Raw genomic sequence first — 288,358 nt, forward strand, 5'->3', positions numbered from 1 at the left:
CCCTATTTTCAGATCTGTGTACCCCATTCTGGCTCCTGCTATTTGTACTGCTACCCACCAACTGTCATCCTGTGGTATAAGTATTAGAATTTAGACGTTGCAATGCTTTGAGAATGTTGTAAGAATACATATTTCCAATCATTACACTGACTCCAGTATGGTTTATATTTCAAGGGTGTTTATTTTTTGTGCTAAATAGTATGGGGTTAAGTGCAAGGGGCTGGGGTGATGGTGGAGGAAAGTCCAGGGTGGAGTCCAGTCTCTTGGTATCACAGGTGCATTGTCCAATTGGGCATAGGAAGGGAAATAATGGCATTTCAAGGTGGACAGGGTGACATAGTGGGACAGAAGGGTGACAATCAGGAGAGTCTTATTTCCTGGCGGGGGTCTTGTCAACGTCTCTGTCTTCTGCCTGGATCGCTGGGACCGTTTGTGGGGTGATTCTCCTTCTCCAGGGGGTGGGGGGCTGGTGGTCAGTTGTTCCTGTGGCGGTTCCTCCTGTCCACTAGCGCCAGCAGAGGTGGAAGGCTGTTCCTAAGTTTGGCTAGTGTCAGGGGCCCTTTGTTGTGCCACTGCCTCCCTCATGGTCTTGCCCATGTCAGCCAGCACCCCTGCTATGGTGACCAGGATGGTGTAGATTTTGGTGAGGTCCTCCCTGATCCCCAGCTATTGTCCCTCCTGCAGCCGCTTGGTCTCCTGTAACTTGGCCAGTACCGTGCCCATGGTCTCCTGGGAATTGTGGTACACTCCCTTGATGTTTGAGAGTGCCTTGTGGAGGGTCGGTTCCCTGGGCCTGTCCTCCCCCTGTCACACAGCAGTCCTCCCAGCTTTCCTGTTGTCCTGTGCATCTGTCTCCTGAACCGTGTGCCCACTGCCACTGACCCCAGGTCCCTGATTGTCCTGTGTTTGTGGGGTTGCCTGGGGCCCCTGTAGTGGTGGACACACTGCTTATTGATGTGTCCTGTGAACGGAGGTATGGGCCCGCTGGGTGGGTGCTGTGCTGGTGTTTCCTGAGGGGGAAGGCTCTGTGGTGGTTTAGGACTGTGGCAGGGGAACCGACTGTCCCGAGGTCCCTGTTGGGCCAGGTTGGTCATTGTGATCCAGGCATGCAGAGCTGCTGTCATCACTGTGGGCCTCTTCTGGGGGGGGGGGGGGCAGGATGTTGGTGGCACCTCCTCTCCGGTGACGTTGTGTAGGGGTCTTGTTGGGATACAAATGCATTGTTATTGTATCTGTGTGTGCCATCTTGTGCAATAGGTGTGTTTCCCTGTATAATTGTGCTTTCCCTGTCGCCTTGGCCTTGTGTCAGTTGTGATTATGTGGCCTGGGTGAGTCTCTCTACGGGGCATGCTGTGGTGATGTGTGTCCATGCAGGTCTGTGATGGGTATCCATGCATAGTTGTTGCATGCGGGGCTTGGTATTGGGATGTGTGGGTTGGGATAGTGGAATATATTTGAGGTGGTGGAGTGATGGGGGTGAGGGTAGGAGTTTGTGATGGCATGAAGCTGGGGGGGTCAAAGTAGTAACGATTTGCCTTACCAGAGTCCAATCCTCCTGCTACTCCTTCGAGGCCCTCAGGATTCATGATCACTAAGACTTGCTCCTCCCATGTTGTAAGTTGTGGGGGAGGAGTTGGGGGTCCACCGCCAGTCCTCTGTACAGCAATCTGGTGTCCTGAGACCACGGAACGCACCTTCCCCCATAGGTCGTTCCACCTCTTCCTAATGTCGTCTCTTGTTCTTGGATGCTGTCCCACGGCGTTGACCCTGTCGACGATTCTCCGCCAAGGCTCCATCTTCCTTGCAATGGATGTTTGCTGCACCTGTGATCCGAATAGCTGTTGCTCTATCTGGATGATTTCCTCCACCATGACCCTTAGCTCCTCCTCAGTCTTTGGGGTGCCATGGATTTGGTGTTAGTGATATGTGTGTGGATGTGCAAGGTGATGTGTGGGGTGATGTGTTGGGGTGTATACTGTGATGTGCATGGATGGTGTATGGGTGATGGTGTTGTGTGCCTCTGAGTGAGTGGGTGCTCTTTGCTTGTCTCTTTTTTTCGTTGTAAGGGGTTGTGGGTAATGTGGGTGGGTGTTTTATAGTGGTGTGAGGGTGAGGGCGTGGTGTGTGTATATGTGTCAGGTGTGTGTATTTTGAATAGCCCAATATGGTGTGGTTTTGTAAGTGTGTGTGTATTTTGAGCGCAGCGGTGTGTACCGCCAATGGTTTACCGTGGTTGAAAGACTGCTTCGTTGATTCGTGGGTCGTAAAACTGTGGGCGTATTCCTGTTGGCGTGATGGTGTGGGTTTTGCTATCGCCAGTTAACACTGACCTTTGGTGTGGCGGACTTGTGTGGGTGTCTGTTTAGTGGCAGTATTCTCAGTGTGGGTCATAATACCCGCGCGGATTACCGCCGCGGTCATGGTATGCTGGCAGCCGTCAGCATGGCGGTAAATGGCATTTTCCGCCAGGGTTGTAATGAGGGCCATAGTCCTTTCTGAATCTCTCAAGTGCCTTGAAATAATTTTATCATCCATTTTGGAACTTTTGGAGAAATCTATAAAAAAACTCACACATACTCAAGACATCCTTGTTTCCATTCTAAAAGTCTTACTAGCAAATCAAAGCATGAGCCACTCCCCTGCAGAGTTGACTACGACAACTAAAAAAGAAGTGTGTAAGAGTTTAGGTCTAAACACAAAGGGCACTAGCCTGCAACTCCCAATTGTTGAGGACTTGACGATCACAGGTGATAAGCTCTGTCACTTCGATAGAGGAACTAAAGCAGGAAAACCACAGATGGATGAAGTAGCCATTACAGCAGCAATTCGGGCATTTGAAGAGAATGATATATACTCTCTGGACAACCTGTTCTCTAATACGAACTCACTGCTCAATACTACCCCACTGGCTCATGTTGTCCAGCCAAAGGAAGTTGCCCTAAACCCTGGAGCACTACCATTTCCAATCTTCCTTCCCAAAGATCATACATCCAGAAAGCAGGTGGAACAAAATGTAAATGACACGGGCCAGGTTAGCAAAATATCTAAAATATCTAAAATAAGTGGGAAAAAGACTGGAAAGAAAAGAAACCGTAGATTTACAAAAATAAGGAAGGTTAAGTTTGAGGAGAGAGAGAGCAGGTGGAATTTATGGACATCTCGGAACAGGTCTCCCCATTTAAGAAATCTCCAAACAGGATGGAGGGGGCGTCTGTAGTTGTACCATCACAAGTCCATGATCAGACGGACCAACTAGCGATTCCATGTGCTAGATCAGACTCCACCATTGTGTTTCCGCCTGATCCCGTCCATCCTGTGGCCAAGGAGACTCACTCCAGATTAAGCACTCAGAAAGTGGGAGAAAAACTCAGAGGGGATAATGCCCTTGATGGGTAGATGGAGTTACTGGACTATCTGGAGTTCTTGACTATATTTGACTTAAATGTATGCTTAAACCGTTCGTTCCTCCTCTCATGCTTTCGGGAAATAGACAAGCTCAATGTAATTGAAATTACGGATAGTGTGAGGGTCTTACTTGACCACAGTATGGGTAGGAGCAAGGCAAATGTTTGGTTCTCTTCCAAAACTATTATGAAATTAATCTTGGTTAATTGTACCCAATTCCAATGCAGAGGTATACATGTTATCCCAGTCTGGGCGGAGTCAAAGTTCTCTGGTGGGAAGTCTACTACTCATGGTTAAGATTTTTCAAACTCACTCGTATATTGGGGGGGGGGGGGAATTTTCTCCCACCTCAGGAGAAAGTGTGCAAGTTTCTTTATATCAAGGTATATGGGTAGTGAATGTCTTGGAAGCACCTAAATCTCAGGGCTATGGTGCCAATCAAGAAAACTGGAATTGGTTAGCAGGGGCTCTGAACAGACCTAAGACTAGGGATAAGCTAACTCAGCCATGTTACTAGCACTGGCCTTTCCTTGGTCTCCTGGAATGCCGCAAGTACAGGGAAAGATTAATGTAAATTACATGTTTTTAGTTCATTGATGATCAATTCGATTTGCATTCAAGAGACCTGGTGTTAAATTGAGTTCTCACGTCCGGGTTACACGGTTTTAAGCAAAAAAGCACTCCCTTCAAAAAAAGGGCGTGCTAAAGGGGGCATTGCCATGCTTTTAAGTGACAGATATAATTGGGAATATGACTGCCTCCCCAACTCTTCAAATTTTTGCCAAATTGTACGAGTGCAGGTTTGGGGGGAGAAGGGTGGGAAATTGCCCCTAATGATTGTAAAGGCATATATCCCCCCGAAAAGGAATTGAACATTACTTTACAACAATGTTTTTCACCAATTTGTGCCATAAAAAATCCTGTTAATTTAATTTTAGTGGGGGACCTAAATTGTAAAGTTTCTAACACTATGCTTTATTCCTTCAGTGACCTAGACAGGGAAAAAGCATTGAACATCCCTTCTATCATGTTCCCTCCTAGAATTAGGACAGATAAAAGAGGATTAATCTTTTTAAATGGTTTGAGATCCTGCAGTTGTATTATTTTGAATGGGTGCTTCAGTATGGATTCACCCGCAGCCCCCACCCATAAGTCGGTTCAGAATAACTCCATTATAGACTACATCTGTGCTTCGTACAATATAGCACAAAAAGTTGAGGACATGGCTGTATTAGACACCTTATACAGTGATCATAAAATCTTAAGGCTTACTTTGAATTTGAAGTTAGAGGCCACAGACTCATGGTCTATAAAGGCGCAAATCTTAAAATCAATGGAAAGAATAGGAGAATGTCTTGGACGACAGTTAAAATGATATAAATTAAGCCGTTACTGGAAAACATTGTGGGAAATATGGAGGTGTGGGGGAAAGATGTTCTAATAAATTTTTCCAACTTAATAAAACACATTACATCACGTAAGCAGCCTAAGCGCAATATAACTAGAGTGAAAACAATTCAGCTTCCTATTCTGAACCTGAACAGACTAATAAATAAGCTAGTAAGGCGACAATTGGAACTCAAGTCTGTGGAAATGAATACAGAAATAACAAACCTTAAAAGAAAAAGATCATTGCTGAAACTGGCAATCCGAAAAAAAGAAGAGGACCATAAATGGATTGCACTGAGGGAAGCGGCTGTAAAGAGAAACCCCAGAAAATGTTGGGCTATTGTCTCAGAAGGGTGCGGAAACTGTAAAATCTTAGCTGCCCCCTGATAGCAGAGGAAGATTGGAAACTTTATATTCAAGATCTTTACGCTGAAATCCAGGGCGTTGGCCCAGGGAGAAAGGTGTTAGCATAAATCAGAGGGGGAGAAATGGATAATATGGGTGCTCCAACAGTGGCAGAATTAGAGTGAATCATAACATCAATGCGCTCTTCAGGTGCTATGGGCCCCGACGAGGTTCCAATTACCCTAATTAAAAGGGAGCCTTTGCTTTGGGCAAAACTACTCCAACCAGTATTTGGCTCCTGTTATGCCCAAGGCAACATCCCGGAATCATGGACGGGTAGTATAATTCTTCCTCTGCAGAAAAAGGGAGACAGAGAAATACTTTCAAATTACAGACAAATCGCCTTATTAGATGCAACTGGAAAGATATTTGCAAAAAGCATTTTATTGCAATTGACTGATTTGGTAGAGGAAAATGGTATTCTACCAGTGGAACAGGCAGGCTTCAGAAAGGCCCATAACACCTTAGATAATATCCTGATTATGCAAACTATAATTGATAAGTATGTTCAGACTAGGGGAGGTGTACTGTATGCGGAATTTAACGATTACTCTACAGCATTTGACAGAGTGGATAGGGGAATACTGTGGAAGAAACTCCAAGATTTAGGGTTCCCACCTGGTCTCCTGCGATTGGGGATTGCACTACACTCATCGACCTGGTGCAAAATCTTAATGGGTGCAGAACAGGGATTGTCTTCAAAGGTTTTAACAAAGAACGGCATGAAACAAGGTTGCTTACTGGCCCCATTGCTTTTTTTCCCTGCTATCCATGACCTTCCCATAAGTCTCCGGAACTCTTTTGGCGATGCCCCTGTGGTGGGGGGCCGGCCAATCATGTACTTAATGTACGTGGATGACATAGTAGTGTATGATCTTACCCCAAAAGGCCTAAATTGACGCTTGGTCACCTTTGAAACCTATTCGGAGAAGCAATACTTGAGAATCAACACAGCAAAGTCTCAGGTGGTTTGCTTCTCCGGGAAGAAAAACAGAAGGAAACCCTTTTCCCTTTGGGTTCTGGGTCAATACAAGCTGGAACCAGTTTTTGGGTAAGATCTTTTCGGCTTCAACAAAAGAACAATACCACATTTGTCATAATACTAATGAGGCTCTTTCACTTGCCCAAGGTCTGTCAGCTTTTTATAAAGCAAATGGTAAACATCACTTCCTACACTTATTATCTGCCTATCAGGTCAAGATTCCAGCGACTCTCTTATACACGATAGAATGTGTTGATATAACCAAATGGGATTTTCTTGACAAGACAGAAGGCAGCATTCTGAGACGCATGGTATCTTGCAATCATGCAGTCTTAGGGGCAGCATTACGACTTGAATTTGGCATTAAGAACATCTTTGCACAACACCTTGTGGCAGTGATAAAAAGGGTGCATAACCTCATGCATAGCGAGGAATCTACACTGAGAAACCTGGCCTATAGTGAGATCTTCAACAATTTGAGAGAAAAATCTGGGTTCTTTAGAAACTACATCAAAGCTACTCGGCTTTTAGAGCTAGACTTGGACCTCTGTCCTTCAATTCCCAACGTATTCTTTAAAAAAACTTTGAAGGAAGCAACATGGTCCAAAGGCTTTATGCTGTACCTGGATGCGTGTCACCAAAGAAGAGGCCTTGAGAAGTTAACTAACTCTGTAACTATGAAAGTGGTGCAACCCTATTTGACCTGGAATCTACACCATGGGGGAAGGCGATTGTGTATCCTGCTTAGACTTAATAGAATACACCTGAGAGATCTTACTTCTAGGTGGGATGACTCTACTAACACTTGTGATTTGTGTCAATGTGGGGTACAGACTCTTACACACGTTTTGTTTGTCTGTCCTGCTTTAGCCGCACCAAGAAAATTATGCTTAAACCCCTTTTTTTGCGGCTTAATATTAGATCTCATAGAGAGGCGCTAGACTTATGTTATACCCCCCCTTAAAAGATTTTGTTACAGGAATTTTTAATTTTTTCAATCATTTTTGCAGATATTTTGAATCCTCGTGTTTTTTAAAGTGTAATATTTTATTATGTATATATATGTTTTGCCCCTTCTTAGAAATGTGTATTATTTTATGTTGAGCTAACATGATTTTGTATTTCTACTCATGTGAATCTCTTAGGAGTTCCAAAACATAATAATAAAATATATTTGATTTGATACTCCCTGCCAACAACCATCCACCTGAATACCCAATTCTGGTGCCTAGTTTTGGAGTGAACATGCAAGAGGTTCCAGGGCTAGTGCGAATATTATTTGGGAAAGTGAACATCCCTGACGTGTGCCTTTCACCACCAGGAACAGGTTGGCTATTATGCGACCCGTTTTCACTTTAGCCTGCTTTTGGTTATAAAGAAGGGCTACCTTCACCCTGAACAGTCTTCACAAATTAAGAAATGTGTTTCTCCCTGGAATGAACCCATTTTTATCTGGGTGTACAATAGTTTGGGCTATTGGAATCATCCTGTTTGCTCACACCTTACCCAATATCTTGTAGTCTGAATTCAGCAACGAAAAAGGGCAATAAGATTCTTTCAACAGGGAGTCTGTTCCTGGTTCCAGTAGCAAAGTCAGAACGGTTGTCCAAAGAGATTGTGGTAGTATACCCCTTGCGTAGGCCGGATTACATATCTTTAGTAAGTGCAGAACAAGTGTAGAACTATAGGTTGAGTAGAATTCACTCAGCCAACCATCTGCCCCTGAAGTCTTACCCTGGGCCATCTGTTTAATTGCATCTGTTATCTCCAACAAAGACAGAGGTGCCTCAAGGTCTGCTCTCTGAGAGGCGTGCAGATGTGGTAAACGTATAGGGTCAAGAAACTGAAAAATGTGACAATTTATGTCTCCTGGCGGTGCTGCATATAAAGTGGCATAATAAGTGTGGGACAAGTCATTTATGTCCTTTTGAGTGTTCAATATTAGGCATGCCAGCCCCTGAATACCAGTGATGGGATTTCATTGTGCATCGGATTTAAGGAGCCATGCCAACAATTTACCTGCTTTGTCCACTTCTGTATATTTGCAGGTCAGATACTCCCTGTGGTCCAACCTACAGAGCTGAGAAGTGGCATCTGCATGTGCCAGTCGGGTTTCAGCTAGTAAAGCTGCAACTGTAAGCCCCTGTGCGAGCTGAAGTTGGTATTTACGTATATCCCCTTTCAGTTTGTGTAAGTCTTTATGGATGGCCATCTTGTCACTGTACATCATTTTAATTGCATGTCCTTTTAAGACCACTTTTAAAGCCTCCTACTCTATACCAGGTTCTGTCGCAGTGCCCTCATTTTCCTTGAAGTACTCTGCAATGTGTTTCTTCAATGTTGTGTGAAAACTATCTGCACTTAAAGCTTCTGTGGATAGGCGCCACGTCGGTATAAATGAGCGTGTATGACTCATTGCAGGTGATGTTGCAATGGGCAATGATCTGACAGGGCATGACCTAAATACTCCAATCCCCGTACCATTGTAAGTGCAGCTGGGTTATAATAAACAAGATCGATTCGGGTATAGAGGTCGTGTAGCCCCGAATAGGAGAAATACTCTCTCTCTAGGGGGTGTAAACTGTGCCAGGCATCGGTTAATTGTCTTTGCAATGTCCAACGGTCTAAATGGTACATCAGTGCAATGGAATGCACCCTGGAGACGGCTGGGCAGGAGCGATCCTGACTAAGATCTGGGACACAGTTATAGTCTCCCTGCCAGTAGCAAGGTGCTAAAACATTATTGAGGAGTGCAGGTGTGAGAGAATGCAAGTATGCAGCCTGGTTAGTGTTTGGAGCGTGTGTAGATATGAACGCTACTGAAGAACCATCTAAATCCCCTCCAACACCACATACCTCCCTTCCGTATCTACTTTGGTGTGTGTGAGTTCCATTGGTGTCCCAGGAGCTATCCATATAAGTGCATGTCTGTTGTGTTCCGCAAGTTAAAGTTGATTAAATAATAGAATAACCAGGTAAGATTTAGGTATATATGCTATTTAATCGCTAAGCTCCTCAGACATCGTTCCTCCAACTCCAGCTCTTCGACAGTCCTTCAAAAACATTCTAAAGCAAGCTCCAGGGCATTCCAATGCCCAACATTCTTAGGAGCTGCTGGAGTATACCACTAATCGAAATTAATACTATTAAGTGAGTTTTCAACCTAGACACATATATTGTCGTTTATCCATTTTGACAATAACTAATAACTATAATACACGTTAACATGAACCACAAGATATACATAACTTGTATGGTTACAACATATCTCCCTTCCTTACTGATCAAAAACAAAGTCCTTGTGCCATATCGGGCGCTTAGTGGTCCTGGCATGTCTGTTCTGAGAATAACGCTCCGGCGCGTCTTCCACTTCCTCGTCAGAATCCAGTATGGGCATACCCGTTGGTTCCTTGCAGCATGAAATTCTGTCCATACTCCACACTCTGCCATCTTCTAGCGTTACAACATTCTTTTTCACCTTAATGATTCTTTTTGGTTGAGAAAACCTGCTACCATTTTTTTTTCTGTGTTCAGGAAGCTTAATTTTAACCCATTGTCCCACCCTCCATGGTCTCCTCTGGACACCATAACAATCATCGTACCACTTCCTGTATTTCTCCTGGTGTTGCCTGATTTTAGTTGCAGCTTCCTCTCGCTGTTCATGGAATGGTTCCTCTCCCTTCAGCCAATTAGGCTTAAGTTTGGTACCTGGGTGCCTACCTTTGAGTGAAAGGAATGGTGAAATCCCCGTAACCAAATTTGGCGTGGTGTGATATGACCACAGCATTTGCTTAATAGCTACTTCACCCGGTACCTGTCTTATTGACGCCAATTGCAAACACTCCTTTATCATCCTATTGGCTCTCTCAACTAGACCATTCGCCCGGGGGTTGTATAACGCTGTTCTAAAATGGTGTACACCACATTTCACCAAAAACTCTCTCATTGCTTCGGAGGTGAACTGCACACCGTTGTCGGTAACTAGGGTGCTGGGTATCCCTTCCCTCAAGAAAGCCTCCAACAGGAAATCAATGGCCTCTTGGGTAGTCACCTGATTCACAATCTTGAACATCATCCAGTGCGAGTGGTAATCCACTAGCACAAAAATGAACTTGCCTTTCACACCCATTTGAGATATGGGTCCTAAGATGTCCAATCCCAACTTGTCCCATGGTTTAATTGGAACAGGAATAGGAGACAATGGGGCCTTCCTTGTGACATTAGTCTTATCACTCTGAGCACAACTGATACAATCCCTTACTGCGTCTTCCACTAACCTATCCATGGTGGGGAACCAATATGATGCTCGAAGTCTACTCTTGGTAAGATTCCTCCCTAGATGCCCTTCGTGAGCTAGACTCACCAATTTGTTCCACAACTCACACGGAGGTATAACTCTCTCACCTCTCATCACCATGTCCTCAAATATGTGGAGTTCCGCCCTCACTTCCCAATATCCTTTGAGCTCTTCTTCGAGATATCTAGCTCTCTCTGGCCAACCTTTGACAATTTTCTCCCGAAGCAATTTTAATACAGAATCAGACGAGTTTTTCTCTATCCACTCATCCCTCGTAAGGCCAGCCAATTCTATGTGTAGGACAGGTTCAAGGGTGTTCCTTCCTTCCTCTATTCCAACCCCCCTCAGTGATCTGGATAGGAAGTCAGCCACAACATTATTTTTTCCAGGAACATACTCTACCCCAAAATTATATCCCTCCAATCCTAAAACCACTTTGCAATGCGTGGGGTGGCATGTTCTCTTCCCTTAATGGTGAATACACTGGTGAGGGGTTGTGGTCGGTTCTAATAGTGAAGGGTAAACCCCATAAGAAGAAACTAAAATGATTGATAGCCCCATAACATGCAAGCGTTTCTCTCTCTATGGTGGAATAATTCATCTCTGCAGCTGACAGTGACCTGGACGCAAATGCTATAATTCTTTCCTGTCCCTCCACAACTTGAGAAAGGGTGGCTCCAAGTCCCTTCCCACTGGCATCAGTAGTGACCCATGTTTTCCTTTTGAAATCAAATTTTCCTAGGTTTGGAGAATTCACAATGGCTTCCTTCACCTTGCTAAAAGCCTCCTGACATTCCGTATTCCATTCAAATGGAAAAAAAAAATTCAACAAAGTTCTCATAGCAGCTGTGAGCTCGGTAAAGTTATGCACAATCTTGGCCATGTACTCAGCTAAACCTAGGAAAGATTTGAGTTCCTGCTTGTTGGAAGGTGCAGGTGCCTCTTTCACAGCTACCACTAAGTCGAGTTTAGGTTCCACCCCATCCTTTGTAATTTTATGGCCTAAATACTCAACTGACTCCACTCCTATTTGGCATTTATCTCTACAAATAGTCATACCAGCACGTTCCAGTGACGTAAACACCTTCCGTAAGGTAGCATCATGCTCGCTCACCGTTACACCATAAATGAGAATGTCATCCTGGAAGCACATTACCCGGTCTATGCCCTGCAATATGCTTTGCATGATGCGCTGGAAAACAGCTGACGCTGAGGCTAAGCCGAAAGGCATTCTGCAAAATCTGAATGCTCCATATGGAGTGATAAAGGAAGTGAGGGAACGAGAGGAAGGATGAAGTTCTACCTGGTGGTATGCCGAGGACAGGTCTATCACGCTAAAGTATTTGGCTGGGCCCATGGTGCTCAACATCTCACTGATTCTAGGTAGGGGAAACCTATCCACCCATATGTTGGCGTTCAGGTCTCTAAGGTCAACACATAACCGGATTCCTCTTCCTCCCGATTTACTAGTGAGTACAATGGGGCCAACCATATTGAACTTTCGATGGGTTCTATGACCCCTGACTCTACCAACTTGTTCAATTCTTGTTTTAAAGACTCCTGCATTAGGTAGGGGATCGGTCTGGCCTTATGGACTTTAGGAATAGCATTCTCCTTTATCTTTATCTGGTGTTGGTAGTCCCTCAGCAATCCCAATCTATCCCCAAACAACTCTGGAAACTCCTCACAGACACTCATGCCACACTTAGACTCACACACTTGTAGAACCGGTTCATCTTCGTTAGGGTCAAGCTTGATTCCCAATTCCCTTTGGTGTCTCCACCCTAAAAGATTGGAGCCCCTGTTTGTGAAGTACACCTTCCCTTTAGTATGGCGATATTTAAAGGTTATCCGGAGACATAACATACCCCTCAGGGGTATAGGGTCATTGTTGTAACCCCCAGGAGAAATGTCTGCAGGTTGTAGTTTATACCCCTTATTCTTAAAATTCTTTTCATATACTGTATACTGTAATCCATAAACGTAAATGGGGAACACAAGTCTGCAAAAACCCTTACACTTATACCATCCAGATCGACAACACAAGTAGGGTATAAAGTGCCACCTTTTTCACACACATTTAAATTTTTCAGTTGTAGCACAAACTTGTTCTTTAAATCTTGGGTCTCTTCAATAATATGTACATTCTTTTTCTCATTACGCTCACCTCTCTCATTCTTGCATACCCTTGCATAGTGTCCCCTCGCACCACACTTCCGACATGTGCAGTTGCGGGCCTGACACATAGGATTGTTGGCCAGATGTCTGCTGTTACCACACCTAAAGCACTTACTTTTACTCCCCTCTATGTTACTCGAAGAGATTTTCTTAAGGTAGATTTCATGAATTTTGCAATCTTCTCCTAGACTAAGTTCACTAATCTCTTGTTTAGGATGAGCTTTAACCTCTTTAACTTGTTTGACATCTTCTTCCCCCGGAGAATTTTTAATTAGTTTCATGCACTCCACCGTATGTTCTATCCCCTTGGGTATATCCACAGCCTCCTTCAAGGTTGGGTTGTGAACTAACAATTTTTCTTGAATTTTTAAATTATTGGTACACCTTACTAGCTGATCCCGTATTAAGGAATCCTCAAGGTTGCCAAACTCACAGGTGTTGGCCAGTCCCCTCAAACTTGCAATATAACTTGATATTTTCTCATCCTTAGTTTGTGTCCTGCTAAAGAATTTATGTCTCTCAAGTACAACATTGACTATATGGCCAAAATGACTCTCTAACTTCCTGACTGTTCTCTCATAATCATTCAAGCCATCCCCCTCACCATTCTCTCCATCATTGGGGTCCATTAAATTTTCATATACCTTCCGCCCATGTACTCCCAGGTTGTGTAACAAAATATGCTGTTTCCTCAATGCCGAGAATTTTTCCCCTCCAATTACGATCAAGTAAGATTCAAAGAATTTTTCCCACTCTTTCCAGGGTAAAACAGGTTCACCAATTTCGTTCAAAAATGGTGGTGGCTGTGACATGCCAGCCGCCGCCATTGTAAAAATTGTCACAGGTTCAAGATTTCACAAGTTCAAGTTTTCCTTAAGATTATTATATATTTTTTTTTTCCAGCTTTAACGCGCCGAAATCAAACTTAGCCTCACTACAGTCAAAGTCTCAATAAAGAATACTGTCACAAAGAAAAGTTCTCCCTTCAGATGCAGATTCTAACTCGCTTGCAGAAACAGTAAATACCTGTGGTTTCTCAAAATCCGTTTTTTTTTTTTTGCGGTTAACGCGAGCTGCAATTTCAGAGAAATGTGTGTCAGCTTCCATACAGCGTTTACTCATCCGCATGAGAGCTGTTCTCGCAAAGCGCCGTGCCCTGCTATTCCCAGATACGCAGCTACTCGTTACCTCTGGTACTATTAAACGCCGACACTTCTACTTCCTACTTGGTACCACCTCGCCGAATCGTGTGGTGCCAGGAATGCAGGGCTCCACCTCTACTGATTTGATCACGGAGCGACGCCGGGCTCCGCTTCCACAACGTCAGTGCTACTTCAATTGAGGAGCGACGCCCCTCTGCCGGGGTCGCACCTCCTCCTCACAACGCCGTGCCGATAGCGTGACGTTGTAATTGCGAGCCAGGTCCGCTTGTCTGGCAATAGTTCCTTCCCGACGGTGTCCCCGGGTACAATTCGTCACCTTGCCACAGGCAATCAACACCGGCAGCCAAACACTCAAATTCTGAAATTGACGAAAATGACACTCAGGAGAAGTGCTTCACATCTGGGCGCTCCAACTTGTGGGATCGTGTTCCAGGGAAGAGTATTGCAACAACTACTTAGGGCAATCTTCATAGGAAATGAGGCACTCAGAATCATACCTGACAGACACGAAGCACCTCAACTTCACAATACTCAGAAAAAGTGCTTCACCTCTGGGCGCTCCAGCCTCGTTACAATGGTCCCTTCCTGTAAATACCACCGAGGGTTGAGCACTGCACAGGAACTGCACCACCAGTCTCCAAGGATCACCGTTAGGCTCGGAAGAACGAAGCGCCACACTGGAGTTCCTAGACATCCAACTGAACGATGAAGGTAATCAGGGGTGAGGAGCTTCACTGCCCCCTGCGCAGACATCCCATCCTCGTCGCCATCAAAGATGTTGTGTTCCGCAAGTTAATGTTGATTAAATAATAGAATAACCAGGTAAGATTTAGGTATATATGCTATTTAATCGCTAAGCTCCTCAGACATCGTTCCTCCAACTCCAGCTCTTCGACAGTCCTTCACCAACATTCTAAAGCAAGCTCCAGGGCATTCCAATGCCCAACATTCTTAGGAGCTGCTGGACTATACCACTAATCGAAATTAATACTATTAAGTGAGTTTTCAACGTAGACACCGATATTGTCGTTTATCCATTTTGACAATAACTAATAACTATAATACACGTTAACATGAACCACAAGATATACATAACTTGTATGGTTACAACAATGTCGCAGGATGGGACGCTAGCAATCACACAGGACTCGTCGCTTCTACAGGTAAGTAGATTTTATTGTTGGTATATAATACTTTCTGGTGATTTAAGTCTTTTGTATTATGTTTCTGTTCTCCAGATGTCTCCTCCAGACAAGGTTTACTGATCTCTTCTTCTTCTTTCTGTATTCTTCGTAGGCCTGACAAGAAGCCTGTGTGGAAAGAAGAAGAAGAATAGTATCGGTAAGTGACTGTGGAAGTCCCTTCCCTTATTCTCTTCTGTCTATGTCTCTGTCCTTCCCTTTTCCTCTTCTGGCCCTATTCCTGGTCTTTAGGTACTTGTCTCTTCTCTCTCCCTCATCTCCTGTTTCTGCTTTTCTCACTTCTGTCCTGCAGAGGTTGTTTCTGGGCTTTCCTTTATTTATTTTCCTGTGTTCTCTCTCTGCTTTTCCTGAGTCTATTTTCCGTATAGTTGCAGTTCCTCCTTCCTCACTTTTCTTTCTTTTACCGGATCCTGGTTCTTCTATTTTTCAATGTTTTCCTGCATCTTCTATACTTCCAAATCCCCTTTTCCCCCTCTTGATCCTCCCCAAACGTGCGCCCCAACCCTTTTGTGCTTTCCTTTGTCTCTCGTGTCACATATATATTTCAATTGTGAAACCCAAAGTGTTGTCTCCCTCCCGTCCTCTCTAACCCTGCCCCAGCCCCGTTCTCCTGAAGCGTGGCGGGTCTTAGAGTTCTGCTTCCCGGAGCCGACTTTCTTCGTCCCTGGTCGGGACCGTGGCAGTCCTGTTCTTCACTTCTGTACCGCACTCGAGGGGTGCCGATGGTACTAGGAGTCCCCTCGGTTCTGGGATCCTGGCGGACCTTCCGGACTCGTCCTTGGCGTCTTCAGTACTTGCCGTACTCACACTTCCGATTCTCCTCTGCACACCCGCCGTCTCCCTTCTCTGCTCCGCGACCTGGCTCTTTGACCTCCCAGGTTCCCGCAGAGATGGACTTGAGCGCACTTGATTGGTTGACCCCGGAGACATATCCGGGTCAGCCCAAGAGGCGTCAGCGCCGGTCGAGATATTGTGCGGGTCGGCCCGGTCCGGCCCGTCACAGACACTCCCCCTAGAGAGCAGCAGTTGATGACGCTCAGGAGGTGGAAAGCGAGACAACAAATCTGCATTCATCATGTGGCGGCCAGGAGAGTGCATAATCTTGAAGGAGAAGGGTTGCAAAGAGATAAACCACCTTAGAACACGAACATTAGAGTCTTTGTTGCGAGCAAGCCAGGTGAGGGGTGCATGATCCGTGAGAAGGGTAAATGTTCGCCCAGTGAGATAATATCTCAATGCCTCTACAGCCCACTTAATAGCCAAACATTCTTTCTCAATAGTGGGATAGTGAGTCCCTCTCGGGAGGAGCTTTCTACTAATATACAGTACTGGGTGGATGGACTCATCCGTCTGTGTTTGAGATAAAACCGCCCCAAGTCCTACATCAGAAGCGTCCATCTGTAAAAGAAATGGCCTTTGGAAATCTGGACAGCATAACACAGGATTGGTTGGATAGGGCATTTTTCAAGCGGTCAAAGCTGTGGCGTGCAGCTTCGGGAAGAGAGGGTAGAGTGTTGGGATTAGACTTCTTGAGCAGGTTGGTGAGAGGTTCTGCTACCGTGGAGAATTGTGGAATAAACCGCCGGTAGTACCCAACAAGACAGAGAAAAGCACGTACATCTTTCTTTGTCCTTGGTAGGGGTATCTGTTTGATGGCATCGACTTTCTCAATCTGGGGGCGAACCAGTCCTTCTCCTAACACGTAGCCAAGATATCTGATATTAGTAAACCCTAACTTGCACTTCTCAGGGTTTGCAGGTAAATGGGCTTCCCATAATGCCTGTAAGACCGCCCCCAAGTGTTCTAGATGTTCTGTCCAAGTGTTGCTGTATATTACTACATCGTCCAGATACGCAGCCGCGTATTGTTGATGAGGACATAACACCTTATCCATGAGCCTTTGGAAGGTGGCCGGAGCCACATGGAGCCCAAAAGGGAGGACTGTGAACTAATAAAGACCTGATGGGGCTGCAAATGCGTTTTTTTCCCTATCTGCTATTCTCAACAGGATTTGCCAATATCCTTTTGTAAGATTGAGAGTGGACATAAATCTGGCTTGACCCAATCTCTCCAGGAGCTCGTCAGTGCGTGGCATGGGATAAGCATCAAAATATGTTACCTCATTAACTCATCTATAATCCACGCAAAAACGAGTACTCCCGTCCGGTTTTGGAACCAACACTACCGGAGAACACCAGGGGCTGTTGGAGGGTTCTATGATACCAGCCTCCAACATTGTTTGGACCTCTTGTTCTATAAATGTTCTTTTGGCTTCTTTCTGGGATACGATAGGGCCGTTGTCAGAGATGGACTCATTCTTGGTTCGTATCGGGTGTTCTGCAAACTGTGTTCGTCCGGGTTGTTTGGAAAAAACATCCCTATACATCTCAATAACGCGTAAGAGGGGTACAAGATGTGTGTCTGGGAGGGTGGAATTGGTTTGGGGAATAGACTCCTCAGGACGGTGTTTCAGGCCAAGGGATAGGAATGGGATGTCATCTTTGATCGTATTTGTGATATACCGAATGGGTTGGGCACTTGTTGGCTCCTGCCATTTTTTTAGGATGTTTATATGATATATTTGTTCTCTACCGTGGCCATGGGGAAGAGCCAGTTTATAGGTAGTGGGGTTAACTTGCTCAAGAACCTCGTAGGGTCCTTGCCACAGGGCCAATAGTTTGTTTTCACAACTGGGAAGGAGTACTAAGGCCTTGTCCCCTACATTTAAACTACAGAGTACGCTTTTAGCGTCATACCGTTATTTTTGCTTCTCTTGGGATTCGTGTAAGGTATTATGGTCTTTTTCCCATACGGAATGGAGGGTATCCCTCAACTCCCGGGTGTAAGTCAGGAGATCTTTAACCTCATCGTCAGACTCTTCCCATTGTTCAGCCAGCATCTCAAGAAGGGTTCGAGGTGGCCGCCCAAACAACAATTCGAAAGGACTATTCCTTAGAGAGTACTGAACGTGTGTGCGAATAGCGTACAATACAAGGGGTAATTTATTTTCCCAATCGCTACCATCTTCGGTAATACTCTTTCTGAGCAAGAACTTAATAGTCCGGTTATATCTTTCCACAAGACTGTCTATGGGGATGATATACTGATGTTCTGATCTGCTTTACTCCTAAGGTTTTACTTACTTCAGCCATGAGTCTGGACATAAAGGGGGTGCCCTGGTCGGTTAATATTTTCTTAGGGAACCCTACTCGGGAAAAAAAATCAATCATTGCTTGGGCAATTACTTTAGTGTGCATGCTAGGGAGGGGAATAGCTTCTGGATACCGGGTGGCATAATCTACCAACACTAAGACATATTGCCGTCCCTTGCTGGATGGGTTGAGGGGACCAATAATGTCCATGCCTATGCGCGAAAAGGGGGTCTCTATGATTGGTAAGGGTTGGAGTGGAGCGGGTGGGTGTGGAGCGGGATTATATAATTGACATTTCGGACAATCAGAACAGTGCATACGGATATCCCGAAGACTCCGGGCCAATAAAACCGCCTGAGTACGGCCTCCTCTGTTTTTTCCCCACCAAGATGCCCCTCTCCATTGTCCCCATGAGCTAGATGCAGGACCTGCTGCCTGTGACTATTAGGAGCTATCAATTGTTTCTGCCTTCCGTCTTCTGCATTTAGGATTCTATATAAGAGTTGGTTGTATATGAGGAATTTTGGACCTACTCCATGTTCCTCGGGATTCAGTGCTTGCTGCCATGCGTTTTTTAAGGAGGGGTCGTCCCGTTGACTCTGACAAAAGTCTCCCGCCACAGTACACACTTTGCCGGTGACTCCCGGGTTCATCCTGGTTGTGCTATTGGGGTTTTGTGCATATTGTTGTCGTTGTACCCTTTTCTGACTTCTGCTTAGATGTACCCTAGGGCTTCGACTCACTCCCTCACCTGCTTCGTAAGGGACTTCCTCCCACCACATTTTCAGAGTGTGCTCCTGTCCTGCTTTTGTCAACAACAAGGGAAAAGCCACATAGTTAGTTCCGATAATAATGTCCTCATCCAGGTGAGGTAGCACTCCCACTTTGAGATTTTCTTTTTCTTCTCGCCACTGTAAGTTGATTATAGCCACCGGATAATATCTTTGGTCCCCGTGTACACAGGCGATCAACACTTGTGCCTGTGGTAGCCCTTGTCCTGGTTCAACCAATTCCTGGCGTGTGACGCTCTGGCTGCATCCGGAATCAATTAGTGCTACCCTCTGCACTCCATTGAGAATGATAGGGAGAGTGTAGGTGGGTTTGTCTCCACCAGCCCAGAAGACTCTTCCCTTTGCAACTCCAATCTCCATTTGTTCTTCCATATCCTTTTTCTGGGGGCAATATCGTGCTATATGACCCCACTCTGAACAGTTGTAACACTGAGGACCCGTGTTGGGAAAGGGGTTTTGAGGGGGATGGTGTACCCGTATACGCTCTGGGTCTTGGGACACCATTTGTCTTGGGGTCGCTCCTCTACCTACAGTCGGATGAACAGGGGAAGGGGCTGGGGTTCTGCTAGAGGTGGCTCTGAAATCTGGGCTCCTGTGAAAGGCACAAGCAAGGTCGATGGCTGTTTCATTGGTCAACCCTGGGTGCTGTCGAACCCAATTACGAGTAGTGTTAGGTAGGGCATCTAAAAATTGTTCCAAGACTATGACTTCGAACATTTCTTCTCTGGTCTTTTCAGTTGGATACAACCATCGTCCTGCGGCATGTTGAACCCTGTAGTACAGGGTGCGAGGATTCTCCTGTGATTGCCACTTAGTTTGGCGTAATCTGGACCGGTAGCCTTCACTGTCGAGGCCTACCCTTTCCAATATGGTTTTCTTGATCTCTTTATAGGGGAGAGTACCACTAGGATTGATTGCTTGATATGTAGCTTGTAGGTGCCCAGTCAGTAGGGGTGTGATATACTGTCCCAATTTTTCCTCCAGCCAACTAGCAGTGTTTGCAACTCTTTCAAAATTGAGGAAAAAGGAATCCAGGTCTTCATGGTCCTGATATCTTTGCAAGGTGCTGCTGGGTACATTAGGATGCACCTTCGTGTGGGCTATGGTGTCGGTAAGTTTTCCTAGGGTGGTTTCATGTACCAGTTGGTTGTTCACCATGATTGTGGCTTGGCTCTTAAGAGCAGTCTGTAGGGCCTCTCGTTCTTCTCTTGCTTCCTTCATTTGCTGCTCCCACATTATTTATAGGTGACGTTGCCCCTCCGCTAACTGAGCAATAACGTTCGACATGGTGGGCTTCTCTTCCATTATGGCGTTTTCTCAAATCCCACTTCAGACACCACTTTGTCGCAGGATGGGCGCTAGCAATCAGATAGGACTCGTTGCTTCTACAGGTAAGTAGATTTTATTGTTTGTATATAACACTTTCTGGTGATGTAAGTCTTTTGTATTATGTTTCTGTTCTCCAGACGTCTCCTCCAGACAAGGTTTACTGATCTCTTCTTCTTCTTTCTGTATTCTTCGTAGGCCTCTCGGGAAGCATGTGTGGAAAGAAGAAGAAGAATAGTCTCGGTAAGTGACTGTGGAAGTCCCTTCCCTTATCCTCTTTTCTGTCTATGTCTCTGTCTTTCCCTTTTCCTCTTCTGGTCCTATTCCTGGTCTTTAGGGGAGGGGTTCCTTTGTACTTGTCTCTTCTCTCTCCCTCTTCTCCTGTTTCTGATTTTCTCACTTCTGTCCTGCAGAGGTTGTTTCTGGGCTTTCCTTTATTTCTTTTCCTGTGTTCTCTCTCTGCTTTTCCCGAGTCTATTTTCCCTATAGTTGCAGTTCCTCTTTCCTCACTTTTCTTTCTTTTACCGGATCCTGGTTCTTCTATTTTTCAATGTTTTCCTGCGTCTTCTATACCTCCAAATCCCCTTTTCCCCCTCTTGATCCTCCCCAAACGTGCGCCCCAACCCTTTTGTGCTTTCCTTTATCTCTCGTGTCACATATATATTTCAATCGTGAAACCCAAAGTGTTGTCTCCCTCCCTTCCTCCCTAACCCTGCCCCGGCCACAGCCCCGTACCTGACTTGGCCACGCTTCTCCTGAAGCGTGGCGGGTCGTAGAGTTCTGCTTCCCAGAGCCGACTTTCTTCATCCCTGGTTGGGACCGCGGCAGTCCTGTTCTTCACTCCTGTACCGCACTCGCGGGATGCCGATGGTACTAGGAGTCCCCTCGGTTTTGTGATCCTGGCGGACCTTCCGGACTCATCCTTGGCGTCTTCAGTACTTGCCGTACCCACACTTCCGATTCTCCTCCGCACACCCGCCGTCTCCCTTCTCTGCTCCGCGACCTGGCTCTTTGACCTCCCAGGTTCCCGCGGAGACGGACTTGAGCGCACTGGATTGGTTGACCCCGGATACATATCGGGTCAGCCCAAGAGGCGTCAGCGCCGGTCGAGATAGTGTGCGGGTCGGCCTGGTCCGGCCCGTCACAGTGCACCTCTGACATATCTAGAGTATGCGGTTCCTATCACTGTCCCCGCCAGCACCTTCGCACCTGCTCAAGGGCAGGCTGAGTTAAGTGAGTTTCTTGATTGAGGGCTATTTGTGTATTACGTCTGCGCAGATATTGATATATGCAATATCGTTTAGGATGGGCAGCCATTCCCTTCACATTCTACGTCAGTATGTTATAGTAGCTTTCCATGACAAGGTTCATACTGAGAGGATTACGTGTGTATGCTAGCAAGGTTCCAGGTCAATATTTATACCTTTTTTGCACCGCATTTGTGTAAGTTTTTTACACAAAAGCGGCGCAAACTTAGAAAATACAATTATATTTTGTAAGTTTGATCCACTTTTACGTAAAAAAGTGACGCAAATGCGAAGCAAAAAAAGTATAAATATGGGCCCAAATATCTATAATCCCCTGACACTGACCACCCTTTCCCCTATCTAACCCTGCATCCCCACCCCTCTTCTGTACATTGGAGAGCATCTCAATAGCATTACACAAACATACGAAAAACCCTAAACATAAAAAACAACTCCCAATTTCCCATCCCAGGCCAACACACCGCTGCGGGTGTAGCCAATAGCACTATATTGCCACTTTACAGTCAACTTAAGTTATCCTTTGTGATCACATTTGACTTTGGGGTGAGGGTCCTCGTAATGTACAGGTATTGTCAGCCAAGCCGGTGTCCGTGGCCCCTGGAAATTTAATTGCCCTGGATCTTTCACCCGAATCTGATCATTTAGTTGAAGTGCCCTCCATACTAGGATACGAGATACCCTTCACCCCTTCCCCCCCATCATATCATCTCATCTGAATTCAGAGGGGTGACTTAAGGCCACCTCCTAGAAGTTTATCTGTGAGAGCCAGAGGGGACAACAGAGGCTCCACCGTTGAGTCAGTCACATCTGAGTGTGGAGGAGATGGTTGCATTGTCCTATTTTCCACTGCTGCAACCACCTGCGCTTTTTCAATCACTGATTGTTCCTTCATGGGGCCATACCTTCGGCGTGATTTTCGGCGCTGCTGCACTGTCCATTTGGATGATGAGTTTCAAGAACCTCGAGGAGGGACAGTAACACCTCTCCGCTCAATCCAACCCCAGGCCTCTTCTGGTGTTGCAGACAGAGTAACAGCTTCTCCATGCATTATTGTTAAAGTCGCTGGATATTGCGAAGTGTATTAGAAGTTATAATCACAAAGACATCAGTTAACTGATAAAAATAAAGAGAGTTGCCGCTGAACATTAATAATATAGTCTGAATAAATATTGATCGTTGCACTCTCCCCTATCCATGGACCATGCGCCCTGGTAACCTGTAGTATATGGTCTTTATCCCTATAGTTCAATAAACATGCGATTACTGGGTGAGGTGGGGCCTCCGGAGGTGGAGGATACCCCAGAACTCTGTGGGCCTGTTCTATGGAAAAGAAAGTAGATTGTTTGCCTTGCACGATGGTTGTTGTGAACCACTCCTCCAAATATAATTCCATGCTTGGGCCCTCTACTTTTCCTGGCAATCCTACGATCTGCACATTGTTGCATCGGGACCTGCCTTCCTGGTCTTCTGCGTGCTTTCGCAGGTCGTCCACCGCAGCCTGGAGGGCCTTGCTATGGGAGTCTGTCTCTGCGACAATGGGCCTCAGGGACAAAATGGTGGATTCCACGTTTTCTACCCGGTCTTTGAGTTTTTTTATGGTCTTCCCCACAAAGGCTAATATCAATTTGCAGCGCATCAATCTTGGGTTCAAGTGCATGTTAAATGTCAAGTACTGCTGCAAGTATTTCATCGAACCTGCTTGAGTGTAGGGCCAACGTATATTCTATCTGATTTTCCGACGTGGATAAAGGTATCCCTCTTAGGGAATTATCCGGAGGGCCTTTTATCTAGGGCCTTTCCTGTTTATTGTGGACTATTTTATAGGGTGTGTGTGCATACCAATGACTGTGGTGTCACTGTTAGTGTCAGGGTGTGCACTAAGTGAGGGTAATTTTAAGGCCTCCGGATTGTCCCCCTCAGAACATGAGAGAAGAGGCGATATCAGCACTCCAGTGTGTAATTGGGGCAGCTGTTTATACAGCGGTGTAAATATGTGCAGTTTATACAGCCAGTGTATCACTCTGTTCCTGATCACATTTAGGATGCAACCCTATCGCTTTGCAGACACTCATGAGCAAGTCGCCACACCAATAGGGAGGCCACTGCCCCCCTCTCAGCGTGACTCCCCAGACTCTCCATGGTATGCCTGAAAGTCCCTCAAGCGAATTTTGCGTGGTGCGTGCAATGTTACCAGGCCACTACAGGGAGCAGCAGTGGGATCTCAGGTCGGTCAAGCTCCAGATGTGGGACAGGCACACAGCACTCCCTCTCACCATTCCGCCCTCCCATACTCACAGGTGCTGCCAGTATCTGGGTGGCCGTCGGACAGGGCATCTCTGTTCCCACTCCAGGGTGCCCGCTCCTGCATGAAAGGTTCAGTGCTGCCCCCGCGCCCAATAAAGTGCCAGCAGTTTCAGGTCCTGCTCAGGAGTCAGCAATCCATCAGGCAAAACTCCGCAGGCCTACAAGGCGTGTCCACCACTCAAATGCTGAATCGCACGCTCAAGCAACTGTCGAAGGATATATGGGGGTACCCCATTACCCCGTCAGTGGTTAGAAGCTGCTCAGCGCGGTACTCCTTGCCACACTCTCAGGGAGAACATTGAGCAGTACAGGATGATTTAGCTGGCTAAAGTCTGTGGAGCTCCAATCTGTGCTTCCCATGTGGGCATCACCCGGGGCCTTTTTTATTTCAAGGGGGTCAATGTGGTCCCCTCCCTGAACCTTGCTAGGCCCTGGAGACCCTATCCCCAGGGGCCTTTTTAATTTAATGGGGAGGAGGGCCGAATGGTTCTCTTCCTCAAGCCTTGTTAGGACCTGAGGACCCCATCCTCGAGGGCCTTTTTTTTATTTTTAGGAGGGAGTCACGCCACATGGTCACTTCCCTGAGCTTCATTAGGCACTGGGGACCCCATCCCTTAACTCCTTATTTATTTTAAAGGAGAGGAGGGCCATGTGGGCCCTCTCCCAAGCCTTGCTTGACCCATGGGACCCCATACCCCAGGGTCCTTTTATTTTAATTAAGAGGTGGGGCTATGTGGCTCCCCTCTCTGAGTCTTGTTAGGCCCTGGGGACACCATTCCCTAGGGCCTAGTTTTTAATTCATGGGGAGGGGGCCCATATGGTCCGCCTCCCTAAGCCTCGTTAGGCTCTGGTAGCTCCATCCCCCAAGGCCATTACTAAATATAAAAGGGAGAAGGACTGCACAGCACCCCTCCCCGAGCCTCTTTAGGTCTTAGGGTTCCAATCCCCCAGGATCTATGTTAAAAGGGGCCTTCCTCCCCGGCATGATATTGGCCTCAGAGACCTCATCCCTCAAGGACCACTTTTATTTTTAGGAGGGTGGGGGCATACGGCCCCCTCCACAGATCAATTTCAGCTGTGGGGACCCCATCTCCCGGGTTCCAGCATTGTTGTGTTATAATGCATCATTTTTTTATATCACTGATGACATCTCAGGTGACAATGTGTTTTACATCACTGATTACATAATCCACCAAGTGTGCATTTTTTAAAAAGTTTACATAGTGGCAGGTAACTACTGTTTACTTTTCTACCTGATTTTGTACAGCCTGCATCCAGCTTATGAGTGTAAGTGTTTACAAAGCCCATGTGCTCCTAATGCATTTTAGGTGTGTAAAGGTATTAAACACGTTACAAATCTCCGTACTGAAGACTGACTGTGTGCATGTGACAGTTGATAAGTGGTGTTCAGCATGCTTCACTCAAGTTTTTTGGCTCTGCAGAAAAAGTTTCCAACAGGGCAAAGATTGTACATAAAACACATTAAGGCCCTCATTACAACCCTGGCAGACGGTGGTATTTTGGATAAAGGTACTGTCAACAGGCTGGCGGGACCTCTTCCCAGAATATGACATTGGTGGTTTGGCCCCATCCAAACCGCCAATGTACCACTCCATCCGCCAGGGCGGTAACAGGCGCCGGGCTGGAGACTTTAGACTCCAGCCAGGCCGCCATCACTGTCCCACCTGCGTGAATATGATCCCGCCTACCACCATGGTTTTTGTGGCTTTCTTACTGCCATGAAAACCATGGCGGTAGGCACTATCAGTGCCAGGGAATTCCTTCCCTGACACTGATAAGGGTCTCCCCGTCCCTTCCCACTCCCCAGAGTCCTCCCCCACCTCTACCCTTCCCCTCCTGACCCCCATGACATACACGCACATTCATGCACCGACATACACACGCACGCACACACTCATACCTACATTCACCCATGCATGCATTCATACATTCACACACACATCCACACTCACTGACAAACATACAAGCACCCAAGCATTCACACAACACAACATACATGCACACTCATACCCATTCATGCCACCTTACTGCCATCCACCGCAATGACCATAGCCGGAATTCCACCAGCCTTCTGGCGGAATTCTGGCTACGGTCATAATATGGCAGACGGTAAGTAGCCGCAGCAGCGGTGTTTTGGCAGCAGTCGGCAGCGGCAGTAGGCGGTCATTACCGCCATTGACATAATGAGGGCCTAAGTATTGTAAACAGCTTTGAGTTATTAGGCAGAATCATCCCAGCATGACAATTTCTCCATAATATAGACCACTGAGTGCACCAGGTACTTATCAATGTACATGTGCTTGTTTTACTTTAGAAGATGGATTACCTGCAAGTTTTCAAGTAGTATGAAGACTGCAGGTAGTGTGATCTTTCGGACCTTGGCTATTTTAAGTGAACAGTCTCTCTTTGGACACGTTTTGTATTGTGTGTACACTGTTCTTAGTAGGTATTTTTTAATACTATGAAATATGTTTCTCATGAGATTTTCACTGTCTAATAGTGTGGTACAGAGTTAACTCCCTCCATAGAGTAAACAATGTACACAGTTCCTATTTTCTTAATGAAATCCACTTCATTTCTCAATGTAGGTTCAATGACTTAAAAAATGTGCATTTGTCAAAAAGTTATGAATACACTGTACAATGCTATATTTTAGTAATAAAATGTACCACAGTGTATTTTTTATTTTTTATATACTTTGTTTTATTTTTTCTGTAACTAACACAGTTCTTTATAAGTACTACTACGGTTCTCCGTATTTTTTTTAATATAGAAAAATATAAATAAATTACACCTATTACCACTTTAATATAGTGGTAATAGGTAGGGAACAACAATAAAAACATACTACTTACCTGTATCTAAGGCCCTAACTGAAAACGCAGTTAACTGCCTTTTACGTTTTGTAAAGACGGCTATTAGACGATCATATACTGCTATTTTATGTACAACAGTATACCACAAAGTTACTGCAGCATAATATATAACTAAGTATTTACACACTTATAACTTAAACACTGCTTAAACTATTTACACCTACTGCCAACACATTAGCATTTACACCAAATAATCATTATTCCTGCTACATATATATTCCCCCACTTTTACACAATGGCCCTGATTACGACCTTGGCAGTTGGCATACTCTGTCACAAACATGACAGATATCCTGCCCACCATATTACAAGTTCCACTATATCCTATGGAACGTGTAAAACAGCGGGCACGACAACCGTCATGTTTGTGAAGGAGTATTCCATTTACCGAGGTCGCAATCAGGCTCTATGTCTGTTTAAAGTCTAACACCACACTGTATGCCGCTCCACTCTGCACCATCCCAAACTATGCTGTTCGACTCTACTTCACTTCACTCTACATCACTCCACAGTATGACACTCTACTCTATGTTAATCCACTGTACACCACTTAAGTCTTTGTCACACCAGTCTATTCTACTCCACTCTACACTCTACTGTATGCTATTACTGTCTACACAACTCCTTTCTACAGCACTCTAGTCTACCCCACTCACCTATATGCCCTTCCACTCTACGACACTCCACTCTACGTTATTCCATGGTACACAACTCCACTCTATGCCACTTCACTCTATGCTGTTCCATTCTATGCCACTCCAAACTGTGCCACTCCATTGTATGCTATTCCACTCTCTGTGACTGCACTGTACCTCACTCCTCTCTACCCCACTCCATTCTATGCCACTCCACTCTACGTCACTCTACTGTATGCTACTACTCTCTACGCCACTCCACTCTGTACTAGTACACTATAAGTCCTCTTCTGTATGTATTCCACTCTGTGGCATTTCAGTCTACGCCATTCCATTCTAAGTCACTGTACTCTACAAACCTCCACTGTACTGTTCCCCTCTATGCCCCTGTACTGTACACCACTCCAGTCTTTGCCATTCTTCTGTGTCACACTCCTTTCTACACCACTCAACTTTACACTATCACACTGTATGTAAATATACTCTATGCCACTCCATTCTAGGATATAGGCACTGTATGCCACTCCACTCTTCCCCACTCCACTGGATGCCCCTCCACTCTGCACCACTCCATTGTACGCTATTCACGGCACTCTATGCCCCTCCTCTATATGCTATTCCACTGTGTACTACTCTATGTGCGACTCCACTCTACGCCACTCTGTTGTGCACTATTCCACTCTATGCCACTCCAATCTCCACTACTCCAGTCAATGACACTCCACTGTATGCTACTCTACTCTACTCTATGCTACTCCACACTACACTATTCCATTCTATATGCCATTACCCTATACCTCACTCCATTCTACATTACTCTATGCCACTCCACTCTATACCATTCCACTGTACACTATTCCACTCTACTCCAGTCCACTCTACCTTTCTCCAGTCTACTTGACTCCACTGTATGCCACTCCACTCCACTCCACTCCACACCACTCCACTGTATGCTTTCCATTGTACACAACTCACTCTACGTCCATTCCATGCTATTTCACTGTATGTCATTCCACTCTACACCACTCCACTTAATGCCATTCCACTGTACACTGCTCCACTGTACATCACTCCACTCTATGCCATTCCACTCTATGCCACTCCACTCTACCCCACTCTACTCTATGCTATTTCACTCTACACCTCTCTAATGTATGTACTGTATCTACGCCACTCCAGTGCGTGATACTCCACTTTCTACCTCTCCACTCTGTGATATTCCACTCTATGATACTCCACTCCACTCTATGTTATTCCACTCAATGCCACCCCACTCTATATCACTCTACTGAATGCCACTCCACTGTATGCTATTCTTCCACAGGAGACCACTCCACTCCACTCAATGCCACTCCACTCTTCGCTATTCCACTGTATGCCACTATACTGTACTTTACTACACTGTATGCCACTCCAGTCTACCCCCACTCCACGTCACTCTACTCACAGCTATTACACTCGACTCCACTCCACTCTACATCACTCCACTCCACTCTATGCTACTCCACTGCACCCTAGTCCACTGTATGCTTTTCCAGTCTATATCACTCCACCCTATGTCATGCTACTGTATCCCACTCCATTCTACGCCACTCCACTCTATGCTATTTTACTCTTCGCCACTCCACTTTACCCCACTTCACTCTACAGCACTGTGCAAGATGCTAGTCCATGGTACGCTACTCTGCTGTATGCCACTACACTCAATGCCACTCCACTGAATCCCATTCCACTCTACACTACTCCACTCTATGCCAATCCACACTACACCACCTGAGTCTATGCCACTCCACTGTACACCACTCCACTCTATGCAACTCCACTCTATTCTATTTCACTGTAGGCCACTCTATGCTATTGCACTCTATGCCACTTCCACTCTATACAGCTCCTTTGTATGCCACTCCAATGTATGATATTCCACTGTAGACCACTCCACTCTACCGTACTCCTCTCTAAGCCATTCCACTCTGCACCACTCCACTGTATGGTATTCCACTCTACGCCCCTCCACTGAATGTCACTCCAGTCAACCCCACTCCACTGTATGCCACTCCACTCTATGTCACTCTACTCTACTCTATTCCACTTCAAGTAAATCTACTCTACATTATTCCACTCTATGCCACTACACCTCACAAGACTTTACTCTACCCGACTTCACTCTACACTGCTCTACTCTATGACACTCCACTGTACGCTATTCCACTGTATGCCACTTGACCCTACCCAGTTCCAGTTCATGCCACCCTACTGTACTCTGGTCAATGACACTGCTCCACTCAACAACAGTCTATGCCCCTAAACTCTACCACACTATACTCCACTCTATAGCACTCCATGGTGCAACAATCTACTACTGTCAATGCTTGTCTACAGCACTCTACTTTACTCTCTACCACTCCACCCTATGGCACTCCACTCTACACCACTTCACTGTATGCTATTCCACTCAGTACCTCTAAAGGTCACCACTCTATGCTAGTCCACTGTACACTACTCAACTGTACGCCAAGGTACACCAATTGACTCTACAGCTCTCCACTGTATGCCATTCCAATGTACACTCTTCCTCTGTATCCCACTGCACTCTATACCACTCTATTCTATGCCACTTCACTCTATGCCATTCCACTCTATGCCACTCCATTCTATGCCACACAACTCTATGCTATACCACTGCATGCTTCTCAAAAGTATGCCACTCTCCTGTACTCTATTCCAGTGTATGCCACTACACTCTATGGCACTCCACTGCACATCATTCCACTATATGTTATTCCATTCTATGACTCTAAACTCTACTCTGTGCCTCTCCACTGTACGCCACTGTACTGTCCGCCACTCCACTGCATGCCACTCTACGCTATTCCACTCCACACCACTTGACTGTAAGCAGTGCCAGTTTACAGAACTCCAGTCTATGCTATTCATCTCTACGCAACTGCCCTCTACCCCACTCCAGTCTACTCTACTGCACTCTACACCTCTCCACTCCATGCCACTCCACTTTACGCAAATTCATCATATGCCACACCACTCTATGCTATTCCACAGTACACCACTCTAGTGCATGGCACTGTACTGTATGCTATCTCACTCTATGCCACTCCCATGTATGCCACTCAACTCTACACTATTCCACTTTATGCCACTCCACTCTATTCTACTCTACACCACTACAATGTATGCCACTGTACTGTATACCACTCCACTGCATGCCACTCTACTCTACACTATTCCATTCTATGCCACTCCACTCTATGACACTCTTCTGTATACCACTTCGCTCTGCACAACTCCATTCTATGCCACACCACTGTACACTACTGCACTGTTTCTCACTTGACTGTATGCTATTCTACTGTATGCTATTCTTCTCAATGAAATTTCATTCTAGTCCACTCTACGCATCTCCACTGTATGCTACTGTATGGTAGGCCACTCCACTGTATTAGATTCCATTGTATGCTAATCTACTCTACGTTATTCCACTCTACCCCACTCCACTCTGTGCCACTTAACTATGCTATTCCTCTCTATGCCACTGCACTCCACACTATTTCACTCTACATCACTTGACTCCAGGGCACTCCACTGTACACAACTCTAGTCTACGCTATTCCACTCTATGCCTCTGCCCTTCATGATACTCCACTCTACACCACTCTACTATATTCCTCTCCATTCTACGCCACACCACTCTAAGCTATTCCACTGGATGCCACTTAGACTGTACACCACTCTACTGAATTCTATTCCACTCCAAACCACTCCAGTGTATGCTACTCCACTCTACACTATTTCACTCCATGCCACTCACTCTGTTCTACTCTGCTCCAGTCCACTCTATGCCACTGTATACTGTCTGCCACTCCATTGCATGCCGCTCCACTCCCCTCTATGCCATACTGTCTAGGCTATTCCACTTTATGCCTCTTGGCTCTACAATACTCTCTGTACGCTACTTTACTGTATGTCACTCTACTCTAGACAACTCCCCTCTTCACTATTCCATTGTATACCACATTAATGTATGCCACAGTACATGACTCCACTCCAAGCAATTCCACTCTACACAATTCTACTTTATGCCACTCCACTCTATAGCATTCAACTCTATACCGCTCCTTTCTACCCCACTCCACTGTATGGCACTCAACTCTCTGACACTCCACTCTATGCCACTCCACTGTATGGCACTACAACTTATGCTACTCCATTGTATGGTATTAAACCTCATACCACTCCACTCTATGCCACTTCTCTGCATGCTACTCCACTCTAAGGCACTCCACTCTACACCACTCCACTCTACTCTATTTTACTTGATGCTTCTCCAATCTACACCACTCAACTGTATGCTACTCCACTGTAGTCTACTCATCTCCATGCTACTCCACTGTGCACCACTCAACTGTACACCATTCTATGCCATTCTACTCTACGCATCTTCACTCTATGCCATACCACTCTATGCCACTCCACGCTAAGCTTTTCCAATGTATGCCAATCCACTCTACGCCACTCCACACAACACATATCAACTCTACTCCACTCCACGCTATGCCACTCCACTTGACATTTTTCTATTCTATGCCACTTGACTCTACACCACACAACTATATGGCACTCCATTCTAGCTTTTCCACTGTATGACACAGAACTCTACACTGCTCCACTCTATGCCATTCCACTCTATACCACTCCACTCTACTCCACTCCACTCTGGGCTATTCCACGCTACACAACTCCACTGTGTGCCATTCTGCACTGCTCCACTGCATGTTATTCCAATTTATGTACCTCCAATGTAAGCCACTCTACCTTAAAGTATTCCACTCTACACCACTCCAGTTTATGCTATTCCACTATTTGCCATTCCAATGTATGCCACTATACTAGTTGCCAATACACTGTACGACACTCCACTCTATACTACTCCACGCTACTCCACTCTATGATACTCTGCTATACACCACTCCACCCTATGCCAATATACTCCTCTTAACTCTATGCTATTCTACTGTACACTACTCAACCGTACGCCAGTGTTCGCCACTCCATTCTATGCAGTTCCACTCTAAGCCACTCCACTCCATGTCAATCCTTTCTATGCTATTCCACTCTAGGTGTCTTCACTCTGCGACATTCAACTCAATTCCACTCCACTGTACCCCACTCCATTATACTTTCTTCCATTCTACACAAATTGACTTTATGCCAATCCACTGTACACTGCTCCAGTCTAGGCTATTCTGCTCTATGCCACTGAACTCTATGCCTCTCAGCTCTACGTTACTCCAATCTATGGCACTCCACTCTATGCCACTCCAATCTACAGTACTCCACTCTATGCCACTCTGCTCTATGCTATTCCAGTCTATGCCACTCCACTCTATACCACTATGCTGAAGCCACTCCATTCTATGACACTCCACTCTATGCCACTGCAGTCTATGCTATTCCACTCTACTCCACTTCACTATATGCCACTACACTCTATACCACTCAGCTCTATGCCACTCCACTTTAAGCCACTCTACTCAATGTCACTCTACTGTACACCACTCTACTGCACACCAACTCACTCTTCACTACTGTAATCTATGCTATTCCACTGTACGTGACTTGCTTCTATCCCACTCTACAACCCTTCACTCTATGCTATTCTATTATGAGCAACTCCACTCCACACGACTTCAGTCCACGCTATTCCACTATATACTACTTGACTGTGTGCCACTCTAAGCCTCTCCACTCTGTGCTCATCCGTTCTATACTACTCCACTCTATGCTAATCCACTGTAGACTAGTCTACTGTAGGTCACTCCACTCTACACCACTAAAATTTACTCCACAGCATTCTACTGTAATCCATTCTATGCTATTTAACTCTACGCCACTCCACAATACCACACTCAACTCTACGCCATCCCAGTCTATGCTTTTCCACTCTACGCCCCATCAATGTACACCACTCTACTCTACTCCACTCTACCCCACGTCACTCCACTCTACGCTATTACACTATATGTTGTTCCACCCTATGCCACTTGACTCTATGCCACTCCACTGTATGCCTCTCCAGTCTACGCTGTTTCACGCTATGTCACTGCACTCTATGCCACTTCACTCTAGTTCACTCCACTCTACTTCACACCTTTCTATACTTCTCCACCACGTCACTCAACTGTACACCACACTACGTCACTTCATTGTAAGCTACTCAACACTATGCCACACTACTCTACGCTGTTCCACCTTACGCCAGTTAAGAGTACACTGCTCTACACTACTCCACTCTATGCTATTCCACTCTTCACCACTCCAACATATATTACTCCACTCAAAACTATTCCACTCTACACCACTCCACTCTACGCTATTCCACTGTACACTGCTGCACTGTATACCACTCCACTGTACACCACTCCACTCAATGCCACTTTATTCTGCGCTATTCCAAACTATGCCACTCCACTCTACAACATTTCACTGTATGCCACTCAACTCTACTCCACTCTATGCAATTCCACTGTACACCACTCAACTGTACACCACTGTACATCACTCCACTCTACATAATTCCACTCTCTACCACTCCACTCTATGTTATTCCACACTAGGGGACTTCACTGTATGGCACTCCACTCTATACCACTCCACTCCACACCACTCTACTCTACGTGACTACCCTCTACGCTATTCCACTGTGTGACACTCAACTCTATACCACTGTACTCCACTCCACTGCATGCCACTGTAGTGTACAGCACTTCGTTCTATGCCACCCTACCCTACGCCCTCTGCTCTATGCCACTCTGCTCCATGCTACTCCACTCTGTGCTATTCCATTGTACGCCACTCCACTCTATGCCATTCTACTGAGTGTCACTCCACTGTATTTCATTGCACTCTCCCTCATTCCACTCTACACTGCTCCAGCCTACACCACTCTGTGCCTCTTCACTCTACACTATTTGAGTGTACGCCACTGAACTGTACACCACTCTGCTCTTCATTATTCCATGTATGCCACTCGACTGTAAGCCACGTTATGCCCCTCTACTCTATGCTATTCCACTCTGCACCACTACAGTCTATACCACTCCATGCTATGCTAGTCCACTGTATGCCGTTTCACTATACCTCACTCCACTCTATGCCACCCCACTCTACGCTATTCCACTTTGTACCACACAACTCAACAGCACTCATCTCTACACCATTCCAGTCTTCGCTATTTCACTGTGCTTCACTCCACTGTACACACTGTACTGTACACCCCTTCACTGTATGCCACTCAACTCTACGCCACTTCACTTTAAGCCACTCCACCCTGCTACTCCACTCTACGCTATTCCAGCCTACACCACTTGACTCTATGCCACTCTACACCCTTTCACCCTACAATATTCCAATATATGGTACTTCAATGCATGTCACTCTACTCTTCACTATTCCACTGTATGCCACTCAACAGTTTGCCACTCTACACTACTCCACTCTATGTTATTCCACTCCACACCACTCCACTCTATGCCACTCCACTCTACGCTATTCTACTGAACAGCACTCCACTATATGCCACTTCACTCCACACTACTTCACTCTATGGCAATTCTCTCTGTGCTACTCCACTCTATGCTACTTCACTTTACGTCATTTCAGTCTGTGCTGTTCCATGCTACACACTTCACTGTACACCACTCCACTCTACGCCAATCTACTCTGTGCCTCTCCACTGTACCCTATTCCACTCTTTGCCATGCTGCTCTATACAACTTAACTCTAAGCCACTTCACTCTATGCCACTCCACTCTACGCCACCCCACTCTGCACCACCCTACTCTACATCACTCCATTCCACACCACTCTATGATATTCCCATGCACACCACTCAGCTGTACAGCACTGTATGCTATTTCACTGTACTTTATCCCACTTTGCGTTAATTGTGTCTACCACATCACTCTATGCCAATCCACTCCACACAATTCCCCATTTGCCAGTCTACACCACTCTTTTCTACACTATTCCACTTTATTCCACTCTATGCCACTCCATACTATGGGACTCCACACTACAGCAATCAACTCTACACCACTCAACTTTATACCACTCCACTCTACCACACTTCACTTCACGCTTTTCCACTCTAAGCCACTCCATTGTATACCACTTCACTCTACACTATTACACTCTATGTCATTCACTCTTTGCTATTCCATTCTACATCATTCTACTGTACACCACCGTACTGTACACTACTCTGCAATACACCACTCTACTTTATGATGCTCTACTGTATGCCACTCCACTCTACGCACGTCACTCTATGCTATTCCACTGTATGCCCATCCACTCTACAGCAATCCACTGTACACTATTCGTCTATACTATTCCACTCTACACCACTCCACATTATGCCATTCTAGTCTATGCCACTTCACTGCACAGCACTCCACTCTACACCACTCCACTCTGTGCCACTCCACTATACTCTGTTCCACTCTACGATATGACAAGCCACACCATTTTACTCTATGTCAATCCACTTTACTCCATTCTACACCACTCCAGTGTACCCCACGTCACTTTATGCCCTTCCACTCTTCGCTACTCCACTGTACGCCACTCAACTGTGTGCCACTCTACACCATTCTACTCTACCATTTTCTACTTTATGCCACTCCACTTTATGCTACTCCACTCTATGCCACTACATTTTATGACACTTTACACTATGCCAGACAACTCTATGGCCACTCCACAATACCCCACTTCACTCTATGTCACACTACTCTATGCTATTCCACTGTATGCCACTCGACTGTACACCATTCTATGCCACTCCTCTGTAAGTTATTTCATTCTATGCCACTCCAATGTACGCCACTCCACTGTACACTATTTCACTTGTCATGAGGTTAGTCACTAGACACATACTTACACTTATTTTTGTCTATTTTAGCTTAGGTTTGAGGCCTATGACCCTTCACCAAGTCACTTAGCATTTTATTTCTTTTATTATTTTAGCAAGGCATCTTTGTAGTGGTGATGTTTCATTATTTTTATATATTGTCTTTCTCTGAAAAATTTAGTTATTCATTGCTTTGCACAACATTTCATTCTGTGCTCTCATCACGGCTACATATGATATGTTCCCAGGTATTGCCAGCTCAGAGAGTACAGTGTCTTCTTTACACAGAAAAGGATGTGTTGTCACATCAGGGAAGTTCCTAGAATTACACAATGTTTATTATAAAACATCAGGCTTCCTTAGTATCCCTAGAGGGGACATTCCAGTCAGATTGTCATCCTATGATGCCTGTCGCCTTTGCAGTTTCAGCAGAAACTTGGAGCTTCCTCTACTGTCACAGAGAAGGATTTCCAGCAGACTAACAGACCTCTACTTTACCTTCAGCACAGGTGTGGGGCTCGCTCTACACTTCTGAAACTAGATGGGCGGAGAAGGCCTATCACTGCTACATGCTCTCATGTAGGAATCTTAGTAGTGTGTGTTAGGATATTGGTAATGTTACTGTGACAAATATGGTGGGACTGTTACTATGTTTCACTTTCTTGGTCATCGTTGTTATAGTGTCCGGGTTCATCACCCTTATAATTTCATGTATGCCTTTTTACATAGGATGCATTTGCTTCAATAAATCCTATTGAATCAAGATGTGCTTCTGCTTGTCATTACATGTGTGAGACTTGTGTAACTGAGAGAATAGGGCATGATCTGTTTCCATAACGACTTCCCCGAGAGGTCTAAGATTGTCATGTGATGGGCTGCCACAAACCACTTTTACCTACGGTACCTGTGATATGCTGCTAGCTAGCCAAAAGGGTTAGGCTGACAGCTGCAATATGGTTTGGGAATGGTGGTGCTGCCACCCAAAATTCAGCAGTCTCGTTATTTTAGTGAGTCTTATGACACACTCTATGCCACTCTACTCTATAATCTTCCACTCTACTTCATTCCACTGTATGCCACTGCACTGTATACAACTCTGCTGCATGCTACTCCACTCTATGCTAATTCACTGTTCGCTATTCTACTCTACTCTACTGTATGCTAGTCTACTATACGCCACTCCACTCTATGTCAGTCCACTCTATGCAATTCCACTGTACACCAATCAACTGTATGCAATTCAACTCTACACAATTCCACTCTATGCCATCCCACTCTACGCTATTCTACTGTACACCACTCCATTATACGCTATTTCACTATGTCCACTCAGTTCAATGCCATTCCACTCCACCCTATTGAAATCCACTCTGTGCTATTCTGCTCTATGCTACTTCCCTCTACACCATTCCAGTGTACGCTATTCTACTCCATGCCACTTTACCGTACACCACTCCACTCTGCACCACTCCACTATATGTTATGCCACTCTACGATATGACACGCTACACTACTTGACTCTATGCCATTCAACTCTACCCAACTCCGGTCTATGCAACCACACTCTACACCACACCACTCTACTCTATTCTACAATACGCCACTCACTGTAAACCAATCTACGCCACTCCACTGTACTCTATCCCATTCTATGCCACTTCATTGTCCACCACTTCACTCTATGCCACTCCACTCTATTTATGCAACCCACTCAACTTTATGCCACTCTACACCATTCTACTCTACTGTATTCCACATTACCCCACTCCACTCTACACCACTATGACACTTCAAACAACACCAGTCAACTCTATTCAGCTTCACCCTATACCACTCCATCCTATTCCAAAATACTCTACACTGTTCTGCTGTACGCCACTCGAATGTACATCATTCTATGCCACTCCACTGTAAGCTATTCCACTCTACCCCATTCCAGTGTATGCCACACCACTCTACAGTATTCCACTCTACATCAATCCCCTCTATGGTATTCCACCCTTCCTCATTCCGCAGTATGCCACTGACCTGTGCATCACTCCACTGAATGCCACCCCACTCTATGCCACTTCATTCTACACTACTCCACTCTACTCTATGACACTTTACTGTATGCCAGTTGTTAGAAATGGGGTCTCTGGTTGGCAGTCAATTGGCACTCTGTCCAAGCAGGGACCATCAATCTAGTCAGGATAGGGAGATACACACCTAGGATAACCCCCGCTCACCCAGTTGGTAACTTGGCACACAGAGTAACACAGTGAAAACACCACCAAAGTACTCAACACAAGTTTATAAACATAGCCAATATTTACCTGAGTAAAACAAGACCAAAATGACAAATATACAACATACACAAGCAAACATACACATTTTCAAAGATTATACTTCAATACAGCGCTCAGAAGCACAATAGCTCCAACTTGGGCTATCATGATGTCATTGACGGAGTTGTTCCCAACAATCCGACACCACTTGCAAAGAGGGTGGTGCCAGTCATCGAGCTGCACGGACCCCCAGGTACAGTGCTTTGGTAAACGAGGAAACAAGCCGGTACACGGAGTCCAGGAGGTGAGGCATCGCTGGATCCGGTGCGGTGTTGTTTCTTTACTACAGAGCAGGGGAGGTGATGCAGCATTGGGGGCGAGGCATTGTTTTTTGATGATCCGGCAGGGTTGATGAATCCGGCAGGTCAAGACGCAATGGGCAACCTCACAGGGTTCCGGTCACGTCACGGGGATGCAGGTGCCACGGCAGAGTCAGGTGTCACGGATGTCGGTGACACAGCACTTCGGGTCTCACGTATTCTCGGAACATCATTGAGACTGTGGCGGCATCGGGCCAGTGGTGTCAGCTGGAGTTCTCACACTCCAGCAGTGACTACGGAATCGGGTTGCAGGCAGGGGCGCGGTGTCATGCAGCAGTGCCTGTTCTGGAGTCGTCCAGAGTCAGGTGCATGGATCTTCTTGTTGTCTAACCAGAACTCACTTACAAGGGCCAAGGATTTGGATTGGCACCACTTGGCAAGTCAGGACCCTCAGCAGGAGTACCCAGGTGCTGGTAGGTGAAGTCTTTGATTTTCCTGAGTCTTCTTAAGGAGGCAAACTCAGTCCAAGCCCTTGGAGAAACAACCACACGCAGGATTTCAGAAAGCACAAGTCCAGTCCTTTCCCTCTTAACGCAGAAGCAGCAGGCCAGCACAGCAAAGCAACAAGCAGAGTGGCAGGTCCCCCTCAACCATCAAGCTCTTCTTTTGAGCAGAGATTCCTCTTGATCCAGAAGTAATCAAAAAGTTGGTGGTTTTTGGTCCACTACTTATACTTATTTCTGCCTTTGAAGTAGGCAAACTTCAAAGAAAAGTCTCTGTTGTTCACAAACTCCTGCCTTGCCCAGTCCTGCCCCCAGACACACTCCAGAGAGTTGAAAACGTCATTGTGTGAGGACAGGTACAGCCCTTTCAGGTACAGGTGTCATCTTCCCTCTCCCCATTGTAGCTCAGGGAGACTCATCAGGCTATGCAGGACACACCTTAGCTCCCTTTGTGTCGCTGACTAGAGGGAATTCACAAACAGCCCAACTGGCAGTCTGACCCATACATGGATTCCACATGCAGGCAGAGGCACAGAATGGTTAAGCAAGAAAATGCCCACTTTCTAAAAGTTAGAAAAGCATTTTCAAACAGACAATCTAAAAACAAACTCTACCAAAAGATGTATTTTTAAATTGGGAGTTCAGAGACCCCAAACTCCAAATCTCTACCTGCTCCCAGTGAGAAACTGCACTTAAAAGATATTTAATGGCAGTCTGCATGCATTTTGCAGTATTTCACTATCAGGACATGTAAAGCACACCAGTACATGGCCTACCTTTTAATTACACTACACTTTGCCTATGGGGCTACCTAGGGCCTACCTTATGGGTGACTTACATGTGGTAAAAGAGAAAACGAGACGTTTTGGGCCTGGTTTGTGGGTACACTTGCCAGGTTGAATTGGCAGTGCAAGACTGCACACACAGACACTGCAGTGACAGGTGTGAGACATGTTTATAGGGCTACTCATGGGGTTGGCATAATCAGAGCTGTGCTCACTAGTAGCGTTTGATTTACACGTCCTGGGCACATATAGTGCACTTTACTGGGGACTTACCAGTAAATCAAATGTGCCAATCATGGAAAACCAATTACCAATACAATTGAGACAGAGAGCATTTGCACTTTAGCACTGGTTAGCACTGGTAAAGTGCCTAGATTTCTAAAACCAACAAAAACTGGTCAGAAGAAATAAGAGGAGGAGGCAAAAGGTTTGGGGGGTGACCCTGCAAAAAGGGCCAGGGCCAACACCAGTCCACTCAATGCCACTCCACACTATGCAAATCCATTGTACAGCACACGACTATACACTACTGCATACCATTCCACTCTATGCCATTCCACTCTACTGACTCCACTGTATGCCTTTCCACTGTACGCCACTCAACTCTATGCCACTCCACTATACGCAACTCCATTCTACACTATTTCACCCTATGCCACTTGAATGTATGCCACCCGACTGTACACCACTCTAGTGTATGCTAATCCACTCTATGCCACTGCACTCTACACCCCTCAAATCTACACACTCCACTATAGGCCACTCCACTCTTTGCCACTACATTCTACAGGTCTACTTTCTGTCCTATACCACTATGCAACACTTGACTATACACCACTCTATGCCACTCTACTATATGCTATTCCACTCTACACCACTTCACTGTACACCACTCCACTCTATACTATTTCACTCTATGTTATACCTCTCTACACCATTCCACTGTGTGCCACTGTACTGTATGCCACTCCATTATATGCCACTCCATTCTACACGGCTCTGGTCTCCACCACTGTACTCTTTGCCATGCCACTCACCACCACTCCACTCTAAGCCACTCAAACATTTGCTATTCCACTGTTGCCCATTCCACTCCATGCCACTCCACTGTATGCCACTCCACTCTATGTCACTTCTCTCTTTGCTATTGCAGTCTATGCCCCTTGGTTCTACGCTTCATGCTACTCCCTTTCACTCTTTACTATTTTATTTAACACCAATCCACTCTGCACCACTCTGCTCTTCACTATTCCACTCTAGGCCACTCGACTTGATGCCACTATATGCTATTCCACTCTACACCAGTCCATGCCACTCCACTCTACACTATTCTACTGCACACCACTCCACTATACTCCACTCCACTCTACACCACTCAACTCTATGCCACTCCACTCTATTCCACTTAACTCTACAGCAATCTACTCTATGTCACTCTGCTCTAGGCCACTCCACTTTATGCTGTTCCAGCCTAGGCAGCTTCACTCTACACTACTCTACACCGTTTCACTCTACTATGCTATTCCAGTGTATGCCACTTCACTGTGTGCCACTCTACTCTTCGCTGTTCCACTTGGTGCCACTCGACTGTACACCACTCTACACCACTCCACTCTATGCCACTCCACTCTCTGTTATTCTACTGTACACCACTCCACTCTATGTTATTCTACTGTACACCACTCCAACATACGCCACTCTGCTCTACTTCACTCATCTCTATGTTCTTCACTCTATGTCACCGTACTGTAAGGAAGACCACTCTATGTCATTCCACTCTACAACACTCCACTTTATGGCACTCAACTCTACGCCATTCCAATGTAAGCTATTCCATTGTGTTCCACTTCACTGTACGCCACTTCACTGTATGCCACTTTACTCTACACCTCTCAACTGTATGCCACTCCACTATACGCCACTCCATTCTACGGTATTGTACTCTACGCCACTCCGCCTTAGGCCACTGCACTGTACTCCTCTCTGCGCCACTACATTCTACACTATTTCAGTTTATACCCCTCAATTCTATGCCACTCCATTGTACTGCATTCCACTCATAACCATTCTACTGTACACTACTTATCCTTTGAGTTTTTTTCACTGAATATACAAATCTTCATGAAGCGACTCAAAAAAATATTCTTTTTTGCCTAGCCTATGCATAGAATTTTTTGGGGTGATCAGTCAAGTGGGAGCCCGAGAAAAATGCATGGTTCCAAAACATAAAGGCCCTCATTATGAGTCTGACGGTCTTGAGACCGCCAGACTCACGGGTGCGGGGTGACCGCCTCGGTCGTGGTGGTCCGCCCGCCATATTATGACCATGGTGGAGCCGCCACGGTCGAAACGTCACCACTGCCAGGCTGCCGCCAGACAGCAGCATGGCAGTCTCGACGTTTGTAATCCTCCAAGGTGGCGCTGCATGCAACGCCACCCTGGTGATTATGAGCCCCTTCTGCCAGCCTTGTCATGGCAGTTTACACTGACAGGGAAACGCTGGCGGAATGGGTGACTGGGGGGCCCCCATGCACAGCCCTGTTGCGCAATCCAGTGCCCGAATTACCAGCAATGGAATGCACGACGGGTGCTGCTGCACTGCCACATTGCCGCTGGCTTCATTAGGAGCCTGCGTCAAGGTAAAGGCCCTGTTCACCATGCTGTTTCCGCCCACCGGCCCTGCGGTGAATGCATAATAGGGCCAGCGGGATCAGAACAACACTTGCGGTCTTCCGGTGGGATGACTTCGGCAGCCGCCTTGCGCCACCCGCCAAACTCATAATGAGGGCCATAATCTACATGCATTTTCCATAGACTTTTTTATGCAGTGCTACCGCAAAAACTGCTGAACAGAATTACACCACTTGAATGGCAACCAAACTGACACTAAGATAAATATATTATCGGTATTGGACATAGTAAAACAAGTGATGCTGAAATAATTACATTTTCACATTCAAACAAAGAGATAATATACTGATTTGTTCTTTGTTTCCATGCATTCTAAATGTTTAGAAGACATTGTAATTATAACTTTTTATTTAAACATTTAAAACAATCATGTTAGCAAAGAGTAAAACAGCATGAAATTCAATACATGATTCATAAGTATAAAATACAAACATAAATCAATTAAAACATTAAAAATTCAATTAGCTGAATTGTTAAATACAGGTAAAACATCTAAAGAACCATACTTCAGTATAGTAATATATTTTAAAAACATCAGCAAATGATCTAATACCAACAAACTGATGAAATCATTAACAGTATACCCACAAAAGTAAAGTTTTCCTACATCTAAAAGAATACTTTAAAAAAGAGCTTACTCTCAAACCTAGAGCCACAGCTATTCGGATCACAGGTGCAGCAGACATCCATTGCAAGGAAGATAGACCTATGGCGGAGAATCGTGGACAGGGTCAATGCCGTGGGACAGCACCCAAGAACCAGGGATGACATCAGGAAGAGGTGGAACGACCTAAGAGGGAAGGGACGTTCTGTGGTTTCAAGAAACCAGATTGCTGTACAGAGGACTGGCGTCGGACCCCCATCTCCTCCTCCACAACAAACAACATGGGAGGAGCAAGTCTTGGCGATCATGCATCCTGAGGGCCTCGCAGGAGTAGCAGGACGACTGGACTCTGGTAAGTCAAATCTTAACTATTATATCCCCCACCCTACCTGCATGCCATCACAAACTCCTACTCCTACCCTCACACCCATCACTCCAACACCTCACATATACCCCACCATCACAACCCACCCATCCCAATACCAAGCCCTGCATGCAACAACAATGCATGAACCCCCATCGCAGACCTGCATGGACACCCATCATCCCAGCATGCCCCATAGAGAGACTCACCCAGCCCACAAAATCACCAGTCACACAAGGCCAAGCCGACAGGGAAAGCACAATCATACAGGGAAACACACCCATTGCACAAGATGACACACAAATACATTAACAATGCATTTGCATCCCAACAGGCCCCCTACCCAACGTCACCGGAGAGGTGGTGCCAGCTACATCCAGCCCACCCCCAGAATAGTCCCACAGAGATGACAGCAGCTCTGCACGCCTGGATCACGATGACCATCTGGCCCATCAGGGACCTCTGGACAGTCGGGTACCCTGCCACAGTCCCAACCCACCACAGAGCCTCCCCCTCAGGAAACACTAGCACAGCACCCACCCAGCGGGCCCATGCCACTGTCCCCTGGACACATCAATCAGCGGTGTGTCCACCACTACAGGGACCCCAGGCAACCCCACAAACACAGGACAATCAGGGACCTGGGGTCAGTGGGCACACGGTTAAGGGGACAGAGGCACAGGATAACAGGGAAGCTGGGAGGACTGCTGTGTGACAGGGGGAGGACAGGCCCAGGGAACCAACCCTCCACGAGGCACTCTCAAACATCCTGGTAGCATACCACCATTCCCAGGAGACCATGGGCCAGGTACTGGCCAAGTTACAGGAGACCCAGCAGATGCAGGAGGGACAGTACCTGGGGATCAGGGAGGACCTAACTAAAATATACACCATCCTGGTCACCATGGCAGGGGTGCTGGCTGACATGGGCAAGACCATGAGGGAGGCAGTGGCACAACAAAGGGCCCCTGACACTAGCCAAACTGAGGAACAGCCTTCGAGCTCCAACCGCACTAGTGGACAGGAGGCCCCGCCAAAGGACCAACAGGCCACCAGCACCCCACCCCCTGCAGAAGGAGAACCACCCCGTAAACACTCCCTGCAATCCAGGCAGAAGACAGAGAACATTGTCAAGACCCCCGCCAGGAAATAAGACTCTCCTCATTGTCACCCTTCTGTCCCACTATGTCACCCAGTTCACCTTGAACTGCCGTTGCTCCCCTTCCAATGCCCCATTGGACAATGCACCTGTGATACCAATAGACTGGACTCTAACTGGACATTCCTCCACCCCCCCATACTATTTACACAAACCCCCATACTATTTTGCACAGAAAATAAACACCCTTGACACAGAAACCATACTGGAGTCAGTGTAATGATTATGAAGATGTATTATTGCAACATTATCAAAGCATTGCAACGTCTATGCTCAGTGAAATATACCACAGGATGACCTTTGGTGGGCAGTAGTACATATAGCAGTAGCCAGAATGGGGTACACAGATCTGAAAATAGTGATTCCAAAGGGAACAGTCAGTGTCCATAGACAGAGGGTAAGAGGATGCCATGTACAATGTCCAAATGTTTACTGTAATGTGCATTTGAGTTACAGTCTCTTACCTGTGTGTCACTGGAAGTACTGCTGTATAATGTTTGTTCTGTTGTCCACATCTTCTTCATCTGCCTCCTCTTCCTCACTGTCCACAGGCTCCACCACTGCCACAAGACCATCTCCAGGCTCAACCTCCTGCAGAAAAGGCACCTGGCATCTCAAGGCCAGGTTGTGCAACATACAGCATGCCACGATGATCTGGCACACCTTCTTGGGTGAGTAGTACAGGGATCCACCAGTCAGATGGAGGCACCAGAACCTGGCCTTCAGGAGGATGAAGGTTCTCTCATTAATCCTCCTTGTACGCCCATGTGCCTCATTGTAACATTTCTCTGCCCTTGTTCTGGGATTCTTCACTGGGGTCAGTAGCCATGAGAGGTTGGGGTAACCAGAGTCACCTGTAAATATCGAGGGACAACTGTTAGACACACACTAACACTTAGGGACAGCCCCATACCCAGACACCTTCCTATAGTGGGTGGGGACCTGGGGCTCACCTATTAGGCACACCCGGTGCCTCTGGAGTTGGCCCATCACATAAGGGATGCTGCTATTCCTCAAGATATAGGCATCATGCACAGAGCCAGGATATTTGGCATTTACATGGGAGATGTACTGGTCCGCCAAACACACCTGCACATTCATCGAGTGATAGCTTTTTCTATTCCTGTAAACCTGTTCATTTCTCTGGGGGGGAACAAGTGCCACATGTGTACCATCAATGGCACCAATGATGTTGGAGATATGTGCCAGGGCATAGAAGTCAGCTTTCACTGTGGCCAAATCCTCAACCTGGGGGAAAACGATGTAGCTGTGCATGTGTTCCAGGAGGGCAGACAACACGCTGGTCAACACATTGGAGAACATTGGCTGAGACATTCCTGATGCCATGGACACTGTTGTTTGAAATGAACCACTTGCCAGGAAATGAAGCACTGACAGAACCTGCACTAGAGGGGGGATTCCTGTGGGCTGGCCGATAGCTGACATCAGGCCTGGCTCCAATTGGGCACACAGCTCTTGAATTGTGGCACGATCAAATCTGTATGTGATAATAATGTGTCTGTCCTCCATTGTCAACAGGTCCACCAGGGGTCTGTACACCGGAGGATGCCGGCATCTTATCATCTGCCTCAGCGGTTGTAGCCTATGGAGGAGAACGATGATCAGAAAGTCATAGTTCCACATTGAATGCACAACTGTTGCTGATTTTAGGTCACAGAAGCACTATGTGAAGTCGAGAGTCAGTTGATGGGCCAATGTCTGCAGTGATGCAGTTAGGTGCCATGCCATGTGCCCCCCTGAAATGGCACCTGCCTGACCTTTGAGGAAGGACAATTGGAAATGAAGTAAGTTAGCTGGCGTTGTGCGCCGTCGCGGTAGGCGGTCGATGACCACTGCGCAACTTTGCATTGGTTATCATTGAGCCCTATGGGTTCCAGGAGCCAATGGCGATGTATGCCGGCTGTGACAGTACACACCGCCGCGGGCGTGACCGCCATTTTCTAACAACTCACTCACTTTCTACCCGACCGTCAACAGCAGAGGACATACACTGCAAGTGCTGCTGTGATCTGAGTCTGGCAGCGACAATGGCTACGGTGTCTGGGGAAAGGGCCCCTGTCTTCACTGCGGAGGAGTTGGAGAAACTGGTGGATGGGGTCCTACCTCAGTACACGTCACTCTACGGTCCACCAGACAAACAGGTGAGTACACTGAGAGCATGAGGTGTGGGCAATGCATGTTTTGAGTGGTGTGGATGTAAGCCACATGTTGGGGGTGTTGAGGCGTCCTGGCCTGAGTGCTGCATGAGAGGTGGTCAGTGTATGTGCGTCAGGGCATAAGTGGGAACTGGGGGGCAATGAATATGCTGGTCCGGACTGGTGAGTAATTTCCTTTCCTCCTGTCTTTTCCCTCCAGGTCCGCGCCCACCAGAAAAAGGGTATTTGGCGTGCCATCGCCAAGGAGGTGCGGACCCACTGGCGCAAGAGATGGGAGGACCTGCGCCGCTGGACCAAGAAAACGGCGGAGGCCCAGCTGGGGCTGGTCTCCCAATGTGGAAGGGGTGCCCGTCGCTCCCCCTGATGTTCCGCATCCTGGCGGTGGACTATCCGGAGTTGGATGGGCGCTTAAGGGCATCACAGCAGCCACAAAGGGGTGAGTACAGATTCTGATTCCTGACTTTGCACGCTTTAGGAGGTAGCTGGGTTGGGTATGTGGGCTGTGGGTGAGCCTAGGACAAGGCGATAATGGCAGGGTAGGTCCCTTGTGTGCAGGCTCTGAAGCACCCCAAACCCAATGGTGTAAGTGGGCATATACTACTGGGCTGGGTCCTGTGGGTGTCAGGTGTGCAGATGCTGGTGTTAGCCATTGTACCCCATGGGCTTGTGACTACCTTAGTGACTGGTTGGGCATGGCCTAGTGCATGGGGCTGATCCCTGTGTGTTGGGTACGCCAACGGTAGTGGTGTTGCTGTCACTGACCAAGCGTATCCTCTGTCTCCACCACCCTTTTTGTATTGTCACCCTTGCCTTGTGTGCATTAGCATCATCTGGCGGAGGAGCAGAGGCACCGGCGACGGAGAGAGCTGCATCCCACATGGCCCATGAGGGCAAATCCACTGAGGGTGAAGGCACCAGTGGGACAGAGGGCGAGGGGAGCACCACAACGGTACAGGAGGGGCGACCATTGACAATGACTCCTCCTCTGAAGGAAGCTCCACCCACCCAGCAGCCCCTCAGTGTGTTTCCTGTGCCCGCTCACCCAGGAGGGTGGGCATCTCCTTTGCCCCAGGCACCTCAGACCCTGCCCCAGTCAGCCCTGCTGCCCTCAGTGAGGAGGCTATTGACCTCCTGAGATCCCTCACTGTTGGGCAGTCAACCATTCTGAATGCCATCCAGGGTGTCGAGAGTCATTTGCAACAAACAAATGCATACCTGGATGGCATTCACTCTGGCGTGGCAGCCCAACAGAGCATTTCAGGCTCTGGCCTCAGCACTGATAGCAGCCATTGTCCCTGTGTTTAGCCTCCCCATCCAACTTCCTCCACCCAGTCCCAATCCCCTCAACCCCAGCCTATCCCAAGCACACCTTCAGACCAGCATTCACCCAAATCAACACACAAAAGTGGCTCAGGCAAACATAAGCACCACACCTTATCTCACAGGCACTCACACAAGCACCATGCCCATGCAGACACTGCAACATCCACTGCCTCCACCGTGTCCCCCTCCTCGACCGCCCTCCCAGTCTCGTCTCCACTCACACCTGCATGCACTACATCCTCATCCACTACCTCCAACACCAGCACGCCCATCACTACACACCCCTGATGAGCAGTCACCACCCCCACAAGCCTGTGTCCTCTCCCAGTGTGTCTGTGACCCCTCCTCCCAAAGTACACAAATACAAGCACCCACCCACCCAACAGTCATCTACCTCACAACAGCATCCAGCCCATGCACCTTCACCCAAACTCAGCAGAAAGACACCTTCTACAACCACTCCCACTTCCTCCACTCCCAAACCCTCTCCATCGTCCCAGTGTGTCTAAAAAACTTTTCCTTGCTAACTCTGAGCTCTTCCCTACACTCCCAACCCCCCCGTCCTTCTCCTCGGGCCAGGGTGTCAAGATCCCAGGCCAGCACCTCAGCCACCAAGTCGGCGTCCGGGGTGGTACCTTCAAGTCCCAGGGGATCAAAGGGGACACCCATCAGGGCGGCCAGTGTGCCAGCGACATCTGCAAAGGACCAACCCATTCTACCAAGGTGAAGAGGGTGCCAGCAAGCAGCATGTCCAAAAAGCAGGACCCAACCAGCAAGACCTCCTCCAAAACTGCATCTGCCAGTGCCAAGGTCCTAGCAGCATCTGGAAAGGTGGGGAAGGGCAAGAAAGCACAGGGCAAGGCACTTCAGGCCTCGGACCCTCCAGGTGAGGGACTGGTGACCACCATAAGTACTGACAGCCCAGCAACCTGTACCACGGATGGCACCGCCACCTGCACCACCATCTGCACCGCCCCCTGCACCGCCACCTGCACCGCCACCTGCACCGCCACTGCCACAACAACAGTCAGCAGCATCATCCCCAGTGGGCAGCCATCCGGGGCTGCAGGAGACAGCCTGGTGTCTCCCTCCACTATTACCAGCACCTGTACCACGGCCTGCACCGGCAGCATCTCCGCCGCAGACACCGCCGCAAGCACCCCCACCTGCGCCGCCATCTGCACCGCCACATGCCCAGCCAGTGCCATTATATCTGTCATCAGCAGCATCCCCAGTGGGCAGGCGTCCAGGGATGCAGGAGGTGGCCTGGACCCTCCACCCACCACTTGAAGCACCACCACCGGCACTACCAGTAGTTTGCAGCCTAAGTCACCTCAGGATGGAGTGTGGCTCTGCCTCCATGGAGTATCATGCTACCTGTTCCCTGCACATCTTGTAGCTCAGACACCCAGGTGAGGGAATGGGAACTGCGACACCCCAGGAACCGCATCACTGGGCACAAGGCCCCCTCCAGAACCAGTGGAGATGTGCATCCACTATCACTTTCCTTGGCAGGATGTAGGAGACTGGGCACATAGCCCCCTCTAGAACCAGTGCAGATATGCATCCACTATCACCTTCCTTGGCAGGCTGAAGCACACTGGGCACAAAGCCCCCTCCAGAATCAGTGGAGAAATGCATCCACTATCACTTTCCTTGGCAGGATGAAGCACACTGGGCACAAAACCCCCTGCAGCACCAGTGGAGATATGCATCCACTATCACTTTCCTTGGCAGGATGAAGCACACTGGGCACTAAGCCCCCTCTAGAACCAGTGGAGATATGCATCCACTATCACTTTTCTTGGCAGGATGAAGCACACTGGGCACTAAGCCCCCTCCAGAACCAGTGGAACATGTCACCTACTTGAGAGACTATGGCCTTGCACTCCCCAGGACCAAGCAGTGGGCAAACCACCCACTAGAGAGACTGTGGCCTTATACTCCCCAGGACCAAGCAGTGGGCAAACCACCCACTAGAGAGACTGCAGCCTTGCACTCCCCAGGAGCAAGCAGTAGGAAAAACCACCCACTAGAGAGACTGCGGCCTTGCGCTCCCCAGGACCAAGTAGTGGGCAAACCACCCACTAGAGAGACTGTGGCCTTGCACTCCCCAGGACCAAGCAGTGGGCAAACCACCCACTTGAGAGACTGTGGCCTTGCACTCCCCAGGACCAAGCAGTGGGCATGATGCCCCCTCCAGGAGCAGTGGCGTAGTACCATCTTTCGGCTGAGGTGCCACTCCCACCCCCCAGAGGTGCCTGTGTGTTTTCGAAATGATGTCCCTGAAGTGTTCTCTCCGTTTTGAGGCAGGAGTGAAGTGTGGGCTTTGCCCCTGTTTTTTTGGCCCACTGGTCCACGGACATTTGCAAAGGACAGTGTACGGCCCTCTGTGCATATTGTAAATATTTGTATATACTGTTGTTTACAATCGTTAACTTTATCTGCATTTTCTAAATATCACTGATTTAACTCAATTCCTTTTGTCCTTGTGTTTTTTCTGGGGGTTCCGGGGTGTAAATGTAATGTCGCTGCATGTGTTTGTGTGTATGGTGTTGTGTGTGAGGGTGGGGGTTTGGCGTGTTGCGTGTGTGTGTCACTCTCTTTTTCCTCCCCCTCTCCCCAGTGTGCTAGGTGCAGTACTCACAGTGGTCGTCGCCGCTGCCTTCTTTGGTGTTCCTGGTGTATTAGCAGATACACCAGCATCGGCAGGACCTGTAGTTCGGGCTCCATGGCGTCCTGGTTCTTCGTTGAGTATTGAAAGGTGAGTGGTTTCCCTTCCACCGACTGTTTCCGCTGTGCTTTTGATGGAGTTGGTACTGTCCCGGAAAAACTGGCGGATTGGTGCCTTGTAATACTGTGGGTGGTACATTGTCTTCCGCCTGTCTGTTGGCAGTGACCGCCGTGGTGTTTGTTGCTACCGCTGTGGCAGTCAGAGTGTTAAAGTGGCTGTCTGTGCTGGCGGTTTCCACTGTGGTCGTGATCCCATTTTATTTACCGCCGGCCTGTTGGCAGCATTACCGCCACTTTAACACCGATCACCAGGGTTGTAATGAAGGCCATTATCTTGAATCAAGGGTTCATGCATCTCAGTACTTTCTCTATCAGTATGACTAAATCCAAAAAGAAATTGTAAACCAGCTTCTACCTGATCTCCTTACCTCAGATGGCTTGAGAAAGATGGATGGGCTGCCAAGTTTTTGTGTGCATGTCACAGAGTACCAAAATCAAGGGATACGAGTGCCCAGATCACACAATAGACAATCCTCAATAACACTTTTATTTAATGATGAAAGATCGTAAATCCACATTGAGTAACACAATAGGAGTAGTGCTTATTTAACATGGTCCTGCACATAGTCCAAACCCAATTCTTGTTGGACTGAAAATGTGGACAATTCATAGGGATGTCCAAAATATACCTGCATACTTAGTTTTCTCTATCTGAAGATCACTACTGTCTCTCTACCCCCAAATACCAGCACTGTATGTCAATATAGGCATACATATCCTTTTGTAAATTTCCAAAAAGGGACACAGTTGTCTTTTTGGCAAAGCTGGAGACCGGATTAAAACGAAATCCATCAGATTGAATAAAATACTGTTTTCCAGCCTGTATACAGAGAGCTTGTGAATTTAAGGAGTAAAAAATAATCCATATAAAGGGAACTAATTGATCTTTCCTACATGAGTTCCAGTAATGGGGAAACAAATTGATTTAAGATTTTTAGGCCCGCAAGCCATGATGAAGGTTTTCAGAAGACTGGACTCCAAATTTAATTGCCCCATCAATTCAAGGATCACAACTAAAAGAATTTTCAGATCATTTGGAGTCCTCGCTATGAGTACTATGTCATCAACATCTAGTAGGATGGGTACTAGCCCACCTTTGATGACTGGCATATGCCAGCCAGTCTTGATTAAAGCAGCTTTGAGGCTGTTAATATATAACAAAAACAGGACTGGGATCAAAACACAGCCCTGACGCACTGCCTGGTACAACCCTAACAATATTGTTCATTCCCCATTTTCATCATATTTAGAGTAAGTGGAGAGATCAGAATGAAGGGCACCCAAAAACGAAATCAGACCCCTTTCCAGCTCTGAGGATTCCAAAAAGGCCCCCAACATTGGTCTGTTAACACTATCAAATGCACAGGAGAGGTCCGTAAAGGCATCCTACATATGTAGAAGTCAACATTAGTTGTGCAGTGACACTTTTAAGTATGCCTTACTGAGAGGAGTACAAGTCCCTACAGATTCATGGCAACAAAAAAGGATGAAGGTAAGGAAGCATTCATGCCTAAATGTTTCATTAGGAGTCTGTCTAATGAAATGATGGTTGACCACAAAAGCAACGTTTGTAAATAAATTATTCTGATCGACTAGTTAAGGTGCCCCTATATTGCTTTCTTCAAATGAATGATTTTCTTATTTAGTTTGGTTAAAATGATGTGCACAACCTGACAAAAACACTGCAGACTGGTGACAAAGAAGTGCAAAAAAGGAGTAAGTTCGGACCTGCTCCATTTATGCTAGATCTGGAACACCATCGCTGTTTACAACGGCCACCCCAATCTTCCTCCATTTTAAGAATGAGCTAAAAACACACCTCTTTAAGGAAAGAACACTGTCAAAATGAAGTAAGTTGATTTTCAGATGCCAGCTTCCCCTAACATCACACACTGACTGTATCTTTGCTTTTGACATTTACAACACTCCACATTGTTTTGCCTAGGTTCACACTACACAAGTACAATGCCACCATACTAAGTTAACCTTTACTCCCACCTTTTACATAATGTATGACCCCTTGAAATGAAATGTGCTTCCTAGACTAATTGATTATAAGTGTGTAAAATAATCTATGATAGACTTCAACTTTGTTTCAAATAGTTGCTCAGTATGTTAATAAATGTGTTAAAGGAAGTATTATGTTGTGACTACGTTCTTGTATTGACACTGTACAGCACTGGTTAATGGTGACTGTGTAATTCATGGTTGGTGTGATGGCATGGGATGGAAGGTGTGTCGGTGTATGATGGTTATTGTGTGCAGGTACAATGGTGGGTATTGCGGTGTGGGTTTGTAGTCAGTGTGTTGGCAAATGATTGTGCATGTGTGTGCACCTGATGGTGGCTTTGTGGAATTTTCAGAGTGGATGTATGAATGCATGTTATGGGATTTGGGCACAGGTGATGGGTCTGTGGTTGCCTGTTGGGGGTGTGTGAGTAAATACTGGTGGTTGTGCAGACATAGAATGGTTAGTGTGCAGTCATGCACAATGTTGAATACATGGCTGACTGATGGTGGTTGGATGAAAGTTTGCTGTGTTAGCATATTATGCTATGTTTCTTGGCATACGATGTTGATTGTGTGGACATATAAATGATAGTGGAAGTGTTGACATCTTTTGTAGTTAATTACATTTTAGGTTGTGTAATGTCTAACGATTAAATTGAAAAGGTGTGTGACGTTGCAATGACTGTATGCTGGGATAGGAGTCAAGGCTGACTATTTATAATAGGTTTGGAACACTTGATGAAAGTAGCATACTAACTAATACATGTCTTGATTTTTCAGGTTTTATGACAAAGCCTCTGTTGCCATAGTAACCTTAACTCCCTTTCAATTTTAGTATTTTAGGGCACATTATGTTTATATTTATATAGTTTGGTTGTGTAGATTTATGGCAGTGGGTGTGTTCAACCTATGATGGTGGATGTGTTTACATATGGTGGTGGGTGTATTGGTGTGTGATGGTGGTTGTGTGGACATATGATGGTTGACATATGATGGTGTATGTGCTGTGTATGTTTTTTGTGTGGAAGCATGAAGGTCAATGGTTTGACAAATAATGTTGGTTCTGTGGATGTATAACATTGGCTATGCTGGCATTGGATGTAGTTTTGCCTTATAATAATGATTGTGTTGGTGAATGATATTGCATGTGTGTTGGCTTATGACGGTTGGGGTGCTGATGCATATTTTGGCTTATGATGGTGGGTGTCCCCACCTGCGTCTTACTACATGTCCCTCTCTGCTCTGTACACCTGCAGCCTCTATTTGTGCCTCTGTACTCCCTGCAGCCTTTGTGTGTCCTCTGCTCCTTCCTTATTGGCTCTGTGTGTGCCTCACTGACTCTTACAGCTCCTTTGCATATGAATTGCAGCTCCTGTGTATTTCCCATCTGTCTGCGGTTCCTCTGAGTCCTCCACCTTCCCTTTGAGCATCTGCCCACCCTGCAGCTACTGTATGTTCTGGTCTACCTCATCCCTCCGATGATTCTTATGCCCCTCCACCCTTGAAGCTCCTTTATGTGCCCATGCCCCGCATACTGGCCCTCTGTGCAACCTTGTGCATTATCTTGTTGGTGTGTTGGTGCCTATATGCCCCATACAGCCCATTATTATGTATTGTTTATGCCCTGTAGGTCTCTGTGAGGTAAAAAACTCCTTCTTCCCCTTTGTGTGCTGCCCTGCCTTGATCCTTTAGCTGCATTATGAGGCCCTGCTACCTGCAGTCCATCTATGTGCCCCAACCTCCCCTCCATGTTCACTGGACACCCTCCATCCCTTCTGTATGCTCCTGCCTCCCCTGAAATCCTTGTATTCCACATTACCCTACCACCACTGCCCCTCTGTGTGCTCCTCCACTCCACTGCCTTTAGTGTCCTCCCATATGTGAGGAATTATATGAAACCTTCTCAATCTCTGTAATGTTTCTTTTCTTAAAATCTCTACCCAAATGTCACAAAAATTGGGAGCGTTTTTTTTTATACAGCCCTAGATTGGTGGATGTTTCTTTAGTTTCTTTGCCACCACCAATCCCCATACCATATTAAAAAGAAATCCTCTCACCAATGTCCGTGAACACTGGGAGAGATTTAAGAGAAATGTTGTAAAAACCCCTAGAAGAAGGGACCGTCAGGTCTTCTATCTTCCTCTGGCATAAGGTAAGGGTGGCTTCTTTAATCAAATAACACTATCCATTTCTTGTCCACAGATGGGGGTAGAATATGCATAAATTCCCACCCTGTTTGGAAAGGGGTTCCTTAGCCAAGAGTAGTGACATCCAAAAAGAAAAAAAAGGAGAAAAGAGAAGGTTATCTGGCAACTGCTTCTGTGTCTTGTTCCCAACTGAACGAGTCAAACATTACACAGAGGCAAATGACAAGTGACCCACTCCTCTGTGGACCACTGCACTGTGTAGGTAAGAAATAGTTGGCTGGAGTCAGGGTCACCAGTAATCTGCCTAAAGGTGAACAGGGTGATGGGATTGGTAGCAGCTCACCTGTTGTTTTTTATTTATTTTTGCTTTATGGTCTCTGGTGTTGCTGGGCAAGGTAAGAGGGGTATCAATGTCGGCCACTACTCAACCTTCAGGAAGATAAGGGAATGCGACAGGAATACACCTACTTGCCCTTAGTCAGGATGAGATGGTTTGGGCACAACTCATGGCAGCTGTAGCTACCCAAGTGCAAGATAAAATTGCCCTACAACTGTTGGACAAGGCCTATATATTATATATGTGTGTATTATTTCCCCTTTCTAACTCTCTTAATTTAACTGTTTATCAAATCCTGCTTTTTGTTTTTCCTGTGCTTTTTCTAGGTTTATTCGTACTTCCTACCAGAGACTGTGAACATTATTGTTGAGATTGATTGTGTAGTTTAGTAGTTCCCATCCCTTGCCCTCCCCCTTCCTCCTCCTCCCAGTGCTCAGCAACCATATCTAATAAGGTTCTGGGTTGCCTGCCGAAAACCAGCTCAACTGGGGAGAATCCAGTCGAACTCTGGGCATGGCTACAGATGGCAAACAAAACTAAAGGTAACTTTTCATCCCAGTCCCTACCACTTTCTGGAACCAGTTTCTTTAGTATAGTTTTGATGATGCAATTATACCTCTCAATCAGGCCATCTGATAAGGGTAGTATACAGAGGTACAGATTTGGAGTATTCCCAGGATTTTGCAAATCTGAGCCACCCTGGAAAATAACTCTATCATGGTTTTAGCTACAGCTGAAGTAGTCATGCTGGTCAGGGTTAGAGTCTCACTGTATCTAGTTGTGTAGTCCACATGGACCAGTACATACTGGCACCTTTTCGTAGAGTGAGGAAGGGGGCCAACTAAATCCATCCCCAACATTGTGAAGGGAACGTCAATGATAGAAAGAGGTCTTAATGGACCTCTTGTTTTGTTATGGCGTTTACTAATTGACAGCATTCATATGAAGTCCTAATATCAGAATAGGCTCCATGCAATAGAACCTTCTTAACAAAAATGCATCTGTTTTCTCCCTATCATGAGTCCACCTCCTACCTTACAATGAGCCACATATAAGACTTGTTGACTCCATGCCAATAAAACGCACTCAACAAAAATGCATCTGTTTCCTCCCAAGCATAGTGTCCACCTCCTACCTTACAATGAGCCACATGTAAGACTTGTTGTTGAAAAGGGAGAGAAACAAATAGCTGAGATTTCTTCTCCACCCCATTCCCATTCGTACCTCAGTACGACAGTCCCTTTTTTATGAAAAAGTAGCCTTAGCTGTCCCCGATCATCCAAAACAGCAAGAGCCCAAGCCTGAGATAAGTTGTTGTCCCCCTACTGTGTGGCCCTGAAGCTGCGCTGGTATTCCCACTTGTCATCTGTAGAAGAAAATACAGAACAGGTGTTAGTGTCTCCCTGGTCTATAAACAGTTTTTTATTCATATGTTTTTCTGACCTAGGTTTCTTCTTTTCTCGGCTTCTATGTGTTCTCCTTGCAAAGGGGCCTCCTTCAGCCATTCCTTCACCTTTGCCTCTTCTACTGTCGCTATCAAGTTTGATCAAATTGGTAAAAATCAGTCCCAATTATCAAATCCTCAACAAATTGGGAAATAATGGCTACTATTATAATGTCCAGGAGTCCCTGCCACTCTATCTTCACCTGAGCTACTGGATGTTCCTTACTATCCCCATGTACATAGGTGATGGACACTTCCCTACCAGGCAACATTGTTGGGGTCGACCAACGTTTGTCTCACGATTGAAGACTGGCAACCGGAATCAACTATGGCTCCTACAGAATGCCCGTTGAGGAATGCTGGGATTCAATACCCCTGATTATGTCTACCCATACGTAGCACATGTCCCTTTGAATACCCAATTTCCATAGGTTTTGGGGTAGGGTTTTTGGGGGGAAATGCCTGGCAATGTGGCCTCCCTCTCTGCACAATGAAAACATTGAGGGCCCTGTCCGAAGGTTCTTCCCTGCTAGATTTAGTGGTGTTTTGTTTTCAGGTTTTGGTCAGGCCCGAGTCTCAGTGTGGTTCTCCATAAAGAAGAGGTGAGAGAATGGCCCTTTCGAGTACCTATTTTAAATTTTGGAGATCTATGGTATACAGGCTAGCCAAATAGCTTTAGTGATTGTTAAATGCAGGTGTTGTCGTATCCACCCTCTTGTAGATGCGGGAAGGTCCCTTAGAAACTGCTCCCAATAAACTTTCTCTACCACTTCCTCTATAGTGGAAGTTTTAAGTTTTAACCATCTGTTTCCCAGGTCTTGTAAGCAATAAAAAAGGGTTTAAGATTATCATTAGGTATCCATTTTCCTTGTCTAAATCGGACCCTATAATATTCTGGATCATACCTTAGTCATTCCAGCATTATTTTCTTTATTTCCTAATATGGTGTAGTTCCTGAAAGGTTTGCAATTTGATAAACTGTCTGTAGTTCACCAGGCAATAAATGGGCTACAATTTGACTTCAACGTTCAGGGTGCCCAGCAGCTGAAGTGGCCACCCTCTCAAAGTCTGTGAAGAAAAAACACAGGGTCCTGACCATTTTTGGACTTTTGCAAGACCGAGCTAGGGAAGTTAGGATGGTCTTTCACATTGGTGATGACATCAGTAAGCTTAAGGATGGCTGAATCCAGTACCTGTTGTGTGTCAGCAGTCGAAGTCGCTTGCGTTTTACACACCACTTGTAAATTCTCTTGGCCTTGTGCCTGTTGCTCAACCACAAGTTGTAGGTGACTCTGCCTCTCCACCAACTGTTTAATCATATCTTCCATTGTAATGAGCTGAGTCATCTTTATGATCATTTGGGCCTTTTTAGTCCTACTTCTGACACCACTGTAAAGGGTTTGTCAAGAGTGACCTCACGCCGAAGTAATGGGTGAGTTTCTTCTATTTACAGAGGAAGATGTGCACAAGTGTAGTAAAGCACTGGGGCAATCAAAAAGACAAATGTTAAATTATCACTCTCCTTTTTTCAGGTGTTTCCGGACTGCCCCCTATTCTTGGTTGTTTAAAGAGGGGGAAGTCCAACCCGACCATGCAGTTTCCTCATCAATAATTTTATTGCAAATGTTGCAGTGATACCAAAGAAGATGTTATTACTGAAGTAATATATGGGGTAATTAACAGTCCATGGTGAGGGTGTGAGTTATAGTTACCTTAGGGCATGAGTTATAGTTACTTGAAATACCTCTAACTATGACCGCTGAATTCCTAGGGTTTTGTACGTTTCAAATGTGAGCCTAACTATAACGTCTCTGTAACCTTTGTTTTTTAAGTGAATTTCTATGTTTTATTTCAATTCTATTTCCTAACTATAGTGTGTTTTTTTTTTTACTTTAAGTAATTTTTATTACTTTACATTAATTCAACGACTGCCACTCACAGACAGTGGGGGTTGGCCACAGAGTATGCGGCCAACCCCCTATAAGCATCAAACCTCGAGCTACGCATGGCTTTTGGTTGTGCGTGGCTGGGGTTGGCTGTAGGGTCTGGCCTGCGACCAACCCTGTATAAGCACCCAAACCCGCGCCACACACATTCTTCAGCCATGCGCAGTGAGGGTTGGCAGCAGGATATGGCCGCAGGCCCTGTGGCCTACCTCCTATAACTACCCAGCCAGGTGCTGCGCATGGCCTTCGGTCGTGAGCGGTGAGGTTTGGCCACAGGGCCTGGCCTGTAGCCAAGCCCTGCAGCCTAACCCCTATAACCACTCAACACCACACATGACCTTCGGCCATGCTTTGCGTGGGTTGGCTGCAGGGCCTAGTCTGTGGCTTACCCCCTTTAACCACCAAACCCCACAACACACATGAAATACTTCTTTGTTTGGTGGAGATGTGATCATATTCCTGTGCATTAAGAACAAGTCTCCAAAACTGGTGGAAAACATGCCCTGGGGGCCTTTTAGTGAGCTGTCCATCATCCAGGAAAAAGGGCAGGAAGATGTTGCATAACACTGATGATATGGGATGGGTCCAAATAGTTGAAGCTTCTAGGCTATTTTATATTCTCGTAGTATCCCTACATAAAATATTGCCCTCAAAAGAGCAAGGATACAAACACCTCCATCCAGGATTGCAGATGACGTTTTCAAGGAGGAACAGCAGAGAAAACGCACTTGCTTTTCCTTGGCCAAGGGCAAGAAGTTAGGATGATTTGTACTTTATAGAAGTGAGTGTTTCTTTGTTTGGTGAACATGTAATCACATTCCTGTCTATCAAAAATGCATCTCCAATATTGGAGGGAAAAGAGCTCAGGGGGCCTTTTAGTAAGATGTCCATCACCCTGGAAAAAGGAAGGAAGACCTTGCATACACTAATGTATATCGGGTGGGGCAAAGCGGGGGGCTTCTATGTCATTTTACAAGGCTCATAAATATCTGGGGTAATTAGCAGTGCATGGCAAGGGCGCTTACTATAACTCTATCCCTCAAAATACACTGCTACTTACCGCAGATATTACATCAATCGTGATATCATCCATGACATTTGATAATAGGACGTGAGTTATAGTTACCTTAGTGGAAGAGTTATAGTAACTTGAAATAACTCTAACTATAAAAGCTGAATTTCAACGGTTTTGTGCGTGTAAAATCTGAACCTAACTATAACGTCCCCGTAACTTCAGTAACTTTTGGTGTTTTAATGAATTATATATATATATATATATATATAATGTGTGTGTGAGCAGTGGTTGTACAAGGCAGAGGTAATAATTAGAAAATTATTAGTGATTGAATTTAGAATGTTTGGGTCTTGCTTGGCTGTCGTTGATAAACTACCAAATAATCAATGAACAGTGGCTAAGCTTAGAGATATTTGAAGCCTCTTCTAGAAAGTTCAGCTATCAGTGGGTCCACGCTGGAATATGAATATTTCTGTTCTGCATTAACTTTTATGAAGAGGTTACTAATGAAAATGGGCAATAGTAAAGCTCTGCAGAGGCTGGTATCATTTTCTCTCAACAGAATATCCATAATAATTCATATGTCCATGTGATACATGAAACATGGGCTTGTGTACTGATATATCTACATATGTTTAATTAAAAGCACTCACATAAATATATCTGTATTTTTGTGTTTATTATGTGCGTGTGTATCTAAATGAACAAAGTAGTGGAAAGAGGTAATGAGCAACTCTGAGCATGTGTGCACATCCTGGGAAACCACTAACTTCCCTCGCCATCTACAGCAGTTCCAAAAAGTACTGTCATTTAAAAAGTGGTACTCCAGAACGCCGGAATCAAAATAATTAATTAAATTGTCAGCTAGGCAAAAGCCAAACGTGTTTCTACTTGCGCGTTTATGTCTACCCAATTTGCTTTCTCATAAGGGGCGAAATTTAATTTTTTAAAAGTGTCAACTAAAGTGCACTGTTCATGGTAACAATTTACTGCGAGCACACGAGAACAATGCAAAGGAGAAAAAAACACAGAAAAAAAGTTTGAACGGATTACACGTAGATTGACAAAATGTTAGATTTTTAGTGTGCCAGATATGGTTTTCATGGCTGTTCTGCGAGCTGTTGATTGTTCCCCTAACCATAACTGCACTTTACCTATGATTTTCAGGTGAATGTCTATTTCACAGGGGCAAACCTTGCTCCTTTCTATCACAACACTCAATAGAAAAGCTATTGTTTCACTAGTAACTCTGCAAGGTAAGCAACATACGTGGACCAACAACAAAGCACATAAAGAATAACAGTAACAAATATTTAGAGCCGATAAATTAACAATATCCATAACTTGCAAGCACCAATAGAAGGTTAATAGCAACTGATCTTGCCAGAACCAAATAGGCATAAACTCTCGTGGAATTAACAGAGGAAGTGGGGCAGCAGAACAATCAATTCCATCGAACTGTCTGGCATATAGAGTCATTCTTAGAAGGCCAGTACCAAAGGGCAAAGGTAGGACTCGTTTTAAATGTTGAATCCAGCATCATCCTCGAACGATGTGGAAAAGCAGTAGATCAATATCAAAATACCACTGAAAGGTCCACTAGCCTAAAGGACAAACTTGCTAAAAACACTGGCAGACTGAAAGAAAAAACGTATGGGAGAAAGCAACGGTGGGATAAAAATGTTATCACAGTGTCAGCTGCATTTCATGATAATCTAACGTAGTCGGCACAAGAAGCCATTTTACAATGAAGAATCAAAGCACAGGCCAGCAGAAACAACTTACAAAAGATAGCATATGACAGTCAGGCATCTCTTTGGGTACCAGAGGTTCCTTATCTCAACATATTTATCTAGTAACCACATAATTGTATTGTATTGTATTGTAATCGTATTTATATAGCGCTTACTACCCCTGACGAGGCGTCGAAGCGCTTTTCGATGAGTAGCACGCTACTCCGGTACCCAACAAGAATTAGTGATGATTAGTATAATTTAATAAGGAGTACAGTTTTAGTATTATTATGAGTTAATTTGAGTTGCAGATATAAGAGTTTGTTAGTTAGATTGACTGGAGTAATGGAGGGGTGGAGGAGGAAAGAAATCCAGAAGTGTTAATTGGGAGTTTATCCTTCATTTACTCAATCCAAAGGCTTGAGATGAATAATAGGGGAGCGGAGGGGAAAGAGGATGTGGAAGGGTTAGGGAGAGCATAGAAGTAGGGTGAGATGAATGCAGGAGAATTTAGTAGGGTTGTGTGGGAGGTCACAGAGGTAGAGTGAGGTTTGGTGAGTTAGATGTGGAGGTGGAGGGGAAGAGCTTAGGCAGAGATATTTAGGAGATGAAAGTGGTCGGAGGGATTTGGGATGAATTGACGATCACAGTCTAAACATTTCCTTAAATAACTCTCTAATCATGTTTAGATTACTTTCCATTTCAAACGGCTTGTTGAATTGGTGAAAACCTGCGTTTGCTGACCCTGCATGGAATGTTGCAGGCTTCTAGTTTCTTTATTTCAAACGTATTGCCCATCAATCAAGGGGGAAACGTTACTTGAGGTAAACTAAAAGTATCATGTCCCTTTTAAGTCCCAGAGGATTGTTTCTATCTCCTACAGAAATAAAAAAAAAGTTAAACACAATCACACCACCCTGGGCAAGAAGGTATAAGTTTAATCAAAACTGCTTTAAATCTAATAAAGCAGTTTGTTTAGATATGTCCTTTACAAAAAGGTGTCTGATTGGGTCTCAATTGTTAAGGTTATATTTACATTTACGTTTAGGGTAAAAACCGTTGTTTTTCCATCATGTTCTCGGTTCTAAGCTGTTTCAAGAACAGTTTGAGAGCACCATCCATTTCTGTCACAGGCTGCACTTTTTGTTCTGTCCACTATTTACAAGAGTAAAGAGGATCTTTAAATGTTCTCAAACCAGTGCCGTCGGAAACAATAACTGAGAACCCACTTGGTACAGCGGGACAGCAGGCATCAATCTAAGATGTGGTCAGAATGCACACAAAGAGATAGACGTGACATTAATTTGCCAAAAGCAAGTTTCACTATTCACAGTAAGATCAGAAATCACTGAAAAATGACAAAAAGAAGTAGAAGAACACTTTAAAAATAATAGATCACAACAGATTAATGGATATGGTGGCTGGACATAGTCCCTGCCCCGTGCCCAGGAACTAAAAGCTGCACACAGTGATTTCTAGGGGACATGCACATTTGGTGCAGAACATGGCCGCAAACCACACCCTTTGCATGGAGTTATGTGCATGTTAAAGTGCCATGTGCAATGGCTTCTGGGAGTTTGGAATTGTGTGCAATTTGTGACTGGTAGCACAAGGCATATTCAGATGTGATGGCCAGATGCGAGAGCCTAGATGAGCCCCCAGGCAAGGAAAAAGCCTAGTGCACTGGGGTGGGTTCTAGGCATAGCTGGAGGTATTACTGGAGGTTTGGGGGCTCAAGGGGAGGACAGGATCATGGTGAACTCTTTGCATCAGAACTCTGCAGCAGGTTATGTGTGTAGTTGCTGGGTACAAGCCATGGCCTAAATTCAACCACTGCAGACTGCAAAGTTGCACATGAGGACATTCTGTGTGCATCAGAACATTGCTTTGGTCAAGAGCCAAAATGTTTCATTACATAACCTAAAACATGCTTTGAAAAACATTTGCATAATGGAAAGTTATTTTGCTCTTGTAAGAAGGGAAATGGTGTACATTATAAATAAAATGTGTCCATTTTTATTTTTTGGGCAGCACAACTCCAACCAGTGCACCATTAATGACCTCCGTCATGATGTTACAGACAACATACAAATGGCATCTAAAGCGTCATTGAAACTGCTAAGTGGGATCACCAGACCCATGGTACACTGGTCATGGCCAAGTCATCTTTTCGGATAGGAGTGTTAAGTGCAGGGCCTGACTTTGAGCCGCACTCTGAAAGCATGGCATGCTGCTTGCCATTCAAGTGACACTGTCCTTAGCAACCTTAGACACTTACCCATCATTATGAGCTGGGTATTTCTCCTGAAGTAATCCCTCCAGCTGACATAGCTCAAGTAACCATCACAAGGATGGAAATATGCAGGACTTGATGATTCCGAGCTCGGAGACACTGGGCCTGTTTCAATGCTGCAATGAATGGGCTGCTGCTAGATGGATTGCCCTCTCCCCCTGCAAGTCATCTGCAGCAGTACGGGGATGGGGGAGGAGGACAGATAATGCTACCGCAAGACAGGCACTAGCATCCCTGGACACCTAAGAATTGTACTTGGCTGGAGAAGGCCTCAGAAGTCTGCAACTTGAGGGAAATGGCGAGGGCAGGCCAAAGGCATGCAAAAGTTGAATTTCACACAAGGAAAAAGTGTAGAAGCCTGCACGCAATTCGCACATCAAAAGCAGTTGAGAACCTGCAAGTTGCCATTTTAGATTCCAGATTCAACCATCTTTTTGTAAATGATTCCCAAATCGATTGTGATTCACAACTTTCCTGTGGTGAGAAAAGAAAATCCACAGACACTAGGAGGCAGTGGTTTTCACACTTTTAAATGCCGCACCTCCCCAGTGAAAAATTAAAAATCATCGGGGGCCCCCTCAGAACTTTTCACAATTATTCTATTCAGATGGCAATGTATAAACATGTCTAAACTTATTTACACATTGCTGTTCTTTTACCTTTTTTTAAATTCAGTAAATTGTTTTCAGCTTAAATAAAGCACATTTATCTGCATAATGCTTTTTTTGGCCAGAGTAAATCGGTCTCTGTTTACATTTTATTTTTTCTTGCCTTGCCAATGCATATTTGTCTTTTCTAAGTATTTTTTTAATACAACATATGAGTCTTCTGTAGTGCATACTGCGAACTGAGCCACCTCTAGGTGCCTATGTGAGATCAGGATGTTTATGTCTGTTCATGACATGCACAACTGAGAACTTTGGAGTTCAGGCTGACGGCAGTGTCAGTGTCTGACATTGCATGGCAGTGAGTCATCAAGGTGTTCAGATTTCATGCCTATGGAATCATTAGATGATGACTTGTTCTAGGGATATGTCTATTGTTATGATCTGTCTTGTTGTAATAATGGACTGCACACAACTAAGCTGGTTTCACCAGAATATAAAGTAAATATTGTACCCTGACCTAAATGTGGTTCCATGGCCTTGGGTCTTCTACTAGTCCTAGGTGGACACCATAAAGTGGCCTACTTGTGATGTAAAAGTGCCTCCAGGAGTCTGGTTTCTTTTGGTCTTGGATGGACTCAATAGAGTGATTTACTGGTGACCTAAGAGTACGTCCAGAGATTAGGCTGTTGTTCCCCTAGAACTGAGTCAACCATATCCCCTTCAGTTAGCACCTCTTCTTTCTTCTGCCATGCAAGCCTTAGATCTCATCTCCATAAAGAATAATCTTCTTCAAAGCCAGTGGTATTTAGATTACCAGCAAAGCCAAGGTCTCTCCTAGAAAGCAGCACAAATGAACTTGAATGACACTTAGAGACATCTTTGTAAGATACTTTGTGTGGGTGTGTTTACATGCTGCTGTGGCATGCCTGAAACACACCCTCAGGGCATTTACTCACAACACAAAAAAATGTCATATGACACTGCACTCACACCAAACCACATGTGTGCACTGCAAGACACTGTCTTACCTAGTAGCCCACTAAGAAGGAGCACCTTAAGGACTCAGCAAGAGGTTCAAAAAGCAATATAGAAATGCTACAGTACCAACTGATGATAAGTGGTAAGGATTCATTAGAGATGGTGTCTCAGAAAGGCTCATAGAAGCTGTGTCATGGGCAGTCATGTCAGGGAATACTTCAATGATGTTGGTCAGCATGTTGATGAACTAGTCCCAGCTTAGCCCAACTTTCACAGTTATAGCTAGTCGCTTCTATTTCTGTCATAGCTTTCATGTATTCATTGGTAAGGGTTTTCAACTATTTATAAGTGCATTTTAAAATAATTATCTTGTATGCTTTATCCTGATACCCTACCAAGTGCGGATCACTGCTTTTGTTCAAAATGCTTTGTACCATTCCTTTTCTTTTAAATATTTATTAGAGAGAAACAATAAGTCCCATGTAAAGTCTTATGTAAATCCTGTCTTATTGTTAGCAAGGTTACTGCCCCAGTATGCATTAAATTGCACCATTCATACGTTTTCCATGAAATTCCTTAGGCGGAACCCATCTTCCCATCACTCCAAAACACATTTTATTTTCATCAATGTTACTTTTTTTTTAAAGTTCGCTAGTCATTCATGTTTCCGTAAGTTCCCAAAGAGAATTCCTAATCCTGTATAAAAACGTACTTACAAATTCCCACCTTTATACCAGAGACACTGTAGTATCTATTAAAATGAAACATATGTAATGAATGGTTGAAAACATTTTGGCAGAGAGCCAGAATGGGATCTTGCAAGTAGTCTTTCACAAGGATCCCTAAAACCCTTCTGCCTAGTCTGCTATGTGGCAGTGGGGGCTGGTAATTTTAGCAGTGGGGGGGGCAGGGGGTGCACCACATTCGCACATTCACTCACACTCATACGTTCACGCACATACACACACACACCCATTCACATCACTCACTCAGACACACATACATACATACATTCATACATGCACACATGCATGAAACAACCATCAAAACAAAACTTACCTTCACTGCCGCTCTCCATCTCCAGGCAGGAAGCCTTGGATGTCCCAGGAGGGTTGGAACTACTGCCTTCCCTCAGCAGTTGCTCACTCACCACAGAATGGGATAGGATCAGTGATACTGCTGACCTCACCCCACTCTGTGATGAGGTGTTACTGATTGACTCTTGGCACTAGGCTCTTCAGGGCTTAAACCTGAAGGACCCAGGTTTGAGTTAATCAGTGAAGCTCCCCCTTGTCACGAGAGGGAGGGCCTTGAGGCACTTTTGCCAGGCTGAGGACGTCACGCTCACAGGGCTGTTAAATTCGCAACCTGGCAAAGGCCAGCTCAGGCATCCAGAAGCCTGCACATTTAGCATGTCTAGATCCTGGCTTTCTGTCATGAAAAAGAAGAGTGTCTGTCAAGGTGTCCTTTGTTCAGCCTGACAGATACTTTTCTTGTCGGAAAAAAGGTGTGAGTGGCTCCTCTGCCCATACGGACGGGCTGTAGCTGATATTTGCACAGATGTGAATTAGGTGATGAGGAAAGCTGATTTCACATCCACCACCCATTCCCAAATTAATAGCAGGGTATGTTACAACATTCCTCTACAACTAAGACAGAGAATTCAAGCTCCGGCTAGAAGGTAGTATTAAGACAGGCAGAAAATGGGTTCCTAGCATTGCCACAAGTTGACCAACTAGATCCAGCAGAACCAAATATGAGCTTCTTCCACTTTTTAGACATGTTCATGTAGGACAGATTTTGTTTATAAGTCCAAACAGCAGATTTAAAAAATATTTTGGTGATGTTTGCCTGCTTCCCCATGTATCTTCTTGGCCCACCCAGAGTTCTTCATAGCCCTCCAAGATGCAGAATTCTAGCGCCTGGCCTGGGCAGGTAATTGGTGATTTATAGTGATGCTCCCATTCCACCATTCCACCAAAGTCGAGACAAAGTCAGATTCTGATGTAGTCAAGGCCTTAACAGTTATTATTCACGGATTGAGTTTAAAGTAGGCTGCTGGATAGGCTGTCATAAATCTTGATCAAATAGAAACAGAGAGCAATGGGGTGGTGATTGCAACTGAAATTTCTGGTTGAATTTGTGGAGTTTACGAATGTGAACAAAAACGTGGCAAGATTGAATAACTCCTTATAAAAGCAAAATGGCTGAATATTTAAAAAAATGTAGATTCGTGGAAAGATAAATGACAAACGTTTGGCGGGCATTTGAGCAATGATAGGCTCTGATGAAAGAAAAGTAGTCTGGTTTGTTGCACTGTGAACAACGTGTTCAGTTTTGCACCTAGGGGCAGTCAAGGGGTCGTTCATTACGAAAGGGAAAGCAAACGGGTGGTCGGCAAGATCTCAACAAACTATGCTTGCAATGATGGATTTAGAGAAGCTCAAATGCTAACCATATTACAGTAAAAGAAATAAAGCAATTGCTCATAAAAATAAAAATTCCAAGTGGATTAATCTGAAACTGAATTTTAAACATGCCAGTTAAATGTAATCAAATGTATGGCTTTATTCGAAAATAATCCAGAAATGTTCTACGTGCTGTGGTTAACAATGTAGATTAGTAAATGCTATTCACCCTAGGCTTGAATTAAACAATGTCTCCCATATAAAGCAGTTCGTGCTGCATACTTTATGCCTCCAAACATAAAACGTCAACCCACAAAGTCTTAATTTATTTATAGTGTATAAAATTTTCCAGAGAATAAAACATTCTCACAGAGAACAGTGATTCAAACACTGAAATGCTTTACCATGTCACTTGAAAGGGCAAATGACCAGAAAATACAATAGGATAGGAAAACCATAAGAACAATACTTAATTAATTAAAAAAATAAAAGATTGTGTAAACTCAGAACAGAAAAAAGAAAAGGCCATGTTACTTCCAGCTGTAGCGGATGAAGTAATGAATGCCTCCAGCAGATGCAGTCTTCTCAGCAAATTCTAATCTCCTCTCAGCAGTATGGGCAGAATTTCTGTATTTTCTGTATAATGGCATGAACAAAATTCACCCACTGTCAAGTTCTGCAAAATGCTCAGGCAGAGGAGTCAGTGTGGCCAATCGGCCTGTGGGGACAACTTGGTGCGCTTGGACCTCACCCTTGGCATAGCAGTACAGGTCTCTCCCCACGTCACAATGCTGGGGTTGATTTGTCTTACTTTGGCTCCTTTGCAGCCTCTCCCCTTCAGAGTAGCTTCTTCCTCGTGTAAGGACAGGTCTATTACCCCTTTAGAGCAGCCTCTTTACCCAGGTTCTAAGGAGCCAGTCCAGGCAGACTGGCACAATTTCCAAAGGTTACTGGTCCTGAACATTGCCATGGTTATCCCACCCATTAAGCTCAAAATGTCTCTTAATCACCACTGGTGTGGGGACCCTTGGTTCAGGAAAAGAAGCCCTGCACGATGACTTGAAGTTTCTATCACATGTTTACCAAAGTTGCAGACACTGTTTGTGGATTCTAATGTTCAGTCTTGAGACCAGCTTCAGGCAGTTGCTGACTTTGCACATAGTCAACTATGGAGGTTGGCTGTGTGTCTCAATCCTTGTCACAAGTGTGCCTCCAACACATTCATATAATTGTGTGTGCTCTGAGGCCATGGACAAAAATCAGCAGTTTGCCACTGTGAATTTGATTCAGAGGTGAAAGCTCTACACAACAATGCAGCCAGTGCTTAAAGAGTGTCTGTGCCCAAAGCTCTGCTCAGTGCCCTACGCAGGTGATATTAAATACTGCTGTGCCGAATACAAACACTGCGTTGTTTTGAATTCAACTCATGCCTCTTTAATCCGCTACCAGGCACTCCTTTCCCATTTTATCTCATTCTTGCAGGTTCCTGCTTTCTCCCTTTGTGACGGTTTGGCCATCTTTCTTTTCCTCTTTATTTCCCCTTTGTGTGTTTTTCTCTATCTTGCCCCTGGTAAATATCTGATGAGGAAAAATAAGTGCTGTCCCCCAAAAATGATTGCTGGTGGCCCAAACCAGCACCCACCGGCTCAAATTAAGCACTGTATGCAAGGAACCTTTCTCCATTCCAACAGAGATCATCATTAACAACAAGACAGTTAATGAGCTCACTACTCTGTCAAAAATGAATTATAACTAAAATAGAGCACATTTGATGAGAAAGAAAAATGGGACATATTACACCTAGAAAAAGTAATAATGCACACGTGAATGCATGTGTGCATTATGTATCATACAAAAAGCGATAAAACGATGCAATGCAAGCACGAAAGCAGACTGCAACAAGCATTTGCAATGCAATGGGTCTTGCATTTGCTTGAGCTCGAGCAATTAGCATTGTAAACTCCTAACCTGACTTTTCTTGCCACATAAATTGAAAATGAAAATAAAACAGTTTCACATAACTAACTGGACTTTTCTTGCCATATAAACTGAAAAGTAAAAGTTTCACCTAAGTCATCTGACGGCCGCCAGCAGTGCAAAGCAGACTCACAAAGGGAAATAAAAGTTCACTAGTAGTGAAAGCTATCGGCAAAAGTGCAATTATCTACGTAACCAGCAAAAGTACAATAAACCATGTAACAGGGTCAATGTCATGCAAAGCTCTCTACTTCTGCCAAGCGAGATCGCGCTGCGAAAAAAGAGAAAAAGTAGTCCAGAAACCGAACGGAAAACGTGGAGCCTCGTATGTTTTCAGTTCTTGATTGCTGCGCTGGAGGAGGGCTAAACACCAGAAAAGGCATGACTTATGCATGCCTTCACTAATGAAAGCAAGCAGATTTTAAAAGGCAAGCCCACAAACCAATAAAAGAGACTGGCGTCACATGGGCGTGGTTTGAAGCCCAAAGAGAGATTACAATATGGGACGGAGCACTTTGCGCTCGCCCCTAAAAAGGCAGGGTGACTGTAGCTCATGCTCACACTATACCTAGACAATTCTAAGGTTAAATGTATTCAGTGGTACGCCTAGCTGCTGAACTTTCAAAGAGGTTTGGTGTAAATACCTTAGCAACATTGTACCGAGCACGCAGAACCAAGAACGTTTCCTTTCTCTTCAAACGGGCCTCAGCGTTGCAAAGACATTGCCTAGAAGCTTTAGGTTTGACACGCCTTCTATATAATGATAGAATGCAATTTAACAGAGCCTCAAGACATTTTTCAATAAGCATAAAACATCTCTTATTTCATTTTTTCATCCCATTTATCTCCATTTTTTCAGCCTGCCTTATTTAAATAGATTATCTGTCATATAATATGATGGGTAATCTAGTCGATGGGAAAGGATGAAAATATGCACATATCACAATTTCAGCCATTAGACAGGAGAGTTATCCCTCGGGTTAGACAGATGTTATAGTGTGCGGGGGGTTGCGGGGTGGAGGTCACCTCCAGTGAAGTTTAAAACGAATTTCAACCGAATGATTAGAAAAACACAATTTACAGTAAGTGCTCCATATAGCAGCTAAAGGCATTCTAAACAATAGGAATCCTACCAATAGATCCTTTGTCGGCGTTTTACCGATCATCCTACTTGACCCTAGTCTGCCTTTTTACTAAATTTACATTGTATTAACTTGAAGCCAAAGTGCCAAAAATAGAAAACGCAAACATGTATTTTTGTCATCCATATTAAGGAAAATTGCTACTTATAATTTGCCTTTGGGCGACAAAGCAGTAGAACATTTCGATGGCCTCAATGTGACCACCCCCTCATCAGACAGTCGTCCAGTTAATAGTGAAAATCGGACCCACTCAGGGAAGTTTTTAAAGAAAGTGATTTATCGCCCAAAGCAAGATCATTATTAAGTAATATTTGTATATATTGATCCACTCGCAATGGTGCCGTGAACTGTTCCAAATGTATGAATGTCTAAAAAGGGGATACCGATTGTACCTTAAAACAATTACATTAGAGGCTATACATTGAAATGTGGATCCCTGCTGAGCTGCCTGGGGAGGGGCAATGAAAAATGTCCAAGGCTCCCTTGAAAGCCTGCAGCCTCGTGGGTCCGCCTTTGTGCTGTTCGTCCTAAGCAACCCCACTCAGCATAACTGCCCTGGATGTCATGTAAGGGATGCCAGAGGTCGCAGAATCCGTTCCTGGATCACGGGGGTAGCTTGACCATTTTTTTATTACAATAACAGTAAATATTATTATATTATTCGCTTTTAATGTAATAACAAAAATGGAGCACCAGGAGCTGGAAAGAAACCTTCTCTGGCAATTGGAGCAAGTAAAACATGCATTAAAATGTATATTGTGTGCATGCTTGCACGTGAGAGAGCTTGAGTGAGAGAGCGAGTGTATATGTGTGTGCACTTGTGTCTGTATGTGAGGATATCTGTGAGTGAGAGACTGTGACAGGTTGTCAGTAAAAATGAGTGTTAATAAGTGGGCTTCAGTGAGTCTGAGTGAGAGTAAGAGTGAGTAAGAATGAGTGTGAGGGAGCGTTAGCATGTGTGTGGTAATGAGTGTGAGCAATGACAGTGAGTGCAAATGAATTAAAATGAGTAAGAATTAAAATGAGTGAGAGTAAGATTGCACCATGGTGCAAGGGTGCCTGTGTTGCATGTAGGATTGTCTTTGTGCAGGAAGGGGCACTTTCCTGCACAAAACCAACTCTGAGATGCATTTTCCTCTATGTATGTTGCAGGATGCAGCACACATTAAAATAGGAAATCGAGGAGAAATAAAGATATTTCTACTCATTGCACCTGGGGAGTCTTAGGATTTTGGCAAATTCCGAAGTTTACCAGTGTTGCTAAATCTGGGAATGCATCAAAAGCCATGGGAGGAGCATGGGAACACCCACGCAATTCCCATGAAACTCCTCCCTAGCTCAGAGTAAAGCAATACAGCGATTTGCACTGTGTTGCCTTACTCCATATTTTTGAAGCCATTCAAAGCCACACAAGTTGGTGCAAGCATGGCGCAAACCCCTCATAAATATGCCCCTTAATTCTTTGCACATGGGCACCTGTAGCAAAATGCTGGTGCTAGCACGTTGGAGGTAATTCTTGGCATAATGGATGCCACACTGGCTCATGGGAGAGGAACAACTATGAAAAAATGTGGGCACTGATATATTAGATTTAATTTTTGACATAAAGTTTACTCATGGTGTATGTACGGCGCTAATGGCAAAATTCTAGTAGGCATGTTGTATGTAATTTTTGACAAAATGGGGCACCCACGACAAAATGCTAACCCAGGCTCGATACGGAGGCACTCAACAAAATTTGGAAAAAAATGGCTTCAGCTCCAAGGGAGGGTCAGGTCTCATTGGGTTGACACATTATGAAAAGGCTTTAACATTTATGAGTGCCCTTTCAGAGCCATGGCTTTTTAGGACATTAATATGAATATTGTTTTATTTTAAATGCACTATTTAACCATATTTTATTTCAAGATTTTTCCAGTGGAAGGCTTTTTCCTGGCTGCCTAGAACACCCTAGAACAGGTCTGGCTCACTCTTTTCACTCAATCACTATTATTCCTACATGCCAGCTCCCTAATAAGTGGTATCTAAAATAAACATTTGCCTGAGTTGTGTTGTTTTATAAATCATGCAGTTGCTATGGAACTTCAGTGATGTCAATTACTGTAATTTCATCAAATTGAACATCATGTGGTATCTCTTCTCAGGAAAATTCAGTGTCAAGGCTCATTTCATGTTGGTACTCAATAAGGGAAGTTTTCATTTGGAGACAATGGGAAAAAGTAAATGTTGCCATAAGGATACAAAAGGAAACAACCCAAGATAACAACAGTAAATGACTGACACTGGAAGAGGTGGATGGAGGGATGATTGTCGGGTCTGGAACCGAGAGAGGTGAGTTAGGTAGAGTCCCCCATTACCTGGTACCAGTCCCCCAGGTAATAGGGGACTGGTATCAGGAGAATCAAAATGAAGGATGGTTGTGGCGGACTGATGCTGAGAAAGGTGTGGTCAAAGCTGGTAATGAAGTAGTCATACTGGGAGAGGTGGAATCGGGTTGGTAACAGTCAAATGGTACTGGGAGAGGTGAGGTGGAGGCTGATAGTGGGTACTGTTAGGGGTGAGGTGGATTGGTTGGCACAACAGTGGACTGGGAGGGGTACAGGACAGCAGGAAGATGATAATAGGGAGCAGGTAGTAGGAGAAGCGGGGTAGAAGATACTAATGACACATTGATACTGGGGAAGTCTGGCGAACAATGGTTAGGTAGGTGGAAATGGAGGGGGTAGTTGGTTGAGGATGGTTATGGAGTCCTGATGTTAGAAGAGGTGGGGAGGATGGTGCTTTTGGGGGAGCTAACAGTGGGAGAGTTGAGGTGGAGAATGTGGGGTACTGGGATTTTCAGGGTTGTAGTGAATTCTTGTGAGGGTCAAGGGGAGGCGTGATTGAGGCTGACAATGGCAGACTGTTGCTGGGAGTGGTGGGGTGGAAGCTAGTAATATATGATGAGTTGTTCATGGTGGGTTAAAGTGGGTGATGCTGCAATAAAGAGGTTATTATTAGTGCATGTATTTCAAGGTGCTTTCATATGCAATAATAAAGAAATGTGAAGCAAGATTAAATTAAATAATTGCCTTGTATCTTACAATTTGGTCGAGCAAGATGGAAAGATTAATCTAAAGTTTTCTAGTTTCACATTGCATAATTCAACAACTAAATAAATAGCCCTTTTGCGTTCTCCTTTTACATCAAGCGTTAATGCTTTTTCTTTAATTCTTGGTATATGAGGTTAAAGTGTAGATCCAAGAGAAAGTTGAGCTGACCCAGAGCCTGGCATCTGCCTCAGTCTTGACTGGACCCTTAGGTGGCTCACCCACCTCTATCACACAGTGGCAATTAAGGAGAGGAAGGAATAGGAAGGACATGATTTGACCAATTTGGGAAGGAGGAGTATGAACACCACAGCGCAGAACTCTGTCTTTCAAGGTCCATAACGTTCTCACTACATCAGAATTAAGTGACTGGGCTATGAGACTGTGTGGTCTCATCCTCATGGGTAAAATCAAATGATTGTTGAGTTATAGTCCCATTTTCTTATCACATACTTACTCCTATAGTTTAATTTGATTTAAGTTCTTTCTAACTCTGTAAAAACTAAGGAGCAGAGATACATATACGTATGTTTGTCCGAGAGCACACAATTTGTCACAAGGAGAGACTGAGATTAATAAAAAACATATCTTCTGGTACCTTAGTTTTCATCTTGCTCATCACACAACAAGTGGGACGCGAGTGGTACTAATGTTGAGACACAGCGACTGCTCTCACCAAAGAAATGGCACTGTCCTGAGAACTGCCCAGACTTTTAATACCGAGTTCACAACCAACAGATTTTGGCAAAGTGGTAAAGCCAGGATTAAACATTCAGGCCTTAATTATAGTATAGCTGCTATGAATCGCACCTGATAAATAATGATACCATAGGGTAGGTTATTTACTCAGTGTGATGAATAGCAGCTATTATGAGTTTCTGGGGAATACCATGTGGATATTGGTGTTTAATGCACCAAAATTAGTATGATATGGTAAATACTGTATGTTTTCCCCCTGATAAATTTTGGCAGGTTTGACCTGCTGAAATTTAACAAAGGTTGAGGTATTTAATGCATCTGATAATTATTGGATGTGTTAAATACAACAAAACTCGTAATTTCGACCCCTTCACAACATTAGGTTTACGCAGGGATTGCAATAGTTACCCACTTGTAATCAGGGCCTTAGTCTTCTAGTGCCCTGGCTAAAATTTTCCCATTGTACCATGTCTAGCGGTGGAGTCTAAGGCCCTGACTACGAGTCTGGTGGTCCTATGACCTCCAGACTCGTGGTGGCGGTTAGACAGCTGCCAAAGCGGTGATCCGACAGCCACATTACGACTGTGGCAAAAGCGCTATGGCCTGACCACTGGCGCTGCCATTTTTTCTCTGGCCAGCGGCCTGGTGGTGCTGGTGGTCTTAATCCACCTCCATTCAAAGGCTGGCAGAGACAGGGTGCTGGGGGCCCCATGGGGGCCCCTGCACTGCCCATGCACTTGGCTTGGACAGAGCAGGGGCCGCCATGGACAGCTCCGTCGCACTTTTCACTGCTTGAATTATAGGCGGTGAAAAGCAGGAGGGCACTATCGCACCCGACAAACCACGACATTGCCGCTGGTTCGATTATGAGCCGGTGTCAATGCTGTGGGTAGTTTCCCGCTGGGCCAGTGGGCAGAAACGCTGTTTCTACCCGCTGGACCAGCGGGAAACTCATAATAGAGTCAGCAGGCAGAAAACCGGAGTGGCAGTCTTTCGACCCAAAGAGTTTGGCGGGGGAATGAGGCCCTGAGTGTTTGTGTCTGCCCACCTCATTGCATTGCACACCATGCCGACTGGGTCTTGTCAAGGGTTTTTACAGCACTCGTTAAATGACTCATCCTGTTTCAAACCACGCCAAGATTTACAGAAAGGAGAGCAAAGGTATAAGGCAATCGTGAGACCTAAAATTCTATTTCATTCCAATTCGATAGTAAAGTTACTTCCTTTGAACACTTGCACGTGTCTATCCCCGTAATCCCACCTTACAACCCCTGCCAACTTCCTGAGATCAGCGTGACCCTCAGTCACAACCACAGACCATACTTTTTGCCTCTGAGAATATGTTTGCGAGTCTCTGTGTACTACTGCCTCCGTCTTTCTCTGTACTTATCCCTACTATGTTGCCCCTACCGCGCCCTCCTGGTCTCCTTCCTACCTTTTCATCTCTCCCTTCCACCTTCTATTGATCCATTTTTTCTCCTCAAATTCTCCATGCTCCTATCTCCCCTCACACCCTCTCCCTTTGTCTTTCATCAGCAACTGCTCCTTTCTCCACCCCTCATTTTCTTTTCTCTGCTTCGGCCTCGCATCACTTTCTTACTCTCTCTCTATTCCCTCTTTCTCTTCTTCCCTCTGTTCTATTTCTGTTCGTGTCTTTTTTATCCTTTATTCAACTTCCTCTCTGCCCCTCTACCTCTGCTTTCCAGGTGCCTCCTCACTCTCCATACCCTCCTCCTCCTTCTTCCATCTCTCCACTTCTTTTGCTTCTCCTATCTTCCTCTGTCTCCCCCTCCACCTCTCCCAGGCCTTCTCTACCCTTTCCCTTGCTACATTCTCCCCCTCTTTCTATCACTTTCCCATCTCACTTCCAATCTCTCTCTCTCTCTCCCACCTTCTCCAATATTGTGTCCTGCTTTTCTCCCCTTATCTATCCCTTCATTCCTCAAGTCTTTTCTACCTCTTGATACCCTTCAGCCTTTCGCTCTATCACTTAATTCCCATACCTCCTCCCTCTTTCTCTTCTCCTTTATCCTTCCCCCTACCTCCAGCCGCTCGCTCCTTCACCCTCCTTGACTTCTTCCATTTTTATCCCTCAAGTATCTTCTTAGGTGCTGTGGTTCCTCTTAATGCCAGGGCACTGGATACTGTTACATGCGGAGGTTAGCCAGGGCCCTCTTAATCCCCCTGTGCTTTCTCTACATGGGCTCTGACTGGGGGTTTGCCTAGCTGCAGAGTCCGAAGAAAGTTTTAGTTTTGTGTAATTTTAAAAAAAATTAAGGGCTGATTCAGCGGCCCTTTGCGACTGCAAAAAATGTTCCTAGCGCCGAGAAGGTCAGTTGGGGTGCTGGCGCCATTCGATGGTATGGGATCTGTTCGTTATGCTGCGACTTGAAGCCCTGAAGACTACACGAGTTGACCTTTAATTCTGAGTATTAATACCAGACCGTAATTACCGATATCAGGGTTATCGGAAATGTCGGGTCAGGTATTACCAGTGCATTGTGACCGATCTCCCTCTAGAGTCTAGACCAATATGGAATGCGGAATAACATGAATTACTAGTCTATGAGATGCATGATGTCCTGAATTCCAGGCTGTTTTCCACGGTGGATATGTGGGTGGAATTACCATAAAACAAGTAATTCATGTTTTTCCTAAAATGGGACTCCGCCAAGCTCTTAGTGAGGGCCACAGTGCGCAGCCTCAATTAAATATTTCACCATCTGTGAAGACAGTAATTTATACTTTTTTAGCGCCGCATTTGTGTCATTTTTGACGCAAAAGTGGCGCAAACTTACAAAATATAATTACATTTTGTTATTTTGCATCCAAAAATGACGCAAGCGCAGCGCTAAAAAAGTAAAAATCAGGCCCTAAGAAACCAAGGTTTATTTTCATTTCTTTCTTTTCTTTCTGTGATTAAATGTAGTTTGCTCCTGAAAATGTCCAAAAAGTTACACTTAAGTCAGGATTTCATCACACTAACAGTGTGCGGTGATGTGATGAGAGAGAGGGCAAGGAAAGAGGATGGATAGAGGGCGAGTAAAAGAGAACGACAAACTTAACGGCAGACAGAGAATGCGTAGAAAAAATAGAGTGCAGTGAAAACAAAGAGACTATGAGAGAAAATGAAACACGTTTGTGAAAGAGACGCAGAGAGAGATGGGAAATGAGAGAAAAAGAGAGCGGGGAGAGACGAAGAGAGTAGAAAGAGAGAACAGAGAAAGAGAAGTATTCAATATAAAGAGAGAAAGTGAGACACATAAAAAGCAGAGAGTGGGTGTGGTTAAGGAGAAAAGAGAACTATGGCAGAGGACCAAGGCTGCTCTCCCTTGGGGCAAGGGTTGCCCTGACTGGCTGATACTGATACAACCGGAGCTGGAAGTAAGACTAATAAACACCAGTGCTTAATTTGTGCTTGTTGTTTCCGATTTTGAGGGCAGGGGCTTGTTTTTCAGCTTCAAGCATTTGCTGCGAGCAAAAGACACATATGGGACAGACGGAGGAAGGGAAAAACGAAAAAGCGTCACAAAGGGAGAAAGTAGAAAGCTGGTAGAGTGAGCTGAAGGGGCAGGGAGTGGCTTTGTATGGATTGAAGAGGCCCGAGATGGCTTCAGGATTGCGCCGCCTCAGTATTTCATGTTCACACATTTATTTGCAGCAGCCGCGTTTTTAAGAGGATGGCTTTGGGCACCGGCACCATTTTATTTACAAATTAAGCACTGATAAACACCCGTCTTTCTTCCAAAGATGACCCTGACCAAAGGGAGCAGCATATGGAAGAGGTTCAAAATGAAACGATCATCGGAGAAAACGTTTTAAAGATGCGACTCTCCAATGGGGGTGCGCACTAAGCTGGTTTGCACTGGAAGCATATATGTGAGTGACAATCACCAAAGTGTGACGAGGCCTTACTGCGCTACACCGGAGATTCAGTGGACACCTGAAACACGGACCACTTCCATGTGTAGTGTCCTTTCTCTGTGGCAATATACGAGGAGGCCTCCGATCCCCCTTGGGTACCAGTAGATTACTTATGTAGCTGCACCTCCTCTGTGTTAGTTTGCCAGGAGACCACTGCATTCCCGTGGGTAGGAAAAGAACATTACTAAGACCGAACATGCACAGAAGTTGCATCAAACACCGGTGGGCGGCACTGTGCGATTACACTCCCGTGTAAACCTAAGGATCTGATGTTACCATTTGTAAGGCGAGGCGTTTTGGGTTGTATGACGGAACCACGCATTCCGTTGTAACGCATGCCCTTACAAAGCGGCTGTTACAACGCGAATGCCATTCCAATGCATGTTTTCACAACGAATATGCCTTTACAACGAATTTTGATGTAAAAACATGAATGGTAAATACATATGTGTGGTAAAGGTTTCACCAGTAAATATAAGTATTTTACAGGTAAATATAAAAACTTTATATATATATCAGATATATATATACACACACACACACACTCTAAGTGTTTATATTTCCCTGTAAAATACTTACATTTATGTGGTAAAGGCATATGCTTTCCAAAAAATGAACAGGTAGGTACAAACATATATATATATATATATATATATATATATATATATATATATATATATATATATATATGTGTGTGTGTGTGTGTGTGTGTGTGTGTGTATTTTCTATATATTTACACACATAAATATATAAGAATGTGCATATATATATATATATATATATATATATATATATATTAAATCCACATATATATAAATATCCTTAAAACCCCACAACCCTTTAACCCATACCCACCCTGAACTCTAAAATTACCCTTGCCACCCAAAAACCCACACCCACCCTAAACCCTAAAAATAAAAAAAACACTCAAAACCCATACCCATCCTAAATCCTAAAAAAATCCCTTACCACCCAAAATCCCAAACCCACCCTTAATCCTAAAATTACCCTTACCACCCCATACCCACCCTAAACCCTAAAATTATCCTTGCCACACAAAAACCCACAACCACCCTAAACTATATATATATATATATATATATATATATATATATATATATATGACAGTACCTGCAAAATACTTACCTTTACAAGCAAAATCTTCAACACATATATGCCTTTACCCTTCATGCCTTTACAAAAGAATTTGTTGTAAAAGCATGCGTGGTAAAGGCATAATCTTTGTAAAAATGTGTGTGGTAAAGGTTATGCATTGTAGCGGTACTTGGGTTGCAATGACCACATGTAAATGTAACACGTGGTAACGGTTGCTTTGTAATGGCTGTTTACACTGCCAAGTGCTCAATATTTTTATTATATCGCAGACTAAGACATCTTTAATGACCAAAAAGGGTCCAGAGCATGCCTAGGCCCACTTATGCATCTCTGTTGGCCCTCGGCCAGCTCCAGGATCCTCGTTCTTCCAGGCCCTCTCTCCTCTGCTGCATTCATCTTCCTCTTCCGCTCTCTTCTTGAGCCTCTTTCTGCTCTCTTTCCTGCCCTTTTTGCTGCTTGTGCACTATATCCTGCCCTTTCTGCTGCCGCTTCCCACCTGTTTTTCTCACCTTCCAATTCAGACTTTTCCCTATTGGTTCATTTTCACCTTATTTCTTCATCCTTTTGTGTTTTCTTTATGCTTTTTTTCTGCCCTCTTTGGGCCACTTCACTTTTGCTGCTGCCCCCTTTTGCCATTTTCCCACTCTTTGATCCAGACCCTGCCACCACATCCTTCCCACCTTCTCCTGTGCCTCATCTGGTTCTCCCCTTCTCCTTCTTGCCTTTTTGCCAGCTCAGCCCACTCCCTCGTAATGCCTCTCCCAGGACTTACGTATTGGCGGCTGCAGAACGTCTGCGACACTGGCATGTCAAAGTTGTGCAAAAATCAAGTATGATGCATCCATCCATGCACGCATCAAGCACCAGGATCCTTGGTTTAACCACCACCCACAGCTACATTTCTACTGCCTTCTGAGCCCTTGACCATGGACGTCGCCATGAACACTGCCACCGCACCGTGCCACACTCCACGGTAGGACCTTTCACCCACACCCTCTACCACTTCACCTGCCACAGCACTCATGCCCTGACCCATCTCAGCAACACCGAGACCACTCGGCAAGCAACACCAGCTACCCACCAGAAAACATGCCACCGAGGTCTGGGACCTTATCGACAGTCTCGCACACAACATCGTCTTCCTCACTGAGACCTGGCTCAAGTCCAGATCAGCCCCCGACATCACCATCGCTGTACCAGCAGGATACAGAATCACCTACCATGACTGCATCAACAAGCTAGGTGGAGGAAGCGCCATCACCCACAGAGACTTAATCAAATGCACCACCACCAGGGACGACACCATCCCAGCAATGGAACACCTCAACCTTACTACCTAAACAGAATAGAAAGCCACCATTAGGAGAACCCTCGCCTTCCATCCACCGGGTCCTCGAACCATCTTCTGCAACATCATCACTGATTTCATCACCTTCCTCGCAATTGTCTCAAATGACTACATGTTCCTGGGAGATCTTAACTTCCACCTCGACAACATAACCAACCCTAACTCCACCAACTTCCTCGACAGCCTGAACATCGGCCTCACCTAACTGTTACACGACCGCATGCACATCGCAAGACACTGCTTGACCCCAAATTCACCTCCAGCGACTTCATCAAATACAGCCACACCACCAAACTCACATGGCCCAAACAGTAAATTGTCCACTTCATCATCTCGACCCCCATGCACTCCAATACAACCCAATGCCACCTGTCACAGCTGGAACAAGGCCTCAGAGACCAAATGGACCAACACCCTTGCCCTCAACCTGCCCAAACACCACAAAACTGTGAACCTGGATGTCAGAAGATTGAACACCTGGATCACTAACTGTATTGACATTGCCACCCCCATCAAGAACAAGAAACACAGAAGATACACCAAGCAAGTCAGCTGGTATACTGAGGACCTCAGGACAGCGAAGCACCACGACAAGCACCTTTAGAGAAGGTGGAGCAACAACAAAGACCCAGGTGACAGAACTGACTACAAATCAGCACTCAACCTATATCAACGCTAACTACATGAGACAAAGAAAAAAGCATTGGCATTGCACATTGAAGCTAACCCCAACAACAGTAAGTAGCTCTTCTGCACAGTCAGGGAATTCATCAACACCACAACAGGGACAAGCAATATCTTTCCCACTCAGGACCTATGTGACAGCCTTGCAGATTTGTTCCACAACAAAATCGCCAAAATCTACAAAAGGTCTTTTTCAATGACCAAACCTCCACACATACAACCATCCCAAGCCTAACCACCTGGAACCAGTTCACCACTCATGACACCATCATCATCATAAAATCCATCCACTCAGGGGCTCCAACCGACCTATGCCCCTCCACATCTTCAACCTAGGAGTGTTTAGGATCAGCCTCAAACTTTCCACCATACTCAACACTTCACTGGAATCTGCTACCTTCCCAGAAGACTGGAAGCATGCATAAATCAAACTCCTGCTGACGAAACCTTCAGCAGACCCCAACAAACTCAGCAACTACAGACCCATCTCCAGGCTCTCTTTTCCAGCTTAAGTCATCAAAAAAACATCAACCAACAACTCAGCATCCACCTAGAACACAGTCACCTCCTGGACAACTTCCAATCCAGATTCTGCAGCAACCAGAGAACGAGACAGTCCTGATCACAGCCAAAGTCAACATCCGGGCCCTTCTTGACAAAGGAGAGACAGCCACCCTTATCCTCCTCAGTCTCAGTGGCCCTCAACACCATCTCCACAACTTGCCAGACTTCACAACATAGGCATCCAAGGAGCCGGCCTCAGATGCATCGCTTCCTTCCTCACCAACAGAACACAACAAGCCCACTTTCTACCCTACACAATCAAACCCAAATCAATCATCTGCAGAGTCCCTAAAGGCTCATCACTCAGTCCCCACTCTGCGCTTTATCTACATGCCCCCCTGGCCAACATAGTCAGATCTCATGGACTCAACATTGTATCCTATGCCGATAACACAGAACTCATCATCTCCCTCTCCGAAAATTCCACTGCTGCCAGAACCACCTTTCACCGATGCATTACCTGTGTGGCCAATTGCATGAGGAATAACTGCCTCAAGTTCAACACAGACAAGATGGACGCCTCCTGGTGGCCCACAGAACTAGGGCCCATACAACCCCAGCTGAGCACACCAGGAACCTCGGTATCATCCTGGACAGAAAACTCATCATGAGGTCCCAAGTCAACACAGCGTCATCCTTGTGCTTCTTCATTGTGCGCATGTTTCAGAAGATTTTCAAATGGCTCCCCAAAACAAGAGATGCACTATCACCGGTTGACTAGACTATGGAAAAACCCTCTGTGTGGGCATAGAGGCCCACCTAGTTAAAATACTACAGACAATCCTGGATCTCTCTTGTTGCACCCACATCATCCCACCTCAAAAAACTCCACTGGCTCCCGGTTCAGAACAGATGCCAGTTCAAACTCTTCACCCTGAAGTTCAAGGCCCTGCACAACTCTGGACCCACCTACATCAACCACCGCCTGAGATTCCACAAACCCTCCAGACAACTCCAATCTGCCTCCCTCGCGCTGGCCCATATCCCCCATATACAATGCAGCAGAGCAGGAGGACGCTCCTTCTTCTACCTTGCAGCCAAAGCCTGGAATGGCTCCCCCCTGCACCTCAGTACCTGCCCTACTCTACAGTAGTTCATTACAACAATGAAAACCTGGCTTTTCAACTGAGACCTTGGTCCATGCCAGTGCCTGGGTACCCTCACAGGTGACAAGTTGTGCTCTACAAGTCAACTGACTGAGCTTCCCTGGGTCTACTTCTTACTAGGCCTACAACTTACTTGGTAAACAAGACCTCCTGTGTTCATACATTTTGTGGGACAAGATCTCCCCAGGCCCACACATTTCCTATGTTTATATATCTCAAGCTCCACATCTCCCGAGTTTGTCACATCTTCCGCGGGCCTCTATCTGGACAGTTCCACATTTCTGTCCTTGCACACCTGCTATTGAGTCTTTATCTTTTCAAGTCCACATCTTTCTAGGCCCACGCCTCTCCCGTGCCTATCTTTTACTGGCGGCCCTTTTCCAATGGTCTTCACAGATCCCTACGTACTCGCCCCTACTCGATCTCCATCTACTAGATCAGTATTTCCCACTCTTCCCCATAGCTCCCTAGCTCTACATCTCTCTGCGTTTGTGCACACCCCCTAGCCATTAATATCTCCTAACTCGACACATAACCCTTGGTTTTCCTCGTGCCGAGAACAAGTGCGCTCTTAAGAACGGCGTAGCTCAAAAAGCCACCCTTCATTGAACAGGCGGATGCTGCCATCTGCTGCTTGAAATTGGAACGGACCGGCATGTAGAAGAGAGCGTGCAGAAAGAGAGGGGGGAGCGAGAAATACCCACACTCGGTGCAGATCCTGCAGTCCGTTGCTTTTCCTAAACAGACGGACGGAGCCGTGTGCTGTCAAGAGCAGGAACCTGCTGCTGCATGGGGGTGCGAGGTGAGTGCCAAGGGTTAACGGCCAAAGGGAGTAATTGCCGGCTGGGAGCACAGCCCCAGCTGAGCAACAGGGAGAAAGAGGGGAACTGGCAGAGAAGGGCGGATGGAGAAGGCCTCCCTGCAACCCATTGCCGGTTGCAAGAAGAGATGATTGGGGAATCGCCGTAGGGTACCGCGACCATTAGACCACGCACAGTAGCGGTGAGAATACTGGTGAGAAGGCTAAGCTGCAAAAATAGGGAGCAAACCGCGAGGCAGGAGGAAATACTGCTGCAGAGCTGTGCCTTTCTATACTACCGGGTGTAGAATGGCTGTGGCATTGCTATTAAACACTATAGTGCAGTATTCCTATGGTATTGCCATCAGTGCGGTGCACATCAATGAGCTCTTTCTGTAGAAGTGTGCGCTTGGCAAACCCCGGCGCGGCAATACCCATGAAAATGCCGTCAATGTAGAACACTTAGTGCAGCATTTCTGTAGAACTGATGTGAGCTTGGCACTCTCTATTACAATATTTCTGTAGTAATACTATTGATTTTGGCCAGTAGCGGGGTGTGTCATACAGGTGACTCGGGTCCCTACAGTGCAGTGTTCCCATGTAGCTACTGTGGATTTGGAACTCTGTACTGCAGAGTACCCACGGCAGTAAACCCGTGGTGATTGTGGGCACTTGGCGCACTGTAGTTCCTGTAATGGTGATCGGAATGTGGCCTACTACAGCGAAGTGCTCCTATTAAAATTCAAGTGTGGCCCACTCGAGAGCAGCATTCCCATGCCAATTGTAGAATTTGGCGCAGTGAAACGTCTCTATAGACAGTAACACTGGCTCACTCAAGTGCAATATACTTATGGTGGTTTCATCCATTTGGCACAGAGTAGGACAGTATTCGTGTGGCAATGTATACTGTACGTTTGGAAATCTATAATGCAGTATACCATGCAATACTTTATATTACCTCGGTGATTGGGTGATTTTGGCACACGGTACTGCAGCATTCTTTTGATAATATTGTGGCCTGCTACTGTGAAGTACCACTATAGAAATGCGAATGTAGCACACAGCATTGCAGTTTGGCAAGCAATAGTGCAGTGTTTCTGTAGAAACATTGTAACATTGGCATTAGCGAGTGCAGGCTTCATGTGGTCATGCTATCTTGGTTCACAAGAGGATAGTACTAGTGTGGCAGTTATGTAGATATGGCACACTGTGGTGCAGAATCCGCAAGGTGTAGTGCTGGGGCTTTCATAGAAGATAGTGCTGTATTTTATGGTCGTGCTATGACTTTTGCTCACTGCATTCCTGGTGTAATGTCTGGATTTGGCATAAACTGTGTTGTACTTTGTTAATCGTTGTGTGTTGTCAGGAGGTAGTGCACTCTAGTCATACTGCAGCATTTCTGTCTGAGTGCTCTGCATTTGGTACACTATAATGCAGTATTTCAAAGGTAATATTTCAGAATTGCCATAAACTGGTGAAGTGTATATCTTTTGCTATATCTACATATATGTATATATTCACTGAAAAAAAAAACAAAGGTTACTGGAACGTTTTAGTAAGGTTCAGATTTTACACACACAAAACCATAGAAATTCAGCAGTAATGGTTATAGTTATTCAAAGTAACTATATCTCATGTCCTAGAGTAACTATAACTCGTGCCCAAACCATGCACAATTTTCTCATCAATAATTTCATTGCGAATGTTGCAGTGATATTGTCAATGATGTCATAGAAGATGTCATGAGTGATGTAATATGTGAAGTAATTAGTAGTGCATGGCGAGGGCGTGAGTTGGTGTGTGAGTGGCTGTATGGGTGTGTGAGTGGGGATGTGAGTGGTTGTGTAGGTGTGTCGGTGTGTGAGTGTGTGCAGTAGGTGTGTGAGTGCATGAGTGGGTGTGTAGGTGGTTTTGTTAGTCTGTGAGTGGGAATGTGAGTGGGTGTGTGAGTGGCTTTATGGGTGCGTAAATAGATGTGTGAGTGTGTGACTGGCTAAGTGAGTGGGTATGGGGGTCTGTGATTGGAGTATGAGTAGTTTTGTGGGTCTGTTAGTGGGTGTGTGAGTAGCTGTATAGGTGTGTGAGTGGGTATGTGAGTGGTTGTGTGGTTGTGTACGTGGGTGTGTGAGTGAATGTGTGACTAGATGTTTGGTTCAGTGAGTGAGTGTATGTGTTTTTTTTTAATTGGGGTGTGGATCTGCGGATCCACTATGGAGCTCAAAGGGAGTCACGCAGATCCTTGGGTGCTCACAATAATGTTTTTTGAACAATTTCTTGCCAATGGCAATCGCTCATAGACCCTTCCATCAGCCCCATGTGGTCTAGTTACCTCTACCCTGACGGCTTTTATCACTTTTGAATGTTATCTCCCCTGAAGCCCCACCCCCAGAGACCTGAGTTCCGATGCACACAATGGCAGCTTCAACCTTCCTCTTAGGTTGCGGCCAGCCAATCACAGCACTACTGTTGGCGCCTGGATCCGCTGTGGTGGATCCACATCTGTAGATATACATAAATCTGTTTACTTTAATAATTCCAAAACTACTGAACAGTTTTACACCAAATTAAAGAAAGTACTCTTTCTGAACCAAGATCTAGCTTCCTGCCAAATTTGGTGTAATTCTGTTCAGCAGTTCGGGATGTAGATGTGTCTAAAATCCCTATGGGAAATTATATGGGGAAAGACATTTCGGGACTACTTTTTCCCGGCCCCCACTTGATGGATCACCCCAAAACTTTCCAGACAGCAGCTGATGTGACTGGCAAACAAGGGGTGAGATTTATAGTTACCTTAGGGCACAAGTTATAGTTTCTTGAGATAAGTATAACTATAACTACTGCATTTCTATAGTTTTGTGTGTGTATATTCTATATTTATGTTAAGAAGCGATAATCTGTGGCCTGAAGTTACATTCCGGCACAAGTTATAGTTTCTTCAGATAAGTATAACTATAGGTATAACTATAACTGCTGATTTCTATGGTTTTGTATGGGTAAAATGTAAACCTAACTATAGCGTCCCTGTAACCTTTGTTTTTTGCAATGAATTTCTATGTTTTTTTGAACATATGTTAATATTTGTGTCAGGTTGCGGCAAGCCAATCAGGGCCTTGCTTTCCCTCAGGCTCCTAGGAGGATCCTCGAATCCACAGGTCCGCCTGAAAAAAAGGCATTTTTTTGCCCATGAGGCGTCCTAAGGGACCCCTGAGTGTCCTATGGGGTCAGGATGCCTTCATCCTGCCCCCTTATATGTTTTTACACAGTCCCCCCCCCCAGTCAATGCGAGAAACAAAATGGCGGCCGCAACCTTTCTGTCTAGTTGCGGTCAGCCAAACAGGGCCTTGCTTATCCTTCCAATCTGCGGAGGATCTAAGGAACATCCGTGAGGCTATATATACAAATTTGATTTTCATTAAATAACTAGAAAACTACTGAACAGATTTACACCAAATTACAAAAAGGCCTCTTTATAGACCAAGAGCTACCTTTCTGCCAAATTTGGAGTAATTTCCCCTTTTTCCCAGCCCTCAATTGACAGATCACCGGAAACTTTCTACACAGCAGCTTACGTAAGCGTGAATGCTTTTGAGAAAATTTTGGGCGCCAAAGTTATGAAACACTTTTTCTATAGAAAATAGATTCTAACTATAACTCCCTAGTGGCGACCACCACTAGGTAACACATAATATATATATATAGATATATAGATATATATATATAGATATATAGATATATATATATAGATATATAGATATATAGATATATAGATATAGATATATAGATATATAGATATATAGATATAGATATATAGATATATAGATATATAGATATATATATATAGATATATATATATAGAGATATATATATATATATATATATATATATATATATATATATATATATATATATATATATTATGTGTTACCTAGTGGTGGTTGCCACTAGGGAGTTATAGTTAGAATCTATTTTCTATAGAAAAAGTGTTTCATAACTTTGGCGCCCAAAATGTTCTCAAAAGCATTCACGCTTTCGTAAGCTGCTGTGTAGAAAGTTTCCGGTGATCTGTCAATTGAGGGCTGGGAAAAAGGGGAAATTACTCCAAATTTGGCAGAAAGGTAGCTCTTGGTCTATAAAGAGGCCTTTTTGTAATTTGGTGTAAATCTGTTCAGTAGTTTTCTAGTTATTTAATGAAAATCAAATTTGTATATATAGCCTCACGGATGTTCCTTAGATCCTTAGATATATATATATATATATTTATATTTTTGTGTAAATAGATAGATAGATAGATAGATAGATAGATAGATAGATAGATAGATAGATAGATAGATAGATATGGCACATTCTATTTCCTTGTTTACAATATAACATTGTGGATTTGTCTTAGCATGGTGCATTATTTGTATGGTAATGCTGTACTTTTGGTACTTTGCAGATGTGACAAAATGGAAGTTTAGTGGTAGTGCACACTACAATGCATTAGTCATGCTGAGCCCTTGGCACACTACTGCACAGTATTTAAACAGCACTGCTGCTTGTATCCACAGGGCAGTATTCTAGGGCAGCATTCCTTCACTAACATTGTTAGTGTAGCACAATGTAGCATAATGTTCAATGTAGCATAGTGTTTCTATGATGGTGTGATACATGTTATGTCATATTATGTATTATATATTAGAGTACAGGATTAATGTTACTTTTGTGTATTACATTATTCTTTAAAATTGTTTATATGTGGCTGATATTAGAACTATATTCCTGTGGTATTTTCCGGTTTATATACTCACAAATAGGAGAGGAAGAAAATCTACATTCAAGCACATCCTCCAATGCAGTAAATTATATCACAAGAGGTGCTTGATCACACAGAATAAACTTAAAACAACCTTCTTAGGTATTAGTTGCAGTACTCTATGTAGAGCAGAGGTATCTAAAATATATTGGAGAAGACCACCCACAATGTATCCTGCCTTGTTTCATCATAGGCATACTCACCACACCAGATTAGGTGAATATCACTCTGGCAGACTCAGCCTTGTAGGGCGTTTTTATACAATTCTCATTCCATACTTAAGCAGGGATCCAGTACTAAAAATATCTAAGGGGAGTTTCCTTTATTAAGTGGTACCTTTGATATGGTTAAAATAATGTTTCGGGAGGATTTTTCATGAAGTACAATGGTTCTTCAATGCATTCTTGTTGCTGACAAGTTTCAACCAATTTATAAGCCAACACAGATCCACAGTCTTCTTCAGGGCCTAATCACTTCCTACCTAGCTACTGCATACATCCCATGCATAAACATGAGGCATAAGGCTCTCATACCTGTCTTGTGCTATACCATTGTTTTACACCAGCCAGAGATAAAAGCGTACTGAAAAGGAAGAAAAACGACCAGTCAACTAAATCAGTGATTTTAAACAGTCTGGTAGCAATAATGTGTGATGATGTGTTCTCCCATAATAAATTCTCAATATATTCATCCCCAAGCATGGAAACTGCAAATAGACAAGCTAAGTGTGGGCTTTGCGTGTTTCTGGTAACACTACAAGACACAAAGCCCATGCCAATCCAGCAAGCAAAAGAAAGAACTACTCACTCACACCTCTTGTTTTAATTACTTGCCCTATTCTGGAATGTTACGCAGCACAATGATCAGGGGCACCTCTCCTGTAGTCACACACTGTGTTTATAGGTGCAAATATTTATTAATAAAGCAAAGAGTTAATCCTTTTGTGTTTAATAGGCTTGGAAAAGGGAAGGACGTTTTGTGCCCTTTTTAGTCTGCATTGATAGGAGAGGGTACTCAACTATTAATGTTCAGAATACGTCCAGGACCCTGGTTTTTTTGAATGAGGTCCACAAAATTCCTTAAAAGACCATAGTGATGACAAGGGTAAAATGATTACTTATAAGATACTTTTATGCAAATAGAACCTATGTGGGTTATCTCTTTGGTATAATCGTGCAGCCATAATACCAAATCCCAACTATATCGCTATAAAATAGATTTTTAAAGTTCTCATTAATGCATGGAAATGCTCATGGACAACAAATATGGGAAGAGATATCAGATGCAGCCTTGTCTTAGTTTCCATTGTGTGGCCCTAATATCAAATGCCAAGCCGCGTACATTATGTAGTACACTTCATATGTTAGCTTGTCAACCAGCCATCTTTGGGAACCACCAAGCATCCCCTAGCTTTACTGCGACTTTGGGCAATATTAAAATGTATTTAATAGCAATATGGTGGGAATTTGGTTTAAGTTACTGAACAAAAAGGACGCGTAGCTATTTTAGCTATTATGTCAGCTAAGCATACAGGAGCTTGGATTACTAAATAAATCAACATTTCAGCAATATACCCCAACTACTACAGATTTAAATAAACCTAACTTACTCATCTATTATTCCATTATTATTTTGCTCATGAATGTCAGATCCATGGTTACACATGATATCACCCAATTTGGAATATTTTAATAGGGTAACATTAACATTCTGGTGGTAGGAGAAATGTAGCTCCATGAGCATTCCATGAGCATTCCATTATCATTGTAATTCATTTGGTACCAAGAGACTATCTCATTCTTCAGAAAAATGTACAACCATACAAGGGGCTGACTGACTGTCACAGCCAAAATTGAATTTAAATTGTGACAGTTTATGTTACACACTTTCAAAACTTTTAAAATGATCACTAGTAAACTTCCAGAGAGCAATCAAACGTCATTGATCTTAGCTAACATACACAGACCAGCATATGTGAATTCCAGCTTTGCTGACTAGCTAACCAGCTTGATTAACCTAGTTTGTATTAATATCAGCCATACTTTCATTATGAGCCATATTAATATTTTGACAGATTCAAACAATAATTAGGTTATGCTACTTTCAATTTAATCTGTAAGACTTAACTCCCGAACATACCCAAACACATAGTGAATTTAGTTCTGGCCAATGTGTACGTCTCTATTCTACATACAACATTTCAACAACAAATGTGAAGTGATCACTGGCTAATTTTCTGTCAGCTGAATCATTCAATGTATCAGTTCAAGATGAAAGGAGAGGTTACAGTTCTCCTTCTATTTAAACACAGGATGGGCATTAGGTTTGGAGCCCTACCTTGGCCAATAATAGTGCCAGTGGTTGTTTGTATGGAGTGTCTAGGCCCCTCACTCATCTAAGCAATGCAAGGTAGATATACTATATTCAATTATTATGGATAGGGCTGACAGTACCCCTTTCCAATACTTGAATAGTACAACACAGGACCACACCAGATGAAGAAACCCTGCCGCTGGAGCACTGCACCAGTTACAAGTGAAGTCTTCTCTCCGGCCAAATGTATTTAATTTTATCTAGGTGTAATATGCTCTTTGTAAGAATGTATGGTGGATAATGTTGCGCTTACTGCTGGAGGACACCATGCCTGTCTGAGTGCAGGTCAAACTCCACGTCTCATCGGAGATCTCATGTCCTAACTCCCCCTCCCAGTGGGAACATAAAGTCAGCCTACCTTTGAAACACTGTATATTATACTGATGAGCTTTTCAGTGGTAGTGGCATCTAAAAGACATTCTAGAGGTGGAAACATAGCCGGCTCTTACGGGAAGAAAGGGAGTGATGATTTTCAGCTGGTGCACAGGCGACATTATATAAACACGTCTTGTAGGAAGCAAGGCTGCTTGCTTGTATAATCGTTCAGTGTAAGGAAGACATTGTTTCTATGTAAATTGCCCATTTCTCTATGCCCAGAGCTTGAATTTGTGTCGTAGTGCTGGGTTCATGCTTAATTTGCAAAAGGGGCTAATAACTCAGAAGGAGTCTGGGGAGTATAGATAGTCTGGTCCCACTCAGTCTATCCCAAGCCCTGATCGTACATTCGTCCATCAATGTATTGCACTGAGATCTAATAAGTGGCTTTCCTGGAAAGAGGGATGTGGAACCAGGGGCTTAATATCAATTTCTACCACAAAATGTGGGAAAATGGTTGAGGGAGTTATTGTACCAAAATAGAGTGTAGTGTGCCTGTGCACAGAGATATTATAGCTCAAAGTCAGGGGCCTCAAATCCACTGAAGTGAAACAGCAGGGTAAGAGTCTCCCATCCAATCCTGGGCTGTCTACCTGCCCACACCAGTCTAATCATAAGGGATCTAAGGATCTTAAAAGGGCCTATTGAGAGGCAATCATATAACTTCAGGATTAGATAAAGCAGTTTAGGGAGGGTCACCATTTTCAAAAGTCTCACCCAATCTGCCACTGAAAGAAGGAGCAAGATGCAATGAAAGACTTGCTCACCAAGTTGATCAATAGTTGGACCATCATTTTCTATTAGAACCACATCTCTTTCTTTATGCACCCAGATCCCAAAGTATTTGAAAGAAGGGGAACTCAGGTGTAAACTGAGGTGTGTTAATTATAAGGGGAAATTTCTGGGATTTATTCTAATTGATATGTTTAGCGCCCTCCCCAGCCTGGGCACCAGTCAATGGCCACGCCATACACACAGAGCTGAATATTACACGTCTTTATCCTTCTGCTTGTGACTGTGGACTCAACGTTCTAAATCAGTCTTTCATTCCCTTCCACTCTAACAACTATGTCACACTTCTACAGATTCCATTCTGAGCCAAAAAGGTTCCATCATAAAACTCGCAAGACAATAAATCTTCCTCTCTGTTAAATAAAACATTTTTTTTTTTACAAAATCTGTATACACACATATATACGCATGTACAACTCCATCTCTTCAATCAACCTTCTTGGCGCTTTGATCAGTCGACCTGATCTGGTAACTGGATGCTGGGAGCTGTCATCCTCAGTGTCAGAGATTTCTGAAGTGGTAACAGCAGTCGCTGAGTTCTCATGTTCAGTCTTTCCTTCACCATCTTGATTGAAAACTGATTAATTAAAGGCCTAAACTGAGAAGAGTCTCTGGTAACAGATTTCCCAGGGCACTGGGCAGTCACCATGTGTCCCTTGGTAGACACCACGTGGAAAGGTTCAGCATCATATGGAGCATCAGATTTCCTTCTTCGCATCTATCTGTCACTAAATCTCCTTTCCTAAAAGTGATATTTTTTGCATGTCACTTCTTGTTCGCATAGGCTTTCATTTTCTGCTTGTTACCAAGTCCCTTGTATGAATCTAGTTATCACTTCTTTCTCTTTTGTTAGTCCATTGAGGAAACTTGGTTGTCATTGCTCTATCAAACATCAAAGTCGCAGGACTTTTACCTGTGGTGAACGATAAGCTCATAGGCTGGAATTTACAGTTGTCAAACTGAGCTTCTTGAGAGTTGCACCCTGTACTGCTTTTTTTTTAGCATACTCATAAAAAGCTCAACAAGTCTGTTGAACTGCATTCACAAAGGTGTACTCTTTTTATGCTTTATATTTAGATGCTCCAGGAATTCTTTGAATTCTCAACTGTTAAAAGGTGGGCCATTATCAGACTTCAAAATGATTGGAATGGCCTATGTTGCAAAAATGCCATCTAATCTCTCAGTGACTTGTTAACAAGTTGTGAAGAGAGATCTTCGACTAAGGGAAAATGTGAATATTCGTCTACAATCACCATCAACTGATGTTCATTATCAAGTGCACTTTTGAAAGTCAAAGGCTGTTCTCTCCCATACGTGATTAGGGAGTTCTGACATGTTCAGAATAAGTTGAGTCACATTTGTAGAAATGCAGTTGCAGAGATGACAGGCCTTGAGTTCTTTCTCAAAGAGCTCTTTTTTTGTGGCAACAATACCATAATGTCCTTTGTGAGCCACTTCAATTATTTTCTGTTGCACACTCTCCAGAATCAGGATTCTCAACCCTCACAGTATAACTCCTCCTTAGTTATGGACAGTTTATCTTTGACATTTCTGTTTTTCTATTCACACTCATTGGCAAGAGGTCAAGTTTGTCAGTTCCATGACTGATGTGTAAATATGTCTTTTAATTTTAGCATGTCACTATCATGGCTCGTGGCAGTAATAATCTGGGCAACTTTGTGGGCCAACTGCTTTGGGTATGGACAACCTTATAACCACAACACTAGGCACTTCTCCTTGAACCACTTCACTGAGTGCTGTGATACAATGACTTTCTTTAGTGGATTCAGTAAGTAATTTATTTCTTCTTTTCTAAACGTTAGCTTGCACTTCCTGACACCTAGCTGATCCCTGCCTTGCAGCGCTTCTGTTTGCAGCATTATTTGGCAAGTTATGATTATCTTTGACTGCGCTTTATAAGCATGGTGGTACACGCCTTCAGTGTTAATGCTTTGTATGATGTACAATTTTATCTTGCATGACAGCACAGTACATTTATGTATAGCCTGACTGTCAGGTTCTCAGCCAACGGTGTGTAGATTCTTTGCAATGCTGTCTTAAACTTCAACTGCTTTACAGCGACTGGAGCTGTGCTTTGACTGCCCATGCATGAAGGGCTGATTCTGTACTTCGACTACGATACACATGACACACACAAGGCTGCTCTCCCTTGCCATATGCCTGTGCCATGGCATAATTCCCCCTATATTTTAATTCTTTGGCTGATACTTCATTGTATTCTGTGATCTGAAGACAGAGTTGCTCTAAAGTAGCAGCATTGTCTGCATGGGACAAAGCACTCTGGATCTACCTGATATTTACCTCCAGGTATTTTGAGTGATTTCAGAGTGTGCAGAGCACTCCATGACATTTGCCCCTAACCATGACTTTAAAGGCTTCCCACACCATGCCCATGGAGTCCACCATACCCTCACTGAGTTTGAAGAACTCTTGTATCTCTATGAGCAGATCATCTGCAAAGACACTATCTAATAATGCCTCAGGGTTTAAGCACCAGTAGAAACTAGATTATGATGCTCCTGGGACCATCATGAATAAAAGTACCGGAACATGGTCTGATTGAGTGTGGGCTAAGTGCATGACTTCACACACCTAATGTACTGTATCCCTGGCTAGTAGCCCAATCAGGACTTCATTTAATATATAACATATGAGTGGTAGGTACCTTCTTAGCTTGGGGTAACCTATTTGTCCAAATGTCAAACAGGCTGTGATCTTGCATTATAGACACCATATGTCTGCAGACCTCTCACCCGCCACCAGATACCAACTGTGACCTATCTATGTGATCACTGAGAACACAATTGAAGTATCCACCCCTGTGGAGTCTGTGGATAGGACTCTACCCCACAGAATATTGAAAAACCTAGATCATAGCAGTTTGCAGGAGTGAGCCTGGAATGCTCAATCACCTCCCACAGTATCACAAAGTGACCCTGAGAGTCACAAAGAGAGCCATTTGACACAAACTGCTTCCCTCTTTTTATGAAAATGTCTTCTTTGCAGGCATAGGAGGAGTAGAGTGAGGTTACACAGTTAGAAGACCAGCACTTAGCAAAGGCCACTTGTGCCTGGAGCATGAGGTGAGCCTCCAGCAGGAGCACAATATTCACACTATCCCTATTGAGGTAGGTGAGGACCCGTCTAGATTTCCAAGGATTATTTAGATATCGTACATTCCATGTCAAGCATATCAGGGGATTGTCCCTAAGGTATCCCATCTCACCAATTATACTGAAACAATGTAGATGACTATACACCATATCCACCCAGGGGTATAGCCACCACCTTCTGTTCAAGCAACCAGTTGTGAAGTTCAGTGTCTGCAGTATAATAACAAGTACATCTGGAAATAGTTCCCATCCATCCTCCCACCCACTCTGATAGCCCAATCCCATCTGGAAAAAGCCACAGCCAACAGGGATATTGGCAAATGTGAATGAAAAAACGTGAAAGGAGCAAATAAACACGTACTCTTGTAAGGTTGTAACCCTGCTGGTTTGCCATGAGAGGCAGTAACTCTTCCCCAACCATAGACATAGGGTGTCTGGAACATCCAATCAATCAGTATTTGTAAAGCATGGCTTATCAAGGCACTGTGGTGGGCGTGCTGATCATTCGAAGAGCTAGGTCTTGAGATCCTTCCTGAATTGCTTCAGTGATGCAGCCTGTCTGAGGTTGAGAGGGTGTGTATTCTATGTCCAGGATGCAAGGTAGGATAAGGATCATCCTCCAGCTGTGCTTTACTTGATTCTAGGGATTGCGGCGATGGCGAGATGGGAGGATCAGAGTTGCCTGGCAGAGGTGTAGAATGTCAGGTGGTGGTTGAGGCAGTCTGGTCAGATGTCGTGATGTGCCTTCAAGGTTTGAGTCAAGAGCTTGAAGGTGATGCGTTTGTCGACTGGGAGCCAGTTGAGGTCTCTGAGGTGGGCGGACATGTGGCTGTTGCACGGGATGTCCAGGATGAGTTTGGATGCCGCGTTCTGGATTATCTGTAGTCTTGCCTGTAGCTTCTTTGTGATGCCGGTGTAAAGTGCGTTGCCATAGTCCAATTTGCTGCTGACCAGGGCGTGGGTGACTATCCTTCTAATCTCAGTGGGGGTCCACTTGAATATCTTTCGAAGGAGCCGCAAGGTGTGGAAGCAGGCAGATGACAAGGCGTTGACTTGACGGGTCATGGAGAGCATTGAGTCCAGGATGATACGTGTGTGGTTGTGGGGGGATGGCATTTCCTAGGGCGGCTGACTACCAAAAGTCATCCCAGGCGGAGGGGGTGGAGCCGAGTACGAGGATCTCTGTCTTGTCCAAGTTGAGCCTGAGGCTCCTGGCTTCTATCCAGGAGTCGATTGCTCTCATACCGTTCTGGAAGTTTCTCCTGGCTGTTGATGGGTCGTCGGTCAGGGAGAGGATCTGCTGGGTGTCGTCACGGAGGAGACAACTTTTACTCCATGCTGTCTGACGACATTAGCGAGCAGGGACATGTAGATGTTGAAGAGGGTCAGGCTTAGTGTGGATCCCTGGGTACTCTGCAGCATTTTTCTATGGGCGCTGAAGTGTACGGTGGGAGTGTGACACTCTGGGTTCTTCCGGAAGGATCAAATCCATTCCAGTGCCTTGCCACAGATGCCGGCGCCATGGAGTCTGGTGCAGAGGGTGAAGTGGGAGACGGTGGAGAGGTCGAAGAGGTAGAGGGCAGCCATGTCTCTGTGGTCTAGTATGGCACGGATGTCATCTGCGGCTGCGAGGAGGGCTGTCTCACTGTTGTGGTTGCTCCTGAATCCAGACTGTAAGGGGTCCAGAATGTGGTTTGATTCAAGAAACTCTGTCAGTTGCATGCTGATGGCCTTTTCTGTTACCTTGGCTAGGAAGAGGAGCAGCGAGATGGGTCTGCAGTTTTTCATCTTCCTTGGGTCGGCAGAGTGTTTCTTCAGCAGTGAGTTGATTTCTGTTAGTTTCCAATCAAATGGGAAGGTGGCGGTTTCAATGGAGCGGTTGATCGTCCGGCAGAGCTCTGGTACGATGGTGGTGCTGGCCAGCTTGAAGAAGTGATGTGGGCATGGGTCCGAGGGTGTCCCTGAATGGATGGGGTTCATGAGTTTCCGGGTGTCTTCTGTGGAGATGGGGGTCCAGAGGTTCAGGGTCTGCGGTGTGGGGTCCTTGGTGATGCTGGTGGGTGGTGGGAGCATGTTTTGTTTTTTGAATCCTTTGTATTTGTCATGGATTTCCTGGTGAAAAAAGGTGGCAAGGTTGTTGCAAAGGTCTTGAGAGGGGGTGTTGTCTGAGGTGTCTGATCTGGGATTCATGAATTTCTTGACTGTGGTGAATAGCTCCTTGCTGTGATGTGCATTGGTGCTGATACATGCTTGAATGGCGGCATTCTTGGAGGCTATGATGCGCTGGTGGTGCGTGGTGACTGCATCTTTGTAGGCTTTGCAATCTGCGGTTGCTTTGCTGTTCCTCCATTTTCGTTCCAGTCATCTGCAGTTGTGTTTGGATTCTTGGAGTTCTGTTGTGAACCAGTTCGGTTTCCTTCGGTGCTGGTTTCTGGCAGATTTTCTTATAGGAGCTATAGTGTTGGCACATTCTGTAATCATGTAGTGCAGGTTGCGTGCTGAGTCGTTTGTGTTTTTGGAGTCTGGTGGGGGGAGTGGCTGAGGGCATTGTTGAGCTGGGTTTCAGTGACTTTGCTGCTGTTTCTGCCTGCAGGGCGAGGGGCATGGTGGCGTTCAGTGGACTTCGTAAAAGGGAAGTGGACACATTGGTGGTCGGTCCAGTGGTGTTCCGAAATGTTCGAGATGGTGATGTTGTTTCCAGCTGAGAAGACCAGGTCGAGGGTGTGGCCTGCTAAATGGATGGCAAGATTGACAAGTTGCTTGAGACCGAGGTTGGTGAGACTGTCGAGGAAGGATGAGGTGTTGGGGTCATTGCAGTTTTCAAGTTGGAAGTTGAGCTTGCAGAGTAGGATGTAGTCAGTGGCTTTGCTGTACTGGGGCCATAGTCCGGGTGGTCTGTAGACAAGCGTACCACCAAGGGGTGGTCTAAATTTGGGAGTGTAGGTGTTCGGTGGTGGTTGGCTGGTTCGGCGTCTCGATGGTGGATGAGAGGCAGAGGGTGTTCCTGTAAACTATGGCAAAGCTTCCTCCTGGTCGATTTTTTCTAACTTTGCGGGCAATTTTGTAATCGCCCTGAATGGCAGTAGCAATGTCCAGGGCTGAGATATGGGTGATCCAGGTCTCAGTGAGGAAGATGACGTCAGTGGCAGTTGAGTGGAGAAGGTCCCAGATTTCTACTGTGTGTCGGCAAGGGAGCAGGTGTTGAGGATTAAGCACTTGAGTTGTCCATCTGGTCTGTGGGCGGTGCCGTGTGGCGTGCAATGGCAGATGAGGGAGCAGAAGCAGCAGGAGAAAGGTCCAAGGGTGCTCCTTGGATCCACTTGGTGGCAGGCTGGGGTTCTTCCAGGATTGAGGGCATGCAGAACACTAGCGTTGTACCGGTGGATGGTGCAGGAACTAGGGTCTGTGGCGCTGGGTGTGGCCAGGCACTGACAGGCACAGACAGGCTTGCCTTTGTCGCGCCTTTGGTGTGCCAGCGGTGCACCGGCTGTGTGCAGACACACAGCGGCCACCATTAAGAAAGGGAGGAAGGGCAAGAAAGCCCTTCACAAGGACAGGGGGGCTGCAGGGGCAGCAGCTTCAGGGACAGGGAATAGGGGAAGAAAAAGGCACAAAAAGTCAAAAAGAGGAGAAAAAGGTGCAAAAAGTGGAAAGAAGGAGTAAAGGAGGCAGCAAAAAAGATGACAGAAAGCAAAGAGACACACACATACAGGTACAGATGACTAATAGGTCACCAGGGATGAGACGCAGGCGGGTGCCTGTGGGTGGATGTGGGCCTCGAACTGAGAGTCAGGCAAGCTCTGAGTGCGATGAGCAGCATTAACATGTGAAGCTGCACAGAGGGGAGAGAGCAGACGCTGACCAGGAAGTCAGAGGAGCTGCCCTCTCACTGCGCAGCAGCCACCATTAAGAAGGGGAGGGAGGTGGGAGGGTCAGTTCAGCTGGAAGGCAGGAGAGCGGGAAAGCACTTCGCAGGGAGGGTGGCAGGACCTCAAGGGCAGTAGGGACCCGAGCACGGGGGAAAAAAGGCGCAAAAAGTGGGAAAAAAATATATGCATGCATGTCACAATGATGTACATAGGCAGGACAATGCTTGGTATACGCATAACCAGTACCCAGCACCTAAATGACAAAATCCATCAAATAAGGAGAAAAGGCAAAATCACACATAACATTTGGAATTTCAGAATTGGAGACACGTAAAATAAATGTAATGGAGAGCCATTATCAGGGTTAACAAAGCAAGTTATAAACAATTCGTACCTGAGAACCAAGGGATGGGTGGCGAGTACCCACACCGACATGTCCATGTTTAATCCAACTCCTCTTGTGATGCAAGAGGTCTAGTAGAGCATCAGGGTGTGCCTCTCGGATCCGGATTCCCCTCTGACTTCCAGAGATAGCGGTGTTTCCAGGGTGTCTGCCTGCCTGCCTTCAGGAGTGACTGATCTCGTCCACTTGTGTGATTCAGAATGCAATTTGCACTGTTTGACATTTGCCTTGCCTATAATGTGCGACCGTGGGTCCAGGAGTGGTACAGGAATGCCAATGGTGTGTGCAGCAGCCTCTGTGCAGAAGGGAATCCCGATGTCAAGGCTGACACAGTCAGGCCAGATCTTTAGCAGGTCACTGTATATGTTCACAACTGTAATGTCCTATATCACCCACTACACAGGCCCGCTTCACCCCTGGATATAGTCCCAGTACTACGGGGGCACAAACAGATCAAGCTGATCTCCGCAGCTATATAGCTATCTGTGTGCAACAGGCCACCAGACTCCTTTGGTCATGAGCCTTCCCCATGGCGCTGGAGGGTCCCTCCCAGAGGCACCCCCCCAGTCTCCCAATCACCCTTGATCAGACACATTAAAGTTCTACAAACACACCATAAATACCCAAAAATAATTTCTGTTTGGGCGCTAAGAGCAAATTAATAAAGAAAATGCAGAAAATTCAAAATAAGGCTGGAAGAGTGGCATATGGATCCCTCAAATTTTTCCCATTGTGTGATTAAATCATTCAATCAAGTTAAAAATTGATTTCCATATCTTTCCACTTATGCACAAATTCCTTCATGCAACAGGCCTTCCTCAGTTTAGAAAGCCAATATTCTGGTACACAACACATGCTATCAGCTAACCTGACTTTACACAGGCATTTTTGTTGTTAGTCTTTGGGCATAAAAAAACATATTAGCCCTTGGGTTAAAATCGTAGACTCAGCCTCCTCTAAATAGCTGATTAATTATTAAACTAGCCCCTTAAAACTAGACTACAGACCTATCCCTAACTTACTTTTTAAGCAGGCCTTACACTCAAACACTTTGATACTGTAGTGCTCTTGATGCTAGATAAATTATTTGGTTTTGGTGTGATAATGCTTAGGATTTGAAACACTATAACCACACCTTGAAAATGGGATCAGTGACTTAATATCGATCACAACAATATCGTGCAGCACAAATATTGTGTCAAAAATATCAATGAAAAATATAATCTACCTATACTTATAATAATAATAATGGTTAGTACACAAATATCAGAACAAAAATATAGTACACACTAATATTGTTAAAAATAATACAAAAATATTGAAATATTGATTGTCATTTTATATATATATATATATTGTAAGCCAAAAAATTCACAGCACTCCAGATCAACCATTATGCTGCATTCTGGATATTGTATTCAAGCAATTTAAAAAAAAAATGTAATTACTGTTAAAAACAACTATTAATATATTCCAACAATAGGCACTTAATTTCTTTTTATCCATTTCTCCCCAAAAAAATGAACCCCTTCTTACCAGTCCTCCAAAATATTCATATCAATAAATATGTTCCGTAAATATTTTAGGTTTGTTGTTAATTGAGGGCATTATTCAATAACATACTCATTTTATCATCAGAAGAGGGCACAACATTATGCTATAAAACCCAGGAATATGTACTGTCTGTAATTCATTTAATGACTTAATTAACATTATTTAATTTTTTGCCAAACCTCAATGATTTCCTGAGCTTAATACTATAGCATTGAGTAACGCATTGTTACACAAAATATTGTTTTATCACAGCCATTCTTAAGCCCAGACAAAAGCGGTCATCTCAATGTAGGCTAAGTGCCAAAAAATCTCTACCCATATTTTAGTAACCTCAATTCTTTTTTGTGTATATCTGATATAATTAACCGTCAGAGCTTTCAATAACAACTATAGCTCATAAATGAACATATAATTCTTCGTCCGTATTTAGTCCATACGGTATTTTGGTACGAAGCTGAATAATATATCTACTTTCAAGTTGTGGAAGTTTTAGAGTCCTGTCACCCCCTCGATCACTCGTATTGATCTGTGATAGGCTGAAAAAACGAATTTCTCTCCAATCCTTTGTAAATTGTTTGATAAAATGTTTAGCCAGCATAACTCTGATCCTGATTCTTTATAGCTCTAATATGTTCAAGAAATCTTTTCTTTAACGGACAAATTGTGCTACCTGTATACCTTAGGCCACATTCACATTCAGTCATATATACTACATATTGGCTATTGCACATGATTCTTTGAGAGATGTGTGTCTCGTTTCCTTTGTAATCTATAAATGATTTTGTGTTTCTCGCAATCTGACACACTTTGCACCGGTTACATTTATAGAAACCCATAGTTTCACCGTTCAGCCAATTTTATTCACTGTTGGTGCTGAGTAATGACTTTTCACCAGCATATCTCTCAATGAGCCTGACTTTTAAAAGTTACTTGTGGTCTAGGCCCTATCTTATGTACAATATCTTGATCACTTCTTAGTATTTTCCAGTGTTTCCTAATAATTTTTTCAAAATCTTTGCTTTCCTTACTGTACGTGAGAATTAAACGAGGGGACACATTTCAGTTTCCCTCATGTTCAATGTTTAGTCTGTCAGTGTTTGGTGTCGAGGTATCATTTTTGCTCTTTTGACACCCAATTCAATATTTACTTGTGAATAACCTCTATGGCTAAACCGTTTTTTAACCTTGGCAAATTGACTTTCCATTTCCTTGTCATTGGAACAGTATCGTCTTGTTCGTATAAATTCTCCAAATGGAATGCTCTACAGTAAAGGTTTAGGATGAAAACTCGTCCCATGCAGGATGCTATCCGTTGAAGTCGCTTTCCTGAAATGTATCTGGTTGTCATCTATATGTACACGAATGTCCAGAAAATCAGTTTATCATTGATGTGTTATGTAAAACTTAATCCACAGTCATTATGATTCAAAAGTTCAAAATAAGCGGTAAATTCATCCTCTGTGCCATCCTAAATCAAGAAAAAGTCATCTATGTAGCACAACCATAAAACTATCCTATTTAGATGTTCCGAATACTTCTCATGCCATGCTATCTCTCTCTCCCACCAACCCAACGTAAGGTTCGCGTAGCTGGGGGAGAGAGATATTTCCGTGGCAGTCCCCCGTATTTGTTTGTAGATAGCTTTATCAAATATAAAGATGGTATTATTTAGACACAGTTCTACCATTTCTAAAGGTATTTAGGAATGTCTCATTTCTTTGATGTTTCTCTTTCTCAAAAAGTAATTTAATACATTTAGACCCACATCATGTCGAATCGATGTGTATAGAGATACTGCATCAACAGTCACTAGATTATACCTTGGCTGCCATTCTATGCCCTCAATGGTTCTCAAGAAATCTCCTGTGTCTTTAATGTATGAGCTTAGGGAGGTGACTAATGGAGCAATGTAGTAATCAACATATTTTGATATATTTTTGAATATAGAACCACACCCTGAAACAATAAGCCTTGCAGGAGGATTTTTTAAGGTTTTATACATTTTCGGAAGAAAATATATCGTTGGCATTATGGGATGGTTAGATCTTAAATATTTAAATTCTTATTCATTAATCAATAGCTCATTACGCCATTCTTCTAATTTACTAGTAACTAGCTGTTGTATTTGATTGATAGGGTTATTGGTCAGTTTTTCATAACTTGCCCCATCCCTTAATTGTCTCATTGCTTCTGTTATATAGTCTTTGCGATTTAAAATCACAATATTCCCCCCTTTATCAGCAGGCTTGATGATAACATGATCATTCTCAGCAAGTTGTTGTAAAGCCTTCCTTTCCATCACAGTTAAATTCTCATATTTTTGGGATGATTTGTTATGCTGTAATTTCTCCAAGTCATTTGTAACCATCTCATAAAATAGAACGATTTAATTTCCAGGTGTTAGCATGGGCCAAAATTTAGAATTCGGTTTAAAGTGACGGTATATATGATCATTTGTTCGAATTTCCATTTTTCTAATATTTGAATAATATTTGAATAGATGTTATATCATCATCTTCCAAATTATGCATTAAGTCATAACACACTTTCACATCCTGTATCTGTTTAATTATCAGACCAGTGTCTTCTTGTATAATTTGCTTCCCCATTGGTTTAGGATGATGTTTTGCAAAGTATTTCGCTAATTTGTATCTATCTTAGTCTCCACCCTATCAAAGTGATGTTCTAGGCAAAAGGAAAGACCTTTGTTCAATACTCTATTTTCGTCTTGTGTCAACGTATAATCAGACAAAATTATCACTAAATTCTCTTCTTCTATTGTCTCCATACCATTTATTTCTTCTGTCTGTTGCGCAAAGTGTAATTTCTTTTTTCTTTTCCATCTTCTAATTTTCCTATGCTTGATTGTGCACTTCTTGGCTGGCCCTGCCCTGACTGCATCCTCGGCCCCTGCCTTTTGATGTTTGTTGGTCTCTAAATATAATTTGCATTTCTTCCAACAATGTTGTTCTAATCCTTGGTTCACTGGTCTCTTCACCCTCACTTACATCAATGTCTGATTCACTAATTACTTCGGATATTGGTGGAATATTATTTTGGCTTCCAATGAATATTGTTGTTTAATTGTCTCAAATCTTTTAGCAAAAGTCAAAACTGTTGCATTCTGATAATCTTGTTCATCTCAAGGAAACTTTCTCTGTTTGCACATTTCTATCTCTGATTCATATTTATTCAGTCTGTTCTCCATTTTCTGTCTATATTTGCTTATTTCATCTTGACTAGTCATTGTTGTAAGTTTATCCTCAATTTCCTGGGCCTCCTTGGTTACTTCTTCTACATCGATTTTGGGATACTTAATCAAAATAAGCATCATATTGCGTGAGCAATTCATATTATTTTCACCCCATTCTGATAATTATTAAGGTTTGATATCTGGATGATTAGGCAGCGTGAAAATCCGTAGGCCTCTTGGCACCCTACCAACTTCTATATATTTCTCAAGAGTCAATACTTCCCAACTTTTATTTATCTCCTTACGATACAGTTTTTCAAGTTGGAAAAATACGTTTTGTATATTTGTAAAGTCTTTTGTTGTTTTCAAGCTATTAAATGGTGACTGGGATCCTTGAGAGGTGACAAAAAGAGTTTCTGCCTTAAGAGTGCGTTTTGCTGCTCTGGCTTCCATTGCAGAGTTGGATATTTCAACCAAAAAGAAAAAAAGTAAATTATCTGGAACTCATAAAATTGTTGCAAAATTACACTTTAAATATTTCTTTACACATGGACCCCTGGCCTGTATTCAGTAGGCTGCATCAATACTTTGTTGCACTGTAAAACGCTTCCTCATACATGTGTATGACAGAGTTGCATCTTTTTCATGAATATGAGGTTCAGCGATAAATACTTGCCAATACGAAAATTGAATTTTACCTGGGGAGACTCCTGCGTGACTTGGCGTCCTCCGACTCCAATCATGCGACGCTTGACCCTTTGGATGCCGATTCCTTAGTGAATAATATCACTTGTCCGTAATTGCCAGTTTATTGCTTGTTCACTTTCTTGTGTTTTCATTCCATCATTTGAAAAAGCTGCATTAATTTTCCAATGTGCAGCGTCTCTCATCCACTGTCAAGGATCAGTTGTATGCGATTTACTTCTTTCAACATCCTGATCCTTTTGAAATTCGAGTATCGGGTGCTGCCGCACCTCATTAATATAAAGCAATATGACCATATTGTTTTTTACATATATATATATATATAGTAAATCTGAAATATTTACATATCACATTAATATAGTTAAATTAAATAATTTTGAATAATATTTCAAAAAATATATATAACTGTATACCTATATAAACACCCGCACATATATGTTTACAGATATGTATATAATTTAACACTACTAATAAAAATATATATTTTAGTTTATATAAATTGTGTTATTATTTTTATTTACTACTATAGAAACATAAATATATAATTATAGTTTTGTATATATTTGTATATATTTTAATGAAACATAAAAATTATTAAAACACAAATACAAAACATTGAAATAAATTACTTAATTAAATATAAACAACTATGAATTAAAAAAATAAAAACATTACAAAAGTTAAACGAAATCTATATATCTATATATAAACAAATAACAAAATTAAACACATTTGTATATGTATATATATGTATGTAAATATATATGTGTGTCCACAAGCAAATAAAGGTAATAAACGCACACTCAGGACGTCAGGGACAGCAGCCTTGATCACGTGCACTTGTCAACCAATCAGAATAACATAAATAGAACATGTTCATAGGCATAGAAACAGGACAGCGAAAATAAACTATTTAAACAAGCAATGTTTCAAAAAGTTACTTCCGTAAACAATGTCAACAGAATTCATATACAAACATGAATGTTTTGTCTCTACTTGCATACTATATAAATTTTTAAAGGCTAATGTAATACCTACAGATCGTACTGCTGCAAAGGGACGTACATAAATACATATAAGGCAATGCCCAAATACCTCAAGACATAATGTTAAGTATTAATTTCAGAAACATAACAGTGTACATCAAGCAATAAATAATGCCAAACCTGTTCTGAATAGATTACATAAAAAATACAGGCTTAATGCCCAAGTGGGCAATCGCATATTCTGAACATGTAACTAATATGCGCATGCAAGGGAGGTAAGTGCGAAAGAACTCCTTATCTGTGAATCACCACACCCGTGCAGAACATATCTAAAGTGCAGGAGAGAGGAAGAAGAGACACAAAATTCCATATTGGAGCATCTTTTTCGGCCCCCTTCTTCCTGTAAGAAATATATAATTACATGTATAAGTATAAAATAATAAATACAAATAGATAAATATGAACTCATTATACATAGATACTATTGCTATAAGATCACATTATTAGTCTGGTATACTTTTTTGATGCACTTTTTTGGTATACTTATTTGTTTGTGAGAAAAAACATGAGTGGCTATTCCCTCATATAGGTGAATATTCAGTTCCTCATCAGTCTTTAATCCTTTTGGTATTTTAGGGCCAGATGTAGCAAATTGCGGCATTGCGTTTCACAATGCCGGATGCAGGATGGTGTCCCTGACACCATCTGCGAGTCGCAAGGGGGTCGCAATGCCGATGGAGGATGGTGTCCCTGACACTATCTGCGAGTCGCAAGGGGGTCGCAAAGGCCCACCTCAATAATATTAATGAGGTGGGTCGCAATTTGCGACCCCCCTTGCGAGTCGCAGCACTCACAGGAATGGTGGCCTACTGGAGACAGCAGACCACCATGTCTGTGACTGCTTTTCAATAAAGCAGTTTTTTTTTTTGTAATGCAGCCCGTTTTCCTGAACCCCTTCGCTGCCAGGCCTTTTCCCCCTCCTGTGCCGAGCCTTTTTTTGGCTATTTGGAGCAGTTCGCACTTAGGCCCTCATAACTTTTTGTTCATGTAAGCTACCCACGCCAAATTTGCGTCCTTTTTTTCCAACATCCTAGGGATTCTAGAGGTAGCCAGACTTTGTGGGTTCCCCAGAAAGAGGCCAAGAAATTAGCCAAAAAACAGTGAAAATTTCGTTTTTTTAAAAAAAAATTGAAAAATGGGCTGCCGAAGAAGGCTTGTAGTTTTTTCCCTGAAAAGGGCAGCAACAAAGGGTTTGCGGTGATAGAATCACCAGCTTCCCAGCTTTCAGGAACAGGCAGACTTGAATCAGAAAACCCAATTTTTCAACACAAATTTGGCATTTTACTGGGACATACCCCATTTTTACGATTTTTTGTGCTTTCAGCCTCCTTCCAGTCAGTGACAGAAATGGGCATGAAACCAACGCTGGATCCCAGAAACCGCAACATTTCCGAAAATTAGACAAAATTCTGAATTCAGCAAGGGGTAATTTGTGTAGATCCTACAAGGGTTTCCTACAGAAAATAACAACTGAAAAAGAAAAATATTGAAATTGAGGTGAAAAAAACATCAATTTTTCTCTAAGTTTTACTCTGTAACTTTTTCCTGCAATGTCAGATTTTCGAAAGCAATATACCGTAACATCTGCTGGACTCTTCTGGTTGCGGGTATATATAGGGCTTGTAGGTTCATCAAGAACTCTAGGTACCCAGAGCCAATAAATGACCTGCACCCTGCAGTGGGTTTTCATTCTATGCCGGGTATACAGCAATTCATTTGCTGAAATATAAAGAGTAAAAAATAGCTATCAAGAAAACCTTTGTATTTCCAAAATGGGCACAAGATAAGGTGTTGAGAAGCAGTGGTTATTTGCACATCTCTGAATTCCGGGGTGCCCATACTAGCATGTGAATTACAGGGCATTTCTCCAATAGACGTCTTTTTTACACACTGTCTTACATTTGGAAGGGAAAAATGTAGAGAAAGACAAGGGGCAATAACACTTGTTTTGCTATTCTATGTTCCCCCAAGTCTCCCGATAAAAATGATACCTCACTTGTGTGGGTAGGCCTAGCGCCCGCGACTGGATATGCCCCAAAACACAACGTGGACACATCACAGAAAACAGATCTGTTTTTAGCAAAGTGCCTACCTGTAGATTTTGGCCTCTAGCTCAGCCGCCACCTAGGGAAACCTACCAAACCTGTGCATTTCTGAAAACTAGAGACCTAGGGGAATCCAAGATGGGGTGACTGGGACCAGGTTCTGTTACCCAGAATCCTTTGCAAACCTCAAAATTTGGCTAAAAAAACACATGTTCCTCACATTTCTGTGGCAGAAAGTTCTAGAATCTGAGAGGAGCCACAAATTTCCTTCCACCCAGCGTTCCCCCACGTCTCCCGATACAAATGATACCTCACTTGTGTGGGTAGGCCTGGTGGCCGCGACAGGAAACGCCCCAAAGCGCAACGTGGACACAGCCAAACTTTTTAAGGAAAACAGGTGTTTTTTGCAAAGTGCGTATCTGTAGATTTTGGCCTGTAGCTCACCCGCCACCTAGGGAAAACTACCAAACCTGTGCATTTCTGAAAACTAGAGACCTAGGGGAATCCAAGATGGGGTGACTTGTGTGGCTCGGACCAGGTTCTGTTACCCAGAATCCTTCGCAAACCTCAAAATTTGGCTAAAAAAACACATGTTCCTCACATTTCTGTGGCAGAAAGTTCTGGAATCTGAGTGGAGCCACAAATTTCCTTCCACCCAGCGTTCCCCCACGTCTCCCGATAAAAATGATACCTCACTTGTGTGGGTAGGCCTAGCGCCCGCGACAGGAAACGCCCCAAAGCGCAACGTGGACACATCCAAATTTTTGAAGGAAAACAGAGGTGTTTTTTGCAAAGTGCCTTCCGGTAGATTTTGGCCTGTAGCTCAGCCGCCACCTAGGGAAACCTACCAAACCTGTGCATTTCTGAAAACTAGAGACCTAGGGGAATCCAAGATGGGGTGACTTGTGTGGCTCGGATCAGGTTCTGTTACCCAGAATCCTTTGCAAACCTCAAAATTTGGCTAAAAAACACATGTTCCTCACATTTCTGTGGCAGAAAGTTCTGGAGTCTGAGAGGAGCCACAAATTTCCTTCCACCCAGCGTTCCCCCACTTCTCCCGATAAAAATGATACCTCACTTGTGTGGGTAGGCCTAGCGCCCGCAACAGGAAACGCCCCAAAGCGCAACGTGGACACAGCCACATTTTTGAAGGAAAACAGAGGTGTTTTTTGCAAAGTGCCTACCTGTAGATTTTGGCCTGTAGCTCAGCCACCACCTAGGGAAACCTACCAAGCCTGTGCATTTCTGAAAACTAGAGACCTAGGGGAATCCAAGATGGGGTGACTTGTGTGGCTCGGACCAGGTTCCGGTACCCAGAATCCTTCGCAAACCTCAAAATTTGGCTAAAAAAAACACATGTTCCTCACATTTCTGTGGCAGAAAGTTCTAGAATCTGAGAGGAGCCACAAATTTCCTTCCACCCAGCGTTCCCCCACGTCTCTCGATAAAAATGATACCTCACTTGTGTGGGTAGGCCTAGCGCCCGCGACAGGAAACGCCCCAAAGCGCAACGTGGACACAGCCAAATTTTTGAAGGAAAACAGAGGTGTTTTTTGCAAAGTGCCTACCTGTAGATTTTGGCCTGTAGCTCAGCCGCCACCTAGGGAAACCTACCAAACCTGTGCATTTCTGAAAACTAGAGACCTAGGGGAATCCAAGATGGGGTGACTTGTGTGGCTCGGACCAGGTTCTGTTACCCAGAATCCTTTGCAAACCTCAAAATTTGGCTAAAAATACACATGTTCCTCACATTTCTGTGGCAGAAAGTTCTAGAATCTGAGAGGAGCCACAAATTTCCTTCCACCCAGCGTTCCCCCACGTCTCCCGATACAAATGATACCTCACTTGTGTGGGTAGGCATGGTGGCCGCGACAGGAAACGCCCCAAAGCGCAACGTGGACACAGCCAAATTTTTGAAGGAAAACAGGTGTTTTTTGCAAAGTGCCTATCTGTAGATTTTGGCCTGTAGCTCACCCGCCACCTAGGGAAAACTACCAAACCTGTGCATTTCTGAAAACTAGAGACCTAGGGGAATCCAAGATGGGGTGACTTGTGTGGCTCGGACCAGGTTCTGTTACCCAGAATCCTTTGCAAACCTCAAAATTTGGCTAAAAAACACATGTTCCTCACATTTCTGTGGCAGAAAGTTCTGGAGTCTGAGAGGAGCCACAAATTTCCTTCCACCCAGCGTTCCCCCACGTCTCCCGATAAAAATGATACCTCACTTGTGTGGGTAGGCCTAGCGCCCGCAACAGGAAACGCCCCAAAGCGCAACGTGGACACAGCCAAATTTTTGAAGGAAAACAGAGGTGTTTTTTGCAAAGTGCCTACCTGTAGATTTTGGCCTGTAGCTCAGCCACCACCTAGGGAAACCTACCAAACCTGTGCATTTCTGAAAACTAGAGACCTAGGGGAATCCAAGATGGGGTGACTTGTGTGTCTCGGACCAGGTTCCGGTACCCAGAATCCTTCGCAAACCTCAAAATTTGGCTAAAAAAACACATGTTCCTCACATTTCTGTGGCAGAAAGTTCTAGAATCTGAGAGGAGCCACAAATTTCCTTCCACCCAGCGTTCCCCCACGTCTCTCGATAAAAATGATACCTCACTTGTGTGGGTAGGCCTAGCGCCCGCGACAGGAAACCCCCCAAAGCGCAACGTGGACACAGCCAAATTTTTGAAGGAAAACAGAGGTGTTTTTTGCAAAGTGCCTACCTGTAGATTTTGGCCTGTAGCTCAGCCGCCACCTAGGGAAACCTACCAAACCTGTGCATTTCTGAAAACTAGAGACCTAGGGGAATCCAAGATGGGGTGACTTGTGTGGCTCGGACCAGGTTCTGTTACCCAGAATCCTTTGCAAACCTCAAAATTTGGCTAAAAATACACATGTTCCTCACATTTCTGTGGCAGAAAGTTCTAGAATCTGAGAGGAGCCAGAAATTTCCTTCCACCCAGCGTTCCCCCACATCTCCCGATAAAAATGATACCTCACTTGTGTGGGTAGGCCTAGCGCCCGCGACAAGAAACGCCCCAAAGCGCAATGTGGACACAGCCAAATTTTTGAAGGAAAACAGAGGTGTTTTTTGCAAAGTGCCTACCTGTAGATTTTGGCCTGTAGCTCAGCCGCCACCTAGGGAAACCTACCAAACCTGTGCATTTCTGAAAACTAGAGACCTAGGGGAATCCAAGATGGGGTGACTTGTGTGGCTCGGACCAGGTTCTGTTACCCAGAATCCTTTGCAAACCTCAAAATTTGGCTAAAAAAACACATGTTCCTCACATTTCTCTGGCAGAAAGTTCTGGAGTCTGAGAGGAGCCACAAATTTCCTTCCACCCAGCGTTTCCCCACGTCTCCCGATAAAAATGATACCTCACTTGTGTGGGTAGGCCTAGCGCCCGCGACAGAAAACGCCCCAAAGCGCAACGTGGACACAGCCAAATTTTTGAAGGAAAACAGAGGTGTTTTTTGCAAAGTACCTACCTGTAGATTTTGGCCTGTAGCTCAGCCACCACCTAGGGAAACCTACCAAACCTGTGCATTTCTGAAAACTAGAGACCTAGGGGAATCCAAGATGGGGTGACTTGTGTGGCTCGGACCAGGTTCTGTTACCCAGAATCCTTTGCAAACCTCAAAATTTGGCTAAAAAAACACATGTTCCTCACATTTCTGTGGCAGAAAGTTCTAGAATCTGAGAGGAGCCACAAATTTCCTTCCACCCAGCGTTCCCCCACGTCTCCCGATAAAAATGATACCTCACTTGTGTGGGTAGGCCTAGCGCCCGCAACAGGAAACGCCCCAAAGCGCAACGTAGACACAGCCAAATTTTTGAAGGAAAACAGAGGTGTTTTTTGCAAAGTGCCTACCTGTAGATTTTGGCCTGTAGCTCAGCCGCCACCTAGGGAAACCTACCAAACCTGTGCAGTTCTGAAAACTAGAGACCTAGGGGAATCCAAGATGGGGTGACTTGTGTGGCTCGGACCAGGTTCTGTTACCCAGAATCCTTTGCAAACCTCAAAATTTGGCTAAAAATACAGATGTTCCTCACATTTCTGTGGCAGAAAGTTCTAGAATCTGAGAGGAGCCACAAATGTCCTTCCACCCAGCGTTCCCCCACGTCTCCCGATAAAAATGATACCTCACTTGTGTGGGTAGGTCTAGCGCCCGCGACAGGAAATGCCCCAAAGCGCAACGTGGACACAGCCAAATTTTTGAAGGAAAACAGAGGTGTTTTTTGCAAAGTGCCTACCTGTAGATTTTGGCCTGTAGCTCAGCCGCCACCTAGGGAAACCTACCAAACCTGTGCATTTCTGAAAACTAGAGACCTAGGGGAATCCAAGATGGGGTGACTTGTGTGGCTCGGACCAGGTTCTGTTACCCAGAATCCTTTGCAAACCTCAAAATTTGGCTCAAAAAACACATGTTCCTCACATTTCTGTGGCAGAAAGTTCTGGAATCTGGGAGGAGCCACAAATTTCCTTCCATCCAGCGTTCCCCCACGTCTCCCGATAAAAATGATACCTCACTTGTGTGGGTAGGCCTAGCGCTCGCGACAGGAAATGGCCCAAAACACAACGTGGACACATAACATTTTTTCATAGAAAACAGTGCCTACCTGTGGATTTTGGCCTCTAGCTCAGCCGGCACCTGGGGAAATCTAGCAAACCAGCGCATTTTTGAAAACTAGAGACCTAGGGTAATCCAAGATGGGGTGATTTGCGGGGCTCTGACCAGGTTCTGTTACCCAGAATCCTTTGCAAACATCAAAATTTGGCCAAAAAAACACTTTTTCCTCTCATTTCGGTGACAGAAAGTTCTGGAATCTGAGAGGAGCCACAAATTTCCTTCCACCCAGCGTTCCCCTAAGTCTCTCCATAAAAATGGTACCTCACTTGTGTGGGTAGGCCTAGCGCCCACAAAAGGAAATGGCCCAAAACACAACGTGGACACAACATATTTTTTCGCAGAAAACAGAGGTGTTTTTTGCAAAGTGCCTACCTGTGGATTTTGGCCTCTAGCTCAGCCGGCCCCAGGGGGGGGAAATGCCCTAAAATAAATTTGACCCCCCACCCCCTCCAAACCCCCCTGCCCAGGAGCAACCCTTGCCTACGGGGTCGCTCCCCCTGCGTGACATTGGCGCCAAAAAACAAATCCCCGGTGCCTAGTGGTTTCTGCCCCCTTGGGGCAGATTGACCTAAAATCGACCAATCTGCCCCCAAGGGGGGCAGAAATGGTCTAAATACAGTTTGCCCCCCAGGGGAGCGACCCTTGCCTGATGGGTCGCTCCCCATCTCTAAAAAAAACAAACATACAAAAAAAAACACACAAAAAAAAATTTGCCCTGGCGCCTAGAGGTTTGTGCCCCCCGTGGTGGCAGATCGGCCTAATAATAGGCCGATCTGCCCCCAGGGGGGCAGAAATGGCCTAAAATAAATTTGCATCCCCAACCCCCACCCCCCCCACCAGGAGCGACCCTTGCCTACGGGGTCGCTCCCCCTGCGTGACATTGGCGCCAAAAAAACAAATCCCCGGTGCCTATTGGTTTTCTGCCCCCTTGGGGGCAGATTGGCCGAAAATCGACCAATCTGCCCCCAAGGGGGGCAGAAATGGTCTAAATACAGTTTGCCCCCCAGGGGAGCGACCCTTGCCTGATGGGTCGCTCCCCATCTCTAAAAAAACAAACATACAAAAACCAAAAAACACACCAAAAAAATTTGCCCTGGCGCCTAGAGGTTTCTGCCCCCCCCCGGTGGCAGATTGGCCTAATAATAGGCCGATCTGCCCCCAGGGGGGGCAGAAATGGCCTAAAATAAATTTGCATCCCCAACCCCCACCCCCCCACCAGGAGCGACCCTCGCCTACGGGGTCGCTCCCCCTGCGTGACATTGGCACCAAAAAACAAATCCCCGGTGCCTAGTGGTTTCTGCCCCCTTGGGGGCAGATTGACCTAAAATCGACCAATCTGCCCCCATGGGGGGCAGAAATGGTCTAAATACAGTTTGCCCCCCAGGGGAGCGACCCTTGCCTGATGGGTCGCTCCCCATCTCTAAAAAAACAAACATACAAAAAAAAAAACACAAAAAAAAATTGCCCTGGCGCCTAGAGGTTTCTGCCCCCCCCCCCCTGGTGGCAGATCGGCCTAATAATAGGCCGATCTGCCCCCAGGGGGGGCAGAAATGGCCTAAAATAAATTTGCATCCCCAACCCCCACCCCCCCACCAGGAGCGACCCTCGCCTACGGGGTCGCTCCCCCTGCGTGACATTGGCACCAAAAAACAAATCCCCGGTGCCTAGTGGTTTCTGCCCCCTTGGGGCAGATTTACCTAAAATCGACCAATCTGGCCCCAATGGGGGCAGAAATGGTCTAAATACAGTTTGCCCCCCAGGGGAGCGACCCTTGCCTGATGGGTCGCTCCCCATCTCTAAAAAAAGAAACATACAAAAAAAAAACCACACAAAAAAAAATTGCCCTGGCGCCTAGAGGTTTCTGCCCCCCCCTGGTGGCAGATCGGCCTAATAATAGGCCGATCTGCCCACAGGGGGGGCAGAAATGGCCTAAAATAAATTTGCATCCCCAACCCCCACGCCCCCACCAGGAGCGACCCTTGCCTACGGGGTCGTTCCCCCTGCGTGACATTGGCGCCAAAATACAAATCCCTGGTGCCTAGTGGTTTCTGCCCCCTTGCGGCAGATTTACCTAAAATCGACCAATCTGGCCCCAAGGGGGGCAGAAATGGTCTAAATACAGTTTGCCCCCCAGGGGAGGGACCCTTGCCTGATGGGTCGCTCCCCATCTCTAAAAAAACAAACATAAAAAAAAAAAAACACACAAAAAAAATTTGCCCTGGCGCCTAGAGGTTTCTGCCCCCCCCTGGTGGCAGATCGGCCTAATAATAGGCCGATCTGCCCACAGGGGGGGCAGAAATGGCCTAAAATAAATTTGCATCCCCAACCCCCACCCCCCCACCAGGAGCGACCCTTGCCTACGGGGTCGCTCCCCCTGCGTGACATTGGCGCCAAAAAACAAATCGCCGGTGCCTAGTGGTTTCTGCCCTCTTGGGGGCAGATTGGCCGAAAATCGACCAATCTGCCCCCAAGGGGGGCAGAAATGGTCTAAATACAGTTTGCCCCCCAGGGGAGCGACCCTTGCCTGATGGGTCGCTCCCCATCTCTAAAAAAACAAACATACAAAAAAAAAAACACACAAAAAAAATTTGCCCTGGCGCCTAGAGGTTTCTGCCCCCCCCCGGTGGCAGATTGGCCTAATAATAGGCCGATCTGCCCCCAGGGGGGGCAGAAATGGCCTAAAATAAATTTGCATCCCCAACCCCCACCCCCCCACCAGGAGCGACCCTCGCCTACGGGGTCGCTCCCCCTGCGTGACATTGGCACCAAAAAACAAATCCCCGGTGCCTAGTGGTTTCTGCCCCCTTGGGGCAGATTGACCTAAAATCGACCAATCTGGCCCCAAGGGGGGCAGAAATGGTCTAAATACAGTTTGCACCCCAGGGGAGCGACCCTTGCCTGATGGGTCGCTCCCCATCTCTAAAAAAACAAACATACAAAAAAAAAAACACACAAAAAAAAATTGCCCTGGCACCTAGAGGTTTCTGCCCCCCCCCTGGTGGCAGATCGGCCTAATAATAGGCCGATCTGCCCATAGGGGGGGCAGAAATGGCCTAAAATAAATTTGCATCCCCAACCCCCACCCACCCACCAGGAGCGACCCTCGCCTACGGGGTCGCTCCCCCTGCGTGACATTGGCACCAAAAAACAAATCCCCGGTGCCTAGTGGTTTCTGCCCCCTTGGGGCAGATTTACCTAAAATCGACCAATCTGGCCCCAAGGGGGGAAGAAATGGTCTAAATACAGTTTGCCCCCCAGGGGAGCGACCCTTGCCTGATGGGTCGCTCCCCATCTCTAAAAAAAGAAACATACAAAAAAAAAACCACACAAAAAAAATTTGCCCTGGCGCCTAGAGGTTTCTGCCCCCCCCGGTGGCAGATCGGCCTAATAATAGGCCGATCTGCCCACAGGGGGGGCAGAAATGGCCTAAAATAAATTTGCATCCCCAACCCCCACGCCCCCACCAGGAGCGACCCTTGCCTACGGGGTCGCTCCCCCTGCGTGACATTGGCGCCAAAAAACAACTCCCCGGTGCCTAGTGGTTTCTGCCCCCTTGGGGGCAGATTGACCTAAAATCGACCAATCTGCCCCATGGGGGGCAGAAATGGTCTAAATATAGTTTGCCCCCCAGGGGAGCAACACTTGCCTGATGGGTCGCTCCCCATCTCTAAAAAAACAAACATACAAAAAAAAAACACACAAAATTGTTTTGCCCTGGCGCCTAGAGGTTTCTGCCCCCCCCTGGTGGCAGATCGGCCTAATAATAGGCCGATCTGACCCCAGGGGGGCAGAAATGGCCTAAAATAAATTTGCATCCCCAACCCCCACCCCCCCACCAGGAGCGACCCTCGCCTACGGGGTCGCTCCCCCTGCGTGACATTGGCACCAAAATACAAATCCCTGGTGCCTAGTGGTTTCTGCCCCCTTGGGGCAGATTTACCTAAAATCGACCAATCTGGCCCCAAGGGGGGCAGAAATGGTCTAAATACAGTTTGCCCCCCAGGGGAGCGACCCTTGCCTGATGGGTCGCTCCCCATCTCTAAAAAAACAAACATTAAAAAAAAAAAACACACAAAAAAAATTTGCCCTGGCGCCTAGAGGTTTCTGCCCCCCCCTGGTGGCAGATCGGCCTAATAATAGGCCGATCTGCCCACAGGGGGGGCAGAAATGGCCTAAAATAAATTTGCATCCCCAACCCCCAGCCCCCCACCAGAAGCGACCCTTGCCTACGGGGTCGCTCCCCCTGCGTGACATTGGCGCCAAAAAACAAATCCCCGGTGCCTAGTGGTTTCTGCCCCCTTGGGGGCAGATTGGCCGAAAATCGACCAATCTGCCCCCAAGGGGGGCAGAAATGGTCTAAATACAGTTTGCCCCACAGGGGAGCGACCCTTGCCTGATGGGTCGCTCCCCATCTCTAAAAAAACAAACATACAAAAACAAAAAAACACACAAAAAAAATTTGCCCTGGCGCCTAGAGGTTTCTGCCCCCCCCCCGGTGGCAGATTGGCCTAATAATAGGCCGATCTGCCCCCAGGGGGGGCAGAAATGGCCTAAAATAAATTTGCATCCCCAACCCCCACCCCCCCACCAGGAGCGACCCTCGCCTACGGGGTCGCTCCCCCTGCGTGACATTGGCACCAAAAAACAAATCCCCGGTGCCTAGTGGTTTCTGCCCCCTTGGGGCAGATTGACCTAAAATCGACCAATCTGGCCCCAAGGGGGGCAGAAATGGTCTAAATACAGTTTGCACCCCAGGGGAGCGACCCTTGCATGATGGGTCGCTCCCCATCTCTAAAAAAACAAACATACAAAAAAAAAACCACACAAAAAAAAATTGCCCTGGCACCTAGAGGTTTCTGCCCCCCCCTGGTGGCAGATCGGCCTAATAATAGGCCGATCTGCCCACAGGGGGGGCAGAAATGGCCTAAAATAAATTTGCATCCCCAACCCCCACCCACCCACCAGGAGCGACCCTTGCCTACGGGGTCGCTCCCCCTGCGTGACATTGGCGCCAAAAAACAAATCCCCGGTGCCTAGTGGTTTCTGCCCCCTTGGGGGCAGATTTACCTAAAATCGACCAATCTGGCCCCAAGGGGGGCAGAAATGGTCTAAATACAGTTTGCCCCCCAGGGGAGCGACCCTTGCCTGATGGGTCGCTCCCCATCTCTAAAAAAACAAAGAAACAAAAAAAAAAACACACAAAAAAAATTTGCCCTGGCGCCTAGAGGTTTCTGCCCCCCCCCCTGGTGGCAGATCGGCCTAATAATAGGCCGATCTGCCCACAGGGGGGGCAGAAATGGCCTAAAATAAATTTGCATCCCCAACCCCCACCCCCCCACCAGGAGCGACCCTTGCCTACGGGGTCGCTCCCCCTGCGTGACATTGGCACCAAAAAACAAATCCCCGGTGCCTAGTGGTTTCTGCCCCCTTGGGGCAGATTTACCTAAAATCGACCAATCTAGCCCCAAGGGGGGCAGAAATGGTCTAAATACAGTTTGCACCCCAGGGGAGCGACCCTTGCCTGATGGGTCGCTCCCCATCTCTAAAAAAACAAACATACAAAAAAAAAAACCACACAAAAAAAATTTGCCCTGGCGCCTAGAGGTTTCTACCCCCCCTGGTGGCAGATCGGCCTAATAATAGGCCGATCTGCCCCCTGGGGGGGCAGAAATGGCCTAAAATAAATTTGCATCCCCAACCCCCAGCCCCCCACCAGGAGCGACCCTTGCCTACGGGGTCGCTCCCCCTGCGTGACATTGGCGCCAAAAAACAAATCCCCGGTGCCTAGTGGTTTCTGCCCCCTTGGGGGCAGATTGGCCGAAAATCGACCAATCTGCCCCCAAGGGGGGCAGAAATGGTCTAAATACAGTTTGCCCCCCAGGGGAGCGACCCTTGCCTGATGGGTCGCTCCCCATCTCTAAAAAAACAAACATACAAAAAGAAAACATACAAAAAAAAATTGCCCTGGCGCCTAGAGGTTTCTGCCCCCCCTGGGGGTAGATCGGCCTAATACCAATAGGCCGATCTGCCCCCAGGGGGGGCAGAGAAGGCCTAAAATAATTTTGCCCCCCCTACCCCCACACCCCCACCAGGAGCGACCCTCGCCTATGGGGTCGCTCCCCCTGCGTGACATTGGCCCCAAAAAACAAATCCCCGGTGCCTAGTGGTTTCTGCCCCCCTTGGGGGCAGATTGACCTAAAATCGGCTGATCTGCCCCCAAAGCGGGCAGAAATGGCCTAAATACATTTTGCCCCTCCAGGGGAGCGACCCTTGTCCAAGGGGTCGCTCCCCATCTGTAAAACAAAAAAACAAAAAAATCCCTGGTGCCTAGTGGTTTCCGCCCCCCTTGGGGGCAGATCAGCCGAATCAAAATAGGCTGACCTACCCCCCAGGGGGGCAGAAATGGCCTAAAATAATCCCCTCCCCCCCACCAGGGAGCGACCCTTGCCTAAGGGGTCGCTCCCCTTGCGTGAAATTCACGCAAAAAAAACAAACTCCCTGGCGTCAAATGGTTTTTGCCCCCCTTGGGGGCAGATTGGCCTCATCAAAATAGGCCAATCTGCCCCCAAGAGGGGCAGAAATGGCCTAAATATAATTTGCCCCCTAGGGGAGCGACCCTTGCCTAAGGGGTCGCTCCCCACCTAAAAAAAAAAGAAAACATAACAAAAAGAAAAAAAAAAAGAAATGATCCCTGGTGCCTAGAGGTTTCTGCCCCACCTGGGGGAAGATCGGCCTAATAATAGGCCGATCTGCCCCCAGGGGGGGCAGAAAAGGCCTTCCCAAAAAAATGCCCCCCCTGGGAGTGACCCTTGCCCAAGGGGTTGCTCCCGTTGCGTGAAATTCGCGGAAAAAAAAAATCCCTGGTGTCTAATGGTTTCTGCCCCCCTTGGGGGCAGATTGGCCTCATCAAAATAGGCCAATCTGCCCCCAAGGGGGGCAGAAATGGCCTAAATATATATTGCCCCCTAGGGGAGCGACCCTTGCCTAAGGGGTCGCTCCCCACCTAAAAAAAAAAGAAAACATCACAAAAAAAAAAAAGAAAAAGAAATGATCCCTGGTGCCTAGAGGTTTCTGCCCCCCCTGGGGGCAGAAAAGGCCTTCCCAAAAAAATGCCCCCCCTGGGAGCGACCCTTGCCCAAAGGGTCGCTTCCGTTGCGTGAAAAGCGCGAAAAAAAACAACTCCCTGGTGTCTAATGGTTTCTGCCCCCCTTGGGGGCAGATTGGCCTCATCAAAATAGGCCAATCTGCCCCCAGGGAGGGCAGAAAAGGCCTTCCTAAAAAAATGCCCCCCCTGGGAGCGACCCTTGCCCAAGGGGTCGCTCCCTTTTGACAGTTTCATTCAAAAAAGAAAAAATCCCTGGTGTCTAGTGGGGTTTCAAAAGCCGGATTGCAAGCAATCCGGCTTTTGAAACCCTGTGAGAGACTTCAAAGGGAAGGAAATACATTTCCTTCCCTTTGAAGCCTCTCGGGGCCTCCCCCATGGGATTGAAAGAGAAATGCAAAAGCATTTCTCTTTCAATCGCGCTGGAAGCTCTGCTTCCAGCGTGACGGGGAAGACCCTGTGACTAATCAGCGCGCGCACGCGCGCTGACGTCACAGGGGGGCTTGGGGGGGTCGGGGTGGGAGAGGAAGGGCTTCCCCTTCCATCCCTGACTTTAGGGGGGTGGGGGGAAGCACACAGAGGGAGCGAGAGCGCTCCCTCTGGGCTGTGTGCCGAGGACGTAGTGGTTACGTCCTCGGCACAGCAGCACTGTGCCGAAGGACGTAACCACTACGTCCTCGGCACAGAAGGGGTTAAAGGAAAACAGGTTGCATTGCACACGAAAAAATGAAACGTGTCAGTTTCCTTTTTTCAGGGCCATTCACAAAGGGGAAGGGGTCCCATTGGGACCCCTTCCCTTTTGCGAATGTGTTACCACCAGTGTGACACTGGTGGTAACTGCGAAGTGCTTTGCGACTGTGTTCGCGGTCACAAAGCAATTATACATTGCGATGCGACTCGCAAATAGGAAGGGGAACTTCCCTTCCTATTTGCGACTTGCATTCCCATTTTGCGAGTCGGTAACCAGGTTACCGACTCGCAAAATGGGAATGGGCATCGCGATGTGCTTTTTGCATGTCGCAAACAGCGAAATACGCTGTTTGCGCCATGCAAAAAGTTTGCCACATCTGGCCCTTAGTTCCTAAATCCAATATATACTTGGATTCCTTTTTTCTCAATAATAACAATCCATCACCCCCCATGACTAAATGGCACATGTTCTATACAAAAAGAGGAGTGCAGATGATTATCAGAATTGTGTTTCTCTTGAAAATGTCTAGCCACCGGATAGTGTGAATCATTAGATGTAATAGCTCGCATATGTTCAAGAATTCGCTTTTTCACCATATGTTTGGAATTTCCCACATACCACCTGTGATAGGGACATTTTACCACATAAATAGAAAAAGGAGTGCTGCATCTAAGCAATTGTTTAATCTGTCTCAAATCCCCAGGTTTAGATGTGGGAAATTCTTTACGCATTACGCTGTTGCGGCGGCCTTACAATGCCCACATGGAAAAAATCCCTGCAAATTATGATCTTTAATTTGAGGGACAGTAGTGACATAATTTACTCTCAACATATCATGTACATTCCGCCCACTTCTATAGGTAATTTGGAGTCTCCTATGTATTGTGGAACCAATGGTTCTATTATCTCTGAGAATGTCCCAATTCTTCGTAACAATCTTCTTAATCTCCACTACATCCGCATTGTGTGTCATGATAATTCTAACCTCATTTTCATCAACTACTTTGTCCAGTCATTTGTTGTCAAACAGGGTCTGTGTTCTCTCTACCCCTTTAACTTTGTCACAGGCCTTTTTAATGACCCAGTCTGGTAACCCCTTTCCTTAAATCTAGTAATCATGTTATTAAGCTCAATGCTAAATACTTCCTCAGTATTTCAATTGCATTTAGCCCTCAGCAGCTCACCATAGGGACTGCTCCACTTCAACTTTTCAGGGTGATTACTAAGTGCGCAAAGCAAACTGTTACCTGCAGTAGCTTTCCGGAACAGTTCAGTATTGATCCTATTGTTCTTAGTCTGTATCTGTACATCTAGAAACTCAATAGACAGTTTACCCATATTAGATGTCAAAACAATATTATGGTAAATATTATTCAGTTTTTCCATGAATCTAATTGCCTGCCCTTCAGTGCCTTTCCAGATGGTAAACAAATCATTCATATATCGAAGCCACAACATGACTTGTTCAAATTCAGGATATCTCTCTACATCCTTGAATATCTCTTCCTCCCGCCATCCAAGGAACAAATTAGCAAACCTTGGAGCAAAACAAGTCCCCATAGCAGTCCCAAGTATTTGCTTATATAGGATGCCATCAAATAGAAAAATATTATTCTTCAAACAGTATCTGATCATTTCATTAATCATATCTGTATGTGCCAAATACTTGATCGGTCTTGCTCTCAAAAAATTTCTACATGCTAAAATTCCCTGCTCGTGGTCAATGATGGTATATAGGGAATTGACGTCTAAAGTTATTAGTATGAAATCATCTTCCCATGTTACACCTTCAAATTTGCCTAGGAAATCCGTTGTGTCACGTACATAAGACGGCAAACTAATAACATGTTCTGGAAGGAAGAAATCCACATATTTAGGAACATTTTCCAAAGCACTATCACATGAGGACACAATTGGTCTACCTGGAGGATGTTCTCTATCCTTATGTACTTTCAGAAGAAGATAGTACTGGTAACTTAGGAAAATCTTTCTTAGGAAGACAGTACTTCTCCCATAACACCAAACCTTTATCCTTCCATTCAGTAAGATATTGTCAAATACCCATGATACTATTAGTATAAAGTTCTTTGGTAACAATGGTATAGAACTGTTTGTCATTTAACTGATGAATGGCTTCATCAATATACATTTTTCTACTCATAAGCACAATATTGCCACCTTTATCAGCCGGGCAGATGATAGTGTTGAAATCTTCTGCCAAAGATCTTAAAAACATTCATTGTTTCAAAGTCAAATTCGGGTTTCATCTTCTCTTAAACCATGTCTTGTGTCTAAATTGTATGAGAAATGTAGATACCGGTTTAAAAGTTAAAGGTGCTCCTTGGTCATATATAATGCCCAGATCTTCTAAGATTTGATATAAATCTTTAGGGCACACCTGACTCATCTCATTATTTTCCAACTCAAATAGAGTTAGACGGGTATCTATATCACTAATACTTAGAACATCATAGGTCCCTACAATTTCTTGGGAAACCACTAACTTTTCTGATAAACTTAAATAAATCAATTTGAGTCTCAGGATAGTTGAAACATTCAATGGGACAAAAGGATAAACCTAAACACAAAGTTGATTTGTCACTAACCATCAATGTATGTATGTTTAGATAAGTTAATTATCTTTCTATTCACCATTTCTTTATCCATTATATTTCCACATTTGAGCTTCTTGTTGTTCTCCCTGTGTGTCCAGAATTAGTTGTTACTTTGTTTCCTATTTCTGAGTCTCTCTCACCTCTTGAAACTCTTCCCCGTCCTCTTCCTCTTCAGCCTGTTGCTCGACCGCTGTACTTTCGTGGTTCCCCCTTTAGATTTTTTACAGTCTGTCTGCCTTCGTGTAACAGGTGATATTCATCTAAAAAAGTCACTGGTTTACCACCCAAGTCAATACTCAATGTCTCATTATCTGTGGTGCTAGAGGTATTAGTCTCCCGTTCACTTCCTTGTTCACTTTGGGATGTGGATGGTTCAACACTTTTTTCTAAACTTGTGTTTACTGATTTACACAAATGGTCATATTTCCTACTAAAAGTCAGGATTCTACCACTCTCATAATCTCCCATTACTCTATGTAACTTCTGTTGTTTCCTTATTTTGATGTCATCTTCAAATATTTTTAGCTGTATAGTCATTGCCTCGAAGAATTGTTTAATGATCTCTTTCTTGATCTCAAATTTAAAATGTCTTTAATTTTCTTGATCTCCTGTAACATTACTTCTCTATCACACCAAGCATACTGGATCAATATTTCAAGCATGCATCTTGAACTTGTCGTTGAACTTTCAACCCATTCTTTCACCATCTCCGGATTGGGTGATTAATATGATGGAGCGGTATAAGTTCGTAAACATCTCAGGACCATCTCTTGATCAACAAAATTCTGTAAAGATGTTGCTTCCCACCATTTAGATATTTCGGTTTTACACCGGTTTTCCAATTTTTGTAATAATCTATTGAGATCATTGTTCTGCTCTTGATCTTACAAAGAAAGTCCCCCTTTCACAACAGTTCTCGCAAACAAAGCCTGCGCTACCCTTTTTCCCTTTCTCAATCAGTATCATCTTGCATCCTTCAAACAATTCTGTGTATCAAATGCTGGTGCAAATTATCATATAGTATAGGATATAACTCCCACACCCAAAAACTAATGCCCACTGCATTCCCGGAGTAAAATACTCAGTTCCCCTTGCAGCTCCAACACATAAAAAATCACTGCACAGTATAGAATTATTTTGTGATGCAGGAACCGCTGTCCCGGGATCCAGTGCATCCGGCCCAAGTGGTGACACTAGCACCATCAGCACCAAATACCACAGAAATGGAACCAGCACCTACCTTTCAGTCGAGATTGATGTAGTGAAATGTTTCCGATTGTAAGTTCAGCGGCTGTCACTGCTTCTCCATACGTTGTTTCTCCTGTTGTCGTGCAGTGCCGCCGTCATTTTCCACTAGATAATGGCGGCCGGCCAAGTCGAGCCCTCCATATATATATATAGTATTAAAAATAAGTGTTTAAATCAAAATATAAAACATATACTATTCCCACTCCAGTCTGTGCAACAGTAGGGAAAGTGTTAGAATTAGGAGGGGTTATTTTTACTATTCCCACTCCAGTCTGCTCTTCAGTAGAGAAAACATTGAACTTCTGAGGGGTTAAATTTAGTGTGCCCCATCCAGTCTAAGCAACAATACCTAAAGCGTTGGACTTCGAAGGGGTTAGATTTACTATTCCCTCTGCAGTCTGTGCAACAGTAAGGAAACTGTTGGACTCCAGAGGGGTAACATTTACTATCCCCATTCCAATCTGTGCAACATTTGGAAAAGCGTAGGACTAGGAATGCTTTAAAGATTTGACACACCATAGGATAACATTGATGCCGCAAATTGATCACACTCTTGCCCCAATCATAAGTTCCATGATATGTCGGAGACTGAAATGCTGAAGCTGGAATTATTGTTTCTACCCAATATTTCCACCTCAATATGATGCAATTTGGAGTTTGGATGTCTGGAATGGAGAGTGGCATGGCGGCCAGAATGTAGAATAACATGCGCACTTGGAATTATCAGGCTCTTTCCTCTATGTTTATTCCTGATATAGGCCCTCATCACGACTTCAGTGGTCTTTTCCAAAGACCACCGAAGCCTTCAGTGGCAAAATACCACCAGCTGGGTCATCTTAAGCCCGCCCTAATACGGCTGATCTCTGAATTTCACCTGAAATTGGGTGGAATTCCAAGACCAGTCGTGCTGGCAGTCGGCAGTTCAGAGGCGGTGCCACCACCGGTACTGCCACGCCAAAAAGAGACCGCACACTGTATTACAACCTGTAATATGGTGTGGCGGTGTCCAGATGGCAAGGCAATGCCGCCGGTGGAAGCGCCAGGACCCATCCCCGCCCGGATGACTTACTCGACAGAGAAAGTAAGTGGATCGTCTGGCAGGGAAGGGTGTGTGTGCGTGTGTGAGTGCGTGTGTAAATGTTGTGAATGTGGGGGAGAGGGTGTGTGTGTGTGTCTGTGCGTGTCTGCGTGTGTGGGTGAGTGTGTGAATGTCGTGAATGCGGGGGGAGTGGGGTGTTTGTGTGTGCATATCTGCGTATGTGAGTGTTTGTGGATGGGGTGGGGGTGAGTGAGTGTTTATGGATGGGGTGGGAGGTAAGTGAGTGTTTGTGGATGGGGTGGGGGTGAGTGAGTGTTTGTGGATGGGGTGGGAGGTAAGTGAGTGTTTGTGAGTGGGGTGGGGGTGAGTGAATGTTTGTGGATGGGGAGGGGGTGAGTGAGTGTTTGTGGATGTTGGAGGGGGTAAGTGCATGTGTGCAGGTGTAAGCGAATGAGTGTATGAGTGCAGTTAAGCGGATGGAAGGGGTGAGTGTGTGTATGTGTGTACATGTGTATGTAAGCAGACGGGAAGGGGAGGGAGGTGCAGTTATGTGTGAGTGGACGGGAGGGGGTGCGTGTATGTGTGAGTGAACAGTGAGAGCGGGTGAGTGCAAGTATGCAATGCAGGGGGTGAATGTATGTATGCGCTGGGGGATAGGGGAGTGAATGTATGTATGCAGTGCAGGGGATTGAATGTATGTATGCAGCGGAGGGGATAGGGGAGTGAATGTATGTATGCACTGGGGAGGGCGGAGGGAATGTGTGCGTGAGTGCGGTGTTTGTGTATGTATGTTAGTGTGAATGGGGGTATATGATGCAAGTGCTTTGGTGGGTGGGGGTGTGTTTGTTTGTGTGTAGGAGTATGTGAGTGCATGTGTGCAGGTACGTGGACGTGTGTGCGAGTGCATCCTGGCAGGTGTAAGTGAATGAGTGTATGAGTGCAGTTAAGCGGATGGAAGGGGTGAGTGTGTGCATGTGTGTACATGTGTATGTAAGCAGACGGGAGGGGAGGGAGGTGCAGTTATGTGTGAGTGGACGGGAGGGGGTGCGTGTATGTGTGAGTGAACAGTGAGAGCGGGTGAGTGCATGTATGCAATGCAGGGGGTGAATGTATGTATGCGCTGGGGGATAGGGGAGTGAATGTATGTATGCAGTGCAGGGGAGTGAATGTATGTATGCAGCGAAGGGGATAGGGGAGTGAATGTATGTATGCACTGGGGAGGGCGGAGGGAATGTGTGCGTGAGTGCGGTGTTTGTGTATGTATGTTAGTGTGAATGGGGGTATATGATGCAAGTGCTTTGGTGGGTGGGGGTGTGTTTGTTTGTGTGTAGGAGTATGTGAGTGCATGTGTGCAGGTAGGTGGACGTGTGTGTGAGTGCATCCTGGCGACAGGAATGCTAATTCCTGTCACCAGGGTTGAAGACCACCAGCTATTTCTATTGGTACGACTGGCAGAAAATGTTGGCGGTCTCCCACCTCATGATACCACTAGCGGTATCACACCATCCTCCGTGCTGGAGGTGCTCACCTCCAGCCTGGCGGAACACGGTAATATGGAGAGACGGGTGGAGGCTTGGCGGTTTGGCTTTGGCCAAACCACCAAACTCCTAATTTGGTGGTATTCACTGCCGCCGTTCGACGGTGACACCGCCACAGTGGCCCTGGCTGTCATGGACCACCAGGGTCGTAATGAGGGCCATAATTTATCATACGTCCTGAGCATTTTGGTATTGTGAGCGAAACTCCTTTCTGTAACGGATCCTATGTTGGGTGCAGTCCTTTTAGAATTATATATCTAATTTCTTTGAGTTGTCATCTGAGCTGTTGGTAACCCACTGGCAAAGGGGAAGAGGTCCCAAAGAGACCTCTTACTCTTTGAGAATGTAAATAATATTTTATATTATGGACCACTGCCTACTTTTAAGAATGAAATTGCAAAGTTTATTTTTTTCTTTTTAAATGTATCCCATTTTCTTTTGAGGAAAACCGACTGCAATAAAAAAAAAGATTTATTAAAAAGCAATCACAGACATAGTGGTCTGCTGAGCTCAGCTGGCCACCATCCCTGTGATGGCTATGATTCCTAATGAGTCACAAATTGCAGCCTACCTCATTAATATGCATATATAATTATTTTTATTCCAAGTTCAAAGTTTCCAAAATCGGTTACCATACATTCATTCAGTCATTCTTCAGTGGGAAGGTAGTCCATAATCTGATGAAAAATAAAAACAATAAAAAGTGTAGAAATAGAGCAATCCCTGGTGAAAATCATTCTGGCTTAAGTTGGTAAATGTACAATCAGTTCCTGCATAACACTGAAACTTTTTTAAGCACATTCTGTGGCACAGCGTAAATCTAGCACCCCTATCCAGTTAGCCACTGGGAATGCCTGGACAGTAGGAGACACTGAAGGTCTACATGATTTTCATGATTTAAAGTGTGGGGTTAAGATCTCGGATCCCATAGATTTATGTGGAAGTAGAAATGATGACCACATGATGAACAAGTCATTGGTATCTTAAACTCAATAGGGATCAGCCCTGATAAGCATAGTGAGAATGATTTTAAACCACAATCAAGGACTATGGGGGTCATTCCTACCCTGGCGGTCTATGACCGCCAGGGTAGGTGACGGAGGAAGCACCGCCAACAGGCTGGCTGTGCTTCCGGGGGCATTCTGACCGTGGCGGTAAAGCCACGGTCAGAAAAGGGAAAGCCGGCTTCCCGCTGCCCCAGGGAATCCTCCACGGCGGCGCAACTGCACCCGTCGCACCCCTTCCACTCCGCCGGCTCCATTCGGAGCCGGCATCCTCGTGGAAGGGGGTTTCCCGCTGGGCGGGCGGCCTTCTGGCGGTCGCCCGCCAGCCCTGCGGGAAACTCAGAATGACCGCCGCGGTCTTTTGACCGCAGTACGGTCTTCTGGCGGTTCCCGCTTGGCGGGCGGCGACCGCCGCCCGCCAATCTAGGAATGAGCCCCTATGTCCTCTATAATGTATGATATAATGAATATCTCTCAGAAAATTCCTGTTAATGAACTGAAACATTTAAGACACAAATGGGTTCAGTAAAATCTTACATGGCCACAGTTTAACACACTGAAGAAACTGAGCTGAGAGGAGGACATAGGGCCTGATTACTCACGGTGATGGTCAGACCTCCATGGGAACATGGTTTCCGACAGGCTGATGGTGGTCTGAGATGTACTCAGCCACAGCAAGGCTGAACTCAGTACTGCCCGGCTGATTACAATTCAGCTTTCTGCCAGCTTTTCTATGCCGATGACCCCGCCATGTAAAAGCTGGCAGAAAGCCAGTGCCGGGGGCCATAGGGAGACATGGTATGGGCAGTGCAGAGTCCCCCCTGCCCACCACCATCACTTTGCAGACAGTGCACATTCTGATGGTGCTGGTGTGCTACAAAATTGGCCTCGGCTCCCATAAAAGAGCTGTGACCAATATCGTAGCACCGTCCCCTCCAGTCAAACCGGTGGGAACGTATAATACAATGACCCTGCCGGTCAGTCCGGCGAGAACATCGTAATCCGCTTCGGGGGGATGCCACTGGTATGACGGTGGTGTCCTCCCCATGGCTTTGGCAGTCAACTTTTAGTCGTAATCAGGCCCTTAGTAATTAAACCCTCTACAAAGGGGTAATTTCATCATTTGGGCAAAAAAGGAAGGTCTACACCATCCAGGTGACCTCATGTGTGGCTCCATTAGTTCTGAGACAGTTGACCTGCATTCCCATAAGAAATTGGCACTTATATATAAGGATTTGTTTACGTTCAGACTAATTGGTTTATGCAAACACAATAGAATGTTGCTTAAAATATTGAATGTCTCTCTGACTGAAAATGCATTTCTATATAATGTATTACTGTACAAACAAATGTGTGGTACGGCGATGGGCATCTGCCCCCCATTTTGTGAACATGGGCTTGTGGATGGACCAGGTGTTCATCTATCCTCTGTATGAAACGTATATGCCAAAGGTAGCACTTTGACTACATTACACTAATGACCTGTTTCAGATTTGAAATGGGAGTGTGTATGACTTGTTGGACCTTCATGATCTACTGAACAAGAACAACACCAACTTATGTTCCTTGATATGTTACAACTACCCATTCAATTATTGGATTTAGATCTCACAATCAGGGACAGCAAGTTAGATATTTCCAAAAACAATAAGCGGTAATACACGCTATTAGTAGTCCATTTCAGTTCAGTAAACTTTATTCAGCTGAAACACAGCCATAAAAGTATACATCAACATGAAATAAATTAAAACGAACCCATTGTTCCATATTTACAAAAAATTACCCATATAATAAAACACAAATTCATCAAATTAAGCTAAAGTACAAGTGTATAATGTAGCAGTCTGGCCTGGTTTGTAGTCGGTACCTAAGGTACTTACACCTTATACCAGGTCCAGTTATCCCTTATTAGTGAAATGTAGTCAGTGTCTAGAAGCCAGGCTGTCTAGAGGTAGCTGTAGGCAGAGCAGCCAATGCTGAACTAGGAGTCAAGCAAAGCTCTTGCAATACCACTGTAGTCACACAATACTCACACGCATGAAGGAGAATACTCAGTGTTACCAAAAATAAAGGTACTTTATTTTAGTGACACAATGCCAAAATTACTTTGGAGACTATACTCCCTTAGGAGGTACGCAAATTACACAATATATACACCAGTAAACAAAAACAGGTCAGTAAATAGTCAGAAAATAGTGCAAACAGTGAAAATTACAATACGTTGTAATGGGCCTAGGGGAACACAGACCATAAAATAGTGGAATGCGAAAGTCGGTTTTCCACCTAGGCAAGTGTAGTGTGTAGAGGGGTGCTGGGAGTGTAAGAAAACACCAAAGGTAAGTAAAATACCAGAGCCCAGGAAAGCAGGAGTAAAACACAGCACGTTTCCTAAAACACACTAGAAGTCATGATAGAAGACAGTGCAAGAACCAGAAGTGACTGCAAGACAGCAATGAAAGGTTCATGGACCTGAAGAGCTGCGGAAGAAGGGGACCAAGTCCAAGAAGCACTGAAGAACAGAAGCCCCTGCTAACCCCGATGAAGGTGCAAAAGAAGAACCACCGGTGAGAAGACAAAGTTAGAATTGCACAGACAGATGCGGGTTCCTGGTTGGTGCAGAAGATGTCCCACACTGGATGGATGAATGCAGTCTGGTTTGCATCGCTGAATCCTGCCAACAAGCACTGGCACACGCAAAGCTCACAATTAGCGGAAAATAGCACTGCCCGGGTCCAGGAGGGACCTGGTGGCCTCTACCCAGGAGGGGGAGACAGAAGGGACTCTCTGCAACTCAGATAACCCTCAGAAGACCAGGCAGCATACACAGGAGTCCCACAGCATGGGGACAAAGAAGGTGCAAATGGAGGCCCACGCAGCACAACACAAAGGATTCCCATGCCGCCGAAGAACCACTCAGGAAGCCGTGCGTCGCAGGATGGAGTGCTGGGGGACTAAGCTGTGCATGAAGAACTTCTTGGAAGGTCGTACACAAGCCTTAGCAGCTGCAAGTCACGCTGTGCATGGGGATACTGTTTTGCATAGGGAGGCAAGCCCTTACCTCCACCAAAGTTGGACAGCTGGACGTTGGGACTGCCTGAATCACTTTAGTCCACCACCCGTGTAGCTGGATCCACGCCTGTCGTCTGGAGAGGGGACCCAAGCCACCTGTCATTGCTGCAGAGAGGTGCCTGCTGCAACAGGGAAGTGACTCTGTCACTCCATGGGAGATTCCGTCAGTTCTTCTGGTGCTGACTAAAGACAGGCAGTCCTCGGAGGATGCACGACCTGGAAACTGCTGCAGTTGCTGGCAGGGGCTGAAGATACAATGTTGCAGAAGTCGTCTTAGCTTCTTTGTTGCAGTTTTGTAGAGTTCCTGGAGCAGTCAGCGGTTGATCTGTCAGTAGAAAATGAAGTAAAGGATGCAGAGGATTCCTGCTGGAGTCTTGCAATCCGAATCTGAAGAAACACCCAGAGGAGAGACCCTAAATAGCCCTGAGAGGGGGTTGGTCACCTAACCAGGTAAGCACCTATCAGGGGGGGTCTCTGACGTCACCTGCTGGCACTGGCAACTCAGATGCTCCCAGAGTTCCCTGACCATCCTGAAAACAAGATGCAAGAGCCCAGGGACACTCTGGAGGAGCTCTGGGCGGTGATGGACAGGGGAGTGGTCACTCCCTTTTCCTTTGTCCAGTTTCACACCAGAGCAGGGACTGTGGGTCCCTGAACCGGTGTAGACTGGATTATGCAAGAAGGGAGCCATCTGTTTCCTTTAAAACATTTCCAGAGGCTCTGGGAGGATACCCCTCTTATGCCGGTGACACATATTTCCAAAGGGAGAGGGTGTAACACCCCTCTCCTAAAGGAAATGCATTGTTCTGCCTTCCTGGGATTGAGCTGCTCAACCCCCAGGAGGGGTTTGAGGTGGCAGCAGCTGGGGATGCAGTGAAAACCTCAGAAGACTGGTTTGGCAGTACTGGGGGTCCATGGTGGAGCCCCCAGGGTGTCTGGAATTGTAAACCAATACTAGAATCAGTATTGGGGTACAATTCCCAGTTGTTAGACACCTTACATGGCCATATTCAGAGTTGCCATTGTGAAGCTGTACTTAGGTATTGACCTATGTGCAGTGCTAAGTTAAAATGGCATCCCCATACTCACAAAGTCTGGGAAATTGGGCCTGGACAACATGGGGGCATCTCTGCTAGTGCAGGGGTGACCTCACACACAGGTACTTTGCACCGAACCTTCAGGGTCTTAAGGTTTGATATATAGGTGACTTATAAGTGCCCTGGTGCACTGAAAATGGATGTGAAATAGTGCATGCACTATTACACACAGGCTGCAATGGCAGTCCTGAAGAAGCCTTTGTATGGCCTCCTTATGGGTAGCAAAATAAATGCTTCAGTCCGTAAGGATCCCCTGGAAACCCAGTGCCCTGGGTACCTAGGTACCATATACTAGGTACTTATAAGGGGGTTCAGTATGCCAATTTGGAGTGAAATACTGGGTTACCAGTATGTAAGTACAAATTTGGAACCAGAGAGAGCATAAACACTGGAGTTTTGATTAGCAGGACTCCATTGACACAGTTAAGCATACTGACAAAAACACTGAAACAGACTTACAAGTAGGCCACAAACCATGGGCACAGGGGTCCTGGCTAGCAGGATCACTGTGACACAGTTAAAACACACTGACAAACTCTGACAAACAGGCCAAAAATGGGAGTAACCATGCTAGAAAGAGGCTTCTTTCTCACACATAAAACGATGTCTAGATTGCAGTTCTACCATAAAACAGAATAGACACAATTTAAAAGCAAGTAAGACATGTAGTAAACATCCAATTGACAGGATAAAGGTAAAAGACACAAAAGAATATTTTAAAATCCAACTTCCCCTAGAGTGCACAGCCATACGAAGAAATGAGCTTACACAGATACAGGTCTCATCATCTGGCAATTGTTGCAAATAATGGTAAGCCAGAAAGCAATGTCAAAAATTCCTACAACACAAAAGGGGTACTAAAAACTGTTTGTTGTAGATTTTATAAAAATCACAGAAAAAAAGTCACATCACTGAATGGGCATACTTTAGATTCAAGCTTACTCTGATACCATGTAGGGAAACAGGGGGAGTATTTGATTGTATCAGCTTTAAAACAAAATAACAACAAACGTTCTCAACTCCCACTGGTGTCCACAGGTAGCTGGGGAGGGGGAGTCCTCAAGATTAAAATTCAAATTACTCCCAACTGTTGGTTTCAAGGATTCTGTGTTGGCCCTATCTGCTTGCAACTGCAAAAGTAACAGTGCTTGCCCCTGCTTTCTGTCAGGAAGAGTTTGCAATACTGGGTCACTGAAGGCAGTATTTAAACCAATACCTGTTAAAGACTTTTTTTTACATAGGCTAACCAGGGAATGGAAAGGCCTCTATTACAGGCCAGGCAGTCAGTGACGATGCTCCTAGTAAGTGAGGCTTCATCCAGTTTAAAGATGGATAGCCACAGGAAGGGTGGACATGTACGAATAAGGTCACTGAGATATGTTAAACCGAACTAGTTGTGGTAAATGTAATGAGGCGTCGATACGGGAACAGTAATTTTTTCCTGCAGAATCAGTTTTCTTCCCTCTGCAAGGCCGTAGGCTCTACGATTCCCCAGATTCCAGCCCCATAACTTGCCATTGGCACACATTGGATGGAACCCAGTGGAGATGGAAGCCTCAAAGTGTACCCGCTGCTCTTAATAGCTTCATCCTACTCTGTGAGCTATGGGGGGGCCCAAGAACCTCTTGAATTAAATGTGACCCCCTAGCGGGAAGAAGTAATAGTGCCTGTGATCGAAGATAAATGTGTGCTTTTCATACTCCAATGCATTATAAAAGATTTAGCATAATTTGTTGATAAATCAAGGTGCACCATGAAATGTACAAAAGAATCAACTAATAATCGCAGGGCTTTGAGGGTGCGGGCTGTTAACACAGCATCAATCGCATAAAGTAATGTAAGGAGGGGTGCACCATTTATCCTGGGAACACCAGTGATACACTCAGGCCCTCATTATGAGGCTGGCAGTCCTCAGACCGCCAGCCTCGAGGTCGCAGTTGGACTGTGCCAAAGCAGCGGTCCGATCTCGATATTATGACCGTGGCGTTACCGCCACGTTTGGACCGCTGGCACTAACACTTTTCGGCTGCCTGATGGCCTGGCAGTGCCAGCGGTCCCAATCCACTAGGGCAGCGCAGCTCTGGGGATTACGACGTCTCTCTCCGCCGGCATTTACATTGTGGTTTCACCGCCATGTAAAGGCTGGTGGAGACGGGTTGCCGGGGGACCCAAGGGGCTTCCGCACTGCCCATTCACTTGGCATGGGCAGTGCGGGGGCCTCCCTGGACAGACCCATTGCGCAAGTCACTGTCTGCTTTGCAGACAGCGATTTGCGCAACAAATGCTGGTGCACCCGACACACAACAGCATAGCAGCCGACTCTGTTATGAGCTGGAGTCTATGTTGTTGTGCATTTCCTGCTGGGCCTGTGGGCGGGACCCAGCGGGAAACTCATAATAGGGGCTGTGGGAAGTCTGCCGCATAGGCAGTAACCCAACCACTAGAGTTTGGGGGGGCGGCCTTTTCCACCTGCCAAACTTATAATAAGGGCCTCAGTAAGCTGAGGACTAAGTTTATTTATATCTAGAATAAATAACAAAGGTGCAAGCATGCAACCCTGATGAACTCCCCGTTGAGTACTAAACTCTCTTAAAAGTTCCCCATTTTGACCAAACTTGACCCTGGCTTTATTGCCCATTTGTAAGGATACTAGCGAATGTACCAAAGTTGGATCCATCCCCATCTCAAAAAGGAGCTTTCACAGCTTGGACTGGTTCACACAGTCGAAAGCCATTGACAGGTCCATAAAAGCAAAGTATAGTGATGACTGCTTCAGCACTTTATACTTCCCAATAATTAAGTGCAAATTGAGACACTGCTCCACTGTACCTATTTCAATGAAGAAACCATATTGACAAACATTTTTAAAATGGTATAATTAACCCACTTCAGTATCCTGTTATATAAAACCCTGCCTTGAATCTTTGCTGCTATGTCAATCAATGATATAGGGCAGTAGCATTTTGGTGGGGATCGAACTTCTTTCTTAAAGATAGGGACACTGACCGAAGTGACCCAAGAGGCCGGTATTGTGGTGTGGGTTAAACTGTTAAATATGTCAGTCAGCAGTGGGACCCAGAAGTTCCAAATGCATTTAATCATGTTAATTGGAACCCCATCCAAACGCAGTGCTTTCCCTCCTTCACTCCCCTGAAAAGCAACAGTAACTTCCTGTAGAGAATTTGTAACAAATGAGGTAGGGTCTTTGTCTGCATTACCCCTCATAGTTAGCGTTTTTATCTGCATAAATCTGTGAAAAGTGGGTCACCCAGGCCTCACGGTCTACTTGACAACTGATAGACATAGTATTCTAGTTAATGGAACACAAAGGGCCTAATTATGAGTCTGGTGGTCAGTAGATCAGTGATCCCAAAGGGCTGACGATAGGTGCAGGTTGCAATCAGCCAGGGCGGCGCTGCACGCAGTGTCGCCCTGTTGATTACAACCTGGTTCTCCGCCAGCCTTGTCATGATGATTTCACCACCATCAAAAGGCTGGCAGAGAACAAGTGCAGGGGGGGGCAGGGGGGCCTCTGCACTTCCCATGCCTGTGGCAATGTAAACCATCAAGACCTATAGGATTAATGTCCCAGGTCCTCTCCATTAATATGATATCATATGTTTTGATAAATGACTGCCAGTATGGGAGCTGTGTCTTAGAACAGAGACCAGCAATGCTCCAACTAAGTATTTTTATCGATGAGCTACAAATGTGAGTTACTGAAGGTGCTGAGGTTTCCATAGGATCATCCCTCATAGGTGTGAGCTCAATTAACTGCGTGCGACCCACACACAGGGTCCATTGTACAGCAATCAAGGGGTAGGTAGATGCGAGTTCACTGTGCTGGGTTTATTAACCGTTTCTCTGTCATCACCCTTTTGCATGGCCAAACAGCTCTACCCCTTAGTTATACTTAACGCAGACATAGTCCCACACCTCCGTTGCTATGTATCATAGTTGTAGATCCCACAATGCCATTAGTGGGGCTTTTTTGTGAAGGGGGCACAGGGATACCCATGTTCCGGCCCTAAATGGTAGCAAGCGACAAATCCACTGTAGCACCCTCCCCCTGCTTTCCAATACAGAAAATGGAAATAGCAGAGGCTTCAATAATGTTCTTCTAAGAACAAGATGCAGTGTGAGAACTGAGCAAAGCTGCTATATGGGCTTCAAAGACAGCTAGGCGTTCCTTTAATGGGTTTAATTGGTAGTCATCCAGTGTCATTGAAATGTAACATTCCATATGGTGAACTTATCAGGTTAAAAACAATTTGTAATAACCCAAACATTTTGAACAGGCCAATAGGGATGCTTTACCAAGACTACAAATGAGGGGTTATTCCATGAGGTCCTGTGAATTGCCACAAGCTATATTGATATACTAAATATGGAGGATTTGATCAATGGATACAGACCCAATCACAATGTAGCACACCAGATTATTGCCATTGGATTAGTAGTTCCATTCACTGTCCAGTTACAGACCACTAGGGAGGTGTTTTCAAACCATTGGTCCATCTTAAATAATGATAACTTTATTGGACCACTGCTACCTAATACACCAAGAATGACTTTCAGCAAAGGTATTTACAACAGAGATATTTTTGGTGAGCAGTAATTTATTCTTAATAACAATCCATAATTCCTTAATTGCAAAAACAGTGGGATTTTTCATATATGGTCGAGGTTAGGCATACAAGAATAGTCAAAATGTTGCCCACTGTTTGTTTGCAACGAGCATGTCTTTAACAGTTTTTAACATATGAATCAAATTTTGTATTTTTTTGGTTTTTGCAGTGTATGAACCATAAAAATTTAAAACAAATCTTAAAAAGTAGGCTATTCCAAGGGAGAAACAATGTAAAACTACGTTTTTTTAAACTGCCCAGCAAAAACTTTGGGTGACCTTTGAAAAGTGTAAAACTTGGGATGTGCATAAGTTTTCCCAATTTTACAAGTGAATTTAAAACACTGATTATCTCTACTCTGAATTTAATGTCAACAATTGGCGAATGGCCATGCTAGAATAAAGATAAGGCACTATCTTTGGGGTTGAGGACCTACTCCTCAGTAGCACTTGATGTTTTGGGGGGAACCTTGTGCATCCCTTCACTGACACCACAAATGCAGTGTACACAAATTGGATGTACACTAAAGGCAAACTGGCAAACCAGAGCAAGGTGTTATAGACTCCTGAGCAGCTCAAGCGCAGCAAAATTGGATGTGGCTACTTAGCACTGGCACTCTAGTACTTCTGTGTATGAGTATGTGTATTTTGAATTTGATGTGGGTGCTTAGCACAGAACCTCTAACCATAGACTTGGGTGCTTAGGGCCAGTGCACTAAGGCCCATATTTATAATTTTTTATGCAGAACTTCGCAAACGCAGTTTTGCGTAAAAAAAGTTTACAGCTGGCTTGCGCCATTCCTGAAGACAACCTGTTGCCATATTTATAGAATGTTGCAACCCAGCAGTAAGGATCGGCTAGCATCAAAATAAAAAAAACTCTAACCAGGGGAGGGTGGCGGTAGGGGGAAATGGCGTTAGGGCACCAGAAATGATGCTAGGCTGGTTAATGCCAATATATATGGCATTAACCAGCCTAGCGCCATTTCTTGACGCAATAGCACCTGAAAATGACTCCTGTCTCAGGAGTCATGCCTACCACCCCAATGGCCATCCCCAGTGGACCAGTGTCCCTGGGCATGGCCATTGGACCCAGTGCCATGCAGGGGGGGGGGGGGCCATGAAAGGGGCCCCCAATGGCGCACAAAAAAATAATTCTACTTACCTATACTTATCCATACTTACCCAGGATTGAGATCCCCATCCTCTGGTGTCCCTCTGGTGTGGGTGGGATTGTTCCTGGTACTTGGGGTGGGCATCTGTGGGCCCATTCCATGGTGTTTGACCACGGAAATGGGTCCACTGCCACCCTAACGCCTGGTCTGATCCTGGCGTTAGATAATTGAACTCAGCAGGCTTAGCGCCATTATCTGGGCCCGGCTACTCCTTGCGCATGGTCTCTGCGCCGTAGTATAGATATGGCGGTAGGGGTTTAGAGTCATTTCTAGGACAGGAACGGCTACCTTGCATCTCATTGACGCAAGGTGGGTTGACGCATCCTAGAAATAGCGCTAAGCCCAATATTTTGACACTAGACGTGTCTAGCGTAAAAGTATTCATATGGCGATAGGTTTGTGCCATTTTAGCTTCAAAATAAATGATGCTAAAATGGCGCAAGTAGAGTATAAATATGCCCCTAATGTTCCTAGTAGAATGAATGCTCTGAACTTCAGTGTGGGTTTTCAATGCCAGTTCCCTGCTACTTCTAGTAGTATTCTGAGCTTGAATGTGTGTGCCTAGCCCAGGAGCTCTAGTGCTCTTTCTGCTCAACATATTCCTTTGTCAACCTCAGAAAAATGAGAGTTTGAGTCCATTTTAAAGGGACTTGAACCAGTGACCTTAGGACATACATAAAGATCCTAAATAGTGTTGACACCTGTCCAGTTATCTTCTGGCACCACTGGTATTTAATGTCCAGCTGGTACAAAAATAAGCAAATCACCTAAAGCCGATATTTTTACCCTTTATCTGTACATACTTCAAACAGCAAATACAAATAGAAAACACTTTTAAATGTGTTCTGTAGCTATAATAACGATCTCTAACTAATGTTTAAAGTAAACAAAGGCAGAAACGTCAATGTACAAATGAATACATTTAATTTTCTTTAAAGTCCTATTTAGTATTGCGTCTCTGCAGACTTAAAACAACAACAAAAATCTGGTATTTTTCCTCTTGGAAAGGTGGCGACCCTAACCCCAAGTGCAAGCAGTCAATGAACTATCTTACCATACATATATTTAAAAGGTTTGGTGTCTGTTTATATGCTAGTTTTAACTTCTTTTAGTATTAAGATTTGGTAAGCATGTATTTTTAGAATTAATTATAATGTGTGGTGTATTTTTGTTTCTCTGACACCTTAGAGAGGTCAGTGGCTGAGCTTGAAGTAAAGAGTACTTTTACCTAATTTAACATGCAAGGCCTTCTTTAAGGCAGTGTGACCAGTGCGGTCGCACTGGGTGCTGACCTAGAGGGGAGGCACTGACCTCAGGGGTGCCCCTCCTGTGTTTTACAATGACTTAAGATATAAAAGCACCTGCTGCAGGGTTCCTTGTACATCTAGCCTTCAGGAAGCAATAGAAATTTCAAGATAACTCTTGTGATTAATGTTCTTGCAAGAGAGTGATCATAGTTTTGTCTAGTGGTAGTTTTAACTTGCCATAAAGTAGCCTTCGGGTGAATATGCCTGCTGCAAAGAAACGTTCTGTATTTTATGTAAATAGCTTAGAGAATTAGTAAAGGCAGCCTTTACCAGTGCTTAAAAACAAATGAAATGTATGTGAGTGAGGGAGGGGCTATGGAAAAATGAGGGGTACTTTTGCTGGGTGGTAGTGAGGGAATCCAAGGAGAAGGTCATGGGGGGATGAAGGCGCCAAAGAATATTGTCACACCAGATGCCACCTACACTAAAGTTGGCCCTGCTAATATGTGGTGGCCGCTTTGTCACACTGGCGACGAGGAGTCCCGTGGACTGAACCTTAACATGACAGTGATTCCTTGTGTAGTAAGGTTGCCCTCCTGAAGTTGTGTTGGAGGGAATCTACAGGCTACAGAAGTATTCAGGTGCACGTCGCAGTGATGTGCTGATGTAGAGTGCTTCACGGTTGCTCCTTAGCATTGAAAAGAGGGCAGGGGAGTTCCGACATCTATTGAGAGAGACGCCACATCCAGAAACACACGAGCCATTCTTGTGTGTGGAAAAGGTACTTTAATGAGACAGGTGCAGATCTTGCAATACAAACCCTGCCATCTAGCCATGAAAACTATTTAGACACGGCCTCAATAAACATTATGACAACTAACCATCCACCTCCTCCTCCCAAAAAAACGCCCTCACATACCAAATGTCAAACACAAACTCTCCAGTCTCTCCTAAATTCAGATTTTGCCCAACCAAACTCTTGCGTGTCCTCCAAACATTTCCTTCCTCTTTGTTCTCCAATTGCCCTCTCCTAACCCCCTCAGATTTCTCGGATGGGTCTAAACATGCCCCATTTCCTTCTAAATAATTTTTGAACTGTCCAACTACCGTCCAACAAGTATGTGCTTAACAGTGACACTACTCAGCTTAATCAAAACCAATTTGTACCAGTCCCACAAAAAACCGACTCGGGCCTCAAATGAGTTACATCCTACCAGTAAACCTTGCCTATGCTAGGGGTGGGTGGGAAGGAACAGCTTCCTAGCTCCTGTTGACCAGTGTGTACTTTCAACTTTTCTACACTAAATATCCCTACGCGTGTATGAGCTCTACTTAAACTCCTCTCCTTCTGCTAACCTAGCCAATCCCTGCACTTCTTTATCTCGAACTATGCCACCTGGCCAAAATGCCCAGGGGTGTATGGCTAAAAGGCAGCTCCTCAATCCCCCATTGCCAAAAGGATTACCAAGCTAGACGCTGAGTAAATTCTGTCATGTCAGTGCGCAGAACTTTGGTATTGGAATGCACCGTGAAATCTTGCAGATGCTGCCTGTTCTTACATGGATTGCATCTCTTGTGCCTGTGGTGTTGGATTGGGAGCTTTGACAACTGTGCACAGAAGGCTCTGTGTGGTCCGCATGGGTCAGTCTCCATGTGCTTTAACTGATGCACAATCAACTGTTGCCTAACAGATCCTCTTGTGTTCAACATATTCATCAGCAGTGAGCCTTGCACATGACTAGACATAGGCTGATAGGCCCTTATTATGTACACAGTGCTCTATCCAGGTGTGAATTTACTCTTTGTGCACTTTGCTGGTAAGTGACTGTAGTATGTGTGCAGTGATTTAGCAGTACAAGACTGTCTACTTTTACTTAAAATATATTATATTTAAAAGGATAAAAGGAACATTGTGCACCATTCTGTTTTTTTCTTATACTCCATTTTGTTTCAAGAAACCTTTGCACTTTCTTTCACATGAATTAGGATCGACAGATTTCAACCACAACAATGTATTCTTCATGAGTCTTCATTAGTAATAGAATGTTATTATTATTCACCAAAACATAGATTTTTATCATTTGAACATATCACATATTGATTTTGTATTATATGTAGACAAGCAAAATGTAATATCAACTCCATTCTTCTCATAACATCATGGGGAACCCAATTTAAGTTGGAATACATGGAAAAGGGTATTTTTAAAATTATTCACATGCCTGTGGACTAATCTTAGTGCTGAAAGGAAATTGGCACTTTTTACACCTCTGTTCAGGAGCAGAAGGCCTGGAAGATTTGGATAACTTGCCAGAGCAATCACAAGTATATGTCCATGGTCTGAAAGAATTAAAGATAGCTGTAAAGAAACGATACTATCTACCAAGAATTAGAACTATTGTGGAAAGATAACATCTTGAGTGACACGTACAAAAAGAAAATTAATCTGTGGAGGAATATATGATTGTGTGAAGAATGTTAGCATCTTCCTGTAAATGTGATGCTCTTCTGGAAGAAGGCATAAGGGACCAGCTTGCACTTCATTGTAAATTTGAAAAAATGAGGGAGGAGTTGTGCCTCACAGATGAGCCACCTTTAGCTGATGTTACACTGAGTGCTGAGTGCTATTCAACACATGTTGAGCTGTGTGGAAAAATTAAGAGGTGACATCAGTAAGGATGTTGATGTGAGTGTTGTAGAGAGTAATGGAGGATGGAAAGCATCACCATGTAAAGGAAATGTTTCAGATGTGGGCAAGAAGGCCATATGGCTAACGAGAAAGATTTCTCATCAAAGCAGTTTGTAAAAAGTGTGGCAGACACTTTGTCAGTTGTTGCTGGAGTGAAAGTAAACTGAGGAGCAATGTGAAGGAGGTCTGTGATGAGGTGGTCCTGCAGGTTCGTGATCTATTGGATTGTGTTAAAATCAGTAACAGCTATGTTGAGTTTATGTTTGATTCCTCCTCCAAAGTAAGCATTTTTTCTTTACAAGTATATAAATCATTTTATGAAAGGAATGTGTCTCTCGAAAATGAATGTTAAACCAGTCTCCGGTGGTCACCCAATAAACATGTCGAGGTATTTTCATGTTCCTGTTGAAAATAAGAGATTTGAGGTGGTTACATCAGAAGGATCTTGGTGCCTACCTTGCTCCTAATGGAGTAAATCCAGTATGTGTCTTCCAGGTTAGAGAAAAATTTAGTATTTTCCAAGCAAATTTCCAAATATTTTCATTTCTATGTTGGGATGTCTTAAGAATAATGTTCATATAATAAAATAAGAGCAGGTGCCAAACCTGTTATGGCTAAAGGGAGGAGGTGCCTTAAAAGAGGAATTGATGAGACTCTGTTAGGGTAGCATCACTTTGCCCGTTTAGGCAACAGAGTGGTTAGCACTAGTGTTTTTAGTGTGTAAGGCCAATGAGGACATAAGACTGTGCATTTGTCTAAGATGTCTTATTAAGGGTAGGTGTTCCTGGTATATCTATCCTACAACAAGTGTTATGGTGTAGGTAGCTCTTCCCACCATACATCTTAGACAGACTAGTGTGTCTACAGTACACATTACATAGAATAGGAGTGATTGTAGAGTAGTGCACAGTATATCTGCTCCATGGCTGAAGTAGATCAGCAAGGACAGTGGAGAGGAGTGGCGCATGCTTGAGGCATGGCATATAATGCCAAGGGATGTGGAGAGGAGTGGTGTGTGCCTGCAACATATCTGACAAAGAAGAGCAGGGCCCTTGAAGAGGATTACATGTTCCTGTCACAGATCTGACCCACATAGCAGGGCCCCTAGAGGAGGACTGGATATTCCTATCACATATCTGACATTATGAAAAAGGGCTGAGAGATATTGGACTGTGGAGAAGTGACAAGTGTGAAGCATGGGCAGTGAAGAAGAGCTGTGTCCCCCTGTGTTCTCTGCTATGCATATGCCAGGGCTCTTAAGAAGGGTCAAGTGCTCCTTTCATATATCTGCTCTTGAATAGTAGGGGTTGTGGGACTAAGGCTGAGAGTACTTGTCCTTCCTCGACTAGCAGAAATTGTGAATAAGGCCTGATATTTACTTTTACATATCTTCCTGAAAGTAGAAGTGGCTGTGAACACTAGGTGATATTTCCTGTCAAATAAACTGAAGGCTTTTTGTAGATTGTTCTGTTTTCGTCTGCTGTGTCTGCTAAATGAATGAATGAGCGCTTCTTTTTTAGAGAGTAGGTATTTTAAAGCCTGCAGTTTACTGTCACAAGATGCCATAGGGTGGCCCTGGGAAAGGTGGGAATGGTATTTCAGACCTGCTTCCTCCTCACGTACACCCACACCCCTCCACCATGTGGTTTATGAGGGGTGAACTCTAGTACTCAGTCTGGGGGCTCTACCTCTGGCAAGTCACTGTATTAACCTCTGCTCTCTTCTCCACTGCATTCTTCCCCTCTGTCTCTCCAGGAAATGGAGTCTGACGAGTCAGAGCTGCAGAGGCGCTCTTCTGACACAGACAGCACTCCTCTGAGTCCCCCCACTTGCTGCCGCTGCCCACGGACCTGCTGCCTGTGCTGCACCTGTCTGTGGTGAGTAGCATTCCTGCCAGGTGTTTGAGGCCATTTACAATCAGCTATTGTATCACTGTCCCCCCATAAAAAAGCACCTGGACTATCACCATAAAATGAATAGGCACTGTACTTCATGAAGCATTCATCACCTCCACTGTGAAGCCTGTCCTATTATCTCACCACATGTCTTGCACACTGTAATACAGTCTTTCCCAGTATCTCAGCACTCTTCCCTTACAATGCAGTGGAGCCTGTTATCTCCTCTCATTGCTTGTTCCTTACACTGCACTGTAAGCTCTTTAAGTCTCTCATCATCTGTCTCATACACAGCAAGGCAGTCTCTCCTTCCCTCTTCACATGTGTTGCACACTACAATTCAGCTTCTGACAATAACTCATCATTGATCTCATGCAATGCCGTTGAATCTCCTTCCTCCTCACATATTACAATGGACACTGTCCCAATACCTCATCACTGGTCTCACACACTGAAATGAAATCTCTCCCAATTCCTCAATACTGGTTTCATACAGTGTAATGGAGTCTCTCACATCCCATAATCTGTGGTATCATACTATGCAGTGTAGTACAACTCATCTGCATATTACTGGTCTCACACTGTGTATTAAAGCATTATCATATCATCTTATTGCTTGTCTCATGCACTGAAATAGAAAGTCTACCAATCGCTCATCACTTGTCTGTACACTGCAATGGAATCTCTCCCAATCACTCATCCCTTGTCCATACATTGTAATGGGGTCTCTTCCAGCTGCTCATTGTGGGCCTCATACATTGCAATGAAAGTTCTCCCAATTCTTCAACTAGTACACTGAAAAAGAAGCATCTGCTTAGTTCCTTTTCACTGTCTCATACACTGTAATTGAGCCTCTCTCAATTCCGCTTCACTCAACTCAGTCACCGTTATCTAGTTTTTCTCCTCCCAGCCCTCGTCTCTGAGCCACATATACTGAAATGGAGCCTTTCTCAGTCCGTCAACACATTTCTGGTTCACCATAATGGAATCTCTTATAGTATCTCCACACAGTCCTCTTAAACTGCAACGGAACCCTTTTCATTGCCTCATCACTGATCTAATCCATTTCAACACAATGAAACCCATTTCATTATACCTGGTTTCATACATTGTGATGTAGTCTCGCTTATTCATTTAACTGTGGTATCTTACCCTGCACAGGAGCCTCATTTATGCCACAAACCTTAGAGCCATCTTATTCAAAAGCAAATATGAACTCCCAGGCTGATCAAGGAGGCCTGTTGCCATGTCACAAATTAATATGGTGCACATTGCTTCACTGTCCCTCCTGCAGGCTGTAAACATTTTATTGAGTCTCGTTCATTCCAACATAACTGTCATTTCATGTTTCAGTGGAGCTTTTGAATTTCTGCCTGAAGGCTGTTGTCCATTCACTGCATTTCACCACAGTGACTCTATACAAACTTTAGCAAAGTTCCTCTCTTTCCCCACACTACCGCTTCTTACTCTCCAATTGTCTACTAAACTTCTGCACACTTCACTGGCCTTGGGTACATCTATGCAGCCTTGTCTTGGCATAACTGGCCTCGTACACTTCACTGCAGTGCCACTCACTCCTTTGTAGCCAAACTTGCACTCTGTAATGGAGTCACACTTTCCACACATTTTGCATTGCATTTGTGTTGATTTGCTGCATCAGTGTCCCCACCCAATTAAAGTCTTGCATATTCTTCAGCGTTGTCCCACTCATCTTCAAATGTCTCCAACTAAACGGATTTCAACCGCTTCACAAGATTCTGAATTTCCATGTACCAGTCCTCTCATGCTTCAATGGAGAATAACTGGTTTCCCTCAACCTTAGGTGTTCTACATTCAAAGAGAGTCTACTCAGTGCCCCCACACACTGGGCTCACATAGTACAATTAATCTTATCATGACGCACATACAAGTTGGATGCGATTAAATATTTAGGCCCCATGCAATTCAATGGAGTCTTGAAACTATCCTACATACTATTGCTTATTCACTTGAGTGGAGTTCAATCAGCGCCTCACACAATATGCATTGTGCATTTTAGTGTATTTTCAAGGTCAGATTTTTTTAGGTCTAACTTGGCAATGAAGCTGGCCCGAAACCTTTTGTTACCAATGTTTTAAATTGTACATAGAGATCTCAAAGAACTATTTCTCTCCCCATGCCGTTGGCTGTTTAGTGCATCCTTCCACTTTCTACAGAGTACTTGTATTTCTATGTATGAGGGGCTTTTTAATATAAATAAAAGCATACTGAATCATCAAGTATTATGTTTTTTTATCTCTTAGATGCATTGCACACAGACAGCAGTATTTTGTTTTACTGCAGCAGATATTTTAACATGCTAGCCAGGATTCAAAATGGAAGACAGGCCTATTGGCTTTGTCAATGCTTTTAGCAATCACTTCAAATATTGATTTTAAATAGTGGCTCCCTTAAAAACAGTACACAAAGCTTACAGTGTTTTAGAACATAAAATAAGATACCTCTATGATGGTGGGAAGTGTGAGTATGCTGGACAATACATCAAATGTTTGGTCATTGATGAAGCTAATAAGAACTTTTGGCAAGTGACATTGGCATATGTACTTTAGTTTAGTCTAATTCATTCACAGATGACTTGATTCATAGAACATCACAAGACCCGTCTGCACATCACAGATCCGATATACCTCAAAAGGCATACATGTTCCTCATCACCTGCCTCTGGAGCTTCCCTGGATCCCCTGTTTGCCCATTATTACTTTCCTTATACACATTAATGCACCCTAATTCTTCACAAAAATCTCAATGTAATTTCACCAGTGCAGCTTCACAGTCTCATGGATCTCTCACATATAAGATAAAATGATCTGGCATTCATTAGCTGTACCCCTTATAGACATAGCCTTTAGCTAGTGTTCCCAGTAGTTGCATTTGCATACCACTGTGCTCCTCACTGAAGGCAGTCCCTATGTTTCTCCAGGCTACCTAATACTGACCAACCTCTCCTATGTCTGCTGCAGGGGCCTAGCAATGAGAATTCGCAGAAAGGAGGGCAGCCTCGCCAGGAGAGCAGAATCTATCACGAGACTGGAGAGCCCTCAAAGGATCGAAGAGAGGTGGGTTTAAGCAGCCCCCCATAGGTTGGGTACATGTTTTCATGGCTTCAATCGTGCTCAGTGGAATGAACTTGTGTGTCATAATACATCAGAGCTAGGTACCTGCTCTGAATGGCCTTCGCAGTGCCTGTGTTGGACACATGTTGCAAACATTTGAAATTGCAGCATGTTGAAACAAACAGCCAATTGTAAGGAAAATTAGGGATAAACCTATTCCAAAAGCTGGGATATTTTAAAGAATGCTCCGACTAAAAATGAATTTTTAAAACAAATTGGCAGTTTTTTTTCTATCAACAGGGGCTTTAATCACCTAACTATGTAGTGTCAACAGGAAACCAGCCATATTTGTTACCAGATCATAGAAGAAAGAGCTCTTACCAGATACTTATGCACTGGATTTTGACTCTAAAAGCTGCCTTGAAAATCCAATTAGTTTAACATGCCAAAGCGGATCATTCTTATTTTATGGATTTAAAAGCTAACTTAAGATTTCACAGTACAATTTCAAAACTAGCAATTAGAAAACTGAAAGCATATGACTAAACGTATATGGGGTCTGAAATGGTAATTCTGTAGGCAAGAGGGTCAAACGTGTGAAGCAACTGCATCATTTATTGATGGAGAGTGTTAGTATTCATAGACCTTGTTATTGAATGTAGAAATGTTCTTTGTTGGTTGCACTGTATTTTCTCTGCTTAGATGTGATTCCGCTTTTATGGTAAAAGTAACTCTTCAAACATACTTATGTTAAAACTGTGCAAACGTGCAAATTGAAAGGGAAATATAGCAACAAATTTACTGTGAGCGAGTGTATACAAATGGGTTGCACTGGTATTTTCACAGAAAGGGGACACCTGATATAATATCTATGCATATATCACAATTAGCTATAATATGCTATGTCCATTTGATTTAAGTTGATTTAAATGTAAGATCAGTAGACTGTAGAACTTTCACCCAAATGAGTATGCTAGTGCTTTAGGATCCTATAGAAATATACCATGATACAGTCAGAGAAAGCAGATGAATAATCAGCAAAATGTAATTGTAAATTGAATTTTTAGAAAATAAAATTACCTTAAATTGTATTCAAAGGGACAAATGGTTTTCAAGCAAGAGAAAAGCTTAAGGGAAAGAGGTCGACATTTGTACTTCTAAAAAAGGGAAAAAATCTGTGGCTAGCTGGATCTGACGCTTGAAAAGTGGCAGAAGTAAAATACCTCCAAAAGAGCTAAAAGGTTGATTGGGAGTGCTGTGTTTAAACTTTTGCTGTAGAAATTCAGGCCCCGTTTTATAAAAAGGTGTGATGTACCATGCACATAGTTTTTTAAATGATTAGTTCTGGCACAGGCAATCAATGAAGGGCTGCCTTGTTGGGAGTAAAATGTGACAGTTTTGGAAGACTAAAAATTAGTCTAATGGCCGCTTGCTGGATTTGAGTTAGCCTTCTTACTAATGTTTTGAGCAGACCAAAATAAACAACATTGTTATAATCCAACCTTGCTCATTTTACTGCTTTAATCATAAACTGACAAGATTTTAGGCCTAATTAAGGAGTGATGTTTGTCAACACTTTAAGGTGGAAAAACCGTGAAAAGAAAATGTTATTAATTTGAGGTCCTGAGGTAAACAGCCCATCATAGTGGAACCCCAGATTACAGATTTCTTTTAATGGTTTGGGGGAAGCGGCAGTTCGGCCAGCCAATATTCTCTTATTTCTAAAGGACTTGATCTTCCAACCAAAAGAATCTCTGCTCTTTCAGTGTTAACTTTGAGAAATGTAGCTGACATCTATGATATAGCTGATATCAGGCAAGTACAGAAAGATTTATGTTCAATGGTGTGGATTTCTTGAGGTTTACTGTAATCTGGTTACTACCTGTGTACATTTTGAAACTGAGGTTAACGGTTCTCATCAGTTTCGCCTGTGAAATCATGCAAATGATTAATAATATAGGACTCAATTAAGTTCCTCAGCATCTCCACAACAATATCTTAAAACAAAAATGGTGAAAGGGAGACAGCTTGGAATCTTAACTTTTTGGTCAATATTTCTCACCACAGTTTCATGAAGACTCTCTATTAATATATAATTGGAGATGGTATCAAAAGGTGCCAACAGGTCAAGGAGGATCAAGGCTGCTCATGCTCCTTCCTGGTCTGCCAACAGAAGTAGAAGGTCCAACACTGTAGCTAATACTCATTCAGTACTGTGTGTGGCTCTGAAGCCTGCTTGATAAGAGTCCTGTATATTTTCTTGCTCATGTGCTTAATAAGTAGACAATTCACTACTGTTCAATCATCTTTATTAGTAAGCATTGCCAAAGCTAATAGGTCTCCCTTGCGGGACCTATTGGCGTTATAATGTTTTTTTAACCATTCTGCAAAGCATCCCTGATGCTGTGCAGCATGGCTAAAGAATTTTAAAAAGCCGTTGACGCTGTCACCCGCATCATTTTGAGGCGTGTGCGCACAACAACTGCGCACACCTACAATATGATGAGTGTGTGATTTTTGTGCCTGGTTAGTTACCAATCTGAGTTGGATTGGTAGCTAAAAAGAGAAAAGCGCAAATGCAGTTTTTTTAAAGTGGGTGGTGGAAGAAACCCAAGTGGAGGGGGACAGTGGAAGCAATATGCTCAGTGTGGGAAGTAGAGGAGAAGAAACTGGTGAAAGAGCAACCTGGGGAAGAGTGGGGAGAAGCACATGTGTGAGCAGTGAACAAGGAGGTTCATGGTAGTAGGGAAGAGAAGCAAGAGGCGAGAGAGGAGGGCATGGGTGTGAAAGTAACACAAAGGGCTGGGTGGGGAGGAGAAGCAACAGGTGAAAGCAACATGTAGTGGGCAGGGAATATCAGACCGGTGGGTGAGGAAAGTATACAAGTACGAGCAAGACATGAAGGGGATTGGAAGAAGTGCACTTATGACAAAGAGCATACGGGGTGCAGGGGAGGCAATTGGAAAAAACATGCACTCTCATGGAGAAGTTAACTGAAAAATCAAGTGGTGCTTGAAAAGTAAGCAGTAGAATCTTAGAAGCCAGGCATTCAAAAGTGATGGTAAAGAGGCAATGATCCATGACAAAGACAAAATTGGATATCTCCAACACAAATAAGAAGCAGGCAATTGAGAGTGACATTAGAGCCAACCAGTAGCAAGCAATGGGCAGGCTCCAAGCCTCTGTATGTCATTTGTAAGCCCACAATACATCTTGCAACAGACAGAGCTGTCTAGTAGGAAAGACTGAAAATGGTAGCATTTAGAGAATGATCCATATATGAGCTACATATAACATAGTTCCTGGGTAAGGGGGAGAATACTTTGCTCCAATAGTTTAAAAATATGAGCAGGACAAGGATCAAGTTGAGAGCCAGACTCAATAGCTGGCTTTAACTGGAGAGTTTTACTTTCTGAAAGTGGGTGCTGGGTAAAAGGGAGAATACTTTGCTCCAATAGATTGAAAATGTGAGCAGGTCAAGGATCAAGCTGAGAGCCGGACTCAATAGATGGCTTTAACTGGAGAGTTTTACTTCCTGAAAGTGTGTTGTAAGAGGTGACTTTGATGAAAGATTAGAAGACACCACTGGATATTCTTCTAATTCTTAAATTGTAAAATGGATTAATGTATTTAGTGGTTTTCTCACGAAAAAGGGGAACTAGTATCACATATCTTCTAGGAGGATACAATGGAATTTTGAAAATATTCATATCCTCTGGGAGGATACAGTAGAGTTTGGACAATATTCCTGATTAACTAATGAGGTAATCAATTTAAAAATGTCTGTGATAAAGTTAACATTATTTATTTTGTCAGCTTATTAGGAAGCCTGTTTTGTTACTGGCTTATGGCTCTTATGACAGTAGTGTAGCATTATAAGCAGCATGATTGGCTGAAAAGTAAGATCATCTCTTAATTTCTCTCTTATTTTACATGTCAGCTTAAAATCTCTTAAATCTACTTACACCAGTGTGCTAACTGTTGATTTCACCCTACAAATGATATATCTTTGAGGAATTAAAAAATGGATCCACTTTATGCTGGATATGTTCAAGCAATGGGAGTAAAACCCAAGACTTCCATGGGTCTAATGTCGCTAAAAATCAAGTCATTTGTATGACCTGGTTGATGAGTGGGCTTGTGTATTATTTGGTTAATATCTAAAGATATTATCATTCTAGGATGTCTTTAGTAGCAGCAACAGCGGGATTGATGGTACAATTCCATAATATAACCACATTATTTGAACATTGAACATAGGGCATCAATAAATCTATCAGATCAGTGCTACAATGTGTTACTGGACCTGGTGGCCTGTAAAGATGTATGAATATGATGGAGTATGTGGAAGAATGCATTTAAAATTCAATACAATGGAAGCAGGGAAGGTTACCCACACTACAGTATATGCCAAGGGGAGCTTGATAGTGGAAAGAATATGGAGCTAATCGGCTATAAATAAACATAGACATATATAGTGACTCTGCAGGGCATTCAGCCAGAAGAGGACGCAGGTATAGGAATAGATTTGCTCATGGTAAGCGTGTACTCTGCAAAGTGACAGGTTATACTTATGCAAACTCCCATTTCACAATGTGCAAACATTTGCAGAGTAATTTGCTGTTGACCTTGCAAGTTACAGTGTATACACTGAAAACCTTTGCAGGTTGTAAAAGAATGAGAAGAGCAAGGAGGTGTGGCCCTCCTTGCAACTGTCTATCATTTAAAGCACTGAAAGATCAGTGCTCTCCAAAGATAGACTTGAACAATTGCTAAAGGGAAAACTGGACACATGTTCTTTTTGGCCGCTGCTGGGATCTAATGGGCGTATTTATACTTCTTTTGCACTGCATTAGCGCAATTTTTTTTACGCTAATTCAGCGCAAACTTAACTCCATACTTATATTTTGACGCTAGACCTGTCTAGCGCCAAAATATTGGAGTAACAGTCATTTTTTGGATGCATGAAACCACCTTGCATCAATGAGATGCAAGGTAGGCGTTCCCGTCCCAAAAATGACTCTATGGCCACAGGACCTTATTTATCCTCCTGTACAAAAAAGGTGCACGGTGGGAGGCGGGCCTAAATAATGGCACTAAGCCTGCTTAGCGCCATTATTTAATGCCTGGGTCAGGGCAGGCGTTAGGGGACCTGTGGACCCATTTCCATGTCAAAAACCATGGAAAGAGCCCACAGGGGCCCATCCCAAGCCCCAGGAACACCCCACCCACACCAGAGGGACAGAGGATGGGGGGACCCCATCCCAGGTAAGTAGAGGTAAGTATTTTAAATATTTATTTAAAGTGCTATTGGAGGCCCTGAAGTAGGCTCCCCTACATGGCATGGGTGCAGTGGCAATGCCCAGGGGACCCTTGTCCCCTGTGCTGGCCATTGGGGTGGTGAGCACGACTCCTGTCTTTTATAAGACAAGACTCATGTGGTATGGATGGATTTGCATCAGGAAATTACGCTAGGCTGGTTAGAGGCATTTGTGTACCTCTGACCAGCCTAGCATCATATTTTGGTGCAAAACTCCCTTCCCCCATACCGCCACCCCCACCCGGCTAATGTCATTTTCCCAGATGTTAGCCCACCCTTTGCGCCAGCTTGCGGGATTCCATAAATTTGGTGCCTGGCTGGCGCTCTGGAATGCTGCAAGCTGACACTATGGGGGTCATTCTGACCCTGGCGGTCATTGACCGCCAGGGTCAACGACCACGAGAGCACCGCCAACAGGCTGGCGGTGCTCTCAAGGGCATTCTGACCGCAGCGGTTTGGCCGCTGTCAGAAAGGGAAAAACGGCGGTCTCCCGCCGGTTTTCCGCTGCCCTCAGGAATCCTCCATGGCGGCGCAGCTTGCTGCGCCGCCATGGGGATTCCGACACCCCATACCGCCATCCTGTTCCTGGCGGTTCGCCCGCCAGGAACAGGATGGCGGTATGGGGTGTCGTGGGGCCCCTGGGGGCCCCTGCAGTACCCATGCCAATGGCATGGGCACTGCATGGGCCCCCGTAAGAGGGCCCCACAAAGAATTTCAGTGTCTGCTTAGCAGACACTGAAATTCGCGACGGGTGCAACTGCACCTGTCGCACCTTCCCACTCCGCCGGCTCCATTCGGAGCCGGCTTCCTCGTGGGAAGGGGTTTCCCGCTGGGCTGGCAGGCGGCCTTCTGGCGGTCACCCGCCAGCCCAGCGGGAAAGCCAGAATGGCCTCCGCGGTCTTTCGACTGCGGAGCCGCCATATGGCGGTTCCCGCCAGGCGGGCGGCGACTGCCGCCCGCCGGCCTCATAATGAGGCCCTATATTTTTTCACTCAAAACTGCGTTTGCGCAGTTCTGCCTCAAAAAGTATAAATATGGACTTGAGTGTGCACACAACAGTCCTCTGTCTGATGCCTGTTTTGCAATGCAACACTTTCTTTGTGATATCGTGTCCTTTGTCCCTTTTAAGAACATGTGTTGTGATGCCAACGCAGTGCAAATGCTACCATGGTGGTCTGTCTCATAGATATTCATGAGCTTGGCATCTTCAATTCATTTTACATAACTCTATGCACTCTTCTGGACTAGTACATACAGTATAGCTCAAATGTTGGCATGGACACTGCAAAGTGCTGTACAGGCACATTGCCATGCTGTGACCTTTCAAATGAATGCATCTGCTGGAGGGTTCCAGAACGAAGGCCTTTGCAAACTTGAAAAGACTTAAATACCAAACTTAGTCAATTTCATAAAGTGTAAAGATAGTAAAGTGAAGAAATGTAATACTGGAAAGAAAAGGGCATATGTATAGTGACAGACACAATAGTTGGGAACTGCAATGTCACCCAGGGTCATCAGTGCAAAACCACCCCCCTCCGGGCAGGGCATCTGGCTACAGGATATCATTTGGTATGTGGCTACATCCATAGATTAAAATGGACTGTGGAAGTCCTGCACAATTAAAACTCTTCTGAAGTGAAGTCAAGTAGCTCCCACAATAGGGAAAGGACAAAGTATGGCAATTTAGGGCCTGATTTAGAGGCTCACAGATGGGTTACTCGATCACAAACGTGACAGATATACCATCCACTGTATTACAAGTGCCATTGGATATAATGCACTTGTAATATAGGGGATGGGATATCCATCACATTTGTGATGAAGTAACCTGTCCGCCCAACTCTAAATCAGCCCCTTAGTTCCAATCTGTGGGCAAAGTTTAAAGCTTCACCAAGTCCTTATACACCTGAAAACTATTCTCTGGATTGGAAAAAAACATAAGTGACATAGGGCCTGAGTACAACTTTGGAGGAGGTGTTAATCCGTCCCAAAAGTGATGGTAAAGTGACGGATATACCACCAGCCGTATTACGAGTCCATTATATCCTATGGAACTCGTAATACGGCTGGTGGTATATCCGTCACATTTGGGACGGATTAACACCTCCTCCAAAGTTGTAATCAGGCCCATAGTGTAGTTTGGTTATTATAGTGATTATGGGCCAGATGTAGCAAAGTCCAATTTTGCGAATCGGAAATTGTGAGTCGGTTCGACTCGCAATTTCCGATTCCCAAAATTTGATGCAGTACGGTGTCTGAGATACCGACTGCGAGTCGCTATGGGGTCGCAAAGCCCCACCTCATTAATATTAATGAGGTGGGTCGCATTTTGCGACCCCATAGCGAGTCCCTGCACTCACAGGGATGGTGGCCTGCTGAAGTCAGCAGACCTCCATGTCTGTGACTGCTTTTTAAATAAAGCAGTTTTTTATTTTTATTTTACAACCCGTTTTCTTTAAAGGAAAACGAGTTGCAAAATAAAAAAAATAACGAAACCTTTTGGTTTCGGTTTTTCAGTGGAGGCACTGGCCCATTGGACCACTGCCTGCTCTGAAAAACACTTATTGGCAACATTCACAAAGGGGAAGGGGTCCCATGGGGACCCCTTCCCTTTTGCGAATGGGTTACCACCAGTGTGACACTGGTGGTAACTGCGAAATAGCGATGCGAGTGGCAAATAGGAAGGAAACACCCCTTCCTATTTGCGAGTGGCATTCACAATTTGCAAGTCGCTACCAACTCTCAAATGGTGAATGTGCATCGCAAAAGGCTTTTTGCATGGCGCAAACTGCGATTTTCGCAGTTTGCACCATGCAAAAAGCTTTCTACATCTGGCCCTATGTTCTTAATCCTATGTTGTTTTTTGGACATCATTCATTGTACTTACTGATTGTAAACATGTTTCTTTTACAATGTATTCCATGTTCCAGTTCTGCTCATTTGTGGATCTCAACCAACTGTTTGAGAGTTAGTTTGAGTTGGAAGTCACAGTCACTGTTGAAAGTGGACTCCTCTTTCTGAAATTAAAACACCCTTCTGACTTATCTGGCATATCTTATTTCTACACAACATTTGACAATGAGGATGAAAACTGATATATAGGAGCCCACCGTCAACATTTCCACAACACTTACAACAAATTAGTCAGGAAGATGTACCTTGTTCTGGAGCCACTCTTTTCAATAATCAATGATCTGCTACAACTATTGTCAATCATTGGCTTTCTTCCACATTGTATTTTCGGATAGACTTGGTGCCGATACGTTTCCGATACGTAGCATGGATTGCACGAGCCAGTGAAATTCACTTAAATATACACTGGATGTACACCCTCATGCTCTGCTTCTCATCAACGTCTTACACCACTCCATGCTCATTGGAAGATTAACCAAATTTCGCAAAATATTACAGGGTTGTGATCACATTAAATGTGTCAGCCATCTTGGATTGGGAATGATTCCCATTGAGTCTATGTACATTTTCAACAAGATGCATTATCAAGCATTTTGCATTGGTTAGCACTCAGTACAGGCTGGGTGCATCCGGAGAAACATCAGCCTGACAATTTACGCATTAACTCTTTACTACCACTTGGATGGTGTGTAACTTAATGATGCTTTACACAAAAGTGAAGCTGATTTTCTTTCAAGTTGCTTTCAGAAAGTAGGAGCTATATTAACCCTATAGGTGCGGGTGTCAGTGGCCGACGCCCGCACACCCTCCCTGGTGCATGTCATGACCAGTGGCTGCTGCCAGGGAGGGGTTTGACCAGAGGATTTTTTTTTTATTTAATACCCTCTTGGGAGACACGGAAGAGTTCTGTGTCTCCCCCGCACCCATACCAGCCCATCTGTGATGTCAGCGCTCCGCAAGGCACGCTGACGTCACACTTCATTATCCCCACCAGAGCAAGAAGCAGCTGATAAGGCCGCTTTCTGCTCCGGTGGGGAAAACCATTCGGGAAGGCCTGATTTGAAAGGGGAGATTCTCTAAAAAGATACAAGAACACTTTTTAAGTTGTAGGGAACCAACATTAAATGAAGTAATAGACATTGAAAAAGTATTTAGCGTTCAATAATATTGAGCAAGGCTTATAATAATTCATCTATTAGTTTTGTGGAAAGTAATGAGTCGGTCAATGTGCTGTCCTTGAGAGGTACGTTCATAAAAAATGCTATGCAAGTGGTTTACAAAGTTAGACCCATACCATTGAGTGTCAAACATGATCTTAAAAAGCTGCTTGATAAACAAGAATTGGAAGGTGTATTGCTACTACATACTACATACTACATACTCAGAATGAGTCAGACCCATCGTTATTGTCAGGAGACATTTGCCTGTGTGACAACCTTCACAAACTTAATAAAAACATAATCAGAGATTATCACCGATTGCTCAAGATCCTGGATTTGTTGGCCAGTATTGGTAATGTGAAGTATTTCTTATTGCTAGATCTGAGGTCTTCATACCACCAAATACCACTTGCTGCAGAGTTGCAAGAATGAGCATATACATTTTTGAGTCTATCCTTTGGCATAGCATCAGCAGCGAGTGTTTGTTTCAAAGATAGGCACCATTTCATCAGGCATCACAGGTGTACAAGCATTCCAAAATGATGTACTGATATTCACAGACACAATATTTTAGAGAAAACTTTGGCAATTTTTAAGGAAGTTATTATAACCTTAAAAGATGAAAAATGGCAATTCATAGAAAGAGGATTATTTGGGTCACTGAATCACATCATCAGGCATCAAACCCAAGTTATCACTTATCCAAGCAATAAGGGATGGTGCACCTCTCAAAGACAAAGATACTCTCAAATCTTTATTAGAAATGAGTGAATAATACTCAGGATTCATTCAGGGGTATGCTGTTGTGGTGCAACCTTTACAGAATCTATTGAGGAAAGGTGTGAAGTTTATGTGGGATGAGTCTTTTAATGGAAGCATTTGAAAAAGTCAAACAATTAATAGTTTTGGCTCCAGCTATGTCACCTTTTTCTCCTGGTCAAAAGTGTTTGCTCACTGTGGATGCTACTCATATGGGTTTTAGGCGTAGCATTGTCACATTATGACTTTGCTGGTCTGACGGTAAGACCGCCCTTGTGGCGGCCGCCAAAAGACCACCATGTTGTTGGTAATCCGACCGCCAGATTAAGAGTTACACTGTGAAGTCCGCCAAAAAAAAGCCAAATTTGCAAAACCACCAGGACACTGGAGGACGAAAAAGAGGCGGTCCCAACACCAGCACTGCCACGCTGACAAAAATCCTCCCATCATATTACAATCCACAAATCACAACAGCAGTTCTTCCTTGGTGGAAAACCATTGACAGTGCAAACCGCAGCGATCTGAACTCACATCACACTGAACACAACACCACATTGGATAGTTTGAGTATCCCACACCTGACACACATCCACACACTTGACACACCTACACACTCCACTACATAACACACCCTTACACAACCCACAATCCTTTGCAACCAGAACACCACAGAGGAGGAATTACCATCACAGGTTTTCTATGACAACTTTTGTCACCTGCACACATTGCACCACGCAAACATCACACACCTGCACAACATACACAACACACAATTTACCTTCACACAGAACACACAGTGACCATCACCCACTCACATCACAGCACCTACACCTCATCACTTACTTTTTGTTCAAAAATTTTATTTTAAACACTACCTCACTGTCTTTACCACCAGTACCATGTCCCAACAAAAACACTCATGTTTCACTGATGATGAGTTGAGCGTCATGGTAGACAAAATTGTCATGGTAGAGCCACACATGTTCGGAGCACAGGTCCAGCAAACATCAATAGCTACGAAAACTGAGTTGCAGCAAAGATTAGTCGGCAGGGTCAATTCTATAGGCAGCTATCCACATACAAGGGAGGACATCAGGAAGAGGTGGAACCACCTAAGGGGGAAGGTATGTTCCATGGCCGTAAGGCACCAGCTGGCGGTCCTCAAGACTGGCGGTGGTTCTCCACCTCCTTCCCCCTCCCCCTGCTTTCACATCTTGGGAGGAGAAGGTCTTGAACATCCTGCATTCTCCTGAGGACCTTACAGGAATACCTGGGGAAGTGGAGTCCGGTAAGTACCCGCAACATTCATGTCACCCAATTGTTTTGTCCTACATCCTCACTCACCACCTTACCCCACCTCAATTAACAAACAACCCACCACCCCTCTTCCAAATGTCCCAATACCCCTGTATGACATGCCACATGTCCACTAAACTCACCTGGCTCAGCAGCCCTTGAGAATGGCATGTGAAGTACTGAGAACTGATAGCACTACAACTCCCAGAAGGCAATATTCCACCATTAAAAAAACCTGAACAGTGCACCAAATGTGAGATATCATGCATATGAAACTAACTACCTATCTAACACCTCATGAATGTTCCACTGTGAAACAGTTTATGGCAATGACAGCAGTGCAATGGCCCACTCCTACTATCATTAAAATCAAAACACAGCTGAGTGACCCATCAAACTGCCCTTAAAGAAAAAAACTAAAATGTAATTGACTCACCTGGTGGGGGGGATATAGATGCCAAAGTTAATGCACATGCAGTACATCTAAATAGAGGTCAATGCCAATTGCTTACACCTATACTGTGTCCCTACTATGACACGGTTGTGCATTGTGCAGATTTTCGTGACATGTATCATGCCAGACACTTCACTAGGCAACAAAGGATAACACCCATGTCAATAGTCAGACAATATAAGAGGGTATCAGCAGTCTAATACCTACCAGCATAGTTTATCATCTTTGTGCATGGTGTATGGTATTGAACATTTAGAGTATCATGTTGTACTAAGTAGGATTTGGCAGCAGCTGTCGTTGTAATTTCTCTGGATTATGTTAAGGCACTATGTGCATCTCACACAACATCACTTATACTCAAACTGAAACATCACGTGCAGCAACTCTGTGTTCTACTTCTCCCACAGGTAACCTTGCCATTGTCACCATGCAGAGGATACCAGAGACTGCCAGTGCACCTCTGGATGAAGGCACCAGTGAGGACCACACCCCTGGATATGTGGACACTGAGGATGAAGCTTGTCAGTCAAACAGTCTCCTCTTGTCACCCCTGACAATAATGGTCCTGCCACCAGTGGGAGTGATCACACTGTGCCAGGAGCACAGGCATGTAGGGGTAGGCTGGGTGGGAGGGATGGTAGGGGCCAGAGGATGGGGCTCAAAGGGACAATACTGACTAGGAAACCATCTCCCAAGTATTGGAAGCCTACCAAAATTCCCAAGGCATGATGGGCCAGGTAGTCACCATGATGGGGGAATTCCAACAGCTGCAGAGGGACAACCACCAGGAAGTCATGCAGCAGTGGCAGGCACAAAATGCCATCCTGGGTTCCATTGCTGGGGTGATGAGGGACAATAACACTACCTTCAGTAGGTCTGCCACACAACATCATGCCTCTTCCACTAGCGTGTAATGACTCTTCTGGCCCTTCAACATCTGCAGCTGCTATTGGAATGGAGGCCCTGCCAGGGGAAGGACATGCCTCAGACACTCCACCCTCTGTAGCCTGCCCCCCTGCAAATAGGGATGTACACCCAGACATCCAGGAGGAGCAGATGCCAATACCAACCCCCCTGGCAGGAAGTGAAGCTCTCCTGATTGGTTCCCCTTCTGTGCCACAGAAACATCTTGTTGACTGTTCTAAAACCTAACTCCTTTTGTCTAAATTGCAAGGACACTGGACTTGTGTTTTCAAATGGTGTAGCAGCTACCCTGATGATTTCAGCCACCATGACTGAACAATTCACTATTTACTTTGTGTTATTTCTGTTTCAATTCACACATATTGTTTTGCACTCCTCAATAAATACAATTTAAAAACAAGTTCTGTGTAACTGTCAATGATCATGTATGACAACTCTGTTATCAATATGTCCCTCTGTATTGTACAACCTTTGTTATGGAAATCACACATGTACTGTATCACCATGAGACTCTTTACATTGGGATTGTAACATAGACATAAGCCAAAACAGCTGTATTGGACATCACACATTTATTTCTGGATTTACAAAGAGCAAATCGAGTACTGCTAGTGACATCACATTGTCAGCCTAGGTATCATACATTACTAACCCACAGGTTACAGAAGTTAGGGACATGTCAGTCTTCCTACAAGCCTGGAGCCATACAGATTGGTCCTTTGTATCAACAGGTAAAGCCTTATCACATACCCCTACCTTAGCTTCCTAATAATCAATCCCCATGATATAGACAGAGATCAGTACTGATGTCCGCAGTCCTGGAACCTTTCACTTACCGTGATCACGTACCTGTAGGCTTGCCACTCACCTATGTCAGTCTACAGACATGCACATTGGCCTGCAAAGTAGTAACACACTGACAGCTTTGTTCAAGACAGGTCACATACAACAGATACCATTATGAAGGTAGAGACTGTAGTTTAACATTTTCACGTGCCAAACACATACGGACACATACATGACACCATTTGACCACCTCCAGTACCAAACAGGTCTTCTTGGTGGGAAAACATACTTCCACCCCAGTATCCTGGCAGTCTGGCCATATTAGTTATACTCCACATACTCATGCCAATCAGTACCTGGTTTCATCCATGCCTACATCTCATTTCCGTGTGCAATTACTATCTGCCTGTGACTTGCCAATCATGAAGAGCCATACAGAAACTCAAAAAATCTGTGATTGACATAGATAAGGGGTAGGGCATATGTGTAAACAAACATCAATCCTGATAAGTCATTTGTACAAATGTGACTTTGCTTGTGCAGTAACATCTCATGACACTGTATGTCACAATGTACTGTACACAATACTTATAATCTGCATGCATACCTGATGCAGACTTCACAGATGATGGTAAATAGGAGTTGACATACCAGCCAACAATTGTAGGTTACAACATGAAATCTCACTTTTAAGAAGACATCACATACCTTGAGTTAGTTGAAGTACTGATTGATGAGATCTGCCCTGAAGTCTCCAGCTTCATCTGGCTCATACTCACTTGGCAAATCTGCATTTCCACCCACAGGTTCTGCTGGCTCCCCCTCATCTCATACGAATGGGATCTGACGTCTCAGGGCAAGGTTTTGGAGCATGCAGCAGGCAACAATTATTTGACATACCTTGTTGGGTGAGTAGAGGAGGGCTCCTCCAGATATGTCCAGGCAGTGAAATCTTGCCTTCAGTTGCCCAAAAGTCAACTCTACAACACACCTTGTCCTTCCGTGGGCCTCATTGTAGCGGACATCCCCATGCGTGGTTGGGTACCTGGCTGGAATCAATAACCAATGACGGTTTGTGTGGCCAGAGTCCCTTGTAAGGAATAGTTACAACAACACAAACATATATCTTGGACATGCACATTTGTGATAGCATGAGATAAACCTTGCAAACACACATGTCAGATATGACTTACAAACCAGTCAGGACCTTTCTGTGTAGATTTGTGCCATCAACAATGGGATATTGCTGTTCTGCATAATTAAGGAATCGTGGATACCTTGAAGATTTGTGGAATGTACTGGTCTGCCAAACACACCACTTGGATGTTGATAGAGTGGTAGTTTTTTCTGTTCCTGTATACCTGTTCATTGGCACTCGGGGGGACCAAGGCTACACAGGTGCCATCTATGGCTCCAACAACATAAGGAATGTGTAAGCATAAAACTCTGCCTTCACACAGGTCAAATCCACATGTTAGGGAAACCTGATGTAGCTGTCCAGGTATTTCAACAATGCACCCTGTACATCCTTCAAAACAATACTTTACATTGGCTGAGACATCCCTACAGTTAGGGCCACTGTATTTTGAAAGGACCCAGTGGTCCAGGAAGTGTAGCACTGACATGATTTGAATGATGGGAGGTATGCTATTGAGGTTGCGAATGGCAGGCATCAGACGTGGCTCCAACTGATCACAAAGATCCCGTGTTATATGCCTGTTCAGGCGATAGATCTGTATAATGTGTCTCTCTTCCATGGTGTCCAGATTTACTAGTGGGCGGTACACTGGATGGAAAAAATTAGATTGTAGGTGACTTTAACAATGTACACATAATGAATATGTTCAAATAGAAGACACACATATTTACATATGATGTCAGATACAACATAAGACATTAGAAGTTCAGCATATTGCTATGCATCCATGACAGTCCCCTTGGTTCACATTCCCTGAATCCTCTGGTGCACTATACATGCATATTTATCTGTGACTGTCAGTGTTTGGTAGTCCAACCTAGTTTACATGTGAAACATATTTTTGCACCTACACTCCATTGTCGTTACACACAGGATGTTGAGAATAGGTTAACATTTCCATTACCACCAACTCCTCTGTTACCCAGACTTTACTATTCACATGTACAATTAAACCACTAAACATGAAGGCAGCACTTACTAATAGTGCGCACAACATAGAGAATTGTCAATGACGCAAATTCCATTACTTTTCCCATACATATAATTGCCTCAAAATGGCGGCTGCTTTACTTACTATACTGGACAGGAGGAAGTGACTTACCTCCGGCGGATGTCATCATGGTGGTAGGCGGTCACAACCACAGTAGACATTGCCATTGGAACACATTGCTGCCTTTGGCAGACCTGGGCCAATGGTAATGTCTGCCGGAGGTGACGGTCATGTATGTGGCGGACGTGACTGCCATCTTCTGCAGTTTTGCTCACTTGGCTCCTGACACTGCTGCCATCAAGACCTCCACTACCTGAACTTCTCTGTACTGCCTCTGGGAGTTATCATGCCATGTCCTGCAGGTGATAGTGCCCCAGCCTTTACTCCAGAAGAGCTCGACAAGCTTGTGGATGAGGTCCTACTCCTGTTTGGACAGCTATATGGTGCACCAAAAGAGCAGGTGAGTCCAATGGTATACCAGTGTGTGAAAGGTGGATTGTATGATGGTGAACATGCAATGGGAGGTAGTGAGGGATTTGGCAATCATGTCTGGGGGCATGGAAATATGTACATGTGCATAGGCAGACATACAGTAGTGATACATGGTAGCTAGTGTGTACTCTAACTTCCTTTATACATAATATAGATTGCAGCATGTACAACAATAATGGTGTGAGAAATGTTCATAGAGACATACCATGTTATTGATAAATGTAGCCTGGTGATATGTGTCTAGCCAAAACCAGGTACTGTTCATGCATGTTGCTTGGGAGACTCCCCTTCACACATAGGCTGGCTGCAGATGGTAAATTGTGAATGGGTTTTGACCCAGAGGAAGGGTATGTTTGCGTACTTACTGTGACTGAAGTGTTCTGACCAATTGTGTTGCGATGGTGCATGTGGACATAACTTTCAACTTTTGTCTGTGTCATCCATGCAGGTCAATGCCTATCAAAAGAAGGGACTCTGGTTTGGCATCACCAAGCAAGTGCGGACCATTGGGGTGCACAGCCGGCGGAGCACCCACTCTAGGAAGCTGTGGGATGACCTGAAACGCTGGGCCCAGGAGACCGCAGAGGCCCAACTGGGGATGTCCTCCCAATGTCAGACCTTGACCCCCCAATGGCCTGCATTTTGGCAGTGGCCTACCATAAGTTTGATAGGCATTTGAGAGCAGCACAGCAGCCACGAGGGGGTAAGTACTGACTACACACATGTACATCCCTCTGCCAGTTCAGTGTATAATGTGTAAGTATTTAAGCTGTGACAATGTGGTAAGTGCTAAAAGCCAAAGGTCCCCTAGGTACACCTAGGTGTACAGGTTATAACATTGACATACAGGTGTGGTGATTCTATTGTGTATAGGGAGATAAAACTCTGCAATGTGAACCATTTTGTATTGAAGCACATGGTAATGCACATGTGACAGTGTCATATGTGTACCACTATACTGCTCTATAAATAACCTGCTGCCTCATCCTTACCACCTACTGATCCATACTCCAGAAATCCTGTTGGTAAGTTGTTCAGGTCTTCGGGCTCTGTCCATTCCTATTCCACTGGATCTAGCTCTACATGCAACATAGGGGCTGACAGGTGAGAAACAGGACAAGTATTCATGAGTTGTGAACTAGATGTAACGTTTATGTGAGGGTGTGATCTAAGTCGGAAATTTCACATGGAATACTTGCTACACTTACTCAGAGGTGTGGGGAGGTATCCCCATTGTGAAGTATGGACTGTACATTGGAAAGCTTTGATGTATAATAAGGGTGAACATCCTACATGATGAAAAGCATGGTGGTATTTCTTCATTCCTAGTGCAAGACATGTAATTGAAATGTGAGTTCAGACTTTTTGTCCTATGTACATGGTATTGTGAAGGTAAGTGGTTGCCTGCTATTCCCTTAGCCAGTGTATTGTGGGCATGCTCCATAGGGCAATACATCCCCTAAATGGTACAATATACACAGTTTTTTGCCACATCATGTGACCATTGGTACGTTCTACCATTTTTAAGCTCTCTGATCCAAGTTTGACATACTTTCTTTAGCTAGTTTGAATCTATTTATATGGATGTTAGTATGGCTAAGTTCAATTTGCACCGACTTCATTGTGTTGCTTTTTTTGAAGTTGACATTCACATGTTGGTGCAATGGTATATGTTATCAGTCAATTCGCTGGACTTTAGGTGTATGTCTCAATCATGGTCACTTAAGAGGTTGCTTATGTCAGTGTAACTTTACTCCAAAGATGTAAGGTTACTCCTATTTGAAGTGCTCATAGTGATGTTGGGATTTTGATATTGTTGATGTGAGGTTGATAATCATCAGTATCAGTAAAACTGTATTTGGCCTTCATGCACATAACATGTGTCCATTGTATTGAAGGTGTTGGCATGGTCCCTGGGGTTTTCTGTTGCTAAATCCTGTGTGCTGAGTAGGCCCCTATTTCTGTACATGACTTTGTTTACTATGTGAGAATTACTAAGTCGAGTAGGTCCACAAAGTATGTATCAACCTTTGCAAAAAGACTATTGTTGCATGTGTTGTTGAAATGGATTTGAAATCTATTATACTACAACTTTGGATATGTCAAATGGAGTAGGTGCATCTGTGGTTTTTGCCTTTGTGAATATCGTAGACACAGTTGCATGTTATGAATGTGATTGCTAAGCAACATGCTGTGTTGTAATTGGAATTTGATGAGGTAACTTTTATAGGACATGACATCTGGTAACAGACTGAATGAGTGTAGATTTGGAGTATGTATGAATGTGATATTAAAGTCAATACTAATTCCCATTGATAGAATGTTGTTTCGTAGTGATGCTCTGTATAGGGACACATTGTTAATGTTGACAAATTATCTTGCGCAGGTATAGTTTGTGCAATAGCTGTAATGTATGTGTACCTAAAGAATGTGATGACCCTAACTCTCTCTCTGTTTGTCAGCATCGGCAGGTGAAAGAGACAGCCAAATGGGGAAGCTGCTGGCCACGGGGCCTGAAGTCATGATACCACAGACACTGAGGGACTCAATGGCCTGGACAGTGAGGGGAGTGCCATGGGAAAGACAGGATCCAGTTCTTCACCTTTGGAATCCTCCTCCAGTGGACACGCCCTGGCGGTGGCAGACCCCTCTGGGAGCAACCCAGCACCATCTAAGTCCACCACACCCCTTATTACCACTGCCCTCCCTGTAGCTCCCCACCTAGTTGGCCGTGCCCGCTCACCCAAGAGGGTGGGCATCTTCTTTGCCGCAGGCACCTCTGCCCTTGTCATCCCTGCTGCCCTCAGTGAGGAGGCTATTGATCTGCTGAGATCGAACTCTGTGGGTCAGTCGACCATCGTGAATGCCACCCAGGGACTGGCAACTCAGATACAACAGAGTAGTGCGTTCCTTGAGGGCATTCATGGTGTACTGGCTGGCCTACAGAGATCCTTTCAGGCTCTGGCCTCCACACTGAGGGCAGCCAGTCACTCTTTGTCTCCCACCCCCCTCCACCTTCCTCTTCCCAAACTCAAACCCCCCTTCCCCTACCCAGCCAAAGCACACAGAAAGACAGCCATGCATCCACCTCAATGTCCAAACGTAGCGCAGACAAACTTAGGCACACCACCAGCATGTACACAAACAACATACAGATGCAGACGCAGCAACAGTCACTACCTGTCCTGACACCCCACCACCCCCAGCATCACTGACACTACACCTGAAACACCTGCAGAAACCACACAGATCCAGCCACTACACCTATCATACCCACAGTCAGCACAATAGCAGACCCTCATACATGCACCCCAGTCACCAGACCCCCAGACACCACAACCACTGGCTCTCCTACATGTGGCACATCCACCATACCTGAAGTCACCACCCCAACAGACAGTCACCCACCCACCATGGCATCCCCCAGCACCTCCACCTCCCTTCAGTCCCATACACATAAACACCTACCACCCACAAGCATACCTCCCTCAAACAAGCACCCTTGACACCCACGCATACACCTCAGACAACCACTCCCTCACCCTCCACACCCACACCCCCTTCCGTCCCTGTGTGTCCAAAAAAGTGTTCCTTTCATGTTTTGACCTTTTCCCTACTCCTTCCCCCCCCCAAGACCTCTAAATGCTCGGTTTCCCTCCCGTGCCCGTCTCTTCCACCTCCAAGGCCTCCCCTACCCCTCCTGCAACTACCCATGCTGTTCCCCCGCCAAGAAGTCTACCCCTCCCAAGAGAACACAACCCTCCCCTAAGTGTGGACCTAAGCCCCCGCTCCCAAGCCCAATCCCAAAGGACCCCCTCCTAAGCCTAGGCCCAAACCACCCTTTACTCCCTCTATAAACCCTGAGGTGCCTGCCTGCCTCCTTGAGGCCACTACCTGTCGAGTTTACATGGGAGTCGGGAGTCAAGTTCGGGGCATGCAGATGTGCATTGTGCGCGTGTTGCACATTTTCAAATTGAATTGGCCTTTGGCCTTGGACATTTCATTAGCTATCTATTTTATAATTAATGCATCATTGGACCAACCAGTTGTTGGTTTTGACATTACATATTTGTTCTGTATTGTTTTTCTTAGGGCAGATTTGTTCATGGCTGACATTGTGTGTGAGTATTTGTGTGTAAGTGGTGCTTACACTACCTGTTTTGTCTGGGCAGCATGTGAGGTTGTGCAGTGCTTTTGCCCCCAGTGATGGGTGTGTGTTGTGTGATGGGCATGTGTATGTTGGGGACATGTTGTTTTCATGGTATTGTGTGGTGTTTGTGTGGACATGTTTGTCACAGTGTTGTGTGGCTTTGTGTGCTTTGAGTGTGTGCATGTTTGGTGCATGGTATGTCAGATACGATGTGCTGTGTGTTTGCTATGTATGTCAATTGCTGCGTTGTATGGTTGTGTGATTGTGTGTGTTTGTTCCCTGTTGGTAGTACGTTGTGTTGTATGTTTGATTTGTCACTGGGTAGTGTCTATTGTGGGTGCTTGCCAATACATTGATGGTGTAGCGGTTGTGGTGTTGTGGGTCATTGTGTGTAACTGGGCCGGTGCTATGTTTCCAGGAGTCGGTGTGTGTTTTTGACATAGTGTGTGTACTGTGTACCTGCAGGTGTGTATGTGGCTGTCTGTGAGTGTGCGTGTTAGTGTCAGGTTACGTGTGTGTGTCACCCTCGCCCTACGTTCCCGATGTGTGAACGTACGAACTTTGGCAATTTACAACAGTGACAGGTAAGTGTGTATACTTACGGTTGCTGTTGTGGTCTTCTGCATTGATTCTGGAGTCTGTGGGCGAGTAGGAGCACCCGGATGATGTGAAGTTCTGGTTCCATGGTGGCTTCTGACGAGCATTGCTTCCTGAAGGTGAGTGTTTCCTTTTATGCAGTTTGTTTCCGCCTGGGTTTCTGTGGTGGTGAGACCGTGGCGGAAAACTTGGTGGTGTGCAGCCTCGTAATCTACCGTTGCTCATGGCGACCAGACCGCTGTGCCAGCGGTGCATTGGCTGTATTCTGTTGGGAATACTGCCATGGTCATAAATTGGCAGTCTTCTGTGCCACCCTGTTGGCAGTCTGACCACCAACATAGCGGTCTGGAGACCGCCAAACTTGTAATGAGGCCTTTGGGTATTAACAGAGAACAAATTATTCCTTTCCCATCTCGTTGTTTAAAACTAGCAGAATTACATGACAGTACAACTGAATTAGGATGTTCGTGGGCTGTAGAGAAATTTTAAATACTGTCATGGGGCATGCATTTTGCAATTTCTACACCCCACAAAACACTAATTCATATGCTAAATGGAAATGGTTCTGGAAAGGCATCATCCAAGTTAGTTAGATTGTTATTGCGTCTACAAGAATTTAGGGGCAGATTAATGGAAAGTGGCACTGCACCGAGTGCACCCCCCTACCTCCACCATATGTTCACTGTATTTAAGATACAGCACACCATGGCGCAGGGTAGGGGGCAATCAAGTCATTTTTAATGACTCTATTGATGTACTCTGCAGGAGTAGCGCCAAACTCCTGCCAGCTGCTCCTTACCACCTCCCCTCATGGGGTAATGCCCCCTATGCATACATTATGCCTGGTGCAGGCATAATGTAGCGCAAAGGGTTACAGGGTGGCGCAATGCACTCTTTGGGCCACATTAACGTTAAAAAAAAATACGTTAATGTGGTGCAAGGTGGCACTAGGGGCCTATAAATATGCCCCTTAATGTCATAGTGAAATACATTGCTAGAGGAAAAAGCAGCAGTGCTAATTGCCTTTTGAGAATGGCTTCGGGTATTGAGGAAGATGAAGAATTAGGGGATGATGTGGAATGTGTGATGGCTGTGATCAAAGACATTTTAGACTCCACTGGTTTCATTTCTTAAAAAGATTGGTTGAATGCAACAGAAAAAGATGATGTCTTGGCATCAGCCATGGAGTATGCTATGAAAGGGTGGCCCAAATAAAGAACTTTGCCTTCAACCCTAAAACCTTTTTCACAAGTAGAAAGTGAGCATTCGATTTTGAAGGGAGTTTTAATGCAAAATGATGTTTGTATCCCACCTCCCTCAATTTGTGAGATATTAATCAAAACAGCTTGTGAGTGACATGTTGGGTTGGGTGGAACTTGCAAATATCTCAACCAATAGTTTAAGTGCCCATCAATGCACACTCAAATTTCTACGTGGGTAGCCAACTGTGAAACTGGTTTGCTGTTGGATAAAAATTGGAAGACTTGCCAGACACCTGTACACATGATGCCCTTGCCAGACGATGTCTGGTGTAAGGTTTCCGTTACATGTCTGGTGTAAGCATTCAGTTAAATGTCCATTGGAGATCCTCACCAATGACATGAAGTAGTTATTAGTCTTAATTGACTACTTTTGTAAGTGGGTATACTTTGAATTCACATTTTTCCTGAGCGCTGGAAATGTGACTAAATTTCTAAAGTACGTTTTTGACATTGAAGGTCCTCCCAAAGAGCTGATAACCAATAAAGGTACACATTTTACCTCACTACAGTTTAAGGATTTCATAGACTCTTCAACCATTTAAGAGTGCCTGATATTCTCCGTCATCCAATGGATTATATGAGAGGGTGAACAAATTTGTAAAGGAGGTTATTCAGTCTGCTTTAACCATTCGAGCACCAGTGCAGGAATTTTTCAAAAAGAAGTTGTTGACATATCTGATCACTACACAGAAAGAACCAAGATTGAAGTTGTGTCCTGATTGGGTACAGGGATTAAGATTCAAAAGTGATGGATGCTATTGCAAAGGTATTAAAGATGTTGCAAAGAAAGCTGAATGCCAACAGGCTACTCATGAATCCAAATTTGATAATATTCAGTAAGAGACCAAAGGCCAGATGTAGCAAAGGGTTTTTCCCATTTTGTGTCAATGGGAAAATGTGTTCGTACATATGGCCCCAAATGTTTCATCCTGGTGATGGGGTCTTAATTAGCCAGCCATATAGAGTTAAAAAAAGAAAAGTTTGTGTACACAGAACCTGTGCAAATAGTCAAAGTCTCAAAAGATTCAGTTTTGCTTCGCAGGGAAGGATGGTGGAGCAAAAGATGTTTAGTGAAGTTGTGTCCTGAACCAGCAAAAAAATCATCAGTCACAAAAGAAGTTTGGGTGATCAATTGTTTCAAGATAATTCATGGTTCTCAATAGCTGATGATTTGGGTGACAACAAGTTAGGAACAACTTTATACCACACATTACCAGTTGAAGGTAATGATAGTTGAAATTCTAGTGTACCTGAAATTAGTTCTTCCTTGAAGTTATCTTATTCTGGTGAATTGGGGAAAGATCACAGTGCTGATATGCATGTTACTCAGAGTTTTTCAGATGTACATCCAGTATCAGTTTCAACTGTACAAAACACTAGAGCTTTGCGAAATGTCCCCATGCTTTCAAGCTTCAAAGACTTTTATTTGCATTGACCAAAACTTAAATTCAGAGTGCATTAATTATAGCACTGCATTGATTGCAATGTCTCATTAATTTTGTAAAGGGAAGAGATGACACAGTGTGGTTATTATAGTTATTATAATCTTAGTCCTATGTTGGTTTCTGTATATCATTCATTGTTTTTGTCAGTTTACCATGTATTCCATGTTCTAGCCCTGCACACTGTGGATTCCAACCGACTGCTCAGGGACCAGTTTGTGTTGGAAGTCACTGGAGGTGGACTGTTGGACATGGGCTCTTCTTCATGCAATTAAACTACCCTTCCAACTTATCTTGCGTCCCTCATTTCTTCATAGCACCCATATATGATAATGCTGGTAAGGAGCAGAGAAGGCTGGGCTTCTTTACCAATGCTTGCCATTGGATGCCAGATTTTTTTGTATTTGTCATAGCATTAAAAATGCAGACCAGGGATCTTTAGAAAAACTACTCTGGAAAGAGGTGTCAGTGTGATGCTTCACTACAACTCTTCTTGGAGAACCTTTTAAGATCTATCAATAAAATGTTTATCCCTTGAAAAAAATTAAAACTGAATGTATCCCATGCAACTTTCAGAAATATACTGAAAAGAACCTAAGGTTTTATCATTTGAGCCCACCTTGCTTGGGTTTCCCCACTAACAACATCTGGGTTTTATGATAGATTCACACACACGTAATAAACTTAAAAAATATGACTGATCCCATCGTTCTCATTTAAATTATATTACATGAGACTTCTCTTTTCTTTAGGGGAGCAGCAACAATCCAAGAAATATTTACCTCCCACGATCAGTTGCTGATATTGTGACTATAAAGAGTAGACCCTCCTGCATGTTCTTTTCTTATGCACAGTTTTCTTCACTGAGCATAGGATGTTTTTTCCATACCTTTTTTGTTAGACTTGGCATTCGTAGCTGTCTTCTGGCCAAGGCCATCTCTTTCAACTGCAGTGGAATGCAGCTACTGAGTGGCTTTCTTAAATTTATGCTTGCCATCAACAAGGCATTATTGTCACCTACAGTCGTTTGATTTTGAGCAGCACATTCATTTTATTTAGAGGCTGCAAGGAATAACATGAACTTGGCTGGGAGCTGCCACGCGTGAGAACTGCATCGCAATCAGCCATTTGAATTTTATCTTGTGTGATCACTTGGTCGTCTTCAGGCCAGCTATTATGGCTGCAGGGAATCATCTTGAAGTACCTTTTTGTGCTGATCTTAAGTTACTTTTAATGTTTGTATTCATATGGTTTTCAACAACTATTCAATGAAGGGTATTAATTGATTACTCTTGGAGGGAGTGGCTAGGTTGAAAACAGTGCTTTTTGATTTACAGCCAAGCAATGGAAAAGAACACAAATGCAAATATCATCTAAAACTAGTCAGTGTGGAACAACGTATCTTAACTTAACTCTATAGCCTGCTGCTAAGGGCTATTCCATATGTTAAAGGCCCTGATCCTGAGATATAGTCGCAGGCTGGGCCCAGTAACGAGGGAGAAGACCTTTAACAGCTGGTATAGCCCAAGGCAGAAGAGCTAAAAGGCTATTAGAATATTCCACCTACTAAGGGTAGAATGCTCTAAATTCAAAAAGGTAGAAACATGCAGACAAACATGGGAACGTTGGAGCTCCGGGCTTATACCATCCATTTTAAGATAGGTGCTACACCATTGTCTTCAGTGGAGGTCCCAACACTTCAAAGTTCTAGTCAAGTGTAAAAACCTCATGAAACAAATAGATGATGGAAAATAAATCCCCAGATACAATGGGCACCTAGCAAGGCTGCATGGAAATAGAAGACGTTTTTCTCAGGAACATGGAAAGGCTAATCATGTACACAGGATGCATGCAGATGATTGGATTGAAAGATTAGAAAAAAGAGAAATATTTTCAATTTTAATATGAAAAGCAGAACAATCACAATGGTACAGTAATGGTACAGTATACTACGGGGAGATGTAATTGGACAGCAGACAAACTCAAAGGCAAAAAACTAGACTGAACCATGGATTTGTAGGCAACAGATGTCTAGTAGCTCTGCCAGGGTCACTCTGGGACAGAAAATAGGCCTAGGCAACAAAATAAAACCGACCCCACATTAGTGAGTTATATAGTTAAAAAGTGGCCCATGTTTGCAAATTGGGGTAGTTTTGAACTTCAAAAGACGTGCTGTATTAGTGTTTTGCACGGGATGGAAGACTGCTTGGACTGAAGGTTCCTGCAGGCAATGTTTGTTTTAATATCAGGGAAATAAAATAAAAAAACGGCCAAGTAGATGATAAAACAGATCCACAAACAGCCCAAAAAAGGTCACACACTGACCTGTCAGACCAGCCCTTCAGGCACTGCCCGATCGCCCTATAGGCCAGTCCAACTACGAACACTGCGAAGAGAAGCACTGTAACATGTTGAGTTGAAGGTAGGAAGTGCAGAAAAACAATGGAGTTAGAATTGAGGTGGTCGAGAAAGGCAGCCTGATTAGGTTCCAAGGTTGATGACGCTGGTGTTCCAAGCATTTAGAACGTGAGTATTTGCTGTACTTAATTATGCGGAGAGGAACATAGGTTTTACATAAAAATAAGGTGCAAGGCAATAAATTGGCTATGGAAGAAGATGCACCTCTTTTCACAATCATTTGATGCTTACCTCTGTTATAAAGGTAACTAAATTGTAACTTTCTGTGAGCATTTTGGAAGTGTATGCCTGTTGACTAAGACATTTATTCTTCATTTGAAGTTACCATACCAACCTCTAGATCGTTTTTTTTTCTCTTTAGGGCAGTGTGCTCAGGATGTTTCCCACTAAAACTATAAGCTTCGAATCCTGCTGACTGCAGAATGCTGATGTCCGTTATGAACCCAAATGTTTTTTGTTGTTGGTGTCTTCCATCGAAGCGTGATTCAGAGTAATACAATAAGTGCTTCCTGGTGCATCTGAAGGCTTTAGGGTAGTGGGAGTTACAGCTTTAAGTCATTAAGCATAAGCAAATCCCAGCTTTGATCCAGGTCCCTGTCCTCTGGTAAGTGGAAGTCAAAGCCAAAATGGAAGTTGTGACAGAAGCACAAGTAATCCAGGTGTAAGAGCTGCCTGTTGCTCCCACTCAGGGGAGATGGGGTCACACAGTCGACCTGTCAAGTACCAGACTGCACATTTGTTATTTTCCAGCTTCATTCCGCAGTTGGAGCTGGTGCATCACCCAAGCTTCCCGGGCCATCTCCGACACCTACAAATGTTAGAGGCCTTCAATGAGGTAATGTTGCAAATATTCTGGATAATTTCAGGCCTCCTGAAGCATCTTCAGCCTTGCAGATTTGCTGATGCTCCTAGTCTAGTGTTCTCCGTCATGCCCATCCCCAGTGCTGACTGACCCAGTTACTTCACATGCCTTTCCTTAACCGGGTGCCAGGGCATGCTGCCAATCCCTTGCCAAAGGCAATGTTGGGCCCACCTGTGTCAACAATAGTCTCTGCTTCAGAGATGCCAGCTCTGGATCCACCTTGATCCCTATACAAAGCAGTGTTCAGCAAGATCCCAACCGTTGTTCTACTATGAGATTACCAGCCAGTGGTGCCTTGGTGCCACTAGCTTCAACATTTCAAGGCCTTACTCATCATTGGTTCCAATGTACAAGAAATTCATGAAACACATGGAGATGAGAAAATGGCTGACAACTTGCACCTGCACTACGCTGATGATGGTCTTTACCAAGATCTGTAGATTGCAAGTTGTCTGCATAATTCGCCTGAAACTGAATTTTAGTCCCCACTCCCTCTTTCTGAAGAAGCTTCCTTTGCTGTGGTGGTACACAAAGACGGCTGAGTTTTTTGAGCTGTATTTGCCTATGGTAGAAACTAAGGCTATTTTACTGACCAAAATTGTGAGCCTGGGCCTTCAGTTTTAGAAACGTTACTTACTTTAATTGCAGCCTTGATGCTGTGCCGCTATTAAGTCGTTGCCAGGAATCAGAGACCTGCTCAGGGTACCTCCATCCTTTTTGACTCTGCATCTTTCTCTAGAAAATCTTGTGGCCCAGTCTTCAGCCAGCAAAATGAACCTCTATGCCTTTACTATTGCTCCACCTTATAGAGAATCTAAGCATATTGACACACATGCCAAGATGTAATTTTCCTCTGCCAACTTTGCCTTAACTCTGTGAATGTGGTCTGTCGGTACACCTTAACCCAGCCATTTCATGACAGACAGGATGCACCAAATTACATCTTGCGGTCCAATCTGTACACTAGGCTGCAAGTTTAGCACTAGTGTGGTGTAGTCACACCTGGATAAGCATCATGGGTGTGTTTGGAGACATACAGGCCTCTCTCATGCACGTGCCTTTGGATGCCTCCAGACTGCTTGGAGATGAGATAAATTCAGGTTTGACAATGCACCCTGTACATCCTTCAAAACAATACTTTACATTGGCTGAGACATCCCTACAGTTAGGGCCACTGTATTTTGAAAGGACCCAGTGGTCCAGGAAGTGTAGCACTGACATGATTTGAATGATGGGAGGTATGCTATTGAGGTTGCGAATGGCAGGCATCAGACGTGGCTCCAACTGATCACAAAGATCCCGTGTTATATGCCTGTTCAGGCGATAGATCTGTATAATGTGTCTCTCTTCCATGGTGTCCAGATTTACTAGTGGGCGGTACACTGGATGGAAAAAATTAGATTGTAGGTGACTTTAACAATGTACACATAATGAATATGTTCAAATAGAAGACACACATATTTACATATGATGTCAGATACAACATAAGACATTAGAAGTTCAGCATATTGCTATGCATCCATGACAGTCCCCTTGGTTCACATTCCCTGAATCCTCTGGTGCACTATACATGCATATTTATCTGTGACTGTCAGTGTTTGGTAGTCCAACCTAGTTTACATGTGAAACATATTTTTGCACCTACACTCCATTGTCGTTACACACAGGATGTTGAGAATAGGTTAACATTTCCATTACCACCAACTCCTCTGTTACCCAGACTTTACTATTCACATGTACAATTAAACCACTAAACATGAAGGCAGCACTTACTAATAGTGCGCACAACATAGAGAATTGTCAATGACGCAAATTCCATTACTTTTCCCATACATATAATTGCCTCAAAATGGCGGCTGCTTTACTTACTATACTGGACAGGAGGAAGTGACTTACCTCCGGCGGATGTCATCATGGTGGTAGGCGGTCACAACCACAGTAGACATTGCCATTGGAACACATTGCTGCCTTTGGCAGACCTGGGCCAATGGTAATGTCTGCCGGAGGTGACGGTCATGTATGTGGCGGACGTGACTGCCATCTTCTGCAGTTTTGCTCACTTGGCTCCTGACACTGCTGCCATCAAGACCTCCACTACCTGAACTTCTCTGTACTGCCTCTGGGAGTTATCATGCCATGTCCTGCAGGTGATAGTGCCCCAGCCTTTACTCCAGAAGAGCTCGACAAGCTTGTGGATGAAGTCCTACTCCTGTTTGGACAGCTATATGGTGCACCAAAAGAGCAGGTGAGTCCAATGGTATACCAGTGTGTGAAAGGTGGATTGTATGATGGTGAACATGCAATGGGAGGTAGTGAGGGATTTGGCAATCATGTCTGGGGGCATGGAAATATGTACATGTGCATAGGCAGACATACAGTAGTGATACATGGTAGCTAGTGTGTACTCTAACTTCCTTTATACATAATATAGATTGCAGCATGTACAACAATAATGGTGTGAGAAATGTTCATAGAGACATACCATGTTATTGATAAATGTAGCCTGGTGATATGTGTCTAGCCAAAACCAGGTACTGTTCATGCATGTTGCTTGGGAGACTCCCCTTCACACATAGGCTGGCTGCAGATGGTAAATTGTGAATGGGTTTTGACCCAGAGGAAGGGTATGTTTGCGTACTTACTGTGACTGAAGTGTTCTGACCAATTGTGTTGCGATGGTGCATGTGGACATAACTTTCAACTTTTGTCTGTGTCATCCATGCAGGTCAATGCCTATCAAAAGAAGGGACTCTGGTTTGGCATCACCAAGCAAGTGCGGACCATTGGGGTGCACAGCCGGCGGAGCACCCACTCTAGGAAGCTGTGGGATGACCTGAAACGCTGGGCCCAGGAGACCGCAGAGGCCCAACTGGGGATGTCCTCCCAATGTCAGACCTTGACCCCCCAATGGCCTGCATTTTGGCAGTGGCCTACCATAAGTTTGATAGGCATTTGAGAGCAGCACAGCAGCCACGAGGGGGTAAGTACTGACTACACACATGTACATCCCTCTGCCAGTTCAGTGTATAATGTGTAAGTATTTAAGCTGTGACAATGTGGTAAGTGCTAAAAGCCAAAGGTCCCCTAGGTACACCTAGGTGTACAGGTTATAACATTGACATACAGGTGTGGTGATTCTATTGTGTATAGGGAGATAAAACTCTGCAATGTGAACCATTTTGTATTGAAGCACATGGTAATGCACATGTGACAGTGTCATATGTGTACCACTATACTGCTCTATAAATAACCTGCTGCCTCATCCTTACCACCTACTGATCCATACTCCAGAAATCCTGTTGGTAAGTTGTTCAGGTCTTCGGGCTCTGTCCATTCCTATTCCACTGGATCTAGCTCTACATGCAACATAGGGGCTGACAGGTGAGAAACAGGACAAGTATTCATGAGTTGTGAACTAGATGTAACGTTTATGTGAGGGTGTGATCTAAGTCGGAAATTTCACATGGAATACTTGCTACACTTACTCAGAGGTGTGGGGAGGTATCCCCATTGTGAAGTATGGACTGTACATTGGAAAGCTTTGATGTATAATAAGGGTGAACATCCTACATGATGAAAAGCATGGTGGTATTTCTTCATTCCTAGTGCAAGACATGTAATTGAAATGTGAGTTCAGACTTTTTGTCCTATGTACATGGTATTGTGAAGGTAAGTGGTTGCCTGCTATTCCCTTAGCCAGTGTATTGTGGGCATGCTCCATAGGGCAATACATCCCCTAAATGGTACAATATACACAGTTTTTTGCCACATCATGTGACCATTGGTACGTTCTACCATTTTTAAGCTCTCTGATCCAAGTTTGACATACTTTCTTTAGCTAGTTTGAATCTATTTATATGGATGTTAGTATGGCTAAGTTCAATTTGCACCGACTTCATTGTGTTGCTTTTTTTGAAGTTGACATTCACATGTTGGTGCAATGGTATATGTTATCAGTCAATTCGCTGGACTTTAGGTGTATGTCTCAATCATGGTCACTTAAGAGGTTGCTTATGTCAGTGTAACTTTACTCCAAAGATGTAAGGTTACTCCTATTTGAAGTGCTCATAGTGATGTTGGGATTTTGATATTGTTGATGTGAGGTTGATAATCATCAGTATCAGTAAAACTGTATTTGGCCTTCATGCACATAACATGTGTCCATTGTATTGAAGGTGTTGGCATGGTCCCTGGGGTTTTCTGTTGCTAAATCCTGTGTGCTGAGTAGGCCCCTATTTCTGTACATGACTTTGTTTACTATGTGAGAATTACTAAGTCGAGTAGGTCCACAAAGTATGTATCAACCTTTGCAAAAAGACTATTGTTGCATGTGTTGTTGAAATGGATTTGAAATCTATTATACTACAACTTTGGATATGTCAAATGGAGTAGGTGCATCTGTGGTTTTTGCCTTTGTGAATATCGTAGACACAGTTGCATGTTATGAATGTGATTGCTAAGCAACATGCTGTGTTGTAATTGGAATTTGATGAGGTAACTTTTATAGGACATGACATCTGGTAACAGACTGAATGAGTGTAGATTTGGAGTATGTATGAATGTGATATTAAAGTCAATACTAATTCCCATTGATAGAATGTTGTTTCGTAGTGATGCTCTGTATAGGGACACATTGTTAATGTTGACAAATTATCTTGCGCAGGTATAGTTTGTGCAATAGCTGTAATGTATGTGTACCTAAAGAATGTGATGACCCTAACTCTCTCTCTGTTTGTCAGCATCGGCAGGTGAAAGAGACAGCCAAATGGGGAAGCTGCTGGCCACGGGGCCTGAAGTCATGATACCACAGACACTGAGGGACTCAATGGCCTGGACAGTGAGGGGAGTGCCACGGGAAAGACAGGATCCAGTTCTTCACCTTTGGAATCCTCCTCCAGTGGACACGCCCTGGCGGTGGCAGACCCCTCTGGGAGCAACCCAGCACCATCTAAGTCCACCACACCCCTTATTACCACTGCCCTCCCTGTAGCTCCCCACCTAGTTGGCCGTGCCCGCTCACCCAAGAGGGTGGGCATCTTCTTTGCCGCAGGCACCTCTGCCCTTGTCATCCCTGCTGCCCTCAGTGAGGAGGCTATTGATCTGCTGAGATCGAACTCTGTGGGTCAGTCGACCATCGTGAATGCCACCCAGGGACTGGCAACTCAGATACAACAGAGTAGTGCGTTCCTTGAGGGCATTCATGGTGTACTGGCTGGCCTACAGAGATCCTTTCAGGCTCTGGCCTCCACACTGAGGGCAGCCAGTCACTCTTTGTCTCCCACCCCCCTCCACCTTCCTCTTCCCAAACTCAAACCCCCCTTCCCCTACCCAGCCAAAGCACACAGAAAGACAGCCATGCATCCACCTCAATGTCCAAACGTAGCGCAGACAAACTTAGGCACACCACCAGCATGTACACAAACAACATACAGATGCAGACGCAGCAACAGTCACTACCTGTCCTGACACCCCACCACCCCCAGCATCACTGACACTACACCTGAAACACCTGCAGAAACCACACAGATCCAGCCACTACACCTATCATACCCACAGTCAGCACAATAGCAGACCCTCATACATGCACCCCAGTCACCAGACCCCCAGACACCACAACCACTGGCTCTCCTACATGTGGCACATCCACCATACCTGAAGTCACCACCCCAACAGACAGTCACCCACCCACCATGGCATCCCCCAGCACCTCCACCTCCCTTCAGTCCCATACACATAAACACCTACCACCCACAAGCATACCTCCCACAAACAAGCACCCTTGACACCCACGCATACACCTCAGACAACCACTCCCTCACCCTCCACACCCACACCCCCTTCCGTCCCTGTGTGTCCAAAAAAGTGTTCCTTTCATGTTTTGACCTTTTCCCTACTCCTTCCCCCCCCCAAGACCTCTAAATGCTCGGTTTCCCTCCCGTGCCCGTCTCTTCCACCTCCAAGGCCTCCCCTACCCCTCCTGCAACTACCCATGCTCTTCCCCCGCCAAGAAGTCTACCCCTCCCAAGAGAACACAACCCTCCCCTAAGTGTGGACCTAAGCCCCCGCTCCCAAGCCCAATCCCAAAGGACCCCCTCCTAAGCCTAGGCCCAAACCACCCTTTACTCCCTCTATAAACCCTGAGGTGCCTGCCTGCCTCCTTGAGGCCACTACCTGTCGAGTTTACATGGGAGTCGGGAGTCAAGTTCGGGGCATGCAGATGTGCATTGTGCGCGTGTTGCACATTTTCAAATTGAATTGGCCTTTGGCCTTGGACATTTCATTAGCTATCTATTTTATAATTAATGCATCATTGGACCAACCAGTTGTTGGTTTTGACATTACATATTTGTTCTGTATTGCTTTTCTTAGGGCAGATTTGTTCATGGCTGACATTGTGTGTGAGTATTTGTGTGTAAGTGGTGCTTACACTACCTGTTTTGTCTGGGCAGCATGTGAGGTTGTGCAGTGCTTTTGCCCCCAGTGATGGGTGTGTGTTGTGTGATGGGCATGTGTATGTTGGGGACATGTTGTTTTCATGGTATTGTGTGGTGTTTGTGTGGACATGTTTGTCACAGTGTTGTGTGGCTTTGTGTGCTTTGAGTGTGTGCATGTTTGGTGCATGGTATGTCAGATACGATGTGCTGTGTGTTTGCTATGTATGTCAATTGCTGCGTTGTATGGTTGTGTGATTGTGTGTGTTTGTTCCCTGTTGGTAGTACGTTGTGTTGTATGTTTGATTTGTCACTGGGTAGTGTCTATTGTGGGTGCTTGCCAATACATTGATGGTGTAGCGGTTGTGGTGTTGTGGGTCATTGTGTGTAACTGGGCCGGTGCTATGTTTCCAGGAGTCGGTGTGTGTTTTTGACATAGTGTGTGTACTGTGTACCTGCAGGTGTGTATGTGGCTGTCTGTGAGTGTGCGTGTTAGTGTCAGGTTACGTGTGTGTGTCACCCTCGCCCTACGTTCCCGATGTGTGAACGTACGAACTTTGGCAATTTACAACAGTGACAGGTAAGTGTGTATACTTACGGTTGCTGTTGTGGTCTTCTGCATTGATTCTGGAGTCTGTGGGCGAGTAGGAGCACCCGGATGATGTGAAGTTCTGGTTCCATGGTGGCTTCTGACGAGCATTGCTTCCTGAAGGTGAGTGTTTCCTTTTATGCAGTTTGTTTCCGCCTGGGTTTCTGTGGTGGTGAGACCGTGGCGGAAAACTTGGTGGTGTGCAGCCTCGTAATCTACCGTTGCTCATGGCGACCAGACCGCTGTGCCAGCGGTGCATTGGCTGTATTCTGTTGGGAATACTGCCATGGTCATAAATTGGCAGTCTTCTGTGCCACCCTGTTGGCAGTCTGACCACCAACATAGCGGTCTGGAGACCGCCAAACTTGTAATGAGGCCTTTGGGTATTAACAGAGAACAAATTATTCCTTTCCCATCTCGTTGTTTAAAACTAGCAGAATTACATGACAGTACAACTGAATTAGGATGTTCGTGGGCTGTAGAGAAATTTTAAATACTGTCATGGGGCATGCATTTTGCAATTTCTACACCCCACAAAACACTAATTCATATGCTAAATGGAAATGGTTCTGGAAAGGCATCATCCAAGTTAGTTAGATTGTTATTGCGTCTACAAGAATTTAGGGGCAGATTAATGGAAAGTGGCACTGCACCGAGTGCACCCCCCTACCTCCACCATATGTTCACTGTATTTAAGATACAGCACACCATGGCGCAGGGTAGGGGGCAATCAAGTCATTTTTAATGACTCTATTGATGTACTCTGCAGGAGTAGCGCCAAACTCCTGCCAGCTGCTCCTTACCACCTCCCCTCATGGGGTAATGCCCCCTATGCATACATTATGCCTGGTGCAGGCATAATGTAGCGCAAAGGGTTACAGGGTGGCGCAATGCATGCATTGCGCCACCCCCTAAATACGGCACAGGATTTTGGCCTCTTTGGGCCACATTAACGTTAAAAAAAAATACGTTAATGTGGTGCAAGGTGGCACTAGGGGCCTATAAATATGCCCCTTAATGTCATAGTGAAATACATTGCTAGAGGAAAAAGCAGCAGTGCTAATTGCCTTTTGAGAATGGCTTCGGGTATTGAGGAAGATGAAGAATTAGGGGATGATGTGGAATGTGTGATGGCTGTGATCAAAGACATTTTAGACTCCACTGGTTTCATTTCTTAAAAAGATTGGTTGAATGCAACAGAAAAAGATGATGTCTTGGCATCAGCCATGGAGTATGCTATGAAAGGGTGGCCCAAATAAAGAACTTTGCCTTCAACCCTAAAACCTTTTTCACAAGTAGAAAGTGAGCATTCGATTTTGAAGGGAGTTTTAATGCAAAATGATGTTTGTATCCCACCTCCCTCAATTTGTGAGATATTAATCAAAACAGCTTGTGAGTGACATGTTGGGTTGGGTGGAACTTGCAAATATCTCAACCAATAGTTTAAGTGCCCATCAATGCACACTCAAATTTCTACGTGGGTAGCCAACTGTGAAACTGGTTTGCTGTTGGATAAAAATTGGAAGACTTGCCAGACACCTGTACACATGATGCCCTTGCCAGACGATGTCTGGTGTAAGGTTTCCGTTACATGTCTGGTGTAAGCATTCAGTTAAATGTCCATTGGAGATCCTCACCAATGACATGAAGTAGTTATTAGTCTTAATTGACTACTTTTGTAAGTGGGTATACTTTGAATTCACATTTTTCCTGAGCGCTGGAAATGTGACTAAATTTCTAAAGTACGTTTTTGACATGGAAGGTCCTCCCAAAGAGCTGATAACCAATAAAGGTACACATTTTACCTCACTACAGTTTAAGGATTTCATAGACTCTTCAACCATTTAAGAGTGCCTGATATTCTCCGTCATCCAATGGATTATATGAGAGGGTGAACAAATATGTAAAGGAGGTTATTCAGTCTGCTTTAACCATTCGAGCACCAGTGCAGGAATTTTTCAAAAAGAAGTTGTTGACATATCTGATCACTCCACAGAAAGAACCAAGATTGAAGTTGTGTCCTGATTGGGTACAGGGATTAAGATTCAAAAGTGATGGATGCTATTGCAAAGGTATTAAAGATGTTGCAAAGAAAGCTGAATGCCAACAGGCTACTCATGAATCCAAATTTGATAATATTCAGTAAGAGACCAAAGGCCAGATGTAGCAAAGGGTTTTTCCCATTTTGTGTCAATGGGAAAATGTGTTCGTACATATGGCCCCAAATGTTTCATCCTGGTGATGGGGTCTTAATTAGCCAGCCATATAGAGTTAAAAAAAGAAAAGTTTGTGTACACAGAACCTGTGCAAATAGTCAAAGTCTCAAAAGATTCAGTTTTGCTTCGCAGGGAAGGATGGTGGAGCAAAAGATGTTTAGTGAAGTTGTGTCCTGAACCAGCAAAAAAATCATCAGTCACAAAAGAAGTTTGGGTGATCAATTGTTTCAAGATAATTCATGGTTCTCAATAGCTGATGATTTGGGTGACAACAAGTTAGGAACAACTTTATACCACACATTACCAGTTGAAGGTAATGATAGTTGAAATTCTAGTGTACCTGAAATTAGTTCTTCCTTGAAGTTATCTTATTCTGGTGAATTGGGGAAAGATCACAGTGCTGATATGCATGTTACTCAGAGTTTTTCAGATGTACATCCAGTATCAGTTTCAACTGTACAAAACACTAGAGCTTTGCGAAATGTCCCCATGCTTTCAAGCTTCAAAGACTTTTATTTGCATTGACCAAAACTTACATTCAGAGTGCATTAATTATAGCACTGCATTGATTGCAATGTCTCATTAATTTTGTAAAGGGAAGAGATGACACAGTGTGGTTATTATAGTTATTATAATCTTAGTCCTATGTTGGTTTCTGTATATCATTCATTGTTTTTGTCAGTTTACCATGTATTCCATGTTCTAGCCCTGCACACTGTGGATTCCAACCGACTGCTCAGGGACCAGTTTGTGTTGGAAGTCACTGGAGGTGGACTGTTGGACATGGGCTCTTCTTCATGCAATTAAACTACCCTTCCAACTTATCTTGCGTCCCTCATTTCTTCATAGCACCCATATATGATAATGCTGGTAAGGAGCAGAGAAGGCTGGGCTTCTTTACCAATGCTTGCCATTGGATGCCAGATTTTTTTGTATTTGTCATAGCATTAAAAATGCAGACCAGGGATCTTTAGAAAAACTACTCTGGAAAGAGGTGTCAGTGTGATGCTTCACTACAACTCTTCTTGGAGAACCTTTTAAGATCTATCAATAAAATGTTTATCCCTTGAAAAAAATTAAAACTGAATGTATCCCATGCAACTTTCAGAAATATACTGAAAAGAACCTAAGGTTTTATCATTTGAGCCCACCTTGCTTGGGTTTCCCCACTAACAACATCTGGGTTTTATGATAGATTCACACACACGTAATAAACTTAAAAAATATGACTGATCCCATCGTTCTCATTTAAATTATATTACATGAGACTTCTCTTTTCTTTAGGGGAGCAGCAACAATCCAAGAAATATTTACCTCCCACGATCAGTTGCTGATATTGTGACTATAAAGAGTAGACCCTCCTGCATGTTCTTTTCTTATGCACAGTTTTCTTCACTGAGCATAGGATGTTTTTTCCATACCTTTTTTGTTAGACTTGGCATTCGTAGCTGTCTTCTGGCCAAGGCCATCTCTTTCAACTGCAGTGGAATGCAGCTACTGAGTGGCTTTCTTAAATTTATGCTTGCCATCAACAAGGCATTATTGTCACCTACAGTCGTTTGATTTTGAGCAGCACATTCATTTTATTTAGAGGCTGCAAGGAATAACATGAACTTGGCTGGGAGCTGCCACGCGTGAGAACTGCATCGCAATCAGCCATTTGAATTTTATCTTGTGTGATCACTTGGTCGTCTTCAGGCCAGCTATTATGGCTGCAGGGAATCATCTTGAAGTACCTTTTTGTGCTGATCTTAAGTTACTTTTAATGTTTGTATTCATATGGTTTTCAACAACTATTCAATGAAGGGTATTAATTGATTACTCTTGGAGGGAGTGGCTAGGTTGAAAACAGTGCTTTTTGATTTACAGCCAAGCAATGGAAAAGAACACAAATGCAAATATCATCTAAAACTAGTCAGTGTGGAACAACGTATCTTAACTTAACTCTATAGCCTGCTGCTAAGGGCTATTCCATATGTTAAAGGCCCTGATCCTGAGATATAGTCGCAGGCTGGGCCCAGTAACGAGGGAGAAGACCTTTAACAGCTGGTATAGCCCAAGGCAGAAGAGCTAAAAGGCTATTAGAATATTCCACCTACTAAGGGTAGAATGCTCTAAATTCAAAAAGGTAGAAACATGCAGACAAACATGGGAACGTTGGAGCTCCGGGCTTATACCATCCATTTTAAGATAGGTGCTACACCATTGTCTTCAGTGGAGGTCCCAACACTTCAAAGTTCTAGTCAAGTGTAAAAACCTCATGAAACAAATAGATGATGGAAAATAAATCCCCAGATACAATGGGCACCTAGCAAGGCTGCATGGAAATAGAAGACGTTTTTCTCAGGAACATGGAAAGGCTAATCATGTACACAGGATGCATGCAGATGATTGGATTGAAAGATTAGAAAAAATAGAAATATTTTCAATTTTAATATGAAAAGCAGAACAATCACAATGGTACAGTAATGGTACAGTATACTACGGGGAGATGTAATTGGACAGCAGACAAACTCAAAGGCAAAAAACTAGACTGAACCATGGATTTGTAGGCAACAGATGTCTAGTAGCTCTGCCAGGGTCACTCTGGGACAGAAAATAGGCCTAGGCAACAAAATAAAACCGACCCCACATTAGTGAGTTATATAGTTAAAAAGTGGCCCATGTTTGCAAATTGGGGTAGTTTTGAACTTCAAAAGACGTGCTGTATTAGTGTTTTGCACGGGATGGAAGACTGCTTGGACTGAAGGTTCCTGCAGGCAATGTTTGTTTTAATATCAGGGAAATAAAATAAAAAAACGGCCAAGTAGATGATAAAACAGATCCACAAACAGCCCAAAAAAGGTCACACACTGACCTGTCAGACCAGCCCTTCAGGCACTGCCCGATCGCCCTATAGGCCAGTCCAACTACGAACACTGCGAAGAGAAGCACTGTAACATGTTGAGTTGAAGGTAGGAAGTGCAGAAAAACAATGGAGTTAGAATTGAGGTGGTCGAGAAAGGCAGCCTGATTAGGTTCCAAGGTTGATGACGCTGGTGTTCCAAGCATTTAGAACGTGAGTATTTGCTGTACTTAATTATGCGGAGAGGAACATAGGTTTTACATAAAAATAAGGTGCAAGGCAATAAATTGGCTATGGAAGAAGATGCACCTCTTTTCACAATCATTTGATGCTTATCTCTGTTATAAAGGTAACTAAATTGTAACTTTCTGTGAGCATTTTGGAAGTGTATGCCTGTTGACTAAGACATTTATTCTTCATTTGAAGTTACCATACCAACCTCTAGATCGTTTTTTTTTCTCTTTAGGGCAGTGTGCTCAGGATGTTTCCCACTAAAACTATAAGCTTCGAATCCTGCTGACTGCAGAATGCTGATGTCCGTTATGAACCCAAATGTTTTTTGTTGTTGGTGTCTTCCATCGAAGCGTGATTCAGAGTAATACAATAAGTGCTTCCTGGTGCATCTGAAGGCTTTAGGGTAGTGGGAGTTACAGCTTTAAGTCATTAAGCATAAGCAAATCCCAGCTTTGATCCAGGTCCCTGTCCTCTGGTAAGTGGAAGTCAAAGCCAAAATGGAAGTTGTGACAGAAGCACAAGTAATCCAGGTGTAAGAGCTGCCTGTTGCTCCCACTCAGGGGAGATGGGGTCACACAGTCGACCTGTCAAGTACCAGACTGCACATTTGTTATTTTCCAGCTTCATTCCGCAGTTGGAGCTGGTGCATCACCCAAGCTTCCCGGGCCATCTCCGACACCTACAAATGTTAGAGGCCTTCAATGAGGTAATGTTGCAAATATTCTGGATAATTTCAGGCCTCCTGAAGCATCTTCAGCCTTGCAGATTTGCTGATGCTCCTAGTCTAGTGTTCTCCGTCATGCCCATCCCCAGTGCTGACTGACCCAGTTACTTCACATGCCTTTCCTTAACCGGGTGCCAGGGCATGCTGCCAATCCCTTGCCAAAGGCAATGTTGGGCCCACCTGTGTCAACAATAGTCTCTGCTTCAGAGATGCCAGCTCTGGATCCACCTTGATCCCTATACAAAGCAGTGTTCAGCAAGATCCCAACCGTTGTTCTACTATGAGATTACCAGCCAGTGGTGCCTTGGTGCCACTAGCTTCAACATTTCAAGGCCTTACTCATCATTGGTTCCAATGTACAAGAAATTCATGAAACACATGGAGATGAGAAAATGGCTGACCACTTGCACCTGCACTACGCTGATGATGGTCTTTACCAAGATCTGTAGATTGCAAGTTGTCTGCATAATTCGCCTGAAACTGAATTTTAGTCCCCACTCCCTCTTTCTGAAGAAGCTTCCTTTGCTGTGGTGGTACACAAAGACGGCTGAGTTTTTTGAGCTGTATTTGCCTATGGTAGAAACTAAGGCTATTTTACTGACCAAAATTGTGAGCCTGGGCCTTCAGTTTTAGAAACGTTACTTACTTTAATTGCAGCCTTGATGCTGTGCCGCTATTAAGTCGTTGCCAGGAATCAGAGACCTGCTCAGGGTACCTCCATCCTTTTTGACTCTGCATCTTTCTCTAGAAAATCTTGTGGCCCAGTCTTCAGCCAGCAAAATGAACCTCTATGCCTTTACTATTGCTCCACCTTATAGAGAATCTAAGCATATTGACACACATGCCAAGATGTAATTTTCCTCTGCCAACTTTGCCTTAACTCTGTGAATGTGGTCTGTCGGTACACCTTAACCCAGCCATTTCATGACAGACAGGATGCACCAAATTACATCTTGCGGTCCAATCTGTACACTAGGCTGCAAGTTTAGCACTAGTGTGGTGTAGTCACACCTGGATAAGCATCATGGGTGTGTTTGGAGACATACAGGCCTCTCTCATGCACGTGCCTTTGGATGCCTCCAGACTGCTTGGAGATGAGATAAATTCAGGTTTGACACCGTTCAAATATCCTTGGGTTTGCTAACTCCAACCTGCAAGTTTCACCAGCAAATCCAGAAGTTCACAGGTTATTCACCAGGGCCTGACTTATTGCCAAAGGCAGCCATTCCAGCCTATCTAGCAGTTTACTCAGCCTTTTTGGTGCCTCAGTGGCTGTGGTGTTGGTAGAGAAAGGACCAACAGCATATTGGCCAGTCCTAGTCTTTATCTTCCCCTGCTGCCCCCATAGTCAAATCACTCTGATTCCATTCCCCTTAGGGCGTCACTAGGTAGAGGGTGGCATAATGTTTTTACTGACGTACAATTACCCTGCCCCAGTGATTCCTGCAGGTTGTAATCAAGGTTAACTACCCCACTGCAGTGCCCCCCCCTCTTCAGTTTCCTTTTTCACCTAGACCTAAGCAAAACATGCCTCCATCCTTGCTAGAGAAGTTTTCATTACTGCCCAGTGGGGGGCATCAGTCCTTGTCGTTGAGGAGAGTGGCAGCAGTTGTTACGCTTCCTGGTTCCTGGTGCCCAAGAGTATCTTTGATTCCAGAAAACTTTCCTTGGGAAAATGCCAAATTCAAAATGTGCACCGTGGCCCAGTTTCTTTCCATTCTTGACCCCAGAGGCTTTAAGGTGACCTTGGACTTGTATGACATGGCACGTTCCATACCTTGACTAGCTGGTAAAGGCAGGCTCTTCACAGTCAGTTGCAAACCACCTGCAAAAGACTGTAGGAAAGTACCTTCTTTTTGCATGGTTACCCCCACTTTTTCCATGTTGACAGTATGTTTTGACTGTGTTCACTGGGATCCTCCTGACCAGGATGCCAGTGACTGTGCTCTCTCCCTTTAAACTTGGTTGCTTGGACCACAAACACCCCACAATTGTGTAGGAAAGTGTACTCTTTCTTGGCATGGTTATCCCCGTTTTCTGCCTGTTGTCAGTGTGTTTGACTGTGTCCACTGGGATCCTGCCAACCAGGACCCCAGTGGTTATGCACTCTCCCTTCTAACTTGGTAACTGTATCATTTTCTTCCATTTCCTTTGGGAGAGGGGGGTAACTCCCTTTGGAAATAGGTGTTACGCTTGCTGGTTCCTGGTGCCCAAGAGTATCTTTGATTCCAGAAAACTTTCTTCCGTGCATAAACCAGTCCACACCACTTCAAGGACCCCAATCCCTGCTCTGGCACGAAACTAGACAATGGAAAGGGGAGTGACCACTCCCCTGTCCATCACCACCCCAGGGGGTATGCTCAGAACTCCTCCAGAGGGTCCCTGGATTCTGCCATCTTGTTTCCAAGGTTGGCAGGGAACTCTAGGAGCATCTGAGTGGCCAGGCAGGTAACATCAGAGCCCCCTCCTGATAGGTGCTTACCTGGCTAGGTTGCGAATCCCCCTTTCAGGGCTATTTAGGGTCTCTCTCTTTGGGTGGGCCCTCAGATTCGGCTTGCAAGACTCCAGCAGGATTCCACTTCAACCTCCACTTCGAATTATAGCCACTGGAACTGTGATTGGACCCTCTAGAAACCAACAAAACTGCATTCCACGAAGAAGACTCTTCTGCATCTTTGCTGCCAGCTTTGCAACATTTCCCCGGCTGTGCACTCTCAGGAGCCAGTAACTCTTCAGCCTGCGCAAGAAGAAGGAATCTCCCTTGGAGTGAAGGAGTCACTCCCCTGCATCCGCAGGCACCTGCTGCAATGATGACCGGCTGCAGGGATTGTCTCTCATCCTGAACTGCGTGGATCCTGCATCATGGGTGGTGGTCCGGAGTAGTCCTCAAGATCCCCTCTGCCAGCTGTCCAACTTTGTTGAAGGTAAGCCTTTGTCTTCCCATGCAGGACAGTACCTCCTTGCACCACGTCTCTTGCAGCTGCCAAGGCTTGTTTGCATCTCCTCCAAGAGATCTTCAGGCGAAATGTAGCTCCAGTTCCCAGCACTCCTTCCTGCGACGCTCAGCCCTCTGCGTGGTGTTCCTGCGGCATGGGATCCCTTTCTGTGATGCTGCATGGGCTCCTTCTGCAACTTCTGTGTCCCCGTCCTGTGAGACTCCTGTGGGTGCTGCCTCTGCTCCTGTGGACTCTTTGCAACGCTGAGGGTTCCCTTTGAGTCCCCTTCCTGGGTTGAGTCCTCCTGGGCCTTGCTGGTCCCTGGCAGCACCTCTTTTCCTCCAGCGGCAAGTTTGTCTTTTCTAAGGCTTGTTGGTGGAATTCCTGCACCGACACCCTTCTGTAATCTTCATTCCAGCATGGGGCATCTTCTGTATCCTTCAGAAACTTTTCTCTGGCTCCAGGGCTGCAGTGCTGACCTGATCTTCATCACCGTCAACCAACTCCTGCAAGTACAGCTGGGTGGGTAGTAGCTCCTACTCCTACTGGATTCTACTGTGACACTTAGACTTGGTCCCCTTTCTCCACTGATCTTCCTCTCCAGGAATCCCCCGCTGATCTCCTGCAGTCTTGTCTGTATGTCTTCTTTTCTTCTTTTCCCTCCTTTTGGGTGGTTTGGGGAAATTCCAGTGATTTACTCCTGCTTTCCTGGTTTCTGTAGGGGTATTGTGTTACTTACCTCTGTGGTTTTCTAGTACCCCCCAGCTCCCCTCTACACATTCCACTTACCTACGTGGTGGTCCTGTGTTCGCATTCCATTTTTTTAATATGTGGTTTCGGCTCCCCCTTGGGTCACTATTGCTTATTGCTATCTGCACTGTTTTCTAACCTTTTCTATGCCTATTACTGATTACTATTGTACACATTTAGCTGCTCATTACAACATTGGCGGTAAGTGCCACCTACTGCCGTGGCGACGGCCGCCAAAAGACCATAGCCGCGGCTAACAACCATCCGCCACATTATGACCACAGACGGATTTCTGCCACGAGAAGGGCGGAAATCTGGCTGTGGCCATACTGGCAGACGGTGTTAAGGTGGCACTGCTACCACCAGCAGTACCACACCAGTAGACCGCCGCCAGCCGTATTATGACAAATAATATGGCCTGGCGGCGTTCTGCTGGTTGGCGCTGCTGGAGGTAGCAGCACCCCATCCCCTGCCGGAAGACCCCCTGGATTCAGGTAAGTTGGGTTTCCGACAGGGGAGGAGGGTGTTGTGTGTGCGTGGGGGTGTGGGCATGAATGTGTGAGTGTGCGTGAATGTGAATGAATGTGTAGTGTTGCTTGCGTGTGTGTGTGCATGTGTAAGAATGCGTGAATGAAGGGAAATGTGAATGCGTGTCTGCGTGTAAGTTTGGATGTGTATACGGATGTGTGCGTGAATGAATAGATGCATGCGTGTATGACTGTGTGAGTGTGTGAATGCGTGGTGTGTGCCTGCAAGTGTGCCTGTTTGGGGAGAGGGTTGGAAAGGAAGGAGCGTGGAAGGAGGGGGGTGTTGTCTGGGGTGTGTTGGGGGGGTGGGTGCACCTCCTACCAGTGACAGGGAAGCAATTCCCTGTCACTGGTAGGGCCTACCACCATGGTTTTTGTGGTGTTACGAACGCCACAAAAACGATGGTGGTAGGCAGCATCATAATGCCGCCGGCGGGACAGTAGCGCCCGCCGGGTTGGAGATTGTTATCTCCAGCCCGGCCGCTGCTACCACCATGGCTGTCGCGCCACTGCCCGCGGCACGAGCCGAACCTTCGGCTCGGGCGGCAGCACGCGTTTATCTGACGCGACGCGCCCCCAGTCTGCTGTGTGTTTACAGAGGCCCCAAATTGGGTATGGGCCTCATTCTTTTGCTGTTCACCGCGTTGTCAGGTATGTCTGACGCCCCGACTCACGTGTTCTTTTCTTCTTTTCTTCTTTTCTTGGACATCTGGTTGTGCCTTCCTTTATGTTTTTTACTCCTTCCCATGTTTCCTTTCTCTCCCCAGCATTCCTTGTTCCCTATTCTCTATGGTTCCTAGTCCATTCTGTTCTATGTGCTTTTCCCTATCTAAGATGGTGTCCTTTTACTTCCTGTTGGTCGTTTCCTGATTGTTGGTATTTAAGGGCTGTTGTTCTTTCTCTCCTTGCGCTGCAACACTTTCTGTTTGGATGGTGTCTTCGCTCCTGCTTCCTCGTATTCCTGTGCTGGTTCTCGTCAGTTCAGAATACTTTTTCCTTGCTGATATTCTCTTCGTTTTTGTTCCTGTTTTAGGAACATTCTTTGTGGAGGTTTTTTCCCCTTTCAGGGTTTTTTTCCCTCTGGCGCTACTTCTGAGGGGCACGGCCTGCTCTTGGCGTACCCATTGCCCGCAGCACCGTGGCTACCAGAAAGAGTCGCCCCTACTTGGGACAAGGCCGAACCTTCAAGAACAGGATCCACGCCACTCGCTCTGCGGCCTCCAGGGTAAAGCAGCACGTAAGTCGTGACAATGGCGGTCAGTGTGGTACATTGAGGGCTTGGCTCCAGCCAACCCGCCAATGTCATAATGTGGCGGTATGTACCGCCAGCCTGTTGGCAGTACTACTGCCACATTTCCGCCAACTGCCGGGGTCTTAATGACCCCCTTAGTGTGTTTACATATCTTCTAAAGGACTACTGCCTTTTTAGTAATTTTGGTATTGTCACTAAAAATAAAGTACCTTTATTTTATTAACACTGTGGTTTCTTTCATGTGTGTAAGTGCTGTGTGACTACAGTGGTATTGCATGAGCTTTGCATGTCTCCTACATAAGCCTTGGCTGCTCATCTACAACTACCTCTAGAGAGCCTGGCTTCTAGACACTGCCTACACTTCACTAAGTGGGGATACCTGGACCTGGTATAAGGTGTACATACCTTAGCTACCCACCAAGGCAGCTTCCTACAATTTGGCATAATGGTGCCCCCTTATACGTCCATACTATATGGTACCTAGGGCATTGGGGCACCAGGGCCCCCCCATGGGTTGCAGCATGTATTATGCCACCCATGGGGAGCCTATGCAAAGTGTATCTTTAGGCCTGCCATTGCAGCCTGCGTGAAAAGGTACATGCACCTTTTTCACTTCAGGTTACTACATCAGGTCACTATAAGTTACCCCTATGATAAGACCTCCTAGCCCAGAGGGCAGGGTGAAGTTACCTGTGTGTGAGGGCACCCCTGCATGAGCAGAGGTGCCCGCACGAACTCCAGCTCCATTTTCCTGGACTTCGTGAGTGCGAGGACGCCATTTTATGCGTGTACTGGACATAGCTCACTAACTATACCCCGCTACATAATGGTAACTCCAAACCTAGGCATGTTTGGTATCAAACATGTCAAAATCATACCCCAATACTGTTGCCAGTATTGGTTGTTTGCACTCTGGGGGCACCTTAGAGGGCACGCAGCATTGCTCCTACCACCTGTCTGGGGTTTTCCGGGCAGCCCAAGCTGCTGCCACCCATCAGATGTGTTTCTGCCCTCCTGCTTCTTGAACAGCTCAAGCCCAGGAAGGCAGAACAAAAGATTTATTTTGGGAGAGGAAGGCAACACCCTCTTCCTTTGGAAATAGATGTTACATGGCTTGGGAGGGGTAGCCTCCCCATGCCACTGTATGCCTTGAAGGGCACATTTGGTGCCCTCCTTGCATAGACCAGTCTGCACCAGTTCAGGGACCTCCAGTGGTGTGAAACCGGACAATGAAAAGGGAAGTGGCCACTCCCCTGTCCATCACCACCCCAGGGGTGGTGCCCAGAGCTCCTCCAGATGGCCCCTTGTTTCTGTCATCTTGAATCCAAGGTGGGCAGAGGGCTCTGGGAGCATCTGAGTGGCCAGGTCAGGCAGATGATGTCACAGCCCCCTCCTGATAGATGGTCACCTGGCTAGGTGACCAATCCCCCTTCCAGGACTATTTAGAGTCTCCTTCTTGAGTGGGTCCTCAGAGTTGATGTGTAAGATTCCAGCAGGATTCCTCTGTAATGTTTACTTCGACTTCTGGCCACTGGAACGGCAACTGGACTTCACAGAAACTTGCAATCTGCAGCTCCAGCTACATCTTCGCCCTGCAACGTTGTTTCTCCGGCTCCTTCCAGTAACTGCAACATTTCCCCAGCTGTGCATCCTCTGAAGGCGGCAAGTCTTCAGTCTGCACCAAGAAGCAAGAAGAAATCTCCCTTGGAGTAAAGGAGTCACTCCCCTGCATCCACAGGCACCACCTGCAATGACCACCGGCCTTTCTCCTGCAACTCTGCATGGATCCTGCAACACAGGTGGTGGTCCCCCTTGGTCCCCTCTACCAGCTGTCCAACTTTGGAGGTGGTGAGTCTTTGCCTCTCCTTGCAGGACGGTACCCCTGTGCATGTGACTCTTGCAGCTACCAAGGCTTGTTGGCTCATCTTTTGAGGGATCTTCAGGCTCCGTGTACCCCTGGCCTCCAGCACTGTTCCCTGGAACACATGGTCTCCTGCCTGCTGCTACAGCGATGTGGGACTCCTTTCCAGGTGTGCTGAGTGGGCCTCACTGCAACTCCTGTGCCTGCTGCCTGTGAGTTACCTGTGGGGGTTGCATCCACTACTTCTTGCTCTCCTGACTGCTGGGGTATGCCTGGGACTCCCCTCCATGGGTTGAGTCCCCTCGGACCTTCCTGGTCCCCAGCAGCTTTGCAAATCTACCAGTGTGGTACCTAAAGGAAAATACAGAAATAAACAAGCATGGAACAACTCTTCATTATCTTTTGACAGATAAATGTTCTATGGCAACCTTGGTTGTATAATCCTGGCTCATAAATATCCCTTAAACACCTTCATGAAAATTTGACCTTCCATTCACTTATGTTTTTTAAATCGACCTCTGCTTCTTTCTGCCTACCTTCTGTCTCCCTCATCTGTATACAAGTTCCTCTAAAAATCTCATGTCTCTCTGCCTTAAAGCTCTTTTGAAACAATAACAATATTAATTCCAGCTAGTAATTGTGCCTCATGTAGCCCCTCTAATAATCACATCAAAAGAAACAAGCCCCCACACAACATGCAAACTAACCCCAATAACCAATTGACTGAACACTAACTAGGCTTTGAGTAGTGTGCTACTCACCAGAAATCACTTTGATGCCTCATCAGGGGTAGTAAATGCTATACAAAACAATATATATATGTATATATATATATATAGACAGATCAAAAATCTAGAAAATACACAGCCCAAAACAGTTGTGTTCATGTCCATAAACTCTAGCAGTGGCCAACACAGTGCTGGCGCCATCTTTTATGTGTTCTCAGACTTCCTCTTCTGTGATTCCACTGGAAATACAGTGCTTAGCTTACAGGGAGTGCAGAATTATTAGGCAAATGAGTATTTTGACCACATCATCCTCTTTATGCATGTTGTCTTACTCCAAGCTGTATAGGCTCGAAAGCCTACTACCAATTAAGCATATTAGGTGATGTGCATCTCTGTAATGAGAAGGGGTGTGGTCTAATGACATCAACACCCTATATCAGGTGTGCATAATTATTAGGCAACTTCCTTTCCTTTGGCAAAATGGGTCAAAAGAAGGACTTGACAGGCTCAGAAAAGTCAAAAATAGTGAGATATCTTGCAGAGGGATGCAGCACTCTTAAAATTGCAAAGCTTCTGAAGCGTGATCATCGAACAATCAAGCGTTTCATTCAAAATAGTCAACAGGGTCGCAAGAAGCGTGTGGAAAAACCAAGGCGCAAAATAACTGCCCATGAACTGAGAAAAGTCAAGCGTGCAGCTGCCACGATGCCACTTGCCACCAGTTTGGCCATATTTCAGAGCTGCAACATCACTGGAGTGCCCAAAAGCACAAGGTGTGCAATACTCAGAGACATGGCCAAGGTAAGAAAGGCTGAAAGACGACCACCACTGAACAAGACACACAAGCTGAAACGTCAAGACTGGGCCAAGAAATATCTCAAGACTGATTTTTCTAAGGTTTTATGGACTGATGAAATGAGAGTGAGTCTTGATGGGCCAGATGGATGGGCCCGTGGCTGGATTGGTAAAGGGCAGAGAGCTCCAGTCCGACTCAGACGCCAGCAAGGTGGAGGTGGAGTACTGGTTTGGGCTGGTATCATCAAAGATTAGCTTGTGGGGCCTTTTCGGGTTGAGGATGGAGTCAAGCTCAACTCCCAGTCCTACTGCCAGTTCCTGGAAGACACCTTCTTCAAGCAGTGGTACAGGAAGAAGTCTGCATCCTTCAAGAAAAACATGATTTTCATGCAGGACAATGCTCCATCACACGCGTCCAAGTACTCCACAGCGTGGCTGGCAAGAAAGGGTATAAAAGAAGGAAATCTAATGACATGGCCTCCTTGTTCACCTGATCTGAACCCCATTGAGAACCTGTGGTCCATCATCAAATGTGAGATTTACAAGGAGGGAAAACAGTACACCTCTCTGAACAGAGTCTGGGAGGCTGTGGTTGCTGCTGCACGCAATTTTGATGGTGAACAGATCAAAACACTGACAGAATCCATGGATGGCAGGCTTTTGAGTGTCCTTGCAAAGAAAGGTGGCTATATTGGTCACTGATTTTTTTTTGTTTTGTTTTTGAATGTCAGAAATGTATATTTGTGAATGTTGAGATGTTATATTGGTTTCACTGGTAATAATAAATAATTGAAATGGGTATATATTTTTTTTTGTTGAGTTGCCTAATAATTATGCACAGTAATAGTCACCTGCACACACAGATATCCCCCTAACATAGCTAAAACTAAAAACAAACTAAAAACTACTTCCAAAAATATTCAGCTTTGATATTAATGAGTTGTTTGGGTTCATTGAGAACATGGTTGTTGTTCAATAATAAAATTAATCCTCAAAAATACAACTTGCCTAATAATTCTGCACTCCCTGTAATTTGTGCCACTGGTTGCAGGTGGTGACAATGTTGCTCATTTATGGGCACAGGGACTTATTTTTCATAATTAGACTTTGGCCCTAGTGGTGCTGAAACAATTTTCAGACTGGGGTGCTGTCATCAGTTTTACACCATTGAAAACAAAAGGATTGTGAAATAATAGCCAAACATCACACAAAGAACAAGTGTAGCAACCGAGACAGGAGAGTTGTAAGGGTGTGATTTGTGGCCAGTGGTGCATTTTGGAGCAAACTGTCATACATATTTTACTAAAGCATGGCATGGTAGAACACTGTCAATTCCTGACAGCACAGTTTTTCATTAAAGTGGCCACTAAATTTGCACAGACATATAGGGGGTCATTCTGACCCTGGCGGTCTCTGACCGCCAGGGCCACGAACGACTGAAGCACCGCCAACAGGCTGGCGGTGCTTCATTGCCCAGCCGCGGTCGGAAAACGGGGTCCGGCGGTTTCCCGCCGGATTAGCCCCGGCTGGGCGAATCCTCCATGGCGGCGCTGCAAGCAGCGCCGCCATGGGGATTCCGACCCCCTTCCCGCCAGCCTGTTTCTGGCGGTTTTCAGAAACAGGATGGCGTGAACGGGTGTCCTGGGGCACCTGGGGGCCCCTGCACTGCCCATGCCCCTAACAGGGCCCCAGTATGCTTTTCACTGTCTGCTTAGCAACTGCACCCGTCGCACACCTGCAACACCACCGGCTCCATTCGGAGCCGGCTTCAGTGTTGCAGGCCCTTTCCCGCTGGGGCGGCGGGCGCTCCCTTGGCGGACGCCCGCCGGCCCAGCGGGAAAGTCAGAATGGCCCCCGCGGTCTTCTGACCGCGGAGCGGGCAATTGGCGGTTCCCGCTTGGCGGGCGGCAACCGCCGCCCGCCAAACTCAGAATGACCCCCATAGTCCTTCATTACGACTGCGGCGGTCTTTTCCGAAGACTAACCAGTGCTGGCTGGCTTCCGACCGCTGTATTACGACTGCCGCCGGATATCCCCACCACCGGTGGTCGGATATCCGGCAGCATTCGTGACGGCGGTTGGCGGCGCTTAGGCAGTTCCACTGCTGGCACCCCCATGCCAGAAAAAGACCGGCCACAGAATTAGGACCCATAATTCTGTGTGGCGGTCTTCTAGTGGCGGGGGCGCTGCCGGCTTTCTGAGCGCCGGGTCCCGTCCCCTCACTGAGGAGCACCTCGTCGGACGAGGTAAGTGTCATCCGCAAGGGGGTTCAGGGTGTGACTGGGTGTGTGTGAGTTTGTGCGTGCAGGTGCGTGTATGTTTGTATGTGTATTTGGTGTGTGTGTTTGTGCGTGCGGTGAGGTACGTTTTGAGGGTGGGTGTGAGGATGTGTGAAGATGAGTGAGGGGGTGGGGGTTGTGTATGTATGTATGTAGTTGAACGGAGGGGGTGGGGGATGGAGAATGTATGCGTGCGTGTGTGATGTGTATGGATATGTATGCGTGTCTATGGGGTGAATGTTGTGAGTGCGTGTGTGAGTGCAGGGGTGTCTGTGTGTGACTGTGTGTGTGTGGGTGCATGCATGCGGTGTGCGGAAGTGTTTGGGAGGTATCCCGGTGACAGGAACACAAGTTGCTGTGTTCGGGATACCTTTGCACCAGCATTTGTGTGGTGGTGAGACCACCAGGAAAATGGTGGCGGTGTCCCGAGTCAAAATAACCTTGGTGGTTATTCGACTACCGCTGGGTTGGAGGTGGATATCTCCAGCCTGGTGGGCCACGGTAAAGAAGCGGGACGGTTGGAGAAGCTGCGGTTTTGCAGTGGCCAAACCACTGCAGTCGTAATATGGCAATCTTCGCCGCTGGTCCCACTGCGGTGAGACCACCACTGCAACCCTGGTGGTCCATGGACCACCAGGGTCGTAATAAGGACCATAGTTCACTACAACTCACAAATTATAGTGTCTGAAATTCAGGTTACAGTTAATATAATGTGCCCACCGCCAAGTGTCTTGATTTGTTTTGATCCTGTTAATATTTGTTTCCATCACACTACGGAATATCAAAAGTAAATACAGCCTTTCTTTTCACACTCAGCAAAACTGTAACATAGCTCGCATTACAAAATCCTCTCACTTTGCAGCCAGAGAAAGAAAATCTCCATGTTAAAAGAATAAGCAGCAATTTGTCAAAAAGAAAGAGCCTGACATTTGACCACTATGACAAGATATTTATTGCTTATTCAAAAACTGAACTCCAGCATGGTTATTTGGGAATTTGGGAGTGGTGCAGCACCGCCCCTACCTCCCTGCACCAGTGCCCCTACTTCCAGCACTTATGTCCCAAATCTAGAGAGAGAATGCAGCAGGCGCGGCACATCCTTTAGGGCGGAGGGGCCACCCCCCCCACCTTTTGCCCCTCATGAAGAGTGTCTGTCAGGCTGAGCAAAGGTCAGTCTGACAGACACTCTTCATGTTCAAGTCAGACACCCAGGAACAGACATGCGCGATTTGCGCACACTCCTGGCTGCCTGAGCTGAACTTTGCTGGGCTGAAGAGGTCACAGCTCCTATGGGTGTGACCTCCTCAGCTCAGCAAAGATGCCTTGATGCCCTCCCCCGGGTAAAGAGGGAAGCATTACTCATTGACTTCAACCTGGGCGCTTCAGGTTTAAGCCCTGAAGCGCCAAGGGCGAGTGTCAATCAGTGACACTTCGTCACAGAGTGGGGTGGGGTCAGCAGTCTCACTGACCCCATCCCACTCTGTGACGAGGCTGGGACTGCTGCCTTCCCTCATTGGCTGACTTAAGGTCAGCCAATGAGGGAAGGCAGCAGTCTCAACCATCCTGTGACCTCCGAGGCTGAAGGTAAGTGTGTGTGTGATAGTTCTAAATTAATTAATGTTTGGTGTGTGCGTGTATGTTTGAATGTTGATGAGTGTTGTTAATGGATGTGTATGCGTGCATGCGTGTGTGTGTGAAAGTGTGAGTGTGTTTCCCGCTCCCCCCCACTTCTTGTTAAAACTGCTGGCCACCAATGGAAGGCAGAAAAAAAAGAAAGAGGATGTGAAAGATAGGAGAACAGAAACAAATGGAGAATGTGGGGATGAAAACGACTCTACAACAGTGAGAGACAGGATGTGTAGGGCAGAGGAAGAAGAAAGAAATATGAGGTGGAATCAACTCAACATAGTCTTAGTATTTGGTAATCTCAACTTTCGGCACCCTGCATTTGGCAGGGTTGGTGGCAAGCTCCTAAGCAAACATTTGGGTGTCTGCATATATTCCTTTTTTATAAATTAAGCGCTGTCGGAACGCATGTGAGCTTTAACACGGAATGCACAGAGTTGTAGCTCATGGCAAAAGAGTTCAAAAATTCGGGATGTGTACCATGTAAAGATGAGGTTACAAATAATACATTTTCAGAGTGGTTAGGCTGTGATAGCGCGTCCAGTCCTTATAAATTACTTATGCTTGGACACGCCGGAGGTCGGTGAACCTTTTGACCGGGTTGAGTTCTCCTCATCCAAAGAATTGTCAGATCCCTCAAATCAATAATCAATAATCATTTATAATCAATAACCAATACTCGATTAGTAATCAATCAACAAATTAGTTAAACAGAAAATCAGTGATTAGACACACCATGACCTTTCAGTCATGAATAACCACACCTGTTTATTAAAAGTTAATGAGTTTATTTCCCTATATTAACAAAGCTAACACAATGTAAGTAAGTCTCAAAATCAAATGATACACATATACGAACATTACTGGCAGTCCATAGCGACGGAAGAAACGCAATCTACGCAAAACTTGGATTATAATGCACTCAGCTATAGCAATGCAAATCACTAATAAGAGTAACTGAAATTGACTAATTGCATACATCGGTCAGCATAACGATTTCAATTCAGCACAGTGCATCAAATGAATACCTCAACTAACTTCTGATTAGCATTGGCATGTGGGGCTTCATGCAAAATGAATTTAATCAACATAAATTTAGAAAACTTCTAGCTTAGGCTCTGTCAAAAATAAGCAGTTGGTACCTAAGAAGGAAAATACAATGAACAGTACATTTTATCCTTTTATAATTACCAAATACAATCAGCACTCAAGGTAAGTCTTCATCCTTCAGGTACTGGTTCGATCAGCATGGGGCAGACTTCAAGGGGGGCAAGTTTAAGGCAAGTTTCCCTTGCAGCAGCAAGGAAAATGGGGGGCAAAAGTTATTGTATGGGCAAGGCAAAGTAAAGTTAAAGTCTCTAGGGTGAGAATTCTTTAAAGTCTCTCTCTGGGATAGAGAAAAAGCATCAAAGTGTCATCAAAATGGCTTCTGAAATCTGGATTCAAAATGGCATAAAGGAAAATGGCTGGCTTCTCTTCGTCCGGTGGGATTAAGTAAGAAACGTTCCAAATTCTTCAGGTTCTTCCATTGGAGGGTCCATGGGGTGGTTTCTCTTTAACCAATGAATAGTGTCCTTCTCTTAATGCTCATCTACGCATAAGGTGTCATTGGAGTTTTGGAACACAAGTAGCAACAAAGTTGCCAATTAATTCTGCATCAGTGTCCTCATTGTCTGCACCTGCAGAAACTGACCTTGCTTCAAAGGGGATGAAAGTTGCCTAGCATGCAACTTTGAGATAAGTGTATTAGTCATTCTACTGGAAAAATACAGCTTTTAAAGGTTTAAAACACGTCTTTGTTAATACAAGTCAAAACTACGCATTTAAAATTGAGACCAGGCGACTAGGCCAAAGCCTCTGCTAAATTTAAGCTAAGCATATAACAGTTTAACGAGAAAATCATAGAATATAGCTGCAATTATGACACATTAATACATTTGTCGGTTTTCCATGATTAATTAAGCTTCTTTATACTAATGGCGACCTACTTCGTGGGCACATTTCTAAATACATAATTTTTCTTTGCTAAAATCACATTGTCTTATACGATTTTGTTACATGATATATGAATGTTTGTTAGTCTTTCTTTTTCTGCTTCATCAATCCCTCCTCTGATGACTAATTATGTCATCACATTAAATCTTCCATCACAAATTTTATTTCATTAAAATTCAGTTTTATTAATTTTGCATTTCAGTCATTTCCCTTTTCCTTTTTACTCCCTTTGATTTTTCCCTGTATAATTTTACCATTTCTTTTTGTTCTTTCTTTTCAATTCTTCTCTTGTTTCTTGATTTCAATATTTTAATAGCTTTACATATTCCCCAAATACCTATAAAGCAAATTAGTATTATTAATATCCCTTTTACTATTTTCAGTAATATTCCGTTCCAAATGTTGCTGAGCCAATTTCCCACGGAAGCAAATCCTTTTCCAACTTCTTCCCATACTCCTGGTTCTTTCAATTCTTTCAAATCTGTACTATCGTTAGTTAAATTTGTAAGCATATTTCTAATTTGTTTACTGTTGTCTGGTATATATGAGCAACAGTGACGTGCACTAAGCATTTTGCAAACACCGCCATTCTTTGCTAAAAGAATGTCTAAAACAAGCCGGTTTTGAAGAGTCATAGCTCTTTCTGCAGCAAGTTCAGTATCCATCAGGATCATTGCCCCTGAGAAATTTATCAGCATGTTATCCACAATAGTAGACAACTTTCGTATTTTGATTGAATTCAATATAACTCCTACTGAAGGAATTATTGCTCCAAATATGTCTCCTACCACACCAGAAGCTGTCTCCCTTTTCTGAATACCATGTAATTCAGACAGCTTTGGAAATTTCTTTAAGTCATCTAGTTGATAAATCTTTGGAAAAACTATTCCCAAATAACATCTCCCATACCATCCTTTTGGAAGGCGATAATAGGCATTAAGTCCACAAATATAGTATACCCCCTGGAGTAGCTGGACCTAGTCCATTTAACATGAACGTCTATTTACTCTGGAATAAAAACACGTGTTTACATTCACTCGTTCCTACAAAGATTGTGTCATAATATGATTTAGGTCTATATATACAAAGTTTCCCTATGTGTAATGCATCTAAAGCTAGTTTCCCTTGTGCCTTTATTGCGGCAAAAGCATAGTTATCTACAGATGTCCTTTTATTTAATTTTTCCTTTACCATTTTCTTTCTATCTTCAGTGTGATCTAAAACGCTTTTCTCTACGGGTGGAAGTAAGCATGTAAGATTTTCTTTATGAGCGTGAACTGTGGAAAAAGGTGATAATGGTTCAAAGAAACCTCTAACTAATTTTATATAATAATCTCTTGCTACTTTACTCAAGTACTCAATTATGGGGACATATGAAAATACGACATCATGATTGGAGTAGAAGTATTGAATATACTCCTGGCCATAAAATCCGGTTAGTAACAAACTACATGTTATTCCCTACGTAAGGGGCATGCTATGATATGTCACCCCTTCTATTACTGAGGTAGGGATTTGTGTACATATATAACAATCTTTTGCGTCCATTGCTCAACTTACTCATTCAGCAAGCGATAGAAAACATTAGATGAGAGTTCTCTCTTGTCATGTAAATATTTTTCGTCTTGTTCGAGTTTCTTCAAAGGAGTTAATTCAGTAGTAGTTTTAAAAGTAGAAGCATCATTCGTGTCTCTTTCATTCCCTCCATGCATTCCAAGAATTATTGCCATAATTATTAGTACACATGCAATTATTAGACCTATACACATGTATTTACAATATTTCATTTTATGTCCTTGTGTAGTATTGTCTGTCATGATCTATAATCAGAAAGTTGAAGATAGTTTATCAAATCAAATTTGCAGATATATATATATAGGATCAACGAGGTCAAAGTTCACATGGTTTTCTTTAGCAGCTTAGTCTCTTATCGGTTTAGCAGTTTTGTCTCAAAATCAGTTTCAAAAGTCAATCAGGTTATCAATGTCTTATTCGGTAATGTTCATGAAATTTCACTTTTTAAGTACCAAAGTGTTGTTCTGCTTCTTCATTTTCAAGACTAAGAGATAGAAATTTGTCTGACCAATCGTTAGTGGCTGTGTATGCCCACTCTGGACCAGAATATCTTCTGCTTGCTATTCTTTTCCTTTTCAATTTTGCATCTCCTTTCGATTCCCTTTCGCTTATGTCTTGTTCTTTGGCTGTGTCTTTTTCTTCATTCAATGTGGTTATGATAGACACTTCTTTTCTTTTCTCCTTCAATTTTGGCCATTTGTTTTCATTTAATGTTCCTTTATTCTTTGATTTCACTGGTGATATGCTTTGTCTCCGTTTCGCCTTGCTTTCACCTGATGGACCTGCAACCGGTTCTGGAAGAATTGGAACAATTTCACTTTGCTCTGTCTTGTCTCCTTCACCTGGGAGGTCAGTCAGGTTTTCTCCTTTTTTTCCTGTATCGTCTGCTTCTGGGAAAGCCCTCCTCTTATTAGGCTCTCCTGCTTCTTCATCTGAGATAGGATCTTTGTCACCTCCTGAGGCTTCTTCTCTGTTGTCCTCAAAAGGATCGACTGCGTCTTCCTAAGAGAATATTTCTTCTGTCTCAATTTCTTCTTGTTCGATTTCAGGTTCTCTTCGTTCTGTCTCAGTGCCTGGTACTTTCCTGTTATTTGTTGGTAATTTCAGTGCTTCAATTTCCTCTTCTGTGGGACACGTCACCCTTTTCGTGTGACTGGCGTGAATCCAGTTGGGAACTCCTGCACACTTCACAGCGGTGGTAGTTGTCAGAATCACTTGAAAAGGTCCTTTCCAACGGGGTTCCAAACACGACTTTCTCATGTGCTTCTTTACCACAACCCAGTCACCTGCTTTCAGGGCGTGTCCTGGACCTTGGATCTGTGGCAAGGTGGTTGCCTCTACCTGGTGAGGAAAAGAGCGGACCACATCAGCCAGACCTTTGCAGTAGTCCAATACCATATAATCTGTAATATTTACAAGGGCATTCACAGGAACTGCTGGAAGTCTCATGGCTCTGCCCATGAGAATTTCATGTGGTGATAGTCCAGTTTTTCTATCAGGTGTGTTTCTCATTGACATTAACACCAAAGGCAACGCGTTAGGCCATTTCAAGTTTGTGGATGTGCATATTTTCGCCATTCTTGATTTCAGCGTGCCATTCATTTGCTCCAGTAGTCCTGATGCTTCAGGGCGGTAGCTACAATGCAATTTTTGTTCAATGTTCAGTGCTGCACATAGTAATTTGATTACTTCGTTATTGAAGTGACTTCACCTATCTGATTCTAAAGAGATCGGAAATCCGAAATGTGTTATTAGTTCTCTCAAGAGTAGTTTTGCAACTGTGAGACTGTCATTTCTGCGTGTAGGGTATGCTTCAATCCAGTGACTAAAAATACACACAATCACCAACACATATTTCAAGCCTGCATGCATAGGCATCTCAATGAAATCCATTTGCATCCTGCTGAACGGCCCACCAGCTTTTCCAATGTGGCTCAAATTTACTACTGTTCCCTTCCCTGCGTTCATTTGTTGGCAAATGACGCAACGATGGTAAACTGCTTCAGCAACTTGGCGAAATTTGGGATTAAACCAATCAATTTTGAATAATCTAATCATGGCATCTCTTCCAATGTGTGCTTGTCCGTGATATAGCCTAGCTATTTGCGTCAAAAGACTGTCTGGCAAAACTAATCTCCCTTCACTTGAAACCCACAAACCATCTGTTTTTTTTACGCATTGTAATTTACTCCATGAGAGTTTTTCATCCTTACTAACATTATTTTGTAGGAATTTCAATTCTTCTATTGTGTCTACAACTTTTAGAGCAAAGGCTTCATTTGGTTCAAGTTCTGGCTCACTTATCAAATTCCATTCATCTCTAAGCAATATACAGTTCAATGCGCAAAACCTTGCGACTTGATCTGCATATCCATTTCCCAAAGAAACAAAGTCTTGTGATTTTGAGTGTGCACTGCATTTTACCACTGCTACTTCTCCTGGTAACTGGATAGCATGTAACAATTCTCTTATTCTTTCACCATTTTTCACTGGTGATCCTGAAGAGGTCATAAAGCCTCTTTGTGACCACAATTGTCTAAAATCCTGCACTATTCCAAACCCGTACTGACTGTCAGTGTAAATGGTGACTTTCATTAATGCGGAGAGTTGGCAAGTTCTAGTAAGGGCTACTAGTTCCGCTACTTGTGCAGAGTAAATTCCTTGAAGCCAAGATGCTTCTAGAACACCAGTTATTGTACATACAGCATATCCTGCTTTCAACATTCCTAGTGCATCTCTTAAACATGAACCATCAACAAAAATAATCTGATCATTTTCTTCCAATCGAGTATCTTTGATATCAGGTCTTGGTTTAGTACAAAATCCAGTCACTTGAAGACAGTCATGCTCTATATCATCAGCATTTTCAATTTCAACATTTTCATGTGCCACGCCAGTGCATTGACCTCACATCCCATTGTCACACTTCACAGGTCAGACAAAGTTGCTGGATTTAATGTAGTGCATCTTTTTAACTGCACATTAGGTGATCCCAAAATTATTGTCTTGTACCTTGTAAGCCTAGCACCAGTCATGTGCTGTGTTCGGGAATGTGTCAAAAGTATTTCGACTGAGTGAGGGACCATAACTGTTAAAGGATGTCCCATCACTATTCCTTCACTTTGATTCAGGCTCATACCAACTGCTGCTACAGCACGCAAGCATCCTGGTAAGGCTGCTGCGACTGGATCCAAATTAGCTGAAAAATAAGCTACTGGTCTGTTTACCCCACCATGGGCTTGTGTCAAGACAGACAAGGAACATGCATCACGTTCATGCAAAACAATGTGAAAGGCTTTGTGTAATCAGGCATACCTAAAGCTGGAGCTCTACACATGCATTCCTTTAATTCAATAAAGGCATCCATTTAATCTCTTTTCAACATTATTTCATCCTGCGCATCTTTCTCGGTCAGTTTCAGTAAAGGTTTGGCTAGAGTTGAGAAATTGGGAATCCATTGGCGACAGTAGCCCACCATTCCCAAAAACTTTCTCTCCTCTTTTCTTGTTTTGGGTGGACTCATTTGAAGTACACTCGTTATTCTTTCTTTCATGATTTTTCTCGACCCTTTTTCTATTTGGTGACCCAAATAATTCACTTTCTTTTGGCAGTATTGCAATTTCGAAGGAGACACTTTGGGGGTCATTCCAACCCTGGCGGTCGGTGTTAAAGCGGCGGCTAACCCGCCAACAGGCTGGCGGTTTTAAAAAATGGAATTCTGACCCTGGCGGAAACCGCCAACAGAGACCGCCACATTAACACTCCGACCGCCATTGCGGGACAAACAAACAGCGCGGTGGTCACCGCCAACAGACAGGCGGGAGTCAATGTACCGCCCACCCTATCACAACCCACCAATCCGCCACATTTTCCGGGGCGGTAGCCCCGCCGATAAAAACACGGCGGAAACAGACATTTCAAACGGAAAACGCTCACCTCCATACACCCCACGAGGAATCTGGACAGCATGGAACCCGAACTACACATCCTACCAGCTACTGTATTCCTGCTCCTCTACCAGCAGCACGAACGCCGGCGCAGAAGACTACGGTGAGTACTGCACCTACGACACAGGGGAGGGGGGAAGGGGAAAATATTACGGGCACACATACGCTACACACCCACCACCACCCTCACCCACTACAACACACACATCAATGCATAGCAATACATCACTGTTACAACCCCCAAACCCCCCGGAAGAATGCAAAGACAAAATGAAATGATCATAAACAGTCGCATATATTGTATTATCAGCATATAAAAATATCACACATTTAAAACTAATATATACATAAATATTAAAAGTCTGATAATTTTAGCAGTCATTGTCCGTGGACCACTGGGCCCAAATCACTTGGGCAAGGCCCACACAGGATACCTGACACCAACGGAGAGAACACTGCAGGGGCATCAGATAGAAAAACTACAGGCACCTCAGGGGGAAGGGAAGGGGGGGCACCTCAGCCACATGAGTACACGACGCCAGATCCACGAGGGGCCTCCATGGCCACTGTCCCATCCTGGGGAGTGCAAAGCCACAGTCCCTCAAGTCCATACAGTGGGTGGTTTGCCCACTGTACCATCCTGGGGAGTGCAAAGCCACAGTCTCTCAAGTCCATACAGTGGGTGGCTTGCCCACTGTACCATCCTGGGGAGTCCAAAGCCACAGTCTCTCAAGTCCATACAGTGGGTGGCTTGCCCACTGTACCATCCTGGGGAGTGCAAAGCCACAGTCTCTCAAGTCTCTACAGTGGGTGGTTTGCCCACTGTTACATCCTGGGGAGTGCAAAGCCACAGTCTCTCAAGTGGATGACTGTGTCCACTGGTTCTGGAGGGGGACTGGTGCCCAGAGTGCTTCGTGCAGCCCTGCCCGACACAGATGCAGCACTGCCCCTTCCACCAATGGGCCAGCGGTGCTTGAGATGAAGGGCCCAGTTCAGCGGTGCTTGAGACGGCGGTGCCCAGCGGAGCGGTGCTTGAGATGAAGGGCCCAGTGCAGCGGTGCTTGAGATGAAGGGCCCAGTTCAGCGGTGCTTGAGACGGCGGTGCCCAGCGGAGCGGTGCTTGAGACGGCGGTGCCCAGCGGAGCGGTGCTTGAGATGAAGGGCCCAGTGCAGCAGTGCTTGAGATGAAGGGCCCAGCGGAGCGGTGCTTGAGATGAAGGGCCCAGTTCAGCGGTGCTTGAGACGGCGGTGCCCCGCGGAGCGGTGCTTGAGATGAAGGGCCCAGTGCAGCGGTGCTTGAGATGAAGGGCCCAGTGCAGCGGTGCTTGACATGAAGGGCCCAGTTCAGCGGTGCTTGAGACGGCGGTGCCCAGCGGAGCGGTGCTTGAGATGAAGGGCCCAGTTCAGCGGTGCTTGAGATGAAGGGCCCAGTTCAGCGGTGCTTGAGACGGCGGTGCCCAGCGGAGCGGTGCTTGAGATGAAGGGCCCAGTTCAGCGGTGCTTGAGATGAAGGGCCCAGTTCAGCGGTGCTTGAGACGGCGGTGCCCAGCGGAGCGGTGCTTGAAATGAAGGGCCCAGCAGAGCGGTGCTTGAGATGAAGGGCCCAGTGCAGCGGTGCTTGAGATGAAGGGCCCAGTGCAGCGGTGCTTGAGATGAAGGGCCCAGTTCAGCGGTGCTTGAGACTGCGGTGCTCAGCAGAGCGGTGCTTGAGATGAAGGGCCCAGTGCAGCGGTGCTTGAGATGAAGGGCCCAGTTCAGCGGTGCTTGATATGAAGGGCCCAGTTCAGCGGTGCTTGAGACGGCGGTGCCCAGCGGAGCAGTGCTTGAGATGAAGGGCCCAGTTCAGCGGTGCTTGAGATGAAGGGCCCAGTGCAGCGGTGCTTGAGATGAAGGGCCCAGTTCAGCGGTGCTTGAGACGGCGGTGCCCAGCGGAGCGGTGCTTGAGATGAAGGGCCCAGTTCAGCGGTGCTTGCCCTGTTCAGCGGTGCTTGCCTTGGCGGTCCTTGCCCTGTTCAGCGGTGCTTGCCTTGGCGGTCCTTGCCCTGTTCAGCGGTCCTTGCCCTGTTCAGCGGTGCTTGCCTTGGCGGTCCTTGCCCTGTTCAGCGGTCCTTGTCCTGTTCAGCTGTGCTTGCCTTGGCGGTCCTTGCCCTGTTCAGCGGTGCTTACCTTGGCGGTCCTTGCCCTGTTCAGCGGTGCTTGAGTTGGCGCTCCTTCATTGCCCAGCTGGGCTGTGGCTGGCGCTCCTTCATTGCCCAGCTGGGCTGTGGCTGGCGGGGCCCTCCTGGGCAGCTGGGCTGTGGCTGGCGGGGCCCTCCTGGGCTGCCGTACCGGGCCTCTGGGTGTCCTCCTGCACACCTGGGATGGGGCTGGTGGGGCCCTCCTGGACAGCTGGCCTCCTGCCGGACTTGTCGGGCGTGCTGCCCTTCCCACCCTTCCCTGGTCGTCTGTGGCCCTTTCCCACCTTTGGCGATGTGCCAGGTGGCACCCCACTTCCAGCCGGAGCCAGGGTAGGGATTTTGGTCCCTGGTGTCCTTGGCCTCTCGCGCCGGGCACTGGTAATCTTTGGGTGCTTCTCCGGGGGTGGGCTGGCTGTGGCTTGGCTCCTAGCAGAACTAGTTGCCCTTGAGGGTGGGGGACTCCACAGTCCTTGGACAACAGTCTTGATAGGTCCTGGTTTGGTGGTGGCTGAGGTGCTGATTGCAGTCTTATGAGATGGACGGGGTGGGGGAGTTGTTGGAAAGAGGTCAAGTTTTGAAAGGAAAATCAATTTGGAAAGTGAGGGACGGCTAGGTGTAGTGGGTATGGGAGTGGAGGAAGAGGATGTGGTTGTAGGAGTGTGAAGTCTGGTGTTTTTGGGTGCAGGTGCTTGGGCTGGAGGCTGTCGTGAGGTGGATGGCTGTTGGGTGGGTGGCTGCCTGCGTTCGTGTGGTTTGGAAGAGGGGGTGACAGACACACTGGGAGAGGACACAGGGGACGTGTAAATGGTTGTGGGGGTGGTGACTGCACGTGTGCGGAGTGTTCTGGTGGGTGTGCTGGTGATGGACGTAGTGGCTGAAGATGTTGTGCATGCAAGTGTGAGTGGAGACGTCACAGGGAGGGAGGAGGGAGACGAGGAGAAGGGGGACACAGTGGAGGCAGTGGGTGTTGGTGTGTCTGCATGTGGATGTTGCTTGTGTGAATGCTTTTGTGATGTGTGGTGCTTATGTCTGGATGAGCTTCCCTTGGGTGTTGAGGTGTGTGCAGGCTGGTCTGTAGGTGTGTCTGGGATAGGCAGAGGTACAGGGGATTGGGTCTGGGTGGAGGAAGTTGGAGGGGGAGGCTAGAGACAGGGACAATTGCTGCCGTCAGTGCTGAGGCCAGAGCGTTGAACGATCGCTGATGGGCAGCCTGACCCGAATGAATGCCCTTCAGGTATGCATTACTCCGGTGCACCTCCCTTTCTACACCCTGGATGGCATTCAAAAGGGTAGACTGCCCAACAATGATGGTCCTCAGGAGGTCAATGACCTCCTCACTGAGGGCAGCAGGGGTGACAGGGGCAGGGCCTGAGGTGCCTGGGGCGAAGGAGATGCCCCCCTTCCTGGGTGAGCGGGCACGGGGCAAACGCTGAGGGGCTGCTGGGAGGGCGGTGCTGGTGCGCTGGGTGGCGGCTGTACCTGTTGTTGCGGGGGGCACGGATGTTGCCGCCACCACAAGGGAGCTCCCTTCAGAGGACGAGTCGCTGCCACTGACATCAGCACGAGTCCCTGCTGTGGAGCTCCCCTCGCCCTCCGTCCCACTGGTGTACTCAGAGTCCATTGCATGGCCCTCCAGGGCCATGTGGGATGCAGCTCCCTCGTGCTCCGATGCCACTTCTCCTCCGCCTGATGATGCTAATGCACACATGAACAGGAAGACCACAAAAAAAGGGGGGGGGAGAAATAAAGACATGTTGAGTGCATGTATTACCGCTACCGTTGGCGGAGAGGACAGACACATAAGCCCCCTGCACTATGCTGCGCACTTGGGGTCCACTACTCAATCAGTGGGACATGGCCTACAAGCCTATGGACGACAACTGCACACATAGATGACACAGGGCCATGAATAGCTGTACTTGGCACCCTACAGAGGTGGGGGGCGGGGGCACAGGACCATGCCTTACGGAGGGGCCTAGCCTACAGAAATCGCCCTGGCCTAGAGATACCCACAGCCCACCTCCCCCACCCAGACACCTCCACTGCGCGCAAAGTCACCAGAATGAGAGTGTACTCACCCCCTTGTGTCTGCTGTGATATCCTCACGTGCCCATCCAAATCGGGGTAGGCCAACGCCAGAATCCGGGACATCAGGGGGGTCAACTGACGACTGGCACCCCTCCTATGTTGGGAGGCCATCCCCAGCAGAGCCTCCGCCGTCTTCCTGCTCCCGCGTCGGATGTCCTCCCACCTCTTCCGGCAGTGGGTGCCCCATGCCTCAATCGCTCCCCTCCCCACCATCTTTCATCCACCCGACTCAACCCAGGCATTGCCCACAAAGCATGGTCCCAGTGTACTTACCTGTTGGTCTGGAGGACCGTAGAGTAGCGCATACTGGGGGAGGACCCCATCCACGAGTTTCTCCAATTCTTCAGAAGTGAAGGCAGGGGCCCTTTCCCCAGTCGCAGCAGCCATTGTCTCTTCCAGACCGAGGTCACAGCAGCACTTGCAGTGAAGGTCCTCTCCTGTGGAAGATCAGGTATTGAGTGATTAAGTAGATAGAAAATGGCGGTCACGCCCACGGCGGTGCGTACCGCAGTGGTGCGTACCGCGACCGCCTGCGCAAATCGTCATTGGCTCATGAAACCCATAAGGTTCTATGTTAACCAATGCGGCTTTGCGCCGCAGTCTTCGACCGCCTACCGCCATGGTTTGCCACGCCAGCGCATTGACCTCACATCCCATTGTCACACTTCACAGGTCAGGCAGCCGCCATTTCAAGGGCCCACATGGCTGAATTTCTACTGCGTCACACATACCTAGGCCTTTCCTCAACACTTATACAAACCATTCAATGCATAGTGAATCGTGTTGTGTGCAAGCTGTGGGAACGTACCTGTGGGTTGATTGACTCTGTGCTCGCTGTTGTCCTTTCTAGGCACCGTCCGCTGGGCAATGCGAGGAGATGGAGGAATCTTCCCGTGTACAGACCGCTGGTGGACCTGTCGACAATGGAGGAACGACATGTCATTCTGACATACAGGCTTGACCGAGCCACTATACATGAACTGTGTGCCCAGCTGGAGGCAGACCTGATGTCACCCATCCGCCAACCCACAGGGATCCCCCCTCTAGTGCAGGTGCTGTCAGTACTCCATTTCTTAGCAAGTGGGTCATTTCAAACAACAGTGGCAATATCATCAGGGATGTCTCAACCTATGTTTTCCAAGGTGTTGTCCAGAGTGTTGTCTGCCCTGCTGAAACACATGCGGAGCTACATCGTTTTCCCTGAGGTGGGGGATTTGCCTACAGTGAAGGGCGATTTCTATGCCCTTGGACATATCCCCAACATCATTGGTGCCATTGATGGGACACATGTTGCTTTGCCCCCCCCCCCAGCAGGAGTGAACAGGTGTACAGGAACAGGAAAAGTTATCATTCGATGAATGTACAGATGGTCTGTTTGGCAGACCAGTACATCTCCCATGTTAATGCCAAGTTCCCTGGGTCAGTGCATGACGCGTACATCATGCGGAATAGCAGCATCCCTTACGTGATGGGTCAACTCCAGAGGCACCGGGTGTGGCTATTAGGGGACTCTGGTTACCCCAACCTGTCCTGGCTACTGACCCCAGTGAGGAATCCCAGGACCAGGGCAGAGGAACGCTACAATGAGGCCCATGGGCGGACTAGGAGGGTGATCGAACGCACCTTTGGCCTCCTGAAGGCCAGGTTCAGGTGCCTCCACATGACAGGTGGATCCCTAATGTACTCACCAAAGAAGGTGTGCCAGATCATCGTGGCCTGCTGTATGCTTCACAACCTGGCTTTGCGCCACCAGGTGCCTTTTCTGCAGGAGGATGGTCCAGATGGTGGTGTTGTAGCAGCTGTGGAGCCTGTGGAGAGTGAAGAAGAGGAAGCCGAAGAGGACGACATAGACAACAGGAACACAGTAATAGAGCAATATTTTCAGTGACACACAGGTAAGAGTACACACCGGCATATTACATTTACTTAAAGACTCCTACCTCTCTACTGTCTGACTTTTTCCCCCAGTGTATGGTAACTGTGTTGTGACTTTCCCTTCCGTTTTCTGAGCTGTGGGCCCCACTGCGTGACATCTGCTTTGTTTCCCCATGGACTACAGCTGTGTGACAGCGGTTAGTTGGCATCACAATGTGAATAACAATTTTGGCACTGTCATGTCTAATACATTTGTTAAAATCACAGACAGACTCCAGATTGTTTATGTGCAATAAGTGTGTTTATTCAAGTGCTCTAATTTGGATGGGTGGTTGCAAATCGGTGAGGGGTGATGGTGGAGGATTGTCCATGGCAGAGTCCAGACTATCAGTATCACAGGTGCATTGTCCAAATGCCTGTGGGAAGTGGAGCAGGGGCAGTTTAAGGTTGGACAGGGTGACAATGTGGGACAGTGGGATGACAATCAGGGCGGTATCCTTTGCTGGCGGGGGTCTTGACATGTTACTCTGTCTTCTTCCTGGATCTCAGGGCCCGCTTGCGGGGTGGTTCTCCTTCTGCAGGGGGTGGGGTTCTGGTGGCCTGTTGGTCTTGTGTCGGGGCCTCCTGTTCACTAGCGCCGGCGGAGGTGGTGGGCAGTTCATCGTCCTGGTTAGTGTCAGGGGCCCGTTGAGGTGCCACAGTGGTCCGCAATGTGGTGATTAACTCATTCAGGGCCACTACGATGGTACCCATGGCGGAACTGATGTTTCTTAGTTCCTCCCTTAACCCCATATACTGTTGCTCCTGCAGAAGCTGGATTTCCTGAAACCTGGCCAGGACCGTCGCCATCGTCTCCTGGGAGCGGTGGTATGCTCCCATGATGGAGGAGAGGGCCTTGTGGAGAGTGGGTTCCCTTGGCCTGTCCCCCCCTGTCGCACAGCAGCCCTCCCAGTTCCCCTGTTTCCCTGGGCCTCCGTCCCCTGGACCGTGTGCCCACTACCACTGCCCCCAGGTCCCTGTTGTTGTTGGGGTGGTGGGTTAGCCTGGGTTCCCTGTAGTGGTGGACACACCGCTGATTGACGTGTCCTGGGGACAGAGGTATGGGCCCGCTGGGTGGGTGCTGTGCTGGTGTTCCCAGAGGGGGGAAGGTCTGCTGTGGCCTGTGGCTGTGTGAGGGGAACCGACTGTCCCGAGGTCCCCGATGGACCGGGCTGGTCATCTAGATCCAGGGAGACAGAGCTGCTGTCATCACTGTGGGCCTCTTATGGGGGTGGAGTGGACATTTGTGGACCCTCCTGCGCGGTGACCTGCGTTCGGGTCCTGCAGGGGTATAAAAGTATGGTTATTGCTTCTGTGTGTGCCAATGGCGTGCAATGGGTGGGTGCCCGTGTACCCCAGTGCTGGCATTCCTTTGTGGGGGCTGTTGTGACGGTGTTTTGGGGGGGGGGGGTGATGGGTATGTGCATTGGGCATGCTTTGGTGATGGGTGGCCATGCTTTGGGGCCGCATGCAGGGCTAAGTTTTGGGATGGGTGGGTTATGATGGTGAGACATTTGCTAGGGGTAGTTGTGATGGGGGTGAGGGTGAGGGTGGGGGTATGAGTTGGCATGCAGGTGGGGTGGGGGGGATGAAGTAGTGATGATGAGACTTACCAGAGTCCATTCCTCCACCGACTCCTGCGAGGCCCTCAGGATGCAGGATGTTCAAGACTTGCTCCTCCCATGTTGTAAATTCTGGGGGAGGAGGTGGGGGTCCGCCGCCAGTCCGCTGCACCGCGATGTTGTGCCTTGATACCATGGAACGCACCTTCCCCCGTAGGTCGTTGCACCGCTTCCTGATGTCATCCCTATTTCTTGGGTGCTGTCCCACAGCGTTGACCCTGTCGACTATTCTGCTCCATAGCTCCATCTTCCTGGCAATGGTGGTGTGCTGCACCTGTGTCCCGAACAGATGGGGCTCTACTCATACGATTTCCTCCACCATGACCCTGAGTTCAGCATCTGAGAACCTGGGGTGTCTTTGAGGTGCCATGTGGTGGTGTGGATGATGTGTGGGGTGGAGTGTGTAGTGATAGGTGGGGTGCTATTTAGTGGTGTGTTGTGTGAGGTGCGTGGAAGTTCTGTGGGTATTGGTATTGTGTGCCTGTGGATGCTTGGTAGTTGACTGTGGTGTCTCTCGCCTTCTCTCTGAATTTCTGGTCGTAGGGGTTTGTGGGTGATGTGGGTGTGTGTTTTATATTGTATTGGGTGTGTGGGAGTGGTGTGTGTATGTGTATCAGGTGTGTGTATTTCAAATTGTCCAATGTGGTAGTGTTTTGTACGAGTATGTGTATTTCGACCGCGGCGGTGTGTACCGCCAATAGAATACCGCGGTTGAAAGACCGCTGCGTGGATTCGTGGGTCGTAATGGCATGGGCGTATTTCTGTTGGCGTGACGGTGGAGGTTTGGTCATCGCCAGTTTATCGCTGACCTTTGGTGTGGCGGACTTTTGTGGATGTCGGTATTTTGGTGGTTTGCCTGTTGTGGGTCAGAATAACCGTGGCGGTTTACCGCGGCCGCGGCGGTGTTATGCCGGTCTTCTGTCTGGCGGTAAGCGCCTTTTACCGCCGAGGTTGGAATGACCGCCTTTGTGTCTATTCCTTCCCAAATGGTTCAGTAGGGCAATAGTGTCAACTGTACAGTCATTTTCTGTTTTGGATGCAATCAGTAAATCGTCAATATACTGTACTAAGGTAGATTCAAAAGGTAATTCCAATAATTCCAGATTTTTCTTTAGAATCTGATTGAAAATTGATGGTGACTCCGAAAACCCTTGAGGAATTCGACACCAACTGTAGACTCCGTCCAGGATTTTGAAACAAAAGAGAAATTGGCTGTCCTCATGAAGAGGCACAGAAAATAATGCTTGTGACAAATCGATGACTGTGAACCACTCTGCATCACAGGGAATTTGAAACATTATTACAGCTGGATTCAGTACTACAGGACAACATTTGACTATTATGTCATTTATTTTTCTCAAATCTTGAACAATTCGGACCTTTCCACTTGGTTTTATTAGTCCCATGATTGGTGAATTACATGGACTACTCAGTACTTCTTTCAGTACTCCCTGTTTCACAAATTCGTCAATGAGTTGGGCGACTTTCATGAGAGTTTCTTGTGGCATATGGTATTGTGGAGTCTGAGGAAAATTTACATTAGGTTTTACAGTCACTTTCACTGGTTCTGCTCCTTTGATCAATCCTACTTCTTTCCCTGTCATATCCCACACTTCCTTCTCAACAGTTTCTTGTAAATCAGCGGGAATATCTGCTTCAGTGAGCATAGGATAAAGAGTAATCAGGGGATACTCTTCATCAACAGTTTCCATTTCTTCTTCTTCTAAACTGTCCTCTTCTTCCTCATCACTGTTTGTCTGAATTTTAATTCCATTATGTGAGCACATAATCGAGCATCCTAGTTTGCATAATAAATCTCTTCCTAATAGGGATATTGGACTTGAGTCACACACCACAAATTTATGTAACCCTTGAAAGTTACCAATTTTGACTTGCACTGGATCTGTAGTTGGGTTTGTCAGATACCGATTTGCTACTCCCACTACTTGAACTGTTCTCCCTGAAAGTGGCAAATTTGGTACTTCGATACTTCTAACTGTAGAGCGTGTAGCTCCTGTGTCAACCAAAAATGAAACGATGTGACCCATAACTCTTCCTTCCACATATGGTCCCTTTTGATCAACTTCCAAAGATGCTGCAAGCATACAATTTCCCTCCTCATCTGAACATTTCACTCTCCCATTCATTGTTTATTACGTTCTCACTGTGTAACGGGAATTGGTGTACTGTGTTACTTTGATTCATTCCTTGACCTGTAACCTGTTGAGGAAGCATTACTTGTTGCTGATTCATTGGTGCTAAGGGTACTTGCATTTGCTGATTAGGTACCATAGGAAACTGCTGTTGCATTGGCTGTGATTGTACCATTTGTACACGAGGCATTTGCACCTGCTGTTGTTGTATAGGTTGTAGACCTTGCATCTGATTTACATTATTTTGGAAATTTGTATTTGGACCTCTCAATTTTGGTCCTCTCATATTCTGAAATGTATTGACATCATTGTTTTGCTGACCTACACCTTCCTGCACCAACATTGGGCACTCCTGTTTCCAATGTCCGACGATTCCGCACGTGTGACATGGCATCACTTTCTTCATTGCCTGTATACCATTAGGAATCACGACAGTATTTAAAGCAGGACCATTATTCACAAAACCTGCTCGGCCTCTGCCTCTCATCTGTGGCTGAAACATAGCATTTCCTTGCTGTTGCTGCTGCGGCAACTGTTGCTGGAAACCTTGTAAACCTGTCTGAGCTGCTCTAATCTGCATCACCATCACTTTTTCTTTCAACCTTTTCTGCTTTGTCTCAATCTCATCACTGCAGTATTTTGCATAGTTCAACACTTCATCGATCGATTTTGACTGCCAACAAATCAAATGCATTTTAATCATCTGGCTAATTTCGGGTCTCAATCCTTCCACAAATCTGAATACAAAATGGAGCATGTCCTTTGCCTCAATCGTTTCCGTGCCACTATAATGTTTAAATGCTTTCAACAATCTCTCATAGTATGCATGTATCGACTCTTTAACTTCCTGTGCTGTTCTGTCAATTTTCTGCCAATCTACATTTTTCGACGCAACTTTTGTTTTCAGATACTCAATCACTTTATGGTGTATGCTCATTACCCTAGGCGATGGTGCACCTGTGTCCTTATCTCTTTCTGGTTCACTTGTTGGCCAATCTACAGCCCTTTTACAATCTTCCCACAAATCTGCCGGAACTATAATTTCGAATAAAGTATTCAGGTCTTCCCAAAGACATTTTGCGAGTTTCACGAATCTATCTGTTTGTTGATACCATTCGATCGGTTTCTCTCTTAACTTAGGGTAATCATCCGTAAAAGATTGAATATCACACCTGTGCCATGGTACATGGATAAGTTTTCCTCCTGCTGTTTCTCTCATTGGTAACATGGTTATAAGATCACCATTCTGTTGTATTTTATCATTCTGATCTGGGGTACTTTCTTTCTTCTTATCCTTTTTCTTAACCCACCTACTCTCCCACTTGTCTAAACATCTCCAAACCTGCGCGCTTTGCAATATTTCTTTAAGGTGTGTTTTCATTCCTGCAGACCTCATGCGTTCAAAATCTTTTGCCTCAAAGTCTAACCTATAACTTCTGCTCAAGTGCTTTGTTTTATTTATGTCTATTTTGTGTCTGTCTGCAATTTCTTGTAACCTCTTATGTATGCTGCTTACTTCTCTTGTAATTCTAGGGCAAATGTATCTCAGCTCTTCTTCTGTGTATGATTCTAACCTGTTCAGACCCATCATTCCATCTACGAGTTCACCTGCTTCCATGCCCAATCTTATTTAATTCAAATATTCTTCTCCTTTCCCCTTGGGTGTACTCTGTGAGGTATTCAGACTGTTCAACCATTGTGTTAACTGTTGTGCGTTCAGTCCCATTAATGTAGCATCTATGTCTACTGCTACTGATGGTTTCTGTAATGTTTCTGTTTTTGAAGTTTGCGGTATTATTAGTGGTGGATTTGACCTTACCACAGTTGACGGAACACAAATTGGAATTGGACTAAATTCCAACAAAGACCCAGATCTATTTGACAGTGTTCCTATGGGAGTCATTTCTTGAGTATTTTCTATATATCTTCTTCCTGTCTCATTCTGTGTCATTACACCTTGATCGCATACACTTGGCTTTGCTTGTATATATAATGGTACTGGTGGACCTACAGTAATATGCAAAGATATTGCATCCGGATATTGGTGGTCATTACAACCTCGGCGGTCTTTTTACAAGACCGCGTAGGGACCGCCGTGCGGAAGACAGCCAGTAGTGGCGGTTTGCCGCTCGGCGTATTATGACTGTTGGCAGCTCTCCGTCCTTTTTCCGACAGAGAGCCGCCAACAGCCATACTGGCGGGCGGCAGGGAAGTGGAGGTTGCTCCACCTTCACCGCCATGCCAACAGAACACCGCCCACCGAATCACGTCCTGTGATTCGGCGTGGCGGTGTTCTGTTGGTGGTGTGGTGTCGGCGGAGCAGCCCCCATGGCTCCCGTCCCCTCCCGGAGGATCGACGGAACAGGTAAGTCGATCGTCCGTTAGGGGAGGGAGGTGGGGGGGTGTTGTGTGTTGTGTGGGTGTATGGGGGTGTGCGTCTGTGTATGTAGAGGGGGTGTGTGAGTGTGTGTATGCTTGCAGGGGTGTTGCGTGTTTTGGGAATGAGTGCGTGTATGCCTGTGGGTATGTCTGTATGGATGTGTGCGTGTATGTTTGTATGTGGGTGTGCGTGTCTGACTGTGTGTGTGGATGTAGACATGTATGTCGGTGTGTGTGTGTTGGTGGTGCCTGCGTGCGTGTCGTGTGTGTGTGAGTTCTGTGATGTTGGGGGTCGGGGTGGGGAGGGGGGCCCTGCCACCTTTGGGGGGTGGCAGGGGTGGTGGGGGTGTAGGGGAGGGAGTCGGGGTGGGGGGTGGGGGAGACCCCTATCTGTGCCAGGAAAGGAATTCCCTGGCACTGATAGTGCTTACCGCCATGGATTTCATGGCGGTTCCAACCGCAGGAAATCCACAGCGGTAAGCCGGGTCGAAATACCGCCGGCGGTATAGTGACGGCCTATGGGCTGGAGACCCAGGTCTCCAGCCCGGTGGTCGTCTCCGCCCTGGCGGGCGGAACGGAGAACCAGCGGATGACCATGGCGGTAACCGCCATGGTCATAATACAAAAAAAAAGACCAACAGCCTGTTGGCGGTCTTACCGCCGCTTCTCCGCCTTCCGCCAGGGTCATAATGACCCCCTCTGTCTGTTACTCGTATTTTGTGGCATGTTAATTCCCACATTATGGTTCATCATTGCTGACATGTCTAACTGTGTTTCTGCTGTTTGAATCTACTTTGGCATTTCTTGCATCTGCTTTTGAGGCATTAAAATTTGTGTTGGTTCGGTTTGAATCAATGTCGGTCTTTGGTAATTCTGTCCTCTCTGCACCATTAAATTAGAAGTTATTTCCACATTATGCTCATCATAATAACGTCTTTGGACCTGTGGCTGATAATCATTAACATGTTCCAGTTTAGTCATGTCAGGATATATTCTCTGAACTTGTGGTATTTCTTGTGTAAAAGGCATATCAGGACTACTTTGCCTCTGCAATTTTCTCAAATTCGGTGTTACAGTACCCTGTATTGGTTCTGGAGGGTCAGTACTAGTGCTTGGGCCATTTTCGCTTTCCACATATGGTGGTGGACGGTCATTTAACAATTACAGAATGAATTCCTCATCGTCTGATTCGTCTGACCTTTTCGAGGTTCTCTTATTTTCTCTATCTTTGGACTGACTCCTGTTTGTTTTATGGGTAGCTTTCTTTCCTTCCATCTCTGCTTCGTCAGTAATTGCTGGAAACAATTTAATTCCCTGCAATATATCTGATCTCCAAACCTTTTGAGCACTGTCCCATCTAGCATCCGCTAGTGTCTTTTCTACTTTTCTCACTCTTGTCTCAAATTTCTTTTGTAGTTGCCTTCTAGCTAATTGTTCCCAAATTGCTAATGATTCAAACTTTGCTGGTCTTCGAGGTATTTTCATGTCATATAGTGCAAATCTTAAATTCTCCAAGACTCTTAGATTAAGGGGGTCATTCTGACCTCGGCGGTAAAATGCCCTTACCGCCGGTCATAAGACCGCCATAACACCGCCGCGGCCGCGGTCAACCGCCACGGTCATTCTGACCCACAACGGCCAAACCTCCAAAAATCCGTCCTCCACTGCAGCCCGCCACATCGGCGGGCAGCGATAAACTGGAGATGACCAAACCTCCACCGTCACGCCAACAGAAATAAGCCCATGCCATTACGACCCACGAATCCACACGGCGGTCATTCAAACGCGGTATTTCATTGGCGGTACACACCGCCGCGGTCAGAATACACACACATCACCAAAACACAGCCACATTGGACAATTTGAAATACACACACCTGATACACATACACACACCACTCCCACACAATCAACCAACTATAAAACACACACCCACATCACCCACAAACCCCTGCGACCCTAATTACTGAGAGAAGGAGAGAGAGACACAGCAGACAATCCATAGCAAGACACACTGAGGCACACTACACCATCACACACACCACATAGTAGCACAAAGCACCACTCACCAACACACTCCTCATCACATACACCACCCCACACCTCACCCACACCACCCCATGGCACCCCAAAGGCACCCACGCTTTTCGGACCAAGAACTCCGGGTCATGGTGGAGAAAATCCTAAGAGTGGAACCCCAGCTCTTCGGCTCGCAGGTGCAGCACACCAGTATAGCCAGGAAGGCGGAGCTATGGCAGCGGATCGTGGACAGGGTCAACGCGGTGGGACAGCATCCCAGGAATAGGGAGGACATCCGCAAAAGATGGAACGACATGCGGGGGAAGGTCCGATCGATGGTCTCCAGGCACAACATCGCGGTCCAGAAGACTGGCGGCGGACCCCCACCCACCCCTCCCGAATTTACATCGTGGGAGCAAGAGGTCTTGACCATCCTGCATCCTCAGGGCCTCGCAGGAGTAGCCGGAGGAATGGACTCTGGTAAGTCCAATCTCAACTACTATATCCCCCCCACCCCACCAGCATGCCAACCCACACCCCCACCCTCACCCCCAACCCCCCAGCACACATCCTCCCTGACAATGTCTCACCAGCACAACCCACCCATCCCAACACCAACTCCTGCATGCCAACACAAATCATGGGCACCCATCACCTAAGCATGACCACTGCACTAACCCCTCCCCCCCACTAAATACCCTCACAACACCTCCCTCCAGGGAATGCCTGCACTGGGGGACAAGGGCACCCACAACACGCATGCTATTGCACACACAGAAATAATAACCAAACTCTCTTACCCCATGCAGGACCCGAACGACAACACACCAGCCAGGAGGGTCCAGAAGTGTCCATCCCACCACCGGAACAGGCCCACACTGAGGATAGCAGCTCTGTCGACAGTGAACCTGATGACCAGCCCGGACCATCGGGGACCTCTGGGCAGTCGGTTCCCCTCAGGCAGCCACAGGCCACACCAGACCCGACCCCCTCTGCCGACACCAGCACAGCTCCCACCCAGCGGGCCCATGCCTCTGTCTCTAGGACAGCTCAATCAGCGGTGTGTCTGCCACTACAGGGCACCCAGGCTAACCCAACACCCCAACAACAACAGGGACCTGGGGGCAGTGGTGGCGGGCACACCGTCCAGGGGACAGAGGCCGGGGGAAACCGGGCAGCTCGGAGGGCTGCTGTGCGACAGGGGGGGGAGGAGAGGCCCAGGGAACCCACTCTCCAAGAGGCCCTCACCACCATCATGGGGGCATACCACCACTCCCAAGAAACGATGGCGACGGTACTGGCCAGGTTCACTGAGATCCAGGCACAGCAGGAGGAACGCTACATGGGTTTCAGGGAGGAGCTGAGAATCATCGGGACCGCAATGGGGACCATCGTCCTGGCCCTCCACAGGATAGAGGACGCGTTGCGGGACCATGGTGCACCACACAGGGCCCCTGTCACTAGCCCGGACCAGGAACAGCCTACCACCTCCGCCGGCGCTAGTGGACAGGAGGTCCCAACACCTCGACAGCCCCCCAGAACCCCACGTCCTGCTGAAGAACAACCACCCCGTAAGAGGAGCCTGAGACCAAAGAAAAAGACAGAGTAGGATGTCAAGACCCCCGCCTGCAGGACATACCCCCTCAAGTCTTCCCACTGTCCCACATTGCCACCTTGTCCAACCATGAACTGCCTATGCTCCATCCTTCCACAGGCAAAAGGACAATGCACCTGTGAGACTGAGAACTGGACTCTGCCATGGATATTCCTCCACCCCCACCCATCACCCTAAGAATCACATGTACCGATATCTAGCACTGTAAATAAATCACATTTTGCACACAAATCTGTTTTTAGTCATGCTGTATTATTGACAAATGTATTACATATTACTGTTCGATTTCTGTTCTGTCAATTAGTCATGACAACATACCAATGTCAATACGCTGTATTTCATGGGCGAACCAAGCAGAAGTCAGGTACTGAGTCAGACAGCACTGAGAAGGGAAGGGAAAGGCAAAAATCAATGACAAACATCTGTGGGGAACTACAGAAAGTACAGATGCAGGAGGCTATAAGCAATTGTGAAATGGCGTGGGTGATTCTTACCTGGGTGTTACTGGAAATACTGTTGTATCACTCTGTCCCTATTGTCTGTGTCGTCCTCTGAGTCTTCCTCCTCTTCACTCTCCACAGGCTCCACGGCTTCTACAACACCACCATCTGGACCATCCTCCTGCAGGAAAGGCACCTGGCGTCGCAAAGCCAGGTTGTGAAGCATACAGCACGCCACGATGATATGGCACACCTTCTTTGGTGAGTACATTAGGGATCCACCTGTCATATGCAGGCACCTAAACCTGGCCTTCAGGAGGCCAAAGGTTCGCTCAATCACCCTCCTAGTACGCCCATGGGCCTCATTGTAGCGTTCCTCTGCCCTTGTCCGGGGATTCCTTACTGGGGTCAGTAGCCACGGCAGGTTGGGGTAACCAGAGTCACCTATTAGCCACACACGTTGTCTCTGTAGCTGCTCCATCACATAGGGGATGCTGCTATTTCGCATCACATACGCGTCATGCACGGACCCTGGGAACTTGGCATTTACATGGGAGATGTACTGGTCAGCCAAACAGACCACCTGGACATTCATCGAATGATAATTTTTTCTGTTTCGGTACACCTGCTCATCGTCTTTTGGGGGTACCAAAGCCACATGGGTCCCATCAATGGCACCAATGATGTTGGGGATATGTCCAAGGGCATAGAAATCACCCTTCACTGTAGGCAAGTCACCCTCCTCGGGGAAAATGATGTAGCTCCGCATGAGTTTCATCAGGGCAGACAACACTCTGCTCAAAATCTTAGAAAACATAGGCTGAGACATTCCAGATGACATGGCCACTGTGGTCTGGAATGACCCACTGGCCAAAAAATGGAGGACTGACAAAACCTGCACCAGAGGGGGAATCCCTGTGGGTTGGCGGATGGGGGACATCAGGGCTGGCTCCAGCTGGGCACACAGTTCATGGATAGTGGCACGGTCAAGTCTGTATCGAAGTATTATATGGCGTTCTTCCATTGTCGACAGGTCCACCAGCGGTCGGTACACGCGAGGATTCCTCCTTCTCATCGCAAGTCCCAGCGGACGGTGCCTAGGAAGGACAACATGGAGCACAGAGTCAGGCAAACCACAGGTACGTACAGACAGCTTGCACAGTTAAAGAATGGCAATGGGTTGAAAGGCGTGTATGTGTGGCAATGCAAGGCCTAGGCCTGTGTGTCGCAGTCAAAATTAAGCCATGTGGGCCCTTGAAATGGCGGCTGCCTGACCTGTGAAGTGGGACAATGGGATGTGAGGTCAATGTGCTGGCGGGGCACACCGTGGCGGTAGGCGGTCGAAGACCGCGGCGCAAAGCCGCATTGGTTAACATTGAAGCCTATGGGTTTCAGGAGCCAATGACGAAGTGCGCCGGCGGTCGCGGTACGCACCGCCGCGGTACGCACCGCCGCGGGCGTGACCGCCATTTTCTATCTGCTTAATCACTCGAGACCTGATCATCCACAGGAGAGGACCTATACTGCAAGTGCTGCTGTGACCTCGGTCTGGAAGATACAATGGCTGCTGCGACTGGGGAAAGGGCCCCTGCCTTCACGTCTGAAGAGTTGGAGAAGCTCGTGGATGGGGTCCTCCCCCAGTATCCGCTACTCTACGGTCCTCCAGACCAACAAGTGAGTACACCGGGTGCTAATGGAATGGGCTATGCCTGTGTGGATTGGGGTGGATGTAAGTTGGTGGGGTGGGGGGCGAATGAGGAGTGCAACGCCCGACAGATGAGAGCATGTGCCATATGGCAAAGTGGGTGGGTGGGGGCCAATTACATCTAACATGCAGGTCATTGATGATTTCCTCCTTTCCACCCTGTACATGTCTAATAGGTCAGCGCCCATCAGAAGATCGAGATTTGGCGTGCCATCGCCAAGGAAGTCCGGACCTTGGGGGTCCACAACAGACGGGGCACCCACTGCCGCAAGAGGTGGGAGGACATCCGCCGCGGAACAAGGAAGACCGCAGAAACACTGCTGGGGATGGCCTCCCAACCTAGGAGGGGTGCCAGTCGCACCATGACCCCCCTGATGTCCCGGATCCTGGCGGTGGCCTACCCTGAATTGGATGGGCGCTTTAAGACATCACAGCAGACACAAGGGGGTGAGTATCAGCACATTCTCCTATCTTTCTGCGCAGTGGAGGCGTCTGGGTGGGGGAGGAGGGCTGTGGGTGACATTAGGCCAGGGCGCTTTCTGTAGTGTAGTCCTCTCCCTTAGGCATGGCCCTGTGCCCCCTGCCCCCACCTCTGTAGGGTGACAAGTACAGCCATTGAAGGTCCAGCATCTCCCATGTGCGCGTTTGACGTCTCTTGGCCTGTTGTCTTAGTCAGTAGTACTGAGTAGTGTACCCCGAATGCGCGGCTTAGTGCATTAGGCACCTGTGTCTGTCCTCTCCGCCAACGGTGTTGACATTGCATGCACTCAACCTGGTCTTCTTTTTTCTCCCCCCACCCTTTCTCTTCATCTTCTTGTGCATGTGTGCATTAGCATCATCAGGCGGAGGAGATATGGCATCGGAGCACGAGGGAGCTGCAGGACACAAGGCCCCGGTGGGCCCAGGAACAGACACCGAGGGCACCAGTGATCCGGAGGGCGAGGGGAGCACCACGACGGGGACCGCTGGTGAGAGCAGCGAAAGCGACACGTCCTCGGATGGGAGCTCCCTAGGGGTGGCGGCAACATCCGTGCCCCCCGCCTCTACAGGTACAGCCGCCACCCAGCGCACCAGCCCCGCCCTCCCAGCAGCCCCTCAGTCTTCGCTCCGTGCCGGTTCACCCAGGAAGGCGCGCGTCTCCTTCGCCCCAGGCACCTCAGCCCCTGCCCCTGTTGCCCCTGCTGCCCTCAGTGCGGAGCTCATTGACCTGGTAAGGACGCTCATTGTTGGGCAGGCGACCCTTTTGAATGCCATCCAGGGTGTGCAAAGGGAGGTGCAACAGAGCAATGCGTACCTGGAGGGCATTCATTCGGGTCAGGCTGCCCATCAACGAGCGTTCACTGCTCTGGCCTCAGCACTGACGGCAGCCATTGTCCCTGTTTCCAGCCTCCCTCTTCTGACTGCCTCCAGCCTGTCTCTGTCTCCTGTTCCTCAGCCTATCCCATCCACACCATCAGACCAGCCTGCACACACCTCAACACCCAAGAGCAGCTCAGCCAAACACAAGCACCACAGATCCCGCAAACACTCACCCGAGCAACACCCAGATGCAGACATGCCAACAGCCACTGCCACCCCTGTGTCCCCCTCCTCCTCGTCTCCCTCCTCCCTCCCTGTGACGTCTACACTCACACCTGCATGTACCCCAACATCAGCCAGTGCTTCCATCACCACCTCACCCTCCAGTACAGTCCACACTCGTGCAGTCACCACCCCCACTGCCATGTACACGTCCCCTGTGTCCTCTCCCACTGTGTCTGTCACCCCCTCTTCCAAGACACACAAACGCAGGCAGCCACCCACCCAACAGCCATCCACCTCACGACAGCCTACAGCACCAGCACCTTCACCCAATGACAGCACACCTGACTCTCCTACAACCACCTCCTCTACCTCCACTTCCATCTCCACTTCTCCTACCCTTTACCTTGGCCCTAAAAAACTTTTCCTGGCTAACCTTAACCTCTTTCCCCCCGATGACCTCCCCCATCCATCTTCAAAGAGTCCCAAGAGCACCGCAGCCACCACCAGCCCAGCTTCGGGTGTCACTGTTGTGCCTGGGTTCTGGAGCCCACCCTTTGCCAGCAGTGACACATCGATCAGCAGCAAGGACACGTCCAGCCCCCCCCTGGCAAGAGGACCCGCAAAACCAAGGACCGCCGTGCGAGGACCGACAGGGCTGCCCCCAAGGAGCAATGTGCGGCCACTTCACCCCCGACACCATCTAGGGGAGGCAAGGGCCCGAGAGCCCCATCAAAGGAGCGGAAGGCCAGCAGGAGCGCGGAGAAGGTGGACCCCACATGCCACATCCCAGCTGGGAAGGAGGACACTAAGGAGGCCAGGAGTCCGTCCCCGAAGGGTCCAGAAACGTCACGGTCCGAGGGCGACTGAGCAGGGAGTCGAGGCCAGGTCTGGCTCCCTTGACCTGCTGGATGAGCACCGCTGAACAGGGCCCCGCCGTGGAGAAGAGCACCGCTGAACAGGGCCCGCGGTGCAGAAGAGCACCGCTGAACAGGGCCCCGCCATGGAGATAGGCACCGCTGAACAGGGCCCGCGGTGCAGAAGAGCACCGCTGAACAGGGCCCCGCCGTGGAGAAGAGCACCGCTGAACAGGGCCCGCGGTGCAGAAGAGCACCGCTGAACAGGGCCCCGCCGTGGAGATAGGCACCGCTGAACAGGGCCCGCGGTGCAGAAGAGCACCGCTGAACAGGGCCCCGCCGTGGAGAAGAGCACCGCTGAACAGGGCCCGCGGTGCAGAAGAGCACCGCTGAACAGGGCCCCGCCGTGGAGATAGGCACCGCTGAACAGGGCCCGCGGTGCAGAAGAGCACCGCTGAACAGGGCCCCGCCGTGGAGAAGCGCACCGCTGAACAGAGCCTGCGGTGCAGAAAAGAGCACCGCTGAACAGGGCCCCGCCGTGGAGATAGGCACCGCTGAACCGGGCCCCGCCGTGGAGAAGAGCACCGCTGAACAGGGCCCCGCCGTCTCAAGCACCGCTCCGCTGGGCCCTTCCTCTGAGGCACCGCTCCGCTGGGCCCTTCCTCTCAAGCACCGCTCCGCTGGGCCCTTCCTCTCAAGCACCGCTCCGCTGGGCCCTTCCTCTCAAGCACCGCTCCGCTGGGCCCTTCCTCTCAAGCACCGCTCCGCTGGGCCCTTCCTCTCAAGCACCGCTCCGCTGGGCCCTTCCTCTCAAGCACCGCTCCGCTGGGCCCCGCCGTCTCAAGCACCGCTCCGCTGGGCCCGCCGTCTCAAGCACCGCTCCGCTGGGCCCTTCCTCTCAAGCACCGCTCCGCTGGGCCCGCCGTCTCAAGCACCGCTCCGCTGGGCCCCGCCGTCTCAAGCACCGCTCCGCTGGGCCCTTCCTCTCAAGCACCGCTCCGCTGGGCCCTTCCTCTCAAGCACCGCTCCGCTGGGCCCTTCCTCTCAAGCACCGCTCCGCTGGGCACCGCCGTCTCAAGCACCGCTCCGCTGGGCCCCGCCGTCTCAAGCACCGCTCCGCTAGCCCCGCCGTCTCAAGCACCGCTCCGCTGGGCCCTTCCTCTCAAGCACCGCTCCGCTGGGCCCTTCCTCTCAAGCACCGCTCCGCTGGGCCCTTCCTCTCAAGCACCGCTCCGCTGGGCACCACCGTCTCAAGCACCGCTCCGCTGGGCACCGCCGTCTCAAGCACCGTTTATGGTTCACTGTGCCCACCATGCCTCCTCCTTGACCAGTGGAGACTGTCATCCACCTGATGGACTGTGGCTTTGCACTCCCCAGGATGGTCCAGTGGGCAGCCCACCCACTGTAGAGACATTGAGAGACTGTGGCTTTGCACTCCCCAGGATGGTCCAGTGGGCAGCCCACCCACTGTAGAGACATTGAGAGACTGTGGCTTTGCACTCCTCAGGATGGTCCAGTGGGCAGCCCACCCACTGTAGAGACATTGAGAGACTGTGGCTTTGCACTCCCCAGGATGGTCCAGTGGGCAGCCCACCCACTGTAGAGACATTGAGAGACTGTGGCTTTGCACTCCCCAGGATGGTCCAGTGGGCATGGTGGCTCCTCGTGGATCTGGCGTCGTGGACTCATGTGGCTGTGGTGCCCCCCCCTTCCCTTCCCCCTGAGGTGCCTGTAGTTTTTACATCTGATGCCCCTGCAGTGTTCTCTCCAAAGGACTCAGGTCTCCTGTGTGGGCTTTGCCCTTGTTTCTCAAGACTTTGGCCCACGGACATGCTGAATTCGTAGGATGTGCAGGACTTGTTACTTCAGTTATACACTGATGTGTATGTCATTAGTTTTGTTGTGGATATCTTTCATGGTTGTACTCTAATTTTCTGGAGCTTTTCGGTACATAAATATTTATTCCAATTATGATTACGTCCTGGCATTTTTCAGGGGTGTTTGGGTGGTGTCACTGTGACTTGGTGCTCTGCATTGGTGAGTACATAGTTGGGGGGGGGGGGGGGTCGCATATGTGTGTGCCCGTGACCTTTCGTCCTCCCCCTCCCGTGTGTCGTAGGTGCAGTACTCACCGTTGTCGTCTGCGCCGGACTTCGTACTCGTGGTAGATGAGAAGGTAGACGAGAGCAGGTAGGATGTTTAATTCGGGTTCCATGCTGTCCTCCTTCCTCCTGGAGTGCGTAGTGGTGAGCGTTTTCCCGTCCGTAGTCTGTTTCCGCCGTGTTTTTATCGGCGGTGCTCCCGCCCCGGAAAAGGTGGCGTATTGGTGAGTTGGAATAGTGTGGGCGGTACATTGTCTCCCGCCTGTCTGTTGGCGGTGACCGCCGCGCTGTTTGTTTGTACCGCCGTGGCGGTCGGAGTGTTAAGGTGGCTGTCTGTGTTGGCGGTTCCCGCCAGGCTCAGAATCCCATTTTTTTTACCGCCAGCCTGTTGGCGGGTTGGCCGCCGCTTTAACACCGACCGCCAGGGTTAGAATCACCCCCTAAATGTCCCATGGATAGGAAACGCTACACTTCCATGCTTTTCTGTTAATTTACACCATTGTTTTAACCAAAGACATGGTGTGACACCCTTTTCTTCAATTACGATGTAAGCTGGTGTACCCTCAGGCGGTGTTTCTTCTCCTACATTTGCTTTAATATATACATCTCCCCTCAAGGCACTCTTAAATGCTTTGAAAAATGTCATCTTTCCGTCCTTTATTTTCTCAAAATGTGATCAATAAGTGACTTTAATTCCCAGAATACTCTTTGCTTGCCTTTCCCCACCAATTGCGCTTCACGGACTGAGTCCAATCCGTGCGTGACCCTTCTCACCAACCAACCTATCCCAGCGCGGCTCCTAGGGACGCCACACTCACACACTGCGGCTGACAAAGTCTTGCGGCTTGTCCTCCTTCATTCAGCTTCACTCAAAACTAATTTCTGCAATATATCGCGAGCACTAATCAAAAAGAAGAAAACAAATCTGTCGGTTTACTACAGGAAAAGGTAATACAATCGCTTCAGAAACCTTAGGGATTTTTCACTAGCCTCGGCAGTTATTCCATCTTTCTCGGTTTCCCACTTTCGCAAGCAAAATTTGACCTGCAAACTTTACTCTCAACTGATCAATGAACTACTCTAGTGCACCTTAAAATTCGTCAAATCTCAAAGTCGAAAATTTTCTTTCATTCCTCAATATTCGTACTGACCACGCCCGATCAACCTATTAAACCGAACAAATTACAACATCAATCAAGTGTCTCATACACTTTTCAACATACTCCGGAGTCTCTTGACCTCGCAGTGCCTGTCTCAACATCAACAACCACGTGGACAATTTTTCCTGCACAAAGGGCTACACACATATGAAGTTCGACGTCTTCCCTACTCTCACACTTTGGAGTACCACTCCTCTAAAATTTTGATTGGAGTTCATAACCCCTAAAAATACTCACAAACTTCACAATTCATCTGCGGCATAAGCTATGCAAGTGTGAAACCCTAACTTCACTCACACGGTCACTAGGAACGCCAAAAATATTCTCACACCTCCATTTCCTCCATTTGCAAGCTCCCAGATTCCAGGAAAGTCATAGGGGATTTAGGGCATCATCATCTCTCCAAATTGTTTTATTAAAGAAAATTCTAACTTGAATCCGTCTATTGTTCGGATGGGGTCCCAAAGGGCCAAACCATCAAGCTCTGCTACCATCTACTGATAGCGTGTCCAGTCCTTATAAATTACTTATACCTGGTCACGCCGGAGGTCGGTGAACCTTTTGACCAGGTTGAGTTCTCCTCATCCAAATCAATAACCAATACTTGATTAGTAATCAATGAACAAATTAGTTAAACAGAAAATCAGTGATTAAACACACCATGACCTTTCAGTCATGAATAACCACACCTGTTTATTAAAAGTTAATGAGTTTATTTCCCTATATTAACAAAGCTAACACAATGTAAGTAAGTCTCAAAATCAAATGATACACATATACGAACATTTCTGGCTGTCCATAGCGACGGAAGAAACGCAATCTACGCAAAACTTGGATTATAATGCACTCAGCTATAGCAATGCAAATCACTAATAAGAGTAACTGAAATTGACTAATTGCATACATCGGTCAGCATAACAAGATTTCAATTCAGCACGGTGCATAAAATGAATACCTCAACTAACTTCTGATTAGCATTGGCATGTGGGGCTTCATGCAAAATGAATTTAATCAACATAAATTTAGAAAACTTCTAGCTTAGGCTCTGTAAAAAATAAGCAGTTGGAACCTAAGAAGGAAAATACAATGAACAGTACATTTTATCCTTTTATAATTACCAAATACAATCAGCACTCAAGGTAAGTCTTCGTCCTTCAGGTACCGGTTCGATCAGCATGGGGCAGACTTCAAGGGGGGGCAAGTTTAAGGCAAGTTTCCCTTGCAGCATCAAGGAAAATGCGGGGGCAAAAGTTATTGTATGGGCAAGGCAAAGTAAAGTTAAAGTGTCTAGGGTGAGAATTCTTTAAAGTCTCTCTCTCTCTGTGATAGAGAAAAAGCATCAAAGTGTCATCAAAATGGCTTCTCAAATCTGGCTTCAAAATGGCATCAAGGAAAATGGCTGGCTTCTCTTTGTCCGGTGGGATTAAGTAAGAAACGTTCCAAATTCTTCCGGTTCTTCCATTGGAGGGTCCATGGGGTGGTTTCTCTTTAACCAATGAATAGTGTCCTTCTCTTAATGCTCATCTACGCATAAGGTGTCCTTGGAGTTTTGGAACACAAGTAGCAACAAAGTTGCCAATTAATTCTGCATCAGTGTCCTCATTGTCTGCACCTGCAGAAACTGACCTTGCTTCAAAGGGGATGAAAGTTGCCTAGCACGCAACTTTGAGATAAGTGTATTAGTCATTCTACTGGAAAAATACAGCTTTTAAAGGTTTAAAACACGTCTTTGTTAATACAAGTGAAAACTACGCAGTTAAAATTGAGACCAGGCGACTAGGCCAAAGCCTCTGCTAAATTTAAGCTAAGCATATAACAGTTTAACGAGAAAATCATAGAATATAGCTGCAATTATGACACATTAATACATTTGTCGGTTTTCCATGATTAATTAAGCTTCTTTATACTAATGGCGATCTACTTTGTGGGCACATTTCTAAATACATTATTTTTCTTTGCTAAAATCACATTGTCTTATACGATTTTGTTACATGATATATGAATGTTTGTTAGTCTTTCTTTTTCTGCTTCATCAGCTGCATACATACGGATTTGGGAGTTTGAAGCAAGCCAGAGACTTTGTGGTCACAAGCCCACTCAACCCCCCACTCGATGGCTAAACTGCAGAATTTCACCAAATCAAAGAGTGTACCAGCGTTATTTCCAGTCTCTCTATCCTTTCAGTCTTTGTTCCACTCACTTTATAACAATTTCCTGTGATGCTAAACATTTTACTCTTCCTAACAGTGGTAGTGACAATGGCCCATTTCTGATGTACACTCAAAGTGCAGCCCTGTTTTCGAGGGCAAACGCTTGACACATCGGTATTCATTTAGAAACCCATGCTGTGTCATATTAAAGGCAAACCCAATGAACTGCCTTACGGTAACAAGGAGGCCTCGCGTCTATAGTATTATCAAACTTTAATAACACAAAGATGCCTTTTCCGTATAATTGTCTCAATGGAGAACAGTGACTTGTATAAGTATTAAATATTGTTCGTCCTTGCCTCCTAATGTTCAGTCAAAAAGAAGAGGCAAATATGTAATATGGCATAAACAGTTTATGCATTTAGAAAATGCCAGTATTTTTAGATCCTATAACATGCTCCCTCTCAAAAGAACGGGAGTTTTCAATATTATTTGTAGGTGCTTTGGCTGTCAAATGAGAGGTGCTCTCAATGTAAGACCAATCAAGCTTCAGTCTTGTATTGTCCTATTCTGAAGCCTATGCTTGCCACCAATCAAATATTTGGCGGATGAAGCCATAAACACCTGAGCATGTATGTTTATTACTCTGCAATCCAAACACATCTATGCAGAGGGTGTACATCCTGTCCACTTAAGACCCCGCCCCGCGCATCCACAAATAAATGCTTGTGTATGACTCCCATGCATGTTATACATTTCATGACAACATACAGGCAATGGAGTCTATGCAGATCTTTAAAATAATGCATTCTCTAGCCCATATTACATCTACTATTACATCCACCAAAGGGTCACTTTCTTCTTCAGTTCATGGCTGCTATCATACTCCCATCACCTTATTCCCAAGGTCCTCACTGTTCCTCGCTGCAGATTTTTTCCCTGGCTCGGTATTCATTTAGAGGTTTCTAGAGGCATATTTATGAAAAAGTGGTGCATCAGTCCTGATGCGCCACTTCTCTTGCATCTCTTGTATCGCCCTTGCCCCACCTAATGACATCATGGTTGTGCTGTATTTACAATATGGCTCACCATGGCGTTCATTACCTCAACAGCGTCAGAATTATCCTTAAAATGTTGATGCTAGTGCAGCAAAGCACAGGAAGCCCATTGATTTTAATGGATGTGTCATTTTCATGCCTGCCTTGAGCAAGAGTTAAAAATGACGGGAAAAATGGTGCAGTGAAATCTCCCTGTGTCAGAACACCCCCTTGTATAAATTATGCCTGGCGAAGGCATAATGTGTCGAAAGGAGTTGCCAAGAGGAGTAATGCATGCCTTGCACCTCTTTGTAAATCTGGCGTGGGGAAAGGCCACCTTAGCACCAAAAATTGACCCGATGGCGGCACTAAGGCAGCATAAGGGGCTTGTAAATATGCCCCCTAATTTCATATTGTGCTAAATATATGAAAACTGCGCTACATGCCAGTGTATGACAGTGCACTGCATATAGGCTTTACTTAGATGAATGGCTGAGGTGCAGTATCTACGGGCATACAGGCTAGCTGTTAGTGTCATGGACCTGAAGACACTGGCTATGAAATTTTTAGCGTTTTTTCTAATATGCCAGCTGCCTTTGCTAAAAGGTGTGAGCAAACTGCAGAGACAGGACACCTTATTCACCCCATGCACTCTCCTTCGCTTCCTTCTTTATCTTTTGTTATCTATGCCATTGTTCTCTTTGAATACAACACCCAATAATTCAGTAGCCATTATCTGTACCATTATTGCAGTGACCATGAACTTCCATCTAGGGCCTCCCTTCACTTCATTGTGCAACTGATTGAGAGATTGGTCACTGCTGTTTGTTTCAGATGGCCTGCCCAGACCAGAAGAATCACATGGCCAAGCATCTACATAAATATGTGTTTGAAAACATATATATAAGTATTAATATTGTTAATAAGCACATTTCTAGGGTAGGTTCAAGAACAAGCGAACAGAAGTAAATCTAACTGGGAACACCATGGAATAGGGTTTCACTTGTTCATCTTGGGTGAGATCCTATTAAAGGGTCTGTGGGAAGGACACCTTTTTCCGCCTTTTCCTTACTCCGCTCTCTTTTGTTCAGCAGCAGCAGTAGCCTTACACTGGATGAGGTCACCTCCTGGACTCGGTCTTTTGATCTCTTGCTAGAGAACCCAGCTGGCAGAAGTGTCTTCGCACAGTTCCTTCAGACTGAGCACAGTGATGAGAACATGTTGTTCTGGCTGGCCTGTGAGGAACTGAAGAATGAAGAGCACGAGGCACCAGTCACAGAGATTGCCAAGAAGGTCTACTTGGATTACATCTCTATCCTGTCTCCCAAGGAGGTAAGATGTGCATTATAGCTGCACCCACACCATCTATGAGCACCCCAATCCACATTCGTTAAAAAGAATGTAATTAACCAACCAACCAGTTGATCACCTACTAACAAGAGAAATACAGGCGTGGAAAGCATTGGCAAATAAAATTGATGTCATGGACCCTATTGTCTTCCAAGCAAATGGCACAGGAATAGGAATATGGTTAATGTTAATGCAGTTCAGGGATATTAAGAGGAATCACATCAAAAGCATCAAAGCTGGGATCTTTAGAAGTACCACGAGATTACATTTCACTAGTAAAGAGATGATCAAGAAAATTCTTATTCCTTGGAAGCTTTAAAAAACAATGGGCCAGATGTAGGAAAGGAATTGCAACTCGCAAACGGCAAAAACTGCCGTTTGCGAGTTGCAAATCACATTTTCCTATGCAGAAATGCATTCTGCGAGTCGGACCGACTCGCAAAATGCATTTCAGAATCGCAAATAGGAAGGGGTGTTCCCTTCCTATTTGCGATTCCTAGTGGTATGCAATACCATTTGGTGTTGCAGTTACCATCCACTTCAAGTGGATGGTAACCCACTCGCAAATTGGAAGGGGTCCCCATGGGACCCCTTCCAGTTTGTGACTTGACCCAAAAACATTTTTTCAGGGCAGGGAGTGGTCCAAGGGACCAATCCCTGCCCTGAAAAAATACCAAAACTAAAGGTTTCGGTTTTCTTTTTAAGTGCAGCTCGTTTTCCTTTAAGGAAAACGGGCTACACTTAAAAAAAAGAAAAACTGCTTTATTTAAAGCAGTCACGAACACGGAGGTCTGCTGACCACAGCAGGCCTCCATGTTTGCGAGTGCCCATAGTCGGTATGGGGCCGCAATTTGCGACCCACCTCATGAATATTCATGAGGTGGGTCATTGCGACCCCATACCGACTTGCAGACGGTGTCTGAGACACCGTTCTGCATAACATTTTGCGACTTGCAAACAGCGAGTCGCAATGACTCGCTATTTGCAAGTCGCAAAATGTTATTTTGCTACATCTGGCCCAATGTGTTTGAAGCATATCCAAAACAAGAGGCTGCAAATATTAGTTTAATGGGCAGTTGTTCCTATCTCTCGCTAATACCAAATGAATGCATAGCGTTCAAAAAGGATTGCAAGGTGACCTTATTTGACTTGACTATGAAGAAACACAGCTATGAAATAAAAGCTTGAGAGAGGTTCTGCAAGGCAGAAACACAGTCATAGATGATCAAACCATGATCATGAGGTCTCCGATGTGAGGCCTACTGAAACCTTGTTGTACTATAAATTGTAGTTTATGTCCATTGCGTCTTCAAGTGGAGTAGATGTGTGATCAACTGCAGACATCCACAGCACTAAAATTTCACACTTGTAGGTTGTTGGTTCTCATCGCTAGCCTTATGGTAGAGAAGTTCCAAGTTGGCTTGATTCCTAGATATTCCTGTTTAGGGAGATAACTAGAAGTGGGCGAACTCACCATCCTAGTATAATGTATTCTGTATTCCTCAATGACAAAAAAAGTATCCATTACTGTATGCTAAAGTCATTCCGTCCATGATTTACTGTTGAAGTACATATCGTATCAATCTTGGAACCTAACTGCACCTCTCTCTTATCAACCTACAGGTCAGCATTGATGCAGCTGTACGGGATGCCATAAACAAGTCGTTGGCACGGCCAAGTGCACACATGTTTGATGAGGCGCAGGCACAGGTGTATGCACTGATGCACAGAGACTCTTACCCCAGGTTTCTGAACTCTCCACTGTACAGATCACTGGTGCAGAGGCTGTTCACACAGGAACATGACACGTAGCAGGCATTGATCCCCACTGTTCTTCAGAAGGAAGCATAAAAAACTGCCACAACCGTGACTGACTAAAATGCCAAAAGAGACAATTGGGTTGACTGTATGTGCAAATCTCAGCTGTGAAGAGACAGTGAGAATGGCAGGTATTTCATACTAGTGCGCGATATAGACACTCTTCCTAGTTTAATGGTTGGACAATATCAAGGAACATGCTTCAAAGAAAAAAGCAACTAACCACTCAATGGAAGACACTGGTAACATGTTAAAAAGCCTCACTCTTTTACCTCACTCCTTGACATGTGTTTTTTGCTTTGGTTTGGTAGCCTGGGCAATGGTTGTTGGAATAAAGATAAGGGCATCTGATTACAACTGCTGCTTTCTCTTACTGGTCAGGCAGCGAGGATTCCTGCATTAACAAGTTTTCAAACCAGACAGTATTCACTCCGCAAAGGCATTTAAATTCTGAAGCCACCTATTTTTATCACCGACATTCGCTGAAAAGTGCCCAGACATAGAAAGCACGCAAGGGCACAGAAAATAATTGCTTTATCAGTGGTGCAAACCCTCTTGCACAAAAATAGGGATATGGCAAGTGCACATAGTTCTTTCAAAATCACAAGATGTATTCCTGAATTGTGAAATGATCAGTTCATAAAAAAATCATGTCAGATGTGGCATGCTTAAAGTGGCATTAGGGTGGCCAAAGGTCTACATTGTGATATGACAGATTTGTCTCTAATAAATTGGTTTACTTTTCTCACATCCCTCTAGGCTGATTTCACCCCTGATTGCTTGCAAAATGTCATTCTGGAGTTTGTTTGAAATTAGATTTAAGGGAACGAATGGCACCACGGTTTTTGTTATATCCACAAGTCTCCCTCAAAATGTCCTGCTCTGCCTCCTGTTCATATGTATTGAAACCCTCAAAAAAACGATTGGGAAAGGTGCCTACCTTGCTTTTGCTTAATGCTCTCTTTCTACTCACCATCTTTGTCCAGGGTGGCTAGTCAATAGGTATAAAAGGGACATCGCATACAGGAAAGTGATTCTGAACAGCCAGTACTGCTGAGTTTGCAATTCACATGTCAGTGAATACGACATGTGACTGATTCCATACTCTCTCCCCCTCGACCTTACCAGCCTTTTAAAGAATTTGCCTTTTTTTAAACCCACTGAGCACTCTCAAAGTCTATTCTCCTCCTTCACATGGATACTTTTGGATCTGCAGCTTTTGCAACACAGATTTGAGTTTTCCATGGTTAACATGGTTGTTTCAGAGTAAGTGAGGAAAACAAAATGGCATAAGAGATCAGGATTGTATTCGAGTGGATGTTTGTATGGTAGAAGGCTTTAACTTTCATGATCTATCATTTTTCTACAAATATCAACAATGTTGATTTCCAATTTTGTGGAAAATGTGGCATGCAGTTTCTTCGAGCTTCACAAGTTTGTGAAAGTCCACTTGCCTCCTCCTGCACAGCACGTTCCACCCATCAGCTACTGTAATATAAGTGACCGGTTAACATTGGCAATCAATTGGAACAACACAAAAGGATGATGGACGGAGTCCTGAAACTTTTCGAACTCTCATTCCCAGTCACAATAACTACATTTTGGACCACCATGTACAACTTGGATAGGTGGAGCCTTATTTTCCATTGCTGTATCCCAGCTGTCAGTAGACTAGTAAAGTTCAGCTCTATTTTCTATGTCCTGCCTATAAAGATTAAAAAAGTATTTTTATATCGCCCTTCGTATGGCATTACTGACATTTGTAAGTAACATAAATAACATAGTTAACTAATATAGTACTAAATTTACTGACTTTGCAAGTCTAAGAGATATGAATTGTCCTTTCCGAATTTCAGACATTTCTGGACCTATTCACAAAAGTGCATTTACACACTAGTAAATCAACATATTTAAATCTACTCTTACACTTTGCAGAAAATGTACTACTTTTGTCTACTCACCATTTCTGAGTAGTGTAATGCATTTCTCCAGCCCCCTGAAAGATTTGAAGATACAGTTGCTACTAATAATTTTCATACATAGCCAGACTTCACCATCATTGGGACTGATATCTCTCTATTTCTAAAGTATAGGGAAAATGTGAAAAGTGAATTAAACTAAAAATAAATTCCAAAAACATATTTTAATTAGAATGTTTATTTTGAAAAAATTCACCTAAAGTAAAAAGTTTACAATTATTTATTATGTATTAACCCTTACTAAATGTTGCATATCGAATTAATTTAAATTAATTGAAATATATCTAGAATAAAGTTACGAATATATTTAAACTGAAAAAGTTATAAAACTATGCTATCATAAAATAGTGTTTATTTCTCAGCTGCATATTTTGTTAACATCAAATAAAATAACATATATTTGTAAAAAGTAAAAAACGAATTTATTTTAACATTATTTCCTATGGGGCTCTATTAAGTGCAGTTTGTGAATAGCAATAGTTGTACTGTTTTTAGGGTGGGCGGATGTCTGTCTCTCCCTTCACCCCTCCTTAGCACTTCCTAAATCCCTCCCCACTCCTTCCTAAAACTCTCCTATTCAGTGATTGATACCACCCATTTTTAAGCCATTGCCACAGTCCCTCCCACATTTGTTACTAAGTAGTAAACTTACATGTGTGAGGTTCTCTCCATAGAAAGTCATATTCACTAAGGCAAACTTACATGTGAGTACGTCAGCACATGTAAGTTCACACATGTAAGATTTCCCAATACTTTAGCATATGGCAATCAATTCCCTGGTGGAAGAGATCTCCCTTGGGTATACTCTAGGGAAAAAGTAAAAACGTTTATTTAACTTGAAATAATAAGAAAAAAAAATGTTGTTAAAAATTATTGTAAATACATTTTATATATTCATTTTTAAGGTATAATAAACCACAATTTGCTACAGTATTAATAACTTAGGGCCTTATTACGAGTCTGGTGGTCAACAGACCGCCAGACTCGCAGTGGCAGTCGGACCACCGCGGTTGTGGCTTTCCAACCGGCACATTACAAAGTTGGCGGGCAGACCTGCCAACCTACTGCCTTTCCCACCAGGTTCTCGGATCCCGATGGGATGACGGCGGTCAAGGTTGTAATCAGCCAGGGCAGCTATGAACTGAGCGCCGCCCTGCTGACTACAACCTTGTTCTCCGCCAGCCTTTTCGTGGCAGTTCAACCGCCATGAAAATGCTGGAAGAGAACAAATGCAGGGGGTCACGGGGGGCCCTGCCTTGCCCATGCCCATGGCACAGGCAGTGCAGGGGCCCCACTGCCCAGCACCCTCGAAATGTGCACTGCCTGCTATGTAGACAGTGCGCATTTCAAGGGTGCTGGGGCCCCCTGCGTGCAGCAGCATTGCCCCCACCTCTATTATGTGCCGGTGGCAATGCTTCCGCACCTTTCTCACTGTGTTGATGGGCAGGAACCTTGGTTCTCACCCGTCAGTACAGTGGGAAAGTCGTAATAGGGATGGTGGGGAGACAGCCACCTCCACGGCGGTCTGACGGTCTGCAAAGCCGACCACCAAACTTGTGATCAGGCCCTTCATTAAAAATGGGGTCCCTGGTTGGCAGTCAGTTTGCACTCTGTCCAAGCAGGGACCCTCACTCTATTCACGGCAAGGGACATACTCACTTAAGATAACCCTGGCTCACCCCTTGGTAGCTTGGCGCAAACAGTCAGGCTTATCTCAAAGGCAATGTGTAAAGTATTTGTACCAGCACACACAAAAATACAATGAAAACACTGCAAAATGGACACCTCACCAGCTTAGAGAAATAGCCAAGATTAATCTAAATCAAACAAGACCAAAACAACAAAAATCCAACATATACAAGTCAAGTTATGCATTTTTAAAGTAAAAAGAGTCTTACTTCAGAGAAAACTATTTATGCGTTGATGTTACACAGAGTACCTGGTTTCGTCAAAAATAAAGCCGCACTAGCGAGCATGCATCAGAAAAGTCAGCAATTAGTTGATTCCTTACTCGCAAGTGATGCAGTGCGTTGTTTCTTCTCCAGTCGGGTAGGCGATGAGTCGTTTTTCTCTCCCGCAAGGGAGCGATGCATCGATCTCCAGACAGGCACATCAGGTCCGGGCAGGTTCACGTCAGTTTCGACGCCCAGCTATGTTGCAAGTGAAATCCAGCTGCACGAGGATGAGAATCTGCACTGCATGGGGTTTGTGTCAATTTCAGCAGTCGCAAGTGGGTGTTGCATTGTTTCTCCAGCCGCGATGCAGGTGATGCGTTGATTTCCCAGCTGCGTTGCAGGTGGTGCGTCAAACTTTCCCCACATGGCTCCTGTGCGTGGATTTTCACCTTGGTTCCACAAAGGTCCCAGGGACTGTAGAGGGCACCACTTGGCAGGGTAGGAGTCTCAGCAGAGAGTCCAGGAACTGGCAGAGAAGATCTTATATGGCCCTGAGACTTCACAACAGGAGACAAGCTCAGTTCAAGCCCTTGGAGACATTTCACAAGCAGGAATATACCACAAAGTCCAGTCTTTGTCCTCTTTCAGGAAGAAGCAGCAACTGCAGGCCAACCCAGCAAAGCACAGTCACAGGCAAAGGGGCAGTACTCCTCCTCCAGCTCTTCAGCCCTTCTCCTTGGCAGACGTCCTCTTGAATCCAGAAGTAATTTGAAAATCTGTGGTTTTGGGTCCACTCCTTAGACCCCTTTCTGCCTTTGAAGTAAGTAAACTTCAAAGGAAAGTCTCTGTTGTTCACAAGATCCTACCTTGCCCCTGTCTGTCCCCACACACACACCAGGAGGATGGAGACTGCATGGTGTGAGGGCAGGCATAGCCCATTCAGGTGTAAGTGTCAGCTCCTCCCTCCACTCTAGCCAAGATGACACCTCAGGATATGCAGGCTACACCACAGCTCCCTTTGTGTCCCTGTCTAGTGAAGATTAAAAAACAGCCCAACTGTCAGTCTGATCCAGACAGGGAATACACAAGCAGGGAGAGTCACAAAATGGTTTAAGCAAGAAAATGCCCACTTTCTAAAGAAAAAACAACTTTACCAAAAGATGTATTTTTAAATTGTGAGTTCAGAGACCCCAAACTCCAGATTTCTATCCGCCCCCAAAGGGAAACTGCACTTAAAAGTTATTTAAAGGCAGCCCCCATGTTAACCTATGAGAGAGATAAGCCTTGCAACAGTGAAAAACAAATTTGGCACTATTTCACTGTCAGGACATGTAAAACACATCAGTACATGTCCTACCTTTAACATACACTACACCTTGCCTGTGGGTCTACCTAGGGCCTACCCTAAGGGTGCCTTACATGTACAAAAAGGGAAGGTTTGGGCCTGCCAAGTGGGTACACTTGCCAAGTCGAATTGGCAGTTTAAAACTGCACACACAGACATTGCAGTGGCAGGCCTGAGCCATGTTTACAGGGCTACTCAGGTGGGTGGCACAATCAGTGCTGCAGGCCCACTAGTAGCATTTGATTGACAGGCCCTTAGCACCTCTTGTGCACTTTTCAAGACGCTTACTAGTAAGTCAGATATGCCAATCAGGGATAAACCAATCACCAATACAGTTTACAGAGTGAGCATATGCACTTTAGCACTGGTTAACAGTGGTAAAGTGTCCAGACTCCTAAAGCCAACACAAACTGGTCAGGAAAAATAGGAGGAAGCAGGCAAAATGTTTGGGGTGACCCTGCAAAAAGGGCCAGGTCCAACACCCTTAATTTAAATTTAAAATGCAATTATGTTAAATATATTCATTTAAATTAACATTTTGTTTGGAAGTTTAAATTAAACAAATTCCCTCCGAAAGTAAAAAATATATATTTTTATTATGTATTATTTATTATTAAAAGTGATGTGTAAATGTAAATGCGTTATATTTGAACAAAATAAAGTTATGTTAATTTTAAATTACAATTGTTATTGAAATATGTTAAAGTAAAATAAAAATGCTTTATCATTACACACATTTTTTACATTACAAAGACATTTTTATCTTTAACTATTTAAAATAATTTAATTTAACATTATCACTTATTATGTTTTATTTTAAGTCCCTACCTCCATACTTTTCTACAAATGGGTATTACAATACCTGTGAGTGGCCATGTGTGGTGCTGGACTTATTCCAGCTCTGGACAGAAGTACATTACTTCTGTTTTGGATCATTTTTGACTGTAGTACCTTTAGAATTGCAGTTTGTGAAAAAAAAATGAATTACTCTTTTGTAGACTGGTGCACGTCTCTCTTTAAACCCCACCGAACCCTTCCTTAAGCCCTTCGCCCTTAAATCCGTCAGTATTCCCCATTTTCCAGTATCTCCTCATATTTATGTTGTCAATGAGATCCACATACAATTATTTGCAAAAAACATGAGCTACAATAAATTCCATTTAATTTCAAGACAAACATGAAACACTTAAAAACACAAAGAATTCTAAGACATATGATTTCATTTTCTGGGGACAACATACATTTGGAAGCTCTATCAACAGAAAATGAACCATATCTAATAAAGAGGGGTTTGACAACTTAATTGGGGCACACAGTGCAATGCTAGGAAGTTAAAAACAACATGGTCAAAACTTGAGCTCCATTGTTACATGGTTCGCACAACTTATCCTTGACATTTAGCTTTTGCCAAGCCCCAATAACAATCTGCAATGGTAATATGTTCCTTCCTGACAATAGGAATATTTAGGGGGCACCATGGTTCAAATTCCATGACAAGTTAGGCTGCAGATTTTCTCAATACAAGACAAAACAATCAGGTTATATGTTACCTTTTTAGAACAATGATCGAAATAAGATCCATACTGACCATGAGTATAGCAGAGTGGTGGTAATACTTTAACTGTAACAGTGACGTAGCCTCAGTTTATTTAGCTAAATCTTAAATTGCTAAAAAAATTAAATTTTTAAAATAGACTGCCTTCTCTCTCTTTTTTTTTTTTTAAATATGTTTTTATTGTTATATCACTCAACAAATAAACATAAAAGAAAAATAACGGTGATTATGATACGATGCAAAGGGTGATACACTCTGCTCAACCCTTGGCAGCCACATTTACCAATCCCGGGCAGATGCCCCTCCCAGCGCTCGCACACGCAAGCGCGGGAGCCCCAGCATGGGTGCGCGCCAGGCCGAGGGGACAGGGACCGGGCAAAGCGTTAGTCTAATCAACCTTGTGAATTCAAGAATCTACGAACAGTGGGTGTAAAGAAGAGCCCAGTGAAAGGGTCGGGGGCCCAGTGAGCGTGCGCGAGGAAGGGAGAGGGACAGGCGGGGGGAAGCATAGAGACGGTAGGCCATAGACCCCCATCCACTCTCTGGCGACCGACTCCCAGGGCGTCAACCCTGCCGCCTGGCACGCTGACCTGGGGTGAACAGAGAACCCCAGGGGGAGCCAGTCCTCAGGCGGTCAGGGGTAAGGGGGTGGGAATCCTCAGGCAGGCAAGAACGGGCAAGGTTGCAGGTCCCTCTGGAGGGAAGGCAAACCCGGCGCACGCGCTCACGTCTAGCTAGTACGTTACTAGTACTATCTCTGCGTGTCCCTTTTATATTATTTTTATTTTTTGTTCTTTGTTGTTATATGTTTATTTGCCAGTAGTGTGACTGGGCATCCACATGTGTCAGTGTGATCTTGTGTGCGTTGGAGTGCATCCTTGTAGTGTTTGTAGTAGTGTTTGGTTATTTTGACGTATTTGTTATCACTTAAGCACTGGAGTTGTCGTTTAGTGAAATATTCATGGCGGTCACTCGTCGTCTTTGCTTTCTATGGCTGTTACAAGGGAGTTCCAAGTGTTTAAGCCCTTAACCGGGATCCCTTTGACCAATAGAAGCTGCAGCGTCTGCGCCTCGGCCCAGCGCAGCAGCTCAGCTCACCACAGATCAATCCCCGGAGCGACCGGGGCTTTCCAGTGCATAGCTATGAGGCGCCTGTACATCACCAGTGCCAAAGCTATGCATCTGAGTGATTGCTTCCGGTTTTTAGGACAGGGGCCTATTCCCAATAAGCATAATTCAGGTGTAGGGGGGAGTGTAATGGCCGTCCATTCTGTCAGCAGTGTTATTATGTCATTCCATACAGTTCGGATTGGGGGGCAGTCCCAGGTCATGTGGAAAAAGTTGGCCTCGGGAGTAGAGCATCTGGGGCACGTCTGCATCGATTGAGGGAACATGCGCGTGATACGGTGAGGTGATAGGTATGTTTGGTGCAAGTAATTAAACTGGGTATAATGGAAACGCGGGTTGCGTGACACTTCTTTTATCATTTTCATAGCCTGACTCCATGCGGGCTGTGATAGGGGTTCTGTCAGCACGCTATCCCATCTGTTTTTTGCTTGTTCTTGTCTGTGTTCTAGGTGGGTGGTAAGGATCGTGTATGTTCTAGATACGTTTTGTGGGGCGGCTATGCTTCCTAGCAAGTCATGAAGCGTGGGAGAGACGTTTGGTTCTGAGTTTCTGCAATTCCAGCAAGAGCGTAATACCTGTCGCACTGTTCCGAATGCTATGAAACTACCTTGCCCCAAATTATATTTGTCAGAGAGAGCATTGAATGTTAGGAGGTGCCCTTCATTGTATATGTCGCCGACTGTGCGTATGCCCTTGTCGTACCACCCTCCTAGACCCTCCTTGGAAGCTATCTTAGCGAGTTTCGAGTGGGCCAGAAGTGGAATCCTGGGGGAGTACGGTGGCTTTTGGTCGCCGGCTAGGGCGTAACGGCCTCATATCCAGTGCGCGGTTTTCAATAATATATTTCGTGGATGTTTGGGGTACTCACAATTCATGAGGTAATGTAGTACTCCCAAGTTTCCCAAAGTTGAAAGGATCAATTGTGATTCCGCACTATCGGGGCATCCAAGCCAGGTAGATGTCTATTGCAGGAGGGCAGCTGCATAATATAGTTCAAATCTGGGTACTCCTAGTCCACCCATAGTTAGTGGTTGGTATATTTTAGTTAGTGCCACGCGCCGCCCGCCATTGCCCCATATTAGAGCTGTTAAAAGGCTATTTAGGGGTTTAAAGAAGGAGGCTGGTAAAGCCAGTGGGAGGGCCATAAAGAAATACAGCAGACGTGGGTAGAATTATCATCTTTGCTATGGCCACTCTACCCAGAGGCGAGAGTGGAAGGGAGCACCAGAAGGGAAGGGAGCCTCTAATGGATCTGATCGCTTGCCCAAGGTTGCCGTCCCTGAGATCGCGTGTGTCGTGGGATATATTTATGCCCAAATATTTAAAAGTGGTGTGGCACCACTTCAAATCGCACGGGTTGGAAAGCATCCTGTGTGCCTCGGGGACTGGGCGCATGGGAAATATACACAATTTTGTCCAGTTCACCTTCAAACCGACTAGTGAGCCAAATTTACGCAGTAGTTTCAATAAGTCGGGCAGAGATTCATTGTGATTGCGGAGGACAATTAGTGTGTCGTCTGCGTATAGGGACACTATACGATATGTATGATCATCGCGGACGCCCCATGACGGGGCGACCGCCCGCAGACGGGCTGCCAGTGGTTCGATGGCAAGAGCGAACAAAAGAGGGGATAATGGACATCCTTGTCTGGTGCCTCTTTCTATATTGAATGATTGAGAAATCGTGTCACCAGTTTTAACCCTTGCAAATGGGTTAGTGTAAAGAACCTTTACCCAGTCAATGTATGCCCGTCCGAAGCCCATGCAATGGAGTGTTTCCAGCAGAAAGGGCCACCCTAGCGTGTCAAATGCTTTTTCTATGTCTAAGGACACTGCTACACGGTGGTAGTCGCCCTCTGGAGAGTTTGCCATTAGGCGCAATAAGTTCCAGATGTTGCTGAAGGTGCTACGACCCGGTATAAAGCCGGACTGGTCTTGGTGGACCAAGTCTGTCATACATGGGAGTAAACGATTGGCTAATAGTTTACAGAGTAGTTTACAGTCTGTGTTCAATAGCGAAAGCGGCCTGTATGAGCGTACATCTAATGGGTCTCAACCCGTTTTAGGCAGTACCGCTATCAGTGCCTCCCGGCAAGTGTCAGGCAGTTGACCACGTTTCAAGGCTTCAGATAGAATCGCAAGATATGGGGTTAATATTTGAGTCGAGAACGTGCTATAATATTCCATGGGTAGACCATCGCTGCCGGGTGCCTTGCCTTGTGATAATTGTTGTAGTGCCCATTGTATTTCCGTAATATCTATCGGCCTATCTAGGTCCGCTGCTTGCATGGCAGTCAGGCAGTTTACAGTAATATAGTTGAAAAACTCATTCACTAGTGCTGTGGAGGGTGGGGGGTGAGCTTTGTATAGTGTGCTATAATACTCCCTAAAGGCACTATTGATATCTGCTTGGGTATTTACTATTAATCCTGTGTCAAGGCGGATGGCCCCTATAGGAGAGTTCCGGTGCTCGGACCGTGTGAGCCATGACAGTAGTTTGCCTGATCTATCCCCTTCCGCATGCGCACGGGCCATGTAGTGACAATAATCAAAAAGCCTTAGACGCTTATCTATTTCGTACCATTGCGCACGCGTTCCAGTAAGCTCAGCCTGGGTGATTGTGCCACTAGCGAATTTACTTTCGGAGGAATGGACTTCCTTCTCTAGATTGCGAAGCTCACGTACTAGTGTTTGACGTACTCCAACCGTCATTGAAATGCATGCTCCTCTTATGACTGCCTTGTGTGCGTCCCATTCGTTTGCTCTGGAGCTCATTGACCCGTCATTTTGGGTGAAATAAGAAGAGATGTGTGTGGCTAATTCTTTTCTAAATGGCGGGTCCTGTAGTAACTGAGTTTGCAGGCGCCAAGTTGGGATACAAGCGCGTGGCCTACCCCATCTGATGTGGGCAATAAGTGGAGAATGATCTGAGATTACCCTGGCAGTATATTCGGCGCCCATAATTCTATGTGTAAGGTCCTGTGTGGTGAGAATGAGATCTATGCGGGTGTGAAGAAGATGTACCGGGGAATAATAGGAGTATTCCCGGTCTTGTGGGTGTAGATGTCTCCAAGAGTCTATCAGGCGGCGATCCGACATCCACAGCCGCAGTGTCGTGAGTTTTTAGTTATTGAGGTGGCCGCTATGGGGGGTTTGTGATCTGTCCATGTCAATTTGTGGAACGCAGTTCATGTCCCCACCTCAGATGCATGTTGAGAATAGGTCATTTGATATGTGTGAGATCATTCTTTATAAAAAGTCGCCCTGTCCAGCATTCGGGACATATAGCCCATTAATCACTAACATCTCCCCATCCAAGTGGCCTACTAGTTGTATGTACCTGCCATCCCTGTCGGTTACACTGCGTTGTACCACATAGGGGACCCCTGGGGCTATCCAGATCAAGACCCCCCTGGCGAAAGATGAGATTCCAGAACCATAGACTTGTCCCGCCCAGCTCTTTGCTAGCCGTGGGATATCTTCAGAGGGGATATGTGTTTCTTAGAGAATGGCTATGTGGATATGGTGTCTTTTTAAGTGTGCGTGGATCCTATTGCGCTTTTTTATTCCCGCCATGCCCTTTACGTTCCAAGTCATTATATTATATATTGGTTCCTTATTCATTATGCTGGATTAAGTTCTAACGTGCCAGTGTTGTGACCCCAGGATCCCAACCCCAGTGTCGTCTGCTAATCACCGTCAGCCTGATGCGCGCGATCCCCGTCCATACCTCTTGTCCACCCCGCACACCCGCCCGCCAGCCATCACGGCTCCGAAAAGGGAGGATAGTAAAAAGATGGGATAAAAAAAGTGGAGGGAGAAAAGATAACGTAAAAAAGGATATTTCGGGTAAAGCCCGGTTTTAAACAAAGTGGCACAACCGGTGCCTAAACAGCAGTCTGAGAGGTTAAGTTCCACACGGGTATAGTTAGGGTGGTGGGGAGCGTGTGTTGGTTGAGGTCGGACATCAGGTGGCCCACCTCCAGGATAGTTCTTTCCCTGTGTGCACCAAGTTGTGGTCGCGTCTTCCAGCGGTAGCCCGATGAGGTACTGATGGGACGGCAGTCAGTCTGGCCCCGTCTCGGGGCAGTCGCGTATCTCCATGCGTGGTTATGGGGAAAGAGGGGCCCGCCTCCCCTCGCATAGCATCCGGAGAGAGCGCGACGCAGACGCGCTCCAGGGCACTAGCGTTCGTCCGCCGAGCGCGGGGTGAGGTCGGGCCAACCAGAAGGGGGGAGAGGGCTGAGCTGGATTCCTCTCCAGGAGAGCCGCTGTCGGTGATGTCTGCTTTGCTCTTGGTGTCGGTTTGGGATTGGGTGAATGTGCTAGTTTCCCTTAAACTTTGTGCTTGATGGGCTTCCATTTGTGACTTTGTTGGGTGCAATGTTGTTTTGGCTTTCTTTTTCCTTCTGGCACTGGGAGTGATCCATTCTTCGGTTGCTTCTTTTTCTTTGGGCGAGCTGACCAGACCCTTTGCGTGGATCCATGTCCATGCGTCCTCCGGGGTGGGTAACATGAGTGTTTTCTCGTTGATGATTATACGCAGGCAGGCTGGGAACATAAGAGAGTAGATGATATTATGTTCCCGCAGATGTTGTTTTATCTTGACATATGCTGCTCTTTTACGTTGTACTTCCATCGCGTAGTCCGGATAAGCAGATACAGTGCTGTTTTCCAAGCTGATTGGGTTAGAAGTTCTGAAATGTTAGAGGACTGAGTCTCTCTCTCTCTATGATTAAGAAACCGGGCTAGCAGAGGGCGTGATGGTGCTCCGGGCCGTGGGGGCCTGCCCGGGATTCTATGGGCTCTTTCTATCACTGGAGCTTTAGTGGCGCCTTGTATGTTCATTATGTCTTTCAGCCAGTTCTCTATGAAATCTTCAGCTTTAGGTAGTTCCAGGCGTTCCGGGATGCCAATAAATCTGATGTTGTTGCGTCTTGAGCGACCTTCCGCTTCCTCAGTCCTTCGTTGCAACCGCGCTAGTTCCGTTTCCATTTGTTGGATTTTGTTTTTCATGTCTGCTACCTCTGGTTGGACAGTTTTTAGCGATAATTCTGTGTTTTGCACTCTGTTAGTTTGCGGTGGTCAGCGCGAAGCAGCGAGACTTCCAATGCCGCAGCGTCTATTTTCCCTTCCAGTGAGGTCTTGGTCTCCATTATTGCTTGCATGATTTTGTCGAACTGTAGAGAGTGTGTGTGTAGAGTTTCGCTCAGTTGGAGCAGCGTTGCAGATTGAGTATCAGAGAGCCCAGCAGCAGGGGGGGGATCCCCATCCATGGGGGCCCCCGGTTTGGGGTGTTTCGGTTTGACCATAGCGCCCTCCGTGCAGCGGGGGAGGATCGGGCTATACGAGGTCACCAGCGGGCCCAGGCGGATCAGGACAAGCAGCTTACATGCAGCGAACGGATGGTTCGGAGGTGGGCCGGGTGGTGCTACTGTGGTAAGACTCACTGGAAGGCAGCCCGGAGTTTGGCTTTTGAGTGACGCCACTAGCTGTTTGAGTCTTTATTGTTGGTGGAGGCCCAACTTTTCGTCATCACCTACTCAATCCCCAGTGTCATCTCTGGCACTGCCCCGGTAGCCGCGGTTTCCTCTTATTGTGGTTTGATGTTTTTTATCTTGCGCCAATGTTGTCCTTGCTCTAACCCCCTGGTGCTTTGTTAATTTAATTGTCTTTCTTCTTGAATTTATTTCTTTTGTCTTTTTTTATTTACTTTTCCCAAAGTTTCTCCTGTGTGTGTTTTGCTTCACGTGGGGCTGCACTCACGGTCACCGCCGCAGTGCCAGAACGTCGTTCCTTGCCAATCCTCCACAACAAGGTCGTGGACAGGCCTGTATTCTTTTCTGGCGTGGGGGAAGGGGTGGCCGCTACCGGCAGGCCGCCTCCCCCAGCCCAGGCCTCCGCACGTACCGCGCCTCAGTTAGCAGCAGGCCCAGGAAGAGAGTTTTCACTGTCTTGCGGCAGATGGGGCGCTCTGGCGGGCCACCCGGAGTCCGAGCCTCCCGCAGGTAAGCACACACGGCCCCAGCCCCAGGTAGAGGGCGGACGACCCCAGCCGGCCATAGCTCCCGGTCCAGGTCTCCATGCGGCCGGAGCCCGCCCCCACAGGGGCCCGGGACCTGCGCGCCACCCCCACGTGGGGAGAGACACACCGGCGGGCCGCCCAGGGCGCTACACCCTGACCGGGGCCGCTCCCACCCGCCACGCGCGCTCCGGTCCGTGGGCCACCCAGTCGGGGTGCGGCCAGGCCAGAGGATGCGGCACGCGAGAGTCGCGTATAGGGAGGCGGCTCGCTGCTCCTCTAGGAATTTAATGGGCGTCAGAGCCCCAGCATCTTCAGAGAGTTTTGGGGAGGGCCGAGGGGGCCTCCCGGCTGTTGCTTTCGAACCGCACCCACCTCAGCCAGGACAGTCATTCCTCGGAGCCGGGGCCTCGACAGCGCCCTACTCTGCGCTCCACAACAGGGCCACCGCAGGACCAGCTCACGCGGATCTAGAAAGTGCTGGGCTTCCCCCAGGCAGGGGGGAGAAGCCTCCTTGTTGTAGCGCACATCAGGGGCCAGGAAAATTGTGTAAAAGGTGGGCCGTGAGCGGAGCTCTTTGTTCAAGCGTCCGCTCCGGCCACCATCTTGGCCACGCCCCAGACTGCCTTCTCTCTTTTAATGAAGATTTCTAGATACACTAATTTCTACTAATAATTAATCGTAAGACTGCAGCAAAGCTTTGCACATGCTACTATTTAATCCCGACTCCAATCTGATGGCCTGGGTCACAGATAAGATGTTCAGATTATACACTTTACGCAAGATATTTCCCTAAATAATATTTTTTTTAAAGATCTCTTCTTTCGGGTAGCTATAATTTCTATTGCATACATAATGGTAGGAGGTACTTTTAGGCGATATAATATTAACCAATGGAAAAAATGGCCTTGCTCCCAAGGATTGTAGACTGTTGCTTGTGAGGTTGCCTTTCTAGTGAAATGCTGCATATGTTTCTTTTCGTTTAAATTAGTAGAAAAATCTCTAAATATAGATGTGAGTTTACAAGGCACCATACATAGTTGATCCTTTTTGATAACTTTTTCCATTAAGTATTAGAATTTAACTTTTTGCTGTATTTAGCTCTGAAAATGTCCTTTGGCATAGTACTATAGGCTTTCCAACTATTTGGAGGTATATCTAACATTAGTATGGGGCTGATTACAAGTTTGGCAGTCGGACGAGACAACCGCCAAACTTGCGGGGATGAGGAGGCCGTCAACCCGGCTGCCTCACCCCCCATCATATTACGATGTTCCCACCGGGCTGACAGGTATTAAGGTAGGTAAGGCCAATATCATAGCACTACAACACCCTCGGAATATGCACTGCCTGCAAAGGAAACAATGCGCATTCTGAGGTACTGCACAGGGGGCCTCTGCACTGCCCATGACTGTGGGCCCCTGCACTGTTTTCCGCCAGTCTTTTCATGGCAGGGTCCAAGACTGGTGGAAACTGGACTCATGACCACGACTCCAACCGCTGTCAGCCCTTCAGGAACCATGTTCCTGGTGGGGACGGCGGTCTGACCGTCAGGGTCGTAATGTGGTGTTTGGACCACCTGGAGTGCAGAGGTCTGACAGCCACCAAGGCATTGGCGGTCCTAGGACCACCAATGTCATAATGAGGCCCTATATCATCAGTGTAAAGTAGACTTGACAATTTTTTATCTCCTACTCTTGGGGGTCCTCCTTCTGCCATAGAAAGGGCCAGCCAAATATCTTAAATATAAAGAGAAAGCAATAGGGGTGCCAATAAGCAACCCGGCTTTAAACAGTTGTTAGTAGCAATTTTGGATGAATGGCCCTGGTCTCCAGTAAAACATGATGTCATGTTGAAGTGTGCAAAGCTACAATTAATCATAGTAAAACAGGAGACTCCTGGAATCTGCAGTGTCTTTCAGTGGGAAAATGTATCAACTCTGTCAAAAGCAGTGGAGAATTCTTTTAAAGCTATTTTCTGTAATTATTTGAGAAAATTACAAGACACCTTGTTATATTTGGGTACAACAATACTTGCCGTCCAGGAACTTGGAACTTCTCCATATTGATTACAATGTTTAAAAATGTGAATTAAAAATATGGACCAAATAATTTATTCTTCATCACAGTAACAGCACCAGGCAATCTTTCTTTTAAGAAAAAAGTCCCTATCTTTTCAAAGGAGAGGGGTTTCATATTCATATTTCATTACAGTACTTGGATATTCTGTTTATGCAATGTGGTCTAAGCCACTGAAATAGCAGCATACAAATTTTAGAAATGCCTAGCAAATGCCTCATTGCTAATTGAGATTAGTTTAACTTGTATTGTGTTCCACTAGACTCAGCAAAACATTTTCAATGGTGTATGTTCTTATTGAATACAGGCTCTCTGAGTTCAATCCATTGCTGTTCTGCATGATATTTATGTGAGTTTTGTGGCTATTTTGTCTCTTTTTAGGAGGCTAATTGTTTTTCTTCTCATTGGAAGAAGTTCAAAAATGATTGTCTAACTAATCTATGTATGTCTCTAGTAAGGTTACATTCTAAGGTGAAACATTTCTCAATTAAATTGGACTTAGTAACCTTACACACCTCTGATGTTCCTACTAGAAAGGACTTCATGAAGGACTCAAACTTTATAAGTGAATTCTATGCAGGCTCGAACATATCATCAATAGCTATTTTTATCCTTTCACATATTTTTACATCTGTTCCAGTACATTCTCCATTTCAAAGCACAGTGTCTCCCCTTATAATTCCAAGACTTTGTTTCTTCTAATAAAAAATCAGTATTAAAAAAAAGGACTTTATGGTCACTATACAAATTAGCAATACTATTCAATCAGATAGAAACCCAAAAATAGTGTAAGAGGTAATAACATAATCTATTATGGAAAAACCCTTGCTACTACAGTGAGTGTACCTTGCATGAGCATTCTTTTATAATCTTCCATTTGTGATCAGACTCCCATTATCTCTTATTCACTACTAAAATGTATATTTGCATGTGTGGAGACTCTGCAGTCTGAGCAGAGATATCAATGCAGAGGTGTAAGCTCCACACGTAGGTTTGTGAATATCATTTTATAGTATGTTTAGTAGAATTATTGTAATGCTACAAAATTTACTACTAATTCCAGTTTGTTAATAGGACCCAGAAAAAAAAGAAGAGGTGGAGATTTCCACCTGTAGGTTTCTGGATTGCATTTTGCAGTAGATAAGTAGTACTATGTAGTATTACTTTGTGAACTACAAAAGGCAGTCTGAAAATCAGGCCGTCATTTTCAGTTCATGGTTGAGGTTATCACTATGGTTTTAACTCACTGAACCATATTATAATCATTTATTTATTTATCTTTAGTGCAGATAACATCAATAGGAGACAAAGGTGGTCATTACGAACACAGTGGTAAACACCGCTGACCGCCGTGGCGACGGTAACAGAAGAAGCCATTGGCGGTGAACAGAAACCCGCCATACAATGAACAAAAATTCTGATTCTGACAAAAATCACCAGTCCACCAGTCTCCGCCAGGACCTTGTCAGCAGAAATCCTGGACCTCCCATCTCGCCACCGCCGAGCACACCCATACCTGCCCTCCAAATAATGATGCACAAATCACCTTGGCGGTCAGTGGAGGCCGAACGACCATTGGCGGTGCAGACCGCCACGGGCGGCAAATGGGCCCAACAGTAAGAAGTGCACACATTGGATAAGTTAGAAACCCACACACCTGACACACATCCACAAAAGCATAAAACACTCACAGACACACCCCACAATCATGTAGGCCAGCGAAGACAAAGAGCACCAGAAGCAGACACCGAACGCCACAATCCACAATACTTACACCCAACCGCACAAAAGCACCCTCACCGTGATCCACAACAGACATCAGTCATGACACTCACCATGGCACTCCCCAAACACCCACCCTTCACAGAAAGGGAGCTAAGGACCATGGTGGATTAGATCCTGAAGGTCGAGCCACAACTATTCGGGGCTCATGTGCAGCACTCACCCATCACCAGGAAGATGGAGCTATGGCAGACCATTGTCAACAGGGTCAATGCAGTGGGACACCATCCATGCAACAGGGATGACATCCGCAAGAGATGGAACAACCTGCGGGGGAAGGTCAGGGCCATGGCATCCAGGCACCACATTGCAGTCCAGAAGACTGGGGGAGGACCACCACCAACACCACCGAATACACTGACTTGGAGGAAAAGGTACTGGCCATCCTGTACCCTGAGGGACTCACTGGACTCACTAGAGGAATGGACTTGGGTAAATCGTCTACATTTACCCCATATCCATCACACCCGGAATACATGCACCACCCCACCCCTCCAACACCCACCAGGACCACTACTCCACCCTGGCCACAATCACTACATCCTGTCACCCTGCATGCCCACAAACCCACTAACAGGCCCACATCCCTCCCCCTGTGCACAGTCACCCACCCCTGCAAGAAAACACAATGGCCTAAAACACCAACAATGCACCTCCACATCCCAAGGTAAAAGTAATGCTAACCCCACCAAAGCATCCTGCATGGTCCCAAAGTGTGTAAGCTGCACAAACCCACCAAGGCGCGTGCCCCCATCCGACCATGCACACGTAACAGACATGTCCATTTCCCCCAACAGGCACCACCACCCATGCCACCCTGACGGACAGGACAAGGAGTGCCAGTGCCCCACAGGGAGACAGAGGCACCTCACAGGACACTGGGGATGGAACCTTGGACACTGATGAGCAGGCTGGTCCCTCACACAGTCCTGGACTGTCACCATCCACGAGCCCCACCCAGGATACCACTGACACCTCTACCACACAGCCCATAACATCAGGCCAGGGCAACCGTCCACACACCTGTGTATCCAGGCCACAGACTGGTGGAACACAAGTACAGAGGCCACAGTCACCCCCTACCAACAGGCAGTAAGACGATGGCCCTAGTACAAGTGGCACCACCAAACCTGTACAGGGGACACAGGCACAGGGGGCTAGGCCCAGTAGGAGGGCATCACTTGCCCAGGGGGGAGGCCACAGGATGGGTGCAGCAGCCCAGGACATGATTTCCGAGGTCCTGGGAGCCTACCACCATACCCAAGACAGATTGGCCCTAATAGTATCCACCCTGGAGCAGAGTCAGAGGATGCAGCAAGCACACCACCAAGAGGCCATGGAGCAGTGGAAACTGCATAATGCCACAATGGCCAGCATAGCAGGTGCGCTGCATCGGCTTGTCCAAACATAGCCTGAGGCCCACACAGAACAGGAAGCCCCCACTACAGCACAGGAGACAGACCGGACAATAAGAGCATCAGCAGTAACTTCACATGTAAAATCTTCTGAGGTAACACAGGGGAGATCCATCTCATCCCCTACAGGCCAACAACAGGTGCCCAAACGGACACTCAGGCCAAGATATGGGACAAGAACACCTGCCAAGAACAAGGCCCCCTCTAAGAAGTGACTTTGCAAACAATTGTCCATCAACTATCCCACACAATCAACCACCAAACAGTGCTACCAAGAATGAAAAACACATGTAAGCATGGATGAACCTACCAATACTGACAACAATGCTGTCGCCATGTTGCCATGTCTGATAACCACCATTGACCCACTGCACTCACTGTAAATTGTACAATTTTATCCCTGCACCAAATAAAATACATATCACACCTGTTACAATGTCCTCTGTCATTATGTGTGAACAAAGTGAAGTATGAATGCAACTGGTTGACAACTCCTTTATTTGTAGCAATGATTGCACCACTCGCCTTATATGTTGTTCTGCCTAAATCTGTTTTGAAACAAATTCACAAAATTGTATTCTGTCCTATGCAGACCTGGACACAGTGGCAAGTTGTATATTCCACCTCCCCCCGGATGAGGCACACTGACAGTATGATGCACAGACACCAATCACATCCAATTGTCCCAAATAGTTACTGGAAGTAGAATTGTATCAGTTGGGTCGTGGAATTGACATCTTCCCCTTCCTCATCCTCACCATCACTCTCATCCCCTCTCTGAGGAAGCTGGTCTAGATATACAGCACCCTCCTCCTCCAAGAGGGGGATAGAATTTCTCACAGCCACGTTGTGCAGCATGCAGCAGGCCACCACTATTGTACACACCTTATCAGGCCTATAGGCCAGGGAACCGCCAGAGATATGTAGACAACAAAATCTAGCCTTCAGGAGACCTATTGTGCGTTCTATCACCTTCCTTGTACGTCCATGGGCCTCATTGTAATTCCTCTCTGCATCCGTCCCAGGATTCCTCACTGGTGTCAGGAGCCAACGCAAGTTGGGATAGCCAGAATCATCTAGAAAAAGGTTAACAACACCACTTAAAATGGCAATCCTCAGAGGCAGCCAGGCTGTCTGTCTGCAAAGTGGCAATAAGTGACAGAAACACCTCCCTATGATCCACCCCCTGTCCTCTTGTAGTTGTTCCATCTTCTATGGCACACTACTGTTCCTCGGCACAAATTAATCATGGACTGAACCAGGGAACATGGCATTCACATGTGTGATGTACTGGTCTGCAGTACACACCAATTGAATGTTCATGGAGTGAAAGTTTTTCCTGTATCTGTACACCTGTTCACTCACTCTTGGGGGAATTATAGGTATGTGGGTGCCATCGATTAAACCTATCACATGGAGTATGTTGGCAAAGGCATAGAAGTCCGACTTGATGGCATGGAGGTCAGTACTTTGGGGAAACCTCACATAGGACTGCAGGTGTTGTACAAATGCATTCAGGAATCTTGTCAGTATAATGCTAAACATAGGCGGTGAAAAACCAGCACCTATGCCCACTGTCACTTGAAATGAGCCCCTGGCCAGGAAATGGAGTGCAGAAAGCACCTGCACTTCAGTAGGGATGGCATGCTGATTACGATTTATTGGAGTCAGTGCAGGATCCAGTAACTCACAAAGTTCAAGAATAGTTGCACGGTGAGTCTGTAATTGATAATGATGTTACACTCCACCATGGTCCGCAAATCCACAAGTGGTCTGTACACCGATGGGGCCCTTCCTCACCACAGGGGTCTGTACCTAAGAGGATTTGGAAACACATGTGAGGAACACACATACATGGACACACATTGTCAGTCATTGAGCACTGCTGCCTTGATTGTCACGACACAAATGCATAATGTGTATGACATAACATCAATTTGGCCACAATGATAGATCAGGGCTTGTCAGGGGAAGCAATGTTAATTGTCACATGCCTATGTGTTTTTGGGGAACAGTAGGGCCTGCATTGTGCAGATGTGAGTTTTATAACTGTATAGTTTTGCCAAAATGTCTGCCCCCTGTAATCCTTAACTGTCGTTGTGGAAGTGACCTCATACCACTAGCGGTTGATGTAACAGTGTAAGGCAGTGTTTACCGCCGTCCGCAAATTCATTGGTTAACATGGATGTCAATGGGGAATCTTAGCATATCATGATCGCCGCCGGCAGTGACAGTGCACACCACCATGGTGAGTACGTGAACTCGTCACCCCAACTTCACTTGACTCCCTGATCTTGTGCAAGCAGATAGTCCACTGAGTGTACTGCTGTGTCCTGCCTCTGGTCATGGAAGTGACACGTGTTGCAGGGGAAAGGGCCCCGGCCTTCACCCAAGAGGAATTGGAGAGGCTTGTGGACGGGGTCCTGCCCCTGTACGCCAAGCTCTATGGACGGCCAGAGGTACAGGTGAGTAGGAGGATTGGGGGCCATGGATGTGTGTAATGGTTGGTGTTGGCAGCATACATGTGTGCACCTCTGACCCTGGATGGGCCAGGGTTCCTGACATGCTGCGTGTGTTTGTGCTGTTAGTCCCTTTGTACTGTCCGTCCCATAATGGACATATAGCCAGATGTATACGTTTGGCCAGTGCCTGACCTCTGTGTCACCTTTCTGTGTGTCCCTTTTAGGTAAGCGCCCACCAGAAGTGGGCACATTGGCATGCCATCGCCAAGGACATGCGGACCCTGGGAGTCTACAACCGGCGGAGCACCCACTGCAGGAAGAGGTGGGAGGACCTGCAGCGCTGGGTGTGAAAAATCTGTGAGGCCCAGCTCGGGAATTCCTCCCAACGGGGAAGCGGTGCCCGTCGGGCACTGACCCTCCTTATGCTACGCATACTGGTGGTGGTGTACCCAGACTTGGATGGGCGCTTGAAGGCTGCACAGCAGTCACAAGGGGGTGAGTACATATACCATATATTTGACCCTTGATGGCTGTCTGTGTGTGCATTCTGGTTTATGCTGCTTAGTTGCAGGGACTCTGACTGATGTCCATCTACAATAGGGCCCCCGTGAGGAGTAGGGGATGTTTTGGTCTGGTCTCCTACACGTCGGTTCCTTAAGTTGTTTGGGGGAACGGCTGTAGAGCAGTGTTCTGGGCAATAGTCAGGGGCATCGCCATGGTATAGCGGTAGGTGCTTCCTGTTTGTGGGTCTTCTGGGTGGGTGTATGTATGAACCACTATGTTCACTCCATTCAGCTATTTACAAATGTCTCTGCTTTTTTGTCTCCCCATCCCTGTTCTCTTGTGTTGTCTGTGTACATCAGCATCATCTGGCGAGGGAGCTGAGGCACCGGCGAGTTGGGATGCAGCGGCCCACAGATCCTCGGAGGCAGAGTTGTCCGACGCCAAGGGGACCAGTGGGTTGGAGGGCGAGGGGAGTACCACGGGAAGGCAACTACCACTGGAGGTAGGGACTCCGATTCCTCCTCCGCTGAGGGCTCCCTGGCGGTGGCAGACCCTAGTGGGCCCACACCTACTGTGACATCTTCCGCCACCTCCCATTCCATCACCGCCCTCCCATTTGCTCCCCATCGAGTTACCCATGCCCGCTCACCCAGAAGGGTGGGCGTCTCCTTCGCCCCCAGGCACCTCTTCCCCTACCCCAGTCAGCCCTGCTGCCCTCACGGAGGAGGCTAGTGACCTCCTGAGAACCATCTCTGTAGGGCAGACAACCATCGTTCATGCCATCCAAGGGCTAGCATCAGAGATGCAGCAGACCAATACCTAACTGGATGGCATTCATGGTGCTGTGTCTGGCCTACAGAGATCTTTTCAGGCTCTGGCCTCCTCTTTGATGGCAGCCAGTGTCCCTGGTCATTCCTTCCCCCCTCCAACCTCCTCTACCCGTTCCAGCACCGCACTCCCTTCACCCATCCAAAGCACACATTCTGACATGCAGGCACACACCTCAACACACAAGAAGCACACTTCCAAACACAAGCACCACACCTCCCACCACAAGCATTCACGCAGCCAACAGACACATGCACACACAGCAACATCCACTTCCCCCAGTGTGCTCACCTCTTCTGCCTCCCTGTCTGTCCCCTCTACATACACACCCCAAGGCACTGCACCTTCATCCACTGTTGCTGACACTATTTCTGCAGTCACCACAATAGCACACATCCATACCTGCACTCACCACAACTACTTTAGTTGACACATGCAGCACACTTACCAGACTTGCAGACACCCAAACAACATACATACACACTGGCAGTCTGTCTTGTCCCACTGTGTCCACCCCCCTCCTAAAACACACAAATGTACAAAAACACCCACCCATCACACCACAGCATACTGTCCAGTCACCTGCACCCACATCATGCACACCTACACCACTTACGACCACACCCTCTACCTCCACTCCCACGCCTTCCTCCAGGCCCAACCCAATTGCACCCAAAAAACTTTTCCTCTCCTGTGCTGACCTATTCCAACCCACTGGCCCTCCTCATCTCGTCCCTAAACATGCACACCTCCTTGCACTGTCCACTCCTTCCACGTCACAGCCCGCCCCTGTCCGCCCTTCTCAATCCCGTGCCCCTTCCCCAGAGAGAAAGAAGCCCCATGCTGAGGCAATTCCATCTGCCTCCACCCAATCCAAGCACACTCCCCCACCTTCCAAGGCCAAACCCAAACCCCCTCCGACCGCAAATCCAAGCCCCAGCCCCATCGTAGATCCCCACCCCCACCACCACCTGCCCCTGTTCCCTGGATGCCCCATTGTTGCCCCTATGAGGTGGAAATCCGTAGCACTTGTGGGAGTCAGGTTGGGGACATTGTGGCCCATGGGACTTGTAGCACTGTGGACTGGCCATTGGCCTTATTTACAATTTGTTTGCTTAGAGAGCTGAATTAAACTTTTATGTGTGCCCTGTGTTTTGGCGGCACACTCTGGATCCCTGGTCTCTCGTTTCATTGTTTATGGATGTGGGGCACATGTATGTACTTTGTACAGGTTGGATTTGCCTTGTGTCGGGTAAGTACCTCTAGCTGTGGGGTGTATGGCTTGTGCTGCTGTGAAGAGTTGTGGGTGCATTGCGGGGTGGGTGGAGTGGGTGGATATGTAACTGTGCACTTTCTTGCCTTGTTTCGTAGGTTGCGGTACTTACCCTCGTCGTCTTCGTCGGCGGTCTTGGTCGTGGAGGTACATGGCAAGTAGAAGGGCTGGCATGATCTGCAGCTCTCTGTCCATGTCTGCTTCGGCGTGTTGTGTGAACTTCCGGTGAGTGTTTCCTTATATTTCGTTCGCTTCCGTCTGGCTTTGCGTGGCGGTGGTCCCCGCCCCGGAACTGACGGCGGTCTAGTGGTTCATTATTTGATGGACGGGTTGGGCCTTTCCGCCGCCCTGTGGGCGGGCTCTGCCATCGTTGTCAGCACTCCTCTTCTGGCGGTGGGTGGTTTTCAGGATGCCTGTGTTTCAGTTGGTTCATTATTTGGCGGTCCGGACCGCTCCTCTGCTGGAAGTTTTTACCGCCGCCGGCGGTGCGGTGTTTACCGCCGTGTTCATATGAGGGCCAAAGTGCTTTATGTAAGACACATTTGGCATGCGCAAGAGATTACATTTTTTTAAACCAAATAATCCATAAAAAAACCTCATGAAGAATGCAATATTCCATACTCAAACAGAAGTATTATAAAACAGATTTGAGTATTCAAAAATAGCCTGAAACTCCTGCTTCCGCAACATCAATACCACTTGATGTTAGTATGTTAGAAGTATTTTACTGTTTTGGGGAAACTTGTAACATATCTTAATGTGATTGACATTTCTAGCCATGTGAGGAAAAAAGTCCACATTTAAAATTCCATGAAAGCAAGGATTTCTTCTTATTATTTTCTTCTTATTTTTATTCATGATTCTGTGTATGCACTAGATCATGGGTACTCGCAAACATTTTCCCAGGGGCCAAAAAGTTTGGTCTGTGACGCACCTGGGGGCCGCATTCATGCCAGGGCTGTGGCGGTCAAGTGGGGTGGCTGGGGGAATTGGGGGCAAGGTAGGTGTAGGAGAAGCAAATGATATACATCTAGTGGCTGAAATAAACAATGGAAAACCAGAAAACCTGGAATGAATTCTGGCTTACCCACTTTTCCAAACTGTGTGATCCTAGGAAATTGTTTAGTCTCACTTCACTCCTTTTTCTGCATTATCACATTTAAGATGACCTCGAAATACATGATTCATGGTGTGCGCTGCACAAAACCTGCTTCTAGGTTTGATATAATAAACTATAATGTTGTTAATGTATGATAGGAAGCCAGGCCACCCATAAAGTGCACATTCCAAGTGACTGGCCTCTTCAATTTACTATTGGTTTTGTTCTCAGGATAAGGGAAATAATTAATATTTCAAAATAAATTGTACTAAGGCAAAAAGGTTCTGCATGTTAACTAAATACACTTTTTAATTTTGAAGAGACTGTCTTAGTTCTACACTTGTGCTGCAAGATGTCTTTAAAAATGAAGATGTTTCTAAAGTTAAGTGCAGGAGTCCCTAGTTACTTCCTTTCTTTAACACCAATTAAGTTTGAAATAAATAATTGTGTGTGTATTTAATATTTTTGTTGTTCGTGAAGAATCGAGCAAACAGCTGCCAGTGCTCCAGTTGCCAAATGGGCCACATGTAAAGGTCAGAGGAGCCGCATGAGGCCCGCAGGCCGTACTTTGAGTATCCATGCACTAGATATTCTATCATTCCATTAATTTGACATCAATACATACAGCAGCCCACACATGTTTTGTGGAAACCCATTTCCTTGATGCTGCAAAGCTACATCAAAGAAAAACTAAAGTTACTTTTATGTACCATAAAAAACAAAATCACTAATGCTTAAGAGCAAAGACCATTGGTCAGTCCACCTGAGTTCATGCACATTTCTCTGCCCAATCCTAACTGTAATCACTGCCAGGGAACCTCCACAGGAAGGAGCATCAAGTAGGCAGGAAGGAACCTCAGGGAACATCCTTGGGTGGATAGGGAGCGGATTTAGGATGGGCAGGTTTGGGAACGGGGTCCTTTTCTTTGGACAGGTGGGCTTCTTCTTGTGGGGGGAGAATGGGTGCTTGAAGGCGGGGGCAGGTGTGAGAGGGGAGGACCTGGATGTGGAAGGGATAGGTTGGGATGTGGGTGAGGGCCTCTTGGGTTTGGGAGGGGAGTAGAAGGTAACAGGGGAAAGGGCAAGGTCAAAAAGGAAACTTTCTTTGGGAAAATGGGTCTGGTCATCGGAAGGGGTTGGGGATTTGGAGGTTAAGGGAGTGGTTGGCTTGTCTGTGGGTGTAGATGCCTTGGGTGTGTGCGTGTGTGAGGTATGCTTGTGTTTGGGTGGTGTATGTTGTGTGTGTGAGTGTGGGTGTTTGTGTGTCTTGGGGGGCTAGGAGATGGAGGTGCTGGGTAATGTGTGAGTGGTAAATGTGTGTGTTTCTGTTGGGGTAGTGTCTACGGGTATGGTTGATGTGGTGGATGTGTCTGTGGGTATTCTGTTGGTGTCTGGGGTTATGGCATCTGAGGTGTGCGGGTCAATGGGTTGTGAGCTGTTGTCTGGGTATATGGTGGGTGTGGTGAATGTATCACTGGGTGTTGTGGTGGTGTCTGTTGATATGGTGGCTGATGTGGTGTCTGTGGGTGAATGTTGAGTGCCTGCGTGCCAGTGTGCCTTGTGGTGTTTGTGTTGATGTGTGTGCCCTAGTGTGTGTGTTGAGGTAAGTGCGTACGGATGTGTGTGCTTGGGACAGGTAGGGGAATAGGGAATTTGGATCTGAAAGAGGGAGGTGGTGGGGGAGGTATTGTGGTGGGTTGATGGCTGTCATCAGTGATGAGGCCAGAGCCTGAAAAGATCTCTGTAGGTCAGACATGTCACTATGAATGCCTTACAGGAAAGCATTTGTCTGCTGAAGTTAGCTTGCCAACCCCTGGATGACATTCACAATGGCAGTCTGCCCCACAGAGAAACTCCTCAGGCAGTCAATAGCTTTCTCACTTAGGGCAGCAGGGGTTTCATGGGCTGGGGCAGAGGTGACACCTACCCTCTTCGGTGAGTGGATACAGCCAACTGGGTGGGGAGCAACAGGGAGGGTGGCAATGGAACTGAGGGTGGCAGACAAATGAGGTACAGGAACAGGTCCGCCACCACTAGGAAGTAGCCACTGGAGGTAGAATTGGATGATGACGAGGTTGTTCCTGTGTCCTTCGTGGCACTACACTCACCCTCCGGGCCACTGGGTCCCTCCTTGTTGGTGGTGTTATGACTGGAGGTACTGTGGCCAAATGCTTCCCCACTTGAATGAGCCCTATCTCTTTTGCTTGCCTGGGATGATGCTGCAAATACAAAGAGGAAAAGGGTCACCACATGTTCCTGATCACACTTGAACAACAGCTGTGATTAGCAAACATTACCATGATGTCAAATAGGCCCCAACAACAAACTACTTCAAAGTGGCTCTTATATGTACCATAATATATGCATGCATGCCACATGTACTGTCAACATTTGCCCGCAGGAAAATCAGGATCACAGACAACTACAATTGCAAGGCTTGAAGTTGTGCAATCACAGTAAGCATTGAACAAGTAGGAGACCACATCACCTTCAATGCTTTGCCTTATGGAGCATATCTCAGTTGCCTGTTGTCATACAATAGTAGGCCAATACCAAGTTCATTCCCATAGATCCCACACAAGGTTATACATACATCTATGTGTCACACACACAATAACACAACAATAGGAAATGATGCTCCAATATCCTGCCACGTTGCTGACAGCAATACAGTTGCCTGGAGAAGGTGACATGGAAATACTCATGTCACACTGGAAACATGTCAACAATGCACACTTCACCATGTTTAATTTGTCCTAAAGGAGTCATGGTGGTAGTACTAATGTTGCTCAGATATTCTACACATTTGTCATGGAAATGTTCACTGTCGACAAAATGTACAAATTGTAATGGAGAAATGTCTCTATAAACCACATCACAATGAACCAGGTAGCCCAAGGGAAATCACCACTACTGTCTGGCACCCCCTTACAATTACATACTTTGATTACATCAGTAGAAGCCATTACTCCTTTGTATGCTGGAGAGGCCCAGGGATTTGCAAGTACTTGTAGAAGTCTCTCAACATATTGCCCAATGGGAAGCTACATCACTTTCTCCATTTTGAGCCTGCAAACCCAGATGTCTGTTGATGAATGGTTGTATCCAACCACATGTGATTCTAGCATAACTACAAGTCACTCCATGATGTATGCCAACAGCCAGGTAACAAACCTTCCCCATTTCACATGTGCAGTGCACTTTGCCACATGATGCCACATCAATGGCATGGAATATTGTATGTAAAATATCTAGTCCTACCTTTCATGTCCCTCACTGCTACTGCAGTTGCACATGTCAAATGACATGAAATGACAGGTGAGAGTATATGTGAGCCAACAATCAATGGTAACATATTCCTGTCTGTGGCACCACATGAAATGTAGCCCCACTGCATATGACTAATTTCAAACATAGGTTGCCATGCACATATATGTGAGGGAATACAGAAATCATCCCATGAACAAAGATAAACCAAGCATGAAACAGCAGGGTACACATTTTGTCAAAAGAGAAAGGTATACATGCTAATATGTCTGCACAAGGAATGTCGGTGACAGTGATGGCACATAAATGGTGTCAGTGGACATTCCCCACTTAACAAGGGAAAGTTTTGATCTGTAGCTGCACTCAAAGAACAATGTATCCTCTGTCACATGTATTATGGTCATCTTCACATTACAGACAGTAGAGAGGCACCAGCACTCATCACACACTGAAGACAAGTAGCCTCTGGGGAGTAGATGCCAATATACTTGTTGTCCCTGGAGATATTTTTTTTTGTGGACTGTACTCAGTTGTGTCCTAGGTCCCTGTGCTGATAGGCAAGGCACATCAGTATGCACCACATTACATATCTACACAAACAGTTACCCATCTTGTGTGTCGCCCATCCCCAGTCATCAGGGGAGATGTCATAATCTAACACATCAACTTGGCTATAAGACAGGCAGGACTATGTCCTGTACTCACCCGCTTGTGGCTGCTGTGCTCCCCTCAAATGCCCATCAAGGTCTGGGTATGCCACCACCAGAATGCCGCTATTAGGGGGTCATGCTCAAGCGTGCACCCCGCCCACATTTGGAAAACAGCCCCACCTCGACCTCTGCAATCTTCCGGCCCAGTGTCTCAGGTCCTCACACCTCTTGCGACAGTGGACCCTCAGCCTGCTATGTACCCCAGGGTCCGCTTCTTCTGGGCGATGGCTCTTCAAGTCTCCTTCTAATGAGCGTTTACCTGTATGGATGCAAGAGACAAATCAAGTGATTATAAACACAGTTTTTTGCCCAAATGGTTGTGTCACACAAGTCAGAAACACCAAGCACAAAATGGGCAACTTGTCAACATACCACAAGTGTAAAGTACAAAGGCCAATAAGTACAGGGACATGACTACACACTTTTGGATTCATGTGCACGCTAACCCACTAACCTGCTCATGGCCTATCATGACTAAGCAAGCCTACTGACATCAGGTAGCCCATGTTCCAGCAACTACCATAGTACAGACTTCACCCTTACACTTGAGTGACAATAAAAGGGCTGGCATGGTTGGTACAGAAAGTTTCTTCCCTGTGCTTGTGTGGACATGTGGCCTACCACGTGCAGACACATGTCTCTTCAGGGTGGGTTTCTGTGGTATGTACCTATACCACAGAACACTCCTTTGGACATATGTTTCTAACCTACAGAGATGGCATCCAACATATACAGGTAAAATTGTACAGTTTCTGCTATGTAACTAAGCTACTGAGTCACATGTCATGGCCTTACAGGAATCTATACACTATCTGCACTGTGGATCTGTCATTTGTGCAATAAGCCTGTACAGGATAAATATGACTTCTGTGAAGGTGACAACAGAGTGTGGGAGGAAGGGATCTGCCATAAGTCAAAGACACATATTGACAATGACGCAAAATGCATATATGGCCTAGTTGACCTACATGACACTCACATTTCCATCACTTCCTTCCATGACAGTACATCATGTGGCCATCAGCAATATGGCTTGTGTGGCAACCCGAAGAGCACAATGAGTCACGATATGCCTTCCAGATAACAGTTTGGCAAGACCAGATGTGGGGTGAAAGATCTGTGGCACAATACCCATTGCTTTCAAGATCCTCAAATAACTCAGACAAGATGCATACACAGCTCATGCCGTCATGTGCATACATGTTGTCTAACATTTACAACCATCATAAAAAAAGATATGTATTTGGATGGCAGTAAAGTCTCCTTGCCTAGTTATGTGCATCCAACACAAGGAGGATCCAGGACAACAAAAAATATCAAACAACACACTGCGAATAAACACAACATATAATACTGGTCACCAATACCTGCACTGTGTACATCCCATTGATGCCACACAGACTGCAGCAACAGGTACACAAGACATTTAACTGGCACACAGTGGCACATTGTAGCCTGTGAGGAAGGAAAGGATGGTGCTGAACCTAGTCAATTGTGCCTATGAGTTACATACCTGCTCCTCGAGTGAGCCATAGAGCTGACCATACAGGGGAAGGACCTCCCTCACAAGCCTCTGTAGCTCCTCTGGAGAGAAGGCAGGGGCCCTGTCACCTGCTGGAAGTGACATGATTGCTCCCAGAGGTGGCACACAGCAGCTGAAGTGGTGGAGATGTTGGCAGCAGTCTCAGGAGTTAAGTGATTGATTTTACACAACGGCACGTTCATGTACGCCATGTACGAGGTCATCCCCGATGTCCGACACAGCCATTGGGCCGCGACTGCCACAGGCAACGTTAGCCTATGGCTGTGTCTGCTGCAGTTGGAACCACCTACCGCGGATGACGTCCGCCAATGGCCACAGGCAGTTCCTGATGTCCATTGGAGTAGGTCAGGCATCCACCATTTTGGTGGCTTGAAAAACTATGTGGCTCTGTATATGTGTCACAAAAACAATATAGGTTTAATATCATCACAAACATCCTCAATCTGCCTTGTTGTGTAGGTCTGACTACACAATCACCCGTGTAGTGTGTTGCAGGGCACAGATGGCATATGACGGCATATGATGGCGGTGCACGGGCCACCACTGCTGACTGTATTTTTGGCAGTCAGAAAATACAGTCACATTTCGAAGGGCAATTGTGTAGCAGATAGTTGGGTGTCACCCCAATCCATGTTATGGACACGTGTTCACAACCAACGGTGTCACATTTGACCCTTGTGTAGTTGTCAGCTGTGATGTGTACTGGGTGTCATATTTATCCAGTCAGAAATGCTTTGTCACATGATATTGTTGGCATGCATCATGTATGTTACTGTGGACAAAGTGACTAATGTTCAAAATCATGTCTTTTCAGTCAAAGGTACACACAGGTACCCTGAGACAGGAAAGATGTGGCAACCTCCTATCTACCATCAATTGCCAGACCTTAATACCATGGAAGAATGCCACGTCATCCAGTTCTAGCATCTAAATAGGCAAACAATAGTGGATTTATGCCATCAGCTGGAGCCAGATTTGAGGCCAGCTAACAGTAATCCATACTGCATACCACCCATTGTACAAGCCATGTCAGTATTGCACTTCCTGGTCACAGGGTCCTTCCAACATACACTGGCCCTATCTGGTGGTATTTCCCAAACTATGATAAGTCTGTTTTTTAAAGGTTTCCTACCAGCAATGTTAAAACACATTGACAGCTATGTCAGGTTCCCCTGACAGGAGGATTTAGCCAATGTGAAGGCTGACTTCTATGGTTTTGCCCACCTTCCACATGTGGTGGGGGCCATTGATCAGTAGCAGCTGGTGACATTTGAAAGTGGTGGGGCGTAAAAGTTGGGTATGACTTTTATGTAGCGAGTAAAGCTAGCAAGCTTAATGGACAAAAGTGGGGTCCAGTGTGGGTCCTATTCCCAAGAAAACATTTAAAGAAGATTGGCAAAACACTGCATTTGAAAGCAAATTATTTTAGTATAGTCTTGAAATATTAAACACAATAAAAACTGACCCATGTTTTACTGCATTGATATGTTAAACAGTTACTTTAATGTGCAAATTGTACAGCATGAGAACTTCAGCCCTTTAAAGTGTGTACTTGCCCAGTGTCTTGCACTGCATGCGGCATCAACCTAGAAAGAAGGTTCTCTAAACAGGCATCAGGAAGCACCTACAACTGCTGGCTGCAATCAATAATGCAGAAATATGTGCAGACAGGTCTTCAAGTCGGCTGAAAAAAGTGGGAGCTGTCTAAAAGGAACATGTAAAATAAATTTCTGTGATTTCCATAGTGTGCCACCCGAGCTGTATATTGGTTTCTCTCTTAGATGTTACTGCATCGAGAACTATAACACAACTGACATACACTGGTACTATTGGCTTTGTCAATGGTTGTTAGCTGTTTAAGATCAATGAGTAACAACAATGATTTGTTATAAATATTTAACATTGGAAATGTTTAAATTCTGAAATTGTGAGACTGTGAAATAAATATTATTGAGCCCAGTGGAAAGAGTTTGGCCTTCAGTTATGTGTGCTTTATTATATATATGTATGCCCTTTTTCTCTGCACATCTCATCCATCTGCACGTTTTCAACCTCCTCTCTCGTATTCAGCACCCTTTTTTCACTCTCCCCTGAATGCACTTCCTCACATCTCCCTCATCTTACCACCCCAAACATACTCTGCACTCATTCATTTCTAAGCACTTTATTTCCTTTTGCTTTTGCCTTCTGAATATTTTGCCCTCTGTGCACCTCCTTCATACACATTTACACTGAATTCCAATTGTAACTGGTGTACATGACCATTGTTCTGTGTACTTTGCAGAGATGCCAACCCACTGACAGCACATTGCTTTGCCTTTAGCCAGCACTATCAAATCCCCTCATAAACACCTGGCACGAGTCAAAATGTACACTATACAACAGTAATAAAATGCAAGAAACAAATACAGAAACACAGTATAATGATACAGCTGTCTCTCTGGGGAAATGCAACATTAAGTAAAACGTGAAATATAGGAACTAAGGGCCAGATGTAGCAAGCAGTTCTTCCCATTCTGTGTCTATGGGAAAATGTGTTCGTACATATGGCCCTAAATCACTGACACACATTTCCTTAACGTTTTTAACATTCATTGTTCATGAATCAATCCAGGTTTTTGCCATTAATGTTAAGGGCATGAAGAAAGGGACAGTTTTAACACATACAGCAGATAACTGCCTTTACTGTAAGCCCATATTTCTTGCTTTGAGCTTGAGTCGGATATTTGGATCAGCTTTGCTAGGGAACAAAAATCCTGCTCGTATTTTGGATCAATTTTGCGGGGGGAAAAAATACAGCAACTCGACATTTGAAGGGGCCAGCGATCTGCAGCCAGGGCCTGGGATGTCACAGTGGGGGAGGTTAGTGTTAGAAGGGGTCTTAGTACAATAAAAAGAACACAAGATTAGCATATAACATTTACCATTACTGAGAACAAGGAACCAAATCATACATGCTTGCAGCCACTCCTACTTGTAACAAATGGGAAAGGGTGGGATCTGTGCCTGTGAATGATGGATGCCTGCCCGCATGCTGGGTGAAGACTCCGACGCCCGAAACCATGACGCTAAAAGCGTCACTGGTCTATAGTGGATAGCACCATAGGCCACAATGGAATTTAAAGGCTTTAGAGCAGTCAGCCCTGCGTCATGCATCACAGTGGAGAAGTTGATTTACTGCCTGGCTTCCATCTCCTGCTTCAAAGCAAGGCAGGGCAGGCAGTCTAGGACAGACAGCCCAGACTTAAATGCATCGATTTGTTTAGAGATATGATCGTATCTTCAATCAAATCGATCTGTTTAATATTTTTTTATATAAATGTGTAGGAATTTCAGAGGGGCGCAGCCCCTCAGCCCCAAAGGAGAACCCCTCCTTGCCATTGATGGCACACATGCTGGCTAGGTTCCATCACAGCCCATGATTACTTTATAATGCGTAATAGCACCATACCCCACCTGATGTCACAACTGCAACCAGAGAGGGCCTGGTTGGTTAGTAGGCCACATCCATTCTGATTGTGTGTGAGCAATTTCAGGTGCTACATTCATGAAGTGAGTGAATCATTGTTGCACTTATGTCCCATTCCATACAAGGAGACTCGGCATATCCAAACTGTCCTTGGTTATTGACACCTCTGAGGAATCCAACTACGCCAGGGGAAGTCCCGTTCAATGAGGCTCATGGAAGAACACGTTGGGCAGTGGAGCTGGCTTTTGGGCTTCTGAAGGGCAGATTTTGCTGTCTGAACAGGGCTGGTGGAGCCCTCCTCTACTCACATGGGAACGTGTGTCAGATCACTGTGGCATGCTGCATGGTTCACAACATCGCCCTGTGGAGGAATATCATGCAAAGGCTGTCGGAGACGGGGCTGTGGGCCCCCTGGGGGCTCCTGCACCCCCCCCCCATGGACAGCCCATCACGCTTTTCACTGCCTGATTTACAGGCAGTGAAAAGTGCGACAGGTGATGTCGCACCCGGCACACCACACATTTCCGTCGGCTCCAACTTCACCAGCAAGCAGGATTTTCTATTGCTATTCTGGCAATACTAAACAAGACAGGGCTACTCCTTCCAGATCAGCATCTACCACTTAAAAGTATCTGAGAGCAGTTTTAATGCTAGTCTCTGGGAGGAGCAGGCCTCACAGTAGTGGGAAATGAATGTGTGAGTTTTTCACTAACAGGACATGTAAATCACCTAAGTACAAATCCCGCCTTTTTCTTACATAGCACCCTGCCCAATGAGTTACCTAGTGCCTGCTTTAGGGGTGACATATATGTAGAAAAAGGGGAGTTTAAGCATGGCAAGTAGTTTTAAATGCCAAGTCTAAGTGGCAGTAAAACTGCATACACAGGCCTTGCATTGGCAGGCCTGAAACATGCTTAAGGGGCTACTTATGCGGGTGGCACAATTAGTGCTGCAGGCCCACTAGTAGCATTTAATTTACAGGCCCTCGGGACATGTAGTGCACTTTATAAGTAAATTAAAAATGCCAATTGGGTATGAACGAATGTTACCATGTTTAGGGGAGAGAGCACATGCACTTTAGCACTAGTCAGCAGTGGTAAAGTGCACAGAGTCTAAGACCAGCAAAAACAGGGTCAGAAAAATGGAGGGAGGCAGGCAGAAAGTTGGGGGATGATCACCCTAAAACAGTCAGGTCTACCATGTGCCATGACTTGTGCCAACATTCCTTGTGCCTACATGTTAGCATGTCTCCCTTTCTCTTTTGACAAAATGTATACGCTGCTGTTTCATGCATGGTTTACCTATGTTCATGGGATGATTTCTGTATTCCCTCACATACATGTGCATGCCAACCTGTGTTTGAAATAGGACATTTGCAATGGGTCTACATTTCATGTGGTGCCACAGACGAGAGTGTGTCACCATTGATTGTTGGCTCACACATACCCTCACTCGTCATTGGTATGTGCAACTGCAGTAGCGATGAGGGACATAGGCCCTCATTCTGACCCTGGCGGTCGGTGATAAAGCGGCGGCCAAGCCGCCAACAGGCCGGCGGTCTAAAATATGCAATTCTGACCCTGGCGGGAACCGCCAACACAGCCCGCCAACTTAACACTCCGACCGCCACAGCGGTACAAACAAACAGCGCGGCGGTTCCCGCCAACAGCCCGGCGGCAGACAAAGTACCGCCCACCCTATTACGACCCACCAATCTGCCACCTTTTCCGGGGTGGGAGCACCGCCGATAAGAACACGGCGGAAACAGACTACGAACGGGAAAACGCTCACCTCTACGCACTCCACGCGAGATTCCGGCAGTATGGAGCCAGAGTTACAGGTCATCCCCGCACTCCTATTCCTCCTCATATACCAGGAGCACGCCCGGTGGCGCGGAAGACATCGGTGAGTACTGCACCTACGACACAGGGGAGGGAAAAGATTACCGGCACACACCCACCCACCCACACCCACTACAACACACACATCAATGCATTTCCACAGATCACTGTCACAACCCACAAACCACCCCCCTCCGAAATAATGCAAAGACCAAAAGAAGAGATCATAAACGGGCAGATATATTGAAATATGTACGCCATTAATCCCAAAAAATAAATAAACTATGTACAAAATATATACAGCTACTAAATGTAGTCCAACCACTGTCCGTGGATCACAGGGGTCCTGTGCAAAGGGGCAAGGCCCAGTCCCACGACAAGAACTCCACGGAGAGAACACTGCAGGGGCATCAGAAAGAAAATAGGACAGGCACCTCAGGGGGAAGGGAAGGGGGGGCACCTCAGCCACTTGAGTACACGACGCCAGATCCACGAGGGGACTCCATGACCACTGGGCCATCCTGGGGAGAGCAAAGCCACAGTCCATACAGTCCATACAGTGGGTGGCCTGCCCACTGGGCCATTCTGGGGAGAGCAAAGCCACAGTCCATACAGTCCATACAGTGGGTGGCCTGCCCACTGGGCCATCCTGAGGAGAGCAAAGCCACAGTCCAAACAGTCCATACAGTGGGTGGCCTGCCCACTGGGCCATCCTGGGGAGAGCAAAGCCACAGTCCATACAGTCCATACAGTGGGTGGCCTGCCCACTGGGCCATCCTGGGGAGAGCAAAGCCACAGTCCATACAGTCCATACAGTGGGTGGCCTGCCCACTGGGCCATCCTGGGGAGAGCAAAGCCACAGTCCAAACAGTCCATACAGTGGGTGGCCTGCCCACTGGCCCATCCTGGGGAGAGCAAAGCCACAGTCCATACAGTCCATACAGTGGGTGGCCTGCCCACTGGGCCATCCTGGGGAGAGCAAAGCCACAGTCCAAACAGTCCATACAGTGGGTGGCCTGCCCACTGGGCCATCCTGGGGAGAGCAAAGCCACAGTCCATACAGTCCATACAGTGGGTGGCCTGCCCACTGGGCCATCCTGGGGAGAGCAAAGCCACAGTCCATACAGTCCATACAGTGGGTGGCCTGCCCACTGGGCCATCCTGGGGAGAGCAAAGCCACAGTCCAAACAGTCCATACAGTGGGTGGCCTGCCCACTGGCCCATCCTGGGGAGAGCAAAGCCACAGTCCATACAGTCCATACAGTGGGTGGCCTGCCCACTGGGCCATCCTGGGGAGAGCAAAGCCACAGTCCAAACAGTCCATACAGTGGGTGGCCTGCCCACTGGGCCATCCTGGGGAGAGCAAAGCCACAGTCCATACAGTCCATACAGTGGGTGGCCTGCCCACTGGGCCATCCTGGGGAGAGCAAAGCCACAGTCCATACAGTCCATAACAGACCCCACTGCCACTGGAGGAGGCAAGTTGGCCAGAGGACATCCTGCAGCCCTGCCCGAGATAGATCCTGCCCTGCCACGTCTGCCAAAGGGCCAGCGGTTCTTGCCCTGAAGGGCCCAGTTCAGCGGTTCTTGAGACGGCGGGGCCCAGTTCAGCGGTTCTTGAGACGGCGGGGCCCAGTTCAGCGGTTCTTGCCCTGAAGGGCCCAGTTCAGCGGTTCTTGAGACGGCGGGGCCCAGTTCAGCGGTTCTTGAGACAGCGGGGCCCAGTTCAGCGGTTCTTGCCTTGAAGGGCCCAGTTCAGCGGTTCTTGAGACGGCGGGGCCCAGTTCAGCGGTTCTTGCCTTGAAGGGCCCAGTTCAGCGGTTCTTGAGACGGCGGGGCCCAGTTCAGCGGTTCTTGCCTTGAAGGGCCCAGTTCAGCGGTTCTTGCCTTGAAGGGCCCAGTTCAGCGGTTCTTGAGACGGCGGGGCCCAGTTCAGCGGTTCTTGAGACGGCGTGGCCCAGTTCAGCGGTTCTTAAGACGGCATGGCCCAGTTCAGCGGTTCTTGAGATGGCGGGGCCCAGTTCAGCGGTTCTTGCCTTGAAGGGCCCAGTTCAGCGGTTCTTGCCTTGAAGGGCCCAGTTCAGCGGTTCTTGAGACGGCGGGGCCCAGTTCAGCGGTTCTTGAGACGGCGGGGCCCAGTTCAGCGGTTCTTGAGACGGCGGGGCCCAGTTCAGCGGTTCTTGCCTTGAAGGGCCCAGTTCAGCGGTTCTTGAGACGGCGGGGCCCAGTTCAGCGGTTCTTGCCTTGAAGGGCCCAGTTCAGCGGTTCTTGCCTTGAAGGGCCCAGTTCAGCGGTTCTTGAGACGGCGGGGCCCAGTTCAGCGGTTCTTGCCTTGAAGGGCCCAGTTCAGCGGTTCTTGCCTTGAAGGGCCCAGTTCAGCGGTTCTTGAGACGGCGGGGCCCAGTTCAGCGGTTCTTGAGACGGCGGGGCCCAGTTCAGCGGTTCTTGCCTTGAAGGGCCCAGTTCAGCGGTTCTTGAGACGGCGGGGCCCAGTTCAGCGGTTCTTGAGACGGCGGGGCCCAGTTCAGCGGTTCTTGCCTTGAAGGGCCCAGTTCAGCGGTTCTTGAGACGGCGGACGGTCTATGGCCAACTGCTAAATGCCTCGTGGTGCCCTCCTGGCCAGCTGGGCTGGGTCCTCCCTGGTCTCCAGTGAAGGCAGGGGCCCTTTCCCCAGTCGCAGCAGCCATTGTCCCTTCCAGACCGAGGTCACAGCAACACTTGCAGTATAGGTCCTCTCCTGTGAAAGTTCAAGTCGCAAGTGGATAAGTAGATAGAAAATGGCGGTCACGTCCGCGGCGGTGCGTACCGCGGCGGTGCGTCCCGCCACCGCCGGCGCCCTTCGCCATTGGCTCCTGAAACCCATAGGCTTCAATGTTAACCAATGCGGCTTCGCGCCGCGGTCTTCGCCCGCCGCCCGCCGCGGTGTGCCACGCCAGCGCATTGACCTCACATCCCATTGTCACACTTCACAGGTCAGGCAGCCGCCATTTCCAGGGCCCACATGGCTCAATTTCAACTGCGTCACACAGGCCTAGGCCTTGCATAGCCACTCAGACACGCCATTCACTGCATAGAGAATCGTATACTGTGCTAGCTGTGAGTACCTACCTGTGGGTTGCTTGACTGTGTGCTCCATGTTGTCCTTCCTAGGCACCGTCCGCTGGGTTGGGCGAGGAGACGGATGAATCCTCCCGTGTACCGACCGCTGGTGGACCTGTCGACAATGGAAGAACGCCACATTATCCTGACCTACCGTCTTAACCGTGCCACTATCCATGAACTGTGTGCCCGGCTGGAGCCCGACCTGATGTCCCCCATCCGCCAACCCACAGGGATTCCCCCTCTGGTGCAGGTCATGTCAGTACTACATTTCTTGGCAAGTGGGTCATTTCAGACAACCGTGGGAATTGCTTCCGGGATGTCTCAGCCCATGTTTTCAAAGGTGTTATCCAGAGTGTTGTCTGCCCTGATGAAATCCGTGAGGAACTACATCATTTTCCCTGAGGTGGGCGAATTGGCTACAGTGAAGGGTGATTTCTACGCCCTTGGACATATTCCCAACGTAATTGGTGCCATTGATGGGACCCATGTGGCTTTGGTTCCCCCAAGAGACAGGGAGCAGGTGTACAGGAACAGAAAAAGTTACCATTCAATGAACATCCAGGTGGTGTGTTTGGCTGACCAGTACATCTCGCATGTAAATGCCAAATTCCCAGGGTCAGTGCATGACGCCTACATCCTGAGGAATAGCAGCATCCCTTACGTGATGGAACAGCTACAGAGACACCGTGTATGGCTAGTGGGGGACTCTGGGTACCCCAACCTGTCGTGGCTACTGACCCCAGTAAGGAATCCCCGGACCAGGGCAGAGGAACGGTACAATGAGGCCCATGGGCGTACTAGGAGGGTGATCGAACGCACCTTTGGCCTCCTAAAGGCCAGGTTTCGCTGCCTGCATATGACCGGTGGATCCCTAATGTACTCACCTAAGAAGGTGTGTCACATCATCGTGGCCTGCTGCATGCTTCACAACCTGGCTTTGCGCCGCCAGGTGCCTTTCCTGCAGGAGGATGGTCGAGACGGTGGTGTTGTGGCAGCGGTGGAACCTGAGGAGAGTGACGAGGAGGAAGACGACGGGGCTGAAACAGACAACAGGGACAGAATCATTGAACAGTACTTCCAATAGGACACAGGTAACATTTCAAAGATAATTTAGTAAATGTTAACTACTCTGCAGCATCTCTGCTGCCTGTCTATTTGCCCCAGTGTATGATGACTGAGTTTTGGCTTTTCCCTCCCTATTTCAGATCTGGGGTCCCCACTACGAGTCCTGTGCTTCGTTTCCCCATGGACTACAGCTTTGTGGCAGCTGTTTGTTGACTTCACCATGTACAAGGACATATTTGCACTGTCATGTCAATTACAATCTATTGAAATCACAGCCAGACTCCTGATATTTTGGTGCAAAATAGGTGTTTATTGAAGTGCTCAAAATGGGATGGGTGGTTTCAAGTGGGTGGGGGCTATGGTGAAGGAATGTCCATGGCAGAGTCCAGAGTAACAGTCACACAGGTGCATTGTCCAGAGGCCTGTGGAGAGATGGAGCATGGGCAGTTCGAGGATGGACAGGGTGACAATGTGGGACAGTGGGATGACATCAGGTGGTATCCATTGCTGGCGGGGGTCTTGACATCCTACTCTGTCTTGCGAGATCTCAGGGCCCTCTTGCGGGGTGGTTCTTCTCCTGCAGGAGGTGGGGGTCTGGTGGGCTGCTGCTGTGCGGGGGCCTCCTGTCCACTAGCGCCGGCGGAGGTGGATGGCTGTTCTTGGTCCCGGCTAGTGGCAGGGGCCCTTGGGTGTTGTTCAGTGTCCGCCCTGCTGTTTACGAGGTCCTGCAGCAGCCCTACCATGGTAACCAGGGTGGTGTTGATGGCTCGGATGTCCTCCCTGTACCCCCGATAGTGTTCCTCCTGCAGCACCTGGATCTCCTGGAACCGGGCCAGTACCGTCGCCATCGTCTCCTGGGAGCGGTTGTATGCTCCCATGATGGTGGTGAGGACCTCGTGGAGAGTGGGTTCCCTGGGCCTCTCCTCCCCCCCCTGTCGCACAGCTGCCCGCCGAGTTGCCCTGTTTCCCTGGGCCTCTGCCCCCTGGCCGGTGTGCCCACTACCACTGCCCCCAGGTCCCTGTTGTTGTTGGGGTGGTGGGTTATCCTGGGTGCCCTGTAGTGGTAGACACACCGCAGATTGACGCGCCCTGGAGACAGAGGCATGGGCCCGCTGGGTGGGAGCTGTGCTGGTGTTCCCAGAGGGGTTAGGGTCTATAGTGGCCTGTGCCTGTGTGAGGGGAACCGACTGTCCAGAGGTCCCCGATGGTCCGGGCTGGTCATCGGTGTCCAGATCGACAGAGCTGCTGTCATCGCTGACGGCCTCTTGGGTGGGGGGTGTGGATAATTCTGGCCCCTCCGCCGCGGTGTGTTGACGGTCGGGTCCTGCAGGGGTATAGAGGTATGGTTATAGTTTCAATGTGTGGCATATGGGTGTATCTGTGGGTTCCCGTGTCCCCAAGTGCTGGCATTCGTGTGTGGGGGCTTTGGTGAGGGTGGCTTGTGGGGGGGATGTGTATATGCATTGGGCATGCTTTGGTGATGGGTGTCCATGCTTAGTGGACGCATGCAGGCCTAGGTTTTGGGATGTGTGGGTTGTGATGGTGAGACATTGGCGGGGAATAGGTGTGCTGGGGGTGGGGGTGAGGATGGTGGTGGGGGTGAGGATGGTGGTGGGGGTGAGGGTGGGGGTGAGGGTGGGGGTGGGGGTGAGGGTGGGGTTCGAGGATGGGGGTGAGGGTTGGGGTCTGATTTGGCATGCAGGTGGGGGGGAAGCAGTATTGAAGCTTCAACTTACCAGTATCCATTCCTCCGCCGACTCCTGCGAGGCCGTCAGGATGCAGGATGTTCAAGACTTCCTCCTCCCATGATGTGAATTGTGGGGGTTGAGGTGGGGGTCCTCCGCCAGTCTTCTGCACGGCGATGTTGTGCCTGGATACCATGGAACGCACCTTCCCCCGTAGGTCGTTCCATCGCTTCCTGATGTCTTCCCGATTTCTGGGGTGCTGTCCCACTGCGTTCACCCTGTCGACAATCCTCTGCCATAGCTCCGTCCTCCGGGCAATGCTGGTGTATTGTATCTGTGTGCCGAACAGCTGGGGCTCTACACGAACGATTTCCTCCACCATAACCCTGAGTTCTTCGTCTGTGAAGCGGGGTTGTCTTTGGGGTGCCATGGGGTGGTGTGTATGATGTGTGGGGTGGAGTATGTGTATTTAAGTGAGTTGAGTGTGGTGGTGTGTGTTGTTTTGTGTGTGGATAGTGTGTGGGTGATGGTGTTGAGTGGCTGTGGCTGTTATGTTTTGGATGCTGGTGTCTCGCTCTTGCCTTCTTTACGAATTTTTAAGCGTAGGGGTTTGTGGGTGATGTGGGTGGGTGTTTTATATTGTATTGTGTGTGTGGGAGTGGTGTGGGTATGTGTATCAGGTGTGTGGGATTCAAATCGTCCAATGTGGGTGAGTTTTGTTCGTTTGTGTGTATTCTGACCGCGCCGGTGTGTCCTGCCAATGGAATACCGCGTTTGAATGACCGCCGCGTGGATTCGTGGGTCGTAATGGCATGTGCGTATTTCTGTTGGCGTGGCGGTGGAGGTTTGGTCACCTCCACCTTTCCGCCGACCGCTGGTCTGGCGGTCTGTTGTGGCGGTCGGATTTTCGGAGGTTTGCCTTCTGCGGGTCAGAATGACCGTGGCGGGTTTCCGCGACCGCGGCGGGATTATGGAGGATTTCTGACCGGCGGTAGGCGCCTTTTACCGCCGAGGTCAGAATGACCACCATAGTGTGTATGACTAGATTGTTTTAGCCACAATGTGCATTTCCATGCCATTGATGTTGCACCATGTGGGTAAGTGCACTGCACATGTGTAATGTGGAAGGTTTGTAAGCTGACTGTTGGCATGCATCACAGAGTGACTCGCAATTATGTTGGGAACATATGTGTTTGGGTACACCCATTCATCCACAGACATCTGGAATTGTATGACCAAAAGGGAGACAGTGATCTAGCTTCCCATTGGGCAACATGTTGGGGTCTTCTACTAGTACTAGCAAATGCCAGTGCCTCTCCAACATACAAAGGACTAATGGTGTCTACTGATGCTATCAGAGTATGTCATTATGAGGGGTGCCAGACATAAGTGGTAATTTCCCTCGGGCTTGCTGATTCGTTCTGTTGCGGTTATTAGGAACATATCTCCCTGCAACTTAGCTCTAGGGTGTCCATTTCCATGCCAAATGTGTAGCATATCTGAGCAACATTAGTACTACCTCCATGACTCAATTGAGAGAAGTTTCACTTGGTGAAGTGTGCATTGTTGATATATTTCCAGTGTGACATGAGTATTTCCATGTCACTTTCTCCAGGCTACTGTACTGCTGTCAGCAACATGTAGAATTTTACAGCATCATTTCCTTTTGTTGTGTTTTTTGTATGTGACAAATAGATGTCTGCATGACCTTGTGTGTGCTCTGTAGGAATGAAGTTGGCATTGGGCTACTATTGTATGACAACAGGTAACTGAGGTGTGCTCCATGAGGCAGAGCATTTAAGGTGATGTGGTCTCTTACTTCTTCATTGGTTACTGTGATTGCAAAACTTTACCCATGCAATTGTAGTTGTCTGAAATCCTGATTTTCATGTGGGCAACTGTTGACAGTTCAGATGGCATGCATATAGGGTGGGACATGTAGGAGCCACTTTGATGTAGTTTGTTGCTGTGGCCTACTTAATGTCATGGTAATGTTTGCTAATCACAGCTATTGTTCAAGTGTGTTCAGAAACATGTGGTGACCCTCTTTTATTTGTATTTGCAGCATAATCCCAGGCAAGCAAAGGAGACAGGGCACAACCAGTTTGGGAATCATTTGGCCACCGACACTGCGAGACCCAGTGGTCCAGAAAATGAGGGGAGTGCCACGGAGGAGACTGGCTCTACATCCTCATCATCTGACTCAACCTCCAGTGGCCACTCCCTAGTGGCAATGGACCCATCAGGACCTACTCCTGTACCATCTTTGTCCACCCACAGTTCTATCACCACCCTTCCTGTTGCTTCCCACCCTGTTGGCCGTGCCTGCTTACCCAAGAGGGTGCTTTGCCACAGGCACCATCACCCCAGCCCCTGTTACCCCTGCTGGCCTGTGTGAGGAAGCTATTGACCTCCTGAGGAGTATCTCTGCGGGGCAGACTACCATTGTGAATGCCATTCAGGGGTTGCTCAGCCAACTTCAGAAGTCCAATGCTTTCCTGGAATGCATTCATAGTGCCATGTCTGGCCCACAAAAGATCTTTTCAGACCCTGGCCTCCTCACTGCTGGCAGCCAGTCTCCCCCCGCTTTCCTCCCCCCTCCACCTCCCTCTTCCCAATCCAAACTCCCCATTCCCCTACTTTTCCCAAGAACACATATGCAAGCACCCACTTCAACACACACAAGTAGCAAACATAAACACAAACACCACAAAACACACCGGCATGCAAGCACTCAACATACACCTAGAAGCATAGCATCAGCCACCACTTTACCAGACACCCCCACAAACATACACACCACATCCAACATATCCACAGGCACCACAACAACAGCCAGTGACACATCCACCACAGCCAGCAAACCCAGCAAACCTGCAGACACCAGCACAACACACACACAAACTTCCACAACATCCAGCATATCCAAAGACACCACACCAACAGGCACACACATATCCACTACTGCCACATCACCCAGCATCTCCACCTCCCAGTCCCCCAAGACACGCAAACGCCCACACTCACACACACAACAGACATCACCCAAACAGAACCATACCTCATACATGCTCATACACAAGACTCCTACTACCACACACCAGACAACCACTCCCTTAGCCTCTGAATCCCCAACCCCTTCTGATGACCATCCCCTTGTTCTGAAGGAGTTTCCTTTTTAAGCTTGTCCTTTCCCCTGTTACCTCCAACCCCCCTCCCAAACCCAAGAGACCCTCCACCCACATCCCAATCCATCCCTTCCACCTCAAAGTCCTCCCCTGTCACACCTGCCCCCCTACAAGCACCCATAACCCTCCCCCAAGAAGAAGCCCATCTCTCCAAAGAAACCGTCTACCCCTCCCAAACCCTAATCCACCTATCCCAAATCCGATCTCACAACACCCACGGATGATTCCCGAGGTACCTGCCTGCTCACTTGATGCCCCTTGCTGTGGAGGTCCTTGGCAGTGATTGAAGTCAAGTGTGGGCACAATCATGTACATGAACATTAATTGGACTGGCCAATGGCCTTTGATCATCTTCATTTCAAATCAATAAACCCAAGTAGTTGTTTCTTGGGTACACATCTGTCCTGCAATTACCTCTCTAGCTTTAGGCTGTTCCTGAGTAACTTTTTGTTGTATGCCTTCAGTTGTGTGTGTTTCACCCTGATTGCTGTTTTATGTGCTGTTGTTTGCAATATCTGACTTTGTGGGCAGTGCTGGTGTCACCCAAGACAAAGGTAGATGATGACTGTATGGATATGTGGGTGTTACTCCAAACAGAATGTCATTGTGTTGTGTAATGTTTTGTATGAGAAGTATTTCATCTTGTGTGGTCCAATGTCAGCATGTATGGTGTTAGACATATCCCCCTGATATGGATTGCAGATTTGTCTCATGTGTGGCAGCTTGAGTTTTATTTGTGCAGACATGGAGGGTGTTTAAATGTGATCGCTTCCTTTGCATTTGGCACTGCATATGTCCATTTTGCTGTGTACCTTGCAGCTAGTTCATCTAAACCTAGATGTATGGCCCACGCTGTTGCAGTTGTATGTGCTTTCTTGACTTGCACTTCCACATTATGCAGATGGACATGTCACTTGGCTCTAGTATTGTTTGTCCCTGAGATGCCTGAAGGGCCAGTTCCTGTGCAAATGTTGTTTTAGGGGCATGTGCAAAGTGTTATGTGTCCCAGGTCAGCATTCTTCCACAAGTGCTCCTGATGCCCCCACCCCTATTGTGCAAGTATTGTTTGCATTGAGAGCTTTGGATATTTGTCTGTCTCACTATTGTGCATCCCTTTGTCCTTCTATTATGTTGCAATATGGGTGATGTATGGGTCCATTGCAGGGCTGTTTCATGGGAGGGGTGTTTGTTTTCCGTGACACGTCTATACACATGTTGTTAAATCTGACAACAGTTATTTTCATGTGTGCAATGTAAGGGTGTCAGTTGTATTGGTAGATGTGATGTTGCTGCATTGCTGCTGTTGTGTGACACAGTGTTGTGTACACTTCACTGTCCTTGTGCCTAAGATGTGCAGACGTGTGTTTTTGTGTAGTGTGATAGTGCAGTGTGAGTGACCTGCCCAAAGGGGGAGTTTAATTTCTGTGAATGTGTCCTTCTGGGTGAATGACACTGACTGTGTACACACTGACACATGTACTTGGTGCCTGTAGCGTGGGCGCCATAACATGATGGACAACAGTGCGCCGATCTTTTGTTAAGGTTAATGGTACAGGTAGGCGTGTGCACTTGGATTTTGTGCTCCATCGATGAGCAGCAGCAGTGGCAGGACGTGCGTGATGTGCTCCATTGTGGCAGAGGACATGTAACGCTGCCTGCTGGTGAGTTCCTACCTTTATACTCTCCGTTTTTGCCTGCTGGTATGTGGTGGTTGGTCCGTCACAGTCACAGTGGTGGTGTGCAGTATCATAATGAGTCTGGCACAAACACTGTCTCCATCGGCCTGTTTGTCCTGCCTTGTCACTGTGGCGGTTTGTGTTGGCTGGCGGTGCCGGTAGGAACCGCAGTAGTCTTTGCTCCATAGGCCCACCAGGATTGTAATACAGTGGTCCGACCGCCAAGCCAATGGCAGTCGGACCGCTACCGCCACTATGGCAGTGCACGGACTCATAACCAGGCTCTATGTAAGCAAGCAAATGCCTCCGCCTGTCCTATATTTTTCTGTGCAGAGATCTCTGCCCCATTTGTGGTGTCTCTACTCACGTAGACATATATTTTAGTTGTAAATGTGGAAGAAATGGGGCAGTGGCTGGAAAATGGGAATTGTTATGATTAAAGGGGAGAGGGCTTAGGGAAAAATATGAAGAGGTTAGAGGAGGGCTATGGCACGGTATGGGGAGGCACATGCACCCACCCACTAAAGAGTTAGCCATTCACTAAGGTACTGCAACACTTTCCCTTAGAAAAAAGCAGAGGAAAGGGACTAAAAATGAAACCACTTAGGAAATAATGATAAATTTGATTATTTAAAATAGTTAAAATACAAATAATGTTTATTTGCTGTAAAGAAATTATCTAAAAATAAATCATTTTTTATTTTAGTTTAATGTATTTTAAAAATCTTTTTTGAGTTTAAAAATTATAGTTTCATTAATTTATTCTGTTCTATTCTTGGCATTTCTAAAGCGCATGGCTACCCAACAGGCCTCCCAGCGCTCATAGATCATACCAGTCTCAGTATCCTCAGCAACATTAAGTGAACCACAAGTTTTTTAACTTCTTTCTGAAACTTAGTTCATCCTTCATCTTTCTTAATGTTATAGGCAGCGCGCTGCATAGTCCGGGAACCAATCTGCAAAAGATCTTCATCCACTTCTAGGTTTGTTGATCTTGGGAACTTTTATTAGCCATACAGCAGAGGAAAGTAATGTTCTCTCTGGAGTATAAGGACAGACCAAGTGATGTGATAGCTGAGGGCCCTTGTTGTGTAAAACCCAATAGGCTATGCAAAGAGCCTTAAACTGTATCCTCTTAGAAACAGGCAGCCAATACATAGAAACTAATGCAACAGAAACTGAGTTGTGTTTAGGTATCTTCAACAGTATCCGAGCAGCTGTATTTTGTATAATTTGTAGCCTTCTAATAAACTGAGGACTGTCTAGGTAAATAAAACAAATTAACATAGTCCACTTGTGATAGCACCAATCTTTGCACCACCACTCTCCGCACAGGAAAGGGTAGCATTACCAACATTTTCCTAGGTGTCCTCAATGGACCAAACTAGCTAGCGACTAGCTTCCTAGCCTGACCCTCTAAGGTGAGCTTGCTATCTATCCATCTACCCAGACTTTTTATAGCTGATATGAGGGGGGGAGTGGTTCCCTAAAAAGTCTGGCCAGTGCATCACAGTCCAAGGAGTAGGGCTGTTCCCAGCTACTAATACCTAATTTTTGCCTCCATCCAGTTTTAGGCAACTGGCTGACATCAATTCTGCTACTTCATTTAGGCAGACATTCAGCTGATTAGAGATGGCTGCTGGGTTTCGGTTGAGCAAAATGACAATCTGTATGTCGTCTGCATATGACACCATTGAGAACCAATGTGAGCGTACAATTTCTACCAGAAGACGGACATATAGATTGAAGAGGGTTGGACTTAGTGAGGACCCCTGAGGCAGCCCACACTTTAGGGGGTACAATTTTGAATATAAAGGTCCTCATTACAAAGCTGGCGGTCTTGAGACCGCCAGCCTCGTGGTGGCAGTCAGGACCGCCGCTGCTGTGGCATTCCGACTGCCACAGTAAGGCCATGGTGGTTAGACCGACAAGGTACCGCCAGCACCGCCGGGATCCATGATCCCAACAGGGTGGTGGTGGCGGAGATCGCAATCCTCCAGGGCAGCGCTGCATGAAGTTACGCCCTGCTGATTATGACCTTGGTCTCCACCAGCCAAAAGGCTGGCAGGTGCAGGGGTCCCCATGCCCAGCACCATTGCAATGTTCACTGCCTGCTGTGCAGTTTTAGTAATTCACCTTAAAGTCCCAAACCTCATTGAATTGTTTGACTTCCATCAGCAGAGTTAGGATCTATGGCATTGGTTTAGTGAGGAAGCACAATATGTTTTCCACGAAAGGAAATTGCATGGTTAAGCCTTCGACATTGAGGTTGTTACTTTATACATGAGAGGTTAAATTGAGAGTGCAAGAATGAAAAAGAATTGGTTGCAACCATACCACATAGGACAAGAGGCTCCGACTCGTGCAATTGAGCCTTGAGCTTCGAGGGGCATTTGAAATTAGTTTTTATGATTGAAATAATTTTGGTCTTATGTCTGAATTCTCTACAATGTTAAAGATGAAATCCCAACTCACCTTATCAAATGCTTTCTCTGCATCAAGCAAGAGACAGAGCGGTTCCGTGACAGGATATCATGGAAAACAATACTGACTCACCAAAAGATTGCCAAAATAATATTGATTACAAAAGTATCACCATTCCATACTTAAGCAAAAATAACACAAATATCAATGACAAAAATATTGCTGTGAAAAATATCACATTTTAACACTACTGAACTTGCAAATATCAACACAAAAATATCACCTTCAGTTTAAATATATACACAATATCAAAAATATCAAAACACACATCGACTACCATAATATCGCCTAACAATAAAGAAAAAAAATCTTACATCACAAACTGCTTTTTGAAAAATAAATATAGATGAAAAATAAGAATAAACTACACAAAAAGTAATGATATATTAAAATAAAAAATATAAAATTATCATCACATATCGGTACATATATTCACCACACATTTAGTATTAAAAATAAATACATTTTTATAAAAGTAAACATTATGATATTAAAATAAATTTTACAGCACACATTAAAAAATTAATAAAATAAATGTAACTTTTGAATATATTGATAATGCAACAATGCCACAAATGCACATATTTAAAAGTAAAACAGAAAAACTAAATAGTGGCAACTACAAAAGGCAATAACTTGAAAAAAACTTAAAGGAACACACAAAGTAACCAGTACAATAAACTGTACAACAAGTAACCACTAAAAATGTAAACATAATTGAAAGAAAGTTATAAAAAGGGCACAAAATCTCCCTCTTCTTCACAGGAAAAACTTAACGACTGCACCAAATGATGCTCTGCAGGACTGCATGAAGAAA

At 46.0% G+C, this 288,358-nt stretch overlaps 1 protein-coding gene across 1 annotated transcript; it reads left to right on the plus strand.

Annotated features, from left to right (window-relative positions):
- The first annotated feature begins 84,562 nt into the window (after positions 1-84,562).
- On the plus strand, positions 84,563-240,529 carry LOC138283303 (regulator of G-protein signaling 19-like). The gene is made up of 5 exons (XM_069221319.1): positions 84,563-84,676; positions 144,474-144,595; positions 147,613-147,708; positions 236,073-236,310; positions 237,952-240,529. The coding sequence occupies exons 2-5, from the start codon at positions 144,477-144,479 to the stop codon at positions 238,138-238,140; spliced, it is 642 nt and encodes a 213-aa protein (XP_069077420.1). The 5' UTR covers positions 84,563-84,676; positions 144,474-144,476; the 3' UTR covers positions 238,141-240,529.
- The last annotated feature ends 47,829 nt before the right edge of the window (positions 240,530-288,358 follow it).

This window comes from Pleurodeles waltl, chromosome 3_1 (genome assembly GCF_031143425.1).
Source record: "Pleurodeles waltl isolate 20211129_DDA chromosome 3_1, aPleWal1.hap1.20221129, whole genome shotgun sequence".
NCBI classification, from domain to species: Eukaryota; Metazoa; Chordata; class Amphibia; order Caudata; family Salamandridae; genus Pleurodeles; species Pleurodeles waltl.

Excerpts from the sequence above, each read along its gene's own strand:
- LOC138283303 (XM_069221319.1), top strand. The coding sequence starts at position 144,477 with ATGGAGTCTGACGAGTCAGAGCTGCAGAGGCGCTCTTCTGACACAGAC. Across the intron at positions 144,596-147,612 it reads CTGTGCTGCACCTGTCTGTG|GGGCCTAGCAATGAGAATTC; the intron begins GTGAGTAGCATT and ends TGTCTGCTGCAG. Across the intron at positions 236,311-237,951 it reads CTATCCTGTCTCCCAAGGAG|GTCAGCATTGATGCAGCTGT; the intron begins GTAAGATGTGCA and ends ATCAACCTACAG.